Source organism: Ovis canadensis, chromosome 2, assembly GCF_042477335.2.
Source record: "Ovis canadensis isolate MfBH-ARS-UI-01 breed Bighorn chromosome 2, ARS-UI_OviCan_v2, whole genome shotgun sequence".
Lineage (NCBI taxonomy): Eukaryota > Metazoa > Chordata > Mammalia > Artiodactyla > Bovidae > Ovis > Ovis canadensis.
Genome location: NC_091246.1, coordinates 12,461,633 through 12,696,163, shown reverse-complemented (window position 1 = coordinate 12,696,163; position 234,531 = coordinate 12,461,633). Strand labels below are relative to the sequence as shown.

The 234,531-nt window shown below is 40.2% G+C and overlaps 1 protein-coding gene, 1 long non-coding RNA gene and 1 other non-coding gene across 6 annotated transcripts; 1 reads left to right on the top strand and 2 right to left on the bottom strand.

Moving 5' to 3' along the window:
* Positions 1–49,908: 49,908 nt before the first annotated feature.
* On the bottom strand, positions 49,909–214,845 carry LPAR1 (lysophosphatidic acid receptor 1). Of its 4 annotated transcripts, none has more exons than XM_069575448.1 (4): positions 214,210–214,845; positions 141,294–141,452; positions 113,761–114,508; positions 49,909–52,366 (listed from the first exon to the last, which is right to left on the bottom strand). In XM_069575448.1, the coding sequence occupies exons 2-4, from the start codon at positions 141,336–141,338 to the stop codon at positions 52,065–52,067; spliced, it is 1,095 nt and encodes a 364-aa protein (XP_069431549.1). In that variant the 5' UTR covers positions 141,339–141,452; positions 214,210–214,845; the 3' UTR covers positions 49,909–52,064. The 4 variants fall into 4 exon arrangements, with proteins under 4 accessions (XP_069431549.1, XP_069431548.1, XP_069431550.1 ...); XM_069575447.1 differs by lacking the exon at positions 214,210–214,845 and adding an exon at positions 213,512–213,923; XM_069575449.1 differs by lacking the exon at positions 214,210–214,845 and adding an exon at positions 213,127–213,513.
* On the bottom strand, positions 179,279–179,350 carry TRNAS-GGA (transfer RNA serine (anticodon GGA)). Its single transcript has one exon. It is a non-coding gene; the product is annotated as a tRNA-Ser (tRNA).
* Positions 212,872–222,140, top strand: LOC138433227 (uncharacterized). Its single transcript, XR_011254210.1, has 3 exons — positions 212,872–213,107; positions 214,298–214,446; positions 220,448–222,140. It is a non-coding gene; the product is annotated as an uncharacterized lncRNA (long non-coding RNA).
* The last annotated feature ends 12,391 nt before the right edge of the window (positions 222,141–234,531 follow it).

The window sequence follows — 234,531 nt, the reverse complement described above, 5'->3', positions numbered from 1 at the left end:
GAGTCCTCAAATTATCACAATTGCCAATAAGAGACAAGGAAAGAGAAATGAGAAGAAGCAGTGAGAGAATCTTCTACCTTCCTCATTATTTACAAATCATCACATGTCCCCAATTTCTGTCCTAGATGCAAACTGTGTTTTCAGCATTTTAAGAAGAAATTGAGAAAATTTTCTGTAGCTCTGATATATATAATTTCTGGAGTCTACGCCTCTACGTGCTGGAAATACAAAAGGGGAAGTATCCCAGTTCAAGTTTAGTAAACTATAACTCTTCCTGTTGTCAAGGATTTCACAGCTTCGCTCACACTTGGGAAAGCTCTCAGAACAGATTTGACAATATTTCGCAAATACCACAAAAGAACTTGTTCAGCAAGGAAAATTCCAAGCTTGGCACTAAACAATGTAATCTATCAAATGGCACCAGCCAGTCTCACTCAACATGATCAGCACCAATTTTTTCTTGGACTAGAGGGGGCCCTGACTTGGGCCCCACTCTGGTCCTTCTCTGGACATGACCTTTCTCGTGGGGTAAGGAGTCTGAGTTGCCAAGGAGACATGCCTCCCTAGAGTCAAATTTCCCTCCTTTTAAACCATGTTCCAGGTATCAGACACCCTAGAATTTCAGAGCTGGCACAACCCTTTTTCTCAGTTCCTCTAATCCAAACTGGACAGTTCTGGTATATGTGCCAAGGGGCAGCTGCTCTGAAAATATTAACACTGATGTGTGCATGAGATCCTTCATGTGCTGGGAAGACTCCAGGATGGGAAAGAAAAAGAGATGATGGTTCAGAGTTCAGTTCTTCCCATACTATCACATGCTAGAAGGGAGCTCCAAAGAGTTCCAGAATTCTAATTGCGTGCATGTGTGTAACGGCATTAATACATAATACTATAATTAGCATTAATAGCATATATTAATTATATCTATTCCAATCATCACAGAATCATTCCAGGAACTCTGTGCCTCCAGCTCAATGTTCCTAGTTGCTCTAAGCAACTATTCACCCTAGGGGTCTTGCCATCTCACCAGGACATCTAGAGAGTGGGTTTCCATCACAATTAGAAACCAAAGACTTTGGTCCCCTTCTCAGCCTTGGAGAGTCTCGTCCTTTATGTTGTTGATTTCTTACACCTAATCTCTCCAATTATTTTAGGCTTTCTCAAGGGCCAAGAAGAAAGACTGTACAAGCAGCTCAGGCTTTAGGCACTGAGAAAATATCTGTGGCAAAGGAAATGATGGTTTTTAGACTAGGAACAAATTTCAGAGGGAAAAGCCATCTCAAATATCTCTAAGTTTTCTAGCAGCAAAAAGAAAATGCAAAGTAGTACCTCAACAATCACGTAGGATATTTGACTTATTACATATTTACATTATTTTAGACAACACTATAAAAATTTATCATATTGAATATATGTGCCTATATTCTTGGGATAGATTTCAAATAGCAGAAACATGAGATATTATTTGAGGGGTCCTTCTTAGTTAAACAAATAGAGAGTGAGGTCATTGATTTCACATTTGAAGGGCAAAGAGAAATTTTTGTCTTTTGAATTTGCTTTTCCAAGAAGATATGGTTAGATAGCATCACCAACTCAATGGACATGAATCTGAGCAAACTCTGGGAGATACTGAAGGACAGGGGAGGCCTGGCGTGTTGCAGTCCATGGAATGGGAAAGAGGTGGATGCGACTTAGCAACGGAACAACAACCTTAACACACCCCACAGGCAAGATGGACTAATTGTGTGGAAGCCAGGGGTGTCCTGGAAGATACTCAACTCCTTATGCCTGACATTCAAAGTTAGGAGAACTTGTTTGGGATGGATTGTAATGATCTGACCAAATTCTGCCATCAGGAAAGAATAATAGAGTCACCGCCACCCCCACCAGGAGGGAAGGGAAGTTGGGGATGGTATCAGACCTCCTCATAGAGCTGTGAAATTTGGTAGGGGAGGCTGGTTCTGTACAGCATGAGGCTGAAGAAGGAAGCAGTTCTGTATCAGTGACACACATAAAGGTTTGCTAATTCAAACACTTGCCCAAGCACAGAGTCGTGTTTGGACCAGCAGAGACATCTCTGCACCAGTGGACACGCAGGCCACATCTCCAACAGCAGCACCTGCAGCAGCACTGATGGACCAGTCCATCCCCCCAGTTCCCTGCCTCCTCTGGGACGTTAAGACAGAGCTGGCCCCTTCTGCTTAGGGTCCTTGACCATTGAGGATCTAAGGGGAGAGAACTCAAGAGGAAGAATCTATGGGGGTTTGAATTAGTAATTGGAAAAATAAGAAACGGGAATATATTTGCTTCCCAAGCTGGAGAAATAGGTTAATAAATACACAATCAGAATAGCAGATTTGTTCACACCATGGTGCAGAGAAAATAGATAAAATATAGATTCTTTGTTACTTTCTCGAGTATTCCCACCAGCTGCATAGACGGGAAACCTATGGTTTAGTTTACCATAGTACACCTGGCGAAATAACATTATTTAGATAGCCCTTTAGGAATGTAGGCACCTCATATGAAATTCTTTAGTTTGTGAAACCAGCAGGAGCCTACGTGGCTCCTGGGCATGGAAGCCTTTCTGTGTCCCCCATTTCTTATTTGTAGGGAATAAGCCTCAGCTTTCAGGACCCTCCCTGAGGTCTAAAGAGCAGAGTCTAATTAGTTGCTAATCAGGAATGGAGGGGATGCAGAGACAAGGGAGGAGGGGACCTGGGCAAGTTTGATGCATGAAGCAGGGCACTCAAAGCCTGTGTTCTGACACAACACAGAGGGATGTGATGGGGAGGGAGGTGGGAGAGGAGTTCAGGAAGAGGGTGCACAGGTGTGCCCATAGCTGCTTCATGTCAATGTATAGCAAAACTCACAATATTGTAAAGTAATTAGCCTCCAGCTAAAATAAATTAATTTTTTTAAAAAGAAACAGTGCACAGCTGATTTACAATGTTGTGGTAGCTTCAGGGATACAGCAAAGTGATTCAGTTATATATATACATGTAGAAAAAAAGATTACCCCAGAATATTGTGTTCCCTGTGCCAATTATTCTCTGAAATTAAAATAATAAATTAAATATTTTTATTAGATTAAAAAAAAAAACAATAGTGCAGGGCTTCCCTGGTGGCTCAGTGGTAAAGAAACTGCCTGCCAGTGCAGGAGACACAGGTTTGATCCCTGATCTGGGAAGATCCCACATGCCACAGGGCAACTAAACCCAAGCACCACACCTCTGGAGCCGGGGCCCCACAGCAAGAGGAGCCACTGCAATGAGAAGCTCCTGCACTACAAGGAAAGAATAGCTCCCACTTGCCACAACTAGAGAAAAGCCCATGTGGCAATGAAGACCCAGCCCTGCCAAAAATAAAAAAATAATAAGCATAAAAAAAAAGAAACACTAGTGCAGCCTTGGGGCAGGGTCCTGGTTCAACCTCTAGGACACACATAACAGTATCTGTGAGCTCCTCTGAAGAACTAAAACTCCCAACAAATGGAAGATCAATGGCACCCCATTCCGGTACTTTTGCCTGGAAAATCCTATGAACAAAGGAGCCTGGTAGGCTGCAGTCCATGGGGTCGCTAAGAGTCAGATACAACTGAACTACTTCCCTTTCACTTTTCACTTTCATGCATTGGAGAAGGAAATGGCAACCCACTCGAGTGTTCTTTCCTGGAGAATCCCAGAGACAGGGGAGCCTGGTGGGCTGCCGTCTATGGGGTCGCACAGAGTCGGACACGACTGAAGTGACTTAGCAGTAGCAACACTTGATCAAGCATTTCTCATTCCAGAGAGAAGTTCACAGTTTGATGACCTCAAGAACCACAAAAACTCATCAGGAGCCCTCTGAGACCAGATTAAAGGAATGCAGGCCCTGCACACATCCTGATCCTTATAAGCATCCCTGCCCTTGAACCATCACTCTAAAACTCCTCACCAAATCCCCCCCAGGTTGGGACACACAATTTTGAGGGCATCAGACCCCCTTTGCCTGGCAAAACAATAAAGCTATTCTTTTCTACTCTCCCCAAATTCTGTATCCAGAATTCAATTTAGCACCAGTGCACAGAGGCAGTCTTTTGACATCACTGTCAGATGACTTTACCCAACCTCCCTCCCTCTTCAGGATGGTATTCAAGCAAATGGCAAAGAGATTTGCTGACCTCATGAAAGCAAGAAAAGGGGGTCCAAGGTTGTATGCTGTGCCCCTGGATCCTTGCTGGATCCCCAAAGAAAGCTTGTCCCCTGGACTAGTGACCACTGAGTTATGCCAACTGGTTATATATTATCGTATAAAACCAGAGAAGATGGTCCAAGCCATTTGGCCCCATCGGAAACACTCTACCTCATACCAATTGTAAATGAAAGGGAAAAAAATTTCAACTGAATAAAGTAGTTAAATTGGAAACAGTACAAATGAACAATGTTGGGAGAAATTCATAGTACAAGATTGTCCACAGGGTATCACAATGACAATGTTAATGGAAGGCCTAACTGTTTTAATATATGTTCTTTTCCTCCATCAGCACGGACTGGTTCATTGAAATTAACAGATTCCAAAACAAGCCCAAACATGTTTTGTTTACATTCTAGGAATTATGATTATATGCCTTTCATGATTCGATGGTCAAACAAAATTCCAGCCAGCAATAAGTTTTCCAAAGTTCTGGAAAAATCAGGCATGCTATTTTGCATGTGTTTAGAACCATTGACAATGACATTGTGTATATATAATCAAGAGTTTCTTTTCATTTTATTTCAAGCCAGGGCACAGTGAGAAGCCTCCTATCAAAACTAAGGCAAAGGGATGAAAGAATTGTCCACCCTCCCTAAACCTTAAACCTCCAAGATGGACACAACTAAACCAGAGCTTTGTATTGCTGGACAAGCCCTGGCTGCAGACCAGCCCTGCAAGATGGATAGTTTGCCTGAAGCACTTGTGAGCCTGGAATCTCTTGTGCAGAACCCTTGGCTGGAGAAAAGTTTATTTGCAGGAAATATCTTTGCTGGGGGCACGTGGAGTGGGGTGGGAGGACTGAAGGGTCTACTTTACCTGAGGTTTTTTTTTTTCTTCAGCAGAGAAATTTCAAAACAATCCTCATTCATGTCTAAATGAATCTTTCCCAGCTAGATTAAAGATGCTGCTAAGGGCTATGGAAGAGTAAGGGAAAGACTATTCCATTACAGTTAAATTAAACCTGCAATTACTAGGGGCCATTTGGTCTTGAAATAGTTAGCACCAAAAGGCAACGGAGAGTGAATTTGATAAGTACGTGCCTTTGGAAAAGAAGTCTTTAAAATTAATATCATTTTTGTTGATGTTGTAAAGGAGAAATTGAACAACAAGTTGCTATAAGTGGTAGAAAATGGACAATGTTAATACAGTCAGCCCTCCATATCTGTGGGTTTTGTATCCATGGATACATAGGGCTGACTGGACCAGCCATTTTACATAAGGGACTTGAGTATCCTCAGATTTTGGTGTCTGTGGAGGTCCTGGAGCCATGGATACTGAAAGATGAATTAATTAATTTACTTATATTCCTCAACTTGAAATTTTAACGTTTGGTAATCTTTATTTGGAAGGGGTTTATTGTGGGCTTTTCAAGGTTTCCATGATTTTCCAGTTCAAAATGGGAAGAGGAAACACATGGATGCGTCTCATCATCTCCACACTCAAAAAACTGAGATTATGGCATCCAGTCCCATCACTTCATGGCAAATGGAAGGGGAAACATGGAAACAGTGACAGACTTTATTTTTGGGGGGGCTCCAAAATCACTGCAGATGGTGACTGCAGCCGTGTAAAATGACGCTTACTCCTTGGAAGAAAAGCTATGACCAACCTAGACAGCATATTTGGAGAAGGCAATGACACCCCACTCTAGTACTCTTGCCTGGAAAATCCCATGGACAGAGGAGCCTGGTGGGCTGCAGTCCATGGGGTCACAAAGAGTTGGACACGACTGAGCGACTTCACTTTCACTTTCCACTCTCATGCATTGGAGAAGGAAATGGCAACCCAGTCCAGTGTTCTTGCCTGGAGAATCCCAGGGATGGGGGAGCCTGATGGGCTGCCCTCTCTGGGGTCACACAGAGTCGGACACGACTGAAGCGACTTAGCTGTAGCAGCAGACAGCATATTAAAAAGCAGAGATGTTACTTTGTTGACAAAGGTCCATCTAGTCAAAGCTATGGCTTTTCCAGTAGTCATGTATGGATGTTAGAGTTGGGCTATAAAGAAAGCTGAGCACCAAAGAACTGATGCTTTTGAACTGTTGTGTTGGAGAAGACTCTTGACAGTCCCTTGGACAGCAAGGAAATCCAACCAGTCCATCCTAAAGGAAATCAGTCCTGAATATTCATTGGAAAGACCAATGCTGAATTTGAAACTCCAATAGCTTGGCCACCAGATATGAAGAGCCAAATCATTGGAAAAGATCCTGATGCTGGGAAAGATTGAAGGCTGGAGAAGGGGACAACAGAGGATGAGATGGTTGGATGGCATCACTAACGATGGACATGAGTTTGAGTAAGCTCCAGGAGTTAGTGATGGACAGGGAAGCCCGGCGTGCTGCAGTCCATAGGGTTGCAAAGAGTCAGACACAACTGAGCAACTGAACTGAACTGAAGATGAGCAAATTACCAAAATATAATAATGACCCTTGAGGAAGAAGTCATTTTTCACATAATTAAGAAAAATCTAAGAAAAAATACACTGTAATTTGTTTTCTGCTAAAAGTTTGAGATGATACTGAGGTGTTGTTTTTCAGTCCCTCAGTCATGTCCAGCTCTTTTCAATCCCATGGACTGCAGCACACCAGGCTTCCCTGTCCTTCACTATCTCCTGGAGTTTGCTCAGACTCATATCTATTGAGTTGATGATGCCGTCCACTCATCTCATCCTCTGTCGTCCCCTTCTCCTCCTATCCTCAGTCTTTCCCAGAATCAGGGTCTTTTCCAATAAGGTGGCTCTTCAAATCAGGTGGCCAAAGTACTGGAGCTTCAGCTTCAGCATCAGTCCTTCCAGTGAATATTTAAGGTTGATTTCCTTTAGGGTTGACTGGTTTGTTCTCCTTGCAGTCCAAGGGACTCTCAAGAATCTTCTCCAACATCACAGCTGAAAAGCATCAGTTCTTCAGGACTCAGCCTTCTTTATAGTCTAACTCTCATATCTGTACATAACTACTGGAAATACCACAGCTTTGACTATATGGAGTTTTATCGGCAAAGTAATGTCTCTGCTTTTTAATATGCTGTCTAGGTTTGTCATAGCCTTTCTTCCAAGGAGCAAGTGTCTCTCAATTTCATGGCTTCAGTTACCATCTGCAGGGGTTTTGGAGCCCAAGAAAATAAAGTCTGTCACTATTTCCACTGTTACCCCTCTATTTGCCATGAAGTGATAGGATTGGATGCCATGATCTTAGTTTTTTGAATATTGAGACTTAAGCCACCTTTTTCACTCTTTTCTCTTACCTTTGGGCTTCCCTTGTGGCTCAGTTCGTAAAGAATCCACCTGCAATGAGGGAGACCTGGGTTTGATCCCTGGGTTGGGAAGATCCCCTGGAGAAGGAAAAGGCTACCCACTCTAGTATTCTGGCCTAGAGAATCCCATGGATTTGTATAGTCCATGGGGTCACAAAGAGTCAGACACGACTGAGTGACTTTCACTCACTCACTCACTCACTCTCACCTTCATCAAGAGGTTCTTTAGTTCCTCTTTGCTTTCTGCCATTAGGGTGGTATTATCTGCATATCTGAGGTTACTGATATTTCTCTTAAGAATCTTGATTCCAGCTTGTGCTTCACCCAGATCTGCATTTCATGTAATGTATCCTGTATATATAAGTTAAATTAGTAGGGTGACAATATACAGTCTTGATGTACTCCTTCCCAGTTTGGAACCAGTCCATTGTCCCATGTCCGCTTCTAACTGTTGCTTCTTGACCGGCACACAGGTTTCACAGGAGGCAGGTAAGGTGGTCTGGTATTCCCATCTCTTTAAGAATTTTCCACAGTTTTTTCTGATCCACAGAGTCAAAGGCTTTAGCATAGTCAATGAAAAAGTAGAAGTTTTTCTGGAACTCTCTTGCTTTTTTCTATGATCCAATGGATGTTGGCAATTTGATCTCTGGTTTTTTTCTGCCTTTTCTAAATGCAGCTTGTACATCAGGAATTTCTTGGTTCATGTACTGTTGAAGCCTAGCTTGAAGGAGTTTGAGCATTACCTTACTAGCATGTGAAATGAGTTTAATTGTGCAGTAGTTTGACCATTCTTTGGTATTACCCTTCTTTGGAATTGGAATGAAAACTAACAACTATAAGAACAGTTGCTATAGAAAAGGAGAGAAAAATAATGGGGTTTTAAAAATATTTTAGCTAAAAGAGAAAAGTTAACAGAAAAAATATATGGTTGAATAATTGAATTAATGAACCAGTTTATGAATTAATGATCTCATTTCTTCATCTCTAATTTTATGCACACCCTTTGCTGTTTAATATCATGATGAGTTTTCCTGTTTGTCTCTGGGTTTGTCCAGGCGCATTCCCTTAGCCAAGGATGCTAGCAAGCGACATAGGAAGAATCTTGAGAGACATGTATTCCCTTTCTTCCATTTATACCATTGGCATAGAAATGTCTAAGTTAGGCTTCTGGGTGTATGAGAGAGCTGCATGGGCAGGGCTTCATGCTGGTAGCCTGCCAACTCTTGGTCATAGTGTCAGGCTCAGCCGACATTTGAAGAATTGCCCATTCAAGTCTCAGCTAATACTCCTCCTTAGGAAGGCTTTTCCTGACATCTCCACCTGATGGATACCCTCCTGGGCAATTTTACGCATCACTAAAGGTACTATTCAAAAAGGACCCATCACACTAAATGACCTTGTCTATATCTTTGTGTTCTTGTTGACTGTTTGTTCTACTTGAATGAAAACGCCATCAGATCAAGGACCTTGTCCATTTTCCTCACTAGCGTTTCTCTAGTATCCACAGCAGTGTCTTGCATTTAGCAGGTCATCAGTAAGGATTTCTTAAATAAATGAATTTTAAAATGAGTGAATGAGTTGGCAGAAATAAAAACTGAAAAGAAGACTGGTTATTAGCAGTGATAGTCAAACTATTTCCCAACTGATATGGGCCATATTAGACAAATTAGGGAGATCACCATCCACAGCATACCTGGAGGCCACCCTCTTTCTAGACGAATGACACTTTACTTAGTTGATCTCAGGAAGATCCAGAGAATTCCTCAAGTACAGTAGCCACTCCCTACCTGTGGTTCACTTTCCTTAATTTTAGGTACCCCATCATTGCAGTCTTAAATTATTAAATGGAAAATTTCAGAAATAATTCATGACTTTCAAATTTCAAGATGTTCTGAGTAGAGTGATGAAATCTCACATCACTCTGCTCTGTCCCACCCAAAACATGATTCATCCTTTTGTCCAGTGAATCCCGCCCATTTGCTGCCTTGGTTATCAGATAGAATGTCTTGGCAGAGTTTGTGTTCAAGTAACTCTGATTTTACTTAACTGTGACCCCATAGTGCAAAAGTAATGATGCTGGCAAGTCAAATATGCCAAAGAGAAGCTGTAAAGTGCTTAAATCAAGTATATATATAAAAGTTATCAACTTCAAGCTGGTTTTAGAAAAGGCAGAGGAACCAGAGATCAAATTGCCAACATCTGCTGGATCATTGAAAAAGCAAGAGAGTTCCAGAAAAACTTCTATTTCTGCTTTATTGACTATGCCAAAGCTTTTGACTGTGTGGATCACAATAAATTGTGGAAAATTCTGAAAGAGATGGGGATACCAGACCCCCTGACCTGCCTTTTGAGAAATCTGTATGCAGGTCAGGAAGCAACAGTTAGAACTGGACATGGAACAACAGGCTGATTTCAAATAGGAAAAGGAGTATGTCAAGCCTGTCTGTTGTCACCATACTTATTTAACTTATATGCAGAGTACATCATGAGAAACGCTGGACTGGAAGAAACACAGGCTGGAATCAAGATTGCCGGGAGAAATATCAATAACCTCAGATATGCAGATGACACCACCCTTATGGCAGAAAGTGAAGAGGAACTAAAAAGCCTCTTGATGAAAGTGAAAGACGAGAGTGAAAAAGTTGGCTTAAAGCTCAACATTCAGAAAACGAAGATCATGGCATCTGGTCCCATCACTTCATGGCAAATAGATGGGGAAACATTGGAAACAGTGTCAGACTTTATTTTTGGGGGCTCCAAAATCACTGCAGATGGTGACTGCAGCCACGAAATTAAAAGACACTTACTCCTTGGAAGAAAAGTTATAACCAACCTAGATAGCATATTCGAAAGCAGAGACATTACTTTGCCAACTAAGGTCAGTCTAGTCAAGGCTATGGTTTTTCCTGTGGTCATGTATGGATGTGAGAGTTGGACTGTGAAGAAGGCTGAGCACTGAAGAATTGATGCTTTTGAACTGTGGCATTGGAGAAGACTCTTGAGAGTCCCTTGGACTGCAAGGAGATCCACCCAGTCCATTCCGAAGGAGATCAGCCCTGGGGTTTCTTTGGGAGGAATGATGCTAAAGCTGAAGCTCCAGTACTTTGGCCACCTCATGAGAAGAGTTGACTCATTGGAAAAGACTCTGATGCTGGGAGTGACTGGGGGCAGGAGGAGAAGGGGACGACCGAGGATGAGATGGCTGGATGGCATCACAGACTCGATGGCCGTGAGTCTGAGTGAACTCCAGGAGTTGGTGATGGACAGGGAGGCCTGGCGTGCTGTGCTTCATGGGGTCGCAAGGAGTCGGACACAACTGAGCGACTGAACTGAACTGAACTGGATAAGTAAAGAAAAAAATTGTATGCTGAAGTTGCTAAGATCCACAGTGAGGACAAATCTCCCAGCTGTGAAACTGCAAAGAGAAGTTTGTGCTACTTTTGCGGTCGCACTTTAAACAGCAGAAGCTATGGCCACAGTGCATTAGTGTTTAGTTAGGATGGAAAAGCATTAAATTTGTACAGTAAAATATTTTGAGAGAGAGAGATAGTACTCACATAACTTTTATCACAGTATATTATTATATTTGTTCTATTTTATTATTGTTGTTAATCTCTTACTGTGCCTAATTTTTAAATTTAAATTTTATCATAGGGGTGTGTGTGTGTGTACAGAAAACATATAGCAGATGTAGGGTTTTGTACTATCACAGTTTCAGGGAGCCACTGGGGGTCTTGGAATATATCCTTTTTGGATAAGGGTGGGGGGTGTGTTACTGTATTTCAATATTTTAACAACTGAGTTAGCCTCTGGTACACACATTTTGGGAGAAGGCAATGGCACCCCACTCCAGTACTCTTGCCTGGAAAATCCCATGGGCAGAGGAGCCTGGTGGGCTGCAGTCCATGGGGTCACAAAGAGTCGGACATGACTGAGCGACTTCACTTTCACTTTTCACTTTCACGCATTGGAGAAGGAAATGGCAACCCACTCCAGTGTTCTTGCCTGGAGAATCCCAGGGATGGGGGAGCCTGGTAGGCTGCTGTTTATGGGGTCGCACAGAGTTGGACACGACTGTAGTGACTTAGCAGCAGCAGCACACACATTTTGAAGATGACTCTGGTGATTAGGACAGCAATGGAACTGTACAACAGTAACAAAGTTCCATAAACTGGACAAATACATCATATGACTCATTTCTGAGTGGTCAGTAGTATCACCTTGGTGCCCCTAAATCTTACAACGCTATTCCTGGATTTCGAATCAGTGGCAATGTAAAACGAGGATTGCTGAGCTTCAGCATCACGCTCTCAGGCATTGCTCTTGCTTTAAGGGATTGGAGTCATTTAAGGAAAAGAATGAGATCACTTACACTTCTTGAAAACTCTTTCCCACTTCACCCACTCATATTTCTCTGAAGTCAGTGAGCCACTACTTCTTCTTGGCAACAAAGAGCTGCCCTCTCTTATTTCCCAACGTCCCCCTTCTCTGCCAAGATAATCTTTCCCAGACAGGGGCATTCAGGAGGAATAGAAGTCTCCAGAAATGGGAGGGAGGGGGGGAATCCCACAGAAAAGGCCCTGGAAGGGCTTAGTTAAATGAATTCCACATTTGGATAGGAACCAGCAGCTGACGCACATATGAGAAGCTTAGGAGAGAATGTGTACCAAATAGTTCACCAAAACCAAAAAACAAAATTTTAATTTTCAGGTCATGGAGAAGAAGTCTTATTGAAAGAATGCACCTTTCAATAACCTTCCATACCAAATGTCTGTTAACTGCAAAGGGCAAGTTAACTACTAACTAAAATAATCAACATTATAAAATGTTACTTTTTTGGTTGAAAAAAGAAGAAAACCTGTTCAAGCCAATTTTTAAAGAGAGTGATGGTTAATTTCTTTAAACGCTCTTTTACTGAACAGACAAGGATAACTACTAACAGTCTCTTGGAAAATCTATCAAAAATGAATGAGAGACATTTTTAATGACCTCAAATTGTTACATCCCATTGCTTCAAGCATGCATAAAGATAGATTATCATCACTGTATGAAATATTCTGTTTCTTAGAAATGTCTTTCCCCATATATATGAACATTTGAAACATCAGCCCACAAAATAATACAATGATTAAAACCATAAATAGGTTGGATGTTAACTAATGAACTTTTCCTTTTCTTAGAAAACCGGCAGCATTATTCAAGAAATGGATCAAAGAGTTGCAAATACTGAGTTTTTAATCCTACCTCCTGCTGCGAAGAGGCTGTTAAATATTTGTAAACAGAAAGCAACCCTAGAAGAAAAGCTTCTGATTAATGGCAGCAAGTCTTTCAGGAAACACCCTACTTGAAAGATATTTTTTTCCCCACCTAAAGTCAGAGAAGTCACTAAACCCTCCCCACCACAGCTTCAGGAATTTTTTTTTAATAGCTTGTTTTTTCTTCCCAGAACCATTAACAGTGTGGAACAGACAGAATTCCAGCATCCCTACATTTCATAGATAACAAAAGGAACTCACCAAGAGCCAAAGTAATGGGAAAAGTTGATGAAAATCATGTAGTCACAGCAGAAATTTTCTTAACGACTAAACTTTGGTCTGTTACCAACTTTGGTCTGTGAAATCGTTTTGTCTCATCTGAAATCAACAGGTAACTAACATGGTACATCCCATGCGACACGGTGTCCAGGGAAGAGCAGCCTAGAGCAATGCCACTAGATTCAGGGTTTAATCAACAACCTAACGACAAGAATTGGTAACAAAAGAGACATACAGATATTCCTGTGGAGAGACGGGGGTAAGGAGTAGGCTGTGGTGATTATGGTTGTTAAACAAAGGTGTTATACTTTATTTCACAGTGTGGGATGACTCATTGTTTTATAAAATCCCCGGCTGAGTCACTTCATTATTATAAGCCAAGAAAGATGAAATGAGAGACTCAGCTGGCTTGCATCCTTACTAGCCTGGGGCAGAGCCTGGCAACCCCAAACCTGAATGATGCTTGAACTGGTTCCATTTCCCTTTCAAGTAGACTCCACATCAAAACTGGTACAAAATCTCTAGCACTTTTTCACTAATTGCAGAAGGGGCCAGTAATTTATTTTGAGGATCAATGTACAGTAGAAAGAGAAGTTATAAAATATCACTTATCTCCATGTTGAAGTAGTAGTTTTAGGCACTTTAGTGATAAAATGTCAGGTATAGCTAATTGCTAAACCAGTTGGAACAAAGCTTGCAACCAAGGTCAGACACCTGGGAGATAATAGAATGGCAATATGTAAATATTGAGCAAAAGCTGAAGACAGGCCGAAGTGAAAAATGAAGAGCTCAAAACACCAAGTGTCATAGAGGGAAGTCTAGACACCATGGTCAAAGTGGGACATTCAAGATTAAGGCTGTAGAGACTACTACTCAGCCATGTGCTATGCCAAGCTGCTTCAGTCGTGTCTGACTCTTTGTGACTCCATGGACTGTGGCCTGCCAGGCTCCTCTGTCATGGGATTCTCCGGGCAAGAATACTGGAGTGCGTTGCCATTTCCTTCTCCAGGGGTCCTTCCCAATATAGGGACTGAACCCAGGTCTCCCACATTGTAGGCAAATTCTTTACCATCTGAGCCACCAAGGAAGCTCCCCATAAAAGAGAGTGAAATATTGCCATTTGCAGCAACATGGATGGACCTAGGAATTATCATACTAAGTGAAGTAAGTCAAAAGAAAAAGACAAATATCATATAATATCACTTACAGGTAGAATCTTAAAAAAAAAAAAAGACAAATGAACTTATTTACGAACCAGAAGTAGGCTCACAGATATAGAAAACCAATTTATGGTTCAGTTCAGTTGCTCAGTTGTGTCCAACTATTTGCGACCCCATGAATTGCAGCACGCCAGGCCTCCCTGTCCATCACCAACTCCTGGAGTTCACTCAGACTCACGTCCATCGAGTCCGTGATGCCATCCAGCCATCTCATCCTCTGTTGTTCCCTTTTCCTCCTGCCTCCACTCCCTCCCAGCATCCGGGTCTTTTCCAATGAGTCAAACCTTCACATGAGGTGGCCAAAGTACTGGAGCTTCAGCTTTAGCATCATTCCTCCAAAAGAAACCCCAGGGCTGATCTCCTTCAGAATGGACTGGGTGGATCTCCTTGCAGTCCAAGGGACTCTCAAGAGTCTTCTCCAACACCACATTTCAAAAGCATGAATTCTTTGGCACTCAGCTTTCTTCACATCCATACATGACCACTGGAGAAACCATAGCCTTGACTAGACGGACCTTTGTTGGCAAAATAATGTCTCTACTTTTGAATATGCTATCTAGGTTGGTCATAACTTTTCTTCCAAGGAGTAAGCGTTTTTTAATTTCATGGCTGCAGTCACCATCTGCAGTGATTTTGGAGCCCCCCAAAATAAAGTCTAACACTGTTTCCACTGTTTCCCCATCTATTTCCCATGAAGTGATGGGACCAGATGCCATGTTCTTAGTTTTCTGAATGTTGAGCTTTAAGCCAACTTTTTCACTCTTCTCTTTCACTTTCATCAAGAGGCTTTTTAGTTCCTCTTCACTTTCTGTCATAGGGTGGAGTCATCTGCATATCTGAGGTTATTGATATTTCTCCCAGCAATCTTGATTCCAGCTTCTGCTTCCTCCACCCAGCGTTTCTCATGATGTACTCTGCATAGAAGTTAAATAAGCAGGGTGACAATATACAGCCTTGACGTACTCCTTTTCCTATTTGGAACCAGTTTGTTGTTCCATGTCCAGTTCTAACTGTTGCTTCCTGACCTGCATATAGGTTTCTCAAGAGGCAGTTCAGGTGCTCTGGTATTCCCATCTCTTTCAGAATTTTCCACAATTTATTGTGATCCACACAGTCAAAGGTTTGGCATAGTCGATTAAGCAGAAATAGATGTTTTTCTGGAACTCTCTTGCTTTTTCAATGATCCAGCAGATGTTGGCAATTTGATCTCTGGTTCCTCTGCCTTTTCTAAAACCAGCTTGAACATCTGGAAGTTCACGGTTCATGGATTGCTGAACCTGGCTTGGAGAATTTTGAGCATTACTTCGCTAGCGTGCGAGATGAGTGCAATTGTGCGGTAGTTTGAGCATTCTTTGGCATTGCCTTTCTTTGGGATTGGAATGAAAACTGACCTTTTACAGTCCTGTGGCCACTGCTGAGTTTTGCATATTTGCTGGCATATTGAGTGCAGCACTTTCACAGCATCATCTTTCAGGATTTGAAATAGCTCAACTGGAATTCCATCACCTCCACTAGCTTTGTTCATAGTGATGCTTTCCAAGGCCCACTTGACTTCACATTCCAGGATGTCTGGCTCTAGATGAGTGATCACACCATTGTGATTATCTAGGTTGTGAAGATCTTTTTTGTACAGTACTGCTGTGTATTCGTGCCACCTCTTCTTTATATCTTCTGCTTCTGTTAGGTCCTTACCATTTCTATCCTTTATCACACCCATCTTTTCATGAAATGGTCCCTTGGTATCTCTAATTTTGTTGAAGAGATCTCTAGTCTTTCCCATTCTGTTGTTTTCCTCTATTTCTTTGCATTGATCGCTGAGGAAGGCTTTCTTATCTCTTCTTGCTATTCTTCGGAACTCTGCATTCAGATGCTTATATCTTTCCTTTTCTCCTTTGCTTTTCGCCTCTCTTCTTTTCACAGCTATTTGTAAGGCCTCCTCAGACAGCCATTTTGCTTTTTTGCATTTCTTTTCCATGGGGATGGTCTTGATCCCTGTCTCCTGTACAATGTCATGAACCTCAGTCCATAGTTCATCAAGCACTCTATCTATCAGATCTAGGCCCTTAAATCTATTTCTCACTTCCACTGTATAATCATAAGGGATTTGATTTAGGTCACACCTGAATGGTCGAGTGGTTTTCCCTACTTTCTTCAATTTAAGTTTGAATTTGGCAATAAGGAGTTCATGATCTGAGCCACAGTCAGCTCCTAGTCTTGTTTTTGTTGACTGTATAGAGCTTCTCCATTTTGGCTGCAAAGAATACAATCAATCTGATTTTGGTGTTGACCATCTGGTGATGTCCATGTGTAGAGTCTTCTCTTGTGTTGTTGGAAGAGGGTGTTTGCTATGACCAGTGCATTTTCTTGGCAAAACTCTATTAGTCTTTGTCCTGCTTCATTCCTTATTACAAGGCCAAATTTGCCTGTTACTCCATGTGTTTCTTGACTTCCTACTTTTGCATTCCAGTCCCCTAAAATGAAAAGGACATCTTTTTTGGGTGTTAGTTCTAAAAGATCTTGTAGGTCTTCATAGAACTGTTCAACCTCAGCTTCTTCAGCATTACTGGTTGGGGCATAGACTTGGATTACTGTGATACTGAATGGTTTGCCTTGGAAACAAACAGAGATCATTCTGTCATTTTTGAGATTGCATCCAAGTACTGCATTTCAGACTCTTTTGTCGACCATGATGGCTACTCCTTTTCTTCTAAGGGATTCCTGCCCGCAGTAGTAGATATAATGGTCTGCTATAATGGTCTAGATATAATGGTAAATTTCTGGTTACCAGAGGTGAAAGGGAATGAGAGAAGGATAAATTAGGAGTTTGGGATATGAGATACAAACTACTGTATATAAAATAATTAAATATAGGGAGCTAAGTCCATTCTAAAGCAGATCAGCCCTGGGTGTTCTTTGGAAGGAATGATGCTAAAGCTGTAACTCCAGTACTTTGGCCACCTCATGAGAAGAGGAAAGACTCATTGGAAAGACCCTGATGCTGGGAGGGATTGGGGGCAGGAGGAGAAGGGGACAACAGAGGATGAGATGGCTGGATGGCATCACCGACTCAATGGACGTGAGTTTGAGTGAACTCCGGGAGATGGTGACAGACAGGGAGGCCTGGCATGCTGCGATTCATGGGGTCGGCAAAGAGGCAGACACGACTGAGCTGAACTGAACTGAAGCTATTTTATAGCATAGGGAACTTTATTCAGTATCTTGTAATAACCTATAATGGAAAAGAGTCTGAAAAATAATATATAATATATGGAAGGATATATTTGTGTGTGTGTGTGTGTGTGTGTGTGTGTGTGAGTCATTTGGGCTTCCCTTGGGGCTCAGCTGGTAAAGAATCTGCCTGCAATGTGGGAGACCTGGGTTTGATCCTTGGGTTGAGAAAATACCCTGGAGAAGGGAAAGGCTACCCACTCCAGTATTCTGGCCTGGAGAATTCCATGGACTGTATAGTTAGTCATTTAGTCAGGTCTTCCTCTTTGTGACTTTTTTAAAAATTTAAGTATGGTTAGTTTACAATGTTATGAATAACTGAATCTCTCTATATATGCCCTTACATATAATTATATGTATATATCTTTGTGCTGTGTCACTCAGTCATGTTTGACTCTTTGCAACCCCATGGACTATATAGCATTCCAGGCTCTTCTCTCCATGGAATTCTCCAGGCAAGAATACTGGAGTGGGTTGCCATGCCCTCCTTCAGGGGATCTTCCCAACCCAGGGGTCTAACCCAGGTCTCTTGCATTACAGGTGATTCTTTACCATCTGAGCCACCAGGGAAACCCAAGAATATACATCCTCACATATTTATATAACTGAATCACTATGTGTGTGTATGTGTGTATGTGTGTGTGTATATATATATATAAATCAATTTTCTGTACACCAGAAACTAACACAACATTGCAAATTTACTGTACTGCAATTAAAAAAAAAGAAATTTAGGCCATGGTCATAGAATTAAAGGAGTACATGTTAGGTGTCAGAAGCCATGCAGAGTAACCTGAGAAGCATACTCCGTAACAAGAACAAACATCAATAACAGACAAGTACAGATAAAAGAAACAGATGCACTGAGTGGGGAGACATGAGACTCAAGAGCTGAGATCTTAACACCTCCTTAATCCTGGTTCTGATACAGTTTTAAGTCCAGCTGCAACTCTGCCCTTGAATAGCCTGTGAGACTTCTGTATTCCTATAATAAACTCCATGACCCCTTTTCTTTAAGTCAACTCCAGTTGCTTCCTGTTACTTGCAACCAAAGAATTTTAACTGACATAGCACATGCTCCTTATGAAGACCCTGAAGCAAATTGCCAAGTCCTTCTCCAGAAAGTTCATCAGGATTCATTTACCCAACAACAGGGTCTGTTTTCCTCCACTCTTACTAACTCTGGATATTTCCATTCTTTCAAATCTTTACAAACTCTCTTTTATATTCTAGTGGCTGGCATCTGCAGAAATAGCATCTGCACATGATGGCTTTGCCATAGAAATACAGAAGGAATGGATATCAGGGAGAGATTTCGGACTTAGGGAACAAGCACTCCTATTGACATAAATATGTGTTGTCTTCTGATGAGAAAATTATGAGATCATCTGTGGCTAAATATGGGATAGTAAGATCATGCTAAACAAGGGGATTTTGGAATGAATGGACAGAAGGGTGATGTGTGTGTGCTGCCTCGTAGGCTAAGAGATACAGAACACAGTAGCTACCTCTTGGGTCTCAAGGAAATCACCCAACCCATGAGGCTTTCTTCTTCTTATGATCCCACTGATGTCCACAGCTGATTCATCAAAAGGATGCCTATTCCACCATACTGTATGGCTCGGATGGTAAAGAATCTGCCTGTAATGTGGAAGACCCAGGTTTGATTCCTGGGTTGGGAAGATTCCCTGGAGAAGGAACAGCAACCCATTCCAATATTCCTGCATGGAGAATTCCATGGACAGAGGAACCTGGAGTGCTACAGTCCATGGGGCTGCAAAGAGTCAGACATGATTGAGTGACTAATACTTCCATAAGGCTATAGTAATCACAAAAGGGTGGTACTGGCAGTAGAATAAACAGAAAAAAATTCAATGAAAAAAAAGACAGACTGAAAAAGAGTATATATATATATATACACACACACTATATATATATACACACACTATATATATATACACACTATATATATATATATACACACTATATATATATACACACTATATATATACACATACTATATATATACACATACTGTATATATACACACACACATACACATACACATATATGCCATGCATATGACAAAGGTTAGATTATAAATCAATAGGAAGAGAATGAACTACTAACAAATTATATTTGAGATAAATACAGTTAGAACTAATATGTATTTGTTACGTGTGGTTACAAAAACCCAGTATCTTCTCTAGCCAGTTTAAGCAGAAGCATATTTATTGCATAGTACTAAATGGCTTAAAGAATTAATAAGAGTACTGGAAACAAAATAGAACATGGGCTCTATTTCCAGGAGTGAGTCCTAAAGCCACATGGCAGGTCTAGGCTAAGACAGTTGGTGCCAAATTGCTAAGTTTCTTCTACTATTGCCAGATCTAAAACTGTACAACATTTGCTATTTTCTTTATTGGTAAAATCTATGCCGTATACCTTACCTTTCTCCCCATTCAATTCACTTGCAAAGTCAAGTCTCATACAAGTACATCTTTTTCACAAAATCTAAATCACATCAGAAATACTAGCTACACCATTCAGTTCAGTTCAGTCGCTCAGTCGTGTCTGCATGCCAGGCCTCCCTGTCCATCACCAACTCCCGGAGACCACCCAAACTCATGTCCATCAAGTCAGTGATGCCATCCAGCCATCTCATCCTCTGTCGTCCCCTTCTCCTCCTGCCACTAATCCCTCCCAGTATCAAGGTCTTTTCCAATGAGTCATCTCTTCGCATGAGGTGGCCAAAGTATTGGAATTTCAGCTTCAGCATCAGTCCTTCGAATGAACACCCAGGACTGATCTCCTTTAGGATGGACTGGTTGGATCTCCTTGCAGTCCCAGGGACTCTCAAGAGTCTTCTCCAACACCACACTTCAAAAGCATCAATTCTTCGGTGCTCAGCTTTCCTCACAGTCCAACTCTCATATCCATACATGACCACTGGAAAAATCATAGCCTTAACTAGACAGACCTTTGTTGGCAAAGTAATGTCTCTGCTTTTTAATACGCTATCTAGGTTGGTCATAACTTTCCTTCCAGGGAGTAAGCTACACAGAAGTGAATAAATACTAGGGGACTTTTAGCTTTCTCACATGTGCAGTGCAAGAGGTGCACTGGAAGAGAAATAGATGGTGAGTAGACCAGTTCACACAGATCTAAACAACCCTCAGAGAATCTGCATATAGAGAACCAAGTTAGAGAGTAGAACAAAATACAGATATATTTAAATATACTGTGCCTTACAATGAGATACATAATAATAGAAACTGGAAAAAGCCCTAATTTCTCAGTATGAAATAGCCTAATTATGGTATGTATGTGGACTGTCATGCATCCATTTGAAGAATTAGAGGATAATTAATGATATGAAAAGATATTCACGGTGGGTTCATTGAATTTTAAAATCAGATAAATGAGTATGAGGAGTATAATTCTATTCTGTGAATTATTCCTATAAATTGTGTTATACTCATTAATAGATATATGTAATATATATTCAACTGATGCTCTAGAACAAAACACACACCACTCACACATTTTTATTTGGAGAAATAGAATGAGAGTGAGGAGAAAAAAGGTTATACACCGAAATGATAACATTGACTGTCTCAGAACAATGGGATTGCGGGTTCCTTTTCTTTTTCTTGTTTATAGCCTTAAAATGGATATATAACAACGTAGTATCTATTATTACAAAAGAAGTTTCCTTTTTATAAAGGAAGATAAATCAATATATTTTAGAATAAAGATTTTTTAAATCCTAAGTACAGAAGCTTTTAATTTTAATTAGATCCCATTTGTTTATTTTTGCTTAACCACAATGAGGTACCACTTCACACCAGTCAGAATGGCTGCGATCCAAAAATCTGCAAGCAATAAATGCTGGAGAGGGTGTAGAGAAAAGGGAACCCTCCTACACTGTTGGTGGGAATGCAAACTAGTGCAGCCACTATGGAGAACAGTGTGGAGATTCCTTAAAAAATTACAAATAGAACTACCTTATGACCCAGCAATCCCACTGCTGGGCATACACACCGAGGAAACCAGAATTGAAAGAGACACATGTACCCCAATATTCATCGCAGCACTGTTTATAATAGCCAGGACATGGAAACAACCTAGATGTCCATCAGCAGATGAATGGATAAGAAAGCTGTGGTACATATACACAATGGAGTATTACTCAGCCGTAAAAAAGAATTCATTTGAATCAGTTCTGATGAGATGGATGAAACTGGAGCCAATTATACAGAGTGAAGTAAGCCAGAAAGAAAAACACCAATACAGTATACTAACACATATATATGGAATTTAGGAAGATGGCAATGACGACCCTGTATGCAAGATAGGAACAAAGACACAGATGTGTATAACGGACTTTTGGACTCAGAGGGAGAGGGAGAGGGTGGGATGATTTGGGAGAATGGGAATTCTAACATGTATACTATCATGTAAGAATTGAATCACCAGTCCATGTCTGACGTAGGGTGCAGCATGCTTGGGGCTGGTGCATGGGGATGACCCAGAGAGATGTTGTGGGGAGGGAGGTGGGAGGGGGGGGTCATGTCTGGGAACGCATGTAAGAATTAAAGATTTTAAAATTAAAAAAAAAAAATTTTTTAAAAATAAATAAATAAAATAAATCCTAAGTAAAACATTAGCTAAGAAATATTTTTAATAAGTTAACATATAATGAGAATGTACTATTTGACATTATTCTTGGTGCTTTAAAGTATATTAATATATTTATTCTTTATAACAACCAAAGAGGTAAACACTGTTATTTTCATTTTACATGAAGGAAACTAAGACAAAAAAAAAGGTTCAGCACTAGTTCCATTTGACAGGCAAGGAATTCGTTTTTCTTCCTTTCACGGGAAGGTATAAAACAATTCACATGTTGAAACTCTGAAACCCACTGTGGCTTTTTGGAGATGGGACTCCTAAGGTGTCTTCTAGAAACAGAGCAATGAATCCACAGTGACCAGGTAACACAAGGAGGAGAATCTCAGGGCAAAGGCCAAAGGGAGGAGAGGGGAGACTAAATCAAGCCCTGAGCCTTGGGAATGGGAGCACTCACTCCAAGACTACCAGAGAACTAACCCTAGGGAGTGTCAAACAGTGAGAACTCACACAGAGGAAACACTTGAATGTAAGACCCGGCATCACCCAACCACCAGTAGCACCCTGTGCAGGATGCCTCATCTTAACAACAAACAAAACAAAAATACAGCTGACAGTGCTAATGTTGATATCAGTATTCAATGTTAAGTTCTTGTTAGCTAACAATTACTGGGCACCAACATATCAGTAACAATTCAATTCAGCTACTTAGGGTGTACTAGTCAAGGGGTTTTAATATATTCACATACATGTGAATCCTTTATCACAATTAATTTCGGAACATTTTCATTACCCCGAAAAGAAAGTCCACACCTTTAGTTGTCACCACCCACCTCCACCAATCACCCTAGACAAAATATTTGACAGCAAATCTATTGCACCTCTGCAACAACCCTATATGATTGGGACTAATATTCCCCCACACAGATAAAGGAAACTTGAGCCACAGATGGTTAAGAAGCTTGCCCAAGTTTATATAACCAGCCAACAGTAGAATTGGGACTTAAATTTAGGCAAACTGCCTTCAGAACACTTCTCTTAACTATGATGTTATGCCACCATCACTACATTATATTACAAAATTAAAATTTGTGAGCAAGTAGGAATTATTACAAAAATCAAAACCATCGCCAAGAAAAATAAATGCAAAAAAGTAAAATGGCTATTTGAGGAGACCTTATAAATAGCTGTGAAAAGAAGGGAAGCGAAAAGCAAAGGAGAAAAGGAAAGATATAAGCATCTTAATGCAGAGTTCCAAAGAATAGCGAGAAGAGATAAGAAAGCCTTCCTCAGGTATCAATGCAAAGAAATAGAGGAAAACAATAGAATGGGAAAGACTAGAGATCTCTTCAAAAAAATTAGAGATATCAAGGGAACATTTCATACAAAAATGGGCTCAATAAAGGACAGAAATTATTGGAATCTAACAGAAGCAAAAGATATTAAGAAGAGGTGGCAAGAATACATAGAACTGTACTAAAAAGATCTTCACGACCCAGATAATCACGATGGTGTGATCACTAACCTAGAGCCAGACATCCTGGAATGTGAAGTCAAGTGGGCCTTAGGAAGCATCACTACGAACAAAGCTAGTGGAGTGATGGAATTCCAGCTGAGCTCTTTCAAATCCTGAAAGATGATGCTGTTGAAGTGCTGCACTCAATATGCCAGCAAATTTGGAAAACTCAGCAGTGGCCACAGGACTGGAAACAGTCAGTTTTCATTCCAATTCCAAAGAAAGGCAATGCCAAAGAATGCTCAAACTACTGCACAATTGCACTCATCTCACACGCTAGGAAAGTAATGCTTAAAATTCTCCAAGCCAGGCTTCAGCAATCCATGAACCGTGAACTTCCAGATGTTCAAGCTGGCTTTAGAAAAGGCAGAGGAACCAGAGATCAAATTGCCAACATCCGCTGGATCATGGAAAAAGCAAGAGAGTTCCAGAAAAACATCTATTTCTGCTTTATTGACTATGCCAAAGCTTTTGACTGTGTGGATCACAATAAACTGTGGAAAATTCTGAAAGAGATGGGAATACCAGACCACCTGATCTGCCTCTTGAGAAACCTATATGCAGGTCAGGAAGCAGCAGTTAGAACTGGACATGAAACAACAGACTGGTTCCAAATAGGAAAAGGAGCCTGTCAAGGCTGTATATTGTCACTCTGCTTATTTAACTTATATGCAGAGTACATCATGAGAAACACTGGGCTGGAAGAAGCACGGGCTGGAAGAATCACAGGCTAGAATCAAGATTGCCGGGAGAAACATCAATAACCTCAGATATGCAGATGACACCACCCTTATGGCACAAAGTGAAGAAGAACTAAAGAGCCTCTTGATGAAAGTAAAAGAATAGAATGAAAAAGTTGGCTTAAAGCTCAACATTCAGAAAACTAAGCTCATGGCATCTGGTCCCATCACTTCATTGCAAATAGATGGGGAAACAGTGGAAACAGTGGCTGACTATTTTTCTGGGCTCCAAAATCACTGCAGATGGTGATTGCAGCCATGAAATTAAAAGATGCTTACTCTTTCAAAGGAAGGTTATGACCAACCTAGATAGCATATTAAAAAGCAGAAACATTACTTTGCCAACAATGGTCCATCTAGTCAAGGCTATGATTTTTCCAGTAGTCATGTATGGATGTGAGAATTGGACTATAAAAAAAACTGAGTGCAGAAGAATTGATGCTTTTGAAGTGTGGTGATGGAGAAGACTCTTGAGAGTCCCTTGGATGGCAAGGAGATCCAACCAGTCCATCCTAAAGGAAATCAGTCCTGGGTGTTCATTGGAAGGACTGATGCTGAAGCTGAAATTCCAATACTTTGGCCACCTGGTGCGAAGAGTTAATTCATTTGAAAAGACCCTGATGCTGGGAAAGTTTGAGGGCAGGAGGAGAAGGGGACGATAGAGGATGAGCTAGTTGGATGGCATCACCAACTCGATGGACCTGGGTTTGGGTAGACTTCGGGAGTTGGTGATGGACAGGGAGGCCTGGTGTGCTGCGGTTCATGGGGTCACAAAGAGTTGGACAAGAATGAGGTACTGAACTGAACTGAACTGAATATCTATTTCTAGCAGGGGAAAAAAGATTGAAAAAAATTCCTGAACAAGCATAGAAGAATGCTTACACACCATCTCAAGTAGATACAATACCTCATAATGACACAATGAAGCAATACATAAAGAATAAAACATGTCCATTATCATTACCATAATAAATTTATTCTAGAAGTTTCATCCAGTGCAGTAAGTCAGTAAAAAGAAAAAATTGAAGTTTCTTTTGAAAAAGAAAATGCAAAAAATTATTTCTAGAGAATAGACTACGTAAGTAGAAAAATACTAGAAAATCAACTTCTAAGTCACTTTTAGTAATACAACATTCCAGTAATCTAAGAAACTTCACAGAACATTATGAAAAATAATACTGGATAAATGTGTGTGGGATTGGCCCGAGAGAGTCAGCTTAGGGCTCAAATCTGTCTTTCAGCCTGTACAGTCCCTGTAATCATTAAGTCCTGCGCTTCACCTCACAAGAATGCATCCCAGTTAAGATTCTTTACATTCTTTTTCCTTGTTTATTTTGCCCAGAAAAATACTTGAAACCACAATGTTAGATGCATCATTAATTTTTGTGTTTCAGTATTTTAGCTAGAAGGAAGAGAAGAGGATTTTTCATGAATCTTTAAGTTACAGTGATTGAGACATTTAATTAGTTACAGGATTTATCACCCAAGTGGAAAAAGGAAGAACTTTTGCAAAGGAAGAGTGGAAAAGCTAAGGGGCAACAATACATAATCCCTTCTCCCCTGACTTAGTAGTCAAAACCTCCAGGAGTGTAGAGAAAGGGCCCTTCCTTTAATGTCCATGCAACTGAGGCAGTTACAGAGTGACAATATCTTAAAACATCTTACAGACTGCTGGGGTCACGAGGGATCCAGACTGATGGGAATCCATGGCTTCACCTGTCCTGGAGCCCAAACATATCTGTTCAACTAGAAGCAATTAGGACTTTCAAGAGCTTCGACCTAATGGACTTACCAGATATGTTTTTGATAAACTGTCATTTATGCATCTTTATCTCCTCCCTCCCATAAAGGCTTTTGTGCTAAGTTGTCAATATATTAATTTACCTTCAGAAACAGATCGATAGCTGAGGTGCACAGGATGAAAACTGATTGGGATGAGAACCCTAGTCTGAATCTCAGACTATCCATTTAAACACCATGTATAATCTTAGCTGAGCCACTTAATACCCACCCCCCACGCCCACCCCCACCCCCTGCCATTCACTAAAATTATCCTCATAAATGTCAACAATAACCTGCCGGTTTTCAAGTATAATAGATCCTTTTATTAAAAATCTCACTTAAACTTTCCATGGCTCTGGACCCTGCCGATCCCCTTCCCCCACTGGGTTTACAGACCACCACCTTTCTGATTCTCCTCCCATCTGTCAGATGATTCTTCTTATTCATTAGCTCACTTCTCACATTGAGGATCTGACTTCAGCACTCAGTTACTTGGGTTAAAACCCTTTCTCCAGGTAGCCTCATCCAAATTCAGATTCAAGTCCCAGATCTTTATCCTGAGACCCAGAATGGTAGACAGGACATCTCCACTGGAACAACCCATAGAGACTTAAACACAACAGATCCCAGATGAGCTAAATAAACATCTACCCTCATGCCTCCCACACTGTCCAAATCTGAAAACAAGCTCCTCAGGTGAGGATGATGCTGCTGGCTTGCAGATGGTCCTTTGAGTAGCCAGGTTTGAGAATTAAGGCCTGTTTTTACAATCCCGACAACCAGACTGTCAAGTCTTGTGAATTCCACCTTGTTAATATCCTTTTACTCCTCCTCATCCCCACCCCCACTGCCTTAGTTCAAGATTTTATGACATCCCCTTCTCTCTACTGATCTCCCTAACACCCTTCTGGACCACGCTAATTTTTCCTACATACTCCTTAACTTTATCAAAGGCAAATCTAAGGCTCTTCTTTGTCTCTCCACTGCTCTATAATTATTTCAGCTCCCTTATTTTGTGCACCAGGTCCTGCATGGTCTGCCCTCATCCTATCTTTGGAACTTCATCTGCAGTCACCTACCCACATTCCTTGCCCCTCCAGGAATTACCTCTATTTTCCCAAACACATCATGCTGTTCCATGTACACTTGTCCACCAATTCTCTCTTCCTTCTGTTGCAATTTCATTCCAAAACCCTAAGTTTACTCTTCTCTCATCTTCGTAGAGCAATTCATTCACCCCTTTAGCAAAAAGTCTTCCCTTATCCTCAGTGTGACAGGTTACATTCCTGCTCAAAGTTCTTCACCATTTTGTCCATTTACATTTTTGCCATGGCTTCAGCATGAACAAAGGACTTTAACTCTGAGGGCAGCTTTGTGCCTTCCTTCAGCCAATAATATAGAAGCAGAGATGATAACGTGACAGTTCCTTGTCCGTTTAAAAAAACTTCTGACATCAGTGCGAGAAGAACATGTCTGACTCTGTTTCCATAGCAGCAGGAGAAACTCATGGAGTCAGACTTCTGCAGCGAGCTGATCTGAACCCAGCTTTGTCAGCTAACCCTCAGAGGACCCACAGACCTGCGAGATAAGTCCTCACTGTTAAATGGAAGTGAAATTTTGTGGGTGCTTGTTAGGCAGCGTTATAGCAATAGATTAACTAATAAGCCAACGTGGTTTGTCTCTTCTTTGTCCTCTCAGAGCATCCTTGCACACTCTTGTCCTGTTTCTCTCCAAGACAAATAAGAAAGCAAAATAGCCCAGCTGCCAGTATTACCACTAAGCATATCACAGACTCCAGCCAGAGGGGAAAAACTCCTCTCTGCATTCTAAGTTGTTTTCTTTCTGAAGGCCAAGAACAGGGCCTTTCCTGGTGGCTCAGTGATGAAGAATCTGCCTGCCAGTATAGGAGACGCAGGTTCAATCCCTGATCCGGGAAGACCCCACATGCCTTGGGGCAACTAAGCCAGTGTGCCACAACCACTGAGCCACAGCTAGAGAGTAGTCTCCACTCCTCACAACTACAGAAAGCTTGCACAGCAACGAAGACCCAGCACAACCAAAAATAAATAAAGTAATTTTTTAAAAACAAGAACACCCTGCCTAGCATTTCTCCTCCAAATACAGAAAGACTTGAACTCTAGTTTATTAACTCTCTATTCAAAACAATTTTACCCTTGACTTTTACAAGACTGATGCCTACATGTATACGCAAATCTTCATTTATAGATGATAATCAAGTGAATAAACATATTTTCCTGCCATTAAAAAGCTAATTTAACCTTGGTTATTTAGGGAGCCCAGTTCTTTTGAAGTGTGCTTATCCGAGCTTGTCCTTGCCACAAGGTCAGGGGCTGGGCATTAGACTCCAATGAGCTCTCAGTATTCCAAAAAGTCTGTATCTTGCAAGGGTGATGGTAGCTTGGAGATTTGTCAGTGAGAGCAGAAATATCCAACACACTATTTTGTGGAGACGCTAAATCAAAAAGATCAGTCATGGTCCAAACTCATCACCAAACCCAGATGAATACACAGGCAGAGGACCCCCAGAATGAGTTTGGGATCATGCACCTTGGGTACCCAACTCTTAGTCATAAAGCGTCATTGCTGCATTGCTTCAGGGAGCTAGCCCCAGGCACAGGCAGAGTCACGCTGAGATGGACAACCTCTAAAGTGAAACTTTTCATGTGCTGGTGCAAAAATTTTGTATTTGCCGGAGTTCTTTTGTGATATTTGTGCAGTAATATTTAAAATGGTAGTTATGAAAACATTTTGGCTATATGGGACACGCTTCTGATAGAACATCCAATGGGGGGCGGGGGGGAAACGGAAAACAAAATGGCTCACACATATTCCTAGAAAACAAACTGAAAAAAAAAACACAAAACACCCAAAATAGTTGTTAGACAAGTGAAGCAAAGAGTCAGTTTCAAAATTTCTATTTTTCAAAACAGTCAATGTAAAAATGTAACTCACATAAAGCAGCATCTACAAGTAAATGCTGAAAGTTTAAAAAGTTTCTCAGTGAGCACTGAACCAGAACAAAGAAGCACGAAGTCTCCCCATAGAGATACTCCTATCAAGGGCTCCACTTCTCTCATTTCAGTTGACGTAGTCCCATCTCCAAGCTGGGTTAGAGATACATGACTCACTCTTGGCTTTCAATTTCTGGACTCCACACAGACTACCATTCTTCCAACACATTGCAATTGAGAAGATGACTGTTTACTTCGATTACATGCTAGCTACAGATTGAGGACTGTTTTGTTTTGTTTTGATTAAACATGGGACATACCTGAGTGTTCAGCCGAAGGTCTTGAAATAGCTCATCAGCAAAAGTACTCTGAGTGCTTATACACGGAGACTGGAAACTTCCTTTTCATTTTATTTGCAGAGGATGAATTTGCAGATTGCTTCTCCACAGCCAAGCCTTCCTGTTTGGTAGACCCCGTACTATCTGCTCCCGTTCCTACTTTTTAACAAGCATGAGTGAAAGCAGCTGGTCTCAATCCCATGTAACCCTTCACAGGCCTGACATTAAAATGGTCCATCAGCTTTTTTATTTAAATTGAACTCACCTGCTCTGTTTGGTTTTGCCTCTGAGGTTTTGTTTGCCAGGAGAGAAGTGAATTTTTTTCCAGATAACTGTGAATGTCTCCCCACTGGTATTAAATTGAAGCTATCAAAAAAGAATACTCAATATTGATGCAAATATCCCCAGCATCACTTGTCTGTAAAACAGAATGTAGATGGCATGGGGAGAGGAAGAAAGCAAAGATATCTTTCTCTTCCAAAGTTGATTCCTTTTATGGGATATCACAAAATTGGCATAATGCTATGCAGTCAATACAATCTTTGTGCTAATAGAAATCTGATCCAAATAACAGATTAGAAGTAATCTATTTACAGAACAACCAGCTTATGATAACAAAGGAATTAATATGAGATTGCTGTAGGAATAACAAAATAGCTATTTAGAAAATAACTTTGCTAAAAAGAGTGCTTTTAAAGAAAAGATTCTCTTTGGGGACTAATGAAAGGAAACAGAGTAAAATCATAAAACAATGGGATAGGAACATGCCTTTCACCCTCCAGAGCCTACAGAACAGTTTGAAGAAAAACACTGGGAGCAGAATACAGAAAAGAGAGGATCAGGACTGGATTTGGCAGGAAGAGTTTGAAGATGGGCCAAAGTGAGAGCTGGGGAGTCAAGCGTCAGGCTCTTCTTAAGATAGACAGAGAGGTCAGAGTCGGAGGTCCGTGTGCTGAGATTTAGAGAACCATTTCTGGAAAGAGACAGAGTTCTGAACTCAGGTTAGGAATAAGCAGTGGGAACATGGCAGCAAGGACAGAAGCTGAAACTAATGTGAATCTTGGACCCAAATGGATCTGGCTCCTGGATGATGTCACCTTCAAGGAAACACACTTAAAACAGCCAAAAACAATAATTAAAAATTTTCTATCTTAAAAATGCAACTCAAAACAGACAAAAAGCAAACAGCTGTACCCAATTCAAAATGTGTATCTTTTCTTTTCCTATGGAGATTAACTTCATATCTTTTCCCCTGAGTTCTTCTCCCCTCTTCATCTCCCACCCTGAGAGTTTTCTTTGCCCTTTTGCTCTTTCCAGAAGCTGGTAATACAGAGAAAAATGCTTCTCAGAGAGAAGATCGGAATAACCAAGTGAGACAAGAGCTTTCTCTTGGGTAAGATGGGATGTGGAAATGATTTACATAGATCAATAATTTTTTACTATGTCTCTCTTCCTCCTTGTCAAAATTACACCCCCCTCAACACTCACATATATACATACACAAGAAAATTCTTATATTAAGTGGGCATCCCAGAAGTTCTTTTTATTTGCAACCTAGCTTTCCCTCTCTTCTATTGGGGATTGGGATTCAGCCTTGTCATGTGCTTCTGGAGGCTTCCAGGTGGACAACCACAGCTCCCTCCACTCAACTTGATGCTGGTGGATGGGCAAATTTCTGAGAAGCACACACAGTTGGCTCAGTATTTAGTGGAATGTCATTCTAAGAGCTCTCTGATATCTGGCACCAAAGTAACAATTGTCCTAGGGGCTTCCCTGGTGTTCAGATGATGAAGAATCCACCTACCAATGCAGGAGACCTGGGTTCGATACCTGGGTCGGGAAGATTCTCTGGCAAAGAGAATGGCTACCCACTCCAGTATTCTTGCCTGGGAAATCCCATGGACAGAGGAGCCCGGTGGGTACAGTCCATGGGGTTACAAAGAGTCGACAGGACTGAGCAACTAACGCTTTCAGCAACAGTCCTCCTAATTGCAGACACACTGGATGTCCCTCTTCTCCTCAGTCTACATGAAGGAAATGAGTCTCCACCCCACCTCTGGTTTGTGACCACAGAGAAAGAATGTCTATGTGGATAGAGCCTCTCAGTGAATAATTAGAAATACAAGTTGGAGTCAGAGCTTGGCTACTGGGACTTTCTGGTGGTCCAGTTGCATAGGAATCCACCTGCCAGTGCAGGGGACAAGGGTTTGATCCCTGGTGCAGGAAGAGCCCACATGCAGCAGGGCAACTAAGCCCTGCACAGCAACTACTGAGCCCATGCTCTGGCACCTGTGCCCAGCAGCAGGAGAGGCCTCTGCAGCGAAAGGCCCGGGGACCTCTCTTTCAAGTCCTCGGTCTTTAGAGAGTGGAGGCATGTCTAACATCCTATCCCAGCATGAAGTTCTCTTCATTAAAGAATCCTATGCCCTCAAAACTTTAAATGTTGTCTCCTTTTCCTCAACTTTATTGTTTGTAATAGCAAGACCTAGAGGAATGGTGAAGTTCAATAATTCCTGATTGGAAATTGACACTGCATGAATTCTATAATCTCCATCCATCCAGTTCAGTTCAGTTCAGTTCAGTTCAGTTCAGTTGCTCAATCGTGTCTGACTCTTTGCAACCCCATGAATTGCAGCACGCCAGGCCTCCCTGTCTATCACCAACTTCTGGAGTTCAGTCAAAGTCATGTCCATTGAGTTGGTGATGCCATCCAGCTATCTCATCCTCTGTCGTCCCCTTCTCCTCCTGTCCCCAGTCCCTCCCAGCATCAGAGTCTTTCCCAATGAGTCAACTCTTTGCATAAGGTGGCCAAAGTATTGGAGTTTCAGCTTCAGCATCAGTCCTTCCAATGAACACCCAGGACTGATCTCCTTTAGGATGGACTGGTTGGATCTCCTTGCAGTCCAAGGGAATCTCAAGAGTCATCTCCAACACCACAGTTCAAAAGCATCAATTCTTTGGCGCTCAGCTCTCTTGACAGTCCAACTCTCACATCCATACATGACCATTAACCATACCCAGAGAAAAGCTTGTTCTCAGACTCTTTCAGTCAGTAGCCAATCAGACTGAGCCACACCTGGGACACACACACACAAAATGACATGTACAGTCCTTGAAAGAGCACAGAGCAGATAAAGCTTACCCTTCACTGATAAAGATATTCATCAAAGTACCTTGCAATAAAGTGGATCACTAGCTTAGTGTTTAAGCAACTCCTCCTGGAAAAATAGTTAACAACAAAAAAAAAAAGAAAAGGAAAAAAACTTAACAAAAAACACATAAAGTGTAATTTCAGTGCAATTTAATAGATTATATGGATGCATAGAATTAATGTAGGGTGCTGTGGGAAAAGGAGTAATCAGAGAACAAGAATGAGTTCTTGTTGGGAAACAAAAGATGATTGATCAAATTTAAAAATAGGTAATAGAGGCCAGAAATATCAGAGTTAACTTTAGATTGCTGAAAACAAATTAGGATAAGCACACCAAGAATTCATTCAGTAGATATTATCTAAGCATTTTCTCTGCTCTCTCTTCTGGCTTATATCCAGACACTGGGGATACAAGAAGCAAACAAAGCCCTGCTCCCATAGAGCCTCCATTCTAGTAGAACTATTACAGAATTTAGAGCAACTAAAAGACATTACGTGAATCATAAGAGAAATGCTCAGTAATATGAATAATAGATGATGATGGCCCAACATCTTATAATTAGGTCTGTTAGGAAACTACAGAGTGCATGAAGAAAACAATAGAAGAAATTTTATCTGAGCTAACTGAGGTTTACATCAGAAAGGCTCACTGAATCCTGAGAAGAAATGGTAAAGAAGCATTCAATATCAAATTTAAAAACACACGTTAAAAAGCATTATTGCGTGCATGCTCAGTCATGTCTGACTCTTTGCAGTCCTATGGACTGTAGCCCACCAGGTTCCTCCGTCCATGGGATTTTTTCTGGCAAGAATACTGGAGTGGGTTGCCATTTCCTCCTCCAGGGCATCTTTCCAACCCAGAAACTGGGTCTCCTGTATTGCAGGTGGATTCCTTATTGCTGAGCTATTGGGGGGAACTTGCTACATAATGATAGATTTCATTCACTAGGAAGGTCTTTTTAAATATGAATACTCTAATAAAATAGCCTCAAAATACATAAAGTAGAAATGGATAGACCCCACCCTCAGCTGGAGGAAAAACACACTATCAAAGTAGACCTCCATACATCTTTCTCAATTGTGGACAGAAAAAGCAGAAAGCAGCAAAATATCAAATATATTAAAATATAATGAATGTGGTAGACCTAAAGAAAACACGACATCCTGCATTCAACTATTAGAAAATATGATTTCTTCTCAAGCCTACCAAAGACATTTAGAAAAAAAGATACTAAGATAAAGACTCCTGACTTCCGAATTCTAATCCTACACTTAATGTTAAAGATTGGCATCATTTATCACTCCTACAACACTCTATGCTAGAGATAACTGAGCAATGTTTAAAAATTTATTAAGAAAAAAGATTATTGCTCAAGAACTGTAAACTTGGCCAAAAAAATGTTCATGTGAGAAGAAAAATGAAACATGGTTTCACACATACAAAGTACGCCTCCAGGAAGGAAAATATCATTCATTTTCCAGAGAAAAATGATCCAGCACAAATAAGTAAAGAAAGAGGAAGGCATAGTATAAAAAAACACCAAGACAGTATAATAACCCATATATATGGAATTTAGAAAGATGGTAACAATAACCCTGTATGCGAGACAGTGAAAGAGACACAGATGTATAGAGCAATCTTTTGGACTCTGTGAAAGAGGGCGAGGGTGGGATGATTTGGGAGAATGGCATTGAAACATGTATAATATCCTATGTGAAATGAATCACCAGTCCAGGTTCGATGCATGAGACAGGGTGCTCGGGGCTGGTGCACTGGGATGACCCTGAGGGATGGGGTGGGGAGGGAGGTAGGAGGGGGGTTCAGGATGGGGAACACATGTAGACCCGTGGTGGATTCATATCAATGTATGGCAAAACCACTACAATATTGTAAAGTAATTAGTCCCCAATTAAAATAAATACATTTATATTAAAAATAAATAAATAAATAACATTTGCCCAGAAAAAAAAATTTTTTTAATTTAAAAAGCCCAGTGCGCTATATGATTAGCAAAGACCACTTTCCAAGGACTTGTTGGCATATGTTAGCAAAGATCCTTCAAAAAAAAACTGCATTATGAAAGAGATCTGAAAATAAACATGTAGATTTTTAATAGATGGAGAATTTCAGAGAAAAGAGAGGAAGGAAAAAAAACTAATAAACTTCTGAACTTGGAAAAGAGAAACATGTATTTTTTTATTAATAATAGTTAATAGGTCTTAAAAATATTTTTAAACATATAACTTCAAAGAGATTAGAAAAGCATTATAATTTCAAGATGGAAAATTAGAACAAAGAAAAATAAGGATATATAAAAGCATAGTAAAGAAAAATAAAAAGAATCAACTAACTAACTCTATTATACAAAACCTCATGGAATGAATAGTAATAAAACAAAACTAAATTTTTTACTGTTTATAAACTGCATGTGCACGCATGCTCAGCGCGTCCGACTCTTTGCAACCCCATGGACTGTAGCCTGCCAGGCTCCTCTGTCCAGCGGGTTTTCCAGGCAAGAATACTGGAGTGAGTTGTCATTCCTCCTCTAGAGGATCTTTCTGACCCAGGGATCAGACCCCTGTCTCCTCCATGGACAGGTGGATTCTTTCACCACTGAGCCACCTGTAAAGCTCCTATAAACTACATGCCCAAAACAAAATAATGCAGAGCTAGAAAACGAATAAAGAAACAGCAGGCCCAGAAATATTAACATTTGGAGAAGTCTAAAGTCAAATAAACAAAAAATTCTGTGCTATCACTTGATATAAAAAATGGTCCAACAATGTCTAAGCCATACACATTTAATTTGGCCAAAATCACAATAATAATAGGACACAACAGCAAACCATCTCAATGTGATACCTAAAGTGAAAGAGAATAGTTTATATTAAATTAAATATACCAGTCACAAATTTAATTAGAAAGAAAATATAGATCTCTATCTAGCAAAGAACTCACATACTTTTCAAGTTACTTTGGGATTAGACACATTAATTCTAAGTTGTAAATAGAAAAAATGTTCAAGAACACTTGGAAAAATATTGACATAGGAATAGTGTGAGTAACTTTCATGCATTTTATATTAAAACATTTAATATTGTAATAATTAAAACAAATATTAAATTATTATATATAAATTATTTTAAGAGCAACAGACTTTTTTTCTTTCTCATCCTCTTTCTCCATGTGCATGTAAATTTATAAAGCATGTATTTGTACATATATGAACAATTGCACAATTGATGTTACAAAAGTTGACTTTATTTTTGAAAAAAAAAAAAAAAAGGTACATCTTGACTTCCTACCATACACTTAAAAATTACAGTACGATTGAGTATTTTACCACTAAAAATATTAGAAGCACAAAATAAATGGAACAAAAGGTGTTCAGATATATTTCTAAAATGATGGACAAAATATTTCTAATCTTGTCACAAAATTCAGAAACTATAAATGAAAATAATACAGAATTGTTTAAGGGAAAATGAATATAGCCAAAGACATTACATTCAAAGCTAGGAAAAATTTAGCTTTGATATGTAAAAGACAAAAAAGACAAAAGGTTAGTGTAACAACTTCCAAATTAAAATGACCAGCAACTGAAAAAGGGTATGCAAAGAAAAATAAGAAACTTATGAAAAAACCATCAATCTCATCAGTAAATGAAGAAATAAAAATTAAAATAAAAGTTAGAAATGGTTAAACACCTACAATTTTGCTAAGAATCAAAAGATGCCTTAGGACCAATATTTATGAAAGCATGGGGGAAATAGGCTCTCTAATAACTGGACATCTTCATGGACATCCAGTTAAATAGAATCAAAAATTGAATGCTCATATTCAATTGTTATATCAGCAATTTAACTTCCAGAAATTTATCTTATGGAAGTAGAAGTGTGCAAAGATACATAAGGATTCCATCATTTTTTAAGGATTCTGGAGTTTTTTATTCCAGCATTTTCATTCCAGTTAAAAGTTCACCAAGCATTATTTTAATTACAGTTCATGCACTCAGTGAATATTATGCAGCAGTTTAAAAGCTGAGATACATGTATATCCATATGCATGAAAGCAGTCCAAAATAAGGGAGAAAAACAGCTTCTAATATGTATGCCATAATCCAATGTTTGCCTTACAAAAATGCCTTTTACATATTGGAGGTGCAAAAATGTAACTTTCTTGATAACTGAATTTGATCTTCTGAAGTTCTATTTCCATTCAGTGGTAGAAAAAAATCACTCACTCATGCGGAATAAATTAGAAAATTATTTTAAAGTTTAGTTTATTGAAGCTTAACTCCGTTTGCTTTGGAAAACTTCTCACTCCATTTTCTGTATTTTTTTCTTAGAAACTTTTCACCTAAGAGGAAACTCATGGAATTCCTGGCATTGGAAATAGGAGGTGTGTCTGTCTCTGAGACCTGCAATGATTCCAGGCTTATCTCACCTGGTGTCTAAGGATTGACACCAGATACAACAAGCCAGTCACGCCTTGCTTTTGTGCGTTTGCAGTGTGCCCTGATGTTGTCTGTGGTTCTGACAGGTACTCAGGCCATGAATTCCTGTGCATTCTATCTCCTCTATCCCTGACCCTCAGTCTTTCCCCATCCATCAGGTCACTCAGCAATTTGTGGAATATAACATGACTTCTGGGGGGATGATATTGCCAAGTGATTATTTTTTTAGGAGATAAAAAAGCATGACTCTCATCCAAAAATAAGATGAACACATGGCAAATATTTCATTTAGCTCATTAATTCATGAGGGAACCAGTAAGATGTTACAATCCAGTAAAAAAGGAAAATTGAAAGAGTAGGATCTGGAATTCTTCCCATCAGTATTAAGCTGGAGCAGGGCAACTGCCACCAGGAGGCTCCAAACGACAGTAGGGATGCAAGAGCTTTGAGCCACGCAGCAAACCCAGGGAATCTCAGAAGGCTCCCTGCAGCTTGTCTTAATCACTTCATTGACCTTTAAATAACCTGATACTGCATTGAAAGTAATTACATTGGTTGGACTTCAGTGTTGGGATTTACAGTATTTGGTTGAGTACTGTCTTATTTCTCTTAAATCTGAAGTTATTCAACATCCAAATATGCAAACATCTGACTACCTTTATTATGTTCTCTACTATAGCACTTTTCTCAGCATTTACATATTGAAGAATTATTTTATTGTAAATTAGCTTCCTTTCATATGTTTTCCATTATATTACAGATAGAGAATTAAGAATATTGATTTTTTTAAAAAAGAAATATGAACTAGGTAGATTACATTACTTAGAATCTCATTTCAGGATAGTAATACTTTTATAAACTAAAAATTGTTATTAAAGGGAGGCACTGGCTCTGATAAAACTGAGAGCTACTATACTGCACCATTCTGCTGCTTCTATCGGAGAAGGCGACAGCACCCCACGCCAGTACTCTTGCCTGGAAAATCCCATGGACGGACGAGCAGTCCATGGGGTCACGAAGAGTCAGACACGACTGAGCGACTTCCCTTTCACTTTTCACTTTCATGCACTGGAGAAGGAAATGGCAACCCACTCCAGAGTTCTTGCCTGGAGAATCCCAGGGATGGGGGAGACTGGTGGGCTGCCATCTATGGGGTCACACAGAGTCAGACACAACTGAAGTGATTTAGCAGCAGCAGCTGCTTCTATGGACCTTCGCTCTAGACATTAGGGAGAGAAAATATCTTCAATAGTGACAGTGACATTGGGCTTTAGTTAGGTTTGTCTTCAGCATAATGGGAAGTCCTGGAACTCTTCCTGTTTAATGGCCTGGGTGGGGCCAATGGCTCATTAGTATAGGGGATACTTGAAGGTGATACATGCATTTCTGCTCCAATATACTTGTATAAATGAATGCTGTGAACAATTAGTATACTTCTTAATGATTATTATTTTGATAGCAGTTCCAAAACTAAAATATGGTAATTTATCTGGATATACAGATATCATTATTCTGAATACATCATTCTTTTCTCTATTACTCTCTTTGAAATGGTCGTTTAAATTTTACATAGTAATTTAAAGTAAGCAAAATCTAATAGATTGCTCCAAATCTGAATTCAGGGTTCATGGTAAATTTGTATCTTCAAAATGCACGAATTTTTACATGAATGAAGCATTCAATTCATGTGTCCCCAAATAAGGCAAGGATATGAGAAGAAAAAAATTAACCAAGATAGGATCAAGAATTACTAAATTCATATATAAGAAGACAGTAGGAAGAATAATAAAAACCAAAAGTTATTGCTTGGAAAATACTAATACATTTGCCATCCTCCACCAAAGCTAAGAACAAAGTAGAGGAAATAGAAGAAATATCAATATATTCAGTGAGAAGGGACTATGCAGGGGTGGTTTCAGTCACCAAGTTGTGTCTCACTCTCTGCCACCCCATGGACAGGCTCCTCTCTCCACGAGATTTCCCAGGCAATACTGGAGTGGGTTGCCATTTTCTTCTCCAGGGGATCTACCTGACCCAGGGATCAAACCCAGGTCTCCTGCTTGGCAGGATTCATTACCACTGAGCCACCTGGGAAGCCCAAGGTGGCTATAGCCGAGAAGGGACTATAACAAATACAAAAGTGGTATTTGTGTTTTAAGCAATATGTTTTAATAAGAAAACATATTAACACACACTCAGCCCTATGTTTAGGGGTAAATAGATCTCCCTGTAGGTATATCAGAGGTAGCAACTACCAAACACATCTGTAAGTGAACTCATATTCTTCTCCCTGCTTTCACCCCAAATATGTTCCTTATCTAAATTTTCCTCTTAGTAAATGGCACCACTATCATGCTTCCCTGGTGGCTCAGAGGGTAAAGAGTCTGCCTGCAATGTGGGAGACCCGGGTTCCATCCCTGGGTCGGGAAGATCCCCTAGAGCAGGAAATGGCAACCCACTCCAGTATTCTTGCCTGGAGCATTCTCATGGACAGAGGAGCCTGGTGGGCTAGTCCATAGGGTCACAAAGAGTTGGACACGACTGAGCGACTTCATTTTCATCATGCTTAATCCAGAGGCAAGAGAATTTTATTTCATTTTCCCTTATAATACACATCCCATCAAACTGCTTTCATTTTTTACATGTATCCAAAATAGCCCACTTCTTTTCATCTACACCAACACCCTCGTCTAAGCAATCATCATTTTTCACTTCAGATTTGTTAGTGGCATCCTACTGGTCTCCTTTCATTCACTCACGCCCCCATCTAAACTATCACCCAATCAGCTCCTGATTTCCCTCCTCGCCTAGAAACCATTGAGTAGCTCATTGCTCTTAGAATAAAGGAAAAATCCCCTAGGATGAATGATAGGGTTCTACCTAATATAGTTCCTAATCGTCACCCTGATTCTAGCCCCTCTTTTTTTCATGCTCCATGTATACATTCCTTCATGTACTTCATGCTTTAAAATGTTTACACATGACCTACCATCAACGTTTCCATGCCCCTTTTTCATCTAGGTAACTTCTACACAGTCTTCAGCGGTAAACTTGAAAGTTACTTTCTCAGAGGAGCCTTGTTTGCTGTCCCTTCCCCTTTTCAGACAAGGTTCAGTCCCCTTCCCAGACAAGGTTCAGTCCCCTTCCCCTATAAAATTCATCTCATTCATAATAATTACTTTTACTAGTAAGCTTACTGTAAGCTCTGTGAGAGTAGGCACAGGATTGAACTTTGGGGACCCCAACAGAAGAAATGATTCAAATAATATACTCTAGTAACACCAAAAAAAAAAAAAAAGACAATGTGAAATTTCCAGTTAATATCATAAATGTGATCTTCAAGGCTGCTGGTGGTGAAGACATATGAAAGGGAGAAAAACAGTATTGGAAATTAGGAGGGGATCCTTTTTAAATAGTGGCAGAACGTTTAGTAACACTAACACCTACAGGAACGTGGAAGAATTTTAAAAACGTGCCTACAGGCTGGGTAGTAGTTTAACTAAGGAGATCTCCAGGTATAGTACTGCAGATTTTGCCTATGTTTTTATGGACATTTATAGTAAAATGCAACAGGAGAGAGATGAGCTAAAGAAAGGATTGTTAAATATAAAGGACCCAGGAATTGTTTGGTTTGAAAACTATCAATTTCTAAAAATAGTAAAGAGTAAGTAAAAATGACTTTGGGCAAAGAACAAATTGAGGACACTGTCAGGAAAACATGGTCTAAAGATGAAGCTAAGTTTATGACCAGATAGTATTTTCTTCATATTTCAGAAACCCTTAACTAGGTGCCTCCAAGAACCATTCAAACAGGACTTCTAGAAAATTAATGTGCTGTCCTTGCTATAAACATGTATAGGTTTGTCTGTGGACACAAATTTTCAGCCTTTGGGTGAGTACCAAGGATCTCAATTGCTGGATGCTAAGAATGTGTTTAGTTTTGTAAGAAACACCAAATTGTCTTATAAAGTAGCTGAACCATTTTGCATCACCACCAGCAATGAATGAGAGTTCCTATTGCTCCATATCCTTGCCAGCATTTGATGTTATCAGTCTTTCAAATTTTTGCTATTCTAATGCTGCTGCTGCTAAGTCACTTCAGTCGTGTCCAGCTCTGTGCGACCCCACAGACGGCAGCCCACCAGGCTCCCCCGTCCCTGGGATTCTCCAGACAAGAATACTGGAGTGGGTTGCCATTTTCTTCTCCAATGCATGAAAGTGAAAAGTCAAAGTGAAGTCATTCAGTCGTGTCCGACTCTTAGAGACCTCATGGACTGCAACCTACCAGGCTCCTCCATCCATGTCCATGGGATTTTCCAGACAAGAATACTGGAGTGGGGTGCCATTGCTCTAATAGGGGGGAAGGAAATGGCACCCCACTCCAGTACTCTTGCCTGGAGAATCCCACGGATGGAGGAGCCTGGTGGGCTACAGTCCATGGGGTCACAAAGAGTTGGACACGACTGAGCAACTTCACTCATTCTAATAGGTATATGGATTGCATCACTGACTCAATGGACATGAGTTTGAGTAAAGTCTGGAGTTGGTGACAGACAGGGAGACCTGGCATGCTGCAATTCATGGGGTCGCAAGGAGTCGGGCATGACTGAGCAACTGAACTGACTGATTGAATAGGTTTACAGTGGTATCTTGTTCTTTTACTTTGATTTTCCTTAATAATATATGATGTTGAGCATATGTATGTTTGTTTGCCATCTATATATTTTCTTTAGTGAACCACCAGTTCAGGTTTTTCACCAATTTAAAAGAAATTGTACTTCTTAAACTATTATTGTTTAATGTTAAGAGTTCTTTGTATATTTTGGGAAAGAATGCTTACTGTCATCTTTTGCTGGTATTTTCTCTCAGTCTGCAGCTTGTCTTTTCATTCTTTTGACAGCATCTTTCACAGAGCAGATACTTCTAATTTTAATTAAGTCTAGTTTATCAATTATTTCTTTCATGGATCATGCCTTTAGTATTGTATCTAAAAAGTCCTTGCCAAACTTGAGGTATTTAAGGCTTTTTTTTTTTACCTTTGTTAACTTCTAGATTTGTAGTTTTGCATTTTATATTTATGTCTTTGCTGCTACTGCTAAGTCACTTCAGTCATGTCCGACTCTGTGTGACCCCATAGATGGCAGCCACCAGGCTCCCCCATCCCTGGGATTCTCCAGGCAAGAACACTGGAGTGGGTTGCCATTTTCTTCTCCAATGCATGGAAGTGAAAAGTGAAAGGTGAAGTGGCTCAGTCGTGTCTGACTCTTAGCGACCCCATGGACTGCAGCCTACTAGGCTCCTCCATCCATGGGATTTTCCAGGCAAAGTACTGGAATGGGGTGCCGTTGCCTTCTCCGACTTTAATCCATTTCAATTCTTGTGAAGAGTATAAGTTCTATGTCTAGATTCATGTTTTTACATGAGGATATTCAGTTGTTCCAGTACCATTGATTTAAAAGGCTACATTTGTTTCATCGTACTGGAACAAATCTTTGTTCCCTTCTCAAAGATCAGTTAACTATGTTTGGGCAGGTCGACTTCTAGGCTCTCTGTTCTGTTCCACTGATCTACTTGTCCAGTAATTCACCAGTATCAGACTGTCTTGATTTTAAAGTTGGATAGTGTCAGCTGGACTGTCTTGATCTTAAAGTTGGATAGTGTCAGTTCTCCAATTTCGTCCTTCCTAATTATTGCATTGGTTATTCTGGGTCTTTTTCCTCTCCATAAAAACTTTAGGATCTGTTAATATCTATAAAATATCTTTCTGGGATTTGGGTTGAGATTGCATTCAATCTACAGATCGATTTGCGAAAAACTGACACCTGACAATATACAGAAACTTGGAATATCTTCCATTTATTTAGTTTTCTAATTTTTTAATCCGAATGTTTAGTTTTTCTCATATAGATCTTGTCCATGTTTTGTTAGATTTATGTCTAAGTAATGAGTTGGTCAAAAAGTTCGTGTGAGTTTTTCCATAAGATTATGGAATAAACTTTTTGGCCAATCCAGTATTTCATTTTGGAGAAGGCAATGGCACCCCACTCCAGTACTCTTGCCTGGAAAATCCCATGGACGGAGGAGCCTGGTGGGCTGCCATCTATGGGGTCGCACAGAGTTGGACATGACTGAAGCGACTTAGCTTCCATGGGGTGGCGAACAGTCAGACAGGACTGAGCGACTTCACTTTCATTTTCATGCATTGGAGAAGGAAATGGCAACCCACTCCAGTGTTCTTGCCTGGAGAATCCCAGGGACGGCGGAGTCTGGTGGGCTGCCATCTATGGGGTTGCACAGAGTTGGACACAACTGAAGCGACTTAGCAGCAGCATTTCATTTTCTTTAGCGCTAATATAAACGGCGTTAACTTCAAATTCCACTCGTTCGTTGCTGTAAGAAGGTGATTAACTTTTCCACATTAAGCATAACACTGACCTTTCTATAACTGATTAGTTTCAGTTGTCGATTTGTTCAGATTTTCCATGTACACATACTATCTGCAAACACAGTCCATTGCATTTCTTCCTCCTTCACCTGTATATCTTTTTTCTTGGCTTAGCACACTAAAATAGTAATTTTTTCTTTTCTTCTACTTACTTTGATTTTAATTTGCCCTTTTTTTAAAAAATTTCCCTAAAGTGGATGCTCAGATGATTAATTTCAGATCTTACTTCTTTCCTAATATACACATTCACTGCTATAAATTTCCCTCTAAGCGCTGCTTTCACTACCTCCCACAAATTTTGATAGGTTGTACATTCCTTTTTATTTAGTTCAAGATACTTTTAAATCTTCCTTGAGATTTCTTCTGTTATGCATGTTATAGAGAAATTCTTTACATCTAAGTATTTGGGGAGTTTCCATCCAAACTTTTAAAGAAACTGATAGCATCTATATTGGTGAAATATTCTCATACATGCAGGACCATAAACTGATATGATTTTGGGGGGTATGTTTTCTGCTATTCTCTACAAAAAAAAAAAATTAATGTACTTTCCCTATGATACAGAAAAGCTAAACAATTAGAAACCTAACATTCATAAAAATTTAATACTGTTTATTAGTTATTATAAGCTATGTTGCAGTGATAAATGAACCACCAAAACCTTACCATACACACATACATATATCATGCTATATATTCATTATAAGTTGGCAGGGATTTTGCGCTAGAGTCATTCCAGGTCCCAGGCTCATGAGGACATCATTCTCTTCATGTTCACATCTCTGTGCTTGGCTTTCAGGGGGAAAAAAGACCTGGAGAGTAGCACAGGAGCTTTTTACTTCCTCCGCCTGGAAGCGACACTGCTCAACATCTGCTTACAGGCTACTGACCATGATGCATCACATGGACCTGCTGAACAGAACTGGAGTCTTCCCACGGCCCAGGAAGGAGAATGTAAGACATTAATGGGTTCTAAACATCCCCACCTCAACTATACAATTAGGTAGATACGTATTTATCAACTTTGGATCTATCTCTCTAATGTACTGTCAGAAAAAAAAAAACCACCACCACCAAATATGCAGTATTTAGCTAACTTTATTTTGTGAAAAGAAACATCTCCACGTTTCTGGATAATATTTTCGGTTATTAAGGTCTGCTCTTTTATTCCTCCCCATTTCCTTGCTTTTCTTTCTTTCTATTCAGACAGGTCAAAAGCTCTGGTGTTTCCTATTTTGAAGAGGAATGGGAAAGATGACAGCAGAGGACTCAGATCAGATCAGTCGCTCAGTCATGTCTGACTCTTTGCGACCCCGTGAATCGCAGAACGCCAGGCCTCCTTGTCCATCACCATCTCCCAGAGTTCACTCAAACTCACGTCCATCGAGTCAGTGATGCCATCCAGCCATCTCATCCTCTATCATCCCCTTTTCCTCCTGCCCTCAATCCCTCCCAGCATCAGAGTCTTTTCCAATGAGTCAACTCTTCGCATTAAGTGGCCAAAGTATTGGAGTTTCAGCTTTAGCATCAATCCTTCCAAAGAACAGCCAGGGCTGATCTCCTTTAGAATGGACTACAGACTCCAAAATCTGGATCTTCAGTCCTGAGAATGCATGCTCAGCTTCATGTATCAATCACACAGCCACTTCCCAACTGCACAGCTCTCCTTGGGTGGCTCAGATATTTCAAAATGTACCATCTTCTTCCTGTAAATGTGCTCATCATCCTATGTTTCTTAGTGTCACTGAGGCCAAGGTCATAACCCGAGGAATGACTTCATTACACTATCACCAGGTCCCAAACATCTTGTTCTCCAGCCATCTCCTTCTCTACACCTCCACAACCACCTTCATCTTTCATTAATGCAACAGCCTCTGATTCTGTCATTTGCCTCCAGGCTTCCTCCTCTTCAATTTATTTTGATGTGTAAACCAGACTCTGCCACTCCCTTATGTAAGCCCTTTAACACAGTCCACTTATTTCACAGGATAAAATGACTTTCAAAGTCACTCAAGACATCATACCTGCAGGCTTTCAAGCTTCTTTCTCATAGTCCTTCCTTCCAATACATGCATTCTCTCGCCAAGCACTTACACATCTTGACTGGAATTCCTACCTATTTATGTTGGATTCATGTCCATTTTTCTAATGGGGTGTTTTCATGGGCCCTGGTTATATGGGCAGAAGTTGAAGAGCCTTTCAGAGCCACACCTTCGTGCAACTCAGGCTCAAGGAGTGGGCTTTGAGAGGACAATTCCCATCCCAAGAGGAAGGCTTTTTAGACTCTCAAAGGTAGTTCCTCCCTCTGCCTTCTTTATCCCTTTATCTTCCTTTCTTTGTCATGCAATACTTTCCTTCATAGCATTTAATACAATTTGTAATTTTACTTCTAACTTACTTCTCCCCATTATCTCCCTCACTTTGACTCAATTTTAAGGTTCATTAAAGATCTTGCGTATCTCCTTTACAGCAGTATCCCAAGGGCCTAGTACATCAGCCCAGTTCAGTCGCTCAGTCGTGTTAGACTCTTTGCAACCCCACGAATCGCAGCACGCCAGGCTTCCCTGTCCATCATCATCTCCTGGAGTTCACTCAGGCTCACGTCCATTGAGTCCGTGATGCCATCCAGCCATCTCATCCTGTCGTCCCCTTCTCCTCCTGCCCCCAATCCCCCCCAGCATCACAGTCTTTTCCAATGAGTCAACTCTTCACATGAGGTGGCCAAAGTATTGGAGTTTCAGCTTCAGCATCAGTCCTTCCAGTGAACACCCAGGACTGATCTCCTTCAGAATGGACTGGTTGGATCTCCTTGCAGTCCAACGGACTCTCAAGAGTCTTCTCCAACACCACAGTTCAAAACATCAATTCTTCGGCGCTCAGCTTTCTTCACAGTCCAACTCTCACATCCATACATGACCACTGGAAAAACCATAGCCTTGACTAGACGGACCTTAGTCGGCAAAGTAATGTCTCTGCTTTTGAATATACTATCTAGGTTGGTCATAACTTTTCTTCCAAGGAGTAAGCGTCTTTTAATTTCATGGCTGCAGTCACCATCTGCAGTGATTTTGGAACCCAAAAAATGTCCTTTTGGATGCATAAATTAAAGAAAAATTGATCGTAATAACAATGACAACACTTAAGTACGTTCTTACAGTTCTCAGTCAAGAACCATTTAGTAAAGGGACCGTATTTTCAGCTTTGTTCTAGTCACTTGAATTCATTTAAAGGAGGTGGACAGTATCAGCCTATCTCATTCTCAAAGAATGTATAATCTAGCTCAGGATATAGGTATACTTGCAACAATGCAAATCCTACAGAGAACAATTCAGGTGCCTGCCCATGACCTATATTATCTATTACTTTTACTTTACTAGGTTCCTTACAGGACTTTAAAAAATGCAATGCATTGTACTGATCAAGAAACTCATCATGTGTTTGGAGAGCCAAGATAGGTACATACGAGGAATTAGATATTACAACATAAAGAATAAATAATTAGGTTCAAAAACTTCTCTAGACAACAAATATCAGACCCCCGATTTTTCCTCTGAGACACAATTTCCTCATGTGTAAAAATGTCATTGCAAAGATCAAAATACAAATTATATAAATGGAGATAACATTACAGATTCAAAAGATAATAATATTAAAAATCAAAATAAGTTAAATAAGCCACAGAAAGCACAAATGTTGTATCATTTGCAGCCCTTGTCCTTGTTTTTTCATTGCTCCTACTTAATTTTACCTGCAACATTCTTACACATGAAGGGAAACCTTTATCAGGCCTATGGAACTAAGGAGCATTTCTTGGTTTAGAATACTTTTTCTTGTGGCTCATTTTCTTTCATTTAAACAAGCGAGTATTAATAAGTACTATTTAGCACTGTGTGAAGTGAAGTGGAGAATACAAAGTGAAGTAAGATTCCTTTCCTGAAAGAAAGATGAAAGTTGAGAGATAAGATGCAAAACAAGCAGTAAGACTGAAGCCTCGCCCCCTGATGCCAGTGGGAAGACATTGAGGGTTTCATGAAAGAAAACATTAATAATATCGCTTTGTGACTGTCTGTTTGACAGGTAATGTGCTCAACCAGCATCTGTGGTCTAGCTTCCATCCCACAGGAGATATTCTTACTTTTTCCTTATTTCTGTATTCCTTGAAATATTGTTAGGTTTGTGTGGCTTTTGCAATCACAAAACTCCCTCTCTGTATAGAGAGTACACAGAAACAACAACAACTTCTAGGGAAGTATCAAGCCCCACATTCTGAAACTATTGTCATATATAGAGAAGTTTTAGGAGTTTCAATATGAAAAAAATTAAAATGTAACTGCAATGAGAACAGATTTAGTGGTTGCTAGGAGTCAGAATGGGGGTAAGCAAGATAGTGTGTTTATAAAAGTGTAACAAGAGAGATCCTTGTGGTGGCCGACCCTTGCTCTGTACCTTGTCTGTATCCATGTCAGTATCCTAGCTGTGATGTCATACTCTGGTTTCACAAAATATCACCACTGGGAGAAACTGAATTAAGGGTACAAGGGTCTTGTCATACTATTTCTTACAACTGCACATGAACTTAAAGTTATCTCAAAAGTTCAATTTTAAAATAACAGCAACATTATAACCAACTGGATAAAATCAGAATTCATGAGCCCATATTAGTATAAATAAATGAATAAATAAATGGGAGAGGACAAAGCTTTTTTTCAAAGTAGAGAGCTAACTAATACATTTAAAAAAAGAGAAACTCATTTGGCAACCATCAGTGAATTATTCATTCATCCAAGAAATATCAATGGATGGTAAAATCAGATGTTAAAATTTGATGAAAAACAGAATATTTCCTACAAAACGCTTATTATAAAAGAAAAAGCAGGTCCCCCCCCCCCCCCACTCCACAGTGGAGAAATATGGCAGACATCATCTTAAGAAACTGAGTTTACGTTACCAGTAACAGAACAAATCATCACGTGCTCCTTGACAGGATGCAGTGAGAAGAGCCAGAGCGGCACCTTACTTATGGACACTGAAATCTGAATTTCATATACCTTTCAAGTTTCAAAAAATATTCCCTTTCCTCCCTCAATCACTTTCAAGTGATTTTTAAATGTAAAACCCATTCTTAGCCCACAGGTCATACAAAAACAGGTAAATTTGGCCAGTAGGCCATAGTTTATCAATCTCTACTTTAGATTTGTAAATGATCTTTACCTGCCATATCATGAAACAGATTAACAGTAAGTAATCTGTGAATATGAGCACTATCAATCAAAGAATCAGAGAATTTTTATTTAGACTATACAAAGTACAGACGAATGTTACAGACTAACCGATCCCTGCTGTGGAAGACTGATGACCTGGTTTGGCTCTTCGTTACACACATTTCTTCTGTCAGATGGTGCCTAAGTTCAAGTCCATCCCAATGCAAAGAAACAACCCCAAGCCTTCTGAACGTTTGGGATCAGGTACAGCTCGCTTTGTGTTAAAAAATAAGCAATTTGTTTGCAAAGGTCTTGCAATAATGAAGGGACCTGATAAAGTATTTGTATGGTTTTTATCTAGCACAAGTCACACTCTGGGTTTAAGAAGAAAGGCTGGAAACAATATCACAAAATTCCGTTTTAGAAGTTGAGAGACTCACGGAATAAATGAGAAAGATGATGAACAATGGAACATAAAGCAATAGTTAACTGGGAAAGAACATGAAAAAACCAGTAAGACTCACTAATTGTATAATCTTAGTTGAGGTTTTGAATCCAGGAAATTATGTTTTCACAGGAAAAAACAACACAAAACAAACAGCAACAAAACATGGTTAATTTGTGAATAAGTGTTTTGAGGCATTTGATTTCTAACAGTCTTACAACTACCTAAATTTAAATGTTCAGAATCCTATTTCAAATACTCACTGAGACATTCATTTGAATAAATGTTATTATTTGTTAACCTTGTTATTTTCCCCCAACATCTTAGCAATATATGGAAAAGACTATACTTAGCATATAACTGGGAGGTACCTATCACTTTTATCTTCTTAGTTACTAAAAACATAAAGATAACCTTAAGTTTATAAACTCCTGGTGAGAGTTTACCATAAAGTCATCATAAAGTTTTTATAAAGTTAGTTTTTCCAAAAGAAACTCACTCACATAGTTAAACTGCTGGGATGAAGTATTATCCTAAGATGTTATCTCTCCTTTCAGACAACATAAACCACCACCTCTTGGACACTGAAGAGACTTATGACTCTGAAAAACAAAACGCAGTTCTGAGCTGGGGAAGCATATGGTGGGTTCCCCTCTGAGTTTAGAAGCCCCTGTGGCAGGAACAGAAAAGAGGTCACAGAAGGCAGGCAGCATGCAGTGCAAAGATGACTCTTGAACAGAAGAAGCAGCGCTGACCAGAACCATACATTGCCAAACACTGGTTGAGAATGATTTATTAAAGTCCGAGTAGCATGCTGTTAAATTTCAAATAGTCCACATCTTCAAAGTGTGCATGAATAAAAGTCCAAGTTCATTTCTTTCCTTCCTCTATAAAATGCTCTGTATTTTGCATAAAATCTGTGCAGATACCTTCTGCTAACTGGTTCCCCATACTCCTTCTGGTTTGGGCACTTGTTAAGTGTGCCCTCTGCTCAAATGGTGACCGTGCACTGACTTCCCCCTTCCTGAACAGACGTTCTTCTCCTGGACATCTCTCTGTTAAACGTACGCCTAACTTTCCCACACCTGCTTCATGACTGTGACTTTACTGGTTACATAGTACTACAAACTGGTGCAATAATTAGTTTACCTGGACCGTTAAATAGATATCACCTAACATGCTGGGGGTGGCCCTTAAGAACACACAGTAAGCATCTAGTCACATACCGACACACTCAACCCATTTGCTACAGAAGCTGTTTAATATGAAGGTGATCTTTTATTCATTCGGCATGTTTGATTTCTTTGCATTATCTTCAATTCCACATTAAAGTTGTGGTTACCAAGAGCTGGGTCATTGTTGCTCAAATGAAATCTGGAATTGCTAAACATATCAAGTAGGGTATCCTGGCTGTTTGTGACAACAGACTGTTTCTAGTCCATTTTGTTATATAAAAAAGTCACTCTCAACTAAAGTAACCACTGCATTTCCTTTGTAAAAAGGTAATTTAACTGGCTTTCCTCACTGTTGCCACCCACATAGGGCAAAAGTAGGAAATCTCCTTTTATAAAAGGTAAGAGCATAAAAAGACATTTCACATTTTTAAAAAACATCCTTCATGGGAATGTATCCTAAGTAAATAATCAATTATATGGACAAAGTTTTATGTACATAAATTTTTGCAACATTATTTATAATAGTGAAAATTAGACATAACCAACAATACAGGAATGGTTAAACTGAGTTGCATCCATTAAATGGAATATTATATAGCCATTAAAGTCATGTTTTTGTAACATTTTTAATGCCATAGGAAAATGTGGCAATTCTGCAGTGGAAGAAAACAAACTGGTTATAAAATTGTTTACAGTATGACTGCAATTATATATAAAGGTATACAATATACACATAGCACACACAAGGGGAAAAGCTGTTAATTGTGGTTACTTCTGGGTTGTGATATTATCAGTATTTTTTCTGTTTTATACACTTCTGCATTTTTCAAGTTTTCTACAATGACTGTGTATTATAATACAGAAAAACACAGGTTATTAAAAAATTCCTCTGATGAACTGATAATTAGAATAGCCTTGGGTACCATAAATATGTGGGACCATACCACTGTGCTCATCCTCTATAACTTTTATAGAGTACATATTCTTCTGATAATAAACTTACATTTCCTGTTTTATACATGTTACAACACTTTAATTTAAAAAAAGGTAATATTGTGATTAGATAGATCATTGTTTGTTTCATAATCTAAACAAATACTGGCTTTGACATCTAGGTTTTTCTATTTCCTAGAACATTTAAAATTAACACTCTTTTGTCTTTTTCAGTATGGCATACTGCATACACAGATTTTCATGCATGCTTTCTAAGAACGTAATTCTAATTTACAGTTTTCCTAACATAAGGAAAAAAATGGAGTTATAAATCATTTAAAAACAATCTACAGTCTTATCCATCACAAGCATGCTGATAGGCATAAACAATGTTTATTAAATGAAATGTATCCTTTAAGAAGAAGAAAAGGGAAGCCTGCATGTAAATGAAGTTGTGGATTCAATCAGTCAGAATTTGTTCTGACTTGCACCAAACCATTCAAAAACTTTTGAAGACTAGTTAGTGTAGTGTACACGGACACTCCAGAGTCTGTGTATGAATTCCATTGCAAGATCTCCGCTTTCTACTTTCAAAAGGAATGGGAGCAGGATGAGGGGTATCACGTAAGCTAATTTTTCAATATATGTCAAGTCTTGGTGGGTCAAGGAACAAATACTGCCATGGGTTAGTGTTTAAGTACATGAATGTATTTTTCCTCTTTCTCACACCCGACCCTGCCCTGGCCTTTCGGGAGGGGGAGGCTGTTCATCCCTCAATAGATGATGGCCGCCTCTCATCTTAGTTTCTTTCCTAAACCACGGAGTGGTCATTGCTGTGAACTCCAGCCAGGATGGTGTGGTTGAGGGAGGAAGCCGAGCGGTCGGAGCCTTCCGTGGGGCCGCTGGTGTTCTCACTGCGCTGGCAGCAGAGGATCTGCCTGAACGTGGCGCTCATCTCCTTGTCGCGGTAGGAGTAGATGATGGGGTTCATGGCAGAGTTGAACTCGGCAAGCAGAAGGAAAAACTTCTCATAGGCCAGAACGTCACACTGAGGGCAGCACACGTCGAGAAGTAACAAGACCAGTCCAGGAGTCCAGCAGATGATAAAGGCACCTGCAGGGTCGGGGAGCGGGACCGGGAAGGTTTAAAGAGAGAACAGAAAAATAGAATGATGAAGGGAGCACCCATATGGTGAAATGATTTCAGCTCAAGGTCAAAATAATGAGCTCCAAAGGCATCAGAGCATCATTTGAAATAAAATGTTCATTTTCCGAAATAATCAGAAAAGGTTCTGACAATAAAAAGAGCAAATGAATAAAATCTTATTACTATTACTTCAGAGTGAGTGAAGTAGCTCAATCGTGTCCGACTCTTTGCGACCCTGTGGACTGTAGCCCGCCAAGCTCCTCCGTCCATGGAATTCTCCAGGCAAGGATACTGGAGTGGGTTGCCATTTCCTTCTCCAAGGGATCTTCCCAACCCAGGGATCGAACCCGGGTCTCCTGCATTGCAGGCAGACACTTTATCCTCTGAGCTACCAGGGAAGCCCTAGGCCCTTACTAAATTGACTATTTATGAGACATTGATGATTATTTTTAACAAAACTGAGTTTGCTAAGCAATGGAGATACGAAATAGAGATATTCAGCATTTAGGATACACACTTTGATGCTTATAAAAATACTGTGTTTTATAGCATAAGATTGTTCTCAGGAAAAATCACTGTGACGCCCTCTCATTTTAGTTAAAGCACAGTTTCTGGATTCAGTTTGACCTCAGATCCTTGCTTTGCTATTTATTAAATTGGATGAATTTAGGCAAAATACTTTCTTTTTTATTGAAATATAGTTGATTTACAATGTTGGGTTAGTTTCATGTGTACAGCAAAGTGATTCAGATATATATACATTTTCAGATTCTTTTACATTATTGATTACTATAAGGTTGTTGAATACAGTAGAGTAGCCTATGGTATACAATAGGTCCTTATTGTCGGCAAATTAGTTTTCTTACCTGTTTTCTCATCTGAAAAGTAGAAATCATTACATCTACCTCATTTGGTTTGTTGTTAGGAGTAAATGAGTGAGTCAGTGAAAGTTGCCCAGTCATGTCAGACTCCTTGAGACCCTGTCCATGGAATTCTGCCAGGCTTCTCAGTCAATGGACTTCTCCAGGTAATTCTACTGGAGTGGGTAGCCATTCTCTTCTCTAGGAGATCTTCTCAACCCAGGCATTGAACCCAGGTCTCCTGCACTGCACACAGATCCTTTACTGTCTGAGCCCCCAGGGAAACCCAAGAACACTGGAGCAGGTAGCCGTTCCCTTCTCCAGAGGATCTTCCTGACCCAGGAATTGAACCAGGGTCTCCTGCACTGCAAGGGGATTCTTTACCAGCCGAGCTTCCAGGGCTAAGAAAATAATCACTCCATGTATCTTATCAGAAACAATAACAATAATATCACTATTACCTGCTCCATAACACAAGCCTGTTTGGAAGTAGCAATTTCCAGTGAAAAAATGTATATTTACTTTGATTTTTAATCAGCTATCACTTACATGAGGCTTTTCTATATGCTTTACAAATGTTACCTCATTTCATCTGCACCATAAGCATATGAGATAGAAACTGTTATCCCACCACACAGAGGAAGAAACTGAGAAACAGAAATTAAGATACTCTGCTCAAGGCCATGGTCTTGGAAAGTGGCAGACCAGAGGCAACCCCAGGGTTTCTGCTCTTAAAGCCTGGCTCCAAAGTCTATGCTCCAGACAATGTTATATTCCCACTTCTTAAATCAATAAAATTAAATTTTTAAAGCCAAAATTGTATGCTTTAGATGTTTTCCTATTTAAATTCTCTTGCTTTCCCAACTCTTCTAACTCATGAAGATTTCACTGTAACTATAAAAGGATGGAAAATAAATTATATTCTTAATTCCAATTTATTTAGCTACTGAAGTCATTCATTTGGCTTCTAGAGAAAAAGGAGGTTTAGAAATAGTGTTAAAATCTACCACTGTGTTACCCCCAGGATGAGCTGGGGATCCTTGGCTAAGAGAACATGATGGGGTGGGCAAGGTCTTGTCCCATTACATCTCACTTGATGGGCCCCTTATGTGTTAACATAATCAGGCTACACAATGAGCAGACAGGGAGTGTGGATAAGCCCAGAAGTACACTGGAATATTTTGATTTAAATGGTACTGGCTTAGTGGGAGGGAGGCTTGGGTTGGGGTCGAGAATCGGACTAGCCTCAAGGAGTGAGTTTCACAAAATATAAACAAATGAGATTTAGTCTCCCAAACAGCCCAGTATTGAATGTGAACTTTCTTTCTTGAAACTTTTCAGCGGGGTAATGAAAATAAAGAAAGGAGCAAAGTACCCCCATAAAGCTCTTTGTTCTAAACACAAACGTCTATTGGTTTTAAACTGCTGTTCACTTTGAAGACTGGCCAAGGTGCTTCATTTTCTAATAAATACAATACCTTAGACTTTCCTTAGAGAGAAAAGAAAAAATATTTCAAATATCAGGAGATAATAGCCATGGAGCTATTTGAACTTCAAGTAAAAATGTTAATAAAGCATTCATTCCAAGTCCTTGAATTTCCTCGCTTGAAAATCACTCAGAAAGCTAAACATAAAGGAAAATCAAAGGAATGCCTCTTGAGTTTCAGATATAATGCATTATTCATTGAGAAGCTGGGAAGGGAATTATTCTCAGGATGGAAAATGCTTGGATGGAAAATACATGGTCCCATTATTCCATTTACTTGGAAACTAAAAACATCCAGGCTTTTCATGAATGGCAGAGCATTCTTTCAAGACTCCTTTTCCCATTCTTTCATCAAAGCTCTAATTGAGCTCAAATTCAGAGCTGGATTAGATACCAGCAACATGCATCTCAATAGATTTATTTTAAATAACATGATCTTTTTTTCCTTCCAGGCAGCAGAAGGGAACATCCTTATTCTCATGGATTTGCTCAAACTGCCTTTCTTCAAAAGTAACAGAATTCAAATACAGTCATTTGTTATTTATAACTTCTTCTAATTTTTAAATTCAAAAAGAGCAAGATCTTTGTGATAAAAGCCATGGTCTCCAGAACTAGTCCAGTGGGTTTTGCCAACCACGCAAGAAGCCTTGCCAGATTAGAGAAGCGAAGTGGGAACTCCGTGGCCTGACCGGGAGCTAATACACATGGGTGTTTCATTGAAGAACTCCCAGTCCTCTCCCTTCTTCACAACCACACCATTCCAACACTCAGTGTTTGGATCTTCAAGACCCGACTCATTTAAGAGACTCAGGACAGACCTCAAAAACTAACATGTAAAATCAATCACACAGAGCTTTTCTTTCTTTTCCCTTCCCCACTCTTTCACAAGGGTGTGAGGACCAAACTGATCGAAAGCTGAAGGTAGACTATTGCAGTGGAAAAGAGGCCCTGGAAAATTCCTAAGTGATCAGGCTTCTCAACAATAGTGATTGGATAGTATGAGATCAACTTTGCTCAGGTTATGGATTTACCATCTGGCTTCTTAAAACAAAAACTATATCCTTTACAGCTTTAGTAAAAAGGAGCCAACCATAATCCACTCGGGTCAGAGAACTTGAGAAGTGCACTGGGGACCCTGGATCTGTAATCAGTGGACAGTCTACCTGCACATAATCTGAGGAGAGTCAAGTGCACACCCATAACGCAGGCTGATGATAATGAAAAGAACCCCCAATCTCCACATGTGTCAAGTAGAGAAACAATAGCTCCTGGCCCCCTCCACTGGGTGTGATGAGGATCAAACTGAGATACAACATGTAAAAGCACTGCCCCCTACCCGACCACACTACCTTTTGCCATCACGGGAGGCATAATGCATGTAGGCTGGTGTAGCACAGTACCAGGGCAGAGTTCCTCCAGGCCAAAATGTGGAAGCATGTTTTACACCATGAGGACCTGGCATTTCGAAAAGTTCTCAGACACCACCCCAATTATAAGAGATTCCTAATACTTGAGGATGGATATGAAAAGAATAACAAGAAGGAAAAGAGAGGAACACAGAGAAGCACAGGAAGCCCCAAATCATTTTGGAGTTTCTCACAGGTTGACTCCGTACCTACTGAAGATAATGGATAAAATATTGTGGTACTCAATAGAGACAGTCCTTTACGTAGTTTGTATATTTCCAGAACATTTCTGATGGATGGATCCCCACAGATTAAGGCATAAAACCAAGGAATGTTATGCAACAGCATGAAAGAAAGAGGAAGCACAAGTAGTTTGTCACTGCTTATTGTAAAGTCAGAAGCAGAAGTACTGGAAGAGAAGATGCTCAAGATCATACACAGCCTGGCAAAGACATCTGAAGCTTTTCCAGCACTAACTCTCAGAATAGCCACATATTACATAATATATGGCTACAGAACATATAAGAAATACTGATCTTCATCTATCCTATCAGATTTTAATTTCATCAGCCTCATTGGCCAGAATCTGGTTTAACATACAACACTGAAAGAGAAAGGAAGGAAAAAAATGATCGAGATAAAGATAAAAGCAAAACCAGATATTTCCAAATTCTAGAGGAGAAAGAAGAACCTGAACAGAGGCAGTGGCAATGAGAAGAGAAATATGGAAAGACTGGCAAAGTATTTTAGAGATGAGTTGAGAATGATTTCTAGATTTTCCATTTGGGAGAAGGAAGGATGGTGCTACCTTCCACGGAAGGAGGAAACACAGGAGAAAGTGTTGGCTGGTGTTTTCTGAGGGGAGATGAGGAGAACGCAGATAATGCCCTTGGTTCTATTTATCTTTAGCTTGAGGTAACCGCATGAGCTCAGATGGGAGATGCCCTAAAGGCGTCCTGATGGGCTCATGGCAGTTTGAGTCCTGAAAGACTCTCTCGGTGGGCTGAACAAGAGTGCTTACATTCCGGACGATTTGCCAACATTACAAGTAACATGGGGAGAAAACTACTCAAAATATATTGTGGGTTGGGATAAATAGCAGAGCAAGCTTCATTCCTTTCTTCTGCATCTGTCAAACCGATCTGTGAGGGCCCCGGTGCCCACAAAGATGGAAGGAGAGGTGCTGGAATGTAGAAGCAAAAAACAGGGAGGAAAGAGGCTGTTTTAGAACAAGAGGTCACAGCTGCAGAACCAGATCAGATTACCACACCTTCCCTGAAATCTACACACCCCCATCAGCTGAATAATGCTTACCATCTGGTCTCACAATTAAAGGCTTTTTTTTTTTTTCCTAGAGGGACTTTTTCCTAACTAGTTGAACTTTGTTTACATATGGAACTTAAGAACTAAAGTTAAAGAGAAAAAAATGTCTGAGAGAGAAGACCTTGCGGGAGGGAGTCCGAGGTTTTTGATGAAAAAAACAGAAAACACTTCCAGTCTGGCGGGCAAATTTGTGCTTTTACAAAAAATCAGACATCCGCAGTTCTAAAATCAGTCAAGGCAAGTCCATTCTATACCACTGCTGTGTCCAAGTTAACCTTTCCTTGGTCACGCTTTTAATGTTCCTCAAATGAGGATCTCTGAAACAGTCCCCCAACCTTAGAGACATGTGGCACAGATCAAACGGGAAAAAAAGCGTTCAAACACATAGACTACTCTTTCTAGTTGCCACTAAAGTGTGTATTCTTTCAGAGCAGACATCTGCATATCCCAGAATCCAATCAATTTTAGTTTATTTCTGTAGTTATTGTCTGATTTCTGCTCTTAAAGTGTACACATGGCTAGCTAGGAAATCATTCTAAATTATAAATCTTAAAGGAGACTGTTAGGTAAGAGACCACATATATAAAGCTTATTGCCAGGTCCAACAGCAAAGGCGTCATTGCAGGAGAAGTATATGAATGGCTTTTAGAGAAATAAGTTTTTCTAAGAGAATAAATACTGGAGTGGGTTGCCATTTCCTTCTCCAAACTATTTTCATTATAAAGTCTTTTCTGGAACACAGAAAATGATATTAATCCAAATGAGATATCTCCAAAAATAAATCATTTCTATCTTAATACCAATTTTACTTCATTCAGTATAATACCTACCACTTCTATTTCTTCATGGTCTTAATAAATGTTTCATGCATTGAAAGTTTCATGATTTCATTCACTGTGTGATATATTCTAGTGATTCTTTCACTTGTTCCTAAGAGCAACATTTGTCTTTTAGAGAAGCATGTTAACAACACACAGATCTTCAAACCACAGTAGAATACTCTTTATGTTCTCTCTTTTTTTTCTTTTCATATTCCTGTGCATAAGTTTCGCCCCATAATACTGTCCTGCTCAACATGATGCTGGCTTCCATATACACAGAAGGACAGCGGTGCCTTCTTCTGGCATTTTATATATTTTATACCATTTTATATACTCTCCTACACATTTCCATACTTTGGAAAGCACAGGCTAAAGTGGCATGCATACTAGGACTAGCTCTTAAAGAAGACCATCTGTGCTTGAGAACAGCCAGTAGAAACCACTTCTCCACGGTTACAAATCCAGCCAAGTAAGCAAATACCTTTTCTCTGCCTGTTGCTATAGGCCCCTAACCAATTCCTCTTCCTCCATGCTTCTTCCCTAAAGTCCAGCTTGCACAGAACAGCCAGAATGATCTTTCAAAAGCATAAATCAGTTCACATGACATCACTTTCCTACTTAAGACTCTGCAAAGCTTCCTACTTGAAATCCTTCCTGTGATCCATAATGTCCGACATTACTACCGCCTGTCAGACTCTTCAGCCTCATCTCTTTCCACCCACCCCCCATTCACTGGGTTCTACCACACACATACCAAGCTTATTTCTGGGTCAGCATCTTTGCATGTGTTTTCATCTTGGAATATTCTTTCTGTAGATCTTCATGTCTTCTTACTATTAAATATCACTTCCTCAAAAGCCAAACCTGACTATCCTAGGTAAAGCAGCACATTCTCCCCACTAATTATCTCATGTTATCATCTTCATTTCCCTTACCCATACTCAAAACTATCTTATATATTGGTTTATATGTTTATTTCCTATCTTCCTTCAATGAGAAGGTAAGCTTCATAAAGGAAGGAAAGGTATCTCTTGCCTGTCAGTATCTCTGGCATCTAGAACAGTAGCTGGCACACAGTACTACTCAATATATCTTCTGCCAAACAGAGTGGCCAATCACAGCTAACTACCTAACAGACATATCCAAAACAAGGAAAATTAATTAGAATAGTCCCTTAGCTCTCTTTGGAAAACAAACAGCAACACATACAGTGTACACGGTCTTTAAATGGGCACTATGAGACATTCAAAGGAGCATGAGGTGGATCCTACAATGTAAAAGTCTCTTTACATATGCACTTGTTACTCTAGCAAAAACTAGCCTGTTGCTTCTAATTCTGATGGGTGTCCAATTACCTACGGAATCTACTGCGCTTTAGGGAAGCAGGCAAGAAGGGAAACCAGCATCAGCCAAGTTACTGCTAAAGGAATGTTTCAACAGGATGAGGCTGCCCCATTAGACCCTGGATTTTGAGGTCGCTTCCTGGGAACAATCACTAATTGACCCAACATACCTCTCTGTTAATCCCTCAAGCTTCAAAACTCCCCTCAGGAAAGTTCCACCTTGCCACTATTTCCTTAGTCTCATATCCATGCTCTAGCTATCAGGAAGTAGGGAAAAAGAATACATCCTACCCAACAAATACATATTTTACCATTTTTTAAAATATAAATTACAGTTCTGACCAATGTCCATCTATAATATTAAGCTTAAATACACACAAGATTTTTTTCAAGTGTCATCAGTTCAATTCAGTCGCTCAGTTATGTCTGACTCTTTGTGTCCTCATGAACCACAGCACACCAGGCCTCCTGTCCATCACCAACTCCCGGAGTCCACCCAAATCCATGTTCATTGAATCAGTGATGCCATCCAACCATCTCATCCTCTGTCATCCCCTTCTCCTCCTGCCTTCAATCTTTCCCAGCATCAGAGTCTTTTCCAATGAGTCAGCTCTTCGCATCAGGTGGCCAAAGTATTGGAGTTTCAGCTTCAACATCAGTCCTTCCAATGAACACCCAGGACTGATCTCCTTTAGGATGGACTGGTTGGATCTCCTTGCCATCCAAGGGACTCTCAAGAGTCTTCTCCAACACCACTGTTCAAATGCATCAATTCTTCAGTGCTCAGCTTTCTTCACAGTCCAACTCTCACATCCATACATGACCACTGGAAAAACCATAGCCTTGACTAGACAGACCTTTGTTGGCAAAGTAATATCTCTGCTTTTTAATATGCTGTCTAGGTTGGTCATAAATTTCCTTCCAAGGAGTAAGTGTCTTTTAATTTCATTGCTGCAATCACCAACTGCAGTGATTTTGGAGCCCAGAAAAATAAAGTCAGCCACTGTTTCTTGGACTTTTTTTTCAGAGACTCAAATTGGCAAGTTGTTTTCACATATTTATGGCCTGATAATTTGTAGTACTGTTTCCTGAACTCAAGGAACACTTATAATTTATGCAAGGACAATAAGGATAAGTCTCATTAATCTAATTTTTCTTCCTGGAATGGTATATCAGCTGTTTTTCATTTCCTGATAGATGTCTAAATAATGGTATGAAGCTAATTCCTTGAATTATACTTTTTCCTATAGAAAAGTTTGAAAATACAGAAAGTATACATAGGGAATGTAAACATAATTGTGCAGTCTCAAGCCACTTTAGTATATGACCCTGCACACTTTTTAAATGTTTAATTCTAAATGTGGGATCTTATTTTGAATTGCAAATGAAATTAACATAGAAAGATGGTTGGTTTATTAGTGGTGGGTAAGGGATGGCACTCTATCAGATCTAGACCCTTAAATCTATTTCTCACTTCCACTGTATAATCATAAGGGATTTGATTTAGGTCTACCTGAATGGTCTAGCAGTTTTCCCTACTTTCTTCAATTTAAGTCTGAATTTGGCAATAAGGAGTTTATGATCTGAGCCACAGTCAGCTCCCGGTCTTGTTTTTGTTGACTGTATAGAGCTTCTCCATCTTTGGCTGCAAAGAATAGAATCAATCTGATTTCGGTGTTGACTGGTGATGTCCATGTGAGTCTGAGTGAACTCCGGGAGATGGTGATGGACAGGGAGGCCTGGCGTGCTGCGATTCATGCGGTCGCAAAGAGTCAGACACAACTGAGCGACTGAACTGAACTGAACTGAAGGGATAGCAGGCAATCAGATGTTATATTTTCAGAAAGATCCCTTGGAGAAGGGAATGGCTACCCACTCTAGTATTCTTGCCTGGAGAATTCCATGGACAGAGGAGCCTGGGTGGTGGGGCGGGAAGGGGGGCTACAGTCCATGGAGTTGCAAAGAGTTGGACACAACTGAGGGACTAACACTTTCACACTTTTGTTTCCATGTAAGGTACTTCAGACACACAAATACACTAGTAGGGGACGGAGGGCACCATGCGTCAAAGACTGGCTGTCCACTGTGCAGGAGATTTTCCTGAATGGGGGGCCTCCTGGGAAGTCAGCACAGTGAACTGCCACTGAAGTCAGTTTTTTCCACACCTAAAACATCCAGCGATGCCATCTAATGAACAGGTCAAATGGTTATATTAGACGATCGCATGAGGAAAGATGTGTTCCTCTGAAACTTTCTACGAGTAGCGAAATGAAGTTGCAGTAATATTCAGTACAGAATTAGTACGGCTATTCTCATCAGTTCCAAATTCTAAGAAATCAAGAGATAGCTAGCAAACTAAAGATGCACTAAGTTACACGTCCTTACAAACACACATCCATACCACTTCCAACAGTGGCCCATGTTTCCTGGAGACATGACCCCTGAAGTCTCTGTGCCAGCAGACAAACAGGAAACGCATTCATTTACTTTCAACAAAACCAATGTGGGTTAAACCATGGGTCACCACCTCTTCTCTTCCTCTCTAAACATGCTTTCTGACTTCTGCACAGCTCTTAGAGTGTACCAACTAGAGTAAGACTGGCTTACCAGACCGTTATTACCCACTAATAACTAAAAAACAGTGTTACTCCAAATGCCTAGCAAAGGCTTTTCTTGTAAGCCCTTATCATTTTTAAATCAGATATATTTTAAACTTAAAAAATACATACACATATACTATATAGTGAAAGTTGCTCAGTTGTGTCCAACTATTTATGACCCCATTACTATACAGTCCATGGAATTCTTCTGGCCAGAATACTGGAGTGGGTAGCCTTTCCCTTCTCCAGAGGATCTTCCCAACCCAGGAACTGAACCCAGGTCTCCAGCACTGCAGGCGGTTCTTTACCAGCTGAGCCACAAGGATAAGCCCAAGAATACTGGAGTGGGTAGCCTATCCCTTCTCCAGAGGATCTTCCTGACCCAGGAATCAAACTGGGGTCTCCTGTACTGCAGACAGATTCTTTACCAACTGAGCTATCAGGGAAGCCCTATATTATATACACTATATAAATGTGTGTATGGATTTATATACCCACACAGACTCACAACAGCGACTGCATCTTACTAGCTTAAAAAAGACAATGAGATCTGGGACTTCCCTGGTGATCCAGTGGCTAACACTGCACTCCTATGCAGGGGGCCTGGGTTCAATCTTTGGTCAGGGAACTAGATCCCACATGTCACAACTGAAAGCTTCCAACAAAAGATCAAGCCGCAGTAAAGACTGAAGACCCCTTGTGCCGCAACTAACATCTGACACAGCCAATATAAATAAATATATATATATTTAAAAAAAAACGAGATTTCTTTTCTTTCACAAAAGAACCAACAAAAAAGGATAACATCACTTATTCTTCACATAGATAATTCACCATTCTCAGAAAAATTAAATTAGTTTTGCTGCCTAAACATAGTGATTACACAAAATTTCAAAACACATTTCCCTGCCTTATTTTAAAAATGGTCAGTCTTATATAGCACAGTAAATCAGTGTTGTCAACCACTGTTCAGCACTGTCTAACTCAGAAAGGGATACCAAACATATTGCATGACTGTGGTCTAGCTGTTACCAAGGTGATATAAGTAATATTTATCCCTTAAAGAGTAAATGGAATTCTCTCCATCCAGAATATTTCCCTAGGAAAAGTTCAACATAAACAGAGAATTTGTAATTGGTTTTACAACATCCTTAATTTTTCAGCTATGAATTTAGATTCCCCTAAAATGGTACTATCAATAACCTCAGATATGCAGATGACATCACCCTTATGGCAGAAAGTGAAGAGGAACTAAAAAGCCTCTTGATGAGAGTGAAAGAGGAGAGTGAAAAAGTTGGCTTAAAGCTCCACATTCAGAAAACTAAGATCATGGCATCTGGTCCTATCACTTCATGGCAAATAGATGGGGAAACAGTGGCAGACTTTATTTTTGGAAGGCTCCAAAATCACTGCGGAGAAGGAAATGGCAACACACTCCAGTACTCTTGCCTGGAAAATCCCATGGGCAGAGGAGCCTGGTAGGCTGCAGTCCATGGGGTCGCGAAGAGTCGGACATGACTGAGCAACTTCACATTCACTTTTCACTTTCCTGCATTGGAGAAGGAAATGGCAACCCACTCCAGTGTTCTTGCCTGGAGAATCCCAGGGACGGGGGAGCCTGGTGGGCTGCCATTTATGGGGTCGTACAGAGTCGGACACGACTGAAGCGACTTAGCAGCAGCAGCAGCAGCAAAATCACTGCAGATGGTGACTGCAGCCATGAAATTAAAAGACACTTACTCCTTGGAAGAAAAGTTATGACCAACCTAGAGAGCATATTCAAAAGCAGAGACATTACTTTGTCAACAAAGGGCCGTCTAGTCAAGGCTATGGTTTTTCCAGTGGTCATGTATGGACGTGAGAGTGGGACTGTGAAGAAGGCTGAGTGCCAAAGAATTGATGCTTTTGAACTGTGGTGTTGGATAAGACTCTTGAGAGTCCCTTGGACTGCAAGGAGATCCAACCAATCCATTCTGAAGGAGATCAGCCCTGGGTGCTCTTTGGAAGGAATGATGCTGAAGCTGAAACTGAAAATGGTACAAGTCTAAACAAGTACCAATATCTTGCTGAAAGCACTCACAGAATATAACTGATGACAGAATCCTGTGGATTTTATTCTTTGCAGTTCATGAACTAATGGTATGGATCAGCAAGATATGTGTCACTCAGAAGACACAATTCAAGGACAAAAAGTATAATGGAAATTTAACTTATAATTCATAATTTTACCAATGAAATGAGGGAAAAAATAAAAATTTAATCCAAAAGAAAATTCAGAAATATTCTTGCAACCTAAAAACGTTTATTTAAAATTTATATTTATTTTATTTATTTACGTATTTAATAGCTGAAAGACCCAGAAAGGCACAAATTATAAATATGATAATTCATTTTGAGATTGGCTATGTCTCTTACAGTCGCTAAATGTTCTGGATTATGAAGTACAGATTCTTGACAAAGTAGGAAGGAGGGATAGTCTGTTCTACTCCAGTAAATAGCTGTGTGCCTAAGATATTTCTTGTTATTAAAAACTTTTATTAAAAAGTTTAAGTTGTAAAAATGACTTGGAAGTGGGTATTTAGACTAAAGATTTCCAAATTAAAATCATAAACATATTTTTCTACATAAATTTCAGTTTAAGTACACGTTCAGAGTAAAATACTGACTGTTCAAAACCAAGACAAAATATCACAAAGCAAATTCTAACACATAAATCCTGAACAAAAATCAATCAGTTCTAAAGCCATCAAAATAGACTGCAATGAGGTCATTTCTCAGAATTTATCCTATAGATGTATTTACATACAATTATGTATGTGCCAGGAATTCTTTGCAGCACTTTTTTAAAAACTGAAATAATCTAAGTAATCACTAGTAGAGAAGTAAAATAAGTAGAATTCATAAAGTTAGATGCTGTAGAGAAGTAAAATAAGTTAAGTTGAATTCATAAAGTGAGATGCTGTTCAACTTTCTAAAGTTCTTAAGAAATTTTATCCTTACCAGATGATCTCCAAGATACACTGTTAAGCAAGAAGAACAGATATTAAAACATATGTATAAAATGGTATCAATCATGCTTTAATGACTGTAAAAAAGAAAAATGTGTATACACACACAGATACCCTATAATAAGCTTTAGGGGAGGCTAACAATCAATTCCGAAAAAGTCCGAAATGCAGTACTTGGATGCAGCCTCAAAAACGACAGATTGATCTCTGTTCGTCTCCAAGGCAAACCATTCAATATCACAGTTATCCAAGTCTATGCCCCAACCAGTACGCTGAAGAAGCTGAAGTTGAACGGTTTTATGAAGACCTACAAGACCTTTTAGAACTAACAGCCAAAAAAGATGTCCTTTTCATTATAGGGGACTGGAATGCAAAAGTAGGAAGCCAAGAAACACCTGGAGTAACAGGCAAATTTGGCCTTGGAATGCGGAATGAAGCAGGGCAAAGACTAATAAGAGTTTTGCCAGGAAAATGCACTGGTCATAGCAAACACCCTCTTCCAACAACACAAGAGAAGACTCTACACATGGACATCATCAGATAGTCAACACCGAAATCAGATTGATTATATTTTATGCAGCCAAAGATGGAGAAGCTCTATACAGTCAACAAAAACAAGACCAGGAGCTGACTGTGACTCAGATCATGAACTCCTTATTACCAAATTCAGACTTAAATTGAAGAAAGTAAGGAAAATCACTAGACCATTCAGGTATGACCTAAATCAAATCCCTTATGATTATACAGTGGAAGTGAGAAATAGATTTAAGGGACTAGATCTGATTGATAGATAGAGTGACTGATGAACTATGGACTGAGGTTCGTGACACTGTACAGGAGACAGGGATCAAGACCATCCCCATGGAAAAGAAATGCAAAAAAGCAAAATGGCTGTCTGGGGAGGCCTTACAAATAGCTGTGAAAAGAAGAGAGGCATAAAGCAAAGGAGAAAAGGAAAGATACAAGCATCTGAATGCAGAGTTCCAGAGAATAGCAAGAAAAGATAAGAAAGCCTTCTTCAGCGATCAATGCAAAGAAATAGAGGAAAACAACAGAATGGAAAAGACTAGAGATCTCTTCAACAAAATTAGAGATACCAAGGGAACATTTCATGCAAAGATGGGCTCGATAAAGGACAGAAATGGTATGGACCTAACAGAAGCAGAAGATATTAAGAAGAGGTGGCAAGAATACACAGAAGAACTGTACAAAAAAGATCTTCACAACCCAGATAATCATGATGGTGTGATCACTCATCTAGAGCCAGACATCTTGGAATGTGAAGTCAAGCGGGCCTTAGAAAGCATCACTATGAACAAAGCTAGTGGAGGTGATGGAATTCCAGTGGAGCTGTTTCAAATCCTGAAAGATGATGCTGTGAAAGTGCTGCACTCAATATGCCAGCAAATATGCAAAACTCAGCAGTGGCCACAGGACTGGAAAAGGTCAGTTTTCATTCCAATTCCAAAGAAAGGCAATGCCAAAGAATGCTCAAACTATCGCACAATTGCACTCATCTCACATGCTAGCAAAGTAATGCTCAAAATTCTCCAAGCCAGGCTTCAGCAATACGTGAACTGTGAACTCCCTGATGTTCAAGCTGGTTTTAGAAAAGGCAGAGGAACTAGAGATCAAATTGCCAACATCTGCTGGATCATGGAAAAAGCAAGAGAGTTCCAGAAAAACTTCTATTTCTGTTTTATTGACTATGCCAAAGTCTTTGACTGTGTGGATCACAATCAACTGTGGAAAATTCTGAAAGAGATAGGAATACCAGACCACCTAACCTGCCTCTTGAGAAATCTGTATGCAGGTCAGGAAGCAACAGTTAGAACTGGACACGGAACAACAGACTGGTTCCAAATAGGAAAAGGAGTCCGTCAAGGGTGTATATTGTCACCCTGCTTATTTAACTTATATGCAGAGTACATCTTGAATAACCCTGGGCTGGAAGAAACACAAGCTGCAATCAAGATTGCCGGGAGAAATATCAATAACCTCAGATATGCAGATGACACCACCCTTATGGCAGAAACTGAAAAGGAGCCAAAAAGCCTCTTGATGAAAGTGAAAGAGGAGAGCGAAAAAGTTGGTTTAAAGCTCAACATTCAGAAAACTAAGAACATGGCATCTGGTCCCATCACTTCATGGGAAATAGATGGGGAAACAGTAGAAACAGCGTCAGACTTTATTTTGGGGGGCTCCAAAATCACTGCAGATGGTGACTGCAGCCATGAAATTAAAAGACGCTTACTCCTTGGAAGCAAAGTTATGACCAACCTAGACAGTATATTCAAAAGCAGAGACATTACTTTGCCGACTAAGGTCCGTCTAGTCAAGGCTATGGTTTTTCCAGTAGTCATGTATGGATGTGAGAGTTAGACTGTGAAGAAGGCTGAGAGCCAAAGAATTGATGCTTTTGAACTGTGGTGTTGGAGAAGACTCCTGAGAGTCCCTTGGACTGCAAGGAGATCCAACCTGTCCATTCTGAAGGAGATCAACCCTGGGATTTCTTTGGAATGAATAATGCTAAAGCTGAAGCTCCAGTACTTTGGCCACCTCATGTGAAGAGTTGACTCATTGAAAAAGACTCTGATGCTGGGAGGGATTGGGGGCAGAAGTAGACGACCGAGGATGAGATGGCTGGATGGCATCACGGACTTGATGGCCGTGAGTCTGAGTGAACTCCAGGAGTTGGTGATGGACAGGGAGGCCTGCCGTGCTGCGATTCATGGGGTCGCAAAGAGTCGGACACGACTGAGCGACTGAACTGAACTGAAGAATCAATTAATTTTAAAAATGTTTATAACATAAAATTATAAAAATGATACCTTCAATATTTTACTTGAATTTAAAATGCCAACTTGTGTTCATTTGCCAATCCTTTAACCTAGAGCCAAGGCTTTATACTTGAACACTGGTTTGTTAATGGGAGCTCTGCATCATCTTCCAAGCAAAGCCACACCAATAAGCATCACATACTAAAAACTGCCTCCAAATTGGCTTCTTCAGAGTGAAGTCAGGACTTAAAATTCTTGCAAAGCAATCTGAGTACAAAAAACCCTTGCTGATCTTTTATGGTTTTCCCCCACATTTACAGTTGTTCTCCTCAGCAAATTTCAAGCAATTTCTTTTTGCAACTTGCCCCCACTGAATATTAACAAAGCCTTCCCTTCAGCTTTCCCAGAAACATTCCCTGATTGCCCTCATTTTTATTAAATGATAATGTGGTATTTACCTAGTTACATTTTTGTTATAATAACCTGGCACAAATAACTTTAGGAGTTAAAAAAAAAAAATTGGTTCTTTGTAACTGTCAGAAGCTGAGAGAATGACTTGGCCTGAAGGCCATAGCTGACTAAGTTTTAAAAAGATCGTCATGTGTATAACTCCATATCAGGACACCTCCAGGCACTAAGGATGCCACAGTGAATGAAACAGAGACTATCACCCCTCATTTGCGTTTAGGCTCTAGGAAGGCTGTGGGAGACAACTCACAAAATAAATCAGTAAGGTTTCTTTTAGAGGGGCACAGTATTTGGAGAGAATGGGAAAGCAAGGAAGGAAGAGGGCAGCTAGAGAATCACACAGTGATCCACGAAAGAGCTGAGGGCAGCTTCGACATGAGAAGATGGCGACCACGGACCCCGGCTGACGGTGAAACTGACATGATTTAATAGACTGAGTGCCAGGAAGAGGGAAAGGAGGGAGGAAACCTGTGAGCTACGGAAAGAAAAGGTTTAGCGACAAGGAGATCACTGAGGACAGTTCTGTGAGTCTTGGGAATGAAGGCTGACTGGAGTAGATTCAAGAGTGAACAGGACAGAAACAGGACACTCCAAGTACAGACAAAGCTTTTAGGCAGTTTTTCTGTGAAGCAATTTAGAGAGAAGTGGTTATGGGTATACATTACTATCTTTACCAAGTTTTTATTAATAGTTAAGAGAAAGCTAAGAATAGGTCCACACTCTCTGTGTGTATATATCATGCATCCTCCACATATATGTTCATTTTTGTTCAGATTTTTAGATTGCTAAACCATAAGTTGATTATTAGCATTATATGCAAATTGTACACTTTCAGTTCAGTTCAATCACTGAGTCGTGTTCGACTCTTTGTGACCCCATGGACCCCAGCACGCCAGGCCTCCCTGTCCATCACCAACTCCCAGAGTCCACCCAAACCCATGTCCATTGAGTCAGTGATGCCATCCAACCATCTCATCCTCTGTCGTCCCCTTCTCCTCCTGCCCTCAATCCTTCCCTGATCAGGGTCTTTTCAAATGAGTCAGCTCCTTGCATCATGTGGCCAAAGTATTGGAGTTTCAGCATCAGCATCAGTCCTTCCAATGAATACCCAGGACTGATCTCCTTTAGGATGGACTGGTTGGATCTCCTTGCCACCCAAGGGACTCTCAAGAGTCTTCTCCAACACCACAGTCCAAAATCATCAATTCTTTGGCGCTCAGCTTATATGTAATTTGTTATATGTCAATTATACTTCAATAAAGTAGGGGGAGGGAAGGAAGAGAGGTGGGAAGGGAGGAGGAGAGGGAAAGATTGAGATTGAGATACCAGAGTGAACTAGCACCAAATTATCTTTAGTTTCTTTTCCCTATCTGTTGGTAGGAAGCATCTGTCTGGCCTGCTCAGAACCACACAGGAAGCTTAGTGGCGCAGATTGTGTGTTTGGGGTGGGGTGCGGGTGTGGCCTATGGTTGACAAGCAATGTCTGTAGCTGGGTGGTTGAGATTTTTGATCTAGAATGAAATGTTACCAAGCTCTTTTCACTTTAGATCTAAAGCTCACCTGTATTTATTCTTATCTTAAAAAGAACAGCTAACAGACTGGGAAAGATTTATAATCCGATTAATGACAAAATAAGCAATAATTCCATAGACTCACCTATATGCTGTTGACAGAAGAGTCATCTAACAATCTTTTTGGAGGCAATTTGGCAATGTCTAAACTTAAAATGGGCTTCCTTCATGGCTCAAACTGTAAAGAATCTGCCTTCAATGCAGAAGACCCGGGTTTGATCCCTGGTTGGGAAGATCCCCTGGAAAAGGGAATGGCAGCCCAGTTCAGTATTCTTGCTTGGAAAATTCCATGGACAGAGGAGGCTGGTGGGCTAAAGTCCATGAGGCTGCAAAGAGCTGGACATGACCGAGTGACTAACACACAAACTTATAATGTTCCATCTATCAGTTAAGAATCCACCTTGCAATGCAAGGGACTCCAGTTCGATCCCTGGTCCTGGAAGACTGCACGTGCTGTGGAGCCACTGAACCCATATGCCACGACTACTGAGCCTGGGCTCTAGCGCCTGCACGCTACAGCCACTGAAGCCTGCATGTCTAAACCCCAAGCTCTGCAACAAGGGAAGCCACTGCCACGGGATGCCTGCGCACACAACTAGAGGGTGGTCCCCGCTCTAGAGAAAGTCTGCAAGCAACAGTGAAGAAACATCACAGCTGAAAAATGAAACACATCTTTAGAAAAGAAAAAAAATTGCATCACATTCAGAAATACTAGAAACAACATATAAAGTTATAAACACAGGATATCTGATGAGGCAATATCTGTACCAGTGCAGAACTGTACATCTAAACATTCACTGATGATGTATGTAAGTGGAGTAGTAAGCAGCCATCACATAGACTAACGTGGCTCTACTGCACGGACCTATGTCAGAAGATACACACATTAAATATTAAGTCTGTGAAGTTATACCTTGCACAATATTACATTTATTATAAAATATCTATAAGTACTTATGTACATATATACCCCACACATTACTACAAAAAGCCTAGAAGAGCACGCATCAAATTGTTGACAGGAGTTACCTTGAGGAAGCAGGGGTGGTAATACGGACTTCAAATTTTAATGTAAATATTTTTGTCATTTTTGTTTGTTGTTGTTTTTACAAAGAGCATGTTTGTTTTTAATAATTAAGGAAACAGTTGACAAAATTCAGGCATTATTCCTACAGGCACTCAAGAAGCTAGCTGGTGGGAAAGAAGATGGACTGCGGCTCCTTGGAGACAAAACTTTTAATTTCCTGGGCTGTGTGACTCTGGAGGGTTTTAAAGATCCTGAACTCTCATATGCTTCAGGAAGAGGGGAGAGCAAGGGGCCACCCGCTCTCGTGTTCTGGAAAAAGAGGACATCCTTCTGGCTTTGGAGACAGCCTGGGAACACAGTTACTGGAGAGGCTCTTCTCTGAGCCTGTGCAGAGCTGGCAGCCAGTGGGGTTTCTGGGCAGTTTGCTCCAAGTTTCTCTGGGGTGGACACTGGGGCCTGCCCATGCGGCAGTGCAGGCCTCTCTATTAAGAAAAGGCAAGACTGAGTCCCCAGGTCAAGGCCCAATTTGGAGGCCAGATCTTCCTCCTAACTGGGAACTAGGCTGGGGCTGATGAGTTTTTAAGGACGGGGCCAGACCCGGCTGAGACATCTGGGGAAAACAAATGAGGTAGGGAAAAGAACTCCTTCAGGGGATGGACTCAGGCCTCACATCCCTGTTGCTCACAGGTCACGGCTGAGGAGGCGGGTGTGGGGGCAGGTCAGGCCTCGAAAGCACCGAGGGTGGGTGGTCAGCATCCGATGCCCTCCCGCCAACTCAGTAGGACTGGACCCCACCCTCTTGAAACAGTGGGGCCACTAGGAAAGGGCCAGGGTTGAGAGAATTCCATCACAGCCTAGTTGTGGCAAAAGGGGAAAAGAAAACAGATAAAACAAAAAATAATTTCCCAAAGAACAAATGAAGTCTACAGGGCTGCACGTTTGCTTTTGTAAGGAGAGGGAAGGAACATTTTGGACCACCCTTGGACATTTATTTCTCTGGCTTTTCTCACTATATTCACCCACCCACTTTGTATATTAATACATTTCTTAATCAAAGATCTTAATCAGATTGGGCTTACAGAGAGAAAAATTCAATTCTGTTAAGGAAGAGATAAGCTGTGGTGATTCATTCGCCAACCTTTTGCTCCAAGTAGTCAGCGAAATATCTGCTTCCAGTTCAGACTGGAGAGAAAATGGACTTTCATCCATTTCATCTAGGGCTATGACACCGATGAACAGCTACAAGTCTGATTTGTAATTAATCTTGTTACCTCTTAAGATTTTAAACTCTGCTGATACTTTCCAGGGCTCTAATGCTTCAAAAATGAATACTGATGGTTTCCTTTTAATTAGCCTTTATTTTTCAGACTTCCTGCTATTTCCTCCAGTCTTCTGTGGCTTTTTGACTTTTAACTATGTAAAGTTTTAAAGCGCAGTTATCCGTTTCAAATGCATTTCTACAAGATATCTTTTATATTGCTCAGCTGAACCTATCAGGGGCAACCCACACATGGAACATACACAAGACATCTCAAAGTGTGAAATGTAGTTGCTTGGTCTGATTCCTGACAGCTTATTTTGCAGTCTGCACTTAAATATTTGATTTTTTAGAATTCCCCATTGTGCTCCATGGTACAATGTGGAAAGTAACCCTACACTTAAGTTGGTAGGAAAAATGAAGCAAAGGATCAGCAAAAATAGTACCATTCCATCTTATTAGATGGAACAGTACAGTAAGATTAGAAAGTTCCAGTAAGATGGAACTATCATTATTATAATGTTATAATAAGAGTGAGGCTGCTTGATTAAAGGCTTCTGAAGACTCTGCTACCACATGAAAATTTATCAAATAAATAACACATTTAAGCATGTCTTAAAAGTTGGGGCTGAGAGTAACATGCATATGGACGTACAACTTTTTAATCAGGGAGAACTTTTTTCCTGCATCCTGCCTTCCCACCAACCGACTCCATTAGCAGTTGGCAAAGCTTCAACAGATCAGACCTGCAGACCAAGCATACAGGGAGAAACCTTTGTGTTAGCGCCAACTCTTGCTTAATTTATAGGCACCTATGTTCTCCAAATGAGAGCATCCGTGTCAGCTTCTTTGATAATCACAGACCTAGAGTAGATGAAAACAGACAACTAGAAGACCGGGAGAAAGACAGGATAAGTAGAAAGAAAAAGAACTGGGTATTAACTAAAACGATCTCTTTAAAAAATTTTCAACCAAGCAAATACCCACACTACTCGTGTTAATTACCGTCATCTCTACACCACTATTGTCCAGTTTTCATCATTTGGGGATTATTTCATAAAAGGCACACGAAGTCCTCAACTATAGAAATTTCAGAGGAAGAAAGAAAACATTTAATAGGAAAATAGGGGATTCAAAATATCCTACTAATAAAACTTCTATCTTGCACAGGTCATGTTCTCAGAGGCCCTCGGATTATATATATATTCATATATATAAAAAATTTCAGGAGTTGAAAAACTGGTGGCTTTTAGTCATTTCTATGACATCAGCCCCTCTCAGAGTACAATGAAAGCCAATGCTCTATCCTGCGGGGAAAAAAGTATCCTAAAACAACTTTTTGCTCATAATTCTAGGCAATCTACACCAAAATTTCTGGACCAAATTATTCTTTTCCAGTGCTAGTGTGCTTTCAGGAATTTTTTTAAAAGTCTGTTTGACTTTGTCTAGTAGTTTGGAATTGCAGAACTATAACCAAGAATTTATACAATTTGGCACTTCATATTCATATATTCATATATTCAATATATATACTTCATATATTCATCTATATATGAAATTAAAACTTTTTAAACATAGATTAATATGTGTAAAGAAACATGAATCTAAATCTAACTTCAATACTAGTGTTGTGATGAGGGTTTGAACCCCAGATAGAAATAGCCTACAGAGAGGCAGTGTGAAATTCTAAAAGGAACATCACTTTTAAAATAAGGAGAACTGGAAGAAAAATATTTTCAGTGTTCCTAGGGGCACTCAAGGATCTTTGGGTTCATCCCATGTTCCATACATTTACAAGATGAAGACACGAGGTCTAAAAGAAAGGTCTCCCATGTTGCTCTCTCCACAAAACATAAGAATGGGATCATCTTTATCCCCACACTGACTTCTCTGGGCTCAGCTTCCTTACTTGCAAAATGAGAGCGATCCCTTACCATCCGAACAGTCTATAGCCTCTACACCTAATCCTCTTAGGTGTAATTAAGCTATTTAATTTGCTCCTTTGCTACAACAGTTAATTCTTATGCATGCGAAAAGCTGAAGCACTCATAAATCAAGCCATTCATGGAGTCTATGTCACCTTAACTCCAAAACATCTGATGAATGTTTTCATTGCTCTGGTGCAAAGAAAGAGTAAGCTAATTCCTTGCATTAGTGTTTGTTGTTCAGATGCTCAGTTGTGTCCAACTCTGCAACCCCATGGACTGTAGCCTGGCATGCTCCTCTGTCCATGAAATTCCTCAGGTAAGAATACTGGAGTGGGTCGTCATTTTCTTCTCCAGGGCATCTTCCCACCCCAGGGACTGAACCCGTGTCTCCTGTATTGACAGGCAGACTCTTTACCACTGTGCCACAGTAGTTAACTATCAGATAAAGTAACAAATTTTGACTGATACTAAACACAAAACAAAATGAAACAAAACACTGATAATCTTTTTAGGTGACTCAAACATTAGCCATTTATTTTGTAATGCGATACAAATTGTTCTATTAGATATATGGATGTTGGTAATATTAAGAATAAAGATGTTGCTACATATTGTTACACAGAGAAGACTCTGAATACAGCATACTATTATGCATTCTCTTCTTCACATTGTGGAATCACTAGGAACCTCTGGTGGTGGTGCTCAGTCATGTCTGACTCTTTGCAACCCCATGGATTGTAACCCTCTAGGCTCCTCTGTCCATGGAATTTTTCAGGCAAGAATACTGGAGTGGGTTGCCATTTCCTGCTCCATGAGATCTTCCCAACCCAGGGATCGAACCCAGGTCTCCTGTATCTCTGGCATTGGCAGGCCACGGTGTCACCTAGAAGGCCCAAGGAACCTTTAATTCACAACATTTGAAAACTTTTTTTTCCTAATCAAAACTCTAGGAAATATTCAAATTAAATTATAAAGTAAAAGGTACAAATAGCTATCCTTTTGGTTAAAAGAAAAAGGACCTATACTAAGATTTTTTCAGAAGTTCAGTTCAGTTGCTCAGTCATGTCTGACTCTTTGCGACCCCATGGACTGCAGCACGCCAGGCTTCCCTATGTATCACCAACTGCTGAAGCTTGTGCAAACTCATGTCCATCAAGTCAGTGATGCCATCCAACCATCTCATCTTCTGATGTCCCCTTCTCCTGCCTTCAATCTTTTCCAGCATCAGGGTCTTTTCCAATGAGTCAGTTCTTTGCATCAGGTGGCCAAAGTACTGGAGTTTCAGCTTTAGCATCATTCCTTCCAATGAATTCTCAGGCAGATTTCCTTTAGGATTGACTGATTTGATCTCCTTGCAGTCCAGGGGACTCTTAAGAGTCTTCTCCAACACCACAGTTCAAAAGCATCAATTCTTCGGTGCTCAGCTTTCTTTATAGTCCAACTCTCACATCCATAATGACTATTGGAAAACCATAGCTTTGGCTAGATGGACCTTTGTCAGCAAAGTAATGTCTCTGCTTTTTAATGTGCTGTCTAGGTTGGTCATAGCTTTTCTTCCAAGGAGCAAGCGTCTTTTAATTTCATGGCTGCAGTCACCATCTGTAGTGACTTTGGAGCCTCAAAAAATAAAGTCTGACACTGTTTGCATTGTTTCCCCATCTATTTGCCATGAACTGATGGGACTGGATTCCATCATCTTTGTTTTCTGAATGTTTAGTTTTAAGCCAACTTTTTCACTCTCCTCTTTCACTTTCATTAAGAGGCTCTTTAGTTCCTCTTCACTTTCTGCCGTAAGGGTGGTGTCATCTGCATATCTGAGTTATTTCAATACAATTCAGCCCAGAAGCAGTAATACTAAGAAACCATTTTGTGCAAGACAATGTGTTAAATGTCTTTGCGGGGGGCGGGGGCTGGGGTCGGCAGGCGGAGTGGATTCAGAGATAAAATAAGACATAATTCTGGCTTGAAGAGACTAGAACTAATGTTGGAAAGAAAGGCATTTGTGCAGCTAAAAGGGAAACAGAGGTGGAAGGAGCACAATAGTGGAGGAGAAAGAAAACAAGGCAAGAGAAAGTCACTGAGACTTTTCAAATTTGAATTGAACATGAATTATCTAGAGATCTTATTAAAATAGAGGTTCTGATTTTACAGATCTGGGTGGGATCTGAGAGTCCGAATTGCTAACAAGCTTCTAGAGAATGCTGATTTTACTTGTCCATTCATAACACTCCATGCAGCAAGAGTGTGAAAGACTAGTGCAACCCAAGAGAACTTTCTGCAATGATACAATGTTCTAATCAGAATTACCCAGTATGGTAATTGGTCAGTGGCTTTATTTTAGCAGAAAATATGGTATGGTAGCCACAAGGCACTGTGACCAGTGAGCCCTTGAAATATGCCAAGTATGACAGAGAAACTTCATTTTAAAATTACTTAATTTTAATAAATTTAAATTTAAATAGTCATATATCTAATAGCCATCCTTGTGGAGAGAGCAGGTCTAGATTATGCAGTTAATTTAGGGCAAAATGCATGGTAGGCCTCAACTTTCTGCATACTTATGAAAATCAACTTAGTTCAGGATTTCTCAACCTGGGCACTAATGACATTTTGGACTGGATAATGCTTTCTTGTCAAGATGCTGTTCTTTCCATTGTATGATGTTTAGCAGCATCCTTGGCCTCTACCCAGTAGATGACAGTGGTACCCATTCTAATCATGAAATTAACAATGTCTCCAGACTTTGTCCAATGTGGGGGAGGGTGAAGTCGGTGGCTGACTAAAGCTTTTACATAGAAAAGCACGTGAGATGAACAGTGACCTCCTTAAGTACAACCTAGGTCTCTGCATTAGTTTTCTACTGCTGCCATAACCAATGATCACAAACAAACTTCTTTAGATTTTTGACAAAGGAATGGGTCATTTTCAGATATGAAATAATTAGTGATTGTGTTAATTAAATCAAATTATTGTTCAAAAATTTAAAAACAAGTCCTTGAATCTGTTCCTATAAACTGCTCTTAAGAGTAAAAGCTTGTATCTGCTTAGCTTTTTCCTAAGAGGTGGGTGATGAAGAGTAAATAAAGCCAGATGGCATTTACACTTAAGGTTTCTTCCTCTTTTTGAGTTTGATGTACAAGCTGTGACAAAGTGTCTTTAAAAGCCCATTTCCCCAGGCTTGAGAAGTTAAGCTTGGTGAGGTTGACAAGGAGGAAGGTATAGGGAGAAGTGGTGGCCCAAGGAGAGAGTATTTGCTGACTCACTTTCCCACCACAAAGGGTGGCAAACTGAAATCAGGCTTTAACTCTGTTTTTGCACTTTCAAAGATATAAGCACTTCCACTCATTGAAGCCTATGGTGGTAACATGATTAGAGAAGTAGGAGGAGGAGCAGGGGAAGAAAGAGAAGGTAGATTGTGTTCTGGTTTTGTTTACAGGGAATTATGAGAGATAGAAATGTACCAGAATAGAGTATTTTCTGCTAAAATAAAGCCACTGACCAAATTCGTACTTTTGTATTATGGGCAGTCTGAAAGGGTTTCCCTCCCACAAAAGTCCATGAATAAGACTTCTGATCCACACAAAATGGTACAAACAGCTTTCTCCCAGAACCTCCCAGCTAAGTATAAACACAAATCCTGGGGAAAAACACAAGAGACGACCAAAGAGAACTCTGAAATGCAGAAAAGGAAAGCGAACCAATTAGAGACCCCAGGGCTAAATGGTCTCGCAATCTCAGACCTAACAGAAGATCAGCCAAGCTCAAGACTTGCCAGACTCCCCACCAAAGGCAGCCAGGTGGGCTCATTCCTTGCCCAGGTCAAATGGGGTATCACGGACACCACCAGGCAAGCCTGCAGCCCTGGCAGAAAGGGCTGGATCAGGATCACCCGACAGTAAGTGGCCAGGGAAAGCACTCTCCTTACTCACAAGACTCCCTTGGCCTAGTGAGGGATAGTGGGCACCAGGCAGCACCAGAAAAGGAGATTCTGACAGGAAAAAGCCCCACCAGGGAAGTGCTCTTCTTCCCTGCAACATGGGGGGAGGAGAGAGGAAAGGAGGATCATCCTGTCACAGCAAGAGCCAGGAAGTAGTTTGTTCTCACGCCAAAGAATTCTTCTCTCCACCCCAAGCAGAGACACTGGGGGGTCATACCCAGGGAAACTCCTCCACCCCTCAGGTGCAACCATCAGGGACTCTGGGAATCTGAGCCGCCCCAATTAGCCCAAATCAACCAAGACAGCACCACAGAGTCTCTGAAAACGCTAAGCCTAAATGAGATAACTGACTGATACAAGAAAAAATTAAAATAGGACCTTGAGTCTCCAAATATAATGGCTAAAATGTCTAGTTTACAATGGAAAATCATCCATCCCATCAAAAATCAGGAAAATCACTACCTGACTGAGAAAAGAATCAGCTGATGCTAACACTGAGCTGGATCAGATATTAAATTATTGATAAGAATTTTAAAGCCGCCATCATAAAAACACCTCAACACACACTTGCAAATTCTTTAGAACAAATAAGTATCACAGCAAAGAGCTAGAAGTTTTTAAAAAATAACCAAATGGAAGTTTGAAATTAAAATATGCAATAGTAAGAATAAAGAGTGGGTTAAATAGTAAGCAGATGACAGATATCAATTCATCTGAAGACAGATCAACAGAATCTACTCAATCTGAATAAGAGGAATAAAATAGACTTAAACAAGAAGAAATCCACAGTGGCAGGGACCAGGGTGATAACAAAAGATTCAACATTTACATACATCATCAAAGCCCCAGAGGACATGAAAACGGAACCAAACTTAAAAGAATATTAGAAGAAACAATGGTTCAAAATGTCCAAATCTGGCATATATATACACCCTGTATATATAAGCCTACAGATTCAAGAAACAGTATGAAACTCAAAGAAGAAGAATACAAAGAAATCCACCTCAAGACATCTCATAATCAAATTTTGAGAAATAAAGCAAAAAAAAAAAAAAAAAAGAAAAATCTTGACAGCATTCAGACAGAAATGACACATTACCCATAAGGGAATGCCAGTTCAAATAAGAGCAAATTTCCCATCCAAAATCGTGACAGCCAGAAGGGGTACATTGTTCAAGCGTTGGGGAGAGGGAAGAAAGAAATGGTCATCTTCAAACTCTACATCCAGCAAAAGGATTCTTCAAGAAGGTAAGGAAAACAAAGACATACTCAAATGAAGGAAAAATAAAAGAATTCGTTGCTAGCAGAACTACCCTTAAAAAAACAGCTGAAAGAAGTTTTTCAAAAGAAAGAAATGGTAAAAGAAGGGACCTTGGAACATCAGGGAAAAAAGGGAAAAACAACAAAAGGAACAGACATACGGCTATGTAAAATAGACGATTCTCCTCAAGGGTTTTATAAAACAGGTCACTGAAACAAACACTAAATAATCATCTGATTCTCAAGTGGGAAAAGTAAAGGGATTTAAATGGAAATAAAATAAGGCTTCCACACTTTAAAGCGGTAAAATACTGATATTAGTAGATGACAGTAACTCATATATATATAATGAAATATTCAGAGCAACCATTAAGAAAACAATACAAAGAGATATTCAAAAACACTGTAGATCAAGATGCAATCCTAAAAGGCCTGAATGCCTACTTGGGATTTTGCATATTAGATGGCTAAATGTATACAAAAGCATGAAGTCATTCAGGGAAAAGTTCTGGACTGGGACCTCCCTCACTGTGGGATGGATCTAGAATAGAGTAAGATCTGAATCTATCTGGAAATACCCATCACCAGAACTTACTGGGCCTCACTTTTCATATCTTTGAAATAGAAAGGGTTGGAGAAATAGGTCTGTAAGACAACTTGGGCCTTTTTCAGGGTTAACTGTGTGATTATTCTATAAATTATGGGTTCCCATTCTTCTCACCCACCCTATGAATCATATCCCTTATAACTCAGATGTCTCTAAAAGTGCCCTGAAAACTATGAGAAAATCTACAATCAAAAAGGCATTTATCGGTACGCATACTCAAGCCTCTGAGATTCCAGTAGAGAGAAAAGAAGGAAAAGACTCAAATGTAACATACACCCACTGGAGCATGGACCATTTTCACTTAGAGGAATTATTCATTCTTTTTCCACCACTGGTAGGAAATGAAAGTAAGTAAAGTATTTATTCCTGTTCACTTTGCATTCCTCGTAGGTCAACCTATATCTAATCTCTGAAACTAAAGGGATTACAGGAAAATCGGCTGATTCCCGTCACGGTACCCCAACTCCACATGCTTTCACTTCTTCCTCAGCTGGCCATGCTACCGTAATCCAAGTCTGCATCAGTAGTTCCAAAAATAATTTACCTTTGGGAAGTGCTAGTCATATATGGATGGTTTGGTACATTGGACAAACAAATAGATTTAATACAGTGTTTTATAAACAAGTATAAACATCTTAACTTTATCATAAAGCTTAAAACTTTTGTTTCCTTATCAGTAATGTGTAAAGATTTAAAAGACTCTATGTAAGAAATTCCCTGGTGGTCCAGTGGTTAGGACTCTGTGCTTTCATGACCCACAGCTTGAGTTCAATCCCTGGTCAGGGAACTAAGATCCTGCAAGTCACATACTGAAGCAAAAAAAAAAAGAAAAAAGACTATAAACTTCTGTCACTCTCTTATGTTTTGTGACCAGATAAACAGAATTAGATGGAATCGCTCAACATGGCAATCCAGCTTTGTGTTTAAGAGCTCGGGCTTTGATGTCAGATGTACCTGGACTAGAAAACACCCTGGTCTGTGTTCTTGCTGGCTCAGTGTCCTAGTTTAATATCCTGGGTCTCAGTTTATTCATTCGTAAAAAAGATATGATAGTATCTACTGCACAGGACTGCTGTAGGCTATACACAAATAAGGCTACACACATCAAGTGTTTGGTGTATACTAAGCATTATACTATAGAAACTTTGTTGTCAGAGGCACGCATAATTTTGCAAACAAAGTGAAGCATTTTAAAAGGTCAGATAAGTAAGGGTTACGGCACAAAATTACAAGTCCTTAGAGACGTTACCTCTGAAGCCAAACTTCTCCTGTGTTAACATTTGAGACCCTGATATCGTTTACCACCTGACTACAATGCTGGACTACTTCCTACATTAGGATAAAGAGCCTCTTGATGAAAGCAAAAGAGGAGAGTGAAAAAGTTGGTTTAAAGCTCAACATTCAGAAAACTAAGATCATGGCATTTGGTCCCATCACTTCATGGCAAATAGATGGGGAAACAGTGGAAACAGTGGCGCAGACTTTATTTTGCTGGGCTCCAAAATCACTGCGGATAGTGACTGCATCCATGAAATTAAAAGACGCTTACTCCTTGGAAGGAAAGTTATGATCGACCTAGATAGCATACTCAAAAGCAGAGACATTACTTTGTCAACAAAGGTCCATCTAGTCAAGGCTATGGTTTTTCCAGTGGTCCATGTATGGATGTGAGAGTTGGACTATAAAGAAAGCTGAGTGCCAAAGAATTGATGCTTTTGAACTGTAGTGTTGAAGAAGACTCTTGAGAGTCCCTTGGACTGCAAGGAGATCCAACCAGTCCCTCCTAAAGGAGATCAGTCCTGGTGTTCATTGGAAGGACTGATGCTGCACCTGAAACTCCAATACTTTGGCCACCTGATGTGAAAAGCTGACTCATTGGAAAAGACCCTGATGCTGGGAAAGACTAACGGCAGGAGGAGAAGGGGAAGACAGAGGATGAGATGGTTGGATGGCATTACCAACTCGATGGACATGGGTTTGGGTGGTCTCCGGGAGCTGGTGATGGACAGGGAGGCCTGGCGTGCTGCAATTCATGGGGTTGCAAAGAGTCGGACATGACTGAGCTACTTAACTGATAGGGTAAAATTCTACTTCATTTGTATATTATAACTATTGGTGGTTTCTTAAAAAAGCTTATTTTAATCCATGTGTTCTTTTCTTTGAGAAAAACTAAGTATCAAGACATGTATTCATATAAAAACAGCACCTTCATAATTTCAGCCTGTACTAGAAACGTAAGCTTATCTTCTCTTTTTTTTAACACTAACCCAATAGATGCCAATGGTCACCTCAAAAAATGATCTAATAAAAGCATAAATTCCAATCATTCTGTGGTAGAATTTTTTTCATATTTAAATATTTTTCTTGGATTTGACTCTCATAACTGTTAGGGTTGATAATCAGTTATCAAAGTATTTTAAAAACAGCTAGTTTTCTTTAAGGCCTCTTCTAGGATAAGACTTTTTAAATTAAAATGATTTCTATATAAAAAATATAAATGCACTTAGCAAATATAAAATATAATAGACATATCATACAAAATACAAGTAAGACCCAAGCTTCTATAGTGATATTGGATACACTTTAAGGGGCCAACTTATGGATAAAGGAAGTTTCTGAAAATTACTATGTGGAAAAATCCTTCATTGATGCAAAATAGACTTGGAATAATAATTAAACTTTGTAATTTTTGAAAAAACCTAAAATTAAGAATAAAACAACTTTTATCAATGTCAATACAGTTTCTATTATTACAGTATAGATATCTAATCACAAAAGCTAATGCATGCCTGAAAATATTAAAAATGTATTCATCATATCAGCTTAACAAAGAAGAGAAAAGGATAACACTGTATGAGAAGAGGTCAAGTGTTATTTAAGAATTTGATGGCAATAATGTCACGGACAGTCAATATTCTTGATAAAGTACTGACTAGGGAATAGCATCACAGAACCATCAAGGGACGGGTAGAAAGAAGTTAAGACTAACAGACACGGGTGGAAGACAATCTAGACTCCTTAGAGATCTGGCAGGCTTCTGAGGCACAGATAGCCTCCAGTCCCCTTAGCACTGTAAAAAGGTAGGGGGTGCTTCCCAGGTGGTGCTAGTGGTAAAGAACCCTCCTGCCAATGTCAGAGACATAAGAGATGTGGGTTCGATCCCTGGGTTAGGAGGATCCCCTGGAGGAGGGAACAGCAACCCATTCAGTATTCTTGCCTGGAGAATCCCCATGGACAGAGGAGCCTGGCAGGCCACAGTTCATAGGGTCACAAAGAGTCACACATGACTGAAGCAACTTGGCACAAAGGTTCCAGGCTTCCAGGGGAACAGCTCTTTGGTAGAAGAGAAGGCAGAGATAGACGTATAAAGCTAACCAAAGAACCACACATGAAAATAAACAGGTTACCCATGGCGAGAATAAGCACATCAACCTCCGTTCAGTTCAGTCGCTCAGTCGTGTCCGACTCTTTGCAACCCCCTGAATCGCAGCACGCCAGGCCTCCCTGTCCATCACCAACTCCCGGAGTTCACTCAGACTCACGTCCATCGAGTCAGTGATGCCATCCAGCCATCTCATCCTCTGTCGTCCCTTTCTCCTCCTGCCCCCAATCCCTCCCACCATCAGAGTCTTTTCCAATGAGTCAACTCTTCGCATGAGGTGGCCAAAGTACTGGAGTTTCAGCTTTAGCATCATTCCTTCCAAAGAAATCCCAGGGCTGATCTCCTTTAGGATGGACTGGTTGGATCTCCTTGCAGTCCAAGGGACTCTCAAGAGTCTTCTCCAACACCACAGTTCAAAAGCATCAACTCTTCAGCACTCAGCCTTCTTCATAGTCCAACTCTCACATCCGTACATGACCACTGGAAAACCCATAGCCTTGACTAGACGGAACTTTGTGGCAAAGTAATCTCTGCTTTTTAATATGCTATCTAGGTTGGTCATAACTTTTCTTCCAAGGAGTAAGCGTCTTTTAATTTCATGGCTATAATCACCATCTGCAGTGATTTTGGAGCCCAAAAAAATAAAGTCTGACACTGTTTCCCCATCTATTTCCCATGAAGTGATGGGACCAGATGCCATGATCTTCATTTTCTGAATGCTGATCAGAAATGATCGACCTCAGACTCTCCTAAATCAGAAGAGTCTTCTAAATCTACCTTGACCCATTAATTCTATATTTTTTCCCATCATTTATGTGTCAGGACAACAGAAAGAAGCTCTCAGATAGAAGATATGTTACTGTCTGTGTGATGAGACTATGTGGGTGACTATTAATATTTTCTTTCTTTTTTAAATATTTCCCAATTTATATGTATTGATTGTATACTATGATAGAAGAAAAATAAACATCATTAATTTAAAAAAACTTAGCCATTAAAGCAGAATAAGAAGCAAGAATCACGGAGGATAGAAAGATGGCTTGCTATGCAAAGAATATTTGAATTGTTGGATTTATATCAGTTTAATCATCCCAAAGTTTTCTACCAAAAAAGAAAGATATCCTTAAAATACACACACACACACACACACACACACACACACACACAAAACACACGTTCACATATCCCTTTTCTGATTTCAGAATGAATTCATTTAAAAATTATAGTAGAAAAAGTTTAAGCTCTTTCCCAATCCAAATAGGTCAGCCTCTCATCTACTGCTCTGTATCTGTTCTTTGGAAACAATTAATTGCTGTTTTCTTATTTTCTTTTTTCCCCTTAAGCTTATTTTAAGAACATTTTCCACTTAAATTAGTAATTAAAATATGATTAATTATAAATGATTTTATTTAAATATTTAGAAATACTTCGCTATTTTAAAATCTTTTTTCTATTTTAAAATTGTTTAGACATTTTAAATAGTTTTACAAGATCTTTTTTGGGCTCCAAAATCACTGCAGATGGTGATTATAGCCATGAAATTAAAAGACGCTTACTCCTTGGAAGGAAAATTATGACCAACCTAGATAGCATATTAAAAAGCAGAGATATTACTTTGCCAATAAACGTCCATCTAGTCAAGGCTATAGTTTTTCCAGTGGTCATGTATGGATGTGAGAGTTGGACTGTGAAGAGGGCTGAGCACCGAACAATTGATGCTTTTGAACTGTGGTGTTGGAGAAGACTCTTGAGAGTCCCTTGGACTGCAAGGAGATACAACCAGTCCATCCTAAAGGAGATCAGTCCTGGGTGTTCACTGGAAGGACTGATGCTGAAGCTGAAACTCCAATACTTTGGCCACCTCATGCGAAGGGTTGACTCATTGGAAAGACTCTGATGCTGGGAGGGATTGGGGGCAAGAGGAGAAGGGGACGACAGAGGATGAGATGGCTGGATGGCATCATCGACTTGATGGACATGAGTTTGGGTGAACTCCGCGAGTTGGTGATGGAGAGAGAGGCCTGGCGTGCTGCGATTCATGGGGTTGCAAAGAGTTGGACACGACTGAGCGACTAACTGAACTGATTAGTACTTAATAAAACATTCATAAATCATTATTTAGATGGGTATTTTTACTATTAAAATACCTTAAACATAAGTTTATTTGTAATGATTAAAATCTGAAAATTGGAGGCCTATGTAAATGAATGCCTGATTACATAATATCTTTACAAGAAACTCAGAGAAAAAATGTAAAATAAAATAATAATCCAAGAGGATAAACACATTTTAGTAACTGCACTGAATAAAACATTCCCGACTCTGAGAGAAATTCATTAGGTAATGGTGTTAACTATATGCCATAAAGAAATGCCTTTTCCTCTGTGGACTAGAAGCTCCCTCACATGTGCACAACTGTCCAGGAAGGCTTCTGAAATTTAAACCCAGCTCCACAGGGTGCTGGGAAGCCCACAGTGCAGGCAAAACCCTTGCTGAAGGAAAGGACAGGCATATCCAGCAACCCTTCAGCACAGCCCGTATGCACCGTGCAGAGGGAAAGCTCAATGGAATTTTCAGTTTCCATTTCAGAAGGGACAAGGGAACTACAGACTAGACACCAGAGTGGTAAAGATTGTATGATCTGACCTCTTTTGTACCTTCTCCATATTCCTATTACCTTCTCCTTCTCAGTTGAGACTGGAATTCAACACTTAATAATATACAAAAGTTCTAGATGTTTGTATAAGGGTCACAAGACTCTTCAGAGTCCCGTGGACTGCAAGGAGATCAAACCAGTCAATCCTAAAGGAAATCCACTCTGAATATTCACTGGAAGAACTGATGCTGAATCTCCAATACTTTGGCCACCTGATGCGAAGAGCTGACTGACTGGCAAAGTCACTGATGCTGGGAAAGATTGAGGGCAAAAGGAAAAGGGGGTGGCAGAGATGGTTAGATAGCATCACTGACTCAATGGACATGAGTTTGAGCAAACTCTGGGAGACAGTGGAAGACAGAAGAGCCTGGTGTACCAGAGTCCATGGGAAGGCAGAGTCAGACACGACTTAGCGACCTAACAACAACAACAACAATAATAAGGGTCAGCAAGAAAGCAGAGAGGCCAGGGAAGATACTATCTCAGTCTAAAGTAAACCTCAGAGCAGAAAACCCCAAGTGAGACAGGAAGTGGACGGACAGATACAAAACCATTTGGGTCACTGAGGACTGGGAAAGGAGAAAAGCAAGCACAAAGGCAATGCAGAAACAAAACAGCTAAATCACAGGTTTTCAATCCTTCACAGCAGAAAATGGAAAGAAAAACACAATGTCTTTCCAAACACACCCAGTTTCGACCACCCATAATGCCAGATCTCTTTGCTCTGACCTTCTGCCTCTGTAGAACTTTGCATCACAATACCTTGGAACTTGGGAGGATGGACACTGCCAAGAATCTCCCTCCCTCAAAACCAATTCTGACCTCTTCACAGATGCAAATGTCTGATCCAAGACCCAGAGATAGAATATAAAACTTTGAAAAATGAAAACTCTTGTCTTTTAATGACTGTTTATAAAGAAAGAGAATTAATAGAGGTTAAACATTTTTTTGCTGACTAAAGAGTTCTCATTTAATTGTTTTTACTCCTAAAAGCAGAGAGAGAAGAGGCAAGATCAAATGAGCTACTCCAATAAAACCTGTTTTAAGATGTTTATCCTTCAGACTGCACTGAAATGCTGTTAATGAAGTTACTGTTTGGATGTTCACATTTTCACCAACCACAGAAACTGGCAATGTATAAATCTGAACTATTATGATATAACCCTATGTCTCCTGCTGAAGACAATGTCTCAAACATCACCTTTTTCATTACTCAGGAAATGTGCCCAGAAGAAAGGACTAGAGATTGCATTCCAAATGTCACCAGGACACTGCCCTTTTTCATCAACCTGGAGATGAAACTGGCCCCTTTTAGTTCACAAGGCTCTTGCTAAGCTTGCCTCTCTTGGAATGCCCCAACTAGTGAGAAGGTTGATCTCAACTGGACTAAGCAACTGGTCAGCCTTATGAAGCTCAGACTTCCAGCCACAAGAAGGACTGGCACAGGAACAAGAACTACATGGAAGAATGTTGTACATTTGCTCTTCAACACACTGTATTTAGTTAGATTAGTTGTCTTATTTCCAACGAGGAACTTAAAAGTTGAATTCAACTGACTTGTCAAGCTGCCATTCCACCTGAAATCTGTGTTCAAATCCAGATATACTATTATATTCCCAGACCCAGTAATTCACCTGGCACACAACAGGTACTATCAATCTATTTGCCTGCCTACCTACCTACCTTTATGGAAATACAATGTTGAACTGATTCCAAGGCAATTTTCTACCAGACCATGCCACATGGAACTACAGACTTTTAGAGCAGTCATTACATTAGGTGGAGAAGGGAATGGCAATCCACTCCAGTATTCTTGCCCGGAAAATCCCATGGACAGAGGAGACAGGCGGGCTACAATTCTTGGGGTCGCAAAGAGTCGGACATGACTGAGCAACTAACACTACACTTACATTAGGTGCAGATTTGCAAAAGTAGTACCACTAATACAAGTCAGTCTTAGAGCTAAATCAGAAAGGTTCATCTTCCTGAGAGAAATGAAAATTAGCACCAACTTGTCATTTTACACATACACATATATACACAAACACATCTGATTCCAAGAATCTCTTCATCAAAGTTTTATAGAAGTATTATGAAAGGTGTTTTAAATATAGTATATTTTTAGCTTTATTACAATAATATTAGCTTCATAGTACAAAGCCATGTAATAACCAGACTAGATCAGCAGAGTATGATACACCCAAGAAACAATAGTCCATTTTGGATGAAACAAAGCAAGTGAAGGGAAGTAAGTCTGAGGAACAGGTTGCAAAGTGATTTTTGGAAGGATGAGATTATTAGGGTAAGAGATTTAGCTTTCCCTCTTAGGCTGTGGGGATGACCCATTTGCATTACTGATTAGGAAGATCTAAGCACCTATTCTGCAGGAAGTACAGGACGAGTGAGATGCTGAAAGTGGAGAGAATGGGTAAGAAGTTCAGTTGGGTACCTGTTACATTTTTCCACAGAAAGGCTGTTATTGGATTGCATTAATGGGACCTGTCCAAGCTTGACAAGTATCACTGTCCTTTATCTCTGGCAGGAGATGAGAAACAAAAGGTTTTCCACTGATTTTTTTCCCCAAGGATCCTGCCCACAAAGGATGCCATCATCTTAAAAGGTATCTCTTCCCAGGGGAAAGCAAGCTCCACACCAAGAATTTACAAACTCCCACTGGATTCTAATCATACTTCTCTTTCTCTTCTTATGTGGCTGCCTAACTTTTCCAGTAGTCATGTATGGATGTGAGAGTTGGACTGTGAAGAAGGCTGAGTGCTGAAGAATTGATGCGTTTGAACTGTGGTGTTGGAGAAGACTCTTGAGAGTCCCTTGGACTGCAAGGAGATCTGACCAGTCCATTCTGAAGGAGATCAGTCCTGGGATTTCTTTGGAAGGAATGATGCTGAAGCTGAAACTCCAGTACTTTGGCCACCTCATGCGAAGAGTTGACTCATTGGAAAAGACTCTGATGCTGGGAGGGATTGGGGGCAGGAGGAGAAGGGGACAACACAGGATGAGATGGCTGGATGGCATCACGGACTCGATGGACGTGAGTCTGAGTAAACTCCGGGAGTTGATGGACAGGGAGGCCTGGCGTGCGGCGGTTCATGGGGTTGCAAAGAGTCGGACACGACTGAGCAACTGAACTGAACTGAACTTTTAAACTGCTTTGAGTATGTAAATGTCTTTAATAAACATGTTTCTACCAAACATCTAGAAGAATCCTGGTTCAGAGAATAACTCATCACCATCTTCATTTGCAGATGAGACGCCAAGATGGATATTCCGATAACTACATGGAAGATGTCTGACACAGTATGGATACAAAAGTCTTCTCTCCTTCCACTTCTTTCCTCATTAAATACTCAGAAAGAAGCTTGCTTTCTTTTGCTTGCTGAGATGCTACCTCTGGCTTTCACTTCTCCCTCAGATAGGTCATTTTACCTCTTCAGCTCGTCCTTGCTAATCCTTAAAAATGGAAGCTGTCCTTAGTTCTAATAACCACCTGGCTTGCATAGGAACTTGGGTGAAACAGATTTCACACGTTAAAAATAAAAGTCTGAATTCAGAGAAATGAGGATATGTGTCCCGTGTTTAACACAGACATTGTCCTCAAGGATACTTTAGTCTGTCCTTAAACTCTGTGTAAATGTTCTCTTAAACTACTATGTTCAGCATTTTATAGCTCTTCTTCACGTTTCATTTAAAAAAAATTATTGCTATTTTGCGATCACAAGAGTCCTATGCAATGTAGAACCCTTGAAAATGAAATATACAACAAAATTTATAATTCCATCTTTGAGATCAAACCTGTGAGCAGCACATGAACATCTATGTACATGCATACATATACATGCAACCACTACATATCTTTACACACATTCTCCTCCTCAGAATAGATTCCTAGAAGTACAAAGACAGAAAAGCATACAAACTGTTTAAAATCTTTAGATGACGCTTGGAGCTTATTTTCTGTACTTCCTATCATGGACAATGAAGCAGTCGCTGACTTTCCTAAGAAGAGAAATTGAACAAGTCTGCCTTCTTCTAGGTCTTCCTGTTTACCTTCCGAGTATCAGTCGACATAATCATTTAATAAATTATCAAACCATGGTAACAACATGAATAACCAAAATAAAGCAAACGCCAACAGGTAAGTTTAGAATGAACTAATTCCATGATAAAACATTAGGACAGACTTTAAATATTAAAGGCAGCTGTATGAAGTATGACATCAATTATATAACACAACTGTATCTACTTACATGCATGTTCACACACACATGATAGCTGTTGAAGGCATCTGCCATGTGCCCTGGACTGTCCTAAGCTCTTCACGTGCACCTTCTCCTGTAATTCTTTCAATAACCTCAGGAGACAGACACTCCTACTGTGTCTATCTTACAAATGAGAAACTGAGGTTCAGAGAGCTCAAGAGGCTTTTGTGGGCCACATAACTGAGAAATCATCGATGGAGCTGGGATATGAGTCCAGGTCTGAATCCCTCCAGAAGCCTTTGTTCTGAGCCACAAGACCACAATGCAATAGGAAAACACACTGGATGGAAATACATCCAAATGGTGGTGGCCAAAAGCAGGGTGGCTTTTTATTCTTATTCAAATGTTCGTCCTTTACGAAACATTGCCATTAAATATGATTTACTTTGCTAGGCAGGCGTAAATCAGTGAAGAGGAAATAAAGATCACATACAGCCCCTGTGAGCCAGGGCCATCATTACTGATGATCCCAGGACACCATTATTATCACGAGGAGATCCTTTGCTTGAGGCCTCGCCTTGCAATTGAGGTGGTACAGTCTAAGGAGGCAGGTATTTCTTCAAGCTCCACAGGTTTTCTCTAAAGAATGTTAATTACCACCCCCCACTTCCCAGCCCTGCCAAAAAATCCTCTAAGTTCACAAATATTCTATACTTAACTCAAAATGTAAAAATAACAGTAGTCCAGATGTTATCAGGAAATATCATTTGGAAGCTAGATCCTTGAAAAAAAAGAACTATAATATAATATGCATGATGAACTCATTCTCCTAAATTAGGTAAAATAAAGATTCTTAAAGGCTACTGAGAGGAGATAAAGCAGAATGCTGAGTGCCGGGCATATTCATTTTTCATGCTGTAGCACCTCTATAGTTGGAGAAACAAACAGCTTCTTTTCAAAACATAATCCAAGGTATGGAAAATAAAATTTTCTTCAAACTTTGAGGAATAGGACAGAAAGTTTTTAAGACTAAGGAACACTCTAATAAACCTCACTCTAGACTGAATCAACCAATACATTAGTAAATCAAGCCCAGAAACACCTTCATTGCACTGCACTCTGGAAGCAGACTCCCAGCCTTCTTTAAGGACTATTATTAAAATGTTCTCTTGGGATGTGGTACTGCATGTGAATTTCCCAGTACCTCACACCACGACCTATGCATCCATCACCGACTAAGAAGACCCATGATGTCTTATAGTCACAAAATCATCAATCTACTTGTGTTTACATCTGTATTAATTGCTAGAAAGTATATCCTTATATGGCACTTTCTCACATTTATTTTTCCCTTTTTCTTCTTTTTTCTTGCTTATTTTTAACTTTGTCCTCTGAACTGTATACATCTTTTTAAGCTGACTTAAATCCTTTTTTTAATACAAGGTTAAATATAAACAAACACAGGCAGACACGCTGCACACATCTGTAAGACTAGTTATGTCATACTACCATTTAGACATAAAAGTCACGCAACATGAATGGTATCAGCATGTCTCCTACAAATCAAAACGGAACAAAAATTTTCACTTCTATTCTAACAGTGAAGTCCAATCTAAATTCTGTCCTAGGCCATTCAGCAGACACTCAGATGACAACTGACCCCAACACAGTTGCTGGCTTATCTGCAGAGTCACAACTATATCCTGATTACGTGTTTCCAAGCCACTATGCTCAGGAAGTAAGTGGTCAGGGATATAACACTTCTGCTATCCTTGAGGTGAGTAGACAAAGGAAATCGTCAGGCTGGAGATGTGACATTTTAAAAACAAACTGCATGGAGGAAGTGCAAGTGAAGGGATGAGACAAAAGATAGGAGAATCAGGAAAGAGTAACGTCTCAGTAGCCAAAAGAAGAGAAAAATTCAAGACGGGAGTGTTCAATGATACATTCGTTATGGAAGAACAAATATTTATGAAGCAGATGGTTTTAAATGTAGATTTAAATACATAATATTGCACCCTTAATCTTCCATCACATAATGTTAATTTCTTTTAAACTGGTGCTTTTCAAAAGTCAATTCTTCTTCCAACTGTGCTCATTTTAAAACACATGGCACCTGTATGGTGGGCACACTCTACAATGTCCCTTCCCTGAGTCACAGCCTTGTACATACAGTCCCCACCCCTCACGTGTGGGAAGAACCTGTAACTTGCTTCTAAGAAACAGAATACAGCAAAGGGTATGCATCAATTTCCCTGAAGGTTTGGTTGTATGGCAAAGGTGAAAGGATCTTGTATATGTAATTAAACTGACTTTAAGTGGAGCAAAACATAAATTATCCTGGGTCTGCTGGACCTAATCAAGTTAAGCTCTTTTAAAAAGAATCTAGAGGTCAAACACTGGGAAACTGTGAAGACTCTATTGCTTTTTTCTTTTCCAATTTATTATTTTTTTTTATCAAAGTATAGTGGATTTACAATGCTGTATTACTTTCAGGTGTACAGCAAAGGGATTCAGTCGTGTGTGTGTGTGTGCGCACGCGTCGGACTCTGCGAACCCATGGACTGTAGACAGCCAGGCTCCTCTGTCCATGGGATTTCCCAGGCAAAAATACTGGTGTGGATTTCCATTTCCTTCTCCAGGGGATCATCCCAACCCTGGGAAGGAACCCACGTCTCTTACATTTCCTGCATCGGCATGTGGATTCTTTACCGCTAGCACCACCTGGGAAGCAGGTTATAACGGCTTATAGGTTATTACAAAATATTCAGTATGGTTCCCTGGATCCCTGAGCTATACAGTATACAGTAGGTCCTTTTTGTTTACTTTGAAGACGCAAGCTGCCATGATTTCCACAGCTGTAAGGAAATGAACTCTGCCAGCCACCTGAGCGACCTTGGAAGCGGATCTCTTCCTGGTCTGGCCTCGACATGAGAAGGGAGCCCAGTAAACATGATGACTTCAGGTTGGTGAGACCCTCAGCAGAAAAGCCAGTATAGTGTGCTTGGCAGTCTGATCGAACCCGTGTGATAGTAAACAGATGTTTTACCACTAAGCATGGTAATCTGTTACACAGCACAGAAAACGAATACAACATCTAAACATAGTCAATCTGCATGAGAATTGCCTCATGATGCTAACAGGAAAAGAGCAGAATGGAAACTTCGGAATCTGTTGAGTTTCTAGGTTTTTAGCATTTATATTCTTTCTTTGTAGCCTTAGTGTTTATATTTTTAAACCTCTTTTTGAAGTACAACTGACATCAGACTCTTTTCTTAAATGTTCATATTCTACTTAGCCAAGCTCTCCCACATTAAACATTCCAGATACTTAGAGCTTCTGCTACGAAATCCATGATGCTAGGCTGGAGGACCACTGATGCTGTCACTGTGAGGCTTCATTGTTTCCCTGCCCAAAGAGACTTGTCTCCGGCAGGCCAGGAAATGTTTAGCTTGCTAGCCTGTGACTTCCATAATCTTCTAAGAAGCCAAGAGGGAATCAAGCTATATCTTTACCTTGTTACAATGACTCAGCCCATGGGATTCAATGCCTTCCACCTCAAAGCTACAAGACCACTGGTTCTCCCTTCACCTTCTATTTGGGTTTGAAAACGACGCTGAGTACAGGCCAGCAAACTCCCTACAGACCTACAAGGAGAGCCAAGGTTTCATTTCCATTTTTACACTGAGATGAAAATACCGTCTAAGGCCAGGCTATTCAGCTAAGATTTGGTTCCATAATGGCATGTTCTCTCTGTTGTGTGTAAAATTATACAGTGATGATGTATTTCCACACCACTGTGCCCAGAAAGTGGCTAGGCAGCAATGACTGTAGCGAGGGTGAAAGGGTTAGGCATGTGAACACTTGTTTGTCTTTCTGAAGCACTTTTCTGTCAGCTGGATATTAAACTTTAAAAATGCTTGCATTATATTGTTTGAGGGATGAATAGGATGTTTTTGACATGCAGTCTGACTAAGACCACAAGGCACTGTCTCTCTCGGAATTATTTCTTTTTTTTTTTTAATTGGAGGCTGATTACTTTACAATATTGTACTGGTTTTTGCCATACATTGACATGAATCAGCCACGGGTATACATGTGTTTCCCAACCTGAACTCCCCTCCCACCTCCCTCCCCATCCCATCCCTCAGGATCATCCCAGTGCACCAGTCCTGAGCAGCTTGTCTCACGCTTCAAACCTGGACCGGCGATCTGTTTCACATAGGATAATATACATGTTTCAACGCTATTCTCTCAAATCATCCCGCCCTCGCCTTCTCCCACAGAGTCCAAAAGACTGTTCTATACATCTGTGTCTCATTGGCTGTCTCGCATAGAGGATCCTTGTTACCGTCTTTATAAATTTCTCAGATTTGTTTCTAATGAAGCACTGGCAGTATTTTTTTTCCCCAAACTTGTGATTCTTCTACACGAAATTAAAACTACTGTAACAAATGTACTAGAAACAGCAAAAGCAGCACATTTTCATTGCTTAGAAAAATCAGAGAGAATAACAGTCTTTCTCTTTGTTTTCCTTTCCTTCCTTCCTTCCTCTCTGTCTTTTAACATTTTAAATACTAAAGGAAACAATAAAGCAAGGAACACTGGCACTGAAATTACAAATCTGGAGTTTGGGTGTGGGTTCCAGCAAATGTTGTATTATCTTCAGCAATTCACATAGTCTCCTAAGCCTCAGTTTCATCATTTCTAAAACAGGCAAAATGTCAAATGCATAAAGTATAAACCTATTATGTCATGAAAATATTTAGATTACTATTTAGAGTACTTTAATTATATAAATCAAATGTTGTGAGTATAAGATTATTTTTTCATTTTAATATTGACTTCCCTTTCATTAACTGGTAAAAAGATATTAAATTTTAAAAGTGAATGGTTTGTTTCTTTATTCCTAACAAAAGTCAGAATACTTGAAAGTAAATTTTATTGTTACTGTCAGAAAAAAAAATAGTAATAGTTAACATTTATCAAGTGCTTTAATAATACTTATTAAGGTCAGGCATTGTGCTAAGAGGTGCCAGATCTTATTTTACTTCATTTTCTCATTTTTCATACAAAGTAAGTCCTATTATTAATCTCCATTTTACAGATGAGGAATCTAAAGTTTCAGGAAATTGAGCAGAAAGTGGTAACCTAGAATACAAAAGCAAGAGGTCTAATCCAGAGACCACAGTTAACCACTCCTTCGCATCAGATGCATTTTCTGGATTGACATGCCGAGAACAGGGACAACAAGATGTGGCCTGGCCAGGTCTTTGTTGCTGTAAGAATTGGGAGGTCTGGGTAGGAGAGCGTGCCCACCCTCACCACAGGGAGACGGCCACAGAGGGACACCCAAAGACACAAGCCAACACTGGCACTCCACTTGTGTGGCCTGTGGAGGAAAGAAGCTCCCTCAAACTGTGAAATGAAGAAGTCCCATAAGATCTCAAGCACAGCGACTGGTCCACAGCCAGAACAAAACCACATGAGGGCCGCCCAGGCTACCTCTGGGACCGTAAAGGCTCGCAAGTAGCTCCAGAGACTGCTGCTGCTTGATGGAGACTAGGTAGAGAGCGGCTCTGGGCAAACAGGAAGGAAACGGGACAGCCAGAACCAAGAACCAGACAGAAACAGAACCAGAGAACAAGAGAAAGTGAGTAGCCAAAACAAAACAAAACAAAACTGAAGTAAATCCAGAAAGTAGGAATACAGCAGGGCTCTGGGCTTCCCTAGCAGCTCAGGCGGTAAGCCATCTATCTGCAACGCAGGGGACCGGGGTTCGATCCCTGGGTTGGGAAGATGTCCTGGAAAGGAAAGGGTAACCCATTTCGGTATTCTGGCCTGGAGAATTCCACGGAGAGAGGAGGCTGGCGGGCTACAGTCCGCAGGTTCACAAAGAGTTGGACACAACTGAGCGACTAACACACACTGGTTCCCAAACTGTGCCCAGAGGCACCTTAGGGTTCCAGTTGATTTAGAAGTACACAGCCAGGTAGACAGACATGCAGACAGACAGATATAGAACTATGCCAAATGTCACTGTTTCCCTCCCCTTTATAGACAGATAGATAGAGAGCCAGAAACCACGTGAACCACTAGCTTGAAGTAGTTCACAGTTTCAGCATTAGATGGCATTGTGTTCCTTCTGGGACATCGTCTCTGCAGTTTGTGTGCTATGTTAAAAATCAAGTATTGCCCAAAACTCAACGTGGAACAAGAAATGAGGAGGGCAGCAGCCAGTACCAATCAGGTTCTAATAAGCTGCACAGTGTCCAACAGAGCAATCACATCTCCCAGTCACTGCTGTTAAGAATTAACAAAAAATGATTTTCTTCCTTTCAGAGTATGTGTTTTTGCTTTGGTTTATGAAATGGCTACTCATTTATCAGGACCTACCTACTTATTAAGTTGATTAAACCGCTTAATAAATGTACTTCTTTCGGCCCAAACGCACTATGAAAAAATAACTGTGGCGAGAAGGGCACTGAGGGATTATGGGAGCATCTGCAATAGGGATTAGAGCTGTGCAGGGAAGACAGAAACGGGGGGGGAGCTCAGAAGAAAGTTGTGTGTCAGTCTGCGGAGTCCTTCAGGATCCCTTGACAAGGAAAACCTGTCCCCCTGAATCCTGAAAGCATGATGGGTCTTGATCCTTCTGGGCTGCCCCTTCTTTTCATATCAGAATGAAGATTTACAACGTGAGGATTAATCCAGGGACTTTAGGTTTCAACACAGCAATATTCAATGAAAACACCACGTTATGTATATCTAACAAGTCCTTACATGCCTGACATCTTATATAATAATCTTACTTAATTTTTTTGAGGTTTTACTGTTTCTGCCCTGCCTCTCATCATACAAACAAGGAAATGAAAACTTGGAGCAACTGAGTAGGTTGCTTAAGAGAACTCAAAGGAAGGTCAGGATTAGAACCCAGGCAAGTACAGCTCAGAGATAACACTTGTTATCCCCTGTGTTATACTGTTCAGCTGTCAGGCCTTTAGGTCTCTAAAGAAGTAAATCCGTTTTAGACCTTAACATAGGATAAAGTACTTCAAAGCAGTGCATATATTTAAATGGAGCTAAAGGCATTTCTTGGAGAAGGAAATGGCAACCCACTCCAGTATTCTTGCCTGGAGAATCCTGTAGACAGAGGAGCCGGGTGGGCTGCTGTCCATGGGGTCGCACAGAGTTGGACATGCCTGAAGCGACTTAGCAGTAGTAGCAGCAAAGGCATTTCTATTTTTGTTTATTCTTAGTTTCTAAATCCCAGGAAAAGCTTCCATCTCTTTTAGAGGTTTGTTAATATCCAACCTCACAAATAGAAACACTGTCAATGGTAAAAATATGACACTATTAAGAGAGGGGAAAAAAGTCACTCAATATTGGCATCAATGTAACAAAATAGTCTTATCCCCTTGTGTTAAAGAGCATAAATTGGTACAAACTTTCTAGAGAACATTAAATAGCAGTCTCAGTGAAGAAAGCAGAGATTCATAGTAGATAATATTTATCTCAATGTTATTTGAAATAGCAGAAAAAGAAAAGAAAACCTAAATGCCCAGTGATTGTATCATTTAGATGTACTGAAATTTGTGAAGAAAACTCATTCTTTCAAAGATTATTTGTTGGCATGGTAACAAGTACACTACTTTTAAAAATCATACAACAAATTGTATTACCATATGATTCCAATTGTACAGTATTCGTCAGAACAAAGGACTGGAAAGAAACAGCATATTCATTTTAATATTTTGGTTCTCTGAACAGCTTAGAATTCTAAATTTTCTTAATTTTTATTACTTAAAAGTTCTTAATTCTGCCATTTCCCCCCCTTAATAAATGTATTACTATGGTAAACAAAATTATTATTAAAACAGGATTTAGTACTCAAGAGGGTGAAAAGTGAAAGTGTTAGTCACCTCCGACTCTTTGCAACCCTATGCACTGTAGCCTGCCAGGCTCCTCTGTCTATGGAATTCTCCAGGCATGAATATTGTGATGCATAGACATTCCCTTTTCCAGCGGATCTTCTTGACCCAAGGATTGAAACCCAGGTCTCCTGCATTGCAGGCAAATTCTGAGCCACCGGGGAAGCCCACTTAAGAGGGTAAATGCAGTCTAACAGATCACCTCACTCCTCGAACATCACCCATGATTCAACACTCAACTCAAAAAAATCATGTACATAGTTTTCCTGATTATACGACTGATGGGATTCTCTCTCTCCTCTACATTGCCAAAAAGCTTTATTCAAACTTATTTCGGGGGTATTTTTGTCATCTCTTGCCTTTTATAATAATCATCTACGTACATGTGGCATCTTTCCTATCAGATTGCATGCTTTAGGATGGCTGGGCCATATTTGCTTTGTAACTCTATCTGTCTTAAGCCTTAAGCCCATTCTGCCTTGTAATTTAGTCATACTTGTAAATGAGTAAAGATTATACATTTTGGTATCTGTTATCCCAACACATAAGAGGCAATGGATGTCACTTGAACTGAATTGGTTCACACATGGATACAGTGTTCTTTATGGAACCCAAGGGAAAAGAACTAGATACAGTGGGTGGCACCCTAAAATATAGCTCTTTACCAGATTTTGGCTCAATTTATATAACAGTCCATCTATATGTCCTCTTGGGAGATAAGAATGTTCCCTGCTGAAAGACCACATATCATTACTACTGTACAGACAAGCCAACCCTGGCTTTGGAAGAGGCTCCGATGCCATAATTTATAGTCTCACCCCACACCAGGATTCTACATCCATTGGTTAAATGAGCAATTAAGAGATGAATGGATGGATGAATAAACAACCCATTAGGGTTGAGTTTCCATATAGGATACTCAGTTTCATTTCTATGGGGAGACAGTGGGAAAATGCCACTAGTGATTATTTATTTCTATAAAAGAGGGCAAATGGCTCAAAAGGATGACCATTCCAGGAAAACAATTTCAAAAGACCAATGGCTACTGGTCAAAGGTGGCACTTTGATGAAAGCAGAACAACAGGTTAGGCATGAGATCCTCAGGTTCACTGTAACATGTTAATACCTACGAACTCACAGAAATGTCCCCAGTTCAAGGGAGAGAGTGGTAAGTAATGCTCTCCCCAATCATCAGTGGGAAACAGCTCAGTAACGTCATGAGGAAAGTCTATTCAGCGTAAAAATATCCACTGTCATTAACAGTAAGCTCTTCAAGACCCAAAAATTTTACCTTACTAGTACTGAGTCTTCTTCCTACCTCCACCTTCCTTTACCTTTTCTCTTCATTCTCTTATAAAGCAGGTGTACAGACACCTGTGTGTGAGGGTGATCACAGGTCCTCACTATTTAAATGATACTAAGCATGTGTTCATTTTGGTAGGAAATGTGAAAAACAGGGCTTAGAAATGAGAATAGACAGATTCAATGCCAGGGGATTCCCTGGTGGCTCAGATGGTAAAGAATCTGCCTGCAATGTGGGAGTCCCAGGTTTGATCCCTGAGCTGGGAAGATGCCCTGAAGAAGGAAACAGCAATCCACTCCAGTATTCTTGCCTGGAGAATTCCATGCACAGGGCAGCCTTGCAGGCTACAGTACATGGGGTCACAAAGAGTCAGACATGACTGAGGGACTTTCATTTCACTCACTCATGACTGAACCATGGATGCCTGGAAACCAACACAAAGATTATGTTTCAGGTCCAAGAACCAGCTTATTACATAAGCAACCCAGGTGATTCAGATGCAGCTGGTCCTTGGACCACACCTGGAGAAGCACAGATGCAGCAGAGCCCTTCATGGAACAGATGAAGAAACTGTCATAAAGGTTACGTGGGTTGCCCAAAGTCATGCCCATCAGTGAGTGGCAAATCTAGAGTAAGAATATAGTTAATGCCTTTCCAACCACACTCCATCACATTTCATGCTTAGCAGTCCAAGCTTTTGTCTTCCTTCATCAGTGCTCTAGAAGCAGCAGCTGCAAAAACATTCATAGCTAATATTTCTGTGACACTTCTATAGGCACTATCATATAAGATTATCAAACAATATGCTATCGGTATCTGGGGTAAGAGGGAACAGAAATTCAGAGTTTAAGATGCTTCCTTAAATTTTTATATAATATAGATTTGAGGCAAAGTAGACCACCTGACCTGCCTCTTGAGAAACCTGTATGCAGGTCAGGAAGCAACAGTTAGAACTGGACATGGAACAACAGACTGGTTCCAAATAGGAAAAAGGAGTACGTCAAGGCTGTATATTGTCACCCTGCCTATTTAACTTATATGCAGAGTACATCATGAGAAATGCTGGGCTGGAGGAAACACAAGCTGGAATCAAGATTGCCGGGAGAAATATCAATAATCTCAGATATGCAGATGACACCACCCTTATGGCAGAAGAGAACTGAAGAGCCTCTTGATGATAGTGAAAGAGTGAAAAAGTTGGCTTAAAACTCAACATTCAGAAAACTAAGATCACAGCATCTGGGCCCATCAGTTCATGGCAAACAGAGTGGAAACAGTGACAGGCTTTAATTTGGGGGGCTCCAAAATCACTGCAGATGGTGACTGCAGCCAAATTAAAAGATGCTTGCTCCTTGGAAGAAAAGTTAGACCAACCTAGACAGTATATCAAAAAGCAGACATTACTTTGCCAACAAAGGGCCATCTAGTCAAAGCTATGGCTTTTCCAGTAGTTATGTATGGATGTGAGAGTTGGACCATAAAGAAAGCTGAGCACTGAAGAACTGATGCTTTTGAACTGTGGTGTTAGAGAAGACTCTTGATAGTCCCTTGGATGGCAAGGAGATCCAACCAGTCCATCCTAAAGGAAATCAGTCCTGAACATTCATCGGAAGGACTGATGATGAAGCTAAAACTCCAATACTTTGGCTACCTGATGCAAAGAACTGACTCATTTGAAAAGACCCTGATGCTGGGAAAGATTGAAGGCGGAGGAGGAGGGGATGACAGAGGATGAGATGGTTGGATGGCATCACTGACTCAATGGACATGAGTTTGAGTAAACTCTGGGAGCTGGTGATGGACAGGGAGGCCTGGTGTGCTATGATTCACGGGGTCTCAAAGAGTCGGATACAACTGAGTGAATGAACTGAACTGAGTTGGACTTAATAAGTTAATGACTAGTAAGCACTCAAATGTTAACCATTATTATTATCTCCATTTTTTTTAGAAACTGTCAAAACTATAAATATTGACCTTTGAAAAATTTAAATTGGTATAAAAATTAATTAAAAATAAAATGAACAGTCAAACTACACAAAATCTATTACATTTTCAAACCGAAAAAATATCAATTTAAAAAAAATAAAACTTAGCTGTAAAATAATGCCAAAGAAAAGTAAATGTGAGAGGAAGAAGGAAAACTCACAGTGGTAGGCAGTTTATTATAATCTGGTTTGTGCCCCCAAAACCAATGGGTAAGTTTTCATTCTACAATCTATACAAAAACATTTCTCATGCAAACTTCAGTTAAAGTAAATCTGGAAAAATGTAACCAACCAGAAATGTTTTACTGTGCTTTAATTAAATTGTTGAAGAGATTAAAGCAGACTAATATATGCTCTAGAAAATATTTTCTTAATCAAAAGTGAATGTCACTCTAATTCTGATTTAAATATCCATAGTCACAAAGATAGGATGAAAATGTCAAGACTGGATCAAAACAATGGGTCAAGCTACCTAGAAATAAAGCTACACACAGCATTATTAATCTTGTAAGTCATCAGTTGCAAAGGGACAGTACATTGACCATACATCACATTGTAATGTAACAGGAATAGATCATTTACTATCCGATACATTATAGACAAATCAAGATATATAAATGAATGCATTTTCATATTCTATTTTCAATTTTATTCTGTCCCTGCTTCTCATGTCTTTCAAATGTATGTATGCTTTAGTGACAGATTTCTGGCCTTAAAAGCTGTATAACCAATTCAGATTAAACTAAAATATTAAGAAATTTCATTATGAAATTATATCAACCTTACTATCTTAGCACAGCAATGTAAGTATCTATACTACAGTCAGACTTAGTATTCTAATTTGATGTATATGGCATTTAGTATTTGTAGATACATTAGAGTACATTAGAGTTAGCAAGGTGCTTAGAAATAGTGTTTTTTAATTAAAACATCTTCATTTTCCCTAAGACATAAGAATTTGCCAAATTAAATAAAGCTAGTGCTCTAATCTCTACAGCTTTTGTTTATTTGATCATTATATATGACCTTTGCAGGATGTCCAAATACAGGCTTCCCCTGTTTTCATTCAGAAACTCAGATTCCAGCGCTTCGATTTATGGCTAGGCGTCTCCTCTGGATCTGGGGCCATTATACAAAGGAGCATTCCCGGGCATCACGTGCTCAGCAAGGTTAGCAAAGCAAATCCCTTCAGCAAATCATGGGTGAATCACTAGCTGGCCTGGCCGCAGCAAACGCAAATGCTTGTCAGCTTTCCACCTCGTCAGTTTCCTGGGCAGGTCCTATAAGGCTGGACTCCTGAGCGACTATCTTCTCTCTCCCCGCCTCCCCCGAGAAAGGAAAATAACTCAAGCAAACGAATCCCTGACTGCCACATGAAGAGAAGCTTTCTGAAGTGGAGAAATACCCATTTAGAATGAACTCATGGAAAACCCTACTTAAAATGCAGCGCTCTTTGTGTCAACAAAAAGTCTACTTGGGCAGGATAAATAGGTGAAGCCATGAATTTCCAGTCTCCCGATGCCAGACTAAATCCCACTTCTTCAAAAAGACCCTGTTATTGCTCTGTCACCCTCTTAGAACTTTGTATTTGCTTTGGATCATTATAATAACTCCTCTATGGGCGGAGAAGACCAGCCAGGGTTTAAGTAAAGCCATGACCACACTTAGTCTAGACAGTATCATCTTCACTAAAATACATGAATAAAAAGTAGCTTCTTGGAGCATAAGGGCTTAGGGCCCTTAGGGCTTAGGGCCTAGCTTAGGGCTTAAAGAAAAAAAAAGGTACAGACACAAGAAAAAAAAGATTATTTCTATGGAAAAACACATTGTTAAAGTGTTTTTTCAAAGAACATGACAAAGTATATGTAAAAGGAGAGATGAGTTTCGTTTTGAACTGGAGGTATGCATTACCTTTTCGTAAACATAATTTCAGAGAAACAAGTATAAGATTCTATAAACCAGATATGTCCCTTTATTTCCAGACAACTCAAAATAAAAATCAGAAATATTAAATAAGTGAAATCCCTGTGTACTTCAACTGACCTCCAGGGTACAGTTAAACCTGTAGTACAAAGCAAAAAAAACCCAACAAACCTGTGTATAGAGGGTTGATTGCCACCTAAAACACTTTATTTCCCATTGAATGCTGTGTGTATTGGGACTGCCAGATAAAATACAAAATGCCAACTGAATTTCAGACAAACAGTGAATACTTTTGTGTAAGTATGCCCGTGCAATTACTTGTATTTGCTAAATTTGGCAATTTTCATCCCTACACTTATCATAAGTGTAGGTGTCCACATCTCCGGGCAATGACCTTTCAAGTCCTAAAAAGATGCGTCACTACAGAGCCCTTCTTACTTTATACAGATTGTTAATTTGCACACACAGAAATAGCCCTTTCCTTACAGGTTAGTAACCATTCAAACTCATTTACTTCATAATCAATTTAATGTGAATCTGATTAACTACAGTCAACTCAAAGAATGAATTATATAGTGCAAGATGCAGGGAATAAAATTATAAGCACATTGTCTTAAAATCAAGCAAGCTTCCCCTCCTACCAAAGCTGAACAGGGGTTATTTCCATACCTAAGCAACGTAATAATTGCAATATAGGGAAGTAACAACACTTAATTCAATTCAGAGTGCAAAGAATACCTAATAGAAGTAATTTCTTTGCTGGGTTCACGTGGAGAACATGGATAACATCACCAAAGGTGTTACTCCTCTAACCGCTTCATCATAAACTTTCCTGATTTTGCCTAATGAGACATCAGCACTCCCACAGCACTTTTCATATTTTATTTACCAAATTATATTGTCTTTATTTAAATTATCTATTATGAGCTCCTAAATAATGAGGGTCCCTTGAGAACAGAATCCATATTTTCATTGATCTCTACATCTGTACTACTTAACAAAGGCCCAAGTAGACATTTCATATATGTTTATTAACAAAATAAACTATTATTTACAAGCTCATACTAGAACTTAACCTAAAGAAATGTCGTGGACAGGCAGGATGTGGAACTGCCTAATTATAACTATCTTTTAACAAATATTCTTTTCAATGAGACTCAGCATTAAATTCCATTAAATTTCAAGCAATGGGCTTCCCTGGTGGCTCAGACGGTAAGGCAGTGCAGGAGACCCAGGTTCGATCCCTGGGTGGGGAAGATCCTTTGGAGAAGTGAATGGCAACCCACTCCGTATTCTTGCCTAGAGAATCCCATGGACAGAGGATCCTAGTAGGTGTCCATGGAGTCACAAAGAGTAGGACACGACTGAGCGACTAATACTTTCACTTTCGAGCAACACAGGTATCTTTCTATTGTTACTAGGGAACCTATAAAACTCCACCCAGAAAAAAAGATATAGTTCATTTATTCATTCAGTAAATATTTAGACTTTTCCAAGTGCTAGGCCCTGTTCCAGAGATGGGAAGTAAGATAAAGCCTTGTGATCACTGAATTCCCATAAAAATCCAGAAACAGATGAAGTAGCAGTGAGAGATTAAAAGGGGAGATAAATATCTTTTCCTTTTCTAGGTGGACAGTCATGGGACCCACCCATTGGAAGTGGTCACATGTTAAGTTGGGGAACAACAATAAGGACTCATGACCCTATCCACTTGCCATTTCTTTCATTTATGTCAGACAAGGTCTTTCACTGTGGATCAGAAGAAAACAGAACAGGGCCCTAAATGATGGATGGTGGCCAGCTGTGCCCTAAGCATGACAGGTCCACAGGAAGGAGCTGATGACCCTTCTTAAGAGACGTTGACAAAATGGCCTGTTCTATTTAAAAACTCATTTTAACAATCAACACTATTTAACTATTTAATCTGGAGATATCCAGAGGGTTACTAGGGCAAAACTGTCATTTCTTCTGGGGCTAGCAGGACTTTTCATACATAGGGCCTGAGGCTCAACAAATAAGATGCAGGCAACTCTGAAGTACAGATATATCTTTGGAAAAGCAAAGGCCACTTAGAATAAAATTTACAGTCTGTTATTAGAGCTAACAGCTGCTAAACCATAACAATATCCTTATACCATGTCATAGAAATGAAGCACCATCACAGCCACCAAATCCACTGTTGTATGTATGCTGGTGTGTGGATGAGAGGGGTACATCAGAGAGAAGAGGGAGATGGCAGTGGGGGGACAGGGGCAGAAAATACACATGCAGACAAGACCTCATGGTAATGACAATACAGTGTCATACATTAGCCAGACCCTGTGCTAAGCGTGCTTCACAGAAATCACCTCATTCTAGTGCTCACGGTCGCTTAACTATAGAAAGGTCCTACCACCCCTATGTCAATTCTGAAACTGAGGCTCAGAGCTCAGTCATTTTCTCAAGGCCATGAAACCAAAAGTGAGGAGCGGGGATTCAAATTCTAAACTCTGGCCTATTTCATTCCAAAACAAAGCTCTCAAGCCCTAAGCAACAGTGATTCCCAGGGGCTACCACAATTCCTTCAGGAAACCTTGGCATCTTGTATGACCTTTAAGGATAAGGACAAACAACTGGGTAGCCTCCATTCTGGACCGACAGGCGTCTCGGCCAGATGAGGTCTGAGTCACTCCCATCAAACCTAAAATAAGAAGGAGCTCCATGTTCCGCCTGCTGTGTCCACACCTCAGAAGGAACTCTGTTAGGTTCATGTGGTATTTTTGTTTTCTGTTTCTGTTTTAAAAGTTTCTTATGAGTAAAAATATTTGAATGGATTTGGGCAACAAAAGGGTACAAAGAGCTGGTATTTGAAAGTTGTTTTCTTGTTTGACCAGGCCCAGGATTTGGGGTCTGGGCAGCGCTGTGGGGCTTCCGTGGGGACTCTCTCCTGACCACACCCATGGTGCCAACCAGCCCGTGGCTGACCCAACAACGGAGGCTCTCATGAATGGCCTCCCAGGCCCTTCCTCAAAGGGGCCTTAACAGGGACGCCACAGGGACCTGAGGAGACTCAGGGTAGCTCTGGTTCCTCTTCAGAGCAACAGGATATGCAGCTCGTCACCTGTGGCCAGGGAATAAGAGGCTCCTGTGTCCAGTCCCTTCCCTGACAGGACTAACTGGGAAACCTTCCCTTCTGGCTGCACAGTTCTCTACTGCAGTCATGTTTTAAAAAATCATTTCTTTGAGAAATGATAGGCATACCATCCCCTTTAACGGGGGAGAGTACACCTAAAGCCAATTATTCTAAAGCTGATATGAAGAAAAGCCATAATTCCTTGCTTTTACATCAATTCTAGTTCTGTGTTTTCCAACAGAAAATTCTACATGGCTGATCCACAGTAGTTATGTCCTCATCATTTGAATATATATTTCTAAGTAGAACTCTAAATAACCTTGGAAATCAAATCAGCCAACTCCATCCTACAGATGAAGGTACAGAGAAATGACTGCAGAAAGTGACCTGCCCAGAATCACCCACAGTTAATGACAAGAGTCAGGATTAGATTCCAGAGGCATCTTGCCTCCGTGAGTGTAAGTGGGGAAACACATACACACACAGGAAAATATAAACAATAAAAACCAAGATAAATAAGAAACTAATACAATGTTCTCCTTAATAAAGCAAACAGGAGGGTAATATGTGTAAAAACTATATAATGTGCCAGTAATTCAGTTTCCAATGACTCCTGTTAACACTTCATGTCAGAGATCACCAGTTGTTTATAATAAAGCCAAACTCAAGAGGACCCTTTCTGTGGGTTCCAGGTACCTTTATAGCCACACTGTTTACACCTAACCCTGGGTAGCCACATAACTACATGCTGATGTTCACAAGCAAGAAAATGGTGGAAAGTGTGGATGGAGCTGAACAAGCTGGAGGCCTCGGCAGGGAGAACAGCACCTAACTGGGAGTGAGCCCACTTCTTGGTTTGAGCCACCAGCTAACACAGACTTAAATTTCTCAATTAACTTGGGAGCTTCAGTCTCTTTATTTGTAAGATTAGGAAGTTGGATAGTGTGATTTTTTGAAAGACATAGTGTGATTTTTGTTTTCAGCTCTTCTGCTGCTAAGTCGCTTCAGTCGTGTCCAACTCTGTGCGACCCCATAGACGGCAGCCCACCAGGCTCCCCCGTCCCTGGGATTCTCCAGGCAAGAACACTGGAGTGGGTTGCCATTTCCTTCTCCACTGCATGAACGTGAAAAGTGAAAGTGAAGTCACTCAGTCTTAATTCTAAATCTGGACAGTCCTTGCTATATTAAAAAAAAAAAGGAGAAGTTGTTCTTTACTATCCTTACACGGTGGAACAAGTCCAATGTCAAGCTCTACATTTAAAAAGCCAAAAGAAAACCTAAAAGGAATATAAACAAACAGAAAGCACGGTCTGGAAAGAGGGCCACCGTAGTCTGGGTTGACCAGACTAGTCTGGTTTATGCTTGTTGTCCCAGTGTCCCAGTTAGTGCCTCTTCTCACTACCAAAAGGGTCGCAGTTTGGACGCTACATTATATGGTTAGCCCTACAAGGAACTGGTATCCTTTATCTCAGGGACTCCTGCAGTGCCTTTGATCACCTAAAGGCTGAAACTCAAACGCCTTAGTATGCTATGCTGACCCTGAGTCAAAAATCTATCCAGCATACCCACCACATGGTAATCACACCCAACTATTTCCAGTTCCCCAGAGGTGAGTTTTTGCCGAGCTTCTCCTCGACCCCCACCTTATAGGAAGACAAACTCCTCCAAATACATCAAGATTGAACTCAACACTGCCTCCTCTGGTAGCCCTCCTTTCCCTCCACATTGCCCAGACATCAACTAGCATGTGGGTCCCACTGCTTTTGCAACTCTCTCTTAGTCTCCTCTAATACACTGTAAGCTCAGTAAAGAATGGATTATAAAAGCAAAAATAAACAAGTAGGATTCCATCAAACTAAAAAGGAGGATTACATTAAACTAAAAAGCTTCTGCACAGCAAAGGAAACCGTCAACAATACAAAAAGACAACCTACTGAATGGTAGAAAGAGAAAGAAAGAAAGAAAGTCAAGTTGGTCAGTCATGTCCAACTCTGCAACCCTGGGAACTATACTCTTCCAGGCTCCTCCATCCATGGGATTCTCCAGGCAAAAATACTGGAGTGGGTTGCCATTTCCTTCTCCAGGGGATCATTCTTATCCAGGGATCAAACCTGGGTTTCCCACATTACAGGGAGACACTTAACCCTCTGAGTCACCAGGGATGAAAACATTTTACTGAATGGTAGAAGATATTTGCAAATGATAAATCTGATAAGGAGTGAATACCCAAAATATATAAAAATACTCACACAACTCAACAACAAAGTCTGATTTAAAAATGGGAAGAGGAGCTGAACAGACATTCTTCCAAAAGACACATAGTCAACAGACACATGAAAAGATATTCAGATCACTAATTATTAGAGAAATGCAAATCAAAACCACAATAAGATATTACCTCTTGCCTGTTAGAGTGACTATTATCAAAAAAGAAAGAAATAACAAGTATTGGAGAAGATGCGGAGAAAAGGGAACCCTCCTACACTGTCAGTGGGAATGGAAATTGGTACGGTCACTATGAAAACCAGTGTGGAGATTCCTCAAAAAATTAAAAGTAGAACTACCATATGATGCAGTTATCTGACTCTGGGGTGTTTATCCAAAGAATAAAAAGACACTAATTTTAAAAGATATGTGTACTGCTATGTTCAACACAACATTATTTACATAGCCAAGATATGAAAACAATCTAAGTGCCCATCAATAGATGGCTGGATAAAGAAGATGTAGTATCAGACACGATGGAATACTACTCAGCTATAAAAAAGATGATATTTTGTCATTTATAACATGGATGGACCTTGAAGGTATTATTTTAAGTGGAGTAAGCCAGAGAAAGACAAATACATGATTCCACTTATTGTGGAATTAAAGTAATGGTTACCAGAGGGGAAGGAGTGGGGAGGAGGGTGAAATGGATGAGAGAGATCAATAGTATGGTGATAGATGGAAACTAAATTTTTGGTAGTGAGCATGCTGTATAAATATACTGCTGTACCACATGAAACTTATATTAGAAACCAATGTTGTCTCAATTTTTAAAAAATGGTGTTTACCTTATTCATCTTTTTATCCCTTAGTACATACTTAACAACTCAACAATATGTTTGTTGAATTAAATTGAACACAGAAGTACATAGTGATTTGCTTATAGGGTATTTGCTGACTTATCTTTCATCACAGTAACAAGAAAACAATGGGCTCTCCTTGGTGTAAGGCACAGTCTTTTAGTTTCAGTGATCATTTCAAGCCAGAAGGGATCCAACTAGAAAAACAGTGTCTCTCTCTTCTTCCCCAAAGAGACAGGCTCCACCTGGATTTATTTTGCTTTATGTTCCTCACTCTCTCCCACGATTACAATGCAAAAACCTCCACACCATAACCATTATTTTCTCTTTCCAAATCCTGGTTTCCCTCTTCTCTAATTATCCCCAACAGAAGTGTCCCCATCACAAAGAACACAGCAAGAAAGGCAAGGACTTATAACTCAAGATAGACTGTGGTCAAATAAGGAAGAACCTGACTGCCATTCTGAATCAACTGTGGAACAGACTCAAAAGGAATTCTTGGTAAAATGTCAAGTGGGGAGAATTCAAGCCTGGGGAAAGGATAACATGACCTCATGCTAGGACAATGAACCTTCAAGTTAACTACACCTTGAGCTAAACACTCCCTTAATCAGAAGCAGTCAGTGACTGATGCTCCAACACCAAACAATGAAAAAGAGCCTATAAGATGAGTCCTAAGCGGCAGCATCAGAAGAGAAAGGAGGAAAGGCATGCTCCCTGAAAGCTTTCTTCTACCCAGGAAACAGCACAGGCAACTAGGCAGTATCAACAGAAACAAATGGGATTACAATGTTTCAATTCACCAGCACAGTGTTGCTCAAGCTTTGTATCTCCATCTAGCATGTTCCAGTAGCTGTTGGTATTACAGAGGCAGGAATAGAATGGAGGTGAAAAACATATGGGCTCTGGAAACAGACTGCCTGAAAATATCCTAGTTCCTGTACTTAACCAGCTGTGTGACCTTGGGCAAATTACCTAACATCCCTGTGCCTCAGCTGTCACCTCGATAATGAAGCTAACAAACAAGATAATATAGCTTGGCACATGATTTAAATGCTATATGTGTTTTACAAATAAAACTATTAAGATCCAGTACTCACTCAAGAGCAGCTTATACACAACCTTGTGCTTCAAAACTGCTTCTGGTATTGCCATCATAAATCTCAAACACCCTTTTATTTTATGTTGACTCCTAGAAATTTGACTTGTCGACCAACAAATCCTTTTAACTGAAGGATAAATAACCAATAAACATTGGTTTACTGAACTAAATAAGTCTAAAACCCAGAGGTCACTCTGACATGGTGAAATACAAACTGAAGGTTTGACACAGTTAAATCCAACCATAGTCGTCACCAGAATAAATGAATAAGGTAAGCAATTATTTATTGAGCAGCCACTGCGGTCACTTTCCTAGCTGTAGTAAATATTTGATGGGAAGGCATAAAATGTGACAGGGATGTAACCAGTCTTGGCTTCTGCCACACGACTGAACAAAATGGCATCAACTTAGTGAATTCACTCTGGCTTCTTCTGGTCCTCAGTTTTGAAGGCTCAGAAATTTAGTTTTGTCACCACATTCATTTATTCAACAGTTACTTGACAAGCACCTACTTTGCGCCAGATCCTACAAGAGGAAATGTGGAGAAAGTGGACAACACATCATTACAATTCCTGCCCAAAGTTGCAAAGTGGACAATTTGGCAGAGAAGACATATTAAAAACCCAAACGTGCACTACAAAAATACCTGATTGTCAATAACCTAATTTACAATGAGAAGAGCTTCGAGTAGACTAGAATTTTTGTTCCTACAGACCAACTCATCTCTTGGCAAGCATGACTACATAAAATTCAAGCAAGGGAGTATGCTGTATGAATGGGATCCAGGCACCACATTGATTAAAAAAACCCGGAATGTTTAGGGTTGTAAATTACCTATTCTCCCATTCTCGCCCCTTTTCTCCAAAAGGCTAAAGTCCACTTTTCAAATTTCTCCTTCCTCTACTACAATCCCATACACTATCTCGTCTCACCAAATTTCTTCACCTATCACCCTGATTGACGTTTTCCATGTTGTTAAACTCCCTCCATCATACACCTATAGAAATAGTGCCAGTTATTTCAGAGGCAGCCACATATAGTCAATCTTTGTAGAGTTCACCAGTTTAACCTTAGAGGGTAGCGTGATATCTGTTACTCTTACAGTAGGAGTTGGTGTGGTGGGGCAGAAGGGCCACTTAGGACCACGGTGCCCTGAAACTGTTACTCCATAAACCCTCAAAGTAGTTCTCATTTAACCTGCAGAATCACCCAATCAGGCCCAAAAGTTAACTTTATATGAATCATTAAGCATATGACACACTGGAAAATGCTAGGCATTATACAAAGGTCAAAATTAAAGCAAGAACTTGGCAGGTTCATAGTCCAAGTTCAGTAGTTATTTTCTGTTGGTCATTCATTCTATGAACTATGAGCAGTACTTGAGATAACAGAAGAAGTGCATGCATATGAAAAGTTTCAACCAACACTCAGATCAGCAGTAAACGAATACCTGAGTCAATACAAAAGTGAAATATCTCATGTTATTTAATAATAATAATTAAAAAAAACAGCATCCGTGTTTCACGTTTTATCCCTACCACGGAGAATGTATATCTGTAGCACAGGAAAGCACAGGGCTTTTGTTGATAATTAAACATGGATGGAAACCATTTTTGTACTTCAATTGAACTTTGTTTGACGGAAAAAGATAATTTCACATCTGAGGTGATGGGGGTGCCAGTTAGTCATAGTGTCAGGCCTTTGGTTGTGTCGACAATCCCAAGACCTGGTCTTTATCCTGAGAGCCATAATTAGGGCTCTCTTTCCCAGAGCTAAAATTAACGTTGCTCCCAGCATTTCAGAGGATCCACATGATCCCAGGTTCCATCCACTCAACCCTGCTTTACAAACTGGAATAAAGAGCAATAGAGCAACTTGCCACTGAATTTTCATGGAGAAAGATGAAATGCTTACTATTTTTAAAAAATATATTTTTTTAATGTAATGAAACAGCAACTTGAATACAGTCTATGGAGAAAATGTAATTCCAGAGGGTAATTATTTAAAACGCTCAGTGGATGAACTTTTAAAATAGGCCCTCTAAGATCCAAAAGAAATATTCTGTGTGTTTCTTCTCCATAGACTCATTTCCAGGAGTCAGCACACAGCCTAGAAGTTATGAGGTGTTCTTTTAAACTCTTTTCTGAAAACATAAATGAATAAATATATTCCTCTGGATCACTAACCATGAATTTTTCACCCAGGAAAAATAATAGTTATTTAAAGACAAAAATTATGCCAGTATACATCACATAAAAGAATAAAACCTTGTTTTTCACCTTGAAAGATGAATTAACTTTCACCACTAAAAACAGGCTCAATGGACATGAGTTTGAGCAGACTCTGGGAGATGGTGAAGGGCAGGGAAGCCTGGCGTGCTGCAGTTCATGGGGTTGCAAAGAGTCAGACATGACTTAACAACTAAATGACAACAATTAAAAACAGACAATTAATGGAAAAAAAAATAAGTTTTCATAATGATGACTGTCACAGATGGCATTAATTCTAAACAATTTTGGGCAATTAATATATAAAAATCTTGATGTACTTACCTATATGCATGCAGTAGCAATGAGTGAATGTGAAAGATGTCTTATTAGGAAATAGACTCATAAAAAATGACTATATATGAAAGAATATCATAAGAGACTAAAAATACTTTCTGGGAATTTGTAATAAACAGACTATGGACAAAAGTTCCATAATCTGGGCTGTAATAAAACCTTTCAAAAGCAAGTGTTTGTCAATACTTGATAGCCAAACTTGTTAATAAGATCTCTCCCATCATCATCATTTGCATCACATCACTAAGACATTACTTCCCTGAGACCAATTATGTAATTATAGGAAGACTGGGATGCTGACTTTATCATAAACATTTGCTATAAAGAAGCCTTGTCCCCTTGTAATTCCTGCATGGAATGTTCACACCTCGTGGAGGTTCACACTGTTGTTTTATCCCTGCCATAAACTGATCTGGTTTGTTTATGGTAACTCACCAAGGACAATGACCACAGTCTTCAGAAGACTCATCATGGTATCCCGATTCCGTCGGGGTCCAGAACTGTGCCGAGACATCCTCATAGTCCTCTGGCGAACATAGCCAAAGATATGAGCATACAGAACCACCATGACGACAAAGGTCACCAGGTTGAAAATGGCCCAGAAGACCAAGTAAGAGTCGCTGTAGAGGGGCGCCATGTTGGAACAATTTTCAATATCACAAATGCAGTTCCAGCCCACACTGGGGATAGCCCCCATGACGATGGCCATGGTCCAGATGACCACAATCACCACCACCACGCGCCGATTGCTCATCCGCGTGTGCAGCTGCATACGGAAAACCGTGATGTGCCTCTCAATTGCAATGGCCAGGAGGTTGGCCACAGAGGCCGTCAGGCTGGTGTCAATGAGGCCCTGACGCAGGAGCCACGTGCTGACAGTCAGTCTCCGAGTATTGGGTCCTGTGTTGAACATTAGGTAGAAGTAGGCCAACCCAGCAAAGAAGTCCGCAGCAGCCAGATTCGCCATTAAGTAATAAATAGGAAAATGGAAGCGGCGGTTGACATAGATCGCCACCATGACCAGGAGGTTGGCCAACATGATGAAGATACAGACGGTGATTCCAAGCCCCATCACCAGCTTGCTGACTGTGTTCCATTCTGTGGCAAGATACTTTCCACTCCGGTTATAAAAGAAGGCAATGGACTCATTGTAGAAGCACTGCGGTTCATTCATGGCTGTGAACTAAAAGAGAAAGGAAGAAAGATGAGAAAAAGCGAAAACCCACAGGTCCAAATTTAAAGATATATAGATAAAGCAAGCTTCTATGGTAAATGTGGCCCCCAAAAAGCCATAAGCAAAGAATTTGAAAATCTGACTCTTTGTAATGTTCTATGATTATGTTGAAACCCCAAGATTTCTTACAGTTTTACTGTCCTCAAGATTAAAGAGAGTTGGAGTTAAATAAATGACAAGGTCTGTGCTTGGTGGTTGCACATCATTGAAGTCTACTAGAAAAGCCACACGACCCAGAAATCGTGCTTAAAATACATGAGACAGATGAGAATTTTGCAAGAGTGTTGCAACTGGAATATTTATCACAGTGCAATCTATTTTGACCTGTTATTTAGGGGATCTGTAAACACAGTTGGTTTATAGATAGGGTATTATTGCCCTATTATTCTGCATTTCTGTTCTCACATAGCATGTTCAATCTGTGTCAGGCATCTTGTAACGTTAAGTCCCCACAGGAACTATCAGTGCCAACATTTCAAAGAGGTCACTATGCATCAAAGCTTCTTTGCCCAAAGCCAGCGTTTGCTGTTCAACATTCCTGTGGTCAGCACTGTCTGTCCCCACAACTACTTACCCCAGAATGGCATTCGTCAACGCATCTATGTTTGAGAGCTTTTTTTTTTTTGGAGGACATAAGAATTATATTACCTAGTATAACCTTCAAAGAGCAGTTGCTATTGGGACACTTTTCTAAAGCATATCTTTTCAAATGATAATGAGTGATTCAGTTCAGTTCAGCTGCTCAGTTGTGTCTGACTCTTTGCGACCCCATGAACCGCAGCACGCCAGGCCTCCCTGTCCATCACCAACTCCCGGAGTCCACCCAAACCCATGTCCATTGTGTCGTTGATGCCATCCAACTATCTCATCCTCTGTCATCCCCTTCTCCTCCTGCCTTCAATCCCTCCCAGCAACAGGGTCTTTTCAAATGAGTCAGGTTTCGCATCAGGTGGCCAAAGTATTGGAGTTTCAGCTTCAATATCAGTCCTTCCAGTGAACACCCAGGACTGATGTCCTAATGTTTTATTATGTGTTTTCTTATTTTTAACATCCTCAACTGGAATATATTTGCTTATTAACTACTTCAACTCTTAACTGAATCCAAAATGGATTGAGGAGGTTTATAACAGAATGATATAGGCAGTCAATAAAACTATTACAATAAAATTAGAGAGTAAGAAGTGACATGAAGGAGAAACTAGAAAATTACACACCAAATCAACTTTCTTAAAGACTGAAGTTCACCTGTGACTCCTAAAATTGGAGAATAATTTTTGAAGACAGCTCACAACCAACCTTTTTATCTTGCAATGCATTTGATAAATAATCTAGCAAATACAGTTTTTTTTTAAAGCAAATATAGTTTTAACTGCTAGTTTTGATCAAATATTCTACTGAATATCTGTGGATTGTGCATAAATGTTTACCAATCACAGAAACCTCCAAAACAGTGTGTGAGATTCTTTTTGAATGCCTAGTCTCCTGACTTGTCCAGACATCTAGGGTCTCTTTCCTCATTTATACTCAATAGATCATGCTTCTATAATCATCACTTACTATGCTATATAATTATTGATCACCTTGTTTCTTAAAAAGATGACACTCCAGGGGAAGAGTGGGGACCTTGCCTTACACATCTTGGTATTTCATGTACCTTCTACAGAGAACCCCTCATTGGAGATCTGAGAATTTATGCTTCATTTCACTTCAAATCTTGCCATTACTCTGGGTAACATCTAATTTTCTAGCTTCTCAGTTTCTTGATCTCATCACTCATGCCCTTCCATTCCTATAACTCAGCTGCCCACTCCCCTGGTCACACCCTGAACTTTGTAACCGTTCAAAACTGTTTCCGTTTGGAAATAATCAATTGATACATTCAATATTCTTTACATTTTTAAAATACTCTTCCCATTCTTTCCAATTTATACATTCTAGTTCCTCACTTCCCATTCTTCTCAATTTCTCATTTGATCCCCAATACAGCAGTTTTTTGAAGCCATCTATTTCCTTAAGCATCCTACTTTTTCCCAGGAGATTACCTATCTTACCCCTTCTCCTTATCCATCTCAGGTTCCATAGTATATCATTTCAACCACTTTTTTTGCTAACACAGGAACACATTCTCTTCTTGAAGACTCTGTGATCAGGTTTCCTTCAGAATTTAAACATTTTCTGGTTTTGTTTTTGCTTTTGGCCACCAGGATGTCAGCTCTTAGTCCCCTAACCAAAGATGGAACCCGCACCCCCTTGCAGTGAGTCTGCAGAGTCTGTCACTGGACTGCCAGGGAAGTTTCCCCGAATTTGCTGGTTCTAAGCACAGTTACAGGGGACATAATCCTTATCTGGTATAACAGCCGCATCAGAATTTGGGGCAGCACTCCACAAGGATACACGTTAATTTCTAAAATAAAACATGAATGTTGTGCTTAGTCACAGGCATGTCCGACTCTGAGACCCCCTGGACTGTAGCCTGCAAGGCTCCTCTCTCCATGGAATTTTCCAGGCAAGAATATTGGAGTGGGTTGCCATTTCTTACTCCAGGGGATCTTCCCGACCCAGGGATTGAACCACATCTCGTGTCTCCTCCATTGGCAGGCGAATTCTTTACCACTTAGGCCACCTTGGAAGCCCTAAAATATGAGTATATACACTGTTTGATAAATAAAGGTTATAAGTAGCCTCATGTTGATTCATTCAGAGCACATTTTGCCATTGAGTTAAGAAAAAAAAAATCTTCCATTTTCAGACCTTCTTGAATTTTATAATTTCAAGTTAAGAAGCAGAGACCTTTATCTTTTAATCGACTTGCTCCACCGTACTTCTGTAACCATTTCTTAGAATAACACCAGTCTTGGATGAATACAACTGGTTCCTGTAATGGTAAAGAACCCACCTGACATCGCAGGAAACAAGAGATGCGGGTTCGATTCCTGGGTCAGGAAGATCCCCTAGAGAAGGACATGGCAACCCACTCCAGTATTCTTGCCTGGAGAATCCCATGGACAGAGGAGCCTGGTGGACTACAGTTCATGGGGTTGCAAAGAGTCAGACATGACTGAGCAACTAACACTACTCCATACTTATGCCAAAGCTTCTGAGAAATGTTAGAGGAAATCTAAAATACCTGGCGGGCTTCCCAGATAGCTCAAATGGTAAAGAATCCACCTGCAATGCAAGAGACCCCGGTTCAGTTCCTGGGTTGGGAAAATCTGCTGCAGAATGGATAGGCTACCCACTCCAGTATTCTTGGGCTTCCCTTGTGGCTCAAGTGGTAAAGAATCAGCCTCAACTGAGACTTTAATGCCATAAGAAATCTGATTTTCTCCCTAATTATTATTCTGTGTCTTCTTCACAGTAACTATTTTAAACTTATCTATTATTCTCCCTTGAGCCCCACCTTCCATCTCTCATCAGCAGTTGCCAAAAGGGGAAACTGATTGGAACTCTTACCTTTAAAATTACTACTCAAGAATCTCTCCTTCCTTCTCCTTCCTTCTCCTTCTGTTACAATGGAAAAGGCATACCCTTTGTCTCCAAGTGTTCTGAGTCCCATCCATCCCTACTATTTCCAGAACCTTGTTCTATAAACTGCTTCCTTTCTCTTCCTCAGATCTTCAATCCCCCTCCTCACTCATTCTTCTCTCCCATGAATCTTTCCTATCTATAATCAAGCTGGTTTAATCTCTACCAAAGACAGAAGGAAAGCCTTACAATAACTTCATGTTCACTTCCAGGTTTGATGATTCTTTCCCCTTCATGGCCAATTGCTCTCTTTTATGTCTCACTGGACACACACTGGTTTCTCAATTACCTGTCATATGGCTTCTCCTCCTCCCCCTCCATGAAAACCACTCTAGCTAATCCTTGAGTTTCACATAACTTTCCAAAGTCACACCAATCTGGTGGCTGGTCCAGTGGAAACTTTTCAGTCCTCACCATAGCATTAGACACATGCCTGGAAGCCTCTTTTTAAGAAAATCCTCTTTCTTTGACTCTCGTAACATCATATTCTCCTGGGTGCTGATCTCTTTCTTGGGCTGGTCCTCCACAGTCATTTCCAAGATTCCCCATCCTTTGTGTAATGTTACTATTTCTACCCTATATTCTCATTTAACACACCTGTACTGATTTTTCAAAAATGTCCTCCGAGATTTCAGTTATCTTATATACCTCAAATATTCCCATGCCCAGTCATTCAGTCGTGTCCAACTCTTTGTGACACCAAGGACTGTAGCCTGCCAGGCTCCTCTATCCATGATGTTTTCAGGCAAGAATACTGGAATGGGTTGCCATTTCCTTCTCCAGGGGATCTCCCAACCCAGGGATCAAACCCAGACTTCCTGCATCTCCTGGATTGGCAGGCTGATTCTTTACCACTTACCCACCTGGGGAGCCCAAACATTCCCATACCTATACATTTAACCCTCATTGCTTTCCTGTGCTTTCAGCAAATATCAAATTACCCACCGTTATCTCTGACTATTGCATAGTCTCTGTGTTCAAAACCAAGTTCAAGCTCAAAATCTTCCCCAGCTTGTTCCTCCTGTGGTCTCTACTGCCAAGGCTGCTGCTGCTGCTGCTGCTGCTGAGTCGCTTCAGTCGTGTCCGACTCTGTGCCACCCCACAGACAGCAGCCCACCAGGCTCCTCCATCCCTGGGATTCTCCAGGCAAGGACACTGGAGTGGGTTGCCATTTCCTTCTTCAATGCATGCATGCATGCTAAGTCGCTTCAGTCGTGTCCGACTCTGTGTGACCCTGTGCTAGAGAACCACTAGCTTTCTAGTGGCCTGAGTGCTAAACCTGGGAAATTCCTTTTTCTCTCATCCTCATCATTCAGTCAGTAACCATATCCTATAAATTCTCCTTCCTCAGTATCTGTGCTCTTGCCTGGAGATTCCCAGGGACAGAGGAGCCTGCTGGGCTGCCGTCTCTGGGGTCGCTCAGAGTCGGACACGACTGAAGCGACTTAGCAGCAGCAGCAGCAGCAGCAGCGTCTGTTCAACCTGTTTCCTATTCCCCCTCACGGCCACCAGCAATACTACTGTGCCGGTTTCCCAGGTGTTTTTTCTCCCTAGCACTAATCTCTTCTCTAGTGATCTTTCGAAAAGACAAAATTGCTCACACCATTCCTCTACTGAAAGTGTTTCAGTGGCTTAGAAGAGCACATAAGTTAAAGATCTAAACTCTTCAACCACTTTATCAGACCTCTCTTGCCTCTCCTGCCTCAACTCAAGTTATTAATGACGTCAAGCTCTCTGCTCCACCTGTTTAATGTACTGTAATCTCTTTCACCTCTGGTTCTCAGCCTCACTGAGAATGGAAGTTTTATGCATCAGCATCCAGAGCATTTGTAAAACACAACTTGATGGCCACATCTCAAGAATTTCTGATTTAGTAGCGCTGAGAAGGGGCCCAGGTGATACCTGCGTTGAAGGACCACACTTTGAGTACCACTGGCCTAGAACAATCTTTTCCCCAGTTTCACCTTATACTCATTCTTCATGTACCAGTTGAATACTATTCTTTCTAGTTGCTCTCTCAAGATCTTCCCATGTCTTGGCAAGGTGCTTCCTCCACAGTTCCCTGAATTACACCTATAACACACAATGTACAATAATTGCTTAATTATCTATTGACATGTCCCCACACTGGACTAAATATCACGAGGGCAGACGGTCTAGCTTTCTTGTTAATTGTTGTATAGCATCCAACTATCAGACTAGATGCTAAATATATATTGATTGCTCTAAATTAAAGCTAATTTCAAAAATGTTTACATTTCAAGTTTCCTTTCTGCAAAGGATATTTTTTAAAATGTAAATATAAATGTTGTATTTCACAGCATTCCAATTTCTGAATGCCAACTGCCAACAACGTCAAGCAGTGATATACACAGATTCATTGCTTTTCCCACACAGAAAAACTGCATCATTAATAATTACAATATAAAGTATTAATTGTCTTTTTAAGCCACAGTACACTAAGATAAATAAAACTGACACATTTCTTCTAAAGGCATCTAGTGTTTACCTAGCAATGGCATGTGACCTGGTTTTATGCCATCTCTTATCTCTTAAAAATTGAGTAGTGATACCATAAAAAGCATACCATATTTAATGACATAAGTTACATGATTTTTTTGAACCTTGGTTTTATCATCTGTTAAATCAGAAAATTGGACTAAATTATACATAAGGTCTAGTTCAGATTCAAAATTCTATACCAAGAACATTCTGGGTAAGAAGTCAATATTTAATAAAATCACCAGCTAAATATTAAAGCAACAGAAAATATACCAGGAATTAAAAATAAAAAAAGGTCGATAACTCCTGTGGAGAAGGAGACCAGTACTCTTGCCTGGAGAATCTCATGAACAGAAGAGCCTGAAGGGCTACAATCCATAGGGTCGCAAAGAACTGGATATGACTGAAGCAGCTTAGCAAGATAATGCCAGAGGAAAAAAATTGGAATTTTAGCTAGATTTAGTACAACAGAACTGAACTGAAAGAAGCATTAAATCTTTTCTCCTATCATCTACGAAAATCAGCAGATCTAGAGAATAAGCAAAGGAGACTTTGGTAGCATCTTCAATGGTATTCAGAAAGGTAGTGTGAAAGTACTTCTTTACTTTTTCAGGACCTGATGGATTTAGGCAGAAATGCACATCAAGCTCTGGGAGTATCCAATTCAACTATGACTGGGTGGACTATAAGCCATTAAGGTAGTCATGGTTACAAGGATAAAGCAAACAGGAAAAAAATTAGCAAACACAAAGGGGAGAAAGCAACTCAGAGGAGATGGTCATCCTGAAGAATAACACAGAATGCCTCCCCTTAAAGCAGATACATAAAAAAAAAGGTGGGGGGGGGAGGGGTGGCAGAGGAAGAAGGGATTCAATGCGAGGATTTATATTTCTAATTTGTATTCTCAAAGTGCTTTGTTAGGATACAAGCACTGAAAATAGAGAAAGTCATTGTAAAGACAGAAAAAAATATTCCAGAAAAAACTCCATAGAGATTATATTAGCCTCCTGTTGCTAACATAACAAATTGCCACAAATTTAGTAGCTTCAAGAGACAAATTTATTATCTTATAGTCCTGGAGGTCAGAAGTCCAAAGTGGGTCTCACTGGGCTAAATCAAGGTGTTGGCAGGACTGTGTTCCTTTCCAGAGGCTCTAGAGAATTTTTCATGTCTTTTCCAATTTGGAGAGACGGCCCACATTCCTTGTCTCCTGGACCCATTCCAGCTTCAAAGCCAATAATGACCAGTCAAGTCAAGCCCTTCTCACACTGACATTCTAACACTGACACTTCTTTCTCCATCTTCCACTTTTAAAGATCCTTGTCCACCCAGATAACCTAGGATAATCTCCCCAACACAAAATATGGAACTTCATCACATATGAAAAGTCCCTTTTGCCATGTAAAGCACCATATTCACTGGTTCCAGGATTAAGTACACAGTGGACATCATCAGAACTCCATCAGTGTGGCCACCAAAGAGATGAAAAGCCATTTCTGAAGTAAAAGCAGTAATTCAGGCACTGAAATGAAGTATAAAAATTTCAGAAAACTGAAATGACAAGCAGAAAACATACTTAGGAAAGTTACTCAGTGCTCAGAGAAGGTCTGAGATAAGATAAAAGGAAAGAAGGCACATACAGGAAAAAAAAAATCCTAACGTAACTACTCTTCCAACTAAGACTAGGACAAAGCTTAAGTAACACAGCTTGAAGTATATGAAAAATTACTGCTTAAAAAGAAAGACCTCAAGTTACTGATCCAACTTCACATAAACTACAAAGGAATTAATTAAAATCAACTAAAATTCAGATATAGCTAGGGTAGATTTTGGAATATCAGGGTTAAAATTCTAAATTCTAAAAATATAAAAAGGAAACAAAAAGCAAACAAATACTGAGAGAGAGAAAATACAGTATTTCCAAACTTCTGCTGTAGAATTCCAAAGGACAGAATACAACCAATCAAAATCTCCATTATTTCAACTGTACTTCAATTTGGGGGGGAAAAAAAAAATCTCCATTATATGGAGACAGTGTTTGAGATCCATAAATTCTACAACCACCTATACTTAAATTCTCATAAGGGGATAATAAAGAACAGTCCTGAGATGTGGGAGCTCAGAACGATCAACATATACATTTCCTTCCCAAAGAAAACATGAATGCAAGTAAGCCATGAAAAAAGTAAAAATAAAAACCACAATAGAATAAAAAGACTGGCAGCAAGCATTAAAAATATACAAAACATAACTGACTCTAAGTAACTGCTCTTCATATGGTTATAAAACAAAGCAAATATCAAAAATAACTTGAATGTATATTTATTGTAAAAACAGTAATAATCTGGAATTAAAATCATTGTATTGATAATAAAAGAGAAAACATGTAACACTAAAATATCAATAAATATACACATATATTTATTGTGGGCACATAAGAATGATCGTGATTCATAATGAATGTTTTCATAAGAAAAATGACAGCACTGCCCCCCCAAATCACTGCATTAATAAGGCTTAAAAATGGGGGAAGAGAAGTATGTAAATATCTATTACTTAAGCACAAATCAAAACATACTATTTAAGTTGTAACAATAATTTTCAAAAATAAGTTTAAACATGATTCAAAAACCACCAAATTGAGTAGTTAACATACTAAAAATAAGATAACTACTTTTCATATTACTGGAGAAAACAGAAAAATAGGGGAGAAACGAACTACGTAAAGAATTACAATTTTGTGAAATTTAAATATTCGTGAAATTTATATAAATAAAACTATAAATGATTTCCCTTTCTTCTTTAGAAAACTAATATGTGTTGCAAGAATTTAGGGGAAAACAAGAATATAATCAAACAAAACTCAAATACTTTTTAAAGTCCATTATTCCAAAATCTCAATCACTATAATTAGAAATGTCTCTGCAGTGAGTTACAGAATTCCACCCTGCCCAAGAAACAAAGACATAAATAAAACAGAGTGATTCCAAAAATAAACTGTCCTCAACGCTAAAAAGAGAAGTCCACAGTCATGCCCTTTTCACATCTACCGATTACATCACAGGATGATTGGGTTGGGGGAGGAGGCCTCACTGGCTGCTCTACAGAACAGATGTTCCAAATCTCAGAAATTTACCTCACCTTATCATGTGATCTCAAAAGAAGTCATAACAAATCTGCCAAGCCTGAACTCTGAAGAGGCACAGAGGGTGTTCATCTTCGTTACACACTTCCTTTGTTCATTGGCACATTCACAGACATTACTGGAACGCCAAGCACAGGCAAGGCACTGCAATGGGCTATGCCTTCCAGGGGTACCAAAACGATACACCTGGGTGCCTGCTGGGGGGCCACTCCCGTTCCATCCAGTGTGGTCTTTAATCTCTTGAAAGACAGCTACATCTTCATTAGCCAAGTGAAGGGAATGCTTAGCTCGCAGACTTACCAGCTCGCAGACCAGTAATTAAGTCTATATGATTTAGTAAGTATTTAGATAAGAATGTAAATATGTACTCTGACAGACTAAAAAGAGATTTTAATCTATGCAGAATAAAGGACCAGTAATAAGACCTAGATCAAGCCAGTTTGGTTTCCCACTTCTGTTAAAGTAAAACAATGGAGTAGGTGAGGACTTCTTCCTGATTCTGATGCTCACCAGCTAATCTGGTCTCCAGTTAAGTCTCACAACATCTCTAAGTGTCGATTTCTCATTTGTAAAATAAGACATCTCTAGTGAAAGTGTTCAGAGAAGGCAATGGCACCCTACTCCAGTACTCTTGCCTGGAAAATCCCATAGACAGAGGAGCCTCGTAGGCTGCAGTCCATGGGGTCGCTGAGAGTCGGATGCGACTAAGTGACTTCACTTTCACTTTTCACTTTCTTGCATTGGAGAAGGAAATGGCAACCCACTCCAGTGTTCTTGCCTGATAGGCTGCCGTCTACGGGGTCGCACAGAGTTGGACATGAATGAAGTGACTTAGCAGCAGCAGCGAAAGTGTTAGTTGCTCAGTCGTGTCCCACTCTCTGCGACTGCATGGACTATAGCCCACCAAGCTCCTCTGTTCATGGGATTCTCCAGGGAAGAATACTGGAGGGGGCAGCCATTTCTTCTCCAGGGGATCTTCCCAACCCAGGCATCAAACCCAGGTTTTCCACATTGCAGGTGGACTCCTTGCTGTCTGAGCCACCAGGGAAGCCACGAACACTGGAATGGGTAGCCTATCCCTACTCCAGGCATCATCCTGACCCAGGAATCAAACCAGGGTCTCCTGCATTTCAGGCAGATTCTTTACCAGCTGAGCTACCAGGGAATTCTATTCTAGTTCTTAAAGCTAAAATACTCAGACTTTCCACACATTTCCTCCTTCATTCCCTTCCACCCACAGAAAAAGATTGAAAAGAGATAGCACAGAATTTAATAAATGTCATTAAGTCTCTAATTACAATAAAAATATTTCTCACACTTTTTTAGAGCCTCAAATGAGAAACAATAAAAAGAAAAAAAGGAATGATCCACCACTAGAATCAGAAAACAGGCCACAAAATAATCCTGATAAAACCAAAAATGTTTTAAGTTAGAAAGTCATATTCCAAGTAGTTGAAGAACATGCAATTACCAGATTTTTTTAAAAGTTTATCTGAAAAAGTACATAAAATTCTACTTCTTATACAATTGTATAAGTAACAATGTATGTGAATATGACGTACAGACATGTAAAAAAGAAAACTATGGAAAACAAACAGCAAATCAATGAAAACACTGTGTATCTGTTATTCCCTGTAACAGGCTGCATGAGTGACATCATATTAGCTGAATTTTCAGAGAGAATTTTGAGTCAGGCCCAGAAGGAAGAAATGGAAAAAAACAAACAGACAAAAAACCAAACAAACACTACCACATGCTAGAAAAAAATATAAGTAGTGTTTTAGACGCGCTGCTGAGCTCCAAGGGAACAGCAGACGGAGGTGACAGGATGCCCTGGTAGCAGACTGTCAACATTATGGAGACACGGCATTAAATACTACTGGGAAAAGGAAGATGAGCCCTTGGCCTTAACTGAGACAGCAACTTAGAACTGAGACCAAGAGCTAAGCTAGGAGTCTTGAAGATCTCCCTATCAGCAAGACAGTGAACCAGAAAACATAATCTACACAGGTGCACTGGGGAAAACAAGTAAGTTTGTCTCATTTAGACTCCTGGTTGGGAAATAAATAAATTAAAAGACTCCCTTCAGAAATGAAGACCCCAAGCCTATAAATCACACACAGATGGGATCTGAAGTTAGATCTGCAAGTCTGAGAACCCACAGAAGGAGAAATGAACAAAAGCCACAGCCCTTAAGCTTGTGATATCTCCGCCCACCCTCCAACCCCCATATCCACGTGCCTGGCACTAGCAAGCATCAGACCTCTCCAGAGGGCCAAACATCAATACAGCCACACAGGATTCTCTCTAGTCAGCCCCACTGATGAATTAATCATCCCAAATAATAAAAACACACAAGAAGGGTACCATGCGTGACAATCAGCAGAACAGGACACAGTAGGATTGGATTCAAGAATATCAGACTAAAGACAAAACTGAACTGATGGAGTTTTTGCATTCTCCCTTTTCTACTTCAATTGGTTCCACTTACATTTCCATTTCTATTATTTAATGCTTATTTTTAATATTTGAACATGCATACTTGACGTCTACAAGTAATCCTCTTCCCTTGGTAAGCGCTCACTCCAATGCCTCCAGCTCCCTGTGGTTTAGCATTACTTCCATTTGTTTTGAAACCGACCTAAAATTACTTGATATTACATTCTCAGTTTATTTGGTTATCTTTGTATGATGCCAGCACATCCATGTTATGAGCACAAAAGAAAGATTAAGAATGAAATAAATTGTCAGCCAGTATTATTCGAGAACAAAAATAAAAAGTTCCTAAATAAAATTATCTATATTTATATATCTAGATCTATATAGGGAAAGAGAGAGATGTGACTAAACAGAATTTATTCCAGAATGCAAAGGTGATTTAACATTTAAAAAACCTGGTAATAGAAATCATGACGTGAACAAATTCAAGGAAAGAAAAAAGCCTAATGATCATCTCATTAGACATGCAAATATATGTTTGGTAAATTTAAACAACTTTCATGATAACCTGCCAATCTAGGGTTAGAAGGAGACTTCCTTAACTTGGTAAAAGGTATATGTATGGCAATTGTCATATTTGATGGAAATATTAATATTCTGTTTTAAGAAACAAAACAAAGCTAATTCAATCACCAGTTGCCTTTAGCATGTATAAGTGATTGTAGCCAAAATAAAACCAAAAAAAAAAAAAACTGGAAAAGAAAAACTTAACTCTTTATCACAAATGATTAATTATGTACATATAAAATACAAGATAATCTATAAACAAACTGTATTAACAGGGTTTAGCAAATTTGCTGAATTAAATATCAAGCCACATGAATTAACTATGTTCATATAGAAATATCACAAAAATTTTTTAAATTATTATTTCAAGGACAACAGATAACAAAAAAAAGGTTTATTGATTCTAGGAATAAGTCTAAATATTCAAAAGCTTACAAGGAAACCTAAATAAGTGAAGAGATAGCATTTCATGGGCAGAGAAAGATGTTAAGATGTCAGTTTTCCAAAACAGTAATATATAAATTCAGTGCAATAAAATGAAAACCCGAAAGGGTTTTTCACGAAGCGACAGACTCTCCGAATACTGCTGCAGAAGTACAAAAGAGCCAGAGTACGCAAGATAAGTTGGAAATCAAAGAACTAGACGCTCTATGGAAAGCCACACTTTATTTCAAAGTGGCCGTAGTAAGACATGACATTGGCACAGAAAAACGAACAGCCAATGATGTAGAAAAGAACCAGAAACACACACTTTCATGATAACTTGATGTAAGAGACATGGCTTTACCTACTAACGGGGAAAACAGCATTAACTGTTCATCTGTGTGAAAAAATAGAAGTAAAACAAACTATCTTTTCCCTATCACACACAGAAATCAATTTCAGTAAAGACGTGTAAAAAAGGAAATTAAAAAAAAGTATATTTATAATTTGCAACTAGGGGAATTTTTCTAAACAAGACCAAAACACTGACAAAATTCAAAACTTCCATGCAGCAAAAGACTTTCTAATCAATGAAAAGTTAAAGAACAGTAAAAATGTTGGCAATGCACATAATAAAGGTTTAGTTCACAAATCAAAATAGAAAAGCCAAACAATCCAATAGTAAAATAGGCAAAGATGCGGACAGGCAATTCATAAAAGAGGAAAGCTAAATGGCCAAACATCACATGAAAAGATAATTACTTTCCAGGGAATCAGAGAAAATTAAATAAAAACTGCAGTCAGATCCAATTAACCAACCATTCCATTGGGTGGTTAAAATTTAACAAGTCTGAAGATATCAAGAGCTGACGAAGACTGCCATACAGTTATTGTGGGAATTAAATTTTAGTACAACTGCTTTGCAAAACAGTTTGGAAAAAACCTCTTAAATTAGATATATTCATACACAACTGCACGATTCTAATGCTAGAAAACCTCAAACATGTGCCTGAGGAGAGATATACAAGAATTTTCACTGCTACTCTTTTCTAATATCAAAGTATTAGAAGTAACATAAAATATTCGTCAAACGGAGAAAGGACAAATTGTGAAATAACCAGAAAGATAAGCTATAAAGCAGCCAAATGAACAAAGTATAGCTTTACATATGCTGGTCACTAAAGCAGCTTGCAAAGTATACAAGCATTACATCATTCTTAGAAATTTAAAAAAAAAAAAAATTTACAGAAATATACTATATATTGTTTAAACATTTCCCTGACATATGTATATATCACAAATATATGGGAGGAGATGATAAGTATGAATTTATGGTGTGAGCCATGAGGGAGGTTCATAGAATAGGGAAGGAGTATAAGAGGCTCAACTTTATCTATAATGGCTCATTTGTTTATTTATTAAAGCACAAAATATTTTTCTCAGTTCAGTTCAATCACTCAGTCGTGTCTGACTCTTGGCAACCCCATGGACTGCAGCACACCAGGCCTCCCTGACCATCACCAACACTCGGACCTTGCTCAAACTCACGTCCGTTGAGTTGGTGATGCCATCCAACCATCTCATCTTCGGTCGTCCCCTTCTCCTCCCCCCTTCAATCTTTCCCAGCATCAGGGTCGTTTCAAATAAGTCACCTCTTCACATCAGGTGGCCAAAGTATTGGAGTTTCAGCTTCAACATCAATAAATATTCAGGATTGATTTCTTTTAGGATGGACTGGTTGGATCTGCTTGCAGTCCAAGGGACTCTCAAGAGTTTTCTCCAACACCACAGTTTAAAAGCATCAATTCTTTGGTGCTCAGCTTTCTTTATGTTCCAACACTCATATCCATACATGACTACTGGAAAAACCATTGCCTTAAATATACAGACCTTTGTAATGTCTTTGCTTCTTAATATGCTATCTAGGTTGGTCATAACTTTTCTTCCAAGAAGTAAGCATCTTTTAATTTCATGGCTGCAGTCACCATCTGCAGTGATTCTGGAGCCCAAGAAGATAAAGTCTGTCACTGTTTCCACTGCTTCCTCTTCTCTTTGCCATGAAGTGATAGGATCAGAAGCCAGGATCTTAGTTTTCTGAATGTTGCGCTTTAAGCCAACTTTTTCACACTCCTCTTTCACTTGCATCCAGAGGCTCTTTATTTCTTCTTCACTTTCTGCCATAGTTCAGTTCAGTCATTCAGTAGTGTCTGACTCTTTGCGACCCCGTGAATCACAGCACACCAGGCCTCTCTGTCCATCACCAAATCCCAGAGTTCACCCAAACTCATGTCCATCGAGTCAGTGATGCCATCCAGCCATCTTATCCTCGGTCGTCCCCTTCACCTCCTGCCCCCAATCCCTCCCAGCATCAGGGGCTTTTCCAGTGAGTCAACACTTTGCATGTTGGCCAAAGTATTGGAGTTTCAGCTTCAGCTTTCCAATGAACACCCAGGACTGATCTCCTTTAGGATGGACTGGTTGGATCTCCTTGCAGTCCAAGGGACTCTAAAGAGTCTTCTCCAACACCACAGTTCAAAAGCATCAATTCTTCGGCGTTCAGCCTTCTTCACAGTCCACCTCTCACATCCATACATGACCACTGGAAAAACCATAGCCTTGACTAGACAGACCTTTGTTGGCAAAGGAATATCTTTGCTTTTCAATATACTATCTAGGTTGGTCATAACTTTTCTTCCAAGGAGTAAGCGTCTTTTAATTTCATGGCTGCAATCACCATCTGCAGTGATTTTGGAGCCCCCAAAAATAAAGTCTGACACTGTTTCCACTGTTTCTCCATTTATTTCCCATGAAGTGATAGGACCAGATGCCATGATCTTAGTTTTCTGAATGTTGAGCTTTAAGCCAACTTTTTCACTCTCCACTTTCACTTTCATCAAGAGGCTTTTTAGTTCCTCTTCACTTTCTGCCATAAGGGTGGTGTCATCTGCATATCTGAGATTATTGATATTTCTCCTGGAAATCTTGATTCCAGCTTGTGCTTCTTCCAGCCGAGCATTTCTCATGATGTACTCTGCATATAAGTTAAATAAGCAGGGTGACAATACACAGTTTTGACGTACTTACCTATTTGGAACCAGTCTGTCATTCCATATCCAGTTCTAACTGTTGCTTCCTGACCTGCATACAGATTTCTTAAGAGGCAGGTCAGGTGGTCTGGTATTCCCATCTCTTTCAGAATTTTCCACAGTTTATTGTGATCCACACAGTCAAAGGCTTTGGCATAGTCGATAAGGCAGAAATAGATGTTTTTTTGGAATTTTCTTGCCTTTTCAATGATCCAGTGGATGTTGGCAATTTGATCTCTGGTTCCTCTGCCTTTTCTAAAACCAGCTTGAACATCTGGAAGTTCTTGGTTCACATACTGTTGAAGCATGGTTTGGAGAATTTTGAGCATTACTTTCCCAGCATGTGAGATGAGTGCAATTGTGTGGTAGTTTGAGCATTCTTTGGCATTGCCTTTTTTGGGGGTTGGAATGAAAACTGACCTTTTCCAGTCCTGTGGCCACTGCTGAGCTTTCCAAATTTGCTGACATATTGAGTACAGCACTTTCACAGCTCATCTTTTAGGATCTGAAATAGCTCAACTGGAATTTCATCACCTCCATGAGCTTTGTTCAAAGTGATGCTTCCTAAGGCTCACTTGTCTTCACATTCCAGGATGTCTGGCTCTAGATGAGTGATCACACCATCATGATTATCTGTGTCGTGAAGATCTTTTTTGTACAGTTTCTGTGTATTCTTGCCACCTTTTCTTAATATCTTCTGCTTCTGTTAATCCATACCATTTCTGTCCTTTATCGAGCCCATCTTTGCTTGAAATGTTCCCTTGGTGTTTCTAATTTTCTTGAAGAGATCTCTAGTCTTTCCCATTCCATTGTTTTCCTCTATTTCTTTGCACTGATTGCTGAGGAATGCTTTCTTATCTACTCTGCATTCAAATAAATGGGTATATCTTTCCTTTTCTCCTTTGCTTTTGGCCTCTCTTCTTTTCACAGCTATTTATAAGCCCTCCTCAGACAGCCATTTTGGTTTTTTGCTTTTCTTTTTCTTGGGGATGGTCTTGCTCCCTGTCTCCTGGACAATGTCACGAACCTCCATCCATAGAGTGACTAGCTTAGAGGAAAGCAATAAGATGTGAGGCTCAAAAAAGGCAACTTCTAATATTTTAAATATTTAATGCAATTTAAAAAATATTTTTCAGGAAAAAAAATCATGCAAAAAGCATTCTCATAAGAATAAATGTACATTCCTGATACATCATTTGAGTTACATCTTGGGGTAACTAGGACTACAGTCTCACAGATTCCCTATTATTCACCACCTTACTCTTCCTGTCTTGTCTTTCTCCACCAATACAGAGTTGGATTTCCACCTATAATATAGGCTGTGTGGCTCTAATACAGCCCTCCCCTCCTGTTTTCCCAGGTGACTTCAGTAACCTGATTAACCATAATTAAGGTAATACTAAACAGAGTTTTAGAGTATGCAAAGCCTTTGGAGTTGGGGCTCAAACCTGAATCCAGATCAATGACTCATCTTTCCAGGCTTCAAGTAAAGCTTCAAACCTCCTTCTGCTGGCTGGTGGAAGCTCATCTCAGTACAGATTCTTTTAAATCAGGCAGCTATCTTGTCTACCAACAACTACAAGGTATACCCAACTGAATGCAGAGTTCCAAAGAATAGCAAGGAGAGATAAGAAAGACTTCTTAAGTGAACAATGCACAGAAATAGAGAAAAACAAAAGAATGGGACAGAGATCTCTTCAAGAAAATTAGAGATACCAAGCAAGATATCATGATATCATGAACTCCTTCTTGGAAAATTCAGACTTATATTGAAGAAAGTAGGGAAAACCACTAGACCATTTAGGTATTACCTAAATTAAATCCCTTACAATTATACAGTGGAAGTGACAAATAGAGTCAAGGGATCAGATCTGATAGACAGAGTGCCTGAAGAACTGTGGACAGAGGTTCCAGACATGGTACAGGAGGCAGGGATAAAGACCATTCCCAAGGAAAAGAAATGCAAAAAAGGCAAAATGGTTGTCTGAAGAGGTCTTACAAATAGCTGAGAAAGAACAGAAGCTAAAGGCAACAGAGAAAAAGAAAGATATATCCATCTGAAGACAGAATTCCAAAGAATAGTAAGAGAGATAAGAAAGCCTTCCTAAATGATCAATGCAGAAATAGAGGAAAACAACAGAATGGGAAAGACTAGAGATCTCTTCAAGAAAATTAGAGATACCAAGGGAGCATTTCATGCAAAGAGGGGCTCGCTAAAGGACAGGAATGGTATGGACCCAACAGAAGCAGAAGATATTAAGAGAAGGTAGCAAGAACACACAGAACTGTACAAAAAAAGATGTTATGACCCAGAAAACCATGATGGTGTGATCACTCACCTAGAACCAGACATCCTGGAGTGCAAAGTCAAGAGGGCCTCAGGAAGCATCACTATGAACAAAGCTAGTGGAGGTGATGGAATTCCAGCTGAGCTCTTTCAAATCCTAAAAGATGATGCTGTGAAAGTGCTGCACTCAATATGTAAATTTGGAAAGCTCAGCAGTGGCCACAGGAGTGGAAAAGGTCAGTTTTGTTCCAATGTTGAAGGGCAATGCCAAAGAATGTTCAAACTACCACATAATTGCACTCATTTCACATGTCAGCCAGGTAATGCTCAAAATCCTTCAAGCTAGGCTTCAACAGTATGTGAACCAAGAACTTCCAGATGTACAAGCTAGATTTAGAAAAGGCAGAGGAACCAGAGATTAAATTGCCAACATCTGCTGGATCATCGAAAAAGCAAGAGAATTCCAGAAAAACATCTACTTTTTCTTCACCGATTACTCTAAAGACTTTTTGTGATTACAACAAACTGTGGGAAATTCTTAAAGAGATAGGAATATCAGACCACCTTACCTGCCTCCTGCATAACCTGTATGCAGGTCAAGAAGCAACAGTTAGAACTGGACATGGAACAATAGACTGGTTCAAAACTGGGAAAGGAGTACCTCAAGGGTGTATATTGTCACCCTGCTTATTTAATTTCTATGCAGAGTACACCATGCAAAATGCATGGCTGGATGAATCACAAGATGTAATCAAGATTGCCGGAAGAAATATCAATAACCTCAGATATGTAGATGACACCACCTTAATGGCAGAAAGCAAAGAGGAACTATAGAGCCTCTTGATGAAAGCGAAAGAGGAGAATGAAAAAGCTGGCTTGAAAATCAACATTCAAAAAACTGAGATCATGGCATTGGGTCCCATCACTTCATGGCAAATAGATAGGGGGAAAAATGTGAACAGTGACAGACTTTATTTTCTTGGGCTCCAAAATCACGGTGGACAGTGACTGCAGCCATTAAATTGAAAGATTCTTGCTCCTTGGAAGAAAAACTATGATAAAGCTAGACAGTGTATTAAAAAGCAGAAACATTGCTGACAAAGATCTATATAGTCCAAGCTATGGTTCTTCCAGTAGTGACGTACAGATGTTTGAGAGTTGGACCATAAAGACGACTGAGTGCCAAAGAAATGATGCTTTTGAACTGTGGTATTGGAGAAGACTCTTGAGAGTCCCTTGGACAGCAAGATCAAACTAGTCAATCCTGAATATTCATTCGAAGAACTGATGCTTAAGCTGAAGCTCCAACACTTTGGTCACCTGATGCGAAGAGCCGACTCACTGGAAAAGATCCTGATGCTGGGAAAGATTGATGGCATGAGGAGAAGGGTACAAGAGAGGATGGGATGATTGGATGGCATCATCAATTCAATCAACATTAGTCTGAACAAACCCTGGGAGAAGGTGGAGGACAGGGAAGCCTGGTGTGCTGCATGGCGTTGCAAAGAGTCAGACAGGACTGAGCGACTGAACAATAACACCACACCCTACTCCTCTTCCTACAGGACAGGAGCTCTGGCTCCCGAAGGTTGCCTGAATCTTTGAAAGTTGCCTGATAGCTAATCTCACCTTTCAGGAATTCATCTCCTTCATGGCCCTTTCAGAAATATTTTATTTGATACTAAGGAACAGGTAACAACTGCTTCTCACTTCCCTCCCAGCCTGAGCCTGTCTAGGATAATCATTTACAAAATGGACTTAAGTCTAACTCACTGGCACTTCTTCACAGGATGCTGTGTGATTACCAAATGGCAGTACCATCATGCAGCAAATGAAGGTGGAATTTGTAAATGACGGTCTTATGACAGTGAGATACAGTCCTCCAAAGACATAAATCCCCAGACCCTATGATTACCATCTCCCCAGCTGGTGAAAACAGCAGGGTGTTATCCCACCTTAGCGTATATTCATGGAATAGCTATAACTAAAGTTCAAAGAAAAATAACTGGAGACAGCTAGGAGAGTGAAAAGGAACATTGGCTAAGAGCCCCATCATGGGTCGAAAGAGGGAGGAAGCCTCACCCCTTTGAAGGATAAAGAATTGACTCCATTAATCATTAAAGACTAAACCAATTAGAAAGGATGTAGAAAAAGAAACAAATATTAATGTCTCATTTGTGGTTTACCCCAGGTATCCCAGTACAATTTTGTCTTATGAACTGAAAACTCCAAACATGCCCTCAGATTGTGAAATAAGATATCCTCTCAAACTTTATCTGTGTTTATAAACACAAAAGGGGGCAGAGATGAATTCAAATTGCAATATGAGAACAAATTTAACTTCTAACAGAAACATGGTTCAAGATGGAGTAAGTCAGAAATCTCAGTGTTTATCTCCACATGCATTTATTCCTGGCAATACATTGGCGTTTTCCATAGAGTGTTTATCTAACTTGGCTTTCCTGTGATGGATCTTCTGGCATATTACATAAGTGCGTCATACACACAGACCATATGTAGAGGTAGCCACTCTCTCCCTGTTAAAAAACAAAGAAAAGAAAAAAAAAAAAAAACTCCCAGAATAATTATGGGGGAAAAGGAAGGAACTAACATTATGTATGCCAGTGGTCTGTTAAAAGATGCTGATACTGTACAAAGCATCTAACATATTTTGCCATTTAAATCTGTGAGCAGTGTCTATTATTCTAGAGATTAAAAAAAAAAAAAAAGCTGAAGCTAGATCTATATTGAAAGAGATTTAAACCTAGATTTGAACCAAAATTCACCTGGGTCTAATCCTATGCATTCTGGTTTCTCAATTCCATGTTTGGTGAAGTCAGATCAGTTTATGTCTTCTTTGTGTGGCACTGGAAACACACCTCATACTGCAAGAAATTGTTCACACTGCAGTCCACAACAAAGTGCTGTCAAGATAACCATGATCCTTTACTTTCGGGACTGATAATTTAGTCACTGAAACAATTCCCTTTGTAAACCTTAAAAAGTTATTGAATAGTTTCAGGCAGAAGAGTAAACTAATCTAATCAATGTTTTTAAAAGATAACTCTTTACCCACCAATTGCAAAAACACTTCTGAGAAAAGCAACTGGGAAATTCTGAACATAGCCGAGTAGAAAATGATTTTAAAAGTTGTTTTTAATTTTACTCTCTGGAGGAATGGGACTGTGGCAATATAAGTGAGTTCTTTCTTAGAGATGCATACTGATGTATGAATATGAGATAAAATAACAGGATGCCAAGGATTTGCTTTAAAATATTTAATCCCCCCAAAATGAGAGAAAGTGAATCAAGTCTGGCCAAATGCTAATAATAGTTGGATCTCAGTGATGGCTATCCTGGGATTCACTCTATTATTTTGATTGTGTGTGTGTGTGTGTGTGTGTGTGTGTGTGATATTTGAAAACTGCATAATACAAAATTCCCAAAAAATGGAATTCTTTCAGTCTCAAAAAACACAACCCATTGAACACAGCATTCAACTGCTTTAATCTAAAATTATCCATTCTCTAATATCAGAAATAAAACCTCTAAAAACCTATTAGTAGTGATGTTCAAAAATACCTGTCTTCCAACAGACACCAAGCAGATACCTACTTGTTAGTTAACTTAGAGCACTGGGTAGGAACTAGGGGAACAAATATTTTGAAAACATTGAGCATCTACCCAAATTCATGTTTTTAATGAAATTTATTGGAAATCACTTGAAGGGATCAAAATATCTTTGTTTCCTTGTCTTAAAACCAAGACAGCCACTTAGCAAATGAGACAGAATACCTTGTAAAATACTGATGGCAAATATTCCTTCCTTGCTGGAATCATGGTTCTGAGATCTGAACGCCTTCAAAATTCTCAAACACCTCTTCTCGTCTATAACACCTGGGTTTGAGAAAGACTGAACCACCCATACACGGATTGAACTATTGACCCTTCCATTCAAAAGTAAAATTTAAAAAAAAAGTAAAATAAAGCTTTTAATCCATACTCCACCCACAGTAAAGAGATGAACCACCATTAAAGTTCTGCTAATAGAGTTCTAGATACAGAAAACGGTCATTAAGAGTGGCAAGCTTTTTGCTTACTCCTTCTACCTCCATCCCCTCCATCCTCCCATCCCTGCAGGGCAGGAGCACGTTCATTAATTTAACCAAAGCATGAGCATGCTCCTGTCTGCAGACATCTCCAGAGCTTCCTTCAGGAGCTCTTTATTCTGAACTAGCTGAACTATTCAACATTAAGCAGCTATGCACACAGTCCGCCTGCTGCTGCTAGTCTGGTTTCGCCTGGGTATCCATCCAGCTTCAGAACGAGGTGCTGTCCTTCTCAGCCTGAGCAAACAAAAATCAATCTAACAGTCTGGGCAGGAGTCAAGCAGGAATACAAACTTGTCCCACTTCAAAGCACCAGGCGTATCTTTCACTGACTAAACAGCAATTCCAGTATGAGTAACAATGAAAGCTTTCTTCCCTATTATTGTTGGAAACAATCACCAGCTATTTTGTTCATATTAATTAGTTTATATCTAGTATTAGGCAGCCTTGATTAGAAAAATGCTCTTTGTTACCAAGTGAATAGAGAGTAACAAAACTGAAAGCTTTTTTTTTTCAATTGTTTTTGTCTTAAGAAAGGACTGTCAGGCCTTTCACACTTGAATGTGGGTTTATCTCTGCACAGGTCCCTGAATTCACCCTGAAAGAATTCGAGTTGATGTGCCAGACAATGCCAGGCAAAGCTGATTGAGTGAATGGCTTATTACGCCTTGCCTAAGGAGATCTGTATTTAAATTGCTTTTACCTTCTCTGAACCTGGGAAAACTTGATAATAGAGAATACATGAATACAAGCTTGGGGGCAAGGGCAAATCAGCCTTGGATTAAAAGCTGACTGCACAAATTACATGGGAAGGACTGACAAACAATCATGAGGTTCCTCATGGATGAGAGGATCCTGGGAACCAAGTGACCCACTGATCTGCGTCTCTCCAGAAGAGTAAGCTGCCTCTCTCTGTGACCTAACACCTCAACTTACAGCTGACTCCTTCCAAGGGGCTTGAGTTTCCCCAACTATCAGAGGCTGTGTGAGAATCATGTAACTCACTTCCCTGGTTGTGATTCATTAATAAATTAGTTCAGCACAATTGTCAAAAGTAAGGTTTGAACCCAGGTCTAAGACTCATGAGCTACGTAAGTTTCCTTGAGATTAACGTTAAAAATCTTCATGTGGCTTCCAAGGCCCTGCAAAATCTTCTCCAACTCTGTAACCCAACCCACCTATCTTTTCTACAATCTGACGTACACTGATCAGTACTTAACAATGGGCTGGTTAGGTACCAGGGCCTGTGTTTGCCAATTTCCACTGGGTGTAAATAGTCCACCCTGGCTGATTTCAAGCCACAAACATGAAGTCAATTAGCTTACGAAGTTCCTTTGAAAGCTGAAACGTCAGATCTTGTGAGCTGGTACAGCTGGCTCCAGACATCTCTGCTCACACCCTCACACCCCACTTTACTATGACCAAAAGCTGTGAGCTCTCCCACCTTAGGACACTTGACATTCACACAGGCTATGTCCTCTCCCTTACCAGAGTAACTTACACTCGTTCATAAGCTCCTAGCCTGGTAGTGTCCCTTTGAGACATCTTCCCTAATCCTACACATCATTCCACTTTACCCCAAAGAGCACCCATGCTTCCCGTATGATAGCATTTGTGACACAGCACTCTAATTTTTGGTTTCTTTATCTGGGTATTTCCCATTACATTTCTAAACTCTGACAGGGCAAAGGCTGTCTTTATCTTGCATCCTCAGGCCTGCCACAGTGCTTGGTGAACAACACTGAGATGTACCGAGAAATATATTAAATACTCTTCCACATTCTACACACGACCTCATTTCCACCTTAAAACCACCCTACAGATTTGGCTTTTTCATGACGATGCTCATTTTCCAGATGACAAAATGGAGGCACTGACAGAGTGAATACTTTTTTCTCCCCTCCCACCATGGGCTCAGTTAGCAAATGCTGGAACCAGGACTGGAACTGAGGCAGTGTGACTGCAGAGTCTTGTGCATCCTTCTAGACCAGCGTTTCCCTTTTTTAAATTTTCTATTGGTGACTCTCAAGGAAGAAATTTTAATCAAATTCAAGTTCTCCCTAAGGAGAAATTAGGAATAGGTTTTCATCAGACAGGGTTAAGCTCTAGAGGGATTTTTCATCTCCCAAGGTCCATTTTTCGCCCTCTTGGGGGCAATTTCATTCTTGTGGACAATGTGTATTACAGACTTTTCACTATATGCATTTATATTAATGTACCATATGTTTATCCCTAAGAACATATGGTCTTGTTTTACAGTTTTAATTATATTTTCCTGTAAGTATTATTCTGCATCTTGCTTTCTTTTCCCTCCATTAGATATCTTGAGGAGACAGTGCTGTGTTGAGACAGACAGATATCCTCATTTAACTGCTGTATTTAACTCATATCAACATGACTGACATTATTAAGTCCCTCTACTATTGACTATTAGAAAGTTCTCTACTGCTTGGTCTTCAACTAATGTTTCAGGGAATATCTCCCTGCATGTATTCTTGGAATCATGTTTTTCTAACATAAGTATCTAGATGGGAACAGGGGATGTGCGAAGGTCTATAATTTTAACAGATACTGTCAAACTACCTTCCAGAGTGACTGGACCAATTTACTTCCCCACAGAGACTTTACAAGAATACACATTTCCTCACGTGTTTATGTTAAATATGACCTCTTTCTACACAGGGTGGTGCTAAACATTTTCATTAAATGAATCATTTAAAAATATTTATATCACTCACCGGCTGATAGTAGCTTGTGTAAGAGCAAAGATGTGTAGATAAGACGATGCTGTTGGGAATGCTGACAAATGAGAGCAGCAAGACTAGGGTGCTGAAATGTCCTGTCCAGGAAACCTGTATCAGGGCCTAACTTACTCCACAAAAGGCTAAGAATAGTCACTGCAAGGGAACGGCTCCAGTGGACTTTGAAATGGTGACCTTAGGTAACAGACACTAAATCTTTTCACCCATTTACCACGTCTCTCGGGTACCAAGAACACTATTGAGGGGAATGGAAATCAAACACCCAAAGTAAATGAAGTGTTGAAAAGGCAATGATCCGTTTACCAGAAAGAGAAATACACATGATGGTGGTAACACAAAGCATTCTGGGAAATGACACTGCAAACTTTATGATGCTCAGGAGCAGCAGTGACCACACCCATGTGATAAAGCCCCGAGCCTTTCAGAGAAGAAGAAAAACATTTACAGTAAATAAAGTAGAAAAGCTCCTTTTCCTTCTTTCTCCCTCCCTCCCTTTCTTTGCACACACACAGACACACACACCCCTACCTAAAATAAACGCAACAGGGGCCTACTCTATAGCACAATGAACTACGCTCAATATTTTGTAATAACCTCTAAGGGAAAGGAATATGAAAAAAGATTATATATATATATATATGAATCACTTGGCTGTACAATTGAAACTAATACAAAATGTAAATCTACTAAATTTCAATTAAAAAAACCTTTTTTTAGAAATCAGACCAAATATATATATATATATCCCAGCATAAAAATAAGTAGTTTTCTTTCTTCAGATCTTCATTTCCTTATGAAGGCTCCTATATCATATAAAATTTATATTCAATTAAATAAAGAAATATATACAAAATTTAGTAGCCTGCAAATGATTCAAAGAAAAAAAAGGTGTAGAAAAGTATTTTGTATCATAAAGATTCAAATTTCAATCAATATGGCTCTTTCTCAAAAGCATGCTTTTTTTCTTCCACCTTGGCCCTAAAAGTGATTCTCATGAATGTGATCGGAGGTCACAGTCTAAAAGGAAGAGAAGAGACTTCCTTGGTGGTCCAGTGATTAAAATTTCATGCTTCTAATGCAGGGGAAACAGATTCAATCCTTGTTCAGGGAACTAAGATCCCACATGTGTGCAGTGCAGCCAAAAAATAAAAGGAGGAGAAGACAGTGAAAGAGGAGCATTTGGGAAATCACACTCGCTGATCTGCTTTGCACAGATCCTCTCCTTTAATCCCTATAACCATGCTGTGAGGGATGACTACATGAGAAGACATGGAAGTTGAGTGAGGTCAGCATGACTAAGGCCCTTTATCCAATAATTGAGATGTGAACACACGTCTAATGACTCCAAAGTCTGTTTCCCCACTGCACCATGCTGCCTCCTGAAACTGAAAGGGTTCAGTTAGTATTTCAATAGATCAGATTGTAAAACAGTGGAAACAGTGTTCCTGATGTGTGACTGTGCTTCTCTGGACAGTAAAAGTAACTCACATTACTGTGGTTCAGAAGTTTCTGGAATTGCATTTTCTTCTCAAAGTTACTAGAACAGGTCAAGGTAAAATAATCATCATTACAGGAGGAGGACACCAACACAACATTCAGAAAACTTGTTATAAGATTAGATCAGTTCTGAGATACACCCTAAAAGAGCCAACAGGGTGATCTGCTACTGACTGTCTTGATTTGGAGTTGGATCCCTCCAGTAGCAGCCAGCCACCCTAGGTGCTGAAAACAAGCGCCTCCCTCAGAAAACACTCATCCAAATCCCCACCAAACAAGAACTCAGAGGAGACACGTGTGATCTCCAGAGTCAAACACAGGTTCTGAAACTCAGTTGAAGCATTCAACAAACCTATGATTAGCCCAGACCTGTGCGTGTCTGAATCACGTACCTGGGGCTGTGAAACGACAGGGGAGGACGTAGAGGCAGCAGCCATGGCAGCTCCAGAGTCGTAGGCGGTGACCAGGCCCCAGCACTAAGGTCCACGGCAAGGGAGTCAGATTCTCCTGGCTGCTGATCAGATCGTGGTCATGCTAGGAGCACTGTGGACCTGGAAAAGGATGGGAAAACCCACTTAAGCCTCAGAGGACTGGCACAGGGGACTGAAGCACCTTTGGCCATGGCAGCAAAAATAAACAAACAAAAACCCTATCTCACCAGCTTAATGCAAAGAGGAACCCAGGAAGGAGCATCTTACAGAGCAGCTTACATCTCAGTGCCAGGATTTCTGTACCATGTTAAGCTGATACATTTTCATAAACCTAAAGCCAACTTGGCATGCGAGCCAGATGTTTGCAGCAGGTGATTTCAAGTTGTGAAGACGGGGAGAGAAGGAAGGGGGAAGGGCCATCTTGTCCTTAAATAAGAAACTGAGTAACTCACAATTAAGAGTGTTCAGTATATAGGCAAAGAGCAAACAGAGTAACAGTTATCAAGTGTCTTAGAAGTGAAGTGAGGTGAAGTGAAGTCGCTCAGTCGTGTCCAACTCTTTGTGACCCCATGGACAGTAGCCTACCAGGCTCCGCCATCCATGGGATTTTCCAGGCAAGAATACTGGAGTGGGCTGCCATTTCCTTCTCCAGGGGATCTTCCCAACCCAGGGATCAAACCCGGGTCTCCTGCATTGCAGACAGATGTATTACCGTCTGAGCCACCAGGGAAGTTCAAGTGTCTTAGAGACCCACCCAGTTCAACCCTGCCCATTAGCAGTTGAAAACCTGAGGGCTGATGAAGAGAGATGAGCGGAATCATATTTTTTTTCATAGAGAATCAGTCCTAGAGCACCAAGTCCCAGTCCCAGATGAGATTTAAGTGAATGCGTTCCATATTTACATTTCCTTAGGGAACTTGTTACCATTTTCAGAATTAAAGAAAGGCAAGATACCCCAGTGTTAAAGAGGTGGGTCACAAGAATAAGTATTTGGATGGGCAGTGGGGGAGGGGACTTTGTAAATCAAACTTCCACCGGTGCGAGGAAGAGTCCATTTCTCAATTCCTCTCAACATTTTAGAGGCTGCTAGATGGATGTGACTTATTTCCACATCTCAATCTACAGAGGGGGACGATTTTTCATTTTAAGACCTTAAGATGGGAGGCAGGTTCAAAAGGGAGGGAAAGTATGTGTGCCTACGGCTGACTCATGTTGAAGTGTGACAGAAAACAACAAAATTCTGTAAATTATCCTTCAATAAAAATAATTAATTTAAAAAAAGACGTTAAGAAAATACTTTCATTCTAAAGACAATTTTTCACTTTTAGGTTGCTTTCATACCACCTAACAATATCCTTTCTTTTACTCAAAATGTTATTTATGGAACATCCATAATGAACTAAGGGCATAATGAATAAAACTGAGCTGACCCCTGCCTCAAAAAGGCAGCATTTGTCCGTAAATACACTTTCTGGTTTCCCCAGCATGCAAAATGACACGAGAACACTTTCATACTATTGGGAAATGATACTCTTCTTAACAGTAAAAGTCACAAACCAGGATCACAAAAATCCAAGTCAGTAATCTTGAGCAGTTATTAACAGTGGAGTTGGATATCTAAGCCAAGTCTCTGCAAATCCTCTGGCACTATTCTCCATTAGCTGAATGATGCTGGGCAAGTCACATAACCTCAGAAGAACTGTTTCCTAAGAAACAATCTAGGTTTGGCAGCAACTTCTTTGAACTTGCTTATCTGATTTTTATCCTGTCTTCGTGTATTATCCTTCATACTAGTTTTAATCACTTTAGGTTTCCATTGTTCAGAATTGTGGCACCTTTCTACCTTCCTCCTCTAACATTCTGTCAGTGACTATTTTTTATTAACAAAAGTCAGGCTGCCAAGACGTTTTGGTCTAATGATCCACACAAAATTCCATAGCTACCCTGAGACAACAGTGATGTTCTCTTCAGTCCCAGCTGTAGAGGGGAAAAATCTGCTGTTCATCACACTGTGAAGTTAAATAAATAGCCCAGGAGGAAGGCACACATCCACAGAGGGCCTCTCCTCTTCTGTGAGGGCTGTCGGAAAGCCGACCCCACCCTGGGAAAGTATAGGGCCCCACGGTGCACTGTTTTGTACTGAACTTATTCCTGGCATCATTTTGTGCCACCCCTCCTTTTTTCCCCTTTTTTCCTTCTCACATATTTACAGTTCACACCATCTTGTTCTATGAATATATGAACAGCATGATAACCAAAAAGAAATACGGAAGGCGAGTGAGATTCTATTCTTAAATATTCATGTGGGTCCAATATCATTTCTGCTGAGTTACATCATTAAGCAATATGGCCTTAAAATATTTTCCATATTCAGAGTACAAAGAGTTGCCCAAAATGTGAATGCTGGGTTCCCAGCCTACAGTCAGAAAAAGGATAAAGAAATGTGTGTAACAAATGCTATATGGCATCACTGCTGATAGTAAAAGGGGAAAGGGTAGGAGCCTGGGATTTAATGAACACCTACTAGATGCTGAGCAAAGGTGCAGTCATTTCACATACAATTTGAGGTAGATACTGTCAACTCATTTCATAGATAAGAAACTTGAGGGTTGTCATGAGGCTAGGAAACGACAGAGCTGAGACTTGAACCGGGACCCACCACAGGGCCTTTCCATGGATGAACCTTCCAAGTGAACAAAAATTAACCAAGAGAAAGAGCTTGGAGGTTTTCTAACCAAAAATTTCAGAAAGTTCTGAAGGAAGCAAGATGTAAGCCAGACGTCCTGCAGAGTACCTATTTCCCCAAACCCTGCTCTCATCCACATAAAAATGTTAATGACGTACCCCTAGTTTTGATTTATGTGACACATCCCTGAGTTACACAGTAGACAATACAGATTGTTAGTTTCCTTTTTGAAGAATATCAAGACAAAACATTAACTGTCTTCCCCTAAAGCATCGAAGACATATTGAGTTTAGATGCTTTTGCTGAACCTTTTCTTTTTCCAGATGAAGAGATTTTAATTTCTGGGCTAATAGTGTGTAACACTAGAAGATTCATAAAAGTGTATGTTGAACCTGTTCTTACACTATGAGAAGCCCTTTATAAGATGGAGTATGGTTAATTAACTGAAAAGGTAAGAGTTAAGCAATACCACCTCAAAGAGTATAAAATAGCTCTCTTGGGAAGCAACATCTTAAAATTACATTCATGAAACCTATGTACTGCTCAACTGACTTACAAAACTGTGCAAATCATGGGGGAAGAGATGTGATGACACCAAAGACAATCTCCTAGGCAATGATGCCAGGCAGTCTCTGGCCAAGTACGCCAGATTACCTTGACATACCGTCTCCTGCTTTCTCAGAGCCCCAGACTGCCAACTGCAGAGCTGCACAGAATTAAAAAAAAAAAACAAAAAACAAAAAACAACTCATCCCTCTTTGAACTCTTCCAAGTATTTAGATACCTGTCCTGAAGTTCTTCTAACCAGCCCTCAGCCTACCTCTCTATGTCCTTTGAGCTCTTGATAACAGGAAACCACAAAGCAGTGTGAGTTGGCTCTGTTAACCCCAGGTACCCTTGGCCATCACTCTTTTTCCCTTCTCTTCCTCCCTCGTTGCCCCCATGTTCCATTCTAGGCATGACTTCCAATCTCCATCATCCTTCTCAAAACCACAAAACCACACCTACTGCTACTAGCAGAACAGGAGCTCTGTCACCGACTGGCATGCCTATTCACTCATTCTACAGTCACTGGCTACGAATTACCTCAAAGTCCCTCCCCATAGCTCAAAATTGACACACACACACACACACACACACACACACACACACACACCCCAACACATTATACAGTCAACAAGGACCTACTATATGGCACAGGGAACCACACTCAATATTTTGTAAAAACTCACAAGGGGAAAGAATCAGAAAAAAAATAGATACGTATGTACGTCTAACTGAATCACTTTGTTGTACACCTAATACTGAAACATTGTAAATCAACTATATTTCCATTTTAAAAAATATTTTATAAAAAATGTTTAGATAAAATACAATCTACAAGTAAGAAAGCCGCATAGGCTTATGGTTCTGTGCTAGATTAACAGAAAATAACCAACTGAATATAAGAAAAGGAAATATCCTGACTCAATCCTAGAAACCACAGATGGATCCTACCTATTGCTCAAACTTTCAGAAATATATACTGGCAAGAATCAACATGGAAGGTTGGAGAACATTTAAAGCTCAACATTGCTTTCATGTGAAATTATAATTACATGGACAGAAAATAAGTAAATGAGACCCCAATAGGCTCACAATGATGCTCCCTGTTAAGAAGGATGAGGGCTGGAGTGAACTAAGCCACAGAGCATTGGAGTACATTTAAAATATATTCAGCTCCTTAAAAGGGGTTCCTGGCTCTGACTGAGCAAGTAATCTCTGGCTGTATTTACTCCTAATTTACATGTACCCATAATGACTGGCCCAGAAAATATGTGGGAAAAAAGCACTACCAGCTGGCTTCTGATATGGGCAGCCATGCCAAATGACAATGATCTTTCTAATTACTGAGTGCAACACCAAATACCTTTTTAAAAAGTCTCTGGTTCTGAGGGAACTGTTCCCTTTGATTACTTCTGGAGCTGATGCTGGCTCTTTTCCTAGGCCTCATAGGAAGATGAATTTCTAACTTGGCAAATTTATCTACTATAAATCTAACCTTTTTCCTTCATCTGGACTTAAGTCAAATAATGACTCATCTCAGCCCCTTAAAAGAATACAGGGCTATACCTGATACTGAATACACACAGACTTCACTCTCTAAGGATAAGACACAGAAAAATTCATATCCACCAGGCAAATGAAAAATATTGTTCAGCTCAAGAGAAGGGAGACTCTAGAGTCAGAGCAAATATTTACTTAAGAAATAGGTATACAACATAAAAGGTAACTTTAGGAAAATATGAGATCAGACATGAGTCAACATTAACCAAAAAATTATGAATTACGGACCTGAATGAAGGCAGTCAATAAAGTAGAAAACAGAATGAAAAAGCAGAAAATGGTATTAGTGAAGGAGAAGATAAACCACAGCTTGGGTGGGGCCTACATGACTAAAGATTTCAAAGCTTCCATTCCCCAAATAAGTAGATGAACATAAAGTACCAAAGGAGGAAAGACGTCATCAATGCTGAAACCAGGAATGGATACATTTATCCTCCAAATAACACATAAATAGAGCCAGTTAGATCAGGGAGCAAAATATTTCAGATTTCACGTGTCCTTCTTCAGAGAGCTCTATACTCTCTAGTCCAGCAGAAACTAGACAAGAAACTCTCAACCTCAAACCTGGATGAGCAAGATGAACAAGAGGAAGGTCAGGGCTATAGCTTGTCTTGCTCAATATTTATCTATTTATTTACCTTAAGCATCTGAAACCAGCCTTGTATCTAAAGGCTAAGACTGGAAGAGTCTTCTCTGGAATCTGGGTAGATGAAAAGATCTTAACAACAGTTACATCAGGAAGAAGATGCTGCGCCCATTCAAACAAAAACAGGAGACTTAAAAACCAGTAACTGGAAATGCAGGAGCAGGACTGGAATACAAAGTTAAGAAACTTCCCCCAAATGTAGAACCAAAAGACCACTGAAGGAAAACAGAACAGTTAAGAATGAGAAAGCTGGAGGACTAGTCCAGGAGATCTAATAGCCAAACAAAAGCAATTCCAGAATTAAAGGGAAAAAAAAAAAAAAAAAAGGAAATGGAGAGGAGTGGGCGGTATAAGGGTGGGTGGGGGCGATCAAGTAACAAAATCAAAACATTTCCTAAAGTGCCAAGTCCTAAGTTTGTTGACTTGTAAGGTCCACTGATAACCTACATGCCCACTTCTATCAATTTTAATATGCCCACTTTGAGCACATCATCATGATTTTTTTTAAACACAAAAGATTTTTTAAAAATTCTTGTAACTCTTTAGAAAGTGATAGGGGGAGCTCATGGACAAAGGATGAGGAATCAAAGTCTGCATTTCTCAACAGCAACCTAGAAGCTAGAAGACAATGGACAATGAAGAAAGTGATTTACCATCTACAGTCTCATTGCAGGATGTCCTTCGCAAAGTAGGGAGGAAACTGGTCAAAATGAAGGCGTGAGATACAGGAACAAAAGGTCAATTCAGGAGAAAAATAAAGGGAATTCCTGGCCTGCTTGTGGAAGGACATTGCGAGATGGCAAGGTGGACTGCACAGACTGTCTGTCTGTCTGAGTATGTTGAGAGATTTCTAGAACTGACAGCTTGGGATTGAAAGAGCACACAGAATCCTAAGCATATAGAAGAGAATAACCAGCACACAGCAGTAAGCACACATAAGAAGAAAAATGAAAATTTAAAAGAGAATGAAGAATTTACAGAAGAAGAAAAGGATTCACAGACTTCTAGATGGCTCAGCTGTGAATGATATTATCAAGGTCATAATAACATTAACACTGAAAACTGACATGATCAGAAACACAACCTAAGGTATTAGGATGGAGAGGTTTAGGAGGGGAGTAGGCGTGCAACACATCTTCCACAGGGATGTCTATCAATACTTGAAACTGACATATCCAATAGTACAAGGATAAATCTTAGTGGTGCAATGCAAATACCCAATGAAGCAACTAAATCAACTGAAAATGGTAGTTATGGGGAAGAGAAAAGGCAAGAAGGGAGAAAAGAACTCCTTTTTCTTAGAAATCCTCATATAGCTGTTTGACTCTTTATAACATTGATTTAAAAAAATAAAAACGAAAAAGAAAATAAAACTGTTGAAACTAAAAATGATTTAAAACAACAACAGGCAGAAGTGCCACTACAGAAGACCAAGTTGATGCCATGGAAGACAAGTTGGAGAAAAATCACACATGCTTCAATATATAGTTACTAGAATGATTAGAAATTATGGCTGTGGACCATAGAAAATACAGATTCAACAGAAGAAGAATTGGTACATCCAGAAAGAACAAACAGAATATACGTTATTTAACAATAAAAGTAAGCTTTTCCTAAAAGACATTAAGTTCTTACGCTTAAAGAACACAGAGAAAAAAAAAATAAAATGCACTAAATCAAAATTTAAAACTCCTGTGCAAAAAACACAATTGAGAATGAAAAGACAATCCATGGAACGGGATAAAATATTTGTAAATCATATATCTAAAAAGGAATTGATATCCAGAATATATAAAGAAACTCAACAAGAAGAAACTCAAACAACTGAACTAAAAAGTAAAACTTGAATAAACATCCTCCAGAAACATTCAAATGGTCAAAAAAACACCTGACAAGATAGTCAACAGCACTAACTGCTAGGGAAATGCAAATCAAAACCACAGTGTGATAAGGACTATTGCTGCTGCTGCTGCTGCTAAGTCACTTCAGTCGTGTTCGACTCTGTGTGACCCCATAGACGGCAGCCCATCAGGCTTCCCTGTCCCTGGGATTCTCCAGGCAAGAATACTGGAGTGGGTTGCCATGTCCTTCTCCAATGCATGAAAGTAAAAAGTGAAAGTGAAGTCACTCAGTCGTGTCCGACTCTTAGCGACCCCATGGGCTACAGCCTACCAGGCTTCTCCATCCATGGGATTTTCCAGGCAAGAGCACTGGAGCGGGGTGCCATTGCCTTCTCTGGCGATAAGAACACCTCGCATCACTTAGATTTGTTGCTAACAAAATAAGCAAGGTTGTGGGGAAATTGGAACCGTTGTGTATTGCTCATGGGAATGCAAAGTAGTTCAGCTGCTGTAGAAATCAGAATGGCAGTTTCTTAAAACATTAAACATAGAATTTTTTTAAGCCCACAGTTCCACTGCTAGGTATATACACCCAAAATAATTGAAAGCAGGGTCTCAAAGAGATATCTGAACACCCCTGTCCATGGCAGTGTTATTCACAATAATAGAGAAAATGGTGAAAGCAACTCAAGTGTCCATGGGCAAATCCATGGATAAACAAAATGCAGTACTTTAAATGCATACAATGGAATATTATTCAGCCTTAAGGAAATTCTGGCACATAATATAACATGGGTGAACCCTGAGGAAGTGAAGTGAAGTCGCTCAGTTGTGTCCAACTCTTTGCGACCCCATGGACTGCAGCCCACCACGCTTCTCCATCCATGGAATTTTCCAGGCATGAGTACTGGAGTGGGTTGCCATTTCCTTCTCCAGAACCCTGAGGACATTATGCTAAGCGAAATAAGCTTGTAACAAAAAGACAAATATTTGTACCTAGAGGAGTCAAATTCATAGAGACAGTGTGTAGAATGGTGGTTGCCAGGGGCTGGGGAGGAAGAGGATGATGAGATGTTTTTTAATAGGCAGAGAGTTTCAGTTTTGTAAGACAAAGGGAGATCTGAAGATCTGTTCCACAACAATGTAAATATACTTAGCTCTGGTGGCTCAGACGGTAAAGCGTCTGCCCCGCAATGTGGGAGACCCGGGATCGATTCCTGGGTCAGGAAGATCCCCTGGAGGAGGAAATGGCAATCCACTCCAGCACTCTTGCCTGGAAAATCCCATGGACGGAGAAGCCTGATAGGCTACAGTCCATGGGGTGACAAAGAGTCGGACATGACTGAGTGACTTCACTCACTATTGAACTTGAAAATGTAAATTATATGTCATTTATATGTTACGATAATTAAAAGAAAGAGCTCATTTCAGGAAAAATATGAAGTGCATGATCTACAAGTGAAATGCAGGTTTGTTAAATAAATAAACTTGAAGAGTTAAAAGAATTCTCATGAAAAAACAAAATGGGGAAAAAATCAAAATCACAAAGGGAAAAACTTAGGCTGGACACAGTCATCAACTTGGCCACAACAGCGGACAAGACATAAAAGCAACATTTCATTTCGTCAAAAATGTAGAATGACTCAAACTATACATTCAGCCATGGCATCATTTATCTGCAATAGCAAGAACAAGGCGTTTGTATTAAATGTAATTAGGATATATTACACCCTGAAATTTCCACAGATGACATAATACGGGTGATAAAGTAATGTGCTCAGGAGAGCTTCAGCATGAGCTTCTTATCAATCCATGTAAACAAGGAATATCTGTGATAATAATGCTGACCAAAAAAATGTAGCTATTATAACTATTGAAAGAAACTGTCCAACTGAAATGCACACAAATGTGATGAACTAAGATTGAAAACTCCAGGAAATCACAAGAAAAAGGAAAACATTCTTCACATTTTGAGAGTCATACACTACTACACTTTGTTGGTTAGTCATTAAGTTGTGCCTGACTCTCTTTGTGACCCCAGGAACTATAGCCTGCCAGGCTCCCCATCCATGGGATTTCCCAGGCAAGGATACTGGAGTGGGATGCCATTTCCTTCTCCAGGGGATCTTCCTGATCCAAGGCTCGAACCTGCATCTCCTGCATTGGCAGGCAGGTTCTCTACCACTGAGCCACCAGGAAAGCCCTCCGTTTACACACTGAAGACAATATATTTCATGCTCTTAAATCTTTCCTTTTTCACAAAACTGATAGGCTCAGTTCCATTTGCTTTTCCAGCTTTTCAATCAGACTTACATTTGGCCTAAGAGTCTACCATTCTTTCCACATGGCAATTGGCTCATGTGTTCAAAGGCAGGAATACAGCTAGTCCGTCCTGCTCACACAACCTGCACAAAAGAAACCCCAGCACCACAGCTGCCCTGTTTTATGTGCACTCGGACAGAGCTCAAGACTGCAGATTAAAGAACTGGCCAAAAAGTGTTTAAATAAACTCACAGGTCTGATTTCAAAGACTGTATGGACAGGTGTACAGTTTTCCCTTTTGGAAAGTGCTCCTGCTGGGGAGAGATGCTATCCTGAAACTTGTCCAAATAACCAGGAATTGTAAAAACACAATTTTTGAAAAACAAAAAAAAATCTTACAATGGTCATCACTACTAGGGCGAAGGATGAATTAGTCAAACTCTGTTAACATGTCAAGCTAGTTTCTGGGATATTATTTAGAAAATGGGGGTAATCTAAAGTTTAGGAATAATGAGTCAGAAACTGGCCAAAAGAGAAATATATCCTATAAGCTAAAGAAAAAAAAAGAAAGAAACTCATGAGCATCCTAAATTATAAAGGGAGAGAGCAAAAGAAAGGGATGAGAGCAAAGGAAGAGAAGTCAACTAAAAGATCTTAAAAATCCTCTTGAAAGGCAAGGAAAAGAATTACTCTTTGAATAAGAAACAGACTTACAAACACCCTGCTTCTTTCCGTTACCCAAGGCCACAATGTCCAAACTCCCAAACTCTTTGTTATCTGCATGCCTTGACCCAGCCTTTTGCATAGGGACTCAGAGCCTGCAAAGACTTTAGGCAATCAAGAGTTCCACCCAAGAAAGTAAATATCCCGAAGCATAGATAGGGTGGGTACATTTCTATTGAGGGATGTTTATGGAGAGAGCCTCTGAGCTATGTTGGAATGTCTGCAGTCCACAGGTTTTAGGACAAAGAGATTACAACTTTATAATCAACCCTCAGGATGAGCTAGATTCTTCCAACCAGAGCCAATGGAGGAGTCTTGAGGGATATTTTCTTCTAAGAGCAAATGCATGTTTCTAAAATCAGAAGTAATTCCCAAATTACTTAGAATAGAAGGGTGTGAGGGAAAGGGAAAGAAGGAAAAAGGGAAAGCGAATGGGGGTGGAGGCATACTGTCAAAATAGCTGGCCAAAATATAGAAGTCTGCAGCTGCGATAAGAAAAGCATTCATCCCAGAATAACAGCAAAGGATTTTGCGGACAAAGGCATCTTCCATTACTTAAGGCTTCCAGTAGCTTAAACTTCAAGTACTTTTCAGAAAATAAGTCAAAATAAATTCTGAGTGCCTGAATTGAAGAGTGATTTAAAACTCACTCTATGTACCTCATATTTATGGTTGCTCATATTTGTGGTTGCTCAGTGGGGGGAACAGGGGCAGGGGGAAAAGATGGACTTCGAGCTTGGGGTTAGCAGATGCAAACTATTATCTATAGAATGGATAAACAACATGATCCTAGTGTATAGCACAGGGAACTATATTCACTATCCTGTAATAAACCATAATAGAAGAGAATATGAAAAAGAATACACCTATCTCTATATATCTGAATCACTTTGCTGTACAGCGGAAACTAACATATTATAAATCAACTCTACTTCAATAAAACAAATTTAAATTTTTAAAACTACAACTGCACCTCAACATAAAAAAGTTATGCCTGGAAGATAGTTTTCTGATGTGTTTCTCACGGTGTAAGAGAATAGACACATTTATTTCTGGTGTAGACAAACTATATAATCTTTCTGGAATACAATACAGATGAGTGCATATGTTTGTGTGGTTTGCATCAAGATTCTAAAATGCACCCTGGATCAGAGACTATGTAACTCTACAACTACAAATTTATACTGTGGAACGAGTTCATTAATGATGAAGATTTTACTCCAAGAGGGCTTAATACAATCGCATATAAGAGTAGAAAAGTTCAGAAACTAATAATACAGTGCTTGCCAACTGAATTATTAAAACTATGTTCCCATGCAATTCAATTTATACAGCCAATAAACATTAAATTGTATTTAAATTAGGTATCTATATATTTATCCCATTTGGCAAACATATCTACAGAGTAAGGTTATATATATATATACATATATATGTATCCTGAGGTGCTGTGGATACTCTAATTTTCTACAGAAAAATAATATACAGGGCTAAAATAAGAGTAACAGACCAGATGACTGTCTTCAAAAAGAAAAACAATAAAATATACAAAATACTGAACATGTCAGAAGTGCGGAAAGAACAGGTAAGCACTATGATTGACTCAGACTTCGCTGATAGCTCAGTTGGTAAAGAATCCACCTGCAATGCAGGAGACCCCAGTTCGATTCCTGGGTCGGGAAGATCCACTGGAGAAACAACAGGCTACCCACTCCAGTATTCTTGGGCTTCCCTTGTGGCTCAGCTGGTAAAGAATCCGCCTGCAATGCAGGAGACCTGGGTTCAATCCCTGGGTTGGGAAGATCCACTGGAGAATGGATAGGCTACCCACTCCAGTATTCCTGGGCTTCCCGAATCCACCTGCAATGTGGGAGGCCTGGGTTCAATTCCTGGGTTAGGAAGATCCCCTAGAGAAGAGAAAGGCTACTCACTCCAGGATTATGGCCTGGAGAATTCCATGGACTATATAGTTCATGGGTTGCAAAGAGTTATACACGACTGAGTGACTTTCCCTTTCACTTCATGATTGACCTGGCTTCCTGCCTCAAGAGTGTCCAGCCACCATACAGGGGAAATCCAGGTGGAACCCAGAGAACTTACTGAGTTAAAGAAGCATATCTGGGAACACAAGAAGCTCAAAGCAGCTAGAGTTACCAGAACAGAATACCATAGAGAAGAGAACCAGAAGGAAAACCCCAGAGATCTGCAGCCCCTCCATCCCCTGCCTTGAGTACTCACCAGAGAACAGATCAGAGAAGCATACAGGAATCTGTGAAGAGACTGGAGTGATATCAATTAGAACAGTCTCTGTTTCCACTAGCAAGACTGGAAAGGAAAAAGGAAAGTGAAGTCGCTCAGTTGTCTCCAACTATTTGCGACCCCATGGACTGCAGCCTACCAGGCTCCTCTGTCCATGGGATTTTCCAGGCAATAGTACTGGAGTGGATTGCCATTGCCTTCTCCAGCAGATCTTCCCAACCCAGGGGTGGAACCCAGGTCTCCCGCATTGTAAACAGACGCTTTACCGTCTGAGCCACCAGGGAAGTCTGAGACTGCACAACCTCATAATTCACAGAACCTTGGCTAGAGCACTCAGAAACATCTTGCCCCAGAAGTGGGGAATAATCAGTCCTAGAACTAAACACTGAGTTGATCCCACCTAACAAATTTTAAAAGCGAGACCTAAAAAGATCAAATTCTTTCCAAGTAATTAACTATGACCCAGAACAAAGCTTGAGAATATTTATGGGAACACAAATATCTAGCACCCAACAAGGTAAAATTCACATAGTCTGGCATCCAATCCGTAATTACTAGTCATGCAACAAAGTAGGAAAATATGACCAACATAAGGAGAAAATAGTTTCACAACTGAAACAAAAACAAAACTGAAATAGACATGAGAATTAACAGATAAGTAGATTAAAACAGTTATTACAACTTATTCCAAATATTAAAAAAGTAGAAACATAAAAGATTATTAAAGAGACCAAAATCAAATTTTCAGAGATGAAAAATACAATGCATAAAATGAGAAATATACTGGATGGGATTAACAAAAATCTGGCATTGCAGAAGAAAGGATTAGCAAAGTGAGAGAAATAGACACTATCCAAAATGAAGCACTGAGAGAAAACGAGAGAGTAAGAAAAATTAAAAGAGCATCAGTGAGTTGTGGGAAAATTTCAAACAGACCACTATACATGTAACTGGAGCTCCCAAAGGAAAGAGAGAGGGTTTCCCTGGTGGCTCAGATGATAAAGAGTCTGCCTGCAATGAGGCAGACCTGGGTTCGATCCCTGGGTTGAATGGCAATCCCCTCCAGTATTCTTGCCTGGGAAATCCCATGGATCGAGGAGTCTGCTGGGAGTGCATGGGGTCACAAAGAATGGAACATGACTGAGTGACTAACACTTTTAAAGGAAAGAGAAGGATATCTGAAAAACAAAGGCCAAAAAGTTCCAAACCTAAATGAAAACTACAAGTTTACATATTCAACAAGTTTAATAAACTATGAACATAAAAAACAAAGAAAATGCATAAAGGGACACTTAATCAAATTTATCAAACATAATGATAACAAGAAAATCTTTAAAACCACCAGATAAAAAAAAAGACGTGTGGCACCGAGAGGAATTCGGATAAGGAGAACAGCAGATTTTTCATCAGAAATATGGCAAGCAAGAAGACAGTGATCAACATCTTTAAAGTACTGAAAAAAATATAACCCTATCAATATAAGTTTCTGTCCATGGAAAATGTTTTTCAAAAAGGAGAATTAAGCAAAAACATTTTAAAACAAAACAAATGAAAGGATTTACTGTAAGCAGACCATGGACTATAAGAAATGTTAGAAAGAAATTCTATCAGACAAAGGAAACTTATATCACAAGGACAGATGAATTTTCACAAAGAAATAGAGAATACTGAAACTAGTAATTAAATGGATAAACATAAAAGATAGTTTTCTTACATGTCTCTTTAAATTATAATTGAAATAACTCACAAAATGAGAGAAATATCTACAAAGCATATCTGATAAAGGACTGGTATACAGAGTATATGAAGAACTTTTACAACTCAATAATAAAGACACAAGCCAACTTTAAAAGGAGAAAAAAAATCTGAATAGACATTTCCCAAAGGAAATACATAAATGGCCGGTAAGTATGTAAAAAGATACTCAACAGCTTTAGCCGGGGGGGGGGGGGGGGGGGGGGGAGCAAATTCACAATGAGATACCACTTGAAACTCACTAGGAAAGCTATCATCAAAATAACAGGTAATAATAAGAATTGGTGAGGATATAGAGAAACTAGAACCCTCAAACATTGCTGGAGGCAGGGTAAAATGGTAGAGCCACTGTGGAAAACAGCCTGGTAGTCCTTCAAAACATTAAACAGTGTTACCATGCCAGTACAGCCCTAGGTATATACCCAAGGGAAGTGAAAATATGTATCAACACAAAAGCTTATAGAAGAGTATTCCTAGAAACATTATCCATAATAGTAAAAAAATGGAAACAACCCAAATGTCTACTGACTGATAAACAGACTAAACAATAAATATCCTACAGTAAGTCTCCTACACATGAATCTTCAAGCTGTGAACTTTCAAAGATGAGAACATGCATTCACTCGCATGTACAATCATGTAAGTTAGCTCATATGTTTGTCATGAACTACTGTACTTCTGTACTTTCCAAGGTACTACTGCACTGTAAGATTTAAAATATTTTATTTTGTTTTTTTTATGTTTTATTTGTGTGAAAAGTGTTATAAACTTATTATAGTACAGTATTATATAGTCAATTGTGTTAGTTGGGTTACTAGACTAATTTTGTTGGGCTTACAAATTGGACTTATGAACATGCTCTCAAAATGGAAATCGTTCATATGTAGGGGACTTACTGTATGTTCAAACAACAGAATCTTAACGCGCAAGGGAAAAAATGATAATAAATGCTATCATAGCATGCATCAACCTTAAGAAACATTATACTGTGTGAAAGAAGCCAGCCACACAAGGCCTAATACTATGACTCCATTTATATGAAATGTTCAGGATAGGCAAATCTCTGAGACAGAAGAGTAGATTGGTGTTTGCCAGGGGTTTGGAAAAGGATAAATACAGAATGATGCTTTTGAACTGTGGTGCTGGAGAAGACTCTTGAAAGTCCCTTGGACTGCAAGGAGATCAAACCAGTCAATCTAAAGAAAATTAGCCCTGAATATTCACTGGAAGGACTGATGTTAAAGCTGAAGCTCCAATACTTTGGCCCCTGGTGTGAAGAGCCAACTCACCTGATGCGAAGAACCAACTCTGATGCTGGGAAAGATTAAAGGCAAAAGGAGAAGAGGGTGGCAGAGGATGAGATGATTGGATAGCATCACTGACTCAACGGACATGAATTTGAGCAAACTCTGGGAGTTTGGCCTGCTGCAGCCCATGGGGTTGCAAAGAGTCGGACACGACTTAGCAGCCAAACAACAACAAATAGGGAATGACTGGTAATAGATGCGGGGTTTCCTTTGCGGATGGAGAAAATTTTCTAGCACTGTGGTAACAGTTCCACAACACTGAATATATTTTAAAAAAAACACTGAACTGTATTTCTTGGCTGAATTAATGTGAATTATATCCACAAAGCTACTAAAAAGATATCTGACAAAAGTAATAATGATGGGATTTATTATAGAAATAAAATTTTAGAAAAGTTAGGAGGTAGAAAAAGAAAACATATTTAAGAGTTCTATACTATAGAGAGGGATAATATCACTTCAAAGTATCATAATATAATCAACTTAATTAAATAAATGTAACTGAAAGCCTATTACAAATGCTGAAATCAACCACCTAAAGTAAAACAAGGAATTATAGCTAATATGCCAAAGAAGAAATAAAGTTATAAAAACCACCAAATGCAAAAAATAAAAAAAGAGAGAGAAAGAGAAACAAAGAATAGACAGGACAAATAAGCAAACATCATCAGATGGGCAAGATGATGTACTTAAATATGACCATAATAAAATACACACACACACACACACACACACACACACACACAGGAAGTGGTCTAAACACCACCAATGAAATGGCAGCGGTTGTCAGACTGGATAAAAAAGCAAGTGTCAACTCCTCTACATTTCCTACATGAACCATACTTTAAATATGAAGACACAAGTAGTTTAATAGGAAAAGGGAAAAGATGTGTCAAGATGACACTAAAAATGAAACTGGAGTGCCTATACTAATATCTGGCAGAGCAGATTTTAGAGCAAAATATATTACCAAGAACAAAGAAAGCCATTTACTACTGATAAGCGGTCAATTCATCACGATGACACAATAATAATTAAAGTTTATACATCTAATAAAGTGGAGAAGGAACTGGCAACCACTCCAGTATTCTTGCCTGGAGAATCCCATGGCCAGAGGAACTTGGCAGGCTACAGTCCATGTGGTCGCAGAGTCAGACATGACTGAGCAACTAATATACACACACGCACATTTAATAAGGGAACTTTCAATGATATGAAGTAAAAACTAATGATAAGAGCAACAAACAAATCTGAAATCATGGCCAAAATTTCAATACCCCTCTATAATTAATTGATAAAACAGAAAATCAATAAGGATAACAAGAACTTAACATAATTATCAACTTGATTCTGATTGACATTTTTAGAACACTATTGACTACCAGCAGAATACACATTTTCCTCAAGTGCAAAATGAATGGGTACCAAGACAGACCCTATCCTGGGCCATAAAACAAGTCTCAATAAATTTAAAAGGATTCAAGTCATACAAAGTATGGTCTCTGACCATAACTGAATTAAATTAAAAATCAGTAACACAAAGATCTTTGGAAGATTACCAAATGCTGAACAACTATCATCTCTTTAAATACCTTATGCAATAAAGAAACTGAAGGGTGAAATTTGAAAGTGCTTTGAACTGAATTAATATTTTGAATGTTTTGAATTGAATGAAGACAAAAACAAAGCATCAGTACTTGCGGGGTGCCACTAAAGCAGTACCTAAGAGGAAAATTATAGCATTAAACACTCTTAATAGAAAAAAAGTCTGACATAAATGACCATCAGAAGCCAGAAAAAAAATGATCTAATTAAACCCAAAGTAAGCAGAAAAAGAAGAAACAATGAATAAATCAGATAATAATATAACTGCGTGTGTGTGTGCTCAATTGCATCTGACTCTTTGTGACCCCATGGACTGCAGCCTTCCAGGCTCCTCCATCCATGGAATTTTCCAGGCAAGAATACTGGAGTGGGTTGCCATTTCCTAATCCAGAGGATCTTCCCGACCCAGGGATCGAACTCAGGTCTCCTGTGCCTCCTGCATCAGCCAGCAGATTCTTTAACACCGGGCCACCTGAGAAGCCCATTAGTAATAGCAATAAACCCAAAAGCTATTTCTTTGAGAAAATCAATACAGTTGTTAGGGGGAAAAAAAAGATAATACAAATTACTAATGGCAGAAACGAAAAGAGGGGTGGTCACTACTGACCCCATACACATTAAAGGATATAAAAAAAAAAGACAGAATGGGGACTTCCTTGGTAGTCCAGTGGTTAAGAATCCACCTGGCAATGCAGGAGATGGGGTTCCATCCCTGGTAAAGGAACTAAGATCCCACGTGCTGTGCAACTAAGGCTACGTGCTGCAACTACTGAGCCTGTAAGCTCCAGAGCCCACGTGACACGGCCAGACAGCCCATAGCTACTGAAGCCTGCACACTCCGGAGCCTGCCTGTCACAACGAGAGAGTCGGAGCACTGCAAGAAAAGGTCCCACGTGAAAAAATGAAGATCCTGCATGCTGGAAGCAAGACTCATGCAACAAATTTTTTTAAAGAATAAAGACAGTGTGGTATGGCCCTAAAGAAAGATAAATAGATTAATGAAATGTAACAGAAAGTAGATCTATACTCGTATAAGAAAGTTTTCACAAAGGTAAATAGGCAACATAGTGGAGAAAGAAGAGCCTTTCCAATAAATTGTGCTAAACTGCTGGATATCTGAGTGAAAAACAACTTTTCATTCACATTTCAATCCACATATGAAAATCAACTTAAATGGCTCATAGACCTAAATGTAAAACTTCGAACTATAAAATTGCTAGAGGAAAACAACAAAAGAGAAAATCTCTGTGGAGTTGGATCAGGCAAAGTTTTCCTACGTAAGATATCAAAAGTATGATCCATAAAAGAACAAACTGAAACACAAGTCTTCATCAAAAGCTCTTCTGCTCTTCAAAGGACACTAAGTAAATTTAAAAAGCCACAAACTTGTTAAAAAAAAAAACAACTTTAAAATCATATCTAATATAAGACTTGTATCCAAAATGTATTTTTAAAATTTCGAAGTTCAGGAAGGAACCACTCACTTCTTAAACTAGGCAAAAGGTCTAGACACTTCATGGAAAAGAATATACAGACAGCAAATAAGCACAGAAGAGCAATTATGAAAACCCAAATTAAAACCACAATAAAATACCACTAGATATTAACAGAATAACCAAAATTAAAAAGACTGACCATACCAAGTGTTGGTGAGAATACGAATCAACTAACTCTCACACACTGCTGTGGGAACAGAAGATAGGATCAATTTGGAAAACGAGAGGGATTGGGGGCAGGAGGAGAAGGGGACGACAGAGGATAAGATGGCTGGGTGGCACCACTGACGCCACGGATGTGAGTTTGGGTGAACTCCGGGAGATGGTGATGGACAGGGAGGCCTGGCCTGCTGCAGTTCATGAGGTCACAAAGAGTCGGACACAACTGAGCAACTGAACTGAACTAGACCATTTTTAAAAATTAAATATACACTTACTATCCAATCTAAACATTTCACTCCAAGGTATCTGCTCAAGAGTAAAGAAAGCACATCAGCACAAAGACTTGAGCACAAATGTTTATTATAGTAGCTTTTATCTTTAATAGACAAAAACTGGAAACAGCTCAAATATCAATTCACAAATAGATAAACAGATTGCTATAATGTCCATACAACGGAATTACTACTCAACAATTAAAACAAATGAACTAGTCATAGACATAATAGTATATATCAACTCAAAACAACTATACTGAGTGAAAGAAGCCAAACAGAAATCAGCATTTACTATATGATTCCTGTTATATAAAACTATAGAAAAAGAAAACTAGTCTATAGTGACCAAAAGCAGATCAGTAAGAGTTGGGAGAACAGGAGGGGAGGGGAAGACAACAGAAGGACGGACTTCAAAGGGAAGGAGGAAATTTGAGGGGTGATAGGTTTCTTCATTCTTTTGATTGTGATTATTTCAATGGTATTACACACATCAAAACAAATCAAACTATACATTTTAAATATGTGCAATTCATGTATGTCCTCAATAAAAATATCAATAGAAAGTCTACATCTTATAATAATAAGGAAAATGCCATGTTATAGATTTCCAAAATACAATTTTTAAAGAATATTTTCCTTGGAGGGAAAACACTGGATTATAAGAAAATCTGAGCACCAACTATAATGTATACATACATCAGTAACAACACAAGAGCAACTCAGTGCAGTGTCAGAGACTAAATGAGGTGAGGAGGAGGTCCTGGGAAGGCAGCTGAGAGCACCTGTCAGAGCCTAAAAGGTAAGGGAGCGTCCAGGAGAGGAGGGGACAGAGGTACAGACTCGTGGTTTTGAAGAGCTATAGCGATAAAAACAGAAGTTTAATAGTATGAGTAGTGAGGTGTAACATGTGTGTGGATGCAAGTCAGAGGACTTGGAGGCGTGACACCCCCAAAACAATGAGTGTGCCAGGACTTACATCTTGGTCTCTAAATACCATTCTTTACTGAAAGGAGCGGCTCTTGGGAGAAATGCTTGAGTCCGGGGCTGGAGGTCAGGGAAGTACATGATGACTTGGAACATGTTCTTATGCCAGAAAGACAGATAGCACTCAAAGAATTATGAAGATATGTTTAAAAAAAGACAATTAGATTGCAGGGTTCCTTCTTTGCCTAAAATGGACATTTTTGAGCTTCAGAATGAATGTCAGAACAGATTTATAACCCTTTGAATAAAATAGGAATTTATGAGTTCATTATAATACAAATTAACTAATAAAAGTTTGATAAGAAATAGGATATTTACATAGACCCAAATACTGTTTCACAAAATTCTTATTACTTAGAAAGGAAAAACAGTAACTTTACAGTGAAGAAATCTAGAAGACACTACCTTTATCAAATGATCAAAGTAAACATCACCAGAAACTGGGACAAATACCAAAATCACTGCAGACAGTAACTGCAGCCATGAAATTAAAAAGATGCTGGCTCCTTGGAAGAAAAGCTATGATAAACCTAGACAGTGTATTAAAAAGCACAGACATCACTTTGCTGATGAAGGTCCATATAGTCAAAGCTTTGGCTTTTTCAGTAGCTATGTATGGATGTGAGAGTTGGACCATAAAGAAGGCTGAGTGCCAAAGAACTGATCTTTCAAATTGTGGTGCTGAAGAAGACCCTTGAGAGTCCCTTGGGCTCCAAGGAGATCAAACCAGTCAATCCTAAAGGCAATCAACCCTGAATATTCATTGGAAGGACTGATGCTGAAGCTCCAATACTTTAGTCACCTGATGCAAAGAGCCAATTCATTAGAAAAGACCCTGATGCTGGGAAAGACTGAAGACAAAAAGAGAAGGGGGCAGCAGAGGAAGAGATGGCTAGATGGCATCACCCACTCAATGGATATAAGTCTGAACAAACTCTGGGAGACAGTGAAGGACAGGGAAGTCTGGTGTGCTCGTCCATGAGGTCGCAAAGAATCCGACCCACCTTCGCGACTGAACAACAACACGGTGTGTGCCAGCTGATAGGATGTAATGAGAAGAACACAGCATCACTTTTGAGATATTCCTGACAAAGTTCCAAACTCTGAGTTTAATTTTTAAAAAAAGGGGGAGGATGGTCAAATCCAAATTGAGGAACATTCTACAAAATAACCATCCTATAATCTCTTTAAAAGATCAAGGTCATAAAAGAAAAGAAACTAAGAAACTGTCCCATGCTAAAAGAAGACTAACAAGAGGCATGGCCAGGTAATACAAGATTCTGAGCTGGATCCTTCACTAGTAAGGGGAAACAACTTATACAACTGGGGAAAACTTCGATGGATTTAAAAATTAGCTGATAGTACAGCAATGATGTTCATTTCCAAAGTCAAATGATTGTTTTGTGACTATGTGAAAGAATGTCCTTGTTTTTAGGAAATACATTATAAAGTACTGGAGGATGCTAAGACATCACGTCAGTAATTCATTCCTAATGGACTTGGCAAGATAAAGGTTTCTTTTCATTTCTGTACTGCAGTTGCCACTTTTCTGTAAGTTTGAGAGAAGGAAGGAGGAAGGGAGGAGCAGGGGGAGGCAGCAGAAAAGCCCCATGATCTCAAATAAAATGTGTTTAATTGAAAGAGAGTATTCATGTGTCACTACTAACCGTAAGACTAGGCATGCGCAAGAAGAAACTGAATTAAAGAACATTTTTTAAAAAATCTGGTTAGAAGTTACTATTACAAATTACATGACTATTCCAGACACACATGTGCCTGATTTTAGAGAAGACAGGAAGAGATGTCTCAGACAAAGGGCAGAGTATAAGAGGCATGCTGCCAAAAGTCAGATAGGTCTTTTGAAAAAGGAGAAGTCTGGACCACAGTAAACAAGGCAGGCAGAGTCATCCCACCAAGTTTTGCTGTATTTCCAAAAGCTAAACAAATATTATACAGAATTAGAAAGACACATTATTCAATGCAAAACAAAGAAAGGGCAGATACCCCACAAAAGTGGTCCAAAGAATGTCTTCTGCTTCCAGGATACAGGGAAAATGTGACAAGGTACCACGCTCTTTGAAGACGATGGATTATGAAATTCCTTCTGCCAGCTAGTGAGAATAATCTCTTCCAGATGTTGTTTGGCCCACAATGTGTTATTCAAAATATGAAAGTTTTGTTTATTTTCAGAGTTCAAAAGCCAAATAAGAAATCTCCTTTCCTTCACTAACTTCTAATTAAATCAGAGATTAACAGGTTTTGTTTTTTTTTTAATCAGCATACATCCTAAGTTCAGACTTATACATCCTACTCAAAGTTTTAAGGGCAAAAACAATCAAACCTGTTGAATATAACCCTAGTATCTACTTCACGATGGGGGAAAAGTGAGGTACTTCATCTCATTTCCTTTCTTGCTATAATAGAACATCACTTTTTTTCAGTGAAGTCCCTCTTGGCAATAACTTTAAAACAGTAGGCAATAGAGGGAAACCTAAAGGAAACTAGTATTGTGCTGCGCGATGAGTTATTCTCAGCTGGGCTAAGGAGATGGGAAGACTGTAGGTTTTCCTGAGAATTCACATATACACTTTTGAGAGAGAAGGAAAGGCTGGCCTCGTTCATTAATATAACAATGCTGTGAGTAACATTTCAAACACTATTACCCTGTGGATGAAATCAGGAATGTGAAGCAAGGGGAATCAAATGACTCTTTCTCTGTTCACAATAATTCAGTAACCATGATAACAAATAAACAACAAAAATAGGGGGCTCCTCCCTAACTTTCACGTGAATGGTATTCAAACTCTTGTTTTCCTTTTATGAACGAGTTCTCAAACGTAACACAGGGTATCTTTCTAAATTATCACTGAAGCTGTTTATCTCAAATGCAGCAGAATATGAAAAGGAAAAAAAGTCTTTTTATAAGCTGTGAGAAGATAATAAAACCACAAGTAGCCACAAGTCCCTCTGCTTGAGATATGACCTAAAAACCAACTGGAGACCTAGAAACAGCTGTGAGGCACACTTTAAATTAGACTTCTAACCATCTAACCATCAGCCTGGATGATGCTGTCCTCAACGTCCAGAAAAAATCATGGGGAAATCCAGATATGTGGAGGATGCAGAGTGTCACACAGAAAGCTTCTCACTAGTGTGAAAGGGATCATACGGCCACTCCAAAGAAAAGATAAGGCTTTAGAACGTGAAATTCCAATTATGAAAGGGATCAGAAAAAAAAAAAAAGGCTTCGCTAAACTGTTATTACCTAAAAAATCTTGGGAGATGAAGAAACAACCACACAGACTCAGCAGCAGCAGCCTCTACCTGACCAAGAATTTCCTGAGGCTTGAAAAGGAGTGTGCTATACGACCAGACTTAGTGTGATTGCTGTTTTAAGCCAAGTCATGGAAATAAAATAAGCAGACAAGACATCTATAAATCCGCTGTGTTCCAAGGTGTCGCCATTTTACACTATTGTAGTTGTGGGTTCCAAGAAACTGAATGTAGAATTCACCCTGCCGCAGAGAAGGAGATCCAGAGGGAAACAAAAGGTCACCTCAAACCACGCCAGTTTCTTTGGGTGATGGCTATGGAGGTGACCAGGATGACAAGCAAGGACACTTCTCCCGCTGGGGCCTGATGGTTTTGTTTTGGAGCCTAATCTCAGATCCATGTTACATGAACTCCTCTCAGTTGGAGTTCAGAACACCACACGGATTTCTTTTGGCCTCAATCCCATAATTGCAGCTGTTTGTACTTATTTGAGGTACGGTGTATTTTGAAACAAAATGAGCCAGACTTCCCCTACTGCCTATGTCAGTGCCTGGTACTAGGAAACATTGACTCTTTCACAGCCAGGCAATTGATGATTGTAGTGCATCCATCATCTGGAGGAAACAGAAAGAAATACTGACCAAGGTATGGGAAAGGTTCTCCAAAAAGGAAGCTCATTTCAAAGCAAAGGCAAATATTCCATCGTTGACTTAGTTTCTGGCTTCTCCAGTAGCTCAGTGGGTAAAGAATCTGCCTGCAATGCAGGAGACACAGGAGATGGGAGTTCAATCCCTGGGTCGGGAAGATGCCCTGCAGAAGGAAATGGAAACTCACTCCGGTATTCTTGCCTGGAAAACCCCATGGACAGAGGAGCCTGGTGGGCTACAGTCCATGGGGTTGCAAAGAGTCAGACACGACTCGACTGAGTGACTAAACTACCTCCAGTTCGTTTCTGAACCCATCTATCTCCAAACACATTTCAACCAGTGTATAAGATATTATAGAAGAACAACAGCCATTACTGTGAACAAATAGGCGCCAACAAATTGGATAACCTAGAAGAAATGAAAACATACAGTAGAAATGTACACAATCCACCAGGAAAGAATTATGAAGAAACAGAAAAATTGAACAGATCAATAGGGAGATTGAAAAGTAAGCAACCCCCCACCCCTAACAAGGAAAGACTAGGACTAGATGGTTTCACTGGTAAATTTTATCAAACATGTAAAGAAGAATTAATAACAGTCTTTCTCAAACTCTTCCAAAAAACTGAAGCAAAGGGAACACTCCCAAACTCACTTTACAAGACCAGCATACCCTGATACCAAAGCCAAGTAAGAATAGTTCACGAAAAGCAGACTTCTGGATGATGTAGAAGCAAAAATTCTCAACAAAATTATAGCGCGCCAAATTCAACAACTCGTTAGAAAAGTCAGATGCCATGATCAAGTGGGATTTATTTCTAGGGTAGAAGAGTGGGTCAACATAATGCAAAATCTATTAGCACAATATACCATTATTAACAAAATAATGGCTAAAAATCATATGACCCTCTCAATACATGCAAAAAAAGCATTTAACAGAATTTAACACACACTCATGATTAAAAACAAAAACTCAAAACTGAGTAGAGCAGGAACATATCTCAACATAATAAAAGGTATACATGATAAACTGACAGCTAAATCATACTCACTGGTAAAAAATGATTAAAATTTTCCCACCAAGATCAGGAACAAGACAAGAATGCCCACTCTTACCACCTCTTTTCAACACTGACCTGTAAGTCCTAACCAGAGCAATTACACAATAAAAATAAAACACATTCAAATCAAAAGAAAGCAGTAAAGATGTCTCTGTTTGCAGATGATATGCTCTTATATAAAGAAAATCCTAAAGACTCCATCAAAAAACTTCTAGGTGTAATAAACTAATTCAGTAAAATTGCAGTATATAAAAATCAACATACAAAAATCAGTTCTTGTTCCTATACTCTAAAAATGAATATACGAAAAATAAAGAAAAGTCCATTTAAATAGCATTTAAAACAGTAAAATTCTTAGGAGTAAATCTAACAAAGGCAGTGAAAGATCTATACACTGAAAATTACAAGACACTGATGAGAAAAACAGAAAACACAAATAAATGGAAGGATAGCCTGTGCTCATGGATCAGAAGAATTAATACGGTTGTGATATGGGCTTCCCAGGTGGCACAGTAGTGAAGAATCTGCCTGCAATGCAGGAGACTCGGGTTCGATCCCTGGGTTGGGAAGATCCCCTGAAGGAAGAAATGACAACCCATTGCAGTATTCTTGCCTGGAAAATTCCATGGACAGAAGAGCCTGAAATGCTACAGTCCATGGGAGTCTCAAAGAGGGTCCCAACTGAGCAGCTAACACACGCTATCCATACTACTCAAAGCCACCTGCAGATTCAACGCAATCTAGATCAAAACTCCAATGGCATTTTTCACAGAAATAGAACAAACAATCCTAAACTGATATGGAATCACAAAAGACCTCACACAACCAAAGCAATTCTGAGAAAAAAGAATGAAGCGGAAGCATCACAATTCCTGATTTCAAGCTTCATTACAAAGCTATGGTAATCAAAATAGCATGGTGAATAAGATCAAGATGGCTGAGTAAGAGGATATGGAGTTCACTGTCCCCCACAAATACTTAAAAAAATACACCTACATGTAGAACAATCCTCACTGAAACCTGGAAACTGGTAGAAGAACTCCTATACATCCAAAATTATAAGAAAAACGCAAAAGTAATCAGGAAGGGAAGAAAAATCAGGTTGGGATCTGTGCCCCTGAGAGTGGATCCAGAGAAAAAGGGAGATTATAGAAGTGGACACGTGCCCTGGGGAGTAAGCAGGTCAGAGCGAATGTGAGCTCACCCCTCAGGGTTTCTGCCCCAGCAACTTGGGATAAGACCTCATCCCCAACAGGTCAGTGACAGCCACTGAGCAGAGAGGAAGTCCTATGTCATACCTAGCTCAGCTCTAGACCCTCCATTTCCAGCCCCACCCCCTACTAAGGTGAAAGCTACCAGCATACCCTCAGAGGAAGTACAAACATGTTGTCCATGGAATTCTCCAGGCCAGAATACTGGAGTGGGTAGCTTTTCCCTTCTCAAGGGGATCTTCCCAACCCAGGGACTGAACTCAGGTCTCTCACATTGCAGGCAGATTCTTTACCAGCTGAGTCACAAGGGAAGACCAAGAATACTAGAGATGGTAGCCTACCCTTTCTCCAGGGGATCTTCCCAACCCAGGAATTGAACTGGGGTCTCCTGCATTACAGGTATGTTTTTTACTAACTGAGCTATCAGGAAGCCCCAGGAGACTAAGCAACATGCTACTAAAACACCAATGGGTCAATGTGGAAATCAGAAAATATGAAAACACAACACTGCAAAGTCTGTGGGATGGGGCAAAAGCAGCTCTGAGGGAAGTTTACAGTAATACAGACTTGCCTCAAGAAACAAGAAAACCCTCAAATACACAACCTAACATAACCATATACAGCATCAAGAAAAGAAGAACAAATCAAGTACAAATTCAGCAGAAGAAAATAATAAAGATCAGAGAAGAAATAAGTGAAACACGTATCAAAATGCAGTATAAAAGGTCAATAAAACCAAGAGTTGTTTTTTTGAAAGGATAAACAAAATCAACAAAATCTCTAGCCAGGCTCACCAAGAAGAAAAAAGGAGGACTTGAATAAGCAAATTAAGAAATGAAAGAGGAGCACTAATAACCCATACCACAGAGATACAAAAATCATAAGAGAATATTACAGCAATGATATACCAACAAACTGGACAACCCAGAAGACATGGACAAATTTCGAGAAACATACAACCTACCAAGAGTGAATCAAGAAGGAACAGATAGATCCTGAATAGATCTATCACTAAAAGTGAGATTGAATTTGAAATTAAAAAAAAAAAAACCTAAAAATCTCCCAACAAACAAAAGTCCAGGACCAGATGGCTTCACAAGGAAATTCTATCAAACATATAAAGAAAAACTAGGACCTATCCTTCTCCGATTATTCCAAAAAACTGGAGAATAGAACACACTCATTCATTCTACCAGGCCATCATTATTTTTATATCAAAATCAGACAAAGGCACTACAAAAAAAGAATATTAGAAGCCAATATCTTTGATGAATAGAGACACAAATATCTTCAACAAAATATTAGCAAACCAATCCAACAATATTTTAAAAGGATTATACATAATGATCAAACTAAATTTATTAAAAGGACACAAGGATGGTTCAACATTTGCAAATTAATCAGTGTGGTACATCACATTAAAAAAAGTAATGATAAAAATCATATGATCATTTCAACAGATGCCAAGAAAGCATATGACAAAACACAATATCCATTCATGATACAAACTTTCATCAAAGTGAGTATAGAAGAAACATCTCTAATCTTAATGAAGGCCATTTATGATAAACCCACAACTAACATCATATTCATAGTTGAAAGTCTTTCCTCTAAATTCAGGAACAAGACAGAATGCCCACTCTTACCACTCCTATTTAACATAGTATTGTAAGTTCTAGCCACAGCAATCAGACAAGAAAAAGAAATAAATGGCATCCAAACTGGATGAGAAGAAATAGAACTGTATTATTTGCAGATGACATGATACCTTATACAGAGAATCCTAAAGTCTCCACTGAAAAACAATTAGCATAAATGAATATAGCAAAGTTGCATGATACAAAATTAACGTGCACAAATCTGTTGACTTTCTATACACTAGTAATTAACCCTCACAAAGAGAAAGTTTAAAAAAATCCTGTTTAAAATCACATCAAAAAGAATAAAATGCCTAAGAATAAATTTAACCAAGAAAGTTAAAGACCTATACTCTGAAAACTATAAAATATTGATAAAGGCAACTGAAGGTGACACAAAGAAACAGAAAGATATCTCATGCTGTAGGACTGGAAGATTGTTAATGTTGCTAAAATGGCTATGCTACTCAAAGCCATCTACAGATTTAATGCAATCCCTATCAAAATGCCCTGGCCATTTTTCATAGAACTAGAATCATCTGAAAATTCATACAGAATCACAAAAGACCCCAAATTGCCAAAGTAATCTTGGGATAAAAGAACAAAGCTGAAGGTATCAGGCTCCCAGACTTCAGACCTACAATAAGTAAAACAGACACACAGATCAATGAACGAAGGAGAAAGCAAGAGTCCACAAATACACCCACCGGGGTTCAATTCTTGGGTCGGGAAGATCCCCTAGAGAAGGAATTTCCCACTATTCTTCCCTGGGAAATCCCATGGACAGGGGAGCCTGGCAGGCTACAGTCCATGGGGTTGCAAAGAGTCGGACACGACTGAATGATTAACACTTTCACTTATGTCAATTAACCTAAAACAAAGGAGGAAAGCGTATACAATGGAGAAAAGACAGTCTCTTCAAAAGTGGTGCCGGGAAAACTGGACAACTACATATATCAATATGTGTTGTATATTTATTATATTATATAATATATATAAAATAAAACCATGAAATCAGAATATTTCCTCACACCATATACAAAAATAAACTCAATATGGATTAAAGACCTAAATTAAGACCTGAAAATGACTATAAGAGAACATAGAAACACTGATATAAATCATAGCAATATTTTTTGGATTCATTTCCTAAGGCAAAAGAAATAAAAGCAAAAATAAACAAATGAGACCTAATTAAACTTTTCTTTTTTAATTTATTTATTCGAGTATAGGTGAATTACAATGTTGTGTTAATTTCTGCTGTACAGGAAAGTGACTCAGTTATACAGATACATTCATTTTCATATTCTTTTCCATTATGGTTTATCACAGGATATTGAATATAGTTCCTTGTATTATACAGTTGGACCTTGATGTTCATCCATTCTATATATACCAGTGCGTATCTGATAATCCCAAATTCCCAATTCAACTCTTTCCCATCCTCCACCCCCTTGGCAAGTACCAGTCTATTCTCTATGGAACCTAATTAAACACTTTTGTACAGCAAAGGAAACCATTAGCAAAACAAAAAAGACAATCTATAAGAGAAAATATTTGCAAATGATACTACCAATAAGGGGTTAATGTGCAAAATACATAAACAGCTCCTACAACTCAATATAAACAAACAAAAAACCCAATCAAAATATAGACAAGAAGACCTAAATAGATATTTTTCCAAAGAAGACAGACAGATGGCAAAAGGCACATAAAAAGATGCTCAACATCATTAATTATTAGAGAAATGCAAATCAAAACACAATGAGATATCACCCCACACCTGTCAGAATGGCTATCATTAAAATGTAAACAACAAAAGTTGGGAGGAGATGGAGGAAAGAGAGCTCTTCTGCAACAACTGTTAGTGGGAATGTAAACAGGTGTAGCCACTGTGAAAACCAGTATAGAGGTTTCCCAAAAAACTAACAACACAGCTACCATATGATCTAGCAATTCCACTTCCCGACATTTGTGTAGATAAAATGAAAACACGAATTTGAAAAGATACAGACACCCCACTGTTCACAGCAGCACCATTTATAACAGCCAAGACATGGAAGCTACACAAGTAGCCAGCAACAGATGAATGAGTGGATGAAGAAAAAGACCTGCAAATGATACGAAAAGACCCCAAACTATAAAACTGCTAGAAAAACCATAGGGAAGGCGTTCCTAGACACACTGGTCTTGGCAATGATGTTTCAGATATAGCACCAAAAGCACAAACAATGGAAGCAAAAACAAGTGGAACTACATCAAACTAAAACCATCTGCACACGGAACGAAATTATCGACAAAATGAAAAGTCAGTCTGGAATCGGAGAAAAAAATTGCAAACCATCTATCTGATCAAGGGTTAATACAACCATGTCAAAACAACAAACAACTAATAATGGGCAAAAGCCTTGAATAGACATTCCTCTACAGAAGACATGCAGAACAGATACGTGAAAACAAGTTCATTGCTAGTCCCCGGAGAAATGCAAATCCGAACAACAACAATGTATCAACTCACACCTCAGAATCAGCTCATTTCAGTTGGTGTCGGACTCTTTGCAACCCCATGAACCGCCGCACGCCAGGCCTCCCTGTCCATCACCAACTCCCGGAGTTCGCTCAAACTCACGTTCATCGAGTCAGTGATGCCATCCAGCCATCTCATCCTCTGTTGTCCCTTTCTCCTCCTACCCCCAATCCCCTCCTCCAGCATCAGAGTCTTCTCCAATGAGTCAACTGTTCGCATGAGGTGGCCAAAGTACTGGAGTTTCAGCTTTAGCATCAGTCCTTCCAAAGAACACCCAGGACTGACCTCCTTTAGAACGGACTGGTTGGATCTCCTTGCAGTTCAAGGGACTCTCAAGAGTCTTCTCCAACACAAAAAGAGACCAGTTTTGGCAACATGATGGAGAGAAAAGAATCCTTGTACCCTACTGACAGCAATGTAAGTTGGTTCAGCCACTATAGGAAACAATATGAATTTCCTCAAAAAATTACAAATAGACCTACCATATGATCCACCAATCCCACTTCTGGGTATACAGCCAAAGGAAATAAAATCACTATCTCAAAGAGATAACCAGACTCCCATGTCTCCTGCAGCATTATTTGTAATAGCTGAGACATGCACACAAGCTAGGTGTGCATCACTGGGTGACTGGGTAAAGAGAATATGGTGCATATAATATATATACAATGGAATATTATTCAGCCATAAAAGAGAAAGCAATCCTGCCATTTGCCACACCACAGATGAACCCAGAATGCACTATGCAAAGCGAAGTAAGTCAGAAACAGAAAGATAAAATACTATGTGATCTTACTTAATCTGTGAAATCTAAAAAAGCGAACTCATAGAAATAGTAGAATTCGTGGTGATCAGTGGCAAGTGGGTGGGGGATAAGGAGAGACATTGGTCAAAGGATACAACTTTCCAGCTATAAAATGAGTTAAGTTCTGGGGATCTAATGTACAGATAGTAATTAACATACTACATTATATACTTGAAAGTTGATGAGAGTAGATCTTAAATGCTATCTGCTGCTGCTGCTGCTGCTAAGTCGCTTCAGTCGTGTCCGACTCTGTGCGACCCCATAGATGGCAGCTTCTCTATCCCTGGGATTCTCCAGGCAAGAACACTGGAGTGGGTTGCCATTTCCTTCTCCAATGCATGAAAGTGAAAACTGAAAGTGAAGTCGCTCAGTCGTGCCCGACTCTTGGAGACCCCATGGACTGCAGCCTACCAGGCTTCTCCGTCCATCACCACCCTCGAAAAGCTGATTTTTTGAGATAATGGATGTGTTAACTAACCTTATTGCAATAATGATTTTGCAACCTATTCATGTATCTGTTCATCATGCTATACACCTTAAGCTTACACAATGTATCAATAATATTGCAAAGAAATGGGAAAAAAATAAGAGTCTTAGACTGAAGTGGGCAAAAGAAATAGATTATTTCAAAATGTTGTACAAAACTTTACTCTAAGCTCTCTGTTAATTAAAGTAAAAGAAAAAAAGAATTGCACATTAACTATCAGGAGAGAGATACTATTCTCTTCTACTAAATACTAGTAATAGTTCTATAGTAAAAAATTAACAGAAATATAAATGACATGATAACTTCTATCAATTTCAATGAAATCTGAAAATAAAAATCCATGGTTCTCAGGAGGCATTTCACCCATGAACTTAAAACAGCAATACACACAAAAGCAAGCACTTTTCACTCCTAACCTGACCTCTTGATATAGTAGAACCCAGTCTCCTGTATTTTCTAAGTCTCCTTAAGTAATCCAGAAGTAACCTCTGATTATATGCCATTGTCTTAAATCAAGAGTTCTAGAAAGACTTTTACAAAGGAACCAGAGTATTGGATTCTCTATGTAGAGTGACTAATCTGACACAAAGGGAAAGCAGAGGTTCCCCAACCAGGCTTTGCCACTGAACACAGAAGCACTGATTCCTTGGCCCTAACTGAGGCCAACTGAATCAGACTCTGTACAGGTGGGAACCAAGAATTCTCATTTTAACAATTATCCAAAATAAGCCTAGGCTGAAAGCCAGATGTGATAACTCCTATATAAGACTAGCGATTCTCAAACTGTGGCATGCAGCCTCCAGAATTCACTGGAGATCTTGTTCCAACAATCAGTATTTGGGCTCCACCCTCTAAGTTTTGAGGCAGTAGGTCTGAGATGGGCCTGAGAATTTGTACTTACTAACAGGTACTGCTAGTCTTGGGACCACACTTTGAGAAATACTCACTGGACTGTCCATTTAATACTACGCGATAACATTATCAGTTGCTTCAAATAGCCTTAGAGAGAACTAGAAAAGCTGATGACTCAAGACTGAAGTCTCTGATAAGTGCCTGAAGTTTAAGAGGTCGGTCTATTAATCTAACACCAGTTCCATGTACTTTTGACTCCAGGCATTTGGAACTTTAACAAAATCAATTGGATTACAATCCAAATTGAGGGTCATTTCACCTATTCAAGGATGAGGATAGCTAGGAATTTTCTCAGGAAGGAGTTTTTGGATTATTCAATAAAGACTTTTAACTGAAACGCCACAGAAAAATGCAGGGCAGATATATAATCCTTGGACACTTTTCTTTTAAGACACACTTAGTGAAGAGGCTAAGAACATGTGTTTGAGCAGGACTTGATCCCAGTGTGTGTCCATAGGAATAAAGAGCTGCGATGTACCCATCACATTATCACATGAAGTGACCTGCGGAGTGGAGCTGTTTAATGCTGTCCATCTGAATGGTGAAGCATGTCTGCCAAAAGCAACTGCTTTACGTTTCGACAGCGTTCACACCAAGCTCTCCTTTAGCAAAGGACTGGACAACACATCTGAGGCTTCTTAAATTCGTTTCCTGTTCATGAGCATAAGATATTATAGCTCTACTGGAAAGGCAATATCTAACTCATATATATAGAGGGTTCTTTAAAGCTATTAAATTATAAATTTGAAAAAAGGCAGAGAGGTGTGGACACATGTTTTATATCATTTGCAAGTGGAATCTGATCTGTTAAAAGGTAATTCCTGTATACCATGTGACTCTCGGTGCCTTTCTGTTAATCCTCTTAAGCAACATTAATGTCCAAAATCTTTGAGATCTGCCAATTCAACCCAGAGGCATTTCCTCATGATCAAAAGCTATGATTAAAGAACTCATACTGTAAATGGTCATAAACCGACTTCTGAATAAAAATGCTACAAGCCTAAATTTCCTGATGTGTTCCCACCCAATTTCCAGTTGAAACGCATGTAAATAAAGACAAAAAGGCAAAAACTCAAAATGGCTAAGAAATCAAGAAGAGTAGGCAGCCATTTATAAGAACCTGGGAACAATATACATTAAGTACAGTAATATCTAAAGTGCAGTGAAGACGGAGCAGAACTGAAAGCAATCAGTGTCCAATGAATGCTTTGCGTGATGAAAACAAACAGGAAGAAGTAAGTTGGAAGGATCAGACCTTCCCCACTCTACCTCATTTTCCAGAAAAAAGGGTTGGGGACCAAAGAGAGCAGCAGGGACCAACCCCTTACCATGCAGCTCTGCTTTCTGAAATGCAGCAACGACCAGACAGTAATCCACTATTTTCCCTTTCTCCCATCACTTTAATAAGTTCTATGCCAAGACATTTGTTCATAAATCAGTTGGTAGTGGTGGTATTGTTTAGTCACAAAGTTGTGTCCAACTCTGTGACTCATGGACTATAGCCCCCCAGGCTCTTCTGTTCACTGGATTTTCCAGGCAAGAATACTGGAATGGGTTGCCATTTCCTACTCCAGGGGATCTCCCCGAACCAGGGATCAAACCCACGATTCCTCCACCGGCAGGCAGATTCTTTACTGCTAAGTCACCAGGGAAGCCCAAATCAGTAAGTACAATAAATAATCCACTGTCTGGCCTGTGGCCTCCTGAATATAGGAGAACAGAAGTCTAGTTCTAACCGATGTGGGTAGAGGGAGAATTTTAACACGAAAATTTTCCTGTCCTTAGCCAGGCCCCTCAGCACTGATTTATAACTCAGGAAAGAACGGGAACCCCCTTCCTTGGAAAGACTTCTTAGGGATCCGGGGTCAGGGTTTTCTCCTGTTTTAGCAGTCAAGGTGCAGAACCTCTGTGGTAGTCAGGAGGGTGGGCCTCGTCACTTCACAAGGGCACATGGCTAAGTGGGAGAGTTAGGTCCGGAATGCAGCCAGCGATGGACCACTTGCCCAGCTGTGTGCCTTGGTGTGCAGCTGTGTCTGTCCCGAAGAAGAACCTTTCTGAGACTAGTCAGGAGATACACAGCTAGCAAATGAGGAGTGGTTTTAACTCCAAAGTCAAAGCCTGCACTATTCAATGACGGTCACTTGCCAGATGCGGACCGTACAGAAACAGAACATTTCCATCTCTGCAAAAACTTCTCTTGGGCTGTGCAGGCATACTGTGCACAAAAACCATGATGTAGAAAGAAACGTTGCCACTTTTCAATTCAAATGGAAGAAGCTTTATTCTACCAAATGGGCTCTCCAGAGAGTTCTGCCATTTTGGAGTCAGCATGAGACCTAACTAGATGCATCAAGAAAAATGTAAACATCAAGACAAGTAATTATAATAAGCTCATAGCTAACCCTTCTTTTTCACCATGTTTTCTAACTTTTAATACATTAAAACCAAACACATGGAAGCACTGAGATGTCCTATGTTCCTTAAAGAGGAAGAGAGTTCTAATTACATATTCATCTATATTCATCTATTTTCCTATCCTCATAAAATTCCCTTGAGAAATCAATTTTCAACCTTATTTCTAATCCATCTCAATCTATACCCTAATCAGTAAATCAGTATGTACTGTAGTTATTATAAGGCAAAATAAACAATTAATTTTACCAGTCAACACTTGCTGTATGTCAAAGTTAATCACACAAAACCAAAAGCAAGTATAACATATTTCAGAAAGAATTTGTCTTTTAAAATAGGGAAAGTGTCACATGATGTAAACTAACAATGGATGGGGATGGAATCTAAAAAAATTATTCAAATGAACTTTTTGCAAAAGACAGACTCACAGGCTTCAAAAATAAATTTATGGTTACCAAAAGGGAAAGGTTGAGGGGAGGGATAAATTAGGAATTTGGGATTAACACATACACACTACTATATATAAAATAGATAATCAACAAGGACATAAGAAACTCTACTCAATATTCTGTAATAACCTATATGGGAAAAGGATCTGAAAAAGAATGGATATATGTATATGCGTAGCCGAACCACTTTCCTGTATACCTGAAACTAACACAATATCGTAAATCAACTTTACTGCACCATAATATAAAGATAAAATAAATAAATAAGTGGATATTGCTATTACAAGTTTTTTTAATTAAGTTGGCTGAAAAGCAAAAAACTAAAGTAAAAAATGTAAACTATATCACATACTGAACTGTTATGTTATAACCTGAAACCAATATAATGTTACACATCAACTAAATCTCAATTTTAAAAATTAAACTATTAAAAAAAAAAAGGATGGGGAATAGTGAGGGTGAGTGTAAAGCAATATCCATTGTCTTCTGAGAGCTAGATAGGAAGGCATTCTTTTATCCCTAATCAAAGTCAGATAAACCAGAAGATCTAAAGCCACCAACAGAGATAGGATGTTTCCTGCCAAGGCCGAAAGAACAAAGAACTATCAGTAAAAGAGGAATACAAAAGACAGGCTCCAGAAATACGTGGTTTTTCCAAACTTAAAAGTTCTCAGTTCAGTTGCTCAGTAGTGTCCGACTCTTTGCGACCCCATGAATCGCAGCATGCCAGGCCTCCCTGTCCATCACCAACTCCCGGAGTTCACTTAGACTCACGTCCATCGAGTCAGTGATGCCATCCAGCCATCTCATCCTCTGTCGTCCCCTTCTCCTCCTGCCCTCAATCCCTCCCAGCATCAAAGTCTTTTCCAATGAGTCAACACTTCCCATGAGGTGGCCAAAGTACTGGAGTTTCAGCTTCAGCATCATTTCTTCCAAAGAAATCCCAGGGCTGATCTCCTTCAGAATGGACTGGTTGGATCTCCTTGCAGTCCAAGGGACTCTCAAGAGTCTTCTCCAACACCACAGTTCAAAAGCATCAATTCTTCGGCGCTCAGCCTTCTTCACAGTCCAACTCTCACATCCATACATGACCACTGGAAAAACCATAGCCTTGACTAGACGGACCTTTGTTGGCAAAGTAATGCCTCTGCTTTTCAATATGCTATCTAGGTTGGTCAAAACTTTTCTTCCAAGGAGTAAGCGTCTTTTAATTTCATGGCTGCAGTCACCATCTGCAGTGATTTTGGAGCTCCCCAAAATAAAGTCTGACACTGTTTCCACTGTTTCCCCATCTATTTCCCATGAAGTGATGGGACCGGATGCCATGATCTTAGTTTTCTGAATGTTGAGCTTTAAGCCAACTTTTTCACTCTCCACTTTCACTTTCATCAAGAGGCTTTTTAGGTCCTCTTCACCTTCGGCCATAAGGGTGGTGTCATCTGCATATCTGAGGTCATTGATATTTCTCCCAGCAATCTTGATTCCAGCCTGTGCTTCTTCCAACCCAGCATTTCTCATGATGTACTCTGCATAAAAGTTAAATAAGCAGGGTGACAATATACAGCCTTGACGCACTCCTTTTCCTATTTGGAACCAGTCTGTTGTTCCATGTCCAGTTCAAACTGTTGCTTCCTGACCTGCATACAGCTTTCTCAAGAGGCAGGTCACGTGATCTGGTATTCCCATCTTTTTCAGAATTTTCCACAGTTTATTGTGATCCACACAGTCAAAGGCTTTGGCATAGTCAATAACGCAGAAATAGATGTGTTTCTGGAACTCTCTTGCTTTTTCCATGATCCAGCAGATGTTGACAATCTGATCTCTGGTTCCTCTGCCTTTTCTAAAACCAGCTTGAACATCTGGAAGTTCACGGTTCACGTGTTGCTGAAGCCTGGCTTCCCTGGTGGCTCAGAGGTTAAAGCGTTCAAAGTTCTAGGCTTGTGCAAATAAACAAGTGCTGGTTATAAGAAGCTATCTTGCATACCTAAATCAGGAACTCTGAGAATCCAGGTCATTTAGAATGGAAATCCCTAAGTCCTGTGGTTCTACAGGAAAGTATTTAAACCACAGATATCTATTCTCAAACAGAGAAGGAGAGACTATGGCTGCCCCAATCCCTGTATTTTAGTAGACAATCCAGAACACTCCACGGTTGGAGACAGTTCATAGGGGCACACAATGCTTGTTAAGCTAAAGGCTGGCAACAGTGACACCAGCATGGTGGTACACGAGACACCCTAGAGCCCATCCTCTGGGGTAACCTAATGTAATTTGCTTAACAGAAAGTGAAAGTGAAGTCGCTCAGTCGTGTCTGACTCTTTGCGACCCCATGGACTGTAGCCTACCAGGCTCCTCCCTCCACGGGATTCTCCAGGCAAGAGTACTGGAGTGGTTTGCCATTTCCTTCTCCAGGGCATCTTCCCAACCCAGGGATCAAACCCGGGTCTCCTGCATTCCAGGCAGACGCTTTAACCTCTGAGCCACTAGGGAAGCCCCTTAATGGAAGGTATCACTAATTGAAAGAGAAAGGCTATCTTTGGCACTAAACAGAGATATAAACATGAAGACATCTCTGAAAATAGCTCAAAGAGTTTTCCTACTTTAAAAGAAAACTTCTCTCTGTTTCGAGGTGTTTCAATAGAGTAAGGTAAACTGTTATTCAAGGGGCAGTAACTAAAAAGTGGTGGCAGCAATCACAGAATGGACAGCGTCATCCAGGTACCCCTGCAACTTGACGGGGTCAGGAGTTTCCTTCCTTCCCAGAAGCACGATCCCATAGAGCTGGAGCATGAAAACTAGACAGTCTTTGTGGAGGTGAAGACAAGATACTGCAGCCACATATCTTAGTAATCATCCCCCAAAACCTCTGACTGTACTTCAGGTTCTTGTAGTTCAAAGAAACAAGAACGTAATGGAAATCAGAACTGGGCTGTTTAGCAATAACCCAAATGTAACCAAATTTACTTACAAACACCTTTGAGTATTATTCCAAAGAAAATTTAACATTCTTATACAGTTTGTAGTGTTAAAGACATAGCAGTGATCCAATAAAGGTTATTCCAACTATTCAGACTTAGCCAATTTTTCCATGAGGACATAATCGAGGCTGCATGTGGCACACACCAATAGATAGCTACCAGACAGTTACCAATGTTCGTGCCCATATGCGCTGGTGAAATGCTCGCCTTGAAACCCTGTATCTTCTAATGACAGGAACTGTCACCAATTTTGGCCAACACTGACTTTGTAAGACATCTCTCCCACCCATCCCTGTCCCCAACTGGCCATGTCGAGTTTAGAACCAAAGTTGACTTCATTCAATTATTTGGTCTTCTGGACCTTCAGCTTTGTTCTCCCTTCAGTTCCTAGCCCTCAGAATAAAAACATGCTGTAATTCCCACTTAAAAAGAATACAGAAAGAAATACTCCTTGACCCCAGCTACCACTACTTCCTCTTCCCTAGCTCCTTGCCCCCTCCCCCACCCTCTTCCTTTTCAAGGCCAAGAATACTGAAGGAACAGGCTGTGCTCCCTTCTTCTGCATCCTCTTATGGTGGACCACGGCTTCTGCCCTCACTGCTCAAAATTTTGAGCGAAGATCCTCTTCCTCTAAATAAGGACATTTCTGTGTCCTTATCTTACTTGTGTCGTTAACGACATTTTTACATTGTTAATCACTGTCTTAAAAACTTGCCCTACTTAATGACTGTATGCTCCTTTGATTCCTATCCAACTTTTTGCTAGCTTTTTCTCAGGCCTCTTTGCAGGATGCTCTTCCTGTGAGAGCCCGGAAATGTTGGTGCACCCCCAAGTCCTTTGCTTAGCCCTTTTCTACCGGGGCTAACTCTCCCTAGGCCATCTTATTCATGGCAATGGGTCCCACAAACACTTGCAGGCTGATGGCTCTTAAATGTGCATCGCTAGTCCAGAACTTAATCTCCCACACTCGAACTGACCCGTCTATAATTTTAAAACCTCCAATTCAAAAATAGCCCAAACACAACTTATTTTCCTACACTGAGCGTGTCGCTAAATCCTGTTGACTACACTTTTCAATGAATTCAAATCCATTCTTTCCCCTCCAGTCACTTTATTTAGTTCAGGTCATCTCCCCAGGACAATCGTAAGGGTCTCTATCTCTCATCTTAGTTCACTTCTCTGTCTCTCTCCAGTTTAACCTCCCTTAATGATCTAACTAGGAAAAAAAAAAAAAGAAACTGTGGAAATCCTTTCAATTGTTAACAACTGGGAGGGAGGGAAGAAGCAAACTTCAGATTCCTTCAGACACACCATAAGACTTCCCATGATCTGGCCTCTGCCTCATTGTCCATTATTCACCAACCAAACCACCTGGAGTTCCTAAAAAACACCATGTTATTTCCTATCTTTTCATGGTCTATTTTCACGGACTGGAATGCCCTCTTCCACTGCCTATCCACAAGGTAAACTTTCCTTTATTTTTCAATCTTTCATTATCAAGTCTCAGAAGTCTCCATCTTAGTCACCCCCGCCATACACATCAGCAGCCCTCATATCATGTCAGTCATGCCCTCTTATATAACATCATCGCTGCACCACGCACATAAGGGACAGCTTCATCGCACTAAACTCTATCTATTTGTGAAGCAATTACTGGACTCTGAGCTCCCTGAGGACAAAGTCAGCACCATAATTATTTTTTTTTTCTATCCTAATGTTCAGTGTGTCTGGCAGACAGTCTTCATAAAAGGCACGGTGGACAAAAGAAGAACGCAGAGAGCCACTAGAAATAAAAAATGAACCAAAAAATTGGTTTACTCCAAAATATACAGTATTTTAAACATGGTTCTATTTCCTAACCAGGGAATCTCCATTCATTCATTCAGGCAACAAACACTGATTGAGCACCCACTGCATGCAGAAAAGCCTTGTCACACAAAAAACAAAGTGTAGGTAATAATAAAGTCTTCCCAGCTTTTTCAAATCATTGCAAACCCTGACAATTCAAGAGCCTTTTGGTCCATCCCACACATTCTATTTCCAATGGCAATTAGGACAACAGAAAACACATAGAAACGGGTGGGAAGATGACCCCACGATGGTTAAGCCTGAGAGCTAACCTTCTTTCTGTTGTGCGTTCAGTTGTGTCCAGCTCTTAGCGACCTCATGAACTGCTGCCAGGCTCTCTGTCAGTGGGATTTTCCAGGCAAGAATACTGCAGTGGGTCACCATTTCCTCCTCCGGGGGATCTACCCAGCCTAGAGATCAAACCCACATCTCCTGCGTTGGCAGGTGGATTCTTCACCGCTGAGCCACTGGGAAGCAGTCTTCTTCTTTACCACATCCCTTAACTCATTCCCTCTTTATCAACACGCTCCCCTGCTTTTCTCATCATGGATTCAGAAATCACCACTGCCTACATAAGCATCTACATTCCCAATTTCATATCATGCCAATTCTATACTATGTCATTTCCATTTTCAGAAGTTACGGCCTCAACATGAAGAAATGCCCAAACGATCTGGCTTTATCTAAAACATACCACCAAACAGGAACAGGCAAATCAACCTGAATGAGAAATCCACAACGGTATAAAGTGAGAGACAGACCTTCCCATTACATAAACAAATAAATAAATTTTCAATGAAAAACAAAGCTTTAACATACCTAAAAGAAATCATATTCGAACATTTATATAATCCTAGAGTAAAGGGAGGCTATTTTAGCATAATAACAAAATAAGAAGCCTAAAAGATTGATAAAGTGGACTAACATTTAAAGCTTCTTTATATTTAAGAAAAATAAATGCACACTGAAAAGAAATCTTATGAAAAGCCATTAATACCTTAAAATTTTTAAAGAATTCTATGTATTAAGTATATAATTTAAACAAAAAGTCTGCACATAAGCATCCTAGAAGAAAAATGATTACAAACATGAACCCAAACTTTATAAGAAATACAAATGTTCAATGCTAAGAAAAGATTATACTTAACCTTTCCAATGATGAAAGAAATCTGAATTTTAAAAATAAAATGCCATCTCCCCTGGAATGTGTGTGTAATACTCAGCGGTTAAAGAAGCATGGCATTTGCAAGCGCTGTGTGAGGAAGTCTCCATGTGGAACAATTACCCTCATCCTTCAGGGTGACGCTGGTAATATCTACCCAAAACCAGGCAAGTATACCCTTTGACCCAGCAATTTTGCTTCAAGATATTTATCCTGAGGAAACGGCAGCAACCTATGCTGAGATATCTAAATGAGGGCATCCTTTGCAACAGAAATTGAAAGCTACCTAAGGTCCCAAGGAAGAAGATGATTTAAGTAAACAGAAACATAATTGAGGGATGAATTATGCCGTACTATTAAAAAGTCATACTGTAGATTTCTTTTCCAGGAATACTGAAGAAAAAATACCCTGAAAACTCTCCCAGTACAAAAAACATCTAAAACTTCTGGGTGTGTGAACATACGAAAATGTGTGTACACACACACACACAACACATACATCCCTACCTACCTTTTCAAATGCTTAGCCAAGTTGGCCAAAAAGTAACAAATATGGCTAAATATGTCAAGACATCAGTCAAGGTAGAAGAGCACATAGCCTAGCAGCCAGGTGTATCCCAATCCTACCTGACCCCTACTTTTGACTTTTACAAGCAGAAATCAAGTGGGAAGTTAAAGTCAGATCAAAAAGCTGGGACATTTCACCCTTAATAAGTGTAAAGGGGGGAAAGTACTAACCTATGTCACATAGCGAGAGGATAAAGAAACATGACTGTCTCAGATTCGGATCTAGGCAGGAAGGCGCCTTCTCTGAAGATTTATACCCAGACACTTGCCCCTAATATTACACTGGAGGCGTGAATTCATACAATTGCTACGGCCATCCAAAAAACTCAACTGATATTTAAACTGATGTGGACATGAATTGCGGAGAAGGCATGGCACCCCACTCCAGTACTCTTGCCTGGAAAATCCCATGGATGGAGGAGCCTGGTGGGCTGTAGTCCATGGGGTCTCGAAGAGTCAGACACGACTGAGCGACTTCACTTTCACTTTTCACTTTCATGCATTGGAGAAGGAAATGGCAACCCACTCCAGTGTTCTTGCCTGGAGAATCCCAGGGACGGGGGAGCCTGGTGGGCTGCCGTCTATGGGGTCGCACAGAGTCGGACACGGCTGAAGCGACTTAGCAGCAGCAGTAGCGGCAGGACATGAATTGATAGTGCCCTTTAAGGCATCAGTGAAGCTTCCCTGGTGGTGCAGAGGTTAAAGCGTCTGCCTGCAATGTGGGAGACCTGGGTTCGATCCCTGGGTCGGGAAGATCTCCTGGAGAAGGAAATGGCAACCCACTCCAGTATTCTTGCCTGGAGAATCCCGTGGACGGAGGAGCTTGATGGGCTACAGTCCACGGGTCGCAAAGAGCCGGACACGACTGAGCGACTTCACTTTCACTTTCTTTCACTTTAAGGCATCAGTAGAAGCAAATACAAGTTTGTTCTATTTCACCTTAAGCTCTCAAAGAATTACTAGAGGAAAAGTTCCTAGAAACATGAGCTCATGTACAAAAAGGAAAAAAGAAGAAAAAATTCACAGAACACATGAAGAAGCAAGCCAGAACATACCAGAGACACACAAAACAACAAATAGCAAAATCAGACCTATAAAGTCCACAGAAAATGGAATTATCAGATACAGACTATAAAATAAAAATGTTTACTATGTTTAACAAGAGGATATAGTAAAAGAAAAGCAATTTTTTTAAGACCACGCAAATTTGAAAAAGATTCAAGTAGAGTTTGTAGGAATGAAAACCATAGTATTTCAAATGAGTGCATGAGATAAATATCTGATTAGGTGCAACTGGTGAGAAAATTAGTAAATGAGACTGTTACTACCCCAAAAAATCACATAAAACAGACAGAGCCTCAGAGATGAGAATTTGAAAGTGAGGTTCAGAGGCAGGAATGATACTGAAAAGGTCTCAGAATCATCTAAATGGAGAGTCAGAATGACAAAACTGCCAGAAGTATTACTCTAAGAACTAATGAACAAAAATGTCCCAGAACTGGTGGTAGATACGAATCCTCAGATATAAGAAACAGCAAGATCAATAAAAAAGAAATTCAAACCAAAACAAACTTAATAGTGCAATTATTACCAAAAAAAAGTTTTATACATTTCTAAGTTTTTTTAACCATAAAAAACCAACAAAACAACTATATACTCTAGTATTTATAATTTTTAAAAAAGTATGCATTTATAGATGCACATACTTGAAAAGGGCTTCCCTGATAGCTCAGTTAGTAAAGAATCTGCCTGCAATGCAGGAGACATCAGTTCGATTCCTGGGTCAGGAAGATCCCCTGGAGAAGGGATAGGCTACCCACTCCAGTATTCTGGCCTAGAGAATTCCATGGAATTACATATACATGTATACACATGTATAGTCCATAGGGTTACAAAGAGTCTGACACAACGGAGTGACTTTCACTTTCATACTTGAAAAAAAAGTTTAAAAATGGTTAATGTTTATTTTTAAGTGGAAAGCTTTCTGTCAATTTTTTATTTATGTTTATCTTTTCAAAGGTTCTGAATTGTATTAGTATCACTTTTAAAATAAGAAAATTACTAAAAATTAAAATTTTAACAATATGAAAAATATCAATGTATTTAAATATATGAAGAGACATATACCAAAAATACTAAGAGTTAATATTCCTAGTTTGTAAGAATTTGAATTTTCCCCTAGTTTGCAATCAATGACCACATCATATGTACAAATACAGAGGGGGAAAGAATTGATATTTAAAAACATTAAAAGTAGTTTTATTGTGGATGCTTAGCACGCTTTATAATTTTTATATTTCACAAAATTTGATTTCTGTTGTTTCTGTTGCTTATATTTTATACCTTTTCATTTATTGTTTCACTGTTAAAACAACTGTTAACATGCATGTAGATACATAGGTGATTCATTTAGCCTTAGATTCTGGGTAAAATGTTACACAAGAAAATCTCATTTAAAAATATTCAAAATTTTATAAATCATCTGTGCTCCAATAGGGTTTCCCTCATAGCTCAGTCGGTAAAGAAACTGCCTGCAGTGCAGGAGACCCAGGTTCGATCCCTGGGTCGGGAAGATCCTCTGGAGAAGGAAAAAGCAACCCACTCCAGTATCCCTGCCTGAAAAATCCCACAGACAGAGGAGCCTGGTGGGTTGCAGTCCATGGGGTTGCAAAGAGTCGGGCATGACTCAGTGACTAACACTTTCATATGCCAATAAAGAAATAAAAATAAAAACACTCAACCCTCCTCCCAAAATAAAATAATCAAAATTGAAAATCTGCAGCATATCCATATATTTATATATAATGTTTTCAGAGATGGTGTTATCAGAAAGTGCTGCTTTAAATATTCAAATTTTAAAGCACACAACAACAATACATGCCAATCTCATTTAGAACCTGCAAGAGAACAACAGGCAGAAATAATAGAACACTAACAGTGGCCTGGTGTCGCAGTTTCCTTCATGCATTAATATCAAGGAGGGAGAGAACAAGAGGGCCAGTCAGGGTTTCTCAGTGTTGACACACATCTGGCCTCAATTTTGAGTCTTGGGAACCAGCAGTGAAAGCAAGAGAACCAGGAAAAAAGACAGGGGCTGAAACTACCTATCTAAAAACATTTCAAACTTTACAATTATTGGCAGTCAGAGGAGGAAAGTCAAAATCTACTGTGGCCTTTCAACATAAAGGCAAAAGACCGATGCAACTAAGAAAGAGGGAGGAAAGCTAATTATGCCTGGCTGCTGCCACTTCTCTTTAATGACATCAAAATCCACATCAGATACATGATTTGTGTGTTTACGTACAATATCCTTGAACTAGAAACCACAGATTTTTATCTCTAATTTATTTAGAAATAAAAATTCAAACCATAGGCAACATACTTTTATGTGATTTTAAATATATGTTATTAGCTAATGATAGGAAAACCTCACACTGGCTCATGAGTTCACACGAAATGCCATGACTCTCCCTCTTTCCATAAGCAGATCTCTAGGCAGATCTCTAGAATAAGAATCTACAAAATAGAGAAAAAACTCTTAATTTATTTCATCCAGCCTTCCTCTGATCTTTAAAAGAGTGACTGCAGTGCCTTCCAAATTCACAGCAGACCTTATGTATAAACATCAAATCATCAAAGACAGTTCAAGACAGCACTTCATGTCTCGAAACGTTACAAGCTAAAACTAAGAGCTTCTACACCTGCAAATAATAAACTTCAAAGACAACCCGAAACTAGCCTGGCATTTATCATTTGTGAGTCTAAGATGGTGTGGGGGGTGTGTGTGTGGTGTGTGTATAATCCATCGACCAACTAGAGTTTACTTAGATATATTTTAGCTTTGGCCTCCTGAACAGTATCCTGAAATTTTTAAGTGTGCTGTTCATAAAATAAGTAGCATCTCACAGTTGGAAGGAAACCACTGAGCTTCATCTAGCTTCACCTCTTCCCCAGCGCTCCCATCTCATCTACATTCTCCAGTATCAGCTGAAACACTTCCAGGACAGGAAGCTCACTCCCTTCCAAGGCCAGCCATGCAGTCCTTGGGCAGATTGCTCACTAGAAATTCTCTTAAATGTGGTTCAAGTCACCTGGCTGAAAAGCCCATCAAGGGGACCCAGCTGTTCTTCTGTAATCAAACTGAATTTCACCTTTCCAATACTGGAAGGTGGATCAGGCAGATGAAGACAGAGATCAAGTCACCCATTTATTCCTCTCCTTTCTCATAATTCTTCTCTCTCAGATCCTTGACCAGCTCCTTCCACTCTCCACTGAGATACACATATTCTTTAAAGGACAACATCTAAAACACAATATAATGCCCTTGCTGTGTGCTTCTGGCCAACCCAGACATGGTGAAACCAACATCTCACTTGCTTTCACTTTAATTTTCAGATATAACATATTTAGAGAACATACTATCATGAAATAAAGTCTACAGTTGGAGTTAACAGCCATCTCAAAAGGGGCCAGCCCTGAAAAATGCTATTACTGTGAAACTGAGAATTCTAAAATTTAAAGTCCCTACAAGTCTCTCAGTTGAGTTCACTAAAAATACAGAATCCTGAGTTCTTCCCAGATTGCCTGAATCCGAATCTCTGTGAGAGGGCCCAGTACTTAGCATTGTAAACATGCTCCCTGGTGATTCTGATGCAAAGTAAAAGGTGAGAACCAACACCCTACCTCCGCGGTTGCCAAAACGATTTCCACTTCACCAGACACAAATCCATAAATTCTCTCTCATCCTCTCCTTCTCGTGTAGGTCCACAAAGGCAGAATCAAAATGACTAGTAGATGTGGGGCTGGTTTCAATTGATGGTTAAAGTGGGATTAGAACCAAATCCTGATAATCCCTTCTTTTAGTTCCAGTCCAAGCTTGTTCCTGAAGGGATAACAGTATATGCGACGCAGTAGGAAGATGAGAGAAGGGCAGAGTGTGAGACAGGGCTGACTTCAGGGAAATAAATGTCCTAAAGCAATTATTCCCGAGCACTTGATCATTAAAGGTGGGTGGTAAAAAGCTGAGAAACTGTTCAGTGTGGAGGACCTTGCTAGAAGAAAGAAGAAAAGGAAGGTAAGGAATGAGAGGAGAGAAAGAATAAAACCCCAAGCAACAGATGAGGGGGATTTCTGTGACTGTACAACACACACCAGCTGGATTCAGCCCATAGCCTTGTGTAAGTTCTGGAGTTTCACTCGTGGGTTTCTGTATTGATATTAAGCTTGATGTGATTTAGAAAATGTTTTTCCCCAAATGAGCAAACTCAAAATCAAAGCGGTTGACATCTGCCTTTGCTGCAACAATTATGAGTCACTTTTATATGCCAGGATGATAATCAAATTTATCTTCTCCAATATCCACGAGAAATTCTACCACTGAACTGCAATGTGCCCTCACAACTGTTTCCATTGTTTTGGGTCCTGGTTTTAAAAATGATACTTCATCCTCATTCCAAATACAGATGCAAAGTGCAGACAAAACATCCTACCACAAAACTAAAATGCCCAGGACCAACAAATCCACAATAGAGAGGCTAAACTCCAAACCCGAAATGGTGAATGTAACAACGATGGCCTTTACCATGTGGTAAACAGTGAACCAACTAATGTTACCTTAAAATAACTTCAGCAACTCCTCTCCTTCCTGTCATAATTCCTCATTACAGGCCCCAGAAGCCAGCTGTTTGGTGGAGACGTTTCTGACCAAGGCACTGCTTTCACCCTGCGTGAACCCTACGACACACGCATGAACAGATTCCAAAGGCATGTAAAGAGGCCGTATCCGTCAAATATTTACAATTACAAGGGGATCAATAAAAATATGTGTTAAATGGTTACTTTCCAGATTGCTGCAGTCTGATCCCAAAACAACTAAAGGGAGGGGAAAAAAAATGATGGCAGTGGCTCAAAGGAAAAAAAAAAAAAAGACATTTTGTTAAATCATAAAGCTGAAAGAGACCTTAAAGGCTATCCAGTAAATCCCTCCTACCCTCCATTCCCTCCTTCAAACAACTTAGCATGCAAGTCAATATCAAGGGTAGTTTCAACACATCCCCAAATCTGACCTCTCTGCTTAGTCCCTCATTACCCAGAACTGGCCCCTGACACTCCAAAATCCCCTAACTGGAACTATACATCCGTACAGCTGTGAGCACTCACATACGCTGTCTGCCCTTGGATGTCAAAATATCCAGCTTCCTGCCCCCTCCATTTCCCCCTGTTCATCAGGCCATCCAGCCTCAGTTCCCAGAACATTCAGCCTAAATGTCACAGGCCACCCCACCACCAGCCTGCTACCTACCGCATTCCCTTCTGCCTTTTAACACCTCAATTTGGATTAAACTCCAAACTTCCTGTTCTGCCCCCATTCACAGCTTCCAGAGGCCCCCACAGAGAAAACGTATGGACAAGATGAAGAGGGCACTGCTCATCGGACACTTTCATCTCAGCCAAGCCCACAATAACCACCGTTATGGTGTCACTGTCCTTTGATCTCTTCCATTTCCCCCAGTATCTCTTCTAAGCCCTTATCCTCTCTGAGAAACTCCGTAACTTTCATATACTTCATGGACAAATTAGTAGACATCAGGCAAGAAGGCTTTTAAATTCTGCTCTCCTCCCTTCCCACCCATGACTAGAGTGATCCTGGCCATCTTTGACACATCTTCTCTAGCTCACACATCACACCCACACGCCCTAGACACTCCTCTCAAACTTGGGATGTATGTTAGAATCACCAGGAGGCTGCTTCAGCTTCCGTCCCTAAGACGGGGTCAATGCATCTCAAGTGCGAGCCTACATGGGGTTTACTCTTCTTAAAATAAGACGAAGTTGGGTACCTCGATCCAAGATAACTTTATCTGCTCCCAGGTTTTAACTACCAAATCTGGAGCATTTTCTGAGCTGGGCTCTCACATCTCTAAACACATTCCAGAACCACCACGGCATATCCACAGGGATCTCAAATCCAACATGTGCTAACTATGACCCTTATCCTTCCTGTCATGGGCTGAACTGTCCCCAAAGATTCATATGGTGAAGTCCTGAGTACCTCAAATTTGGATACAGGGTGTTTAATGAGGTAATCAAGTTAAAATGAGGTCTAATCCAATACAGCTGGTGTCCTTACAAGAAAAGGGTAGTTTCAACATTCTCCCAAAACTGACCTCTCTGCTTAGGCCCTCATTACCCAGAACTGGCCCCTGACACTTCAAAATCCCCTTTCTAACTGGAAGTATACACTCGTACAGCTGTGAGCACTCACAAATCTGGACACAGACAAGCACACACAGGGGAAAGGTCATATGAAGATACAGGGAAGGGACCCATCTACAAGCCAAGAGACGCCTCAAAAGAAACCAACCCTGCCAACACCTTGACCTTGGGCTTCTAGCCTCCACAATTGTAAGAAAATGTTCCATTATTTAAGTTACCCTAATCTGTGGCACTTTGTCCTGGCAGCCCTAGCAAATTCATACACTTCCCATACCCTCCCTGCTCTCCTCCTTCTCCGTCTTAGTCAATGGAATCACCATTCATTCACCATTACCACCCACCTCCTCCACTCCACCCACATATTTACTCATTCACTCAGTGGTGCCAACTCTTCCTCCTAAACATCTTTCACCTCTCCTTCCCTCCCTCTAAACCCACGATCACTGCCTTAATTCAGGCCCTATCTCCCCTAACATATTCTAAGTCCCCTCTACTGACCACCACTTCCCTTGGTTGTGTGGGAATAATCTTCCCAGAACAGAAATCAAGCATGCCAATGCTTGGTTTTAAACACTTCCGTAGCTTCCCGTTGTTTAAAGTTCAACTCCTTGAGCACAGAATACTGAGTCCTCCAGCTATTTCCCCCTTCAGCAATACCATACTCTGTTCACGAAGCATCAGTTTCTACTTAAAGCTCACCTAACACATAATGCTGACCACACAAGTGTCTTTACACATGTACTTGGCCCTTCCTGGAACACCTTCCCTTGTCTGAATTCCATGCCCAGCAAACACCTCCTTCATCCTTCCAGTCCCAGCCTCAGAACCACCTTTTCAGAAAACCTTTTATGATCCTCCTCCCCACCCAGGGAGTAGGTGATTACCCAGAGTAATCACTACCTGTTTTACGCTGTCTCTGCGAGTTATACAAACTTCCCTTTATACTATAACTGCAATTTGGCAGGTGTCACAAACACAAATATCTCTAGGGACCACCCAGGCATCATAAATAAAAGAAGTATCTAGTAAAAACATATCTTAACTTTGCATAAGAGGAACCAATCATAATGCCTTCTTGGCTATGTCACCTTTCAAAACCTTATACTGAACAAAGAAAATACATATGGAGCCAAATCCATGTAGCACACAGACTGCCAGCTTTGCAAACTCCAGCCAAAGGCATAAAATGTCAGGGCCTTCATCTCTCTTCCTTCTACTCCTTGAAGTGAGATTACCGAACATGCCTGTAGTTATTCCCATAGCCTGAGGTCATAGACTGATCCTTGTTTGTGCTATCCAGTGGGGCTGACTCGTAAAACACTCAGTCCCCACTTATCTGACTACAAGGAAAGGATGCAGAGTTGAGCTGTATAATCTTGAACTCACTGTTACTCAACATTAGCAAAAATATTCCTTTCAAGGAATGACATTCACAGGCTTATCCTGAAAGGTATCTAGCCCATCATTCCACAAGGAATGTGAATAATCCTTGGATAGAGCCACATCAGCCAAGAGCTACTTGTCTGAACTGTCTAGCTTTGGCTCCCATAGAACTGCTTTTCTGAGACAAGCTTTGGCATGATGCCATTGACCTCTGTTGAGCAACGCTGTTGTGTTTTTTTCCCTTACTCCAACAGTGATATTCATTGTAAAGATTGTGTTTGGAGACATTGCTCATTATATTAACATACTAAATGTTTAAAGACCATTAAAATCCTCTCTCCTCCCAGCACCATGAAGAGCTGTGCCCCTTGTTTAGCCCTTATCCTCACAGGCTCTCTGGATCATACAGCTGACTGTGTTTCTTCTTCATGTCCCCTTCTAGCAAGGACAGTGAACTGTGTGGTCTTTTCCAAATGTGAGAATAGGACCCTGAGGGGGGCCACTCTGACTTGGTCTCTGCTGAAACTCACACTCTCACTTTCTCTTCCTGCATTTCTTTCCTGTACTTACTAAATTCATTTTCAGTAGGGAAACAGACAAGTAACTACTTTCCAGCAATTCATTCATCACAGTATTTTTCATTCAGTTTGCAGCTCTACTGCTTGTGAGTTTTTTAAAGACAAGGCCTCCATCTTACTCACCTTTGTATCTCTGGAGTCTAATAAATGATCATCAATTGAACGGCATTTCATGTGATTAATTCTAGTTATGGATGAAACAGTAAATTAACTATCTCTTAAGGAAGTTCACTTAATTTCCCCCGAAGAGCAAAAGTTATCCCTGGCCTCAAGACCAATGACATCTTGAGAAAAAGAAAAGTTTATGGAGACTAATGACACCACGCTTATGGCAGAAAGTGAAGAGGAACTAAAAAGCCTCTTGATGAGAGTGAAAGAGGAGAGTGAAAAAGTTGGCTTAAAGCTCAACATTCAGAAAACGAAGATCATGGCATCTGGTCCCATCACTTCATGGCAAATAGATGGGGAAACAGTGTCAGACTTTATTTTGGGGGGCTCCAAAATCACTGCAGATGGTGACTGCAGCCATGAAATTAAAAGACGTTTACTCCTTGGAAGAAAAGTTATGACCAACCTAGATAGCATATTCAAAAGCAGAGACATTACTTTGCCAACAAAGGTCTGTCTAGTCAAGGCTATGGTTTTTCCTGTGGTCATGTATGGATGTGAGAGTTGGACTGTGAAGAAGGCTTAGCGCCGAAGAATTGATGCTTTTGAACTATGGTGTTGGAGAAGACTCCTGAGAGTCCCTTGGACTGCAAGGAGATCCAACCAGTCCATTCTGAAGATCAGCCCTGGGATTTCTTTGGAAGGAATGATGCTGAAGCTGAAACTCCAGTACTTTGGCCACCTCATGTGAAGAGTTGACTCATTGGAAAAGACTCTGATGCTGGGAGGGATTGGGGGCAGGAGGAGAAGGGGACGACAAAGGATGAGATGGCTGGATGGCATCACTGACTCGATGGACGTGAGTCTGAGTGAACTCTGGGAGTGGTGATGGACAGGGAGGCCTGGCGTGCTGCAATTCATGGGGTCGCACAGAGTCGGACACAACTGAGCGACTGAACTGAACTGAATACAAAAAATACATACCGAACAAGCACAGATATAAATGCTATTCAATTTTTAATTCTCTGCTATCCATTTTGTTTCATTTCCCAGTAGTTAACCATTTCTTTTGCAGAAGCATATTAACCAGGAATATTCCACAATCAGTCGAGAGAGTAAATGCAGTTAAAACCAAAATGTTTTATTGCACATTAAAATCTGTGCACCGGAAGGGTACACGACTAAGGAAAGCTGGTTAATACAAAACTGTAGAGGAGTGAAGGGTATCACTGCAGCGGAGAAAAGCACATTCACCAGTAAGTCTGATCAACTTCACTCCATGTCATCCAGGACCGATCAGTACCAAAGCTTCCTGTGGCTCTGATCATTTTCCAAGTTTCACAAACCCACATTTCATTCAGGAAGATTTCTGTTTTTCAGATTTTCTCAAATTCTGCTGAAAAGAGTATGAATTATTACCATTGGTTTCTGGAAATTAATCATTTCTCACCAGTAGTCAAAAAATCATCCCTATCTTTTGAAGCAGTAAATTCTAGAAATGGGAATCTATCCCAAACAAATCCTCTGAAACTCAGACAAAGCCTCACACACACAAAAGTGTTCACTGCAGTGAAGTAAAACTACTAAACGGAAATAAGGTCACCTCTAATTATGATACTGTTAAGATGAAAAACAGGATACTCAGTGCTACTTGGTAGGATTTCAACCAGTTAGCAAAATGTGCAGAGAAAATATTAGAAGGAAATGTCACATAAAGTTGACAATGGCCACCTCTGAGGGGACTATAACTACTTTTTTTCCTTCTTTTATATTTTTATTTGTCTTGTACAATGAATACATATTAGTCGTGTAATTTAAAAAGTTTTTCGTAATAACCTTTCTAAACATACTTGGAAACCAAATGATATTTATTCTCAAATTGGTGATCTCATTCTTAATCTCAGACAATTACACAGAAAGTTGTTAAGTGTAGTGTTTTTTAAAATAGCAAAGAAATGAGAAATGTAATTAATGTCCAAAAAAAAGGACAAGGGTTGAATGAACAGTTTAACAACAGAATGGATTAATAGTAACCTATTAAAACTATAATGATTCAGACCACATTGCCACATATAACAGTAGTTAGAAAATGGCCAGTAGAAACAAAAACATATTTGTTACCTCTAGGTAGAACTATATCACAAAATAGACCATAATGGGAATAAACTATAAAACTAACATGATTAAATGAATAATACATTACATTAGGGAACTGAAAATATGAGTAGGTCTGTTTAAATACTGTCATGATGTGGTTTCAAAAATAAATTTTAAAACATTTTTAAGAATATTCTAAGCCACTTTTTTACATAGAAATAAATATTTTAAATGAGTTGGACAGTTTTAAATATGTTAAATATGAAAAAAAAACTTTAATATGTATTTACTGAAATGTTTTCTACCAGCTGAGTTATTCCACCATCAAAATGGGATGAAAATGAAAAAAGGAAGGTGTTTAGGTCGTTAAAAAATTCTGTGTACCCTCCCTGTATTAAGTAAGCCCAAACAGTCCACTAACCTCTGCTGTAACAGCTACTGGCCAGGGTTAATACTTATTTTCCCTCAAATTAATGCAATGTTAAATTTGCTTTACAGGAAATCTCTTGCAGAAAGACACGAAACCTGGGCTGCTTTCTGCTCCTGGAGAAGGTATTCAATAAGGTCTCTAATCCCTGAATCAAACAAGAATCTGTCATCTGTGTCTCTCCACTGTGAGGTGGCCAAACACTTGGAGGACTGCGGGGATTGTGCTTCCCAAGGTCATCGTGATAAAGCCCTGTTAGAGCATCCAGGTTGCCCTGAACAAGCAGAGATGGTCAACAGATGCTCGGATCTTTGAAAATAAAACTCCTCCAGAGACATTTAAACTTCTGTCTACACAGCTTCTCTCTTAGGGCTATCCAGAATGCCCTGCCTTAAAATGTTAATACTTGGCGGTGCAGGAGAATACTCTGTGCCACTTCCTGGCTCTGTTGGTCTTGAACCTAACTTAACCTCATGACTCCAACCCCTTCCGATTCAATCTATTTCTTAGTACCAGCCTTGAGCAACAGCCATACCTATTACCTGCCCGGACCTATGCCCAACGTGATCCCAACCAGAGCCTGTGAGACCTGCGCCTCCCTTGTCCCCAGTCAGCCTGAGGTCCCAGCCAGGTTTTCATACAGTGCGAGCTTAAGGAGAAGATATTCAACAGCAAATAAAGGTAGATAAGCTGATGAATCAACACCAAAACATGCTAAGTAAAATATCCAGTTACCTGGACTTCCTGAATAAACATTTATTATGAATAAGGAATTAAAGTGAAAGTAAAGTCGCTCAGTCATGTCTGACTCTTTGCGACCCCATGGGCTACAGCTTACCAGGCTCCTCTGTCCGTGGGATTTTCCAGGCAAGAGTACTGGAATGGGTTGCCATTGCTTTCTCCAAAGGATCTTCCCAACCCAGGGATCAAACTCAGGTCTCACACATTGTGGGCAGAGGCTTTACCATCTGAGCCACTAGAGAAGTCCAATATGGAAGTAAGGGCTTATTCCAATAAGGAATTAGGTAGTGTGGGCTTCCCTTCTGGCTCAGTGGGTCAAGAATCTGCCTGCAATGTGGGAGGCCTGGGTTCGATCCCTAGGTTGGGAAGATCCCCTGGACAAGGGAAAGGCTACCCACTCTAGTATTCTGGCCTGGAGAATTCCATGGACAGTCCATGGGGTCACAAAGAGTCAGACACTACTGAGCGACTTTCACTTTTCTTTTCACTTTCACAAAAAAAGCATGAACTTTTGTTTCCTCAAATATATTTTCCTCAGAAATAAGAACAAGTGAAATAAAGTACTTGTAAGTAAAACTGGAAGACTGAAAATTATTTTGAAATTACCAAAACTAATGTATTTTACTAATGTATGTTAATCAACTGATAAGAAAGGCTGAGTTGCCAAGGACTTTTCATTCCCTTCCCCAGAAAATCTATTCTTTACCCAATAGTCCTTAAACGTGGAGGAGTCATTAAAACTGAATTAATATTCCATGGGATTCCTCAGGCCTCTAAATCTTTCTGAAATAAGATCATTACTATTTCATGTTTTTATAAAATAAGATTATATAAAACAACTTAGATATTGCTCATTTCCCTCAAAGCAAAATGATTTTTTTCACCTTCACTGAATCTGAAAGGTTAATAAGCAATGTAATTTCAACTAATTTAACTATGATGTTAAAGTCTGAAGACTTTGTTCAGGAAAGTCCTCTTCCTTGCTTTCCATGTTTCCAGAAGTATCAGTGCTGGTGGCCAATGTCAAAGTATACCACCTGAGCCTCCCTTTACAATACCCATAAGGATGTAAATACCTGGAGTTCTCCCATGTTTAGCTTGAGCTTGTCAGACTATATTAGCTCAATGGCACAAAAACATCAATTCTCTGAAGATGAAACAGAGCAAAGCTGAAAATAAAAAGCATGAAGTCACTGCATAATATGATACGGAGAATGATTTGTGTGCACTGATTTCAAGTCTTCTATTTCAAGATAGGGCTTCCCTGACAGCTCAGTTGGTAAAGAATCCACCTGCAACGCAGGAGATGTGGGTTTGATCCCTGAGTTGCGAAGATCCCCTGGAGAAGGGAAAGGCTACCCATTCCAGTATTCTAGCTTGGAAAATCCCATGGACTGTATAGTCCATGGGGTCACAAGGAATCGGACACGACCAAGCATGAGTTGGACAAGACTCAGCATGAGTGGACAAGACAAGGACCTGGAGACCTGGAAAGGGTGGGTCCAGCCAAAAGCCCCATGGAGAGCAGTGGGAAAACTGACACCTGAATCATGGTCACCTGCCATACTCCGTTCTCAATCAGTCCGCTTAATTTATGGATTTGCAATTTAAAATAGCTTCCTAGGTGGTGCAGTGGTCAAGAATCTGCCTGCCAATGCAAGAGATGCAAAAGACACAGGTTCAGTCCCTGGGCTGGGAAGATCCCCCTCGGAGAAGGAAATGGCAACCCACTTCAGAATTCTTGCCTGGAGAAGCCCATGGACAGAGGAGCCTGGTGGGCCACAGTCCACGGGGTCGCAAAGAGCTGGACACGACTGAGTGAGTGAGTGTACATGCGTGCCAGTTAAAACATTTGAAAATCCATCACCCAGCTTTAAAAGGAGGCAGCAGGGGAAAAACCCTAAAACCCAATCATGGCAAAATAATAAAAAAGAAAAACTCGAATGCAGGAATGATCTCAAACCATTATTTAAAAATCACCAAGCTATGAAATGCTCATTCAATCATCAGATTGACACTTACTGAAACTTAGCCAGTAGTCTACTTTCCTACAAATCATGTATAGTTACTAGATTGGGAACTACACTATAGAGGAGTTTTTTTTTTGTTTTTTTTTTAATCCAACCAAAACTACTTCTCCATAGTGACACAGAGCTTTGTACAGTTTCTAGTGCAGAGCACAGCTCCAACAAATGCTATTACTGTTTAGCAATACACAAAATAGCTGTAACACACACTGCTTCAACATACTTGCACCCACCTCCCCCAAAATATCCTTTCTATTCCTCTTTGACTTTTGTTGGGGGGGGGGGGTAGTCATAAACAGGAAGGCCCACTGAGTATCACAAAAATGCCAACTTATCAAACTAAAAGGCCTGCTTTTCACCTGTCATTCACTCCCAGTACTCTGTTTTGCTCACATTACTCAATTCTTCCATGACTCTACAGTCCCTCACACACCCCCACTTCGACCCTTCCCTGAGTTAATCCCTTCTCATTCTGCAGATTCAATCAAATGTCACTTTCTTAGGAAAATTCTGAATCCCCCTAACATCAGATGAGGTTCCCCGTTTGACCATTTCTTTTGAAGCTCCCAGTGCCTTTTCCCTTGTAACATTCATTGCATTTTGTCCATGATGGGTGCTCATTCGGTCAGTATCTTCCTTCCCACTGGACTGTTTCATGCCTCCTGTGATAATAGCCACTTTATTCCCCACTCCAGTCCAACTATTAGCATAAGAATTGGTACCATGAATATAATAAAGACTTATAGAATAATGAATAACCCTAATTACACACAAAATAGCAACAAACTCAGTGTTTTCCAAACCACTGTTCACAGATTAGTGTGTTCAAACCTTAGTTATGACCAACACTTCTTTTAAATGAAAATGAACAGACTACATTACAAACAGAGGGAAAAATCAGTAGCATATGTAGTAATCTACATGAAACTGTCATTTTCTTCATATATGTATGACCTTTTCTAACTATGGGGGCATGGTCCAAAAACTTTGAAAGCCATTGAACTGGATGTCCCAAAATGACTCCTCCCAACTTCCCACCAGAATGCTAAGATGCACAAAATGGCAAAATTCACAACAGTACTAGAAAGAGGTAAGGAAAAGCCAAAATCAAGGCATAAATTATTTCCACTAACTACACTCTGTGAAGGATGGGTTAAAAGAACATGAATCTCAAAGACTCACACGGCACCTTTGGAAATTCAAGTCAGACACTCTGATGAATGCAGAAAAATCCTGAGTACACCCGGGAATGCAGAAGATACAACCGGCCAGATAAACATGAGGACATTCTCTCAACTACATGGGAGGCACCTTTCAAGCGAGTATAAGCAAGGGGACCCCAAGTGCAAATGAGGGTCAAAACTAACTAGAGACACATACAAAATAGTGCTGTAGATTTTATTACAAAATAGAATACAAAAGTCTAAAGTCTATACTTGAAATTTAAGTTATACACTGAAATATATATACTATATATGTGTGTGTATATATGTATCTGTATACATATATATATTTATATAAAATGGAAATTGAGACATGGCAAGAAGGCAAAACAAATAAAGGCACAGTAAACTGTGCAGAGGAGTGGAATCAGAAGTTATTTAGTTCTCTAGGAATCAGAGAAACAGACTTTATGAATGTATTCGAAAAACAAAGATAATCACTAGTAAGCTAAAAACCAGATTGGCCATTTAAAAATACTCTGGATATATGAAACAAATGATACATAGAAAAAGACAAAATAAATCCAGAAAGCATGTTAGATTGAACCGTAGGAAGCTGCCATTTTTATAGGTCAAAGCAGTAAAAAATTTCATATGGCTCAATACATCAGTGATAATGTCAGCTAATCTGTTCAGCGTGCCAGGCCCCTTTAAAGCATTAACTGAAGATTTGTGTGTGCATGTTGCTTCTTTACAAATAAAAAACCGCAGTCCTAGAGATATTATGTAATTTATCTGAGACAATGCAGCTAAATACTGGTGAGAAAAAGCAAACCAGTGCATTTTAAAGTACTTCTGAAAACAAAAAACTTAAAGAATTAAGATCAAACTTTTTGGTCTTAACAATAAATATTAAAGAAGTAAGTTTCCCTTTAAGAGGTATGTTAAAATTCAATTAAATGATGCTTACAAGCAAAGTGATATGGAAAAAAAATGACAGACACCAAAAATTTAAAACAGGATGCTGCTGCTGCTGCTGCTGCTGCTAAGTCACTTCAGTCATGTCCGACTCTGTGTGACTCCATAGACGGCAGCCCACCAGGCTCCCCCGTCCCAGGATGAGTGAAGTCATTTTAGACAAAGAAAAAAAGAAAACACTGGAAATATTAATATCAGGAAAATAGTAGAATGTAGTTCCAAATGCAGAGGGTTATTTTATACTGATAAACATAATAAAGGCCTAACAGTAATCTTTATGTATTTAATACTATGTTAACACACAGAAATTCCTATAAAGAAACTGACAAAAGCCCATTCATAGAGAGAGGCTAAAGAACCATTATTAGTCTATGACAGCTCAAGTATAAAATCAGGACATAGAAGATGTGAATGATATTACTGAATTAATAAACATATCTGCACTTGTCACCTATAGAAACCATGCTCTTTTCCATCCTCAGAACAAAGAAATCCTTAATAGACAATAAGTAAAAACTGTACTCAATTACCTCAATTACCATGAAAAATAAAACTAACAGTTGATGTAAATGTTCACTTGTAAACAAAATAATAAAGCAGTATTCAGCCACGTCATACTTGGCTGAATGAGCCACTTGAGGCATTCCCGATAAAGTGAGAATATTTACTTTCCCTACACTCTTTTAAATTTTTAGTGAGTACATCAGCACAAAACATAGAAATAAAACTAGTTTTATTATTTTACTTGCCACTTTCAGATTTTTATATGAATATTCCCATTCCTCCTCCCCCAGTAACTACAGATTCAAAATTTTAAAATACTGCTGATTATTTCAAAATCATTGAAAATAAAGTTGTATACATCAAAAATGACAACAAAGTCAATCAACGTCTAACTTTTCATTTAAAACAAATGACAATAGTTTCAACTCAAGAAGTGAGAAACAGGGACATCCCTGGCGGCCCAGTGGTTAAAATTCCAGAGTTCCAATGCAGGGGGCTCAGGTTCCATCCCTGGTGGGGGGAATAAGACTCTACAAACCACACAGCATGGCCAAAAAAAAATTTTTTTTAATTGTTTTTAAAAATGAAAAAAAAAGTGAGAACCAGAATTCCGTCTATTTTCTTGACTGCTCCCCTCCCCCGCCCAATCAGGTCAGTCTATTGTTTTTTTTTTACTCAGTGTCTCCCTCCTCTTTGATCCTCACCTCCCAGTTTCACTAACCTAATTCAACTCATCTTTCAAGCCTCCATATAAATGCCAGTTTCTCAGAGAAATCTTCCTTACCCTTGCAGGCAAGGTCAATCTCCATGGTAGATTCTTCCAGGACACTCTGCTTTCCTAATTCCAGTCACAGTTGCTGTTAGTTGTTCTCACTAGATTGTAAATCTTCTGCAGTCAAGACTGTGTCTTATTTACTGCAGTATGCTCAGGAGGTAGCAAACATACTGATTTTCGTACTCAAAAAATTTCAGTTCAAACAAAATTTTAATTCAAAGAATTTGAGTTCTACATGCAAGGTATTACACTAAGAACTGGGAAGACAGCAGTAAATAAAATGGGATTTTTTTTTTCAGTTAATCCTTTCCCTTATCTAAGAAGTCAAAAGAAAATGCATGCAATGGAGAAGAAAATATCAGCCAAGCTGTATAAATGGGAAGAGCCATACAATTTTAAATGTAGTGATAATTAGAAAAGGCTGCATTAAGAAGGTGACGTGAATTAAGACACGAAAATGATGATAAAGCAACCATAGGGATACCTGGAGACAGAGAATATCAGGACGAGGTGACAGTCAGTGGCAAAGGGCTGGAAAACACAGTGTGCTCTATAGGTAAGTTCATACTTGGAGCCTGTTTAAAATAAGGACAGAGCTCTGGGAATATCACCACAGGGCCTTAAACAAGTAAAGAAGCCAAGAGAGACAGGAAATAATTAAATATGATACATATTCAGTATTGTGACTATCATGTGGTTGATGGGAATTTAAAATGAAAGATTTTAATAGTATGGGTACTTAATATTCAGCATGATCAAATATTTTAAAAACTGCAAGAGTTATCCTGAAATGGAATAAGGAAGTTATCATTGAGCAGTGAAACTATGGATGAGTCTCCTGGACTTTTCAAATAGCAAAATAAGCAGGTACTGATTTTACAACTTTGAAACAGAAATTAGTATAATTTTAAAGAATCATAATGGCCTAGAGAGCAAAAGGCTGATAACAGATTCCCCTTGCTCTATCTTACTACAAAAAGGCAGGCCAATTTAATTCCCTGACACTGCGTTGTTCAGTCATAAGTCGCGTCTGACTCTTTGAGACCCCACGGACTGCAGCCCGCCAGGCTCCTCTGTCTATGGGATTTCCCAGGCAAGAATATTGGAGTGGATTGCCATTTCCTTCTCCAGGTCATTTTCCTGACCCAGGGGATCGAACCCACATCTCCTGCATTGGCAGGCTGACTCTTTACCACTGAGCCACCAGGGAAGGCATGCCAATATAACTTCTTGAAATGGAAATATTCAACGAATTCTTAATTTAAAATAGGCGCTTTTTTTTAACCAAGTAAAGAGCGAAGTTGTACTGTATCCTATTTTTAACCTTCATCAAGCAACGAAAGCTTAAATTTACTTGACCAAAGTTTATAAATCACCATGACAAACCTGTTGGGGTTTCTCAAAGTCTGGTCTTTATGCTGAGAGGCTTTGGCTTGTCTTTTATTGCAGCGATGACAGCAATATGCACAACGCTTTTGTTATTTCAGCAAGAAACTACAACTATATTTGCAGCTCCTCTCAGGCCCCAAATCAGCACCTACCTTCTGATTCTTTTCAGGATTTATTTTCCCTTGCTGGAATGGATTGTTTCAGAGGCTTTTATTCCTCTCAAAGGAACATCAAACTGAAACTCTATCTCCTTTGTATCATCCCAGAACCACCTGATCAAGAGGCGCTCTAGTGGATGTTCAGTAAATGTCTGACAACTGACAAAGTTATCTTAAGCACCTTCCGGAAAGAAGAATTACCTGAAGAATCAAAATATGCCTTATTGCCCTTGTTAAGACACTTAGTATGTATATCACAGGGGGAGAATCCTTTCACAATATACTTGGGGCTCAGACGGTAAAGCGTCTGTCTACAATGTGGGAGACCTGGGTTCGATCCCTGGGTCGGGAGAGTCCCTGGAGAAGGAAATGGCAACCCACTCCAGTACTCTTGCCTAGAAAATCCCATGGATGGAGGAGCTTGGTGCAGGCTACTGTCCATGGGGTTGCAGAGAGTCGGGCATGACTGAGCGACTTCACTTTACATATATCAAATCATCTCACTGTACACTTTAAATGTATTAGTTTTATCAACTATACCTCAAAAAAGCTAGGAGAGAAAATTTAATAATTTTAATTTTTAATTGTCTTTAAAAATTAAAAAAAAAAAAGTGAGAACCAGAGTTCCATCCATTTTCTTGATTTTAACCCCCATCAGACCAATCCATTGTTTTCTTTAATCAATGTCTCCCTCCTCTTTTATCCTCAGCTTTTAAAGACAGAGTATATATCACTCTTCTCGCTCCAAAACTTCTCTCCAGCTTACCTCATAAATTTCACTGGTATTTACTCTGATGTATAACAATTACTCCTGAATACTGCCACGCTTTGGCTTCTCCACTAAACGTCAAACTCAAATGTCCAGCTGAAAATCTCACTGCCCCACTGGAACAATCCTCACACTCTCATGTCCCTACTCTCTGCTAAGGGCTTTGATGTGCCTTTTCTTTGATCCCCAACAGCTCCCTGAACCCTTCTGTTAGTCCTTCAACATGGACCCAAAGTGGACCACCACTGGGCCGCAAATCGCAACCTGTCATTCTTGTGTAGCTCCCAGACCTTACGACTCTTCCGTGTGGAATGACATTCTCAACCCACTTGCCAATGAGGCCAGAATATTGCTGCAAATCTTTACTCTCCTCCAAGGCAGTTACTCTCTCTGTCCTCAAATATTCAGATGGCATTTCATTTAAACCTCAGTTTACAATATTTATCCCTGTAAGCCTGATCGCAGGCATCTTCATCCGTGGCTCTCCATGTTGAGGAGCTACTTGACAGCAGGGAACCACACTTTCTTAGTGCTTGCTTTTCCTTTTTAAATTTGTTTTTAACACCGTAATGTCCTCAGCCAAGCAAAGCAACTGTTCACAGTAGCGCACAAAGTCTTTTAGCTCATGAAACTGAACTGACAAGGTCCCAGATAAAGGGAGGAGATCACAGATCCCACTGAATCTGGAAACCCAAGTCATCCTGCCCTAGCTTTTGAACTTTCTGGTCCCTATGTCTACTCAGAAAGTACAGCAAGCAGTTCTCTGTGGAATTACAATAAACACTGAGTACAGAATGAATTTCTCCTTTTCTCCACATGACAATAATCCCTCTCCCAACAAATCACAGTCCAACATGGCAAAGCAGTCCCTTAACAAAAGGCAATCCTGTTTCAACTGTGCTACCCACTCCGTAGGACTCTTCATCCTTATCATCTGCAGATTGCTGGCTTCCAGGGGGCCCTTGTTTAACGCTCCCACAATGAAACCTGCCTATAATAAGTAACTCCCCCTATCTGTTCTGCTCCGGAAGCGGCTGATATGCAAAGCATGGCAGCTGGGCAAGGCCTAACAAAAGGTTCAAGGATGCCAAACACGTGCTCCTAAATGCCCCTCCTCCCCTGCCTGAGACCTGATGAAACACAGTCCTGGTGGAAATAAAAGTCCAGGCAATATCTGCTGCCCTGGTTGTCATGAAGCTGAAAATCATTTTGTTGGTTACATTCATAACCTTCCTATTTCTGAGACAAGGATTATTCTTTTCTAATTGGAGTATAGTGACTTTACACTGCTGTGTCAGTGTCTGTGGTACAGCAAAGTGAATCAGACAGACATATACATATATTCCCTTTTTAAAATTTCCTTCCCATTTATGTCACCACAGAGCACTGAGTAAAGTTCCCTGTGCTATCCAGTAGATTCTCAGATAGTTATCTATTTCATACACAGCATCTATAGTATATATATTTTCATCCCAATATCCCAATTCATCCTCCCCACCCCCACTTTCCCCCTTGGTATCCATGTTTGTTCTCTACATCTATGTCTCTATTTCTGCTTTGCAAATAAGGCCACCTATGAGATGGCTGGATGGCATCACTGACTCGATGGACGTGAGTCTGAGTCAACTCCGGGAGTTGGTGATGGACAGGGAGGCCTGAAGTGCTGCAATTCATGGGGTCGCAAAGAGTCGGACACGACTGAGCGACTGAACTGAACTGAACGCCATTTTTCTAAGATTTCACATAAATGCATTATATATGATATTTGCTTTCCTTTTTCTGACTTACTTCACTCTGTATGACCAGTCTCTGGGTCCACCATGTCTCTGCGGATGACAGTTTCATTCCTTTTCACGGCTGAGTAACATCCCACTGTATATATTTATGCACCACATCTGCTTCACCCATTCCTCTGCTGACAGGCATTTACGCTGCTTCCATGTCCTGGCTATTGTAAACAGTGTGGCAAAGAACACTGGGGTGCATGTATCTTTTTAAATTACAGTTTTCTCTGGGTGGATGGCCCAGAAGTGGGATTGCTTGGTCATACAGTATCTCTATTTTTAGTTTTTTAAGGAACCCCCATACTCTCCTCCATAGTGGCTGTATCAATTTACATTCTCACCAACAGTGTAGGAGGGTTCCCTTTTCTCCACAATCTCTCCAGCGTTTAATTGTTTGTAGATTTTTTGATGATAGCCATTCCGACAGGTGTGAGATGATACCTCATTGTAGTTTTGATTTGCATTTCTCCAGTCATCAGTGATGTTCAACATCTTTCCATGTCTTTCTTGGCCATTTCTATGTCTTCTTTGGAGAAATGTTCTATTGAGGTTTTCTGTTGGGGACAAGAACTCTTAATCGAGTCCTAGCATGCTGTTCTGATTTAGGAAGAGCCATGCAGGTTCCTGGGGCCTCAAATGTCTGGCCTGTGATGGGAGCCTCATTCACAGCCTCTCTGAAGCCAACAGAGGCAGGAGGGAGCATGTGCCCACACAGACACACACCCCACATGCATCAATATACTGGATTGGGGCAAAAGTTCATTCGGGTTTTTCCATATGCTCTTATGAAAAACTCAAATGAACTTTTTGGGCCAAATGCAACAAATAAACACAAACATTTTTGGAGGTTTGTGTAAGCAAAAGAATAGGTATGAAAGGCTGTGTGAAAGAGGGGTTGGTTATATCAGAAGAGAAAGCTTGAAAGAGCAAAGGGATATCACTCCATTTACATTAGACACATCCATAGTTTCTGAATTATTACAAAATCCATATCTTTCTATAAAGGAATGTAGCATCTCATTCAGGTGAGAACACTTTCTACTGTGTTCAGAGCACTGAGAGACTTAAACAGGACAAGTGAAATGCAATTAGGAAGCAGAGTCACTGTGATGGCATGACCTCAAAATAGGTCTGACTTCCTACCAAGGCTAGATATGGATTATTCTAGGAAGCAAGTCATCAACTGAATAAAGAACCTCAAACACAAACTGGGTCAACATTAAGAATATCCAAAATGAGAAGGAAGCAAGCCAGGGCCACAGATAAGACACAAAATTATGTCTGTCTCTAGACTTAGCAGCTGGTAAATCCACGTAAAAACATTTCAAATTTTAAAAATGAAAATGAGAATACTGGGATCCATCTCATTCTCATCTTCTCAAGAAAAGCTAACTGATCTGAAAACACTGGGCCTAGTTTGAAGAAAACACTCCTAAAGTTGAAAAATGACTCAACAAACATGTTCCTTATTTGAAGCAGTTTCAGAAGAACCTCAGTCATTAACATAATATGATAGAATGCAAGCTCCCTGAGGAAAGGGACTTCGCATGTCCAGTTTCCCACCATTCGGTCCCCAGTACATGGTACCTACTGCATCGGGAGTAAACAAACAAATTCAAGATTAAGGAAAAAGTAAACTAATCTAGCGGAGAAGGCAATGGCACCCCACTCCAATACTCTTGCCTGGAAAATCCCATGGATGGAGGAGCCTGGTGGGCTACAGTCCATGGGGTCACAACTGAGCGACTTCACTTTCACTTTTCACTTTCATGCACTGGAGAAGGAAATGGCCACCCACTCCAGTGTTCTTGCCTGGAGAATCCCAGGGATGGCAGAGCCTGGTGGGCTGCCATCTATGGGGTCAGACACGACTGAAGCGACTTAGCAGCAGCAAACTAATCTATAATTAGTAATCAGATAGTATCACTGCCCATTCTTAGTTTATAGGGGCTTCCCTAGTGGCTCAGTGGTAAAGAATCTGCCTGCTTTGCAGGAGACGTGGGTTCGATCCCCGGGTCTGGAAGAGCCCTTGGGAAAAGAAATGGCAACCCACTCCAGTATTCTTGCCTAGAGAATCCCATGGACAGAGGAGCCTGGTGGGCTGCAGTCCATGGGGTCACAAAAGAGTCGGACATGACTTAGCGACTAAACAACAGCAACATTCTTTTTTTACAGATACAAAAAGAATGCAACTTTGACTCATTCAGCAATAACAACACTAGAAATAAAAAGCCTCTTGAGTCCCTCTCTCTTCATCTCTTGTTTCTCTTCTGGGTCTCTTGGTTCACCTCTGAGGTTCCTCCCAGATCCTCATCTCCTATGAGCCTCATTCCCACCCAACACCAGGAGCAAGGGCCCTTGCTTGGTGTCCCCGTAGTACCCTGAGTTTATCTCCCTCATCACACTCGTTACCCTGAATTGCCATCATCATGTTACTATGTCTATAAACTCAGCTTCTTCTGGAGGGTAGGAACCCTGCTTATTCAGCCCAACTCCCTGCCTCTATCTGGTACCTAGCACAATGCTTGCAGGGTTATAGTTCAGTGCTGCTAGGAGTGGAATAGAACTTATTTCTCCTGACCCCAGATCATTTCTCCTTCCAAAGAGCCAAGAATATCTGTTAGGGCTGAGTTTCAGAATGAAGGCAGCTTGGTTATTGGTCAAGAAGAACCACTGAAAGCATGGTCGAATATAGAGGACTTACATAAAGTCAAATCCAGTCTACTGTCTGAAATTTAAGAAAATGGAAAAAGGAAAGCTTGCTAAGAAGGAATGGTTCACAGCAGCCCTCTCTGTATAATGAATCCTGAACCTTAAGAAGCAAAGGCGCACATGACGGCCGTAATGAGCAAGATTTCCCTTAACAACAGTTTCAGCCTTGGAAATCCTACCCCAGAGAGATCCATAACCAGGTTTTATTAGTCCAACTTTCTCTCTTTTAGAGAAAGAGGCAGTTTTGAAATCATTTTCCTTTGTCTCCATATTAAATAAAGCAAACACCCTGATTTACCTCATTCAGGCTTACACATGTTTGTTTTAGCACTGGACTAAAGTTGAGAGTCTGCCCTGTCATTACATCACTTTTTAAAAATAGTACCACAGAAATAAAATTATAACCTAAATCCAGGTAGTAGTAAAACAGTCCTCTTATTTCTGGAAGAAATTTGAATGTTACATGAACTTCAAAGTTAAAGTTTCTATTGCTGATTAGATAACAGGAGCCAACATCCAAGTACTGAGATAATTTTCTTTGCCCCACCCCACCCCCTAGTCAATAAGGACATTACTTTGAAATCACACTAACCTGCTGGGGGGGAAAAAAGGCCAAGGAATTTAAATAAAATCACCACCAGCAGCTCTTCCCTTCTCCTTCCCCCTCAAAACCAAAAAACTTTAGATTCCTTCAACTTAACTAATCACCTTAAGTTAATTGATTAAACTTGCAAACCCAAGTTCCCTTGTGGAAGGTAAAACACAGTGTTGGGAGGATCATTCGTTCAAACTGAATTCAGAAGATGGTACAAAGCAACTGGCCAAATATTTCATCATCTTTCTCCTTATTGGCCCAGCACCCCCAGATTCAAAGGCAATTAGAAGAATAACTCCAGTCAGTTCCACCCTGGACATGCAGCTGAAAGGCTACCCACTCCCACCTTTGACAGGAGGTACTGGGACATGAGAGGAAACCTCCAGAGTTGCTGAAAGTGACGTGAAGTGAAGTAGCTCAGTCCTGTCCGACTATTTGCGACCCGATGGACTCTAGCCTCCTCTGTGCATGGGATTTTCCAGGCAAGAGTACTGGAGTGGGTTGCCATTTCCTTCTCCAGAGAATCTTCCCAACCCAGGGATTGAACCTGGGTCTCCCGCATTGTAGGCAGATGCTTTACCATCTGAGCCACCTTGCTGGAAGTCTCTCCCAAAACAAGCCCACAGAGATTCTTCCTGTCTAGAGATATTGAGCTACACATGTCAGCTCTAGAGATTTAGTGGGAAAAAACAAACCGAAAAAAAAAAAAATGACTTCTTTCTAGATGACTAGAAAGAAGGTCCTTAAGTATTCATCTACAGAACTGGTCAAGGTTTCCCTTGTAGCTCAGCTGGTAAAGAATCCGCCTGCAATGCGGAAGACCTGGGTTTGATCCCTGGGTTGGGAAGATCCCCTGGGGAAGGGAAAGGCTACCCACTCCAGTATTCTGGCCTGGAGAATCCATGGACTATACAGGGATCGCAAAGAGTCGGACATGACTGAGCGACTCACTTTCACTGAACTGGTCAAGCTCCTTCCATTGGAGGTTAAACTTAATAAAGCCTCTATGGGGCCTGTGTCAGTCCTCAAGGTAACAGCAACAGTGTTTCTCCTCTCCCCTTAACCCTGACCTTTTACAACAGTGTCAACACCATTTTTAAACTAATAATAATTCTCTTCTGTGCTACAAATATTCAACTACTGTGGTTAAACCCTATGTATAACATAAACAGGGCTGAGAATGTCAGTTGCCTTAGTCATGTTTAAATTAGTATTAACTAGCAGGCCCCTCCCTAAACAAAAACAAAAGGAAACAAAAGGCTTTCTTGGTCAGCTCTGCAATTTTAAACCACGTGCTTCAAGTGCCTCACAATGTCCAGGTGTAACACAAAAACATCATTAATTTTCACTATATTAAATCTCTCAAAAGAGCACTGTCAATTTGGGGGCAATCTGTAACCTTTATATAATCTGCATAAGCTAGCAGCAGTACCCTAAAACTCACTTGCCATTGAGTTTTACAAAGGAATGTAATGGAATCAGGGCCCAGGCACCTCTCAATCATTTCAGCCCTCTCTACGCCCAGGATTTGTGACTCAGTGTCTTCCTGCATCATAGGGTTAAAATCACACATGCCCCTCCACATCCCTAGGTAGCACAATTCCTTAAAATAATATCCAAGATCCCCCACAATTTATCACCTTGTCCCTCTCCAGCCTCATTACTCCAGATTCCAACAAGTTCACAGTCCACCATTCATCTTTTAAGAGACACATCATTTTCATCTTCAGGCTCCTCTGTGAAGTCTTTCCCAGAGCCAGAACTCAGTTCTCCCTTCCCTAGCATGCCAAGGTTCTTGGACTCTACAAGCTGCCACCTAGTTATGCAACCCAGCTGCTATATACTGGAAGTTGGCTGTATTTTTCCCCTCTGTACTGCAGCTCTTCTAGAGCCTTTTTCTCATCCTTGTCTCTGCCACTGTCAAAGGAATTCAGTAACTACTTATTCAATTAAAATATCCTCCTTTTCTCCCAACTCTCCAAGGCATCCATAATAGCTCTCCATGACATAGTTAAATAACATGCTACGGATTGGGAAGGTAACGTGATATGTAAAAATTAGAAACCAAACAAGATGCTGAGTTAGCAAGGCCAGAGCAAGCTTTCAGACTTTAAACCAAGTTTTATGGTATCACACTTCACTTAAAATAGATCATGTCTCTCAAATGTGTATACGTACGGGCACCAAAAACAAAGAAAGAGAAGGAAAACAGGCCACACATCAAGCCCAGATAATAAAATCATGACCTCAAACAAAATTCAGGTCTTTATTTGCTGGACACTTCAAGCTTCCCAGTGAAAATGACACCATATACTCCACATAGGTTGCAGCTTCCCTGACTGAGCATCTGAAATAAGATTCTTGGGCCTAAAAATCATGAACTTCAGACTGACCGCCATTGCGTATCAAAAAGGCTTACCAAGTGAAAGTTTTACCTTCTTTGAATTTTTCAGTAGGTCTTAACAGAATAGATTCAGTAAACATTTGCAAAGTTTATGGTAAAGTCTTTTTTTCTTAAACTCCTTTTCAGAAAAGGTTAGCTTCAAATAAAAATAGATGTTTTAAACAACAGGTGTTGAAAAGGGTGGCCACTTACATCCCCATGTCTGGTATCTTTCCCCATCACTTGCAGGGATTCTGAGATCCACGGAGTGCACAGAGCCGGGTGCTACCACTCATCTCCAGACAAGGATGCAAATGGTAAATTGGTCAGGTCAAACTAGGGACTCCAGGTCAATTTTACGGTTAAGTAGGCTCAGCCACTTTAAATAAAATGGGTAATAGAAGACTGGAGTGGGAAGGGAACAGGTACTACTGATGTCCTTGTGGATGAGGAAAACTGAAAACAGAGGAAAAATCAACTCCTAGCTGTTTTTTTCCCCTCCTGGCATCTCCCACTGCTGGTTTTCTTACACCTTCTCAGCCTGCTTGCCCTCCCCCATACCTCCCAGACTAACGGTTTATTCTCCCCTTTACTCACTTCCTACTGTTCTAACATGGGATAACCACCCTCCAGTTTCTAGTTATCGCAAGGAGCTGGAAGGAACAGCAAAGATGATCAAACCCTTCCTTCCATTTTCCAGATGAGGACACGGGCAAGGGAGGACTAGTTTACCCAACTGGCTAAGGTCGCACCGCTAGGGGGCGTGGTGTGCCTGTGGCTCATTGTGCTAACCCAGTCCTCCTGCTGGTCCTTCAGCCTGACCCTGCCACACACTACTTCTTTCTCTGGCTACTTGGCTTCTTTATCCTCAGATTAAACCATATCAAGAAAAACGCAGTCTTAATAATGGTGATCGTTATTCACAATTTTGCTTTGGGGACAAATATTCTCCAGTCTCCTTGAATTGGAGAATCAAGGGCAGAAACAACCGGATGACATATGTGTGTTAACACAATTTAGTTCCGTCCAAATAAGCATAACTCCAGTACACACCCTTTTTCCTTGGGGCTTTACTACTCTTCATCTATCAAGGGAATAGTTTCTTAGGAGAAGGAACTTTGCAGGTTTCCCAGTGCAGTCTCTCTATAACCGGAATTGAAAGCTTTGAATCACAGACCTCCCGCTTCACGGTTATACGTAGGCTGGGCAAATGACACTTGAGCAAATAGGTGAAAAACTCGGACTGTTAAAGCCTGAAGGAATAGAGGATTTTGCTCTCCTAACTGCAGTTACTTGTTTCAAGATTCATGTTTGTAAATATGTGTTTATTCCAATAGAAAACAACGCGTTCACAGTGAAACTTTAACAAGCCAGCGCTCACTGGAAACCCACGTTTACAAAAACTCCATAGATTTCAACAAAAAGGAAAAGAAAGAGAAGTAGCAGCAGAGAGCAGGAATCTCAGGCCCCAGAGTGAAGGCAGCAGCAAGTCCTGGATACCGTCATTCTTACACATCGAAGTCCAAATGGCAGCAAAGAAAACCAGAATAAATGGTAAATCCATTCACGACAAACTCGTCCTACACACACACACACACACACACACACACACACACACACACAAGTAGCCCGTCGATTTCAAAACCACCAACTCAAAGCCAGGTCCCTCCCTTGCTTTAGACTTCCCAGTTACTTGATAAACGTGTTTATTAGGCGGGTGAGCAGAAACTTAAGCTTAAAGTCCTCCGCCGGGAGAGACGGCTGAGTGGGGGTGAGAAGCAAGTGGTGCGGGAGCCCGGCGCTGCGGGGCGCGAGGACCCCCGGCGGCCCAAGGCCACCCGGACACGGCTTGGGGAGGACGTAGAGCGCCCCCCGCCTGCCTTCTTGTGCCCCCACCCAGTCCCAGGTAAGCGGGGACCACCTACGTGTCACTTGGGCGGGTCCCGATCGCAGGCACAGCGCACAGCGTGGGCCCCGGAGCGCGCTGGGGACCGGAGGGCGGGGACCCCGGGCGGCTGCCGCAACTGCTCTCCCTTGGCTCGGTCAATTGGTTGGGGAGGCCGGCAGCGCCTCGCTCCTACAGGCTGGCCCGCGGGCATAGACACGCACCCACACCCGGCACAGGCGCGCGCGTATACACACACACACACACACAAACACACACACAAACACACGCACCCACAGCCACAAAGCGCGTCTGCTGCCGGGAAGCGCGATCCCGGGGCGCCCTTTGGCCGCGGAAGGGACCCGGCGGCCGCAGGCTCTGCGCTCAGAGGGTACCGTCTGCCCGCGCCGCGCCCGCGCCTTTACCTGCGCCCGCCGCCGCCTCGCGTCCGGCTCCCGCCGCCCCCAGGCTGGCCTCAGGCTGCGCGGTCAATCCCCGCAGCCCCCGCCCCGCGGCCCGCCGAGCCCGGCCCTCCGCCCGCCCCTCGGCCGTCGCCCGGAGCGGGGCCGCCCCCTGCGCCCACCCCGCCGGGGTCCCGAGCGCGGCCGGGAGGCCGGGAAGGGCTCAGCAGCGGGGGGGGACCCTGGCCGCCCGACACCCGGGCGGGCTCCGCTGGGGGACAGGGGCGTCGCGGCTCGGGGAGCGTCTGCCGCCGCTCCGCCCGGAGTGCTCCGGCTTTGGCGCGCTGGCAGGGGCGGCGGGGGAGGGGGCGCCGAGGGAGGGCCACGGGAGCCGCGCCGACGCCGGCCGCCTTCTTCCTCCGCCTCCTTCTTTTCTGCTGGCTCCACGTAGCACAAGTCAGCAAGTCCTGCACCTCCCGACTCCCTCCCCCTGGCTCATTCCCTTACCTGGCGCGACGCCCCCCGAGCCCCGACCCTCGGCGCTCCTCCTCCCCCATTTAGTTGGACTTCCAGCCCCGTCTGCAGGGCGGGGGCGGAAGGTAGCTCAAGCCTCCCATTCATCATCTTCCCAGCGCCCCCCACCCGGAGAGAACCCACCCGCGGCCCGAGACCCTCGGGCCTCCAACTCCAGCTCCCCACCCCGCACCCGCTCCCGCGCTCACCTCTGAGACCGGCAGCTTGCGGGACTCGGGTGGCCACCCCCACACGTTGCATTTTCATTTTGTCGCTCTTTTCTTCCCACTTGAAAAGCTCTGGAAGACATCGCCGGGCCCGCGGAAACCCTAACGTCTGGCCTCTCGCGTTGTTCGTGTCCAAACTTTCCAGCAGGCACAGCTCTCCCAGCGCAGCTTTTAACTCGAGGCTGCGAAGAACGCGGAGTCAACTTTGCTGCCCGAAAGGTGCACACGTTTCCATTTCTGAGTTTGCGACTGACTGGGTCTGCAGACTAAAGCAAGTGTGACTGTGCGCCCCTAGTTCTCCATGTCCATGATTATACATTTCTCTTCCGCTTTCCCAGTTTGCACTTGCACTTCGCCAAGAAGTGCAAACTATCAATTTTAGAAGAGTAATTAAGGGCGGGGAATACACACCTGAAGGTGTGGGCGGGAGCGGTGCGGGACTAAGGCCTGGGGATCCTTCTCCGGAAAGAGGCAGCCGGAGAGACTCGCCCAGGTTCTGAACACCTCCCAGTCCACGGAGGGGGCGGCCACAGGGAGGACGCGAGGGCTCTCCTGCCGCGCCACCTACCACCTACCACCCCTGGCTTTTAGGAGCGTTGGCAGTCTGCCTCTGGCTTCACTGCTAAAGGCGCTGCACAACAAAAGTAGCTGCTTACAAGTAAACACTGCACTCTGGCCTGAAATGGCACGTGGGGGCCACGCCAGCGGTATGGTAGGAACTTTGGCAGGACTGATCCAACTACCTGTAAGAAAGAAAGGCAGAACCGCGAGGGAGGGCTGCGTTGATGCCGGTCACTCGGTAACCTAAGGCTTTGCAGAAAAGAGAGGTCACTGGGAACCGCAGCGAGTGGGGAGGGGAAGATTTCTTGGTATACTTTCGAAGAGAACGTGATCATCTCCCGCAAGCGACTGCTGAGAACCTTGGGTGAGTTGGTCTCGTGGTTTTCACAGGATGCTCAAGGCTAAAAACCTGACTGCTCGTCAGTTACTATCTGAGGCTGTTTCCTTTTTCAAACAATGTATCAAATCCCCTTTGTTAAAAAATCAGCTTAAATGACTGCCTTCTCCCCTTTCCTGCTGCTGCTGCTAAGTCGCTTCTGTCGTCCCCAATTCTGTCCGACCCCATAGATGGCAGCCCACCAGGCTCCCCCATCCCTGGGATTCTCCAGGCAAGAACACTGGAGTGGGTTGCCATTTCCTTCTCCATCTCCCCTTTCCTACCAATTTATAATTTCTTTTATAATAGATAATGTGAAAAATTAGAGATTTTAATACATGCACAGTGCTAGTATGTTCATTTACAGCATGCAGAAAGTATATAAAAACATCACATTGTGAACAATGAGAGCTGATCTTAAACTCTAATACACCAGGACGAATAGGAAAATATCCACTATATAATCTAAGTATAATACAAAGTATATATTGGTAAGAAAAGAAAGAATATACTTGAAAAGGACTTTTGTTTTCAACTATAGCTCTATCAACTCAGAAAACTCACTTAGCTAATTTTTCTTTCTACTACACACTCAGTATTTACTGTTGGGTTTCTCAATACTAAGACTTCTATATGTAGTGAAAAGAATACTTTAAAATTTTGTTGAATTTTATTAAAAATATTTATATTAATTATAGCAGTTCAGTTAGTTGAGTCGCTCAGTCGTGTCTGACTCTTTGTGACCCCATGAATTGCAGCAGGCCAAGCCTCCCTGTCCATCACCAACTCCCAGAGTTCACCCAAACTCTTGTCCATAGAGTCTGTGATGCCATCCAGCCATCTCATCCTGTCGTCCCCTTCTCCTCCTGCCCCCAATCCCTCCCAGCATCAGAGTCTTTTCCAATAAGTCAACTCTTCACATGAGGTGGCCAAAGTATTGGAGTTTCAGCTTTAGCATCAGTCCTTCCAATGAACGTCCAGGACTAATCTCCTTTAGAATGGACTGGTTGGATCTCCTTGCAGTCCAAGGGACTCTCAAGAATCTTCTCCAACACCACAGTTCAAAAGCAACAATTCTTTGGCGCTCAGCTTTCTTCACAGTCCAACTTTCACATCCATACACGACCACTGGAAAAACCATAGCCTTGACTAGACGGACCTTTGTTGGCAAAGTAATGTCTCTGCTTTTGAATATGCTATCTAGGTTGGTCATAACTTTCCTTCCAAGGAGTAAGTGTCTTTTAATTTCATGGCTGCAATCACCATCTGCAGTGATTTTGAAGCCCCCCAAAATAAAGTCTGACACTGTTTCCATTGTTTCCCCATCTATTTCCCATGAAGTGATGGGACCAGATGCCATGATCTTCGTTATGTGAATGTTGAGCTTTAAGCCAACTTTTTCACTCTCTTCACCCTCATCAAGAGGCTTTTTAGTTCCTTTTCACTTTCTGCCATAAGGGTGGTGTCATCTGCATATCTGAAGCTATTGATATTTCAGTAAATAGTATCAAATAATCATTTAATTAATTTACAAGTTAATTATTTCCATGTTTAGGCCTTCCTCATAAATCAAAGGTAAAGTGTGAATGAGTTTCTTGTTGAGCCCTCAGCTTGAATGTTTCCAATATATTTATTTATTTTTTCCAATATATATATTTAACTTCACCTCCAATATATTTATTTCAGGAATATGGCTGCTGCTTTTTTTGCCTACATATTAACTGACCAAACTGCTCTCTGGTCCTTTCTAACATCATGAGGAATTCTGTCCACACAAGATGAGTATATAAAAGTTCCAATTTATTTGCTTGAAGAATTTTTATTTCCTGTTTATTGGCCTACTGTCCTACTGTGGCCTAGAATCAATAAGCAAAGTACAAGGTCAGCCTGGACAGACTTATCTCCCTGACATGTGTAGGCCTGCCTGAATGAGACTGCTCTGCACCCAGGTTTCGTTCAGTAACTTTAAAATCAACTCTAGGTTGTATGCCCATGTGTAAACAGAGAGAGAAAATGAAATCCAATATAGAATCCAGTTCATTACAAAGATTAATCCATCAAAATAAGTATTAGATTCCAAACAAGTCAGTTTTCTCATCTGTAAAATGGGATGATAATACTAATTCAGTCTACTTTATTGGGTTCCAAGCTGCCTTTATCAAAGTAAGATAATATATTTGAACAGACTTCAGACACAAAAGTAGGTGATGTGATTTCAACAGAGATGCAGAAGGATATCTTGATTATACTCTCTTTAATGTTTTTATCTTTCTGCGGCCCTCATGCCATTCAAACTGATTCCCTTTCTTGGATAGGCAACTTAATGCTTTCGGTCCTAACCTTTCTCTCTTATCCTCTGCCAAACAATGTTTCTCTAGATCTGTTTCTTCAAATGACTTCAGCAGAGTCACAGACCCAAAGACAGTGGTGCTGTCAAACATGAGAAAAAAATATTTTTAGCAAAATGAAGAGAATCTGAGTGGGGAATACTTCCAGTCCAGTTTACGTTAATATCTTAAAGGATAACAGTAGACTTTGTCAGGTTATTGCTGTTACCTAGTGGTCCAAGGACTATAATTTGCAAAGCATTTAGGACTGAAATACCGGCTGTCACTACTTTGGGCTCTGTTATTTGTTCAGAAGGGGCCACTATCATGCCACTTCCCTCTGCCTCCCCACATTTCTTCCATCTGGCAAAAAGCCTTTGAAATTTTTTTACTAGAGAATAATCAAAACTATCAGCAAAAAAGATCTGTTGGAAATTTTCCCTCCAGTCTATGAATGCAGAAAGTATATTCTGGTGAAACAATACCCTGAGAGAATTCAGCCTGCTTGGGAAAGGTTTTCAGGTGCCTCTCAGACAGAGGTTTCTTCCTTTTTAAAATGGTATATTTATGCCTCTCTGGTGTTTTTCCCCTTGACCAGAAAGAAATCATTCTCATTCAGAAACCTTTCTATTTGAAAAGGCCAGTGGCAGAGGAGGGTGAGGTAGCCAAGTGTAGTAACAATAAATAAAACTCTTCAGGGCAGTAGCAACATCAGGAGACTCTAGGAATGGGGAATAGGAGGTGGGCTTGTGTGTGCAGCAGCCCTGCATTAGGACCAGACTGCAGTGAAATGAGAGCCCTAAACAGAGCAACTCTCTGCGCACCATTTTCTTATCACCTCTTTCTGCATGAATAATCTGGGTAATGTCTGAAATAGATCAAGGTCAAACAATCTTTTTCTTGTAGTCTCCTTCACCCAAATTAAAAGCTTTTGATCTAAAATGATGTGGCGGTTGGGTGTGGGGAGGGATAAAGAAGAAAATATATGTGTGTATTATATATATAATTTTAGAGCTAAAAATAGACCTAAATATAAAATAAAATCATACGAAGTATCACAAAACAAAAAGTTAGTTCTATAAAGCAGTAATAAAATTAGTGGATTTATAGGTGGCACCACTGGTATAATCTGCCTGCCAATGCAGGAGATGTAAGAGACACGGGTTCGATCCCTGGGTCAGGAGGATCCCCTGGTGGAGGGCATGGCAACCCTGGCATGGCATTCCAGCATTCTGGCCTGGAGAATCCCATGGACAGAGGAGCCTGGCAGGCGACAGTCCATAGGGTTGCAGAGTCAGACATGACTGACGCGACTTAGCGCACACACACGGTAGACTGATAGTGGGAAAAGAGAGAAAAGAAACAAGACGATGATTAAGATTATAATTATATTTTTGCCATGACGTCATGGTAAATAAATGGGGAAAAAAGTGGAAACAATGAAAGACTTTATTTTCTTGGGCTCCAAAAATCACTGTGGATGGTGACAGGAGCCATGAAATTAAAAAGATGATTGATTTTTTGGAAGGAAAACTATGACAAACCTAGACAGCATACTAAAAAGCAAAGACATCACTTGCCAACGAAGGTCCATATAGTCAAAGCTATGGTTTCTCGAATAATTATGTATGGATGTGAGAGTTGGACCATATAAAAGGCTGAGCACCAAAGAACTGATGCTTTTGAAATGTGGTCCTAGAGAAGACTCTTGAGAGTCCCTTGAACTGCAAGGAGATCCAACCAGTCGATCCTAAAGGAAATCAACCCTGAATAATCATTTGAAAGGGCTGATGCTGTAGCTGAAGCTCCAATACTTTGGTCACTTGATGCGAAGAGTCGACTCATTGGAAAAGACTGTTGCTGGGAAAGATTGAGGGCAGGAGGAGAAGGGGGTGACAGAGGATGAGATGGTCAGATGGCATCACTGACTCAATGGACATGACCTTAAGCAAATTTGGGAGATAATGGAGGACAGGGAAGTCTGGCATGCTGCAGTCTGTGGGGTCACAAAGAGGTGGACACAGCTTAACAACTGAACAACAACAGTACACATTGTAACAGAGGCAACTACTATATCCATTCTTGCCTTTTAGGACACCCACTAGATTCAATTTCCAGCCTCTTTTGCAGTTAAATTAAGCCCACATACCTGAGTAGAGTGAAAAAGTTGGCTTAAACTCAACATTCAGAAAACGAAGATCATGGCATCCGGTCCCATCGCTTCATGGGAAATAGATGGAGAAACAGTGGAAACAGTGTCAGACTTTATTTTTTTGGCCTCCAAAAATCACTGCAGATGGTGACTGCAGCCATGAAATTAAAACACGCTTACTCCTTGGAAGAAAAGTTATGACCAACCTAGATAGTATATTCAAAAGCAGAGACATTACTTTGCCTACTTAGGTGCGTCTAGTCAAGGCTATGGTTTTTCCAGTAGTCATGTATAGATGTGAGAGTTGGACTGTGAAGACGGCTGAGCGCCGAAGAATTGATGCATTTGAACTGTGGTGTTGGAGAAGACTCTTGAGAGTCCCTTGGACTGCAAGGAGATCCAACCAGTCCATTCTGAAGGAGATCAGTCCTGGGATTTCTTTGGAAGGAATGATGCTAAAGCTGAAGTTCCAGTACTTTGGCCACCTCATGCGAAGAGTTGACTCATTGGAAAAGACTTTGATGCTGGGAGGGATTGGGGGCAGGAGGAGAAGGGGACGACAGAGGATGAGATGGCTGGATGGCATCACTGACTCGATGGACGTGAGTCTGAGTGAACTCCAGGAGTTGGTGATGGACAGGGAGGCCTGGCGTGCTGCAATTCATGGGGTCGCAAAGAGTCGGACACGACTGAGTGACTGAACTGAACTGAACTGACCTGAGTTATCTCCTGTAGAACTTGAGCAAAAGTGACTTCTGTCGATTCTAGGATTACCAAAGACCCTTCTTATGTGTGTTCCCTCAGGTTCTCTGTCCTTTCTGTTGATGAGGATGGTGATGCTCACGCCAACCTTGGAAGCCACCAATCAAAGATGGCAGGCAGCCAAACTCCTGATGCTTGTATGTCCACATGGAGCCTCTCTACAAACGTGAACATCTCTCTGGATTTTCATATGAAAAAGAAATTTTTTGTTCTTTGAGCCACTATATTTGGGAACCTTGGCTTAACTTATATACATATATGTATATTATAAATACATATATATATACATAGACATTTTGACTCTAATCTCAGGGGTTCAATGATACCCTGTAACCTAGACTGTGGCTTGATCTGAGAAAAGGAGAGATTTCTGATGACCTGCCCTCTGGAATGGGCATTTGTCAGAAGTGGGCACATTAGAGATGTTATAAACTCTAATGTACAAACTCTTTCTACAAACTCTACCTCAAAGCACTGATTACATTGAACTGAATGCCTCTGCCAATCCCCCTGACTTCTCTGACATCATTTACTCTGCCAGAAGAAGAGGCAGAGTAAATTCCACAGATTAAATGATAACTATGCACATTAACGGAAGACTAGTCAGCAGTATCAGGACCAGACTCCTGATATACAGAACAATATGGACGAATCTCTAAAACATGCTGAACAAAATTAGACAGATCCATAACAGTGCATGCTCTACGATTTCATTTCTATGAAGTTCCTGACCAGGTAAAACTCATCTGTGATGTCTGAAACAGAACAATGGTTGCCAAGGGACTGGGGATTGACAGAAAAGGCACACGAGGAAATTTCCTGGGGTAGGAGAACTATCCTCTATCTTGCTTTGTGTGGTGGTAACATGAGTGTACTAAGTGTACGAACTCATTGAGCTGAACATTTAATGTTGATGCAACTGATTATTTGTAAATTATACCCAAATAATATACTTTAAAACACAAGTATAATTATCTGGATATATCCATACAATGGTATTTCTAAGGCAAACTATTATGGAATAATACTTAGCCACCACATACATCCTCTGGGGGCTACTGTTGTGAATGAACATACATAAACACTATGACATCCTAGAGAATGATTGTACTCTTATATAAAACTGAGATATACTATACACATGTCCTAAGAAAAATTAACTTTATAATAAACAAGTCAGGATAAATTATAAGTTCCTACTACATAGCACAGAGAACTATATTCAATATCTGATAATAACCTATAATTAAAAAGATATATATATGTATAATTGAATCACTAGTATACACCAGTAGGAGAAAGCAATGGCAACCCACTCTAGTACTCTCGCCTGGAAAATCCCATGGACAGAGGAGGCTGGTAAGCTGCAGTCCGTGGGGCTGCTAAGAGTTGGGCATGACTGAGCAACTTCATTTTCACTTTTCACTTTCATGCATTGGAGAGGGAAATGGCAACCCACTCCAGTGTTCCTGCCTGGAGAATCCCACAGACGGAGGAGCCTGGTGGGCTGCCGTCTGTGGGGTTGCACAGAGTCGGACATGACTGAAGCTACTTAGCAGCAGCAGCAGCAGTATATACCAGTATCTTACACAACAGTGTAAATCAACTATAGTTCAATTTTAAAAGTTTTTAAATAATAAGTAGATTATTCCTATGTATGAAGCCTGTGATTTTCCATGGCTACTATTCTAATTTTATGTAACCATAAAATATATAATTAATAGCATGTATCGTCTGGCTTTAGTGAATATGATAATTATATGACCAAACAATTGACCAAATATGACCAAAATTTTGAGATTTTTATTCTATATTTTCTTCTTCCTGTATTTCCACTTTCCTTCTCTCACTGTTGAATAGCCGTATGTTCTGTGCTCATTGCTCAGGAAACTATGTAACAAAAGAGAAAACAGAAAAACCAAAAATCTTTATAGAAAAACCTAACCTCGCAGATGAGGATTTACAGGCATAAACCGCATGTATAGACCTGAAGGAAAAACAATACTCTTGGAGTGTGAGAGCAACAGAGAGAGGTCTGTGTATCCTGAGAACAGAGGGCTGCCATTACAAAGTACTACAGACTGGGTAGTTCAAACAACAGAAGTTCATTTCCCACTAATCTAAAGGATAGAATCCAAGATCAAGGGTTCTTCCCTCTCAGGCCTCTGTCCTAGGCCTGCAGATGGTGATTTGTCTCCAGATGTCTTTACTTGGTCTCCCTCAGTCTGCGTGTATCTGTGCCCTAATCTCCTCTTATAAAGCCAGTCCTATTGGACTAGCATCCACCCTTATGACCTCTTTTTACCTTAATTACCTCTTTAATGACCCCGCCTCCAAATACAGTCACATTCTGAGGTGCTGAGGGTTAGGATTTCAAGGTAGGAAATCTTATTCATGATTGCTAAGAACCTTTAGCCACCCTGTATCTGCACCATGGGAAGATTACAAATCTAGAACAGGAATTAACTTGATATAAAATATGGCCACAACCTTGGGAGGACTGCTTTACAGGTAAGACATGACCTCACAGAGGTCGCTGCTAATATGCAGAATACAGAGGCACAACGGTTGGGGGTAGGTAGGTGTGCAGTTGAAACAGTAACACAGGATACTTTAAAAACCCCTGGGAAGATGCAGTATGATCAGGAGGAAGGAAGTAATAGCAATTGAGCCTTGATGTAATTTGCTGATGAGGTTAATTTATCTCCAATTTCTGAGAAAATATCTAGAAAAAATATCTCTGAAAAGTTATCTAAAAATCTGTTTCTGAGAGCTTAAGTTTCTAAACAATGAACAGCAATAACAATAACTGGACTTCTTCCCAGAGAGAGATCTGAGCTGACTTGTAGGAATTTACACTAAGAGGTCATACATAGATCTGACCCACTAGGGATAGGTTTTGACAAGAGTGAATTACATTGAGTATCATAATCTATTCCAAGATGAACTGGAATGAACACGATCCTCTCCCTTCCATAATTCTTCCAGCTGGTAAAGGAGAGGGGCGAGGTGGAATTCCTGCTCATCTCCACGAGCAGGAATGCTGAGCCAACCTTTGTCAGCAGCACCAAGGACACATGAATAAAGTGGCCACCATGGCGAGAGGGAGGCTAAGCGTCAGTACGACAGAACTGACTCCCACTTACCAAAGCTGATCTCTCTAATGCTGCTTCTGAATGTCCACACTGCCAGCAAAGGAGACCAAATCAAAGCCTGAAGTACAGACATAGCATGGACCAACTCTGAACCTCTGGTCATAGTTCAATTGCTCAGTCGTGACTGACTCTTTGTGACCCCATGGACTGCAGCATGCCAAGATTCCCTGTCCTTCACCATCTCCTGGAGCCTGACTCGTGTTCATTTAGTCAGTGATGCCATCCAACCATCTCATCTTCTGTCATCCTCTTATCTTCCTGCCTTCAATCTTTCCCAGCATCAGGGTCTTTTCTAATGAGTCAGCTCTTCGCATCAAGTTGATCAAAGTATTGGAGCTTCAGTTTCAACATCAGTCCTTCCAATGAATAGTCACTGATTTCCTTTAGAATTGACTGCTTTGATCTCCTTGCAGTCCAAAGGACTCTCAAGAGTCTTCTCCAACACCACAGTTCAAAGCATCAATTTTTCGGTACTTAGCCTTCTCACATCCGTACATGACTACTGGGAAAACCATAGCTTTAACTATATGGATCTTTGAAGCAAAATAATGTCTCTGCTTTTTAATATGCTTTCTAGGTTTGTCAAAGCTTTTCTTCCAAGGAGCAAGTGTCTTTTAATTTCATGGCTGCAGTCACCATCTGCAGTGATTTTGGAGCTCAAGAAAATAAAGTCTGTTACTCTTTCCCTTGTTTCCCCATCTATTTTCCATGAAGTGATGGGACCAGATGCCATGATCTTAGTTTTTTGAATGTTGAGTTGTAAGCCAGCTTTTTCACTCTTCTCTTTCACCTTCATCAAGAGGCTCTTTAATTCCTATTCGCTTTCTGCCATAAGGGTGATGTCATCCACATATCTGAAGTTATTGATACTTCTCCCAGCAATCTTGATTCCAGCTTGTGCTTTGTCCAGCCCGGCATTTCACATGATGTACTCTGCGTATAACTTAAATAACCAGGGTGACAATATATATAGCCTTGATGTACTCCTTTCCCAATTTTGAACCAGTCCTTTGTTCCATGTCGGGTTCTGACTATTGTTTCTTGACCTACACACTGGTTTCTCATGAGACATGTATGGTGATCTGACATTCCCATCTCTGAACCTCTAGTATGAACTATTTCGTAAGGAGACCAACTGGTAATTTGGTGAAGGTTGACTAGGTTGGGCTTCTTTCATCCTTGAAGAGTTTGTGGTTCATTTTCACAGGAATAGTTATCTATTAGTTTGTGGTTCATTTTCACAGGAATGGTCATCTATTCTGGATATGCCTCTCCTGCCCTCAAGGGTATCAGCCAGCATCACTATCCAGGGCTTATGGCATGTCTGATCCACAGGATTGGAATCCCATACAACGCTGGACCAAGGCATTCAGTTTGCAGTGAAGAAGGCACAAGAATGGACCATGTAGTCTTATCACATACTACCCCACCCAGAAACTTCCAGTGGAGGGGATGGAATGTCTTGTTGAAGACACAGCTGAATCACCAACTTGGAGACAGTAGCCTGCAAGGATGGAAATTATCTTTTAGGATGCACTGTATGCATTGGCACAGAGACCTTTATGTGGTGTCTTATCACCAATTAGGAAAAAAAAAATGGGTTTGTGAAGTTAGAGGGTGGAAGCAGAAGGAACCCCAAGGACCCCACTTACCATCAGTCTCAATGACCCACTCTCAGACTTTGTGCTTCTCTTTACACAACTCTGGGATCTGCAAGATAGAAGTTCTGAACTCTTAGCAGTGTCAAAAGTCTTACAGCCAAAGTCTCATTGAACTACAAGCTATAACTACTGCCTGGGCAGTTTGGGATTCTTTTATGTAAAGTCCAGCAGATATGAAGTATAATCACCATTTTTAAGGGATATATCACACTGATAATTCACAGGAGAAGGCTATTTTTTGTCAGTTACATCTAATAACTACTGTTACTTTACAGGGACAGGGAGGAAAATGTGTGGAATTCACGTGACTCAGGCAGGTACCTCTTGGTGTATTCCCTTGCCCAGTTGTGGGTGTAAATGGACAAATACAGCAATTAAAGAAGTGTGTGGTTACTAAGGACACAGGGTCACACCATGAAGTAAGTTCCTAGGACTACTGGAGATGTTAGCTGAGAGTGAGAGAAATTTAAAATGCTTAATGGGGGGAAGGAAGGTAAATACCAGTGGTGGTGGCCCCGAGATGCACTGCAGCGGTGAAGGCTATGGTTAATCCCACTAAGCTCTGATTTCTAAGTTTTTCCTCAGGAAGAGAAGCCCACTGTGTGTGTGGAGGTGCTGCTGCCTTCAGCAAGTTTGGAGAAGCAGATCCACATGGAGCAAGCAGTGGCCTATGGCAGACGTGGAGATGCGCCATTCAAATCCATTCTAAGAAAAGAAAACTCATGAGCCAGCTGCAAAGGGTGTGGTTAGTGGATGGTGTATGGCTTTCAGCACTTCGAGGGTCCTCTGTAGCTTTTAAGGTGAGGCCACATTCTTATTAGGGCATCCCTTTAGCCAACGAGTGAGCAGGATGATAGCCAAGATTACACTCTTCTCACGGTCAGCCCTGGCCAGTGACTGGGCAGTGGTGTGGTACAAGGATGCAGCCATTGCTGTCTAATGAGGGACTTTTCTGATGGACCATCTTTGTTCCCCAAATCCATATTGGGCGAGTGAGGACTTCACTGGGCCTCCATCAGAGTCGGGTAGCTCCCTCTGTCCTCTCCTGCTTCTCCTCCTTTTCCTTTCAGAGATGGTACTCCACAGTCAGCCCTTTCTTTGTTTTCCTACCTCAGCCTCAGCATCTACATAGAACCCAACCTGCACAGGTAATCTTCCACAGTTACTGTCCTATTTATCTTTAAATGATCGCCATATAATAGTCTTCTTGTCGAGATTTTCAAATTGCTTGAAACAGAATTGTTAGAGTCTTCACCGTTTATCCTAGCACTGTAGATAATGTATGTGTGTTTTACTGAGTTGCTTTGCTAAGGGCCTTTTTAAACTCTTTACAAAAAAAGAAACAGATCTAGGATGGATTTATCATTTCTATTCATTTTCTGTTGTGTATCTCATTAGCTGTTTTGTTCATAGTTAAATCCTTCCTACTGACTTCCTTTGGTTTATTTTGTAAATCTCCTTAGTTTCTGGTGCTGAATGTTTAATTAATTTTTTTTTTATTCTTTGTCTTCAATAAAAAAAATTTTCATTATACTTTTCTTTCAATTTTATGTGTTTATCTCTTTTGGGTGTGCTGAGTCTTTGCTGCTGCACAAGCTCTTCTCAAGTTGTGGCGAGTGAGGACTGTTCTCTAGGTGCAGTGGGCAGGCTTCTCATTGTAGTGGCTTCTCTTGTTGTGGAGCATGGGCTTCAGGAGTTTCAGTGCATGGGCTCAGTAATTGTGAGCTCTGTCCCAGGCTCTAGAGGACAGGCTCAATTATTGTGGAACAGGGGATTAGTTGCTCCAAGGCATGTGGGATCTTCCTGGACTAGGGATTGAACCCATGTCTCCTGCATTGGCGGGTGGATTCTTTACCACTGAGCCACTAGAGAAGCCCCAGTAATTTTTATCTGCTCTCAACTTGGTACACAACTCAGTCCCTTGGACTAATTGTTACATTTCTCAAAAAGGCTTTATAGTAACATGTATTTAGTCTCTGTGTATCTTTGAATATTTTCTGTTCTCTTCAAAAAAAGAAGAAGTAAACCGTTGGAACCTAGAAACTACAAATCTACAGAAATAGGTCTTTATATAATACATGTATAAGTTGTTTTATAACTTTATACAATACGTTCAGAAAACGTTCTTCTACTATATAGTTAACTGTGGCCTTTTCTTTATTTGTTATGTCTCCTTCAGGAATAGCCTTATCAATACACAAGCTCTTTGTTCTCTGGTCTCTATTCAGTTACTCTCATGTCATTTTTATCTCTTTGCCTTTAAAAAAAATCTTTCGCCCTCCATCTTAGGAGAGCTTATAAAGTGTGAAATCCACTTGATTGATTTTATTATCCATAGTTTATTTTTCTTTCTAATTCCTCTAATGTAGATTTTATTTACATTGAATTTTAAATTTTTGTGCATGTCTCCCTTTTATCCTTACAAAAATCTCTCATGCTGTTAACATTTTATATCAAACTGCCCTTTTTATTATACCTGTTTTCACCTCTTAAAACTCATCTTTTTACACTCTATTAAAGGTATGCCTCATGCAGTATCTAGCACTTAGTAGGGGCTTAGTAAATACTTACTGGATTATTAATCTTAAGTGAATGAATGAACATTCAACAGTAGGTCAAGTTCTAGTTCATTCAAAGAAAAGTGAAATGTCATTATTTCTATGTTCCGAGTTCTATTCAAAATCAGTTGTTAAAATATGATAAGAAGATGATCTCATATTTAATTTAAATCTGTTTAGAAGCGATAATAGATTATCAGCAAGAATGAATCCAGCCTATGCCACAAGACACTTCTTTTTGAAAAACTGCCTTCAAGAAAAAACTTATTACTGAGATGCTGAAATCTCCTACCCTCTCTTTTGCACTCTACAAATATATCTCAAGTTCCTTCTTTCTCTGTTCTCTTGGAAAAAAAAGTTCAAATTTGAAACATTAACAGTGGAACAGTTGAAAAAAATAATAAAACCCTCTTCTGGTAATATTAACCAGCCGCAAATGGCCAGGGTAAACTTCCTTCATGAAAGCTTCTTGCCTAGAGGTGGGATTGGGTCATTATGGCTGCACAATAACCTCCCTGCAAACATATGAATGCCAGATGGTTGGAACTGTTCCATTAAGAAACTGATGTTTTCATTGTTTGGAATTTGATTTTGTAGCTTTCTCCATACAGTGATTTGACTGCAGCATTTAGAAGCCTAGAGAGCTTTCCCATAAATTATTCCACCTCTCGAATGTGAAACTAGGTTAGGCTTATTAGCCTGTTTTTCCATTAATATGTCATTCCCACTTTCTTGCTCAGATGTGGGTAATTTAGGCAGGATTCGTAAAAAGAAAATGTGAGTTTTGTGCCTTAGTGGTTTCTTCAAGGAACTTGCTACTGAATAATACTTCCCTCACTTTGTTTACTTGAATATTTATATATGAACCTTCATTAAAAGTAAATAGTAAGAGCTAACAAGGTTCTTCACTATGCACTTACATGGATCTTTACTTTCAGAGTTCTCACACTATACTAAATATTTTATACATATTAACTCATAAAAGCATCACATCAACTCTGTGAGCTCAATACTATTATTGTTTCTACTTTGTAGATGAAGAAACTAAGGAATCGTTAAGTCAAGTAACTTAGGTCGAACAGGCAGTGAGTGGTAGATGTAGAACTTCAATCCTGGGGGAAAAAAGTCTTAACTACCTCACCCTACACTACATTTACCGTCCCAACTAATCTAGCTTGCTCCAAGGAAACAATGGTAAAACTGGAGTCCCTGTTCAGTCCTCCTTAATGTGAACAAGATTTTGATATTATTGTAGCAGATGTCTTACTGGTTCCACGCCCTTGAGACTATGGTAGGGCGTAGAACCAACTGTCAATAGTGTCAGCTTCTGCTGCATCTTAGAGAGATCTATTATTCTACTTAAGAAATAAAAGAGATTTTCTTTCTTGAAATCCTCTACAAATTACTCTTGCTACAGATGCTTTAGTTTTGGTGTCCCTCATATTCAAGTGGGACGTGAAGTTTTTTTAAGTAATTTATTTCATTAGGAATAAACATGAAGTTACAGAAAATGGAAGTGGGCTGTAAGATGAAAACTGTAAGAAATTACAGCTGCAACACGGCACTTATTGTGATGTAGCTTGTAATCAGTAGGTCCTTGTAAGAAGGCACATGTCTGCCCTCAAGGTGAAAGGACATGAGGACATGTTAATGACAAAATTTGCAGTATGACTGCAGGAGGAAGACTCAGGGAACTAAGTAGTTTAAAGGCCTTTAGAGAACATCCTTATTCAAAGGCAAGTATTTAAGTGTTATCCTATTATAAGACCAGTTTGGATTTGTCAATTTCATAGGCAAAGGGATAGGCAGAGGACATCTGTTGCGGTTTTGTTGCCCAGCATCCATGCTCCCTTCTGCTAACAGCACTCTGAGATTCTACAATTTGTGTTGACTTAAACTTTTCCCCCACAGTGGTAAAGAACCTGCCTGCCAATGCAGGAGACACAAGAGATGTGAGGTCGATCCCTGGGTTGGTAAGATCCCCTGGAGTAGGAGATGGTAACCCTCTCCAGTATTTATACTTGCCTGGAAAATTCCATGGACAGAGGAGCCTGGTGGGCTACAGACCATTGGGTAGCAGAGCTGGACGCAACTGAGCATGCAAAGATGATACGATGAACCTTTTCCTCTAATGTAGTGCTGAGCATTCAGAGCATCCAACTCCACAGTCACTTGATTCAAACATGAGCCAGTGACCCTATCAGAGCCACTGATGTACAATCTTGGATGCTTTTACTTCAGCTGAGCAGAAAGGGGTATATCTTCTTTTCCTGCTATAATAAGAGCTACGAAACTGAAAGCCTGAAATGTTGGAGGCCGACAAGAATGAGAACTTGCCAGAGGAGTAAGCCAGCACTCAAAGTAGCACTGAGAGACAGAGAGAGAATGAGATCACATCCTGATGACATAATCTGAACTCCTGGATCAAACTGTACCTGTATTCTCTCCCTTGAACTTTCATGTTACATAAGCCAACAGATGCCAATATTTATTTAAGCTTTTTGAGCTACCCAAGAAGTTATGGCAGAAGGGGAGAACTGAGAGTCCTCGGCGCCTTTGGAGGGGGTTTGCCTGTGTTCCTTTGTGAGGAGAAACACTGGAGCACTTGATGGAGGCTCTGGAGAAAACAGAAGGCTGAGATTTGAGGATTTCCCTGAGCAGACCTAATCTGTCAGGGCCTTAAAAGAGAGGATCTAGATTGTGCCTTTTAGAAAAGCAAAGAAAATATTCTGGACTTTCACACATAACCCTTGGGGATGAAGGGAAGAAAACATGATTTCAATAACAGTTGAAGTTTTATGGTGATAACTAAAAGGCTCCATCTGCATTGTTGTACCAGACTTCACAGACTTGCCTTTTGGCTCGTAACCCACAAAGATGGCTTTGGGCTCTTACAGAAAGACATTACTGACCTGGGTTTCCAAACTTTTCAAGAGCTTTAATCGCTAGTATGGATTATCTTGGTGTGGCTTGCTGCTAGTGGTTACCAGAAAGCCTTCTTCTTCCTTCAGTTCAGTCGCTCAGTCATGTCCAAGTCTTTGCAACTCCATGGACTGCAGCACGCCAGGCCTTCCTGTCCATCACCAACTCCCGGAGCTTACTCAAACTCATGTCCATAGCGTCGGTGATGCCATCCAAGCATCTCATCCTCTGTTGTCCCCTTCTCCTCCTGCCCTCAATCTTTCCCAGCATCAGGGTCTTTTCAAATGAGTCAGCTCTTCACATGAGGTGGCCAAAGTATTGGAGTTTCAGCTTCAACATCAGTCCTTCCAATGAATATTCAGGACTGACTTCCTTTAGGATGGACTGGTTGGATCTCCTTGCAGTCCAAGGGACTCTCAAGAGTCTTCTCCAACACCACAGTTCAAAAGCATCAATTCTTCGGTGCTCAGCTTTCTTTATAGTCCAACTCTCACAACCATACATAACTACTGTAAAAACCATAGCCTTGAGTAGACGGACCTTTGTTGGCAAAGTAATGTCTCTGCTTTTTAATATGCTATCTAGGTTGGTCATAACTTTTCTTCCAAGGAGTAAGCGTCTTTTAATTTCATGGCTGCAGTCACCATCTGCAGTGATTTTGGAGCCCCCCAAAATAAAGTCTGACACTGTTTCCAATGTTTCTCCATCTATTTACCATTAATTGATCGGACCAGATGCCATGATCTTTGTTATGTGAATGTTGAGCTTTAAGCCAACTTTTTCACTCTCCTCTTTCACTATCAAGAGGCTCTTTAGTTCTTCTTCACTTTCTGCCATAAGGGTGGTGTCATCTGCATATCTGAGGTTATTGATATCTCTCCCAGCAATCTTGATTCCAGCCTGTGCTTCATCCAGCCCAGCATTTCTCATGATGTACTCTGCATATAAGTTAAATAAGTAGGGTGACAATATACAGCCTTGACGTACTCCTTTTCCTATTTGGAACCAGTCTGTTGTTCCATGTCCAATTCTAACTGTTGCTTCCTGATCTGCATACAGATTTCTCAACAGGCAGGTCAAGTGGTCTGTTATTCCCATCTTTTGAAGAATTTCCCACAGTTTGTAGTGATCCACCTAGTCAAAGGCTTTGGCATAGTCAATAAAGCAGAAATAGATGTATTTTGGAATTCTCTTGCTTTTTTGATGATCCAATGGATGCTGGCAATTTGATTTCTGGTTCTTCTGCCTCTTCTAAAACCAACTTGAACATCTGGAAGTTCACAGTTCATGTACTGTTGAAGCCTGGCTTGGAGAATTTTGAGCACTACTTTACTAGCATGTGAGATGAGTGCAATTGTGCAGTAGTTTGAGCATTTTTTAGCATTGCCTTTTTTTAGGGATTGGAAAGAAAATTGACCTTTTCCAGTCCTGTGGCCACTGCTGAGTTTTCCAAATTTGCTGACATATTGAGTGCAGCACTTTCACAGCATCATCTTTCAGGATTTGAAATAGCTCAACTGGAATGCCGTCACCTCCACTAGCTTTGTTAGAAGTGATGCTTCCTAAGGCCCACTTGACTCCTTAATCATGGAATTTTACCTGAAATGTGGACATTCTGCTTAGAGCCCTACTTCCCAGCCTACTTTGCAGCCATTATGATCAAATGATTAGTTCTCACCATAGATGTGGAAGAGTATGAGTGTATGAAATGTAGGCAGCTTTCTATATTATTTGCTTAAAAGGAAATTGCCTGCCCTCCATCTCTTTACTTTCTCCTATCTGGATCCAATTTCAAAGGATTAATGAAGACAACAGCCTAGGGAATGGAGAAGCAATAGGATGGAAGAAACAATGTTCCTCTCACACCAACCTGGACTACTCACCTGTAGACTGTTTCTTGACAGGGAAATAAATGTTTGTTATTTGAGCCCCTGTATTTTAGGACTCTTTTTCCCTAGCTCCTTAGCATCTATTATAATATTGCTGTTTTATGAGTCTTTCCCTATAGCCTTCTCCACTTTTTCAGAGCAGATAGTTTCCATTCTACAATGTCTCCTTAATTACACTCCATCTGGTTAGGGTCTTTTAGTCTTTTTAGGTTCTATAGGCTATTGCAGCCATCACCTTGTTGCTTTTTCCTCAGACCTTGCTCGGTCGTGTCTGACTCTTTATGACCCCATGGACTATAGCCCACCAGGCTTCTCTGTCCATGGAATTTTCCAGGCAAGAATACTGGAGTGAGTTGCCATTTCCTTCTCCAGGAGATCCTCCCAACCCAGGGATCAAACCCATGTCTCTTGCATTTCCTGCATTGGCAGGTGGATTCTTTACCACTGCGCCACTTGGGAATCCCTCTCCTCTAACAATCAAGCTGAAATTTTTATCAAACTATTGAAAACTGTTTCTGCTCAGATGTTAAGAGAGAAGCCCTCAGCTATTTGTATTTCATTTGATTCATATCCGAAAGATTTGCCTGCTTGGATTTTGAAAGGGATATGTTTGTGTCATTCTTAATTACCAGGAAGGCTTCAACTACACTGCCAGTGATGCTCACACTGCCAGTGATGCTCACCAAGTGTTTCAGAACAAAGTGCTGTCTCTCTCACTGTAATTTTAAGTGTAACAAGTAGAAGGAAAAAATGAAAGTTGAGAAATTATTTTTTCCCATAGAAAATCTGACACTTTTCTATTTTCTCAGCTTCTGAAATGCACATGGTCTGATGACTAAGAACCCAATCATCTTCCCTCAAAAGTCAGAGGACGTAATTGTTGAACATCCGTCCATGCGCACTCCACTGCTCTGAGTGATCTCACAGAGACTAGAACTGGATCTCAGAGAGCAATAGGTTGGTGATACTTGCTGTAAAACAAGTCTTTCATGTGACTCCATTGTTGTCTCAATCTCTGTTTTCTCTGTGTCTTCTTGCTTCTTATATTATCAACTGATTAATCACCTTGACTGTACATCTTTGATTTAACTGAAGTGTTTTCTGCTTCTTCATAACTTTAACTTGATGGTATTTTCTAAACTACCTCAAGATCCCTCTATATACCCGTTTATCTTCTGTTCTCCCTGCCACTGTCTGATTCTCACCATATTTCCTCATTTGAACTATTCAGAGTGAGAATCTAATTAGACCAGCTTATGCCTGTTTGGACAAAACCTTTTGGGTCCAGGTTTCCTTATAGGACTGGCTACCTTTAAGTTAATGGCAACCCGCTCCACTATTCTTGCCTGGAAAACCCCATGGACAGATGAGCTTGGTAGGCTACAGTCCACGGGGTCACAAAGAGTCGGACACAACTGAGTGACTTCACTTCACTTCTTCACCTTTAAGTTAGATGCCCTATCCCCTCCCTGAGTAAATTGGTATAGTACTGTGATGTCATGTTAATTGATATTGTCATGAACCATTATACCACAATAATGAATGGAAATGAATATAATGTTGTACAGAGTGGCCAATTCTGGTGTTTATTCCCATACTTGGTTTGGTAAGAACAGTTCAGATATATAAAATGGACAATTCTCTGTAGCAGGCTTCTGAAATAGAGTGAAGTCAAAAATTCTGCTCAGTAAAACTTTCCACCACAAAACCACATGGGGAGGTGGGGGTGTGTGGCAGAGACAGCTCAATATTTCAATAAAACCCCACTCATGCTTAGTCATGTAGCCTCTCCTGTTTCCCACTGGAAACTACATTTCAAACCTGCTGTCAGTTCCCTGGAATCCCAAGAGCAAAGGCTGTGTGAGTGGCAGGTTGAGGATCAATCACCAGAGAGCAAACCACAGGATGCTGATAAGCCACTCTGAGTGGCCCACATACAGA

What these genes read in the sequence shown, in the direction of transcription:
- LPAR1 (XM_069575448.1), bottom strand. Translation starts at nt 141,338, where the DNA reads ATGGCTGCTGCCTCTACGTCCTCCCCTGTCGTTTCACAGCCCCAG. An exon ending in CTGTCGTTTCACAGCCCCAG is followed by an intron (nt 114,509 to 141,293) that starts GTACGTGATTCA and finishes TTTCTCTTTTAG; the next exon opens with TTCACAGCCATGAATGAACC. An exon ending in GACTGTGGTCATTGTCCTTG is followed by an intron (nt 52,367 to 113,760) that starts GTGAGTTACCAT and finishes CCGACCCTGCAG; the next exon opens with GTGCCTTTATCATCTGCTGG.